Source organism: Pogona vitticeps, chromosome 5 (genome assembly GCF_051106095.1).
Source record: "Pogona vitticeps strain Pit_001003342236 chromosome 5, PviZW2.1, whole genome shotgun sequence".
Lineage (NCBI taxonomy): Eukaryota > Metazoa > Chordata > Lepidosauria > Squamata > Agamidae > Pogona > Pogona vitticeps.
Window position 1 is genome coordinate 29,629,984 of NC_135787.1, and position 283,173 is coordinate 29,913,156.

Genomic DNA, 283,173 nt, shown 5'->3' on the forward strand with positions numbered 1-283,173 from the left:
GTCTTCACACAATGCACAGATGATGGAATTTGCTGTTTAGCAGCAGTGATGACTTCCTGCTTGGATAGCTTTAAATGGACTAGGCAATTTCAAGGAGGATGGAGCTGTCAGTAACTAATTCTCATGAGAGATTGTGCTGTTGCATTTACATACTGCTTATGAATTTCCCATAAGCTATTGGTTGACCACTATATGAATGGCTTGTTGGACTAGATGGGCCTTTGGTTTGAGCAGTGTGGCTATTCCTACATTCTTGAAGTTTTATAAAATAGGGTGAGAGATTGAATTAGACTTCTAACAATGAAAAATGTCAGTTTGTTCTCAGACAAAATCCAGTGACTTAGTTCTTAATGCTTACACTTTAAAGCTAGATTAAGGGTAGGTCTTTTTGTGTGTGGAGAATTTAGTTTTGCTTATCAGGAAACTGATGCAACACTTTGTAAATATATAAATAGGTATAGTTGTCAGGTTTCATTTTAACTGTGTGTCTCTTTGACACACACTCCCTTCTGTAGGCACAGTTTTTTAACTAAAAATGGGAGTTCCTTTTGAAAATGAATGAAAAACCCCATAAAAGATAATCTTTCACATTCATAGTCTTATGTTGTTATTTTTTAAAAGAAAGACACAAAGCCAACCTCTTCAACACAAATGTTTCATTCAAGTGAAAACAAGCAAATTAAACTTTTGTTCATTTCATTTCTCTTATTTCATTTGTCCTTTCATCTGGTGTCAGTCTGTCAAATCAACTGGGAAATGTTTGATCAAATAGTGCTGGGATGGCTTCTATCAGCCTTTCTCTTGGTGTGCTGGTGTCTCAAGGAGCTGTTCCTGCTCCAGATAAGCTTGGTTGTACAACTAAACTGACAATACCAGCCAGCCGGTGAGACCTCTTGGAGAAAAAAAAATCAGCCAGCAGAATTTCCTGTGGATTGGGTCTAGGAGCTTTGCTTTGTTTTTTGTTTTTTTTCCTAGTTGCAGAATGGGAGCGATGGAGGGGGAGGAAAAGGAAAGTCTGCAAGCCTCCCTATTGCTTTCTAGCTGTGCCATGCTTTGTTTCAAACCCCATTCCTCATGTACAGGTGTGCAAAAGCATTCAATTGACAAGTCCAAGAAGCATGGCTTCCTCGCTACAAGAGAGAAGCACAGACCTACCTGCACGTTCTCACTGGATCATGCTAATTATAAACAACTAAGTTCCTGCAGAAGAATGGGAGAAACGACATGAAGGAACTAGTCCCTTGGGTGCCAAATGAAAGCTCCAGTGCACAAAATAAACAAAAATGATAGAGGAACCCAGTGAAATGAAAACAAAATGGAAGTTTTGCCATGTATATCTTTGTTGTTTGCTACTGTTTTAGGCTTCATGTGACACAGGATTCATAGCATGACTAATGTAACTGATAAGGGTGTGGTGAGTGAATTGTCATTCCCCATATATGTTCCTGCTGAACAATGTATTGATCAATACATTTATCTTCTGAGTTGGTCATTCTATGAATAAAAAAGAATCTACAAATTAAATTCACCTATTGCCAAGCTATAGCTCCCATAATCCCCATGATTACTCCAAAAGATCTAAATGGGCATTAGGCCGGGGGAGGATACTGGAGTATCTGGTGTTCTAGTTCCTATCATGGAGGTCTTGCAGAACTGAAGGAGGTTAGTCAGCAAGGTCTCCTTATCTATGGAGGTGACAAAACTCCCCCCTCCCCCATCTTGAAAACATTTTCTGATTTCCGTAGATTGAGTGGATCCAGGTGTGTGGTGACTGGAAACGACAGACACGAACACTTCATTGCTATAGGGATTGAGGGAAGTGACGTGAGGAAAGTGGGAGGAAGGACTCCAACCACCGTTTTCCATTATAGCGCAGCATGGATAGGAGTTGTTTTCCAACCTCAGAACATAAGTTTCCTCTCAAATCTCCTCCGTTGATGGATTCCAGCAGACCAATTCTTTTCCTATCCCTCCAGACAAGCCCTTCACTTCTCCTTAACACTACCGAACAAACATTATAATGGAGGTTGAATTAATTTCTACTATTCAGTCATGAACATATTAATGTATACTTAAAAGAAATTCTCCACATCTGTAGAAACCATGACTGGTTTGATAGTAGAGAGAATAACTATGTTTTCCCTCATTTCATCTGAAAACAGTTAAGGTGGTAATGTATTTTATCTACTGAACATACTTCTGGATCTATGAACAAGCATTTATAGATCAAAAGTGGCAGCCTCAAGTGCACAGGAGTCAGATGGCGTGCCAACAATGAGCACAATGGTGGAAAGATCTCTAACTGGAAACTTGTTTTTATCTGAGAAAACCACTCTTACAAAGGTGAACAGATGACAACCTGCAGTCATATGTTTTTCATAATACTGCCTCTAAAATGCTAAGACTCAAATTGTGGATGCATATAACTGGAGAGAACTATCCTTGGAAAACATGTGTTAGGATTAGGTTAATCTTTTCCATTTGATTAGTGGTCCCCCCTAGTGGAATGGAAATGAAATGTTACGAGTTCTGTATCCACTGTATATTGGATCCCCAGACCCATGACAGGAAGATGCTGAGGGAATAATTACATCCCAAATAATGGGGTTCACTGCATTAAAAGTATTAAGAAATCTAAAAGATGATTACCTGTAATTCTCCAAGAGTTAAGTTCAAGTCTCAAGTTATTTTGCCTAAATAAAGAAGCCCGTCAGAGTTATTGTGGAAATAAAGTATTGTTCGCATGTTTTTAATGGCAGAATGTTTTGACTTTTACAGGATACTATGGGATTTGATGGGTTTCTGAAAGGATTAGAGAGTTGTCAGGATTCATCTGTAGCTAAACAGAAACACTTCTGGCACAGATGTTGTAATTTCCAGTACCAGATGTCAGGGATAAAGAGAAGGGGAAAGGGGTATCTTCAGTTTCTTCCTGTGTACTTCATAGGGGCACATTGTTCATTGTTAGAAGGAGCTGATTTAGGTGTTCTTTGGATCTGTCTGGGTCCCCTATTGTAAGAATACCAGGGAGGTAACCATGGCTGCTTGTATGGTATACAATACAATTTCCATTAGTGATAGGATGTAAGCATAAAGAGATAGAAAGCATGTTTCATATGAAGCTGTTAGGAATAATGAGGAATTGAAGAGGATATGTTTCAGCAAGTAAAGAGTTACACAAGAAGAATCCCATAGATCAGACTGAAGGTCCAGTTTAATCCAGTAAACAGTTATTGTATGACTGAATTCTATTGTTGCAGAAGGATCAGCATATATTTGTATGACATGGAGGGAATGTCAGTAGCTGCTATCACATTCTCATAGATATCTTTTTCTAAATCAAAAAGGTCCAAGTGTTTTAGGTTTTTTTCAGAGGTTAAGATGCAGTTTAGGGTACCAAAATGCAGTAGAGAATCTGTGATCTCCAAGTGTTGGGAGACAAAAGGTTCCATCATCACTAGCCATGTTGGCTAGGACTGATGAAAGCTTGGAGACAAATGGCATCTGGACATGGCTTGCTCTCTCCCGACATACTGCATCACAGCATGCAAAGCAGAATGTACTGAAAATACTTAAAAGGTGATTCAGTGCAAGAAACAGTAAGTCAAAATACACAGTCACTAGAACATTAGCTGTTTATATGAGTAATAAAAATTACAGATATTAATGCTTCACAATTTATTAAAGTTTAAGAAATGAAAACGACATGCTTTCAGCTTTGAGAGATTCCAGGATTCCAAATTTTCTCATAAGAAACTATCCTTTTAAAGAACAGTAAAGGCTCTCCCATAGGAGTTATACCTGAGCGCGCAGATTTGCCTATGCTACATAAATGTAGGTGGGCTACATTATTATGGAAAAGGGCACTAGGATATGAAATTAGAAACTGTACAAAAAAAGTAAGACTAAAAAGCACCTCGTGGTGGTTGGTCACTTGAGTAAAATCTTTCCTGAATGAATATTCGTGTATTCATTAGCTGAGCAACTGACAGATCTCTTTATGAACGCAACATAAGAAATCCACGTAAGAAGCTCCTCCATAAATACTCTTATCTTCAACCAAGAATTGTTGGAAAACCATCTCTGGCTGCTCTCTTTGCTTTACAATCAAGATCTGAGAAGGAAAAGAAAAGGTGGTTCGGGTTATAAGAGAGCCTGAAAATCCTCTTTGAAGCATGTTATCACACTGACCAAAGAGCAGAAAAGTTTGAAAAAAACTGAGGTGACAGTACAAATGGTATCCATATGCCAAAGGAGTCCAATAAGCATTTCAAAACAGCATTTCAATAAAGATTCCATATTTTACCTTCATAGTATAAGGTGTCTTGCTCTGGAGATGATCTATCATTGACCTCAGCTTTGTAGAGTAGGGATTCTCCACTTCAGGAAGGAGTGTCTGCATGATAAACATAAGAAATGATACATGAAAACTGCACTTATATCAAAAGACAAGCCTATTTATTTTGAAAGAGGAGATCAAAATGGTCTCATTGGCAATTATCAAATTTCACTGGTCTTGAAAATCAGCAGCTGCTTTCATTATCCAGAATGGTAAAATCTCAAAGATTTTTCCATGTAGAAATGATTTTTCCCCTAAATTCAGTGAGAATAAAATATTTCCACTTTTCCAAGAGGAGGAATAAACACCATTAAAAAGCAGTATGTACATACTTCATATAAATGAAACATGTCCATACAGTGCCACTGCAGGCCTTTTCACTGGTCTTTGAGATTAAGAATGTTGCATTGCCTGATAAACCAGGAATGAGGAACTCAGCAATTATCACGAACAGCAGGTTGGAATAAGATTGAGGACCAGGTGTGGGATTTTCAAATTCATGGACTACAAATCTAGGAGTTCTACCCAACTCATACAAACCTTAAGACACTTGGGAGACAAGGCCTAAATTGGAAGTCTCTGAGGCTTAGCTAGGACTAGCTCCCCAGAAGCTTCCCATTTTTGTCCTAATGATAACTGGGTGCTTTATTTCTGAACAGGAAGCTGAGCCTTAAAGACTTCCAATTTAGACCTTTTCTCCCAGGTGAGACACATTTAGCTGTCCGTAAGGTGCATGTCATTTAGGCAAAATTCCCAGAATGAGGAATTTTGAGATTTATGCCTAAAAAAATAATAATCCCCAAATCCCATCCCTAGCAGGGAGATCAGCTTGCTTATCTTGGATGGAAACAGTCATAATCTAGGAACATTGGCTACTCATCATTATAGAATTGAAGGGGTTTTGGGAAGGAAATTGATGGGAGTATCTCATGAGAAATCCTCCGTGTGCCTGTTAACTCAAAGTATTTGCAATTTCAGCCTGAACTTTACTAATAAGAGGAATCTAATGATCTTAAGATTTTTTTGGTGCAGGTCTGCTTATGTACTTTGCTCATTGTCAGATTGGAAATTAAATTTCAAGGCCCTTTCCCTCCACCACCAGAGACCACAAACACCAATTACTCACAGCTTCTGTGCTGACATGTGCAAAGGATGGTACATTAAATATCCCTTGGATAAGGTCTGGCGGAGCACTGACTCCCAGCCACAAAAACATATGTACTCCATTTGCCAGTAAGAATACCCCTCCTTCAGACAGACGTTCTTCTGAGCAGCGAACAGCAGAGGGGAATGTGTCACTATTCACATCCATAGTGTGCTGCAGAAAGAAAGATTAGATTCTTACAGTCATGCTCCTTTGCATTACAGCAGAGTTCCAAAGCCTTTGCCCCATGAAACCAGAAATACCATTCTGGTCACTGGAAGTATCTTCTTTTTGAATTCTAGGGAATGGGTAGAAAATTGGAGCCGGATGCTCTGAGACTGCACATCTCTGCTTTGTGGTATTTAATGCAAGTACATAATTGGAATAGAATTTTTTTAACAAAGCAAGAGAAACAAGAAGACTTGGAATAAATAATCCAAAACAAATTCTTTCTGGTCATCACACACCTTTCCCCATTTATATTTACCCAAAATGAACAACATTATCTTTCTGACACGCTTATCTTGTTGTTGTTGTTGTTGTTGTTGTTGTTGTTGTTGTTGTTGTTGTTGTTGTTGTTGTTGTTGTTGTTGTTGTTGTTGTTGTTGTTGTTGTTGTTGTTGTTGTTGTTGTTGTTTAGTCGTGTCCGACTCTTCGTGACCCCATGGACCAGAGCACGCCAGGCCCTCCTATCTTCCACTGCCTCCCGGAGGTCTGTCAATTTCATGTTGGTTGCTTCGCAGACGCTGTCCAGCCATCTCATCCTCAGTCGTCCCCTTCTCCTCTTGCCGTCACACTTTCCTAACATCAAGGTCTTTTCCAAGGAGTCTTCTCTTCTCATCAGATGGCCAAAGTACTGGAGCCTCAGCTTCAGGATCTGTCCTTCCAGTGAGCACTCAGGGTTGATTTCCTTTAGAATTGATAGGTTTGTTCTGCTTGCAGTCCAGGGGACTCTCAAGAGCCTCCTCCAGCACCACAATTCACCCTTCATGGATTGCTGCCTTGTCGTGGTGAAGGGGCTTGAGCAACTCAGAGAAGCTATGGGCTATGCCATGCAGGGACACCCAAGACTGACAGGACATAGTGAAGAGTTCCGACTAAACGCAATCCACCTGGAGTAGGAAATGGCAATGCCACTCCAGTATCTTTGCCAAGAACGCCCCATGATCAGAAACAAAAGGCTAAAAGACACGCTTATCTACTGAACAGAAATCTCCCTCCCTGCTCCCAGAAAAAGTGGATGGAATAAACTCAATTCCTTCTTCATGTAGGTGTGCTTTTTAGTCAATGAGCTAAAATGCTGCAGCACATGTGAATTGGGGACTGACTATAAAAGAAGCAGCTGCAACATGACACAATGCTATGCCACTCAAATTCACAACTTCCCTGTGTTGATGAATGACCGATCACTAGTATAACTGGACGGTAGTATAGTGCCATTTTGGGAGTACCTGGCATCTCTAGATATCGCACTAAACAAATTTGTTGCAAAGTATAGAAACAAGCAGACAGAAAAAGTGGCTGACACAAAACAGATTCCAAAGTTAAGTTGTACAAAAATGTAAAATCATTTCCTCCTGCATGAGGATCTACCTACAAGGGTTGGTTCCAAACCCTGAGAAAGCTGCTCTCCATGCCTTCCCCCCACACCATACTGTTGCCAGGCAAGCTTCTGAAGCCACAGTGGTGGTTGGTGAGGACAGAAATAAAGTAGCTTTGCAGCAGTGCTCAGTGGAATTTCCACACCCATAATCCTGGACTCACTAGTGGGTAGGCAATGTTTTTGTATTTCAGCTCCCAGAATTCAGCAAAAATTCACCCAGCCAGGTGCTCCAGGTGATTTAGCCAAACAAAGAAAGACCTCACAAGAGTTTTCAATTACACACAAGTGGGGAATGAAGGCTCTGCTCTGTCACATATTTTGTTCCTTTAAGAAGAAATGGGTAAAAGTGGCTAAAATTCAATGGATTAGGGGACTAGTAGTCTCTCTGCCCATCAGGCACTAGGTAGAGTGCTTCTCAAAAAATCTACCAGTCCCCCAATCCCTTGCAGCTTTCATAGGCTTTAGCCACTCCCATCAATTTCCTCTGTCCTCTTAACAGGAATAAAATGGCTGACAGAGCCTTCATTTTCCATTTGTGCATAACTGAAAACTGTGAGGATTTCTTCATTAAAATCCCCAAAATTCTGGCAGTGGAATTCCAGGTGAATTTTAGAGTCCACAGCTGAAAAGATATGAAAGTCTCATGCTCCTTACCAGTGCCACCATCTTACTTAAAGCAGCCAAACCCCAAAGGCTGGTGGAAGCCAAACAGTGGCACTGGCAAACTAAGCACAACTGAAGAAGCATAGTAATCTGCTTAGTGTCACTGCTTTGGGCTAGGTCTGTGCATCTGGAGTGAGTCAGTTGTCCCATATATGATGTCACCTCAGGTATCCAGGCCTAAATTCTCCTCAGTGCTATCCCTACCACTTGGTCAGTGGCAACAATGGCTGCTGCCCAGTAGCTCCATCAACATGATTCAGTGAGAGCTAGTATGGTGCAGTGGTTAGAGTATTCAACTAGGACTTCAGAGACCTGAGTTCAAATCCCCACTGGGCTGAGAAGCATGTTGGGTGATCTTGTGCCACATTTAGCCTGCCCTATCTCACATGGTTTTTGTTAGAATAAAGTGGGAGAAGCTCATTGGAAAAAACACAGGACATAAACTGAGAACCTGTTCTCCAGGTATTGCCCAAGGATCCTACGCCTGATGCATGCTAACACTAGAGACCTACTTACAATTGGCAGAAGCTGTGGGTAGAATAAAAGCTGGGTGCCGGCAACATCCATTGACATCACCAGCTGCCTGTGGAAGGTTCTTTCATCTGTTGGAATCTCAGGCTTGCTTATAAGAACACTGCTTTTCAGAAGACAATTCATGTAGACTGGAAGCACCTTCATGGCATCAGGAAGGATTAGCTGAAAAACAAAAAAGCAGAAAACTCAAGACTGAAAAAGTTAATTTGGGACTCAAGTTCCCAGGAACCCATCACTCAGTATGGCTTAGTGACCATGCTATCAGGGCATTATGGGGGCTGTAGCCCAAAGCGCTGGTACCAATGGCACAGTGATTAAACCGCTGTACTGCAGCCAAAACTGTGCTCATGACCTGGGGTTCAATCCCAGGTAGCCGGCTCAAGGTTGACTCAGCCTTCTATCCTTACGAGGTCGGTAAAACGAGTACCCAGCTCTCTTGGGGGGGGGGGCAATGTGTAGCCTGCATAATTGACTTGTAAACCACCCAGAGAGTGCTTGAAGCAGTTTTCTCTGAAGTGTAACAAGAATGGAACTTGTAAATTTTTTAAAGGTACAGTTCACCAGCTAAATGGCAAAGGGAACAAACATTTTCAATTTTCATAGCGGAAAACTATCTTGAATTGGCCACAGTTTAAGTGCCAATACTTGTGCTGTACATATAAAGATGCCAAGTTGAAGACCAACATATTGACCAGGCAGTGCACTGTGATGCCTTGTTCTCCAAACTCTAATGCACCATGAATGCATCACAAATATATGAAAATGTCTAAGCGTGTGCTGCATCTGGGATGCCTATTTCATATACAGGTAACACAAATGGATATTTACAACACAATCGATATTTAATTAGACCAGTAGCTCCCAACCTTGGGTCCCCAGATGTTCTTGGACTGCAATTACCAGAAGCCTTCACCACTATCTGTGAGCTGAAAATATACAATACCTGGCTCACAGCCGATGGACTAGCACAATTTTTTCTGTAACACGCCAACATACGGGCTGTCTGATTCACCAAGATCTCACGGACAGTCTTCAGTGGTTGACTGAGAATGGCTTTGTATGCTAAAATGGTATAATTCAGAGATTTTAGAAGATTAAAATGTTCCTTCCTCTCCCATTCATTCTGCTTTTTTTACATGAAAGGCTCAGAAAAAATATTTTTTTTCTTTGCTATATTAAATAAGCTTTAAGCTATTAAAACCGACACAGCTTTCATTTAATTGACTCATTCTGAACTTTTTCGAAACAAGATTAAAATTGAGAAGGTTGGATCTGCTGAGAAAGCGAAAACCATAAGCTCTTGGTTTAAAAGTAAAAGTCACATGAAAAGTGAAATTGTGCCAGAATCTTATTCACAATTCATACATACTTCAATGTATTCAAGTTAAGTAACAACAGCAAAGATTTGCTGATTAACAAGATACTGGTTGTGTTCTCAGCTGCACGCACATTGTGTGAACAGTTGGAATAATACCAAGAATGCACCCACCACCAATTAGTGGCAATTTACCTTCTCAGCTTCGTACTTACACATGCATAATTTGCCATTCTGCCAAATGTGTTTTTGTGATGCATCCAAGACACAACACAGTTTACAATCCTAATCTAAATTTGATAAGAATAATAATAACTTTTGAACTGCAGAGCTGGAAGGGACCATATGGATCACTGAGTCCAGCCCCTCTCAAGGAGGGACAGTGGGGAATCAAACCTCTGGCTCTGCAGCCAGATACCTAAACCGCTGAGCTATCCAGCAGTTAATAATATTCCTGTTACTTACAGATTGCAAACTGAAACAGAGACTGTAGTTCACTCAAGAAATTAACAAATACTAGACATGTAAAAATATCAAAGGCATTGCAATTTTGTATTCATCCTCCCAACATCAAATTGCATGTCCCTTGTAAGTCACACACATATGTTGCATTACAGAAAGCATGGAACTTAGAATATACTGCACTCCAAGAAAGGTTGGGAAAGTAACTTGGACTTAAAACTCCTTGCACCTTCTGGCCTAGCACCTTGCTGGAAGGGTCGGAGTTGTAGTCACAAAAAGAAACTGTTCCATGTGCTGAAGGTATTCACCATGATCACTAAATCCCTCCCCATCCCTGAAGCTTACCTGATTTTGCAAAAAAGTTTATGAGAGCATCAGTTTCACAGCTCTTGTAGACATCCGCTAACTGGGAGCTACAATTCAGTCCAATGTTATGAATGCGTAGTCGTCTTTGACCATTCATGGAGGTGTAAAGGACTGCACACTACAAGGAGAAAGGCAAAGTCAATTTGGACAGAAAGCTGAATTTATTTCCTCCATTATTCTGCACCTACTTTCAGTTTTTGCTTTAAAAAGTTAATTCAAGGGAAAGGAAAAGAGGGTCAAAGAGAAGAAAATCTAAACAGCAAAGATCATAAATTACAATCAGGAAAGTCCAGGTGGAATCTTAAGCACTCTTTGAGAAAGACAGTTTGCATTCTGTGACTATGCAGAAGCTTAACTTAATAAGGAATGTGGTTGCATTACTGAAGGTTAGCCAAATACTACTTATTCATATTCTTAATTTGATTTATATACCACCCATTTGGCAGCCAGGGCTACTCTGGGCAGTTTGCAACAGATAAACAAACTATTCTGACTGTCAATAATCTTCAAAGATCTTGGGAAATGGTCTTTCCAAATACTGATGCTGAAAGTTGCCCAAAAAGCAACCAACCATATTATCCATGCAAACCATGAGCTCTGTCACTACGTTTGGTAGCAAGGCATGACATGGTGCCATATTCACCTTGTAGCTGCACTTAATAATAATAATAATAATAATAATAATAATAATAATAATAATAATAATAATAATAATAATAATAATAATAATAATAATAATAATAATAATAATAATAATAATTTTATTGTCATTGTAAGTATATACACAATATACCTATACAACGAACTTCTCAGTATTATCAAACTACACTATCCTTCCAAAAATCAATTTCCAGAGCTGTTGTATTTCATAGCAACCTAGACATTTTGTCATGCTGGGAACAAGAGACTTTTTGGACTACAACCCCCAGAATGCTCCAGCCAACATGGCCAGTGTAGTCCAAAAAGTGACATTTCTAAGCACTGAGGTCCTTGAAGTAAGCAGGTAGGAACTCTGAAGGTTTGACTGATTCTGGGGCTACTACCAATAAAACATGCAAGATTGTTTGTAACCTGTACCAGTCAATTTTTCTAATTGAAGCTTTAGGTTAAGAGACTCCCTGCTTTCTAGTTCTGACTGAAATGTTCTTCAAGCCCTAGCAAGAGACAGTGGCCATTTCCTTACATGCTTTGGTGTATTACAGCTTACAGCAGGAGGATATTTTCCTAAGGAATGATTTCGTTCCTTGCAAAGGCTAATTATATTTTATTGTACTGTATTTACATAAGGCTTTACGGCTGACTCATAGACTACACTTCAAGAGTGGATGACTTAAGTGTTCTAAAAGTAAAAGATTTGGGCCATTATAGAGATAGATTTATTAACTGCACCAAAAAAGGACGTGGTAATGGTGTGGTAACGACTCTAGACCTAATTATTTAGGGACAATGAATTATGAAGATGCTGAAGAAAAGAACTGTGAGTTCAGACTCTACCTTCAGTTTATTTAACTTGATGATAAGTGAAAATACCTGCAGCTCACAGGGAATGTATATGCAGAGGTGGAAAATAGAGGATCTCCCTCACTATCATTTATAGTGTCCATGGTATAACTTACAAAGAGAGACATTTTTGTCACCATACTTGTCAATGCTGAATGATAGACTAATGCAGAATATTCTTCGGTTCCTGCTGAGGGACATTGATAGTAAAGTATATTACAATGCTGTTCATTTTGCACTCTCACCAAAGAAGATTCAAGAAAGATTTGCAAAAACTAATCTGCAATCTGAACTTCAATATTGTGCCATTCTCACAAGTAAACTTAATAATTTTAAATTCATTTTTCAGATGAAAGGCAATAATTACACACAAACAGCTCATAATACTATATCTTGTAAACTAATTTCACAAAAAAAAACCAATGTCTTTTAAAGGTTTTAACTTTATATATTAAAAGGTCTTCTAGTCTTTATTTGGCTTCAGTATTAGTATATAGTATTAGTTTTTTGTGTGAGTATCCAATGAGCAGGGAGCTGGACTTGATGGCTTATAGGCCCTCTCTAACTCCATTGTTCTATCATTCTATGCTGTGTAACTAAAACTGAAATATTTTGCAAGGGCCTATGGCCACAAACAATATAATTCGTTGGTACAGTGGACCCTTGACTTATGGAATTAATCCGTATTGGAACGGTGGCTGCAGGTCAAAAAGTCTGTAGGTCAAGTCTCCATTGACCTACAGTGCATTGAAAACCGATTAATCCCGTAACAGGCCGTTTTTGTTCCATTTTGGTTTTTTTCTGGTCTGTAAGTCAATTCTCAGGCTGCAAGTCAAACCTAAATTTTGCGCCCAGAGAAGTCTGTAACTCAAAAAGTCTGTAAGTCAAGCCGTCTGTAAGTCAAGGGTCCACTGTATTTCAAATCAGAAACAGAACTGAAATCGATTGCATTTTCTCTCTCCTGAAGGGATAAAATTACACAGCATCACCTTCAAGGAAAGAATGAGAGGGCTATTTACTCCAAGACACTTTCTATCCTCCTCCAACAACAACAACAAACCCTAGTATCAGCATGAAGAAAATAGTGAGACAGGTCACTCACTCATAATGTGAAAGGCCTTTTCTATTAGGTGGCTACGACTTTTGTATTCTGCATTTGCAGTAGGCATGGGAGACTGATCACATTTTCCTCGTGACATAAATATAGTAGTGTCTGTACTAGAATGATGTAAAACCCAAGACCTACTTTGAGAAAATCTCTATGGGCATCGCAAAGCAAAAAACTGCATATTGGCTAGTCGTCTGGATGGAATCTTAAAGCTACAGCGTGGAACCCTGTTACCTGGATTAATGCTCCGCTGTCTTCATTCAATTTATCATCATGCTTGAACTCCACAGTCACAGCTTTGTCACAATCTATTCCGGCCATTTCAACATCTGTGGTGTTATTCATATAAATGGCTCCCAAAAAGTCTGTGGCTCTGAAACCTATTGCAAATTGAAAAATAGTTACTACCGGCCCTATAACAGGCAGCCTGAGAGATGGTATCCCTCTTCTTTCTACATCCCATTTCCATCCTATTTCCTCATTATTAGAATGAACTTACATTATTTGACAGGGAAAATCATCACATACTGTAATTGCTTATATCTTGTCAGTTCCATGTGACAAATATTCCCTACAAAAGCAAGTCCAAAAAGTGGCCATGTGATCCATTCATAGAAATGAAGTTCATGGTTGGGCAATACCGTAACTAGATTGCTAAAAAAGTTATGAATAAGGCAAACTTTTAAATTCCCTAAAGAACTTGTCTTTTTTGCAACTTTTTAGTGATCCAATAAAGGCACTAGCTGACCTCAGACTTGATTTCCCACAGAATTACCCTACATGTCAATAGTCATTAGAGAGTTTGATTGTAGAACTTTTGCCTTACGCTATAAGAAATATTAACATAAAATTGACAAATGTTATGATGTTATCCAATGGCATTGCCAGCTCAGGGAATAATGTGTAGCAGATCCTCAAAAAGAAATTCTCACTCCAGAAATCAGAAATGAATGTTGACAATCATATATTTTGAAATGACCCACTTCTATTAGATTTAGCCAACAGCAGTCCAGACAAAGCTTGTATCATTCAATTGTGCTGACTTATCTGAGAATTTAAAGGGTGGGATCAAACAACATCCTGTTTAACCTCTTTTCCATCTTCTTTTCACATACCCGCACAAAATCTACTATCAAAAGAAATGTTTTAGTAGCTCTACAGTATCTTCTGACTGGTGTTGCCACAAACTGCCCATCTGGTAGCACCCAATAATTAAAAAAATTTAATTAATTTTAAAAGTATTTTTTTAACAATCAGAATTTTATTTCAAAAGTATGCACAACTTTCTCACTTGACATGCTTTTACAGTAAAAAAAAAATCTTGTTGCTTTGAATCTGGTGGACCCCCAAAACATCATACACTAAGCATGGACAATTGCAACTCTACATGGAAAAGAGAAGTGCCAGAAAACAATCCTAATAGTTTTGTTACCTGTGCTAGTACGAACTCTCATTATTGCATCAAATCCCATCGTTTTTTCTATATTCTTCCTGAGGTCACTCAGAAACTGATGACCATCAGAATGGACCTAAATGGGGGGGGGGGGGGAAATAATGCAGAGAGAATTTAATTAAACTAGATATCTGCCACAGGAGGGCAGCAGCTGAATGGAATTGGTTTCACAAAGTTAATATTGTAGAAAGATTTAATTCTCCTGGTACTATTCTCCCTGTTCAAGACTACAACTAATCTCTTGCGTCCCGGGACATGATAAAATATGCCACAAAAGCTTATGTTGCAATAAATCTGGTGGTCTTTAAGATGCTACAGGACTTAGTGTAGAATTGTGGCTGTGGGAGCTGGATCAAATTTCTGGTACAGGAAGATAATAGGCATAATTATTCCCCCTTCTTTATACCTTGTAGGGGAGCAAGTAGCTCTGGCAGCAAGGTTTGAAGGAAAGATGGGAATGGGGAACACATGCTCCCCTTGTATTGTTTTGCAGATACGGAGACAACTTGGAACTTCTGCTGCTGAAATTCACCAGCCAATCAGGAAACCATTTAAAGAAAGCATTTTGCATGCTTCTAATGTGGTGTTCGGGACGTGGTGGCGCTGCAGGCTAAACCGCAGAAGCCTGTGCTGCAGGGTCAGAAGACCAGCAGTCATAAGATCGAATCCATGCGACGGAGTGAGCGCCCTCCCGTCGCTTGTCCCAGCTCCCGCCAACCTAGCTGTTCAAAAGCATGCAAATGCAAGTAGATAAATAGGGACCACCATGGTGGGAACGTAACAGCGTTCCGTGTCTAAGTCGCACTGGCCATGTGCCCACGGAAGATTGCCTTTGAACAAACGCTGGCTCTATGGCTTGGAAACGGGGATGAGCACCGCCCCCTAGAGTCGAACACGACTGGACAAAAATTGTCAAGGGGAACCTTTACCTTTACCTTAATGTGGTGTTCCCCTTGTGCCACCACAATGAGGTGATGCAATGGCTGCCAAATTTCAGTACGAGTCGGGGGAATGTTAGAGCCAATAGGGGTCTGTGGCAAAAACTGGCTCCTCAATGTGCACATATTGGCTGCTCCAGCACAGAAAAAGGGATCTTCTGTGTGCATGTGCGCACGCACATACATGCACATACAGACACAGACACAGACACAAAGACACACACACACACACACACACACTACAGTCCTGATCTAGGGTGCTTTTTAAAAATGAAATGGGTGTGACAAATCCTAACTATGTCATCGAAAAATCTGATTTAACACACTTTAGCACTTTTGCTCTTATCACATTCTTCTGCAACTAATGCTGCTTTGAATTTTGCCCTGCTCTGAAATTTTAACAGACCAAACACATCCAAAGTAAAGGTGCAAGTGAAACTGCTGATTCAATTCCAATTTTTTAAAATAACCACTATGTGGGAGGAGTTTTGAGGAAAAGATTCAGGAATTTACAAGAACTCACGTCAGCAGAAAGGTCCACCTTGCAAGAATAGCTTGGATTTTCACTTTTATTCCTCAACCCTTCTGTTTTCTGGTGTCAGATCTGTTCAGGTTCACATAAGCAATGTAACAGCAAAATTTTAACCTAGGTTTGTTGAGCATTTTCTTTAGATCTTTCTAGTTTCATTTTTATGCTTCATTTGAAGGCACGGTTGTATGTCAAGTTCCATGGAGGTAAAGGAAGAACTTTTTTAAAATTACCTGAAAATTGCTGTATTTGTACAGAGTTCCTCCAGTGAGCATAGTAACAAGACCCATGGAGGCTACATCAACATACTGGTTTGGGAAAAGGAACAGATCCACACAGCAGCCATTAGCAACACAGTCCTTGGCCAGGGTCTCATAAATATTTGTCTGCGGCTGGAAGAGTGTCTGGGGAGTTTAAAAACAAGCATTCTGAGTAATGTACACATCAAAAGGGGAGGGGGGGATTCATGAGAACAACCTGGCATGATTCCATCTGAATTAGCAGTAAAAAAAACACCTCAAAATGAAAAGGAAAAACTACTGCGATACCTTTAAGACTAACACATTTATTCCAGGTAAGTTTTCATGGATCCACTTCTTGCAGCTGTCTCTGTGGAAGTGGACTGTAATCAATGAGAACTCACAGGAGAAAAAAATGTTAGCTTTAAATACATTACAATATTTTGTTGCTATTGTTGAAACAGACTAACACAGCTACTACTTCTCAAAAAAAAAAAAAACAAACCCAGAAAAAATAATGCAATTAAAACATTTTAAATGACAAATACAACCCATGTACAGTGGTGTCTCGCTAGACGATTGCTTCGTTTAACGACGAATTCACTTTACGATGAGGTTGTTGGAGCGATCTTGCGCTCCGTTTAACGATGTTTCCTATGGGCGATTTTCACTTTACGATGTTATTTTGCATATATTTTGCAGATAAGAATAATTTCTAACTATATACATATCTACTTTGTTTACAACATGGATTAAAGCTGGGAACAATCATATACAGGTGTGACAATAAGAACAAGCTTTATTGTTTAGAACCAAAGGTCACCACTAGAGATGGGGGTATTTGTATACAAATGTGAATATCCCCGCACAGGTGGTGTTAACAAGGGTCCAGCCCCATAGGGCTGGATGATCCACTCAGCGAACCACTACGAACACGGACAGCATGATTCTACCAATGGCTCTGCAGAGCATGATCCGCTCGCCACTCCTGGCAGGAGGTGGAAGGACAAGCCTCACTGCAGGTCGAAGAGTGGCGAGCGAATTGCGCGCTGCAGAGCCATTGGTAAAATTGTGCCATCCGCATCGGATTGATGAGTGGACCGTCTGGCCCCATGGGGCTGGACCCTTGTTAATGCCACCTGTGTGGGGATATTTGTATTTGTATTCGTATACGAATACCCCCATCTCTAGTCACCACCATATTAACAGCAACACAAAACTGCACTGACCCCATCTTTCTATACATAAATTCAAGATGATATAATTTCCCTTCTTCCTTAAGACTTTGATGCTTGGCATGTATTTTCTTTGCTGCCAAAGCAAATTTTGTGACTTGATAGGTAATAGTTACATCCCTACCCACAAGAAGCATGCAAAATTGAGCCAAGGGGGGGGGGCTATCACATAGGCGTCTGAGAATGCCAGCAAGAAATTGGCTTCTGGGTTGCTCATATAAAGGGCAACTTAATAAATAATGGAGAGCATCTCCAGCCTCTCCTGATCCAAAGATACAGGGACTTTGATGATACATATATGTATGGGCAGCATAGATAAGCCACTGCAAACCAAACTACCACATGCCTCAATGACAATGGAAACTTTAGGCCTATGACTCCCTCCCTCCCTCCATAAGCAGAAGGGACTTCCGGAGTATGGGGAGTGGTCCTTTACTGATGCTTCCCCACTCACCAGCTATAGAGTGTACTGCCTTTCCTAAAATGCCTTCATAGGATCAGGAGACTCTCTGTATTGCACATGCTTTCTTCCACACCAGCTCATTCATAAAGAGGGATGTTTTAATTCAAGCCAGTGATTTTTAGTGGAGACAATTCACACACTAGACTAAATTAAGTGATGGGGGTGGGGAAAACATCCATCATCCCTTAGAGCCATCAATATCTATCACCATTTTTATAATGTTTCAGTTGACTTGAAAAACAAGACTAATTTAAGAGCATGGGAGCATGCTGTGTGTACGCATTTATTTCCACAGCCAGTAAGAGGACAAAAAAGCACTTTGGTGAGAAAATGTCAACTAATGATAGGTTCCATGATCTTTCAGTTGTGTCATGTACATAGATTGGTAGTTGGATGAACTGTAAACAGCAGGGCTTAAAAAACTGATATTCTTGGGTTACAGTTCTCAGAATCCAGCATGGCCACATGCGGGGGATTCTGGGACATGCAGTGCAATAAAGTCACTATTCCTGATTCTGGAAAGCAGCACAAGGAATGGCACAGTTCCCATGTGATTTGTGAGTGTCAGGTTTTCTAAATCAGGTTGCCTAACTTCTAAGCACGCTTTGAGAGTACAGGCCCTTTTTTTTAATATGGGCTCTGGCTAAGTGAAGCATATGCAACTGGCAGGGACAAGGACATTCCTGTGATGTCATGTAGAAAAGTAGCAAAAAATATTGAAAGAAAAATATAAATCTGTGGCAGAAATAACTGACACAGAGTTATATAGGTGCACTTGGTAGAAACGTAAGACACCAAAATCATAACAATTTTCCCCCATCCATAAGCAAGTCGCATGCTTAAATAAACAATCTAGACATACCTTTTCCTTCTCAGTATTGACCAATTTTCTATCATCCCTGCCCTTCAGCTTCCCTGGAGCTTCTGCAGTCGGCAAAGAAGCATGGAAGATAAACAGTTTTCCAGCACACTCCGCTGCCTGTTACAATGGCACACAAAAATGACCTTTATTCTGCTGTAGTTATAAACACTGGAGTTGGATCTTGATACATTGTCAGTTGAGTCTCAAAACTCCAGTGTAAACTATCCCTGAACTTCATAAATCAAAGAATCCATTTGTTTAGTCCCTGAACTTTTTTTGGCCCCCAAATTCCCAAAAGAAAATAACTCGGAAGTTGAAAACTTAATATCCACAAATAACTTAATCTAACACAGAGATTTTGAGTCATGGGTATGCTAAAACAATCTATCACTGTTTAAAAAAACTGTTTAAGAAAACTTGTACTGGGAGCAGTTTAAAAAACTGTTTGAGAAAACTTATGCTGTGAACAGTTACTGCAACAACATTCTAGCAGTTATTAATTAATATAAAGGGAATTAAAAACACTATAGCAAATTAGAAAATAAATGAATTGTCCTCTTGCAATATGTGGCCCAACTCCAGAATACATGGTTACTGGTTTGCCCCCAAGACAACCTACCTTACATATGAAAATAAGAAGAGCCCTGCTGGATCAGGCCAAGGGCCCATCTAGTCCAGCCTCCTGTATCTCACAGTAGCCCCTCCAGATGCCTCTGGGACCACATGAGACAACTATATACCTGTCTCCTGATACCCCTCCCCAGCATCTGGCATTTTGAGGTACCATCCTTTTAAGCCTGGAGATTATAGATCCTCATCATGGCTTGTAACATGTGATGGACTTCTCCAGAAATCTGTCCAATCCCCTTTTAAAGACATCTAGGCCAGATGCCGTCAGCATATCCTGTGGCAAGGAGTTCCACAAACTAAAAACACACTGGGTAAAGAAATATTTTCTTTTGTCTGTTCTCACTCTCCCAACACTCAATTGGAATGGATATCCCCTTGTTCTGGTATTGTGTGAGAGGGAAAAGAGCTTTCTTCCATCCACTTTATCCATCCCCTACATAATTTTATATGTCTCAATCATGCCCCCCCGGTGCCTTTTACCTTCAGCTCTATACAGGTGCCTCATGGGTGTCCGAAGGTCACATACATTCTAAGGATGTACATTCTAGTGTGGTGTACTGGATAGAATGATGGAGTAGGACTCTGGAGAACAGGGTTCAAATCTGTCTTTGACCATGGAAACTCACTGCCGAATTGGAACTTACCTTGAAAGCCCTATTAGGTTCTGATTTGACAGCTCAGAACATCAACAACAATATTCTAGCAGCTGTCTGGATGCTACAGAACTTGCACACGTTTTGCAACCTGTCCCTATAGTGATAAGCATTCCTATCCATCTGGAAACCACAACTAAAGGTTCAATCAGACAGCTGCAACAGCATGTGCTTGATTGCACAAGAAAGGGCTGCTTTGCAGGGAGCAATTTCCCCTAAAGTGGCCCTTTCATCTGCTAGGGAATTGCCCCCAAAAGTAGAACCCCTACAGCTGGATCAAGAAGGTCCAACTCGGGCCCAGATTGGGCCCAGGCCAGAGTGCATTTCCCCATACACTGTGTGATTCCTGGGAAATGGATTACACCAAATTGATCCACAAGCAGTCCAAATTATACACCACCTTTATGGCACATGTTTGGCTGCCATTATTTATTCTTTTGAAATTATACATGAATTGAATGAAGAAGCAAAATAAGTCTCTATCAGCATTTTTGTTTGCTTTAAAGATACTGTTTCCACTTGAAAAAATTAGGAGGAGTATCCACATCCACTGCTGGACATTAGACTTTGCTTTGCGCTCCAACTTTATCCATACACTGTTCTGAGAAGAAATGTTTGCATAGAGGAAATCCGGAGTTTAGTGTCCCATGAGAGAAGCTGACCCCTGGTTATTCTCATCCAGAATTGAGATAGTCAAACTCCTGTTGCTTAGCATAGTAAATCTCACTAGAATAGGAACATTGAATGAATGGGGATTTGGTAAGTCAACTCTTCCATAAATTCCATTTACTCAAATGGGCCTACTCTAACTCTGACATCGTTAGAGTAGGTCCATCTGAATCAATGGAACTTAAGGAGGAACTGATGAACTAAATCTCAATTGATTCAGCTGGCCTACTCTAGTGCAATTTATTATGCTAAGCAACAGGATTTGGCCAATGAATATTTATTAATAAAAAGATATAGATTCATCATTGTGGGTATCAGCAGAGTTCTACTGGTGATTTATCCCTCAGCAAGGTACTGTTAACACATTGAACAGTATGTTTATTGTGGTGCTTTACTACTGGAATTGCTACAAGTTTATTCAATAATTGCCCAAATACTCTTACCTGGTGAGCCACAAACAGGATAAGTTTGGAAGGCAAACTTCCCCAAGTTGAGAAACCACGGTGCACATTATCAGTTGCATACTAAATTGTATTACTCAGCAAGCAGCTGATAATGTCTGTGGTGATTTCTTAACCTAGGACAATTTGCTCCCCAAAATTATACTAATCGCGCAGCTATGCAAGAGCTATGACTGAAAGCATCTGGCCTAGCTGTGCAAGAGGATTTTGGCTAGTAACTCAGTTTATTGTTAAGCTACCACAAGCCTCTGGATGTTCTGCAGCACCAATGACCAAAAAAAAAAAAAAAAAAAAAAAGGATTTATGTTGCAGTATTCCTGAGACAAATGTTACAGCTGAACAGGGGTCAGAACCCGGCTTCTGTTCCTTTCCTTCCGCCACTGAGCAAGAGCTATGAAGCTTTTGAGAAGGCATGTAAGGAAAAAACTTCGCTGGCAAATTCCAGAGGCTGCTGCAACCGCTTCTCAACTATCTAAAATGAATGATTTATACGAATAACTTCTTTCAAGGAAGTGGCAGAAAAGCAAGAGTTACATGCGAGCGAAGCAAAGGGACATGAGTCTATAACTAGGGGCAACTCATGGACTGAGGGGGCTCTCACTCCTGTATTGAGCGGGTGCACCTCCTCTTGCAATCACAAGACACCTATGGAAGCAAAGGGTGGTTACAAGGGGAGAAAGAATTATGCACAGAGGGCACCTGAGCAACTAGCCACCAAATATTTGCTGGGCCATCAATTCAGCCTTATGCAAGCAGTCAAGTTAATGCATGATGCTCTCACTGCAGTTCCATCCCCAGCCATTTGCTGTACATGTAAAGAGAGACTTATCCGGGGCTTTGTGCATTTATGAGTAGTTTAAACTGTCTTTTTTCCAAACCCTCTCAAATGTATACCAAGAGTTTTGAAATAGTACCAGTTTTCACCCAAGAATCAATTTCCTCTTCCCAGGGAGGTGGTGAAATCATCATTTGATTTATGGAGCCGAACAAGTGTTACTGTATTTGCTCACAGTTGGCATTGTGAGGAAAGGAAACAAAGGAAAATAAATGCAGAGACTGGAAGTCTGCTCAGCCACTGAGATCACTTTCATGGTAAATATACACAAAAAAAGTATTCCAGATGGATCCAGATTGGCTCCTTTGAAGTTGCGATGTATTCGTTTTGGGAGGTTTGGTTTTAATTTTCTTGCGTGTGTGCTCCTAACTCGCTTGTTTATTTCTTTCATTCATGACTGAAAGCATTCAGCATTTATCAAAATTTATATAAATAAATACATTTTCCTTTAAAAATGTATTTATTTATATAAATTTTGATAAATGCCAAATTTCAAATTTCTGCTTCCTAACCCCCCCCAAAGCATGAGTATATTTAGTACAAAGGAGCTAAGACACTAATAATCATACTTCTTGGAACGAAGAACGATAGCAAATTTGTTGTTAAGACTTGGGATCAAAATCAGATTACATCATAGCAACAAACAAACCACATTCTTATTTTTACACATATAATGACAAAAAAAGAGAGGCATAAACCTATAAGCAATGCCAGGAATATGGCAAGTTGCCTTATATCAAGTCAGATCATTTATCCGTCCAACTCAGCATTGCTTACACTAAGAGTGAGTAACTTTCCAGGGAGCAGGAGGCACCGTTCCCCACCCTATCAGGGGCTCCCCACTGCTGCACCACACACACAAAAACTGAATGTTTTTTTAAAAAAAGTGCATCACATTTTAAAGCAAAAACATCATTCTGGGAATACAATTCTGCTTTACAAGACATGCATTCCTCATGCGCCTTGTGTACAAAGAAGTAGATTGGATTGTGTGTGTGTGTTTTGTTTTTTTCCAGCAGCATAACCATGATCTCAAAGGGGCAGATGTAGCTAAAGCTCACTGGCCATGTTATCTATATTTTACGTATCAGATAACATGGGTGGTTACCAAAGAGAGCTCACAATGAAATACATTTGCTAGTCTAAACGTTACATAAGAGTTTTCTTCTTGTTGTTGATGTTTGGTTTAATATTATCGTTACTGAAACAGACTAAAATGGCTACCAAGCTGAAAACTTTACATGTTTAATAAAATCAGAGATAAAAATGAAATGGCCTTTTAAAAAACTTTGTATACACGCATTATAAAGGTGGGACTGGCAATGTCTCTATGTGCATGTATGAACAGTACAAAAACAGCCAACTCTGTTTGCGCAGCTATGGCATGTACACTTACAAAGTGTAACTTATGGAACAGGATTTCAGCATTATGATTTTATATTCTGGATGATGGATCTACCAGGCCTCAGTCCAAAATTCTAACCACTAGACCACATCACTGTGGGAGATGTTAGCTATTCTCCCATAGAGGTTTTCACAGCTAATCGAGTCCATCCTCCCAAAGACCTTGTGGCACAAAGAAAGCCATTCTAACCTTTAGCGCTTCCATGCCAGCCTGGATCACTGGAGCAAAGACAGTCTCACTCTCATTCGTGTCTGTAAACATCTCTGGAATCTGGTCCAGCAAGCTATGGAATGGGAAGAAATAAGTGTTTCAATAGACTGGAATGGATAGGATAATCCTTTAGAACAAGAAAACCATAACAACACAGGCCCTTTTGCTGAAAGCTTAAAACTTTCATTAAAAAGTTAATTAGGTATCAAACTTTCCAACTTCTGCAAGCTTACTTAGGGTTCTCTGTCTTTGCTGTAAAAATTCTGCTCATTCAGGAAAAGATTTTGCATTACACCAAAGCAGACTACATTCTACATAGGGCCAAACCGCAGACTTGGCCAAACTTTGGTATACATCTCCTCTGAAAGCCTTTGAAAAGCTTACTACACATATTACTATATATTTCATAAATTTAAACAAGATACGTCCAAGATAGGATGTACATTATCAATGTATTCGAGAATACATTGATACGTCCATTATACTGATATTTTACATAGGTGTGTGAATGTTCATAACAATTAACCATGTTTTCAGTGCTGGTATGGCTGAATGGGTTGGAATACAGTGGTGCCCCGCTTGACGACGATACTGCGTTCCAAAATCGCTATACAGCAAAATCATCGTCAAGCAAAAATAAAACCTGGTTGGAATGCATCGAAAACCGGTCAATGCATTCCAATGGAGGAAATACCCGCTCATCCAGCTAAGATCCTCCATAGGGTGGCCATTTTGCGATGCCTGTGTAGCAAAAATAGGTTCAGAAAACAGAGGGGAGCCATTTTGCGAACTGCCGATCAGCTGTTTTTAATCGTCGTCTAGTGAACAATCGGTTCGCGAAGCAGGGTCCAAATCATCGTGAAGCAAAAACAAACCCACTGAAACCATCATTTTGCAATCGCTATAGCGATCGCTAAAAACTTATCGTTAAGCAATTTTGTCGTCAAGTGGGGTCATTGTCAAGCAGTGGGGCACCACTGTATGTAGCTGTTAAGCCAGGAGTCAGAAATAGAAATCACCCTGTGCCTCTCAGGCCAGTTGGGATCACCCAGAGCATATGTAGCAAGGGGATTATGGGGCCTTGGGCTAGCCACAGGGTCCCAGAATGCTATCAGAAGGAGGGATCAGTAAATCCCTTCTGAGCCTTTATGCCTATAATAAATATCCTTGAGGGAAAAAAAGGGAAATTGTTTGCTTACTTATTTATAACAGATCGTGACTCCTGAAAGTTGACAAGGAAACCATCAAGCAAAGGCACAAACACTTCCCCAACATCAGTGACTACCATCATCTGAGGTTGTGCAAGGTTGCTCTTTACATTGAAGAAATGGAGAACTTTGTTGTAGGTGACAAATCCAACACGGATACTTGAAGACTCCTCTTGTTCTTCCCTTGAAGAGAAAGCACAGTTGCATATAATTTCAAAGACATTATTTCAGATGAAGAAAACAAAATATAACTACCTCTAATGATTGGTCATATCAATTAATAGCACCACTCAGTAACAAAACACATCTGACAGAAACATCCTGATTACAGTCACAGAAATGGATAAAATGCTATAGGAGAGAGATCCTACTAGGCAATCTGCAGCTACTGTATTCCCTTTTTGGCCAGATTATCAAACAAAGCTCGGGTGCAACTCTTGCTTTCTGTCTGAAGCAAAAGCAAGGTATGTAGCATAAATTGGCTGGTCTTCTCCATTACCACCCATTTCCAAATAGCATTCTTTCATGGGGAAAATGCAAGGGGAGTGGGTAAAATCCACATTAAATGAACCTGCTATGATCTTGAATTTTGAGATTTTATTTCATCACATTTAAAACAGTCGCCCAGCCCAGAGTGCTCCAAATGAACTGGACTACAACTGTGCATTGTAATAAAAAAATATTTGGAGGGCTCCTGGTTGGGACAGTTTGCTCTAAGCCTGATGCCTGCTCAAACACAAGATGAGATGGTGAACAGACAGAGGAAATGCACCCCAAGATCATGCATGACTAGTGGAGTGCAGAGCATGACAGTATACAGAAAATTCTAATTTTTCATCTTATTTGCAGTTAATGTCATCTTCATCAAACTGGAGGTGCAGAGTTTACTCAGAGTTTATTGTCCCTACCTTGGAAGTCTATCCAGTACAGTTTTCAGTTCATCGCAAATGAGTTTCACAAGGCCACTCTTTATGTTATTGTATGACACATCAATCATGAATATGTAGGCTGGCAGCTGTGGAGGCTTCTTATTCTACAAAAAAAACCCAACAAGCGCGCACACACACACACACAAAGGCATGAAATGTAAGATCTTTCCCATTATTTCCCAAATTTTAAGAATTTCTTAAAAGAAATAGCACCTTGGGGAGAAGATTTTCACTGGGAAGACAAAGAAGGGATAAGGGTCACTTTTCCCAAACACATAATATGTTCCCAACTGTGATCTGAACCCACAATATTTTCAGGATAAAACAGATCCACACATATATTGTACATCTTGACCCTCAACAGGAAGGGGTTTTTGCTAACAAATATGTTGCATATGTAATCAACAGGCACACAGAAAGTTCTGCTTTTCTATGGGCATATGCTGTCTCCAGTCGTTTTTTTTGTCTTGGCTTGTGAAGTGTAATACAACTGTACACATAGTGGGGCAAACCCAGATGTGCCCTTTTTTGAATAAAAGGACTACTTTCTCAGAAAGGACTCAACAGAGTTCCTGCCAGATCAAAGAGATTTCTATGGCGTACAGCAGCACACCTTACCCTATTTTTTTAAGAACACCCTTCAGACCAGTTTTTCAGGGGGTACTGTGAGGCCACAGGGCAATGGACAGATGGCAAAAACTGCCCCTCCCAAGTCTTTCTTAAGAGGATACTCCTGTGCATTTAATTCCACACACAGAAGTCTGGATCCAACACAAATATATGGGCTGCCTTCTCGAGGGGCATATTAAAAATTCAGTCAAAAGCACTCTGACACCTCCTGTGTTTCTGCTCAGTTCTTAGCAATGCTTGCACGATGAATTAAATACATTAGAGAATTAAGCCACCAACAGTATAATCCAAGTGTCTCTCTCTCTCAGAGCTCTTCTAAGAGGACACTGGCAGGAAGACAATTTATGAGAAGGCAATCAAGGTATCAGATATCCACTGCAATCACTTGCAGAATAATTTTTGTTCCAAATACATAAAGATGATACTATTCATCACAATCTGGAGTCTAAATATTCCTTGAATTAAAATATATGCTCAGCAGAGGCTCCCAAGATATTTTCCCTATCAAGCAATCAGTTTGAGTTGTAGCACCTGCCAAGTATTATGAAAAAGGCACTTCCTATCTCATGATTAACTCATTAAAGTTCACCTAAACAGGCCCAGGTCAATTGTGGATATGGTTTAAAAAAATACAATTTTCTATTTCACTTAGCACAGAGCTTCAGCTACAAGGTGATAATGAGTGCAGGTTTTGTGTTTAGTGCACTTTAAGCCATAAATTCACATAAAGCTCTATTCTCCCCTCACCTTTTTTCCGTGGATTCCAAAAGCAATGCTACTCTGTAAAATGAGAGCCCTCACTCACCTAAATGGAGATCTGAGCTCTTAGAAGCTATTCCAATTTCAGCATTAGCAGCTAACTAGCAAAAATTTTCTTATTTTATGTAAATTCTATAGCAGTTTATTAAAAGCATTTGGCTAAAACTTTCTGGCACATTTATTGAAAAATCTAAATGCTTTGTATTTGCTAAATCCATTACAAACTATCAGAGCACCATTCAACAGCTGTTATTTGTTAATATTTTCCCTAGCTGTTCACTCCTATTGTTATGCAATAAGCACAAAGGAAAGTTGTGGTTTCCCTTAGATGGGGGTGGGTGGGATGCATTATCCCAATTTTGTTATATTGAGCATTCCCTGAATCATGACTGTGCCATACTATTGAGAGACTTAACAATGTGGGCTGTCAGCAGTAAAAGGGATATAGACAAATCAGCCCATAATTCAAACCAAGAACATCTTGTAGAGTGGAAAATAATATAATCTCATCAACCCTGATCCAAAGGTATATGCAAGCTCAAGTATAAGCACAGAACTCTTGAAACATACAAGTGATATTGCTCATTCAATCCCGCTCGCATGTGTAACTGCAAAAGCAAATGATACAATGTGCATCTCCATTGAAACGAATGACGCTCTTGCAGAAGAACAATATAGTCAGAGGGCTAAATCCCATTGCTTTTCTCAACTAAAGCAGACCTTAAAAAAAAACAGTTGCTGAATTGCCACCTGAATTCAATGAATTAATTTCTGAATTACCAAAATCAGCATTTTACATAAATACTATTGATGCTATAAGTCTACTTAGTTGGGACTAGCAATTTGATTGAGGATGGAAGTTTATTCACTCATACATTTCTTGACAGGACAATGACTTCTACTGCAATCCACAGTAAGACCGGCTAAAACTGCTTTACAGTCTAAGTGAGATGAAAGATAAGTTGGTACCCCTAAACCTATTTGGTGTACATTAGAATTATTTCAATTTTAGTTCAAAATTGTTGATGGCAATTGGTTTCATTCCCCTGCCACCTATCAATTTTATAGTCCAGTGCCAGACATTTTTGCTGGAATTTTGGATTTCCTTGATTTGGCACCTTGAGTGAAAAACCTGTTTCCATGCTAAGCAGACTTACCTTGCAATAATCTAAAGTAGCAACATATTCATATGATCCTAGAGATAACTCTGGCCTTTCGTAGTGGTCTATTCTTCTGCCAACATGGTCCAGATGTTGAAAATAGAATGGAGGGACTAAAGAAACAAGAACAGGAAAGGCAATTTCTCCTGTTTCTTTGAACACAATTGGACAAAAAGAAACTTGTGCTTTACTGCTTTTAGTGTGCTAATATTTAGTAGCTCAATACATTTTACATGAAAAGAACAGCATCAGAAGATTTTTTTAAAAGGAAAAAAAGTTCTACATCTCAAGATACTTCATTTTACCATTTTTGCATAGCCAAGGAATAGACTTAATCTCCTGTCTCTTTACAATGATTTCCCTTCACATTTGTAGGCAATGAGACTGAAAGCACTTGTAATACACATTTCCCCCTAATAATAAAGATCTTGCAGTCCTTTCCATGTAACTCTAGATTCCCCTAACTTGTCCCATCCATACTGTACTACTGAATTAGAGATTGCCATGTCAGGTAAGATGTCATCTGCATCAATCTGAATGGAACTATGCACAAGTCCCTACCCACTGGTGTATGCATTATTTATTTTGAACATGTTTAAGTAGTGACTTTCCATCAAATGAACCCCAAGGCAACTTAATAGCTACTTCTGTGCCATCAACTCAGTTCATGCTTATGGCAATCCTTTCCGGAGTTTTTGAGGTATAGAATGCTCAGAAGTGATTTGGCATTCCCTTTTTTTTGGGGGGGGGGGGATGCTCTAATGTGCACTTGGCTCAAGATCACATGGACTGGCTCTTCTCCCAGGAAGCACAGTGGGAAATTGAACACCCAACCTCTGGCTGTGGAGTCAGATTCCCAATTCACAGATCCAGCCAGGCCCAAGGCAACTTGCAAGACATCAAAAACAACAACAATAAAAAAAAAAAACACCCTACTTAGTGGAATAGTGTTTTTCTGTTCACCCACACATTCACAAGGGAATTACATGAGGACTGAACGGGGCTCTTATACTTGTCAGGCCCCTTATGTTCTTTTATCTTCATCTAGAAAAACAACCATATTACAATTGTCATATAAAGTCCTAGGTGCAAAACCACGATATTTGTTGAACTAGACATTGACCAGTAACCAATGGCCAATTCATATAGAAGTGAAAAGGTACAAGTTGGAATAGCCAGATTTTTGCTAATTAATGAGGTGCCAGTTGCAGGCCCAGGAACACAACCAGGACCTCATGAATTAGCAGCAAATTACCACTGCATCTTGCACCGTTTCACTTATGCAAGCATAAATCAGCAGTTGAATTATGACCTTGAAGTGAAATGCACATTCCCTCATTTTCTGTCAACAGAATTTCTCCAGAGATGCACATTTCAGCAATCGGACTTGCAAATTAAGCTGCGTTTACCTTCCATCAGCCAATTGCAAAACAAAACACAATGAACACAACATACACAGCTGAGGAAAAATCACATGCTACAATCAAGAAATACCTGCCACCACTTCAGGGACCACCTGTTCTAAAAAAGTATTAAGCCCATCATGTACTTTTACCCTTGGTTTATCTTTGTCCTTCATTGTTGCCCGCTACCTGTTCGACAAGTGTACAAAATGTTCTCTGCTCAAGATGGTTTCCTGAAGTTTTAATCAAAGTGCATGAAAGCATACAGACAAAACTGCAGACTATTCTATTTAATATGTAGTATTCATTAAATAGTAGCTCAGTAACACATAGCTAAGCGAATAGTAAGTATTTGTGAGTTCATACGGAGTGAACGCCCCTGCAGTGGACTGCTCCTTACATTTCGTTCCACAGATTAGGTTTTGAAGCAGACAAGAGTTGGCATAAGTCTTTTGAGGTTCATGTTTCAAAGTTGAAAAGATTACTGTATTAGGCAAAGCTCTATGCCACTTTGATCCGGCTGAGGAAATCCATCTAGATACAAATGTCTCAAAAGACTCATTCTGGCAAAGTCTTGGGACCCAGCCAGAAGCTCAGGAGCTCATACTTATGAGTCACATGCAACTGTGCTTGGACAAATATGGCATGGCATCTCCTTTTCAAAGCAGCTCCTGTCACAGTAAAGTTAATGGATGATTTAACCATTAAAATCCTCTGTCATAAAAAAAGAGGAGGTGATGCCTGAAATAGTTGTTCTTTTCCAGGTGGCTGGAAAAAAAATGAATTTTCAGCCTCTTCAGAAATAATCTCAAACAATTATACAACCTTGTTTAAGTACCTTTCTGCTTGAATGAAATCGCAGATAAAGTGTAAATCTTTAGAACAGCCCATAAGGGCAAATGGAGCACTGCCCAGCTTCAGACTCAGCGTACCTTCTCCATTATCCCACTCCCGCCTGCCTCCTTACCAGAGGCAGGCAGCTTCTCTGTGTATGTGTAAATACTTGCCTGCCAGTGTGTGTGTAACAGAAAACATCAACGGGTGGGTGTGTATGTGAATATACAGCCATGTTAGCCTCTGGAACTGCTCAGCATCACTCATTCTGTCTTCAGCCCCACCAACCACAATGGGCACTGTCCTTTTATGCAAAGTGTACTGCTTTTATGCTACCCATAATGCTTAAAGCACTCAATGGGAGGTTTACAATTTAATTATGCAGGCTACACATTGCCCTCCTCCCAGTGAGCTGGGTACTCAACATACCAACTTCAGAAGGATGGAAGGCTTAGTCAACCTCAAACTGGCTACCTGAGCCCATTAGGATCGAACTCATGTCATAAGCAGAAACTTTACTGCAGTACTGCAGTTTAACCACTACACCATGAGGCTCATTTATAGAATTGCTCGTACCAGGAATAAGGAACTATCATCATCAGTGGTGGTGGTGGTGGTTGTCATCGTTAAAAAACTCCAGGCACCATCAACATTATGAAAACATTGACTGGTATTATATAACAGAAACAAGTTTTAACAAAACTCTAAGTACAGTATATGTTAAATATTGGCACAGTATGTATGCTGTTCCTAATACTGCTGTTCTTTTTAGCTCTGGTGGTGTGATTTCTGAGATCTGCAACTGCTTGTAGTACTGTGTGAAATTGTGCCCAAAGCCCCAATGACTACATGGACCACTGAAGAGTGTTTCTTCCAGATTTGAGATGTTTCAATTGCCAGGTCTCTGTACTTTGTTAGTTTTTCCAATACTTTATTTTCAACTCTGGCATCCTCTGGAATTGCAATGTCAATGATCCGGACATTTCTTCATTCAATTACTACTATGTCTGGTGTGTTATGTTCAAGGTGTCTGTCCGTTTGGATCCGGAAATCCCACAAATCTTGACTTCCTCATTTTCTGACACCTTCTCTACCTGATGTTCCCATGGGTTTTTGGAGGCCGGCAAGTTATATTTTTTGCATAATGACCAGTGCACTAACTTTGCCACTCTATCATGTCTAACTTTGTAATCTGTTTGTGCAGTCTTTGGACATTCACAGATCAGTTGTGACACAGTTTCATCTTTTTCTTGGCAGAGTCAACATTTGCTCTTAGCACTAACTTCTTGGATTATGATGATTATTATGATTATTATGATGATTATGATTATTATTGGTCATCCTTGCAGGATATACTTATATAAATTTCTTAGGAAATGGCTAGTAAGTGCCCACTGCAATTTATTTTAATTTTACTTTGTTGTTGTTGTTGTTGTTGTTGTTGTTGTTGTTGTTGTTGTTGTTGTTGTTGTTGTTGTTGTTCCGCATGCCAAAAAGGCAGTTCATTTAACATTCTAAATTACTGGCATTTGGAAAGGACATTTTGTTGCCACTTTAAGCCCACAGAAAACTTTTGCTGTGCTGTTTTGTGCCCTTGGCAGCTATGTTGTTGCAGAACACATTCCTCAGGCGCTGTGACCAAATGGCTGATTGAATTTCACCCATACCCTTTATTCCAAGATGACACAGAGAAGATTAGCAGCCCATAACAAAACCAGTTGTCTCCATAAAACAACATCAAGACAACAAGAAAACATTCTCAATGCACAAGTCAACTATTTAATGAAAAACTTAATTCATATAGGTCTGGCAAGATGCAGATGAAGATGTACTCCTGTGCCTACTTATCAGAAAATTATGAGTAATATCTGAAAATTAATTATACGGGCAGACTGAAAACATATCAATGTACAATATATGCAAAGAAAAATCTACATATGCTGAAAAAAGAGAGTGCAATTGTCAGTAGTAGCAGGACAGCAAGATGTCTTAGAGCAACTGAAATGTTTAATCTCATGTGGAATTCATTTTGGAGGACACAAAGAATCAGTGTATGCAATAAGTGATGTGAACCAGTGAAAGAGCAGTAGACTGGTAGATGCCCTGGATGCTGTCTTCATCTTGCATTTTCTAGGTCTACATGCTAAATGGGATCCTTAAGCCCTAATCAGTAACCACCTTTCCTGGAGACATCAATAAGGATCTGGAAAATCTGGGTTCTTGCTCATGTGTAGAGGTTACACACATGCAGAACCCATCTTCAAATTCACAATTGTGTGCATCCTCAAAGCAATGAGGGCAGGGCAGGGCTAGCCACCTCTCTCTAATTGTCTTTTTACAAGCAGATCATCAAGTTGGAATTCCATCTTCAGGGATTTTTGTAAGTAAGTAAGAAAACTCTCCCCCCCCACACACACACTATCTTTAAAAGAATATCCTACATTTTAAAAATGGCAAGTTTCTCTCTCTCTCTCTCTTTTCTTCTCTTTTTCTTTCTTTTTATTACTAGTCCTCAGTCACATCATTTCCCTTCAAGAATCACAGCTTCAGCTGCATTCTCCAAGCATAAATGCCAAACAGTCCCAACAACTGTGTGGAGGACTAGAATGGCTCCTGAGCATCTGCCATTCAGCTGAAATGATCCTTCCAATCATTGAAACATAACAGGATAACATTTACCATTAATTTCTTTCAAGGCTCCCTGGTGATTTGTTTTCAACTATCATTGCAAAATACATAATACTGTATATACCATTCGTAATTAGAGAGTGATAATTTTACTTTAAAAAGAAAGAAAGATTAAAACTCTCTTTCACTTTCTCAAGATCATGTCTCAGATTTATAGGTTGGCAGTGGTGACTTTTCATACACAATTCCTTATTTTGAACTATTCATGTGCTACTCCTCACACTCTGTTTTAATGGAATGAAAGAAAACATTCAACACAATTTGATGGTACTGTGTCATTTCTACCTGAGTGTTCTTCCAGATCCATAAATAACTGTGACAGAAACATTAAAGTAAATAAGTTTAGAACTGGAATGAATATAAAATAGAGTTTTGAAAAACTTTCTTTTTTATGAAAGCATTTATTCAGAAAGTGATTTCTCTTTAATTTTAAAATAAAAAAAATAAGCACACAAAAACATCACTCTGATATTACTTACCATCATTCACACAGTTACAAAATCCGCACTGATATTTTCTTCCACCCTCAATGAACTGCATGAAGGGACACATATAAGCTTTGCACCTGTTGCATCGAATGGGTCCAGTTTCACCATGGTTGACCACATAAAGGGGTGTCTGAAGAGAATTTTTAGAAAATAGTCACAGAGATTAACACCATTCATCCAAAATCAAATCACCTTAAAAATGTAGAAGTGTTTGCTTCATCTCCAGGTTTTATGTTGCTGGTTTCATACCCATATAAAATAATAAACATATGCCACATCAAGTCAATTCTGATTACCCTTTTCAGAGTTTTCAAGGTAGAGAATACTCAGAAGTAGTTTACCATACCCTTCTTCTGGGGGTGCTCTGGGACTGCATAGCTTGTCCAAGGCTGCACAGGAGGAACATTGAGGAACTAAACCCCCAACCTCTGGCTTCACAGTCAGATACCTAAATCACTGAGCTATCCAGCCAGCCCTATATACACATATACTGTAGAAGGAAATCTCAAATCCAAATGACCTCAGTGACTCCTAACTTTCATCCAAAGTATTTTATTGCATTCTTTTTCTTACTGTACTCTCTCATCTGAGTTAAGAGAACAAAAGCGCAAAAAACTGTATAGAGTTTTGTGTATTTCTGGTTGACCTATATATTTCCCAAGGCTTAGATCCTATTGCCAGTCCCAACTTGCGTAGATGTACTGAATCAACTGTTGTAACTTAGAACCAACTGACGTAAAGGCCTCCCATTCTTCAGCACTGGAAGCCACAAACATTATTTGTTTGAAACACTGTCAGGAGAACTGAGTATTAGTGATAGTCTATCTCTGTGTTTCAGAGGTAGAATTGATACCTTATCGGAAATGAAGAGGTGTACAGTAGCAGCCTTTGGTATGTGCGTGCCTGATAATCATTCCAAGGTACAGTTGTTTACCTGAATCAGACTACACAGTTCCATCTAGGTTCCAGTGAGCATGCACATGTTGACATTTCTAGGCATTGCTCTATAGCACTACTACAACACAGAACAGCATGATGCATGTTTCAGTTTGAACAGGCCATATTTTCAAACTTTGGCCCACGATTCCATGCAAAATTTCCATTTTACAAATGGCCAAATGGAGTAGCTAAAATGTTTCAACTGAAGAGTTAAACATGTGCATGACGTCCTCAATCAAACAAACACAAATTTAAGACTACAATAGTAGGTACACCTTAGTGAAGAGCAAGTGGTACTAAACTCAAGGGGGATTGCCCCCAATTAAAATCATAGGCCTGTATCAATGGGTAATCCCAGTTAGATCAGACCCAGTGAACTGACAAAATGTATGTGCTGGATCACTATTCGGCAACTGATTCAATAGGTCTAATCTATCTGGCACTAGCAATTGTATTTAGACTATAGGTAAAAAGTAAAGGTAAAGGTTCCCCTTGACAATTTTTGTCCAGTCGTGTTCGACTTTAGGGGGCGGCGCTCATCCCGCTCTTCAAGCCATAGAGCCAGCGTTTGTCCGAAGACAATCTTTCCGTGGTCACATGGCCAGTGTGATTTAGACACGGAACGCCGTTTACCTTCCCACCAAAGTGGTCCCTATTTATCTACTCGCATTTGCATGCTTTCGAACCGCTAGGTTGGCAGGAGCTGGGACAGGCGACGGGCGCTCACTCCGTTGCGTGGATTCGATCTTACGACTGCTTGGTCTTCTGACCCAGCAGCACACAAAGGCTTCTGCGGTTTAGCCCACAGCGCCACCACGTGCCTATAGGACTGGACTATATTAATCCTGTCCTTTTGGCTGGATTATGCCCAACATGACCAGGTCTCTGCCACATTCCTCAAAGTAATGGAATTGCAAGCTATACTGTATATCTTAGAATTCTCTTCAGAAACCATTATTCTTCTTGTTGTGTGCTGTTGAGTTGCTTCCAACTTAAAGCAACCCTATGAATGAGTGACGTCCAAAACGTCCTGTCCTCAGCAGCTCTGCTCAGCTCGTGCAGACTCAGAAACCATTAAACTCCTACCTCAAAAAAAAAATGCCCATAAAAGTCCTTTTTTAAAAAATTAGGAAGCTCAATATATTTATTTTTTGTGTATAACCAACATGTTACTAGACAGACAGATTTAGTAAAAACAAAACTGAAGAGCTAGGGCTTGTGTTGTCATATTAGGAGTGGAAATTTTCTCTCCCCTAGTATTGGCACACCCATTAAAAAGGGCAAGTTCACAAAAGTTACACCATCTGGTTTAAAATAGTTTTACATTTAGAGTTTTATAAGGATCCTTCTTGCTTTTTTTAGGCATGAGCAACACTGAATTAGAACACAGACGTTCAAAGGAAAGGCCCTCTTGTACTTTAGAAAAGGTGTATAATTAGAAGCAATATTTTGAAAAAAAAATTGCAAAGCAAATCTTAGACTTGCCACAGCATCACCTATTCAAAGTGAGGTAAATATGTAGATAAATGCACATTATTCTGCAATAAAATGAAAGGAACAGTAATTATGTGAATATTGCAGGATTCCATATTTCTAGAAGAAGGCTCTTCATTATGTCAAATCTATATTTTTCACAATGATGAATTATTAACAGCAATGAGTACCTTAAAGTCATAAGGACAATTACAATTTTTTTTTTTGTAGGTTTTATACTCGTAGTAATATCCTTCCAGATTTTAAGCTAAACCTTTTTATTTCAGGGTTCCCCAGAGTTTGGAAAAGTTTCTGGAAACTGTAATTCAAAAGCAGTAATCTTCCAAGTTTAGATCTTCTAGAGACATTATTAAGCAAAAGAGAAGCAACAACCTGTACAAAAATTTTTCTACTCATTTAAAACCTGTGGCTAGTTGATTGCTCTTAATGACTAAATATGAATTTTGTAATTCATTTCAAACCCACATTAACACCATAATTATTTTGTGTGCCTGATACAACATTAGATTTATACTCACTCATCTTACTAAATTTAGCAAGAATGCAATGGACATACTATCTTCATCCAGTATCAGAATAATGAATTAATTCTCCTAGGATTAATTGCAACTACAAGCAGCCAAAGGGTTGGTATGTAAATGTTAGAAAGCACCATTTTATGCATCATACTCTCTGTAGGTGTCACTGTGTACTAATGATTATTGAGGTATTGTGGCTTACTGTGTTTATTGTACTGTTTAAACAAACAGGGTGGTACCCTATGTATCTGACATTTTCCAGTTTGATTAAATGATCATTTATCTGATCAATTTGAAAAATGTCAAATATATATTGGTGATAATGAAAATGAAAATGAAAACTGTTTTAGGAAATGTGACCTGCAACTGTGGCTGTTGATCTAGATTTCAGATTATTCGGCTCTATCCTCTTTCTATGGTCTATGTCACAAATTCTGGGCCTACAGAGCATGCTTAGTCCTCAACCAGCCAGTTAAGCATAACAGACACCTTCAAACTTCAGGTTCCTCAAACCTATGGATACCTCCCCTCTTGTGGTACCATTCTGATTTCAAAAGAAAAAACATTCATAGCCTCAACATCAGAGTGAGTGATGGCTGATACATAGTAGATCCCATAAGTCACTTTTAAATGACAGGCTCCTAGATATACAACTATTTATAGTGATGCCTTGGGAGCATATCTGCAGTTGTCTGTGGAGCACACACACACCATTTGTACCCTTGTTATTATGTGCTGTCAAATCACATCTGATTTAAAGTGACCCTAGTAGGGCTTCCAAAGTATGAGAGATAATTAAACAATTGGTTTACCAGTGCTGCCATCACTACCACCCCCACCCTCAGTGAATTTCCATAGCCAGGTATGTTTTCATATGTCCAGAACAGTTATGGGAAAACCCCACGGTCCATTTTTTCAACTATAGGATTCTCTGGGGTGGCACCAGCCCCTTCCAATGAAACTAGAAGTGGCTGCATAAACAAATATTTATGTTTTTCCTTCAAAAATAGATATTTTAAAAATAAGCATAGATTACATACTCTGCACCACTTAGAACAGGGGTAGGACAACTTTGGTGGTTGTGGGGGCCACTTTTCTGTCTCCTAGAGTACCGAAGGGTATGCAAACATCAAAAAATATATATTTGTGTGTGCACAAAAGTACAAAAAATGAAACTCGAAATGACAAGATAGTATATATATAAATATTATACATTGTGGTTATACATTTTGTTGTTCAGTTGTTAAGTTGTGTCTGACTCTTTGTGACCCCATGGACCAGAGCACACCAGGCCCTCCTGTCTTCCACTGCGTCCCAGAGTTTGGTCAAGTTCATGTTGGTAGCTTCGATGATACTGTCCAACCATCTTGTCTCTGTCGTCCCCTTCTTCTCTTGCCTTCACACTTTCCCAACTTCAAAGTCTTTTCCAGGGAGTCTTCTCTTCCCATGAGATGGCCAAAGTATTGGAGCCTCAGCTTCAGGATCTGTCCTTCCAGTAAGCACTCAGGGTTGATTTCCTTTAGAATGGATAGGTTTGTTCTCCTTGCAGTCCAGGGGACTCTCAAGAGTCTCCTCTAGCACCACAATTCAAAAGCATCAATTATATGCATATACCATTTAAAAATTTCTTCATTCTGTGAGTTCTGAGGGCCACCAAAATGGCCTTGGCAGATCACATGATTATCATGAGTTAAATGCCTCCTACCAGGATCTGAAGTTTTTTAACAGAAAGAAAATAGCCATCATGGCATTTCAACATATGAAGATGCACAATATGGGGCAGATTGTACATGTGAAATCAGATTGCCTTAGAAGTTAAACATTCACTTAGGAGACGTAGCACAAGCCTATCCTATCTGTAGGCAGCATGAGGCATCTAATCTAGGTAAAGGTAGCTGATTGTTCAATATTTCTGTGTTTTTACAACCAGGAGGGGAAGATATGTCTGTAGGTTTTTCACGTATTGAGCTAAAATACCTTGACTATGGGGGTGGGTGCCATTTGCTGCTGGTCTTTCTGACAGCAAAATGTCTTCTACCAGCCTTGATACCAGAATTTGTATATCATTAAGACAAAGTTGACAACCAACTCCAAGAATGGACAATACTTATTTTCCTCTCATCATCCTGCTCGAGATAAAAGATTCATGCCTGAGTGGTCAACACATTTACAGATGTCAAAAGGTACAATACTTACTGCCATATTATTAAATCAGAAGGTCAAATAAAACCAATTTATTTTAAAGCCACAGCACAAAGCCAAGGAAACCAAGACAACATTGGCAAATCAATGAAGCTAAAGGTTTATAATTACATTCCATTCTCAGCCTCACCATTTTAAATGTTATTAAAGTATCTGTAAAATGATGTTACAGCAGATCTCAGAAAGTTACACTTAAGAAGTACTTAATGTACTCATGATAGCTTTTGCCAATTGTAATTATTGCTCATTGTTTTGTTGCATTGTTTTGTTATGCAGCTCCTTACATTTTTGGTATTCTACTATTATGATATAAATCTTAAAAAATCCATATTAAAATGCTTGAAATACTTGTACAAGTTTGAAAGTAAACAGAGAGCATTATTTATTACACATTGATATGTTTCAGTATTTTTGAAATGAAGCTTCAAAAATAAAATTATTCTATTAGCTATAAATGTAATTAGCTACAACTACCTAATTTGAAATGCTTAATTTGAAATGTGTGCACTAGATCCATGAAAACAGAATCTGCGCCACAGCTGTTGCATATGACCTACCTTTCAGTTCTCTTCAGAAGATACGTAGCTATATTAGTTCTACATAAGTACTGCTCATTTTTTGAAAATCTGTGCAGTTAAATCCTCCAAAAACATACAAATCTGGAAGCTATTACATGATCGGATAGGATAACAGGCTGAACCATTGCTATATTATCTCCTTATGTCAAAACAGTGATCTGTAATGCAGTTATTTCCAACATTCTAGTGTTACAGAAAGACTGGACTTTATTAGACATCACATGACTAAGTAGTACACAAAATGTTTTGCTGATTTTGAATTCCTTACACCTCACAGTAATACCCAGTGTGGTGTAGTGGAGAGAGCGACAGACTAGGACTCAGGAGGCCTGGGTTCAAATCCCTGCTCAGTCATGGAAACTCATTGGGGGTTTGGGGACAGTTAAAATCATTTATCTTGAAAGCCCTATTAGGATTGCTATAAGTTGGTTCTGACTTAATGGCACATAACAACAATACCCCCCTCTACCTTATACCTGTGGATTAAATTCAAATATACTACTATATTTATATCTAACTCAGATTGCCCATACTATTCTTTCTAAAACATGGCTTCTTTTGTATTGACAGCCAAGTAGAAAAATGCACATTCCAATTATTATGGAGACCAAGCTGGGAGTGCATGAATTAACCGCATAAAGTCAATGCAGCTACTACTCAGCTTTGAAGTGCTGCTTGTTATTTGGATGCTGGTCTGTGTTGGTTCCCTAGGGAAGGTCAGCAGTTGGGATTAGCTAATGGCAGAAGCAGGAACGAGAGACTGGAATGCAAGATGATAATCAAGAAACTGTACTAGACAACAGGTCTTCGAAATGTCAGTAAGCAGGAGCAACCAGAGGGTAGGAATAGAAAGGAAAGAGATTTAACAAGCTTGTGTGCAGAGCTGATGGGTAAATTGCTGCTGTAATGAGAGCTGTGGTTTTAACTCTGTTACCAGAAGGTCATGAAAATAATTTATGACAAAGCTTCTCCTTCTTTTAAACTGGGCCTCTGCTTTCACACAGTACTGAACTGACATCTGAATTACTGACATTTAGACGAGGACATATCCAATCTGTCTGTGATTTTTAACAAACCGTCTAGCCCGGGAGCATTAGCATAGGAACTTTCCATCTGTGTTGCAGGTATTATATCAGTGCTTAATTCCCACCGGCAAAAGGCTGAAGGGGCAGGCTTTCTTTACAAAAAACCTTATGCTTGCCATTAAGCAAAACTTAAAATTCACTCTGAGTTGGATTTCTCGGTTCTGTCGAGCTGCTTCAAAAATAATCCTTCTGTATGCTTTTGGCAGCATAAAGGACCCAGTCAATATCTTCAAAAGGCAAGTGGGATTTGTAATTTCAAAACTATGGCCAGTCATGGTTGTTCTGGGTTTTTCGGGCTCTTTGGCCGTGTTCTGAAGGTTGTTCTTCCTAACGTTTCGCCAGTCTCTGTGGCCGGCATCTTCAGAGGCCAGTCACTTTCTGCCGTTTTCCCCATTACTGAAAGAGGGACAGTGACTACATTTACAGGAGATTATTAAGGACTACTGCCGTCTGTAGCGGCAATGACAAGACAAAATCAATAACCTATAAATCTCCACTCACAGCCATGGAAACTACAGGTAGAGAATACTCAGAAGTAGTTTACCATTATCTTCTTCAGGAGGCATCTTGGGACTGTGCAGCTTGCCCATGATTACATAGACTAACTCTATTTGCAGGAGGCACAGTGGGGAATCAAAATTCCAACTATATCTAAACCACTGAGCTATCCAGCCAGTATATAAGTTGGTTCTGACTACACAGCACACAACAACAGAATAGCCACTGATAGACTCAGTTTTGAAAGAGACACATAAACCATCTCTAAACTATACAACCTCCTTCATTAGCTTTTGCCATTCCATTCCTTATTTCTAAAATATCAATTTACTAAAAAATTTTACATAATGAAATCTAATCTATAAGATTGGCTAATTTTATAACGTATTCTGGGTAGAGAAAATGCACATAATTATATTATGATTATCTTATTAAAACACCATTCTTGTTAAAGCATCTGAAAAATAAAATAATTACCTAACTTTCCAGCAATTATCTCAACTACACTTTAGCAACTGTAATAACTTTGCAATACACAGTAACTTGTTAGGGAACATTTCTAAGCATGGCAAATACAGAGATGTTCTCTGGCATTAAGCTTGCTTTGTAAATTGTAAAACATTATCTCTGGCCAAGATACTGCTAGTAGCAAGCAGTATTAAATGTTAAGCAAAGATCATCTGGTTTATCCAAGCTTGGCAAATATTCATCTATCTCCAAAACCAACTTGCAGAGTGCCTGGCCTAGGATGATAGCTGCTAGCTTTTGTTTTTATAGCCCGTTGCTAAAACACTGGACTGCTAAAAATAAATTCTGTCAAACAAAGATCTTGTATTCTCCAAAAAGAGAGAGAGAAGAAGAAGAAGAAAAAGAAGAAAAGAAAGGAGGGAGGGAGGGAGTAGGAAAAATGAAAAGGTATTATCTTGAGTGCATAAAGACGTTATCAATGCAGAAAAAGATAAAATATAAAATTACAATGTCTCCATGAACTTCAAAACAAGCATTCGTTCTATCTAGTTCAAAAAGTTATTCAAATCGTACATATAAATACATGTTGAATACTCGATTCACAAGATGCTTGCCATGATTTGATGTGGCAGAATTCACTGCAATATTCAAAACTTGGAAATAACCTCCTAAGTGACAATACCATGTAAAGGGAGTGTAATATAAATAAATCTATTTTGTGCATTTTTATTATTGATCTAGCACTAATTCAAATACTTGGATTTCTCCTGTGTTTTAAGGTCCAAATCTAAACTACGACATTGTCCTGGAAATCACAAAATTCTGCTCACCCCTGAAAAGAGTGAGACAGCAAGTCTTCCCTGCCCACATTGCAGAATGCAACTGATGTAGAAGCGATCCCCACAAGGACGTGTTGTGTAGTGATGAGCCAGTCGCACCAGCCCCAAACAGAGGGAGTATGTCAAAGACAACTAACACACCCTCTCAGAAGGCTATTTTTGGGAAGTGGCAGTTATCACAAATATCGGGAGATGATCTGTTACAAGGATACGCCTTTTCAAAACTTGGAAATAACAGTACAGTTAAACATATTTATTTCCAATGAAACCAAATAAAGGACAAACTTGTATATCTGATTGTATTGTTGAAATTTTTAGAGTAAAAAACAAATCAATCTGCATTGTTTTAAGAAGTCTAAACCATCTGGGAGTGAAGTGGAATCTAAAATAGATCAAGCAAGCAAGTCATAAAACAGTGAAATCCAAGCAGGCGTACCATCTTCAAAAAGTTTATATAGCAATCTTGCAATGAAGCTACCTAAAAGTTGCTTTGACTGTATTGCCCTTCCATAGAAATGCTCCAGATTCACAAAAAGGTCTGAGAATAACAATGAGGGTGGGTTTTTTTCCCCACTGCAATTCCAATTACTTATTGTTAGCTGAAACCAGCATGTCAAAGTCAACACTGAGTTCACTGATAAATAGAAGGATGGCAGCAAATCACATTAAACTAGTTCATAGAATGCACCCCAAACTTTCCAAGTTAGCATTATTTGCCCATACAACTGTACAAGTCAAATCAGTTCAGATTTTGTAGCTAAAATAGTATTCCCACCAGAATTTCTAGCAATACAAAGAAACAAGAAAGCCATTAACCTAGTGGGACAAGGTGTTCTAGATATACATATAAATTTCTATGAATTTTTGGCAAAGGTTTACATACAAAAATGTCCCCCTTTTATCCAAGACTGAATATTAGGAGTTCTCTCCTATCCTACATACAAACCATACATATCCAAAATGTTAAGAGGGCAAATACTCTGGCAGAAATGAATCATTTTCTCTCTGCAGGAACACAAGGTTGGTTCAGGTGGATTCCTCTGGAGGAATGCTAATGCCAGTGTGGACAGCCAGCAGTGGAAACTCTGGACTGTACAGGGTTGTAGTGCAATCTGCACGACAGTCCAAGATTAGAACCCAGTGACTAGTGGGTAAAAGTGATTGGAGGAATTAGAATATATTGGGAGTTTTTGCTGACAGGTCAGACTCTAAGACTTATATTTGATCCATGTGGAATTTTATTGGCAGCCCATTCTTTTAAGAAGAAATGATTTAAAGTTCATGTGATAAATTGCTAGCAGAACTCGGTACAATAAAACTGATGAGGAAGAGGAGGGAATGTTAAGGCACCAGTTAATTGCTCTTCCGCCTTGTAAGTAAAAAAAATTGCTTGTCATATATTTACTTTCTCTTACCTATTTTTTTTAGCTCAATGATTTAGGTATCTGGCTGCAGAGCCAGAGGTAGGGAGTTTGATTTCCCATTGCGCCTCCTCCCAATACAGCCAGCCTATGTGACCTTGGGCAAATTGTACAGTCCCAGGTGATTTCTGCCCATCAGTAATGTTAACAACTTTCATTCAAAAGCTTAACTTGCAAACAAGAATATTTCCATTCTGATTTTTAGCCTCTCATTCTTACCTCATTTGGCAGCACATTGGCAAAAGGCTTGATGATAGCAGCTAATGGAATTTGAGCCTGCTTTGCCAGGTCTGAAGACGACGGAAAACAATAGGTGGTACATCGAAGGTAACGAGGGCTAGAATTACCTAGAATGTTCAAAATAAGGGCAAGATCAGATAAAGATGAAAAGAAGAGATGAAAACTAGAATCTTTATTTGATAATAAAATCAGAACTAAAAGAAAAGTCCATTTTCCTCTCACAGCGGGGGGGGGGGCTACCCACTTTTTTGACTGCCAATAACTGAGACCTTTGGACTAATCTGGCTGTTGGCAGGACACCTATTCCTTTAAACACACACACTTCCATAATAAGACCAGCAGATAATATCCTCACTCCGATTTGACTTCATGCCAAAGCCAAGCCAACACTTGGCATCATCATAAACCCAAATCAGAACAGCATACTTCCTATGCTCATTCTAGAAATGTGCGGATTTTTAAAAATAAAATAAATGCCTACAAGCCCTTTGGCCGCTTGTACATTTTCTCAACACTTTGCCTCTGCTTGTGTTCCTGCTATCAGAATAACTGGAGTACCATTATAAATATTTAACTTTGCCTGCACAATATTAAGTTGGGGGGTGGGGGGTGCATTTCAGCTTAGGCCACATGAAATTTAAGCTCATCCTTTACAAGGCCTTCAAGGTGATAGAATTAACCAAGTACACCAAGAAAATATTTCTATGTGATTTTCGTCCTGCCAGTTTGACAAACAAAGGCTAGGATCCAATCAGAGTGCTTATACTTGTGCAACCCTCAGTTGTGCAAGTGATTCTATTTTTAACCCAGACTTCTGAAAGGAGGCATCAACACCACCTTATGCAAATAGTTACAGTGGTGCCTCACTTAACGACGATAATCCATTCCAGGAAAATCGCCATTGAGCGAAAACATCGTAAAACGAAATAAAAAATCCCATTGAAACACATTGAAACCCATTCAATGCATTCCAATGGGGTAAAAACTCACAGTCCAGCGAAGATCCTCCATACGGCAGCCATTTTCGCTGCCTGTATAATGAGGAATCCGTCCCTAAACACAGCGGGGAGCCATTTTAAGCACCCGCTGGCCATTTTGAAAACCCGACGATCAGCTGTTTTGATCATCGTAATGCAAAGAAATCGGTTCCCAAAGCAGGGAACCAATCTTCGCAAAGTGAAAAAAACACCATTTAGATCATCGTTTTGCGGTCGCAATTGCGATCGCAAAAAGATCGTCATACAGCGATTTCGTCATAATGCGGGGCAATCGTTAAGTGAGGCACCACTGTACGTGCATTTCCTGGTTCAGGGGAGTGATATCAAGCTTACAGTTGGATATAGGAACAGCCTATCCTGTCCCTAGGTTGGCCGCCTCACAGCAACTACGCAAAACAAAGAGAAGACAAACCTACTGCAGCTGGCACCACTGTACCGCTTGTGTCATATGAAAAAGAAGGAAAGGAGGAACAGAAGGCTGCAGTGATAAATGGCATGGTGGTGGCAGGTGGGCAGACACATGGCTGCTGGGCACCAAGATCAGAATGGCAGTGGACTGATAAAAGACATAAAGACAGAGACTATATACTGCAGCCGCCTTCAAAACAGTCATTTCACTAATCTACTCTTTGGAGATAGGCACTGAAAAAAGAGCAGCATCTCTCCAGAGTCCAAGGAAATCTGGCCACCACCCTCACTCTCCAATGGCCTTTCAGACCTTGATTCCATGTGAGTATGTCCGTTACTACTCTATCAAGATTCAACATGGCCATAGGAATCTGATGAAAAGATATTCTAAACTGACTTTTAAAATATAGAAATTATATGTGTACATTTCAACAACAAAAAATTCTTAGCATTCAACTCTGAATAGGAAAAGAAGAAAGTTCTATATTACCTTGATCTTGGATCACACAATCTGTAGTAACCAAAGGAGGAACTTGGCCTCTGATGTTGGTAGCATAGACTTGACCTCCTCTGGAAACTCTGTCACTTTCAATTACTTGAATCTAATGAATTAAAAAATAATTTCATGAGAAACCAGACTAGACATTTCTTATTTTCATTAAACTTACTATATTTCTCCTTGGCTCAGGCTAGGAGTGTCTTCTTCTTCTAAGAGATAGGAAACATAGAACACAGAAGTTCCTCTCTGTGGTTGAAAACTGCTGAGTATAATCCACTCAAGAGGATAAAGAGATGAAAGAGGACAATATGGTGAAAAATCATACAGGGAAACATATTGTGGACAGAGACCAAATCCATCTCTATTAGATTCTATGCAGAACCTCTTTTGAAGTTCTGTCCTTCCAGAAGAATTTTTCAACTAGAACTTCAAGGAGTGGAATCTCCTTAGATTTTGAAGAGCGTGGGGGACCTTTTTCCGTGGAAAAATTAAAAGCTAACATTCTGGGGGGAAAATTAGCTAACACCATCACCTAAGTATTTTTTATTTATTTGTATTAGACATTGCACGGCTGTGCAGTGGTGAAAAACCTGAACTTATTTATTATTTATTTATTTATTGGACTTATATACCGCCCCATAGCACTACAAGCACTCTCCGGGTGGTTTACAATTTAATTATACAGGCTACACATTGCCCCCCCAGCAAGCTGGGTACTCATTTTACCGACCTCGGAAGGATGGAAGGCTGAGTCAACCTTGAGCCGGCTACCTGGGATTTGAACCCCAGGTCGTGAGCACAGTTTTAGCTGCAGTACAGCATTTTAACCACTGCGCCATGAGGCTTCCACTACTACATTATTTTGCCATAGACTCTTTTGCAATTTTGAAAACTAATGGAGAAAAAGAAATCAAACGCATCAGTCAGGTTTAGCTTATAAGTGTAAAATTGGCAATAAACCCATCAATGCTTTGTTATTAATATGGTTGATTAGCATTCAACCTAACAAACAGAGTAACATTTTAAATTTAATTTAGTTTTGGAACAAGAAATGACACAGCAAATGTCAGAATGGCATGTCACATAATAAATATACAGATAAATCTAAATCCAGTTTAAAACCATTGGCTCAATAGAGTCTATGTAAATCATGATTTACTTTTTCAGCAACAGATTCAGTGAAACTACACTCTCTGGAATTTGCAATTGGATTTAGGCCATCTTCTCTAAAATGTCATGTGTAACTTTTTGAAGAGCTGTCATTTATAATGGCCTATTGAAATATGCAGCTACAACACCTGAATGCTATGTACGTATATCAAAAGCAATATGTCTCAAAACAGGACATTTCTCTATCCCCTTTCCTCCTTCAGTACTATTGCAAGGAGGCTGGAAGCTTTTGCTTCCTGTTTTAAACTAACTTATTTCATCCAATGGGAGGAAAATATCAGTTTAAACCAGTGGTTCTTAACCTTTGTTACTCAGATGCTTTTGAACTGCAACTCCCAGAAACCCCAGTCAGCACAGATGGTAGTGAAGGCTTCTGGGAGTTGCAGTCCAAAACTCCTGAGTAACCCAAGGTTAAGAACCAGTGATTTAAACTATGACATATTCAACTCTATTAAGATCAAACTGTGCTTTATAATTCTGACTAATTTGGACAAAGCATGGTTTAAACTAGGATAACAAGAAATTGGTGAGTTTAAAAGTAGGAATAGATACCTTGGATCTACTCCTTATACCAGGCAGAGGCAGACCTGCACCGCCAGAAGAGACATTGCCACTCATGCACACTGCTAGGTAGACCATATCTGAGCTGGCTCAAAAGCCCATGTTCAACTGCCATGACAAGCTATGGATTATATGAGAAAGTAATAGGCAATGGAAAGTATTAGGCTTGTACACTCCCTTCTTGTCTCTAGTAGGGGAGCAAAGATATTGAAAGTTTTCCCAACTGCTCTTGATTAATTCCAGCTTGCCATGTCATAATGGATCTGGAAGTGTGCTTAATCATAGTTACAATTAATGACATAATTTTCTGGGTTTGCCTAATAAGGAAAGCTGCAGTTAATCCAAAATGGAGATAAATACGTCTAAACTCCTTCACATGGCCATGATGGAAAAGGAAGGGGAATGTTCATATGCTGAATACATGGTATGACTCATGTCAATCTCAACATTAACAGTTAGTCAATGTGGAGTTGGACAACTGTATTCAGATTATTTTGTTTTACCAAAAAACAAAAGCAAACTCTGTACAACTGTAATCACAACTTCAATTCAATATATCTATATATCAGTGAGGAATTAGCAGAATAAAAGGATTCACTGTCTACTTAGAGTTTTTAATGAAGTAGACTTTTCTATACAAAAGTTTTCTTATTATTGCTTCTGGGATAACATGCTAATTTGTCTTTTTCCTGGAAGTTTCTACAGGACCCCTTCCATTCATTCAGATAAGATATAAATGCATTTATTTAAGCAATGTAGATTTTTAACTGCTCAAGCTCCTTTTAAGATATAAAATGTACTATAAATGTAAATGCAAATATAATGAAAACCCATATAGTATTTCTTTTGATTTTAAAGAACTGAAGAGGAACCTACAGACCTGTGTAGTACCTTGCATTTCAGAATTATACATTTAAACATTAAATTAATCAGGACATCCTGTTATGCCTCATTATAATGGGGAACCACTTCAAAAATTTATGACAATAAATTAAATTATAAATCCCACATTCACCTTCATGTTACTTTGGTATTACCCATATATTCCAAAGCATCCTAATCCTTCCACAGGTTTCACACAACAAAGCTCTAATCACAACCAGCCAAGTTGTTCAAAGTTTAGGAATTATGGCTGCTGTAGTCCAAAAGATTTGCAGCATCCATCTATAGGAAAGCTGTTGGAAAGAAAATTCATACTTACTGGGCTTGGAATGGAATCAGGATCCAATTTCCTCTGCTGTGGTCCAGACAGTTGTGCAGGACCTGAAGGAAGGCCACTTGGATAGGACAGCTGTGCACCTGCCATTGGAGGGCCATAGTTCCCTGCAAAAATTTAACAAATATATGGAAAAAGTGCCTCTTTAAAAAAAAAAAAAAAAAAAAAAAAGTCAAAAACTTCCAAATTAAATTTTGATTTGTGGTCTGTTTTTCCTGTCTCCAAACCACCTGATCCTTGCGTGTGGAGGCAAGGATCGTTCTAAAGGCCAGATTGCACTTTCCAGTGACCCTGTTTAGCCCAATCCAGCCCAAGATAATTTACTGTCTATTCATACCCTAAATCTCCCTGGTCCTGGCCTGACTTTCTAACCACTCCAGGTAACTGCACTGCCTCCTCCGCCTCGTCCTCCTTTTCTTCCTCCTCTTCTTCCTCATCCTCTTGTGCTGTGATTTCCATTTTGTCATGTCACTATTTAGCATAAAAATCAGGACATAAATCTGCCAATCAGAAACTTACTGGTCCAATCCAGAACCAGTGTGGTCTAATAGGGAAGTGCAGCATATTTACCAAATTATTTCCCGTGCTATATGACATTATATTTTTAAAAAGAAGAAAGTTCTTATTTTGGCACTGATCTCATTTGCTATTTTCACCCCAGGCATTTGAGTGTCTTCACTTTTTTACTTCCACAAGCCACTTTAGTTACTATCAGCAAAAGCAGCATAAAATCCATTGAGAAAAGAAACATGTGTTTATTATTAATGAGAGGATGTTTATACGGGAGATATAAATCTAATTCACACAGAAGCAGAGGGAGAGGTTACACATTCAAGCACTCTGAAAACCTGGCAAGTGATTTCAGTCCAGCAATATTCAAATTGTTTTCCAGATAGATCCACTAGCAATCTCACAAGTCTCAAGCCAAAATATAATTTACAAAAATTTCCTCCCAACTTTCTCTTACTGCCTTTAAAAAAAATTCCTTCATTGAGGGCTGTAATCACAAATGGAGAAAGGATAATGCTTAATGATATTTCCTTTCAAAACTGTCCGTCACCAAGTGGCTTCCTGTCCTCATGAACTCTGTCTCTCTCTCTCTCCCTCTCTCTCTCTCTCTGTCTCTGTCTCTGTGTGGGGGGGTGTGTACACACATGTGTTGTTGTTTAGTCATTAAGTCATGTCCAACTCTTCGTGACCCCATGGACCAGAGCACGCCAGGCCCTCCTGTCTTCCACTGCCTCCTGGAGTTGGGTCAAATTCATGTTGGTAGCTTCGGTGACACTGTCCAACCATCTCGTCCTCTGTCATCCCCTTCTCCTCTTGCCTTCACACATGTGAGTGCACCACAATAACCCAACCAGCATGGCTAGTGGCTATGCTGGTTAAAGGATTCTGGGAGTTGTCCAATCTTTTCCAAGCCCAAAGGTATTTATATACAGAAAAGGATCAGGAGGAAGCTAGGAAAAAAACAACATTTACACTTTACTATAATTCACAGTTGGATAGATAGTTCAGTGGTTTGGGTCTCTGGCTGCAGAGCCAGAGGTTGGGAGTTTGACTCCCCATTGTGCCTCTTAGGGGAACAGCCAGCCTGTGTGGCCTTAAGCAAGCTGCACAGTCCCATAGAACCCCCAGAAGATGGGAATAGTATATTACTTTTGAGTATTCTCTCTTTGGAAAACCCTGAAAAAAGTTGCAATAAGTCAGAACTCATGATGATAATTGACAGCACCAATTGCCTGCTACACCCACATTCTGATGGATTCAAAACATGAGTCACAACTTGTCACCGATCCTATTTAAATTACACTTACCATACTGGGGAGGAAAACCAGGACCCGGGGCTTCGCCTGAAAATTGTGGTGGCAAGTTGGTGTTCAATGGGCTTGAGCCAGGGATCCCCTCTTGCCTGGCCATTGGAGGGAGTGAAGGTGGAGAGCAGTGACTGTTTAGGTTATTTGCTGGTGGAGGAGAAATCTGAGGGCCAGATGACAAGGCTACTTGATGTGGTTGAGGTGGTGGACCTTGAAAGGACCGTGACTGTCCAGAAGGCACACCAGGAGGTGAATTTGGGACAGGACTGGGACCTGCACAAAAGCATTACTGTTAGACAACACATCAAACTAAAAATCAGAAAAGAATAAACTGATCATTAAAGAAATGTATTTATTCCATAAGACATATTCACAGGGATCCAGCAGTGACGAAACGAGTGAGACGGAGACTAGAGCAAGGATGGAGGAAAACTGAAGAGTGAATCCGACCGAACACAGGCTAGAGCCCATTTGAAAGCCTGTTCTTTGCTGCTGCCATTGCATCTGCACAAAGTTGTCCAGCAAAGTTGTTTCAAGTGGTCAGGGGCTTATACACGCCCCAACAAAAGAACAAAATATTGACCACTCCACAACCTGCTGAGGAATTTGCACGACACTTTGCAGATAAAGTCGCTTGGATCCACTGTGACTTGGACGCTATAATTGATACAGACCCTGTGGATGTAACTTTGCCCCCTGCTGGTTGTGTTTTAATGAATACTTTCCAGTTGGTGCAGTCTGATGATGTGGACAGGATTCTTGGAGAGGTGAATGCCACCACATGTTTGCTGGACACTTGCCCTTCCTGGCTCATAAAAGCTGCCAGAGGAGGAATGGCCGATTGGGACACTCCCCGGTTGGGGAATGGTAAATGCCTCCTTGCAGCAGGTTAGGATCCCTGCTTGCTTAAACGAGGCAGTAATAAGACCGCTACTGAAGAAGCCCTCCCTGGATCCCAGTGTACTGGATAACTACCGGCGAGTCTCAAACATCCCATTCCTAGGCAAGGTACTGGAGCATGTGGTGGTTTTTCAGCTCCAGGGATTCCTGGAGGAAGCAGATTATCTAGACCACTGGTTCTTAACCTTGGGTTACTCAGGAGTTTTGGACTGCAACTCCCAGAAGCCTTCACCACCAGCTGTGCTGGCTGCGGTTTCTGGGAGTTGCAGTTCAAAAGCATCTGAGTAACAAAGGTTAAGAACCACTGATCTAGACCCATTTCAATCTGGTTTCAGGCCTCGCTAAGGGACAGAAACAGCTTTAGTCACCTTGTTGGATGACCTATGCTGGGCATTGGACAGGGGGAGTGTGTTCTGCTGGACCACTCAGCAGTTTTCGATACCATCAACTATGGTATCCTTCTGGCCTTTGTTTTGCAGTGGCTCCTGTCCTTCCTGGAGGGGAGAACTCAGAAGGTGGCACTGGGTGATTCCTGCTCAACGCCCTGGCCACTAGCCTGTGGCATTCCTCAGGGCTCTCCTTTGTCACCCATGCTTTTTAACATCTACATGAAACCACTGGGAGAGGTTGTCCAGAGTTTTGGGGTTCGGTGTCACCAGTATGCAGATGACACCCAACTCTATGTCTCCTTTCCACCTAATTCCAGGGAAGGTGTCTTGACTCTAAACCAGTGCTTGACATCAGTAATGGGCTGGATGAGGACAAACAAACTGAAACTTAATCTGGACAAGACAGAAGTGTTCCTGGTTAGTTGGAAGGCAGATGAGGGAATAGAGATACTACCTGTGCTGGATGGGGTTACACTCCCCCTGAAAATTCAGGTCCACAGCTTGGGTGTAGTCCTGGATTCATCCCTAAGCTTGGATGCCCAGGTCTCGGCGGTGGCCAGGAGAGCATTTGCAGAGCTAAAGCTGATGCGCCAGCTGTGCCCATTCTTTAAGCTGTCGGATTTGGCTACAGTGACACATTCCTTAGTTACATCCCGTTCAGATTACTGTAACACACTCTGTGTGGGGATGCCTTTGAAAACGGTTCAGAAGCTTCAGCTGGTGCAAAATGCTGGAGCCAGACTATGGATTGGGGCCAGCTACAGGGAGCATATAACGCATCTGTTACAAGAACTGTCATGGCTACCAGTCCATTTCCGGGTCCAATTCAAAATGGTGGTCATTATCTATAAAGCCCTATACAGCTTGGGTCCAGGCTACCTGAAAGACCGTATCTCCCTATATGTGCCTTCTAGGCTATTAAGATCAGCAGAGGAGGCCTCCCTCTCAGTCTCATTGCCAGCACAAACACAGCTGATGGGGACATGGGAAAAGGCCTTCTCTGTGGCAGCTCCCAGGCTATGGAATGCTCTCCCTCCGGAGCTCAAGATGGCCCTTTCCCTTTCATCCTTCCGAAAAAAAGCTAAAGACTCATCTCTTCAGGCAGGCTTTTAACAATTACAACTGAATCCCTGAACCCTGAACTGCTATTTTAGCAGATAATTGTAATCTTTTCCATGTTTCTATGTTTTAATTTTTTAATTTTTATTTTAAATCATATATTGTTTTACTTATTGTGATTTAATTGTGTGAATTTTAATGCTGTGAGCTACCTTGGGTCCGTTTGTTGGAAGAAATGTGGCTTACAAATAAAACTAATAATAAAACTACTACTACTACTAACAACAACAACAATGTATTTACACCTATTTTAGCAGACCCACTTAAATCAGTCACTTATGTTAATAATGCTTAACTTGTTCTATCCATTTCAATTGGTTTACTGTAAACAGAACTAAATCTGGAGTTAGCCCATTAATTACTAAATAACTTCAGTTAGATATATTATACTAACACAACTCTTAAGATTAGCCTCAAGAATCTTTGCTTAAATTACAAAATACTACTATAAGTTCCCAGTTTCTTAGAAATAACTCTGGTGACTCACCCTAATACCTTCAAACTTGAACATGCTTTATATTCAAGTGAAGTCTACATCTCAGTTTTAAACATTACAACCATGAGGGATTATCCAGGATACAAATATTTAAATCATTATTACTGTTAACACTAAGTAACCTTTTGACATTTCATTAAAATAAATAAAGCAAAAAATAAAATAAAAGATTCTTGTGGCCACTTAGACAGCTATTCCAAATGGAAAGCTGGAGTCAACTCTGGAAGTTCTTTTGTTCCAAGACGGTCACACTGAGGTCAGAGAAGTGTGCTGTGATTTTGAAAGGTTCTCCCACAAGTTCTTGAATACTGTCCAGATTCGTGTCAATTTATTCTTTTGTGCAGAAACTGGCCCACTTGTCAGTAAAATGCAGTAGGACATTAATGACGGCATATATAACATTAAACTGGATATGTGTCCAGCAGGAAATAGCTGAACAACAATTCATCGAGAGGGCTGAATGTGTGCTGTGGCCTGAATTGAAACAAAGGGTACTTATCTCACCACATGAGTTAATTAGGTCATCATAGAGACAACCATCGTTTCTTTACATATCACTTTTTAGGCAATTGTCATTGTTTGTAATATCTGCCTTTCTAGCTCTTCTCCCTTTTTCATTACAATCACCCCTCCACAGATTTCATCTAGATGTTAATCTTTTCCAATCTCTTTCTCTTCAGCATTAGACATGCATGAATCTATTTATCTATGCCAGGGTGTGACTGTTGTCTTCCAAAGACTGCTTGTTAAACTACTGTTGAAAAACTCATCACTGCTTTTACCTTGTTCATGTATTCATTGCCTCCCATTTCCACCTAATCATGTCTATAAGTGCTTCTCTACTTGGGTAACATCCCATCCATCAGATGACATGGGCTACAGTCTATGAATGCTTAGACCAAACAAAATGTGCTTGTTTTTAATGATGCCACAATATTCTTTGTTGTTTTTTGCTAGAGTAGATTAACACAACAGCTCTCCTGAAAATTTAAAATGAGAGGGGTTCTCTCCTTCTAAATAGTAATTTAACTTGAGTGATCTGACACACAGTGAACTACAGCCATGCTCATAATGAAGTTAATGAGCCATTAAATATTAATGGCGGAGGGCAAATCTGGTTTAGCAAAACATGAAACTTTCGTATTAGAATCGAAAATATCCTACCAGAATCTTTTGGTGGATTTGAGCAGGTCCTGTTTGCCTTCTGAATACTCAAAAACACGTTCAAAAGTCGCTATGTGCTGTTGCAACCTACTTTGAAGGCACATGACATGCCCATGAGAAAACAATTCACATCATGTTGACTTGATTATGACAAATAGCACTGCCAGCTACGCGTTTTGTGCTTGTTCATTTCTTTTTGGTATTTTATATTGCTCTTCAATCACAAGTATCAAGTTCTAATCAAGGAAAACAGGGACCCATAACAAACCACTCATAACTAATAAATCAGATCCCAAGACACAGTCCTCACTTTTTGCCACTTACCCGTATTTTTTGCACCATAAGACACACTTTTCCCCCACAAAACAGGGGGGTGGAAAGTCTGTGCGTCTTATGGAGCGAAGAAAACAGATTATATTTTCCTGTTTTCTTCTCCTAAAAAATGGGTGCGTCTTATGGAAAGGTGCGTCTTATGGAGCGAAAAATACAGTATTTATTTCTAGTATAGTCCTGACTCGGATCTCATACCATTATGTAGGAGCCCTCAAAAAGAATAGGTTTTGGCCAGTGTGCAAGAGGCTATTTTGTGACAGCAGGCATCTACCTGTAATATTCACATCCGAGAGGTGGGATTCCACCCTGTTTCTTTGTTGTTTATGATTTATTTATTTATTTTATTTATTTAAAATATTTTCACCCTGCCTTTCTCCTTAATAGGACTCAAGGCAGCTCTTATCCTTTATTCTCTATACCTTTCCTGGAGAACTACACAAATCCTTACCATAATTATTTATCTGCATATTGCCAAGCTGACCCGCCAGCTGTACTGTAGATGAAGAGGGTGGGCTGTTTGGATAGGAAGACTGAGATGGGTGGCAATATGGGGGATAAGAAGTCAAAGGAGCCGGAAACCTGTTGAGACAAAAGAACATTAAACAATACCAAGAAATCACAAAACAAATGTTTTCTTGTTTAAGTAACATGTAAAAAACAAGCTACAAAGCTTAAAATTGCAGGCTCTGTTCATATAACCAGTCAAAATTGTGTACATAAACAGCAAGCTTTACTTACACAGAGACAGTGTTCAGAAGGAGAATTTAATGAAAATAACATCCAGATAAATGGACTACAACTCAACTTTTTTTCTTAAGCACTATTGAATCAATCTTCAATTAACCTAACAGTGAATCAGTTGGGATTTTTTAATGCTTTAATAATATTACAAAGCTTTAATAAATATTTAAAATTCTCCTTAATAAAACACTTAAATAGAAATTGGGAATCATTATTATTATTATTAACTACAACAGTATAAGTCAGGGGTCCCCAAACCCTGGTCCGCGACCCAGCAGCGGTCCGTGGCCTATGCAGGACTGGGCCGCAGACAGATATCTCCATTCCCCGAAAAGCGCTCCCCTCTCAAGTGTGCCCACGCATGTGTACGAGCATTCCCTGCTCGCTGCAAGCGGCCACACCCCTGTGAGTGTGACATGCCCCCGCGCACATATGCGCAAGCGCAACATGCCCCACAAGCAAAACACACCACTGCGAGTGCGACCAGTCCACGGTTGGAAAAATGTTGGGGACCACTGCTGTAAGTCACACCTTTCTGAACAATATTGAATGAATATTCTCTTATTCTATTCTTCATTTGTTATTTATTGTGATCTGGAAACCATCGTATATACAGAAACAGAAAGTAAGAACTGTGTCAGACAATGAAATCTCTGAATAAACATACATAGGACTGTGCAAAAGACAGGAGCCAATTATAGGTACTGTAAGTATAGGACTGCAGCTTAAAACACATTTTCTTCCTGTCTGTTTTGTCAAATTTTGTTTCTTGTTTAGTCGTTAAGTCATGTCTGACTCTTCGTGACCCCATGGACCAGAGCACACCAGGTCCTTCTATCTTCCACTGCCTCTCGGACTTGGGTCAAATTCATGTTGGTAGCTTCGATGACACTGTCCAACCATCTCATCCTCTGGCATCCCCTTCTCCTCTTGCCTTCACACTTTCCCAACATCAGGGTCTTTTCCAGGGAGTCTTCTCTTCCCATGAGATGGCCAAAGTATTGGAACCTCAGCTTCAGGATCTGTCCTTCCAGTGAGTACTCAGAGTTGATTTCCTTCAAAACGGATAGGTTAGTTCTCCTTGCAGTCCAGGGGACTCTCAAGAGTCTCATCCAGCACTACAATTCAAAAGCATCAATTCTTTGGCAGTCAGCCTTCTTTATGGTCCAGTTCTCAGTACCATACGTTGCTACTGGAAAAACCATAGCTTTGACTATGCGGACCTTTGTTGGCAAGGTGATATCTCTGCTTTTTAAGATGTTGTGTAGGTTTGTCATTGCTTTCATCCCAAGAAGCAGAGTCTTTTAATTTTGTGTCTGCTGTCGCCATCTGCAGTGATCATGGAGCTCAGGAAAGTAAAATCTGTCACTACCTTCATATCTTCCCCTTCTATTTGCCAGGAGGTGATGGGACCAGTGGCCATGATCTTAGTTTTTTTTAATGTTGAGCTTCAGACCATTTTTTGCAGTCTCCTCTTTCACCCTCATTAAGAGGTTCTTTAATTCCTCCTCACTTTCTGCCATCAGAGTGGTATTGTCTGCATATCTGAGGTTACTGATATTTCTTCCAGCAACCTTAATTCCGGCTTGGTATTCATCCAGTCCTGCATTTTGCATGATGTATTCTGCATAAAAATTAAATAAGCAGGGAGACAATATATAGCCTTGTCATGCTCCTTTCCCAATTTTGAACCAATCAGTTGTTCCATATCCAGTTCTGACTGTTGCTTCCTGTCCCACATAAAGATTTCTCAGGGGATAGATAAGGTGATCAGGCACTCCCATTTCTTTAAGAACTTGCCACAGTTTGCTGTGGTCCACACAGTCAAAGACTTTTGCGTAGTCAATGAAGCAGAAGTAGATGTTTTTCTGGAACTCTCTGGCTTTCTCTATAATCCAGCGCATGTTAGCAATTTGGTCTCTAGTTCCTCTGCCCCTTCGGAATCCAGCTTGTACTTCGGGGAGTTCTCGGTCCACATACTGCTGAAGCCTGCCTTGGAGGATTTTGAGCATAACATCACTAGCATGTGAAATGAGTGCAACTGTATTGTAGTTGGAGCATTCTTTGGTCTTATGGTGCCACAATGTCATTTTTGCTACAACAGACTAACACAGATTTCCTTCTGAATATTCTTTATTAGTTGTTTTTTAAATGTTAACATTAATTCAAAATTAAAAACAAAGCATGTTTTTCTCTCTTTCTCTCTCTCACTCTCACACACAACTCTTATTTAAGCACAGCCACACTCAGTTTGTCCTTATTCAACAATAATTTCTCAACACAGAGAAACTAAGATATACATAATTACATTATACATACATTGAGAGACAAACTTGGACATTAATAAGCTGCAATTTGTATAAAACACAGCATTACTAATTCCAGCCTGTCACATTGAGATGCTGGAACCGAAAAACAAAAACTGAAACAGGATTAATCTCTTGGGCTCATGCATCTTCTAGTTTCATCTTTTAGACTAGGCATGGAGGTCAAAGGTTATGGATCTCTGAGCATGGAATATGCTCCACATTATGGCTGCATAAAGCATATGGATCAAATTATGTCTTGATTTCTAATTTAAATAATTGCTTGATCCAGGAATGAAAGAATCAAGCATTTCCCTTTGATTAATCTGATTTATGCAGGCATTTCTTAATAGATATTCCATAATGTAGCACTAAGAAAAATACTTCTCTTTTCTGAAAGGAAATGTTGCGTTCTATCCAAATAAAAACTTGGCTCTTTAGGCAGGCCTTCCCTCCTGTCAATACGTACTTGACTTTATTTTTATTATAATTTTCTATTTTCCCATCTTGAGCATTACTAAGCATTACTAATCACTATTGTTTTGAATTGTTTTTAACTGTTTTAGTTTACAATGTTTAATGCAACCCGCCCGGAGTAGACTTTTTCTAAAAGGGCCGGATAGAAATCAAATAAATAAATAAACAAACAAACAAACAAATAAATAAATAAAACGGCTGCACAAATATTATAGACTTAGAGGACTTTCAGCCAAGTGAAGCTAGGATTTTCTATGTGAAGCCATAATCCAAGTACTGGTAACTGCAGCCACATCAACAGCCAATGCTCAACCTTGTAGGACAGTGGTCTCCAACCTTGGGCCTCCAGATGTTCTTGGACTTCAACTCCCAGAAATCCTGGCCAGCAGAGGTGGTGGTGAAGGCTTCTGGGAGTTGAAGTCCAAGAACATCTGGAGGCCCAAGGTTGGGGACCACTGTTGTAGGAGACCATATTGTTAAAGAAACTTGATTCCTTTTTTGATGTCCCCAAATGAATAATTGGTGATGAGCACTATAAGCTAGATTTGGGTGGTAAACCACATCTATTGGAAATCTAGTGTGGGTAATCATCCATTTTTAGGACAGAAACAAACAAATGCTCACGATCAAGCCCAGGTTCATGCATTCTGATTTGCTCACTGTAGCCCGTGTAGCGTTCACCCTGCTTATGAATATTTATGTTTAAATCTGCATGCACCAATAGGAGTTGGTGGGGCAGGGTTAAGTGGGGGTGAAGAATAGAGGGTAGTGAGAAAGGGGAATAGGCGGTTGAGAGTGGAGAAAGAATGTTGTTTAGTTGAGAGTTAATGATATTAACTGGACTTTTAACACCTGTAACAATAAACAATTTCTACTTGGTTATTAAATGATACGTTGTCTGGACCTCTGTCATTAATAGTGAACTGGTGGCAGCTGAACGACACGTAGCTTGTGCCTTTACTCTGTCATTAATAGTGAACTGGTGGCAGCTGAACGACACGTAGCTTGTGCCTTTGCTCTGTCATTAATAGTGAACTGGTGGCAGCTGAATGACACGTAGCTTGTGCCTCTGCTTGGTGAAACAGCAGTAGTCCCCAACCTTGGGCCTCCAGATGTTCTTGGACTTCAGCTCCCAGAAATCCTGGCCAGCACAGTTGGTGGCGAAGGCTTCTGGGAGTTGTAGTTCAATAACATCTGGAGGCCCAACGCTGAGGACCATTGAACCAAGGGACAGGCAGGAATGTGACAGCCTCCTCCTGATTGATGCCTAACCATATATTTTTATGAACCTCGTCAGGGGCTATTGGTTTTTTTTTGTTTTAGATTTTGTTTTCTAGAAATAACTGGGAACAGTCATTTTGTTTAGAAAGAAATCAAATGAGAAGAAGGTGAGCACTTCTAGGTTGGGAGGGGATTTAACATGTTCGGGTAGGGATGGATAACCTTGGCATACCACTCAAGTTCTAGGAGCAGAAACCTGCTCTCTCTTGCTCTCTTGCTCTCTCTCTCTCTCTCTCTCTCTCTGTCTCTGTGTGTGTGTGTGTGTGTGTGTGTGTGTGTGTGTGTGCGCGCGCGTAATCAAACTAAGCAGATCAAACCAAGGCCTGTTCCAAGTTATGGGAAGTGGAATGCATTTGCTAGTACTTGACAAGAAGGTACACAGCTGAATTCAAGACATAATTTATAAAAAGTCCTCTGAGAACTCACATGTGTTAAGAACAAGACCCATTTGTATATAAAATAGTTAACATTTGAGATCTGTTAGTCAATCAACTCTGATAGCCATTTGGTTTCACCAGGGAGGGAAAGGCTTATGTGGAATATTTAGCATATATTGGATTTTATGGAGAAATAAGGGAGAAAAAGTTCACTCCAGGATTGAACTGGATAGGATAAGATAAGATAGGAAAACTTTTTATAATGCATTAAAAAAATTTTCCTGTGATGTATGCAGATTACATTTCCATTCTAAAAGTGATTAGTATAAAATGTATGTAATTTCTCCTTTAAAAAATCACCTGTGAGACTGTTGTGTTGCAGTGCTGGGCCCATTCTGGAGATTCATCTGGTTAAACTGGTGAGTGTTATGAGGTGGAGGTCCAATGGGAGCAGCAGACCCAAAAGGCACATTTGTTTTCAACACTGCTAAAAGTAAAAAAAAAAACAAAAGGTAACAGAGAATTGTTACATTAAATTATTACATACAACCAATGCTGAAAGCAAAGAAAAAATAGATTTTAAAAATCTAATTCTCCTCCAGCCATGACATAAGAACAAAAACAACAAGAATCATATTACTATCCTGTACATACCATTCTCATCATATTTCAGAAGCTAAGCAGATATAGGCCTGGTTAGCATTTGGATGGGAAACAAATCATCAATGAATTTAGAGTGTTGTATTGGGGAGGGGTGAGAGCTCAGTGGCCCACCACAGTCCCCAAGTTCAAGCCCCAGCATCTCCACATAGAACTAAAAAAAAGTTCTGCTTGAATCGCCGAAAATTTGTTTGACTCAGAATTGACAAGACTAGGTTAAACAAATCAATGATCTGTGGTACTGTATAGGTATCAGGCTGCTTCCTGGATTGTATGAAAAATTCTATAAGGAGCATTTCCATCCAAACCAGGACCTCCTCCCCTTCTCCTCCCTGATTTGCTCTTTTTCCCAAATCTGCTTTAGAAGGCACTCATTCTGAACCTTCCAAAGAATATTTGGGGGCATGTGGGAGGTACAGAGATGAGGGAAAATCATTGATCCTCTTCAGTGTCTGTTGTAGTGACAGACTATATACAGTATATACATGTACAGCCTTTGCCCCAATGCTATTGTACCTGAGGGAGGTGCAGAGGATGATGGGCTTGATTCTCCATAATGTCCATACAAAGGTGAAGAAGCAGGCTGTCCAAAACCAGAAGAAAACCCTCCTATTCCTGGCTGGGACTGAGAATACGGAGGTGTTGCAACATATCCTTGCTGATTCATTTTAGCAATTTTTAAAAAGAAATGCCTATAGCAAAAGAAACAACAATAAATATCATTAGATTGCCATTATTCAAATGATGCTAAGTACAGGTGAGAAACAAAATGTGTTTCTTGACATACATCATGACTAGAAGCCTTATGGCCAATGTTCTCTTAATTAGCTCTATCATGAACCAGAACCACCCTATTTCTTTGGTCTGGATAAAGCTCACAGAAATTTTCAAACTTACAGTGCTGCCCCACTTGACGATTACCTCGTTAGACGAGGAAATCGCTTTACAATGAAGTTTTTGCAATCGCTTTTGTGATCGCAAAACAATGTTTTAATAGGGAAAAACTACTTTACAAGGATCGGTTCCCTGCTTCAGGAACCGATTTTTCACTTAACAATGATCTTTACAGCTGATCGTCCGGTCTTCAAAATGGCCGCCCGCTGTGCAAAATGGCTCCCCGCTGTGTTTTAGGATGGATTCCTCGCATTACAGGCACCAGGAAAATGGCTACCCTATGGAGGATCTTCACTGGACGCTGAGGTATTTCGCCCATTGGAACACATTGAACCTGTTTTCAATGCATTTCAATGGGATTTTTACTTTCGCTTGACGACAATTTCGTTCTACAGCGATTTTGCTGGAATGGATTATCCTTGTCAAGCGAGGCACCACTTGTATTTTTAATTCAGTTAAGATAAGTGGATAATATTAATTGTGTTCACTATTATGTCTTGTCAGGACAACCCTAAAAAGCCTTCAAGTGTTTTGTTTGGTAGGATGTCCACATTTCTTGACCCAGAACATCACACAGGAAAAATACAGGCATTCCTATGACTGTGGACAATCATTTTACCACATTTGTGCTCCTGCAATGTAATTCTCCCTGTCATCCTGCAGATGAAACAGATGACTTTCCAGTTTGATAATAACTGGGCGAGAGGACCCACATAATTAAATCTAACCTTCCAGCTTTCCAGACAATAAGATGCACTTTCCATTAGGCATATCTGACTTGCCCTGAACTGCAATTTTCCTGTCAGAACAGCCCAGAAAAGTAAGTCAGCCTTATGTTCTTAATCAAAAGCTATCCCTTTCCTTTAACAATATACAAGTACTATAAAGGCATACACACACAAAAAACAATCCTGCAATTAAGGTTTGTTAAGCGAACACTTCAAAAATGAGATAATTCTTGCTTGCGTTCTTCTAGAATTTGCTAGAATTCACACACAATTCTCACATTGAAGGATCCAAAAGCATGTATCCCTCCCCACACATACTTTCCATTCTTCAAAAAAAACAGTTCACATAAGCCACTGTGAACACAATAGCTTCCTAAAATTCATTAGAAAGACAGCCCTAGTCTCTTGCTCATCATCACATGGAGCCACACTGTATGTAGGATTACATTTTCCCAAACTACTACAAAATTCATCTATTCAAAAGTTCATCTATTTACAAAAAAAAAAATCATTGAAGTCTATGTTAGAAAGGTACCAAAACTTAGTACTCTCTTATGGGTTTCTATTATCTCACTTCTGCCCTTCAGCTCCATTCAGTGCTCAGCTGTGAAAATTATTTACCTCTCATCACTCTGATCATGGGAGTCTCCTCCTTAAAAACTTTTGCCTGCTTCCTGTGCATCTCCAACTCCTGCACAAGCTTCAGTTCACAGTTTTGCTCCTCTTTATTCCTCTGTGATTATATCAAACACTTCCAATCCATTGACGCTAACTCATTCTGTTCCAACATCCACAGTTTTCCAAAGGTCTTTGCTCCCCACAAAGACTCTACCCAGTTTCTCTTGCTACCCCTAAGCCTAGAACTACCTCCCACGATCTCTGTATGATGACCTTTATTTCTTTAAATTCACCCCCAAAGTCCTATCTTTTCTGAAAAATACAGCCAAAGTACATGTAACTGAAATAACCACACATACTTCCTATACTTATCCATCTGTTTCAATTCCCACCCTTCTTCTGCTATTTGTTAATTTCGGACTTTAAGCTCCTCAGAACACGAGCCCATCATAACTATCTTTTGTAAAGCACTATGAATACATAATGCTATCTAAGCATCTAGACTCCTAGCCTTCAGGGATTTCATAAAGTTACCACAAGGGGAATAGACATGAAGATTAAACCCCAAATACACTAAGCATTCTGTTTCAGCCAATAGATATTTAGTTGTATCACTTATGGACTTATTTATGTACCATCCTTCTCCCAGTATAGAGTTCAAGAGGAGTCACTCTTAAAGAGTTCTACTTGCATAGGGAAAGTATGCAAGTCACAGTCATAAATTACTGCATATTAAGAAGATGTTGGATACTGTATACTCCTGAATGAGCACCTGATTCTGCAACCAGGCATGATTCCAGAAAGACAAAAGGCACCTCATTAATTAGTAGCTATTTTATGCCACAACGTGACACAATCCATCACATTATTTTTGTCACACAAGTCTACATCACCAATAGGATTCTTCCCACTATGACTTAAAACAGATTCAGTTTAAAAGACAGTGGATGAAATCCTGCCACACAGTTTTGCAACTGGTGTTAACTTTTAGAAGTTAGCTGCTATAAATTAAGAAATCTCTGTAGGTTTTACCTATTGCACACTGAATCACATGACTCTGCATACAACAGATAATGTCTACAGAGATGTCTTAATTTATAGCAATTTGCTTCCAGAAGCTAAGTTCTTTGACAACTGCACAAAAGGATTCCAGCCAATACGTTATAATAGTAAAAATGCCATTAAATATGGTACCTATTAAAAACAAGCACTTAAAACTATTTAAAAGCTAAACAAGAAGAACAAAACACAAGAAAAATATAGAGCCTTTAAAGACTCCTCAATAGCTAGTGACAACCAAAATATTGTATACATATAAAAATATTTGCCTACTAGTGGAAAAAGAGCTCCCTTGATAGGGAGTACCACAACATTACAGAAGCCAACAAGAGGCCCCTCTCTTGTATCTTCACCAAATGTTCCTGTGACCTTGCCAAGACCAAAAGAAAGGCTTCCCCTAAAGATCTCATGAAGAAGGGAAGCATGCGCTCCTTCTGCAAATGGATTAACATTGGTTAGTGAGTAGGGAAGTTGGCTAGGGTGGGTGGGGGAAGGGAATGTGCAGCCAATGAACCAGCACAAACCTCCAAACCAAGGTTTGTGCCCATCTCTAACTCTACGATGATGATGATGGTGGTGGTCTACAATCATAACCTTGCAAAGTGTAATCCAGCTCCATTTTCCTCCTTTTTGTGGAACAAAATAAAGCCTTCTGCAAACCCACTTACAAGAACTCATTAGTTAGTCCCACTTACATGAAGAGAATTATTTCCTCTGACATTAGACACAACAACGGCCAAGAGTTTTATCCTATGCATTGTATTCTCAGAAGCACGGTAAAGGTAAAGGTTCCCCTTCACAATTTTTGTCCAGTCGTGTTCGACTCTAGGGGGTGGTGCTCATCCCCGTTTCCAAGCCACAGAGCCAGCGGTTGTCCAAAGACAATCTTCCGTGGTCACATGGCCAGTGCGACTTAGACACAGAACGCTGTTACCTTCCCACCGAGGTGGTCCCTATTAATCTACTTGCATTTGCATGCTTTTGAACCGCTAGGTTGGCGGGAGCTGGGACAAGCGATGGGTGCTCACTCCGTCGCGTGGATTCGATCTTACGACTGCTTGGTCTTCTGATCTTGCAGCACAGGCTTCTGCGGTTTAACCCGCAGCGCCACCACGTCCCTTCAATCAGAAGCACATGCCATAGATTTTAGCAAGGCTAACTCCCAGGTCATCAGATAAGTCAAGAGATGTGCATACCCCCCTGTTACATAACAGCACTGATGTTACCTGTCTGTCATGGGTTTGGAGGGAAAGTTCCATCCTATGGGGAGTGGAAGGCGGGACATCAGGAGGAGGGGCTGTACTGTATAAATATGTGATGCCTGTGTGGTGAAGGGAGATGCTGAGACAGACTGTGAGACACTGGGTTGGGACGAAGCAGCAGCTGGGGAAGAAGAAGCTGTTGTGGGAGTCTGGGTGTCTGACAGGGTACTACTGTGTGTCAGAGTACCAACCTGATAAGTTCAGGTGTCTGTGGGTTAGCCAGAACTGATGGGTTCAGGGTCTGTGCTTTAAGTTAAAGGTTCTAGGTGAACCAAACTGTATGCTTGTGTGTGTGAGAATAAGCCACGTTACTTTATTTTATTCACCTGATTGTTTTATTTACCCTGTTTGTATTTAAAATAAACCTTATTCTTTTGTTGTTTAAAAATCCATCCCTGGTCTGTGTGACTTATTATAGGGAATGGTTGGTGGCAGCTTAGTAACTGTGTGATAGATCCCAGTAGGTCTGGGTTTGTCACATTGATTGGTGTCCAGCGTGTGGGATACGACTGGTCCAGTTGTCCAGTGGTCCAGCAAGGCCTTGGCAAGTGTGCCCAGAGCAAGGGGGGTCTAGTCAGGGACAGTCTGAGGCGCGTAGGTAATCTTCTAGGTGTACCTCACGGGGAGGTGCGCTAGTAGAAGAACGTGCCAACTGGGGAGACTTAGATTAAGGTGCTCTGAGGCAGCCTAGTTTTGGCGGGAAAAAGCTGAGGAAAAACTGCGTAGCAACAGCGAGCTAGCTTGCCAGCTGAGAGGCCCAGCAGAGGGGGGTAGGCTCTGACTTGATACTGTTACAAGTTTAGTGCTGAAGAACAGCAGCAATCTCTAGGGAGAGCTGGTTCTGAGGCAAAAAGGAAAAAAAGTGGTCGTTTTATTTTGAGGCTTGACTTTTTAAAGCAGCCTGTTCTGAGGGGGGGGTTATGCCCTTGACTCGAAGCCAAGTAGCAGACATGAGTGAAGTGAAAGACCCCCAGATTGACCAAGGTTCTGAGGATGAATTTGGCTCAGTGCAAGGTGACAGCACAGGAGAGCAGAACCCAGAACTTAGAAAATTGATCCTAGCCCAACAGCATGAACTGAGGGTGAGGGAAATGGAGGAAAGATTAGAGAGAGAGAAAATGGCATTTGAATTAGAGCGAGAGAGAGAGAGAATGGAGAGAGAAGAAAGAATGGAGAGAGAGAAGATGGCGTTTGAATTAAGAAAACTGGAACTGATGAACCAGAACAATAATAACAATAGGGATTCTGAGGGAGGCCAACTGTCTAAGGCTGACCTGAAGAAATTCCCTGTGTACCACAAGGGAGATTGTCCTGAGGTGTTCTTTTCCTTAGTGGAAAGAGCGTTTGTGGACTTCTCAGTGAGGGAAACTGAGAAGATGACCATCATGCGATCTTTAATCAGTGGTAGCCTGGCTGAGGTTTATGCCGAGATGCCTGAGGAACTAATGAAAGATTTTGCAGAGTTCAAAAAACTGGTGTTTGCAAGACATGGGATAAATGCAGAGCAGCTGAGACAAAGATTCAGGTCCCTTACCAAAAAACCAGAACAGACTTTTACCCAAGTGGGGGCCCAATTGGTGAGGCTGCTTGAGAAATGGCTATCGCAGGAGGGAATAGAGACCTATGAGCAGCTTAAAGACTTGATAGCCCTGGAACAGTTCTATTCAGTCCTGCAGGGGGAATTGAAATTCCAGGTGAGGGAAAGGAAACCGAAATCTGTGGCAGCAGCCGCAGAGATCGCAGATTTTATCTCCCAAATAAGAAAGCCCTTGGGTGAGGGGAAATCTGTAGGTAAACCCAAAGAAACCTACAGCAAGTACTCTCAGGGACCAGGGAAAAGCCAGCAAGGGGGAGGGGCCCATGGTGAAGGGAAGCCCTCAGACATGAAACCAAGACCTCAGATTTTGGAGGGAAAACCAAAACAAGAGGAGAGAGAATCCAAATACACTAGAAAATGCTATTTCTGTCAGGGAAAGGGTCATCTGATCTCAGAGTGTGAGAAATTGAAGCAGCTAAAAGGAATGGTGCCTCAGAATTCTAGTGGGACCAAGCCAAAAGCTGTGTTCTGTGTCCAGAAAGAGCAAAGCTCATTGTCACAGAGGGAGCCTGTTGCCATGACTACTCAGTCTGGAACAGCTACCTATGCTGATCAGGCTGAGGAAAATGGTCCTCTTGTGGAGGTAAAGCGCTGCTTGCTGATAAAAACAGATTCTCAGTTGTTTGAGACAGCAGGGGTGGACGTAGGAATACTTGACCGGCAGTATAGGGGGCTGCGGGACACTTGTTCCCAGGTAACCCTGTGCCATCCAGATATTATTCCTAGGGAGTTTATAATCCCAAATGAGAGCATGAAGGTGGCAGGGATTGAGGGGCAGATAATCTCTCTGCCAGTAGCAGAGGTACCTGTCAACTTTCAAGGCTGGAGGGGAGATTGGCGGATAGCGATTTCATCGACTCTGCCAGCAGCCGTGCTCGTGGGAAATGACCTGGCTGAACATGTGAAACGGGTGCTAGTGATTACACGCTCACAAGCCACCACAGGGACAGTTCAGGGGGGTAATGATGAGCCAGAGACGGAAGCAGGTGGGGGAAGTTCAGAAGCTGTGGTGGAAACCTTAACCACAGACAGCAGATTTGGACAGGAGCAGAAGGCAGACGCCACTCTCCAAAAGTGTTTTGAACAGGTGACTGACGCCCAGCTAACACCTGAAACCCCAGTGAGATTTCTGGAGAAAAAGGGGATTTTATATAGAGAGACCCTGAGGAATGTCTCAAAAGGGGGAGATGGGATCAGAAGTCAGTTGGTGGTACCTGAAAAGTATCGCCCCATGATTTTAAAAAGAGGTCACTCTGACATGTTTGCCGCACACTTAGGGGTGAAAGGGCCCCTTGATTTGATCAAACAAATTTGGGAGCAGGTCACCCAGGATGACCCACAAGACGTTGTGACTTACATAGACACCTTGATGAATGACCTAAGGAGAAATCTAGAGCTGGCAGCAGAAAACCTGCAAGCTCAGAAGGTCAGACAGAAAACATGGTATGACCACAAAGCTAGAGAGAGGCACTTTGACCCAGGGGAGGAAGTGCTTTGGCTTAGGCCCTGCAGAGAGAATAAACTGCAGCTCAAATGGGCAGGACCATATAGGGTCATTTCCAAGATGTCAGACCTGAACTACCTAATAGAGCAGGAGGAGAACCAAGCAAGGAGGGTGGTTCATGTGAATGCCCTAAAACCCTACTACAGAGAGGAACAGAGGGTTTTATTCGCGATAAAAGCAGCTGAGAGTGAGGAAGCTGAATTACCCTTCTGGGAGGGTAGAGGGGAAGTAAAATACAACCCAGAGGAGGTAAAGATCAGTCCTGCACTCACCCAAGACCAGCAGCAAGAACTGAAAATGCTGCTTAGTAAATATCAACAGGTGTTTTCCAACAAGCCGGGGATAGTGAAGGGAGTGATGCATCGGATCCACACAGGGGATGCACCCCCGCAGGCAGTATCCCCATACCGAGTAACGGGACCCTATAGGGACAAGGTGCGGAAGGAGCTGGACGAGATGCTGAGGGAGAACATAATCGTCCCCTCTTCTAGTCCTTGGTCCTCTCCAATAGTCCTTGTGGACAAGCCTGATGGGAGCATTAGGTTTTGTGTTGATTACAGGAAATTAAACCGTGTAACCACTCCTGATGCCTACCCAATGCCCAGGCTAGACAACCTGATTGAAACCATAGGGGGTTGTCGGTTCATCTCATCATTGGACCTGGTAAAGGGATATTGGCAATTAAGAATTGATCCCAGGGATCAAGAAAAGACTGCCTTTTGCAGCCCTTTTGGTCTCTATGAGTTTCGAGTCCTGAGCTTTGGTCTCAGAAATGCACCAGCCACATTCCAAAGGCTGATGGACCAGACCTTGGCAGGGCTCAGTGACTTTACAGTGGCCTACATTGACGACATAGGGATCTTCAGTAATACCTGGGAAGATCACCTGATACACCTGGAGTTAGTGCTGCAGAGGTTAAGTGCAGCAGGGCTAACAGTAAAGGCCAGCAAGTGTCAGCTGGGTAGCCCAGAAATAAAATACTTGGGTCACATGGTAGGGGGAGGAGTGATAAAACCCCTGGAGGCCAAAATAGAAGCTGTTCGTGATTGGCCTAGACCCAACACCAAGAAAAAAGTCAAATCATTTCTTGGGTTGGTGGGCTACTACAGAAAGTTCATCCCGAGGTTTAGCGAGATTGCGGCTCCGCTGACCGATCTGACGAGGAAGAAGGCTGATGACCGCATCCCTTGGACCAGCGACTGTGAGGCGGCGTTCCAGAGGTTGAAGGAGGCGTTAATCAACTATCCTGTCCTGCGTGCTCCAGACTTCGACCGGGAGTTTATCATCTACACCGACGCGTCTAACAGCGGGGTAGGAGCAGTTCTGTGCCAGGAGGATGAGAATGGTGACCAACATCCGGTGTCCTACCTGAGTAGGAAACTTCAAAAAGGTGAGAGACATTTAGCAACCGTGGAGAAGGAGTGTTTGGCCATAGTCTACGCGATCCAGAAGGCCAAGCCTTACATCTGGGGAAGACATTTTGTTCTGTGTACTGACCATTCACCATTGCAATGGTTAAAGACAATGAAAACCCACAATAGCAAACTTATGAGGTGGGCTTTGAACTTACAGGACTATGACTTTGAAGTGAAGGTGGTCAGAGGGTCAGTGAACTGTGTTGCTGACGCCTTATCAAGAAGACCTGAAGACTGAAGACGGCGAAAGAACATGGACTATATGTATATAATGAAAACAAAAAGTTAAAATGTACCTGGTTTTAAATTGGTTTGTATTAATAAAGGTAAATTGATGTAATGTATATGGTAAATGTTTAAATGCCTATTTGAAATGTTTAACTTAGAATGTAAGTAAGTATAATATGGTAGGTATAATGGGTGTTGTGTGTTTTATACAGGTTGTTTTTTGGGAAAAAGCACCTTAGCTTTCCCCCTACAAAACAACTTATAAAGAGGGGAGGTGTTACATAACAGCACTGATGTTACCTGTCTGTCATGGGTTTGGAGGGAAAGTTCCATCCTATGGGGAGTGGAAGGCGGGACATCAGGAGGAGGGGCTGTACTGTATAAATATGTGATGCCTGTGTGGTGAAGGGAGATGCTGAGACAGACTGTGAGACACTGGGTTGGGACGAAGCAGCAGCTGGGGAAGAAGAAGCTGTTGTGGGAGTCTGGGTGTCTGACAGGGTACTACTGTGTGTCAGAGTACCAACCTGATAAGTTCAGGTGTCTGTGGGTTAGCCAGAACTGATGGGTTCAGGGTCTGTGCTTTAAGTTAAAGGTTCTAGGTGAACCAAACTGTATGCTTGTGTGTGTGAGAATAAGCCACGTTACTTTATTTTATTCACCTGATTGTTTTATTTACCCTGTTTGTATTTAAAATAAACCTTATTCTTTTGTTGTTTAAAAATCCATCCCTGGTCTGTGTGACTTATTATAGGGAATGGTTGGTGGCAGCTTAGTAACTGTGTGATAGATCCCAGTAGGTCTGGGTTTGTCACACCCCCAACCTACCTCTACTCATGTTTCAGCTATGCAGTGCCAAACTACAAGTCCAGAGTGGAAATTTCCCTAAAACAGTATAGTACAGCACAGGAATGAATTACAGCAAAGTTATAGGTATAACTTTCAGTGCTTAAATAGTCTTCATTTATTTGCCCACCAATTCGTATATTAATTTAGAGTAATATAACTGTAGCAAAGCTCATACAGGCCTTGCTATTATCTCCCACAGGCTAGGAAGGAATCCACACTGACAGTTTGGGGTCCATATAATTTGCAAGAAATGAATGATGAATCCAATTTCTTGTGGGGAAAAAATCACACTGAAACACCATGATTACCAAATGTAATAACAATCGTAAAATAAGCGAATGTGCCACCACACCTTCATTCTGCTGTGTTTTTATACATGTAAGTAGCTTTTATACATGTTTGTGCTGACACAAAAGGACAAATGGGGGGAGGGAATATCTACAGTCTTGGCCAGATTCACAGCAACATTAAAACTGTAAACAAAAACACTGTGTAATCAGTGCTATTCTCAATTAGGAAAGTGCAAATTTGGTCTGCATTGAAAATAGCTTTTTCATATCGCTGAAATGTTTGTTTAATCTTTCTTTTTGTACTGAATAAACAGAACAAAAGTTTTGTACGTTGAACTAATTTGTTGCTATTTTCCAGACTTGTAATTCAAGTTTCAGGCACAAAACATTAGCAATCCCCTATTCTATAATGCGATCACCATCTCTTGCAAACATCAGGTAGCTCCCACCCAGAATGTATGAGCGTTCCCTTCATCCCACCATGGAAAGAACAAAACACAACAGTTTGCGCTTGGTGATTTCAGAAGGCTTACTTAATAACAGTAAAACTCCTGCAAGTTTTGTTGGTTGTATAAAGCATGATGCTCAAAGACATTGCAGGAGTTAATATCTTAGCTGTAAGAGTTAATAACCTAGCTGTGTTCTCAGCAAAGAAAACAAGTTCCTGCACAGCTCAGTGGAAGGAACGAAAGTGTGCCACGTCAGACTTCCTAGTGAAAGCTGTGTGAATAAAATTCTCACTGAAACAGAAACAAAACAATGCTAGCTCAATGACCCAGCTACGTTTATCAGGTACAGTAATTTGATAAACCCCAAGGTCTCTTTTCTAACCAATACTGTATATAAGAAATGCAGGTTAAAGCTCATTTTACAAAGCATACCACAAAGCAGTACAACAATACACCAACCATAATCAGACCAGATCTTGGAAAAGTTACCCTTTTACACTCCAGCTCCCAGAATCCCCCCAATCAGCACAGTCACTGCCAATGCTGGCAGTGAAATTCAGAGAGCTAGAGTCCCCCCCCCAAAAAAGTAAGTCTGACAAGCTCTGATTTAGACAAAATATGAAAAAAGTACTAGAACCTTGGGAAGCTGACTTATTTCAAATTAGAGGTATGCTAATATGAGGTACCCATAACAGAAGTCTCATAACATGCAACACACCTTTGCAATAATTTGCTTTTACTGTGCCCGTGTAATTTCTTTCTTGGCCCAAGAAAGAAAAAATGCCATTCCATCTATATTCAGACTACAGTGGTGCCTCGCTTAACGAGCACACCGTTTAACGACGAATCCGCATAGCAACACAGTTTTTTGCGATCGCTAATGTGATCGCATTGCGATGTTTTTAATAGCTAAATATCGCATTGCGATGATCAGTAAGCGTTTCGCTTACCGATCTTCGCATTGCGATGTTTTCAGAACAGCTGATCAATGATTCAAAAATGGCCACCGGGTGCAGAAAATGGCCACCCGCAGCGTTTTTGCGCCCTGCCCTCGCTTACCAGGCGGCGAAAATGGCGGCCAGATGGAGGATTCCTCGCATAGTGGTGAGTTTTTCCCCAATAGGAATGCATTAAACAGAGTTTAAAGCATTCCTATGGGTTCCCCCTGCATAGCGATGAATCCGGATAGCGACGTTAATCCTGGAATGGATTAACGTCGCTATGCGGGGCACCACTGTACTTCTAAAGCTAGCAGGATTGTGATTCTGCCAATGTGACGATATCAGTGGCTCCCAATCTTGGGTCCCCAGATGTTCTTGGAATGCAACTCCCAGAAGCCCTTTCCAACACTAATGGTCTACAGTGGCATACATGACTGGACGCAACCGATGTACAGTACTTTAATTCCAAATGAAAGGCATGAAGGATTGCAATCCACACATAGACCTATTCACACTTAAATTCTGACATCAAGGTGAAATTGAATGACCATGAGGTTCTAGAAGAACTTGGAAAAAAAATACTTTTTTTGAATTGCAACTTCCTGAATGACCAAGTAATTTTGGAAGTTGCTGTCCAGAAGGGTGACTTTTCTAACCCTTGGGCTAATCAATCTCTTGCTTCCTTCTCTTTATTTATTTAAAGAACTCTTTATCTATTTCTCTCTACCCCCAGAGGCTCCCAAAACAATTTATACATCAATAAACACAGTCCCTCCTTGTCATCAGGCTTACACTCTAGAAAGATACTGCAGACACGAAACAAAATAGGGAGCGGAGGAAGCAAACTATGACACAAAGTTACACAGAGCTTGGAGTACTGGGGAGACGGAAACACTAAGTTCTTAACAACCAACTGGAATGGGAAACAATTCAAGGAGAACAATGGCCAAAAGGTGTTGGCATCCCAGCGAAGCTGGTGGACTAGCCCTGCTTCCCTTTCCTTTCTTGCCCACCACCCCATGTAATGGAACACTTGCTACCAGGCAACAGGTGATGGAGAGAGAATCCCAGCAAAGCGAATAACAGCCATATCTCCTTCTCTTCTTTCTCTGCTTTCTTTCCTTCACTTCTCCTTCACTTTGTATATTCTCACTTCCTTTTCCTTTTCCTTGTTTGCTGCCATGTTCAAGTTGAGATAATTATGGGTACTGCTAAACAAAAGCCTCACTGAGGTGTTCAATAAAAGGGCTGAAGTAAACCTACGAGGAAGGGAATGAGCTCCTTAACTGTTATGCGGACAGCGATTGCCAGAGGAGACAGCCTCCTCTATGTGTGGGGATTTCTATGAGCGGAAGCACTGAAAAATCTGGATTCACAACTGCACAGACAATTGCATACAGACTAAAGCTGAGCTAGAACAGGGGGGGATGTAACCAGTAGCACCCTCACACGTTTACTTTAAACTTTTGATTGAATGCTTCAACAGGGCTACAGGCCACAAAACCAGTTCGGAAACTCAGTTCAATCTATGCTTTACCATTCTAATTTCATGCTCAATTATGGCTTCTGATACCCAGTTTGCCCAATTTGGACATCAGAACAACTCTTTCAAATAATCTGGCCAGACTGGGAAGTAAGGCATGGAATTGGAGCCTATGAGGGAAGAGACTCCAACAGCACCAAACCTTAAATATAAAAAGGCCGACTGAACAATATTGTCTTCACTGCCCTCCTAAAGCCAAACATGGAAGGAACCTATCTCATGCCTCTCCAAAGGGAATTTCTGAATCAAGCTGATGCTACAAGAAAGGTCCTGTCTTAAGAATCTACCAAACAAGCTGCTTTAGAAGGCAGGATGCATAATAGGGCTTTCAATAATACAATCAGGTTTCTATGGAAGAAGGCAGTCTTTCAGACATCTTAACTTCAAACAGTCTAGGCAGGAGCGAGGCTCCTCAAGTGTGTGAAGTCTCAATCCAGTTCGCTAGGATCACCCAGAAGGCCGAAATTCCTTCCTCTTGATTCGAATCCTTTTGCAGTGACCCATGATTTCCATACACCTTTCTATTTCATACTGTGTCTCAACAGTCAAATCTGCAAGAATTGCTGAGGGTTTAAGAATGGATGAATTTGCTTCTTCTTTTTTATTGATCACACAACAAAAAGTTCAATTCAAATCAATCTAGCCCTTTTCGCTCCTAATGTGGAATATTTTTCCCCTTTGCCACTGGGGCCTTCTACTTTTTTAAAAAACTGGAACAATTCGAATGGACTTTTTCTTGTGTGATCAGTTGTTTTGTTCTTCCAACAGGCCACAGGACATAACTATGGGTGGTTTTCTGATTATGTACTTACTAAGCCAGGTGTGATGTTTTGAATGGCGGGAACACTCACAACGTACTCTTTCCCTGATTACCTTAAAGTATTTAACACTAGATCACCTCTGTACAGATGGGGGAAAATGATAAAAATTGAGATGAAATAGAACCCACTCCAACAAAAGACAACAAACTAACATGTTTCTGCAATATGTGCGTATAAGTTTGTACATTATGGAGATTTGGAAAACTTTCCCTTTTCCCTAGCATTATGCAACACTTCAAACATCAGATTGAGTCGTCAGTGTGGACCAAAACAATCTGCTATCTTTGTGTCATCACTTAATCCAAACAGAAGCATAAAATAGGCTGAAGATTAAGACACAACAAAGCCAAATCAGAGCGTAGCCTCAGAAAGTTTGAAATACCTCTCCTCAAGCTTGCCTGCACAGAGAGACTTGAGCCAAAAGCTATCACTAGAATGAGACCCCTAAGAATTTCTCTGAAATTAATTTTAGCCTTTGAGTTAAAAGTGGTTCCTAAACCTTGGTTTGGGCATTTTGGGTCACTTTGAATGGTGCTGAGAAACAAACTGGAAGATGTAGCAAGATAATTTTAGCAAGTAAGGCAGATTACAAACTATCTTGACCAAAGCCCAGCCACCATACTTCATATAGCAAAGGAATCCTACCTCCAAAATGCAGTACAGTAGTCTAAAAGAGAGGTTAGTAAAGGATGAATCCCAGAGAATCCCATGAATCCATTCCCAAGACAGACTGCAAGTGAGCCACCAAATGAAGTTGAATGAATTGTTCCTAGCCACCATCACTACCTGACCTTCCAGGAATGTCATAAAATCCAAGAGTACCCCTATGCAGTCTTGTCTGATCTTCAATTAATACACCTAGAACAGGCTACACCTCCTCCCCAATCCTAGTTTATGTCGAATTACAAGTGTTCGACAGGCCAAAATGCCAAGCAACAAGAAAGGAAGATCAACAAATCAGATTAAATCAACAGGAAGTATAAATGTTGAAGTGATGTCAGATGAAACTTTAAATATAAGCAATAAATCAGGTGAGTGACAGCAATTTAAAACATATTTTAGTTTCCAAAGATCAATCAGGTGAGACCTGTGCAAACAGTTAATCAGGTGTGTGATCATTTTTACATATTGCAGTGCCCTGATTCTTCAGCATGTACCCCCAAAATCGATTCAAATCATTACAAATAAAATGGCAATTACCTATCTAAGATTCAAAAATATCCAGGCAAGATGCATACAACTGTTGTGGCATATCGATTTTTTAAAAAGAGATTATTAATTCAATCTTAATGTACTAACAAACTTGATTTAAGTGTGTAGAGATGTCCAAATTCATCACAATTGCCCTTAGGCTTTCTTTGCAATGACAGTAACCTGTGATGTATGCTTCCCGTGAGGGAACTACTTTGCCAACATCACACTTGAGACCCACATGGGGGAGGGGAGAACGAAATCCTGCAGGCACCTCAGTGGCATATGAACTGTTCCATCTTTGTTCTAATCAGCTGTCATGATTTTTAAAGGCTTTCTAAATCCTAAATCTTTGCAACCTAGTTAGGAGTTAGGTACACTTTGCTTTCTTTTTTCCCAAACACAAGTTGAAACCGTAGTAACCAAACTTTTTAAAACAGGTGGCACACATGTAAACCACAGTAGAATCGTGATTTTTGTGTCTCCTAATCTTACCAGGAAACCTGAATACTCCTTGCCATTAGAGCACATTTTGTCAGTCACCAGACTACACAAGAGTCCTATTGCATATGGTTGTTGGGGCGCTCTGTTCAATCGTGATCAGAGAAGGATCAACGGTCTATAGTAACCATCAGGGGCTGGATAGACCTACGACTCCTTCCTTGGCTCATTCATAAATGCTTCCAGCTCCTTAATACCCCTTTATATAGGATGCTCCCCGCAACTTGATCGTAGCTGCTAGTCGCTCCGATCACGCACCCCAACCAGAGCTGGTGGTTCCCAGGCGGTCATAACTAATAGGATGCTGATCTCTCGGTCTCTCTCAATGCGCTCCGCACACCTGTCAAAGGTCTTCACTCTGCATTCCCCTTACCTGGCCGGTCCCCCGTGGTCCCCTCTGCGCTCTCGTCCTGGGGTGCTTTTATTGGAGTCCCACCGGGCGCTTGTCCCCGAGGAGCGAGGAAAAGCCGGCTTCCAGCCGCAAGCGCTTTCTCTCTCTCCCCGCCCAGGAGGGGCTCTTGTGAACTGCCACGTCTAACAGTGCTCGCGGGAGCGCGCGCCGAGGCCCCGGCAAGCCTGGCCCCGGAAGCGCGCGCCGCCGCCGCCGCCGCCACGCTTCAGAGTTCGCGTCAGAGAAGCCGCCAGTTCGTTCCGCGAGCGCGTCCGGAGGTGGGGCGGGCGGTGGGGGGGGGGAGAGAGAAGAGATATAAGAGAAAAGAGCATGCGCATTGCCGTTGGTGAAGCCTTTCCGCCTTAACTCTCATGCTAGTCGTTTAGTGAAAGAAAGAGAAAAGCTCAATTGGCCAGCCAGAAATTAACGCGGCGGGAGCTAAAAAAAATCGCCGGAGGAATATGGGCAGGGCAAAGGGAAAATATTGGTCTCCTCGAGGAAGCAAGAACCCAGGCATTTCTGCGCTTCAAAAACATTCCTTTAGGGTCAATTGCACATTCTCCATGTTAAGCAGGAAAAACAAGAGTTCTGTGTCAGCTTATGAATTCAATCACCAGTTGCCTGCTGCTCTGGAAGGGTCCCATGCTTATTTTGCAAATATTTGGTTTTGTAATTCATTTGTCACTAACTTTTATTTGGAGGGGAGGCTCTTCATACATAAAGTTTTCAATGTGCTATCAAGTTCCTTCTGACTGTTAAGAGAGTTTTCAAGGTATGTGAGATGTTCAAAGAGTGGGTTAGCAAGCAACTCTGAGTTTCTATGGCTGAGCATGGATTTAGACCCAGGTTTCCTGAGACCTACATATTTTGGCGTCTATCCTTTACACTGTTTTTGTTTTTGGTCCATAAAATAGTATGCAATAAGAAATGTGTTGACCTTTAGGCTTTCCACAAGATTAGTTGTTGTTTTGGAGGATGGAGGTGGGGTTTACTAGTAAGGTTAGTTTCAGGTTATGTTGGATCCTATATGGAGTGAAGGGAATGACTCTGGTAAGCAATGACAAACTGGGATAGGAGCCAGGAGCACAAAGCAAGAATTACATGGAATAGGGAAATTTATCTCAGGGCAACTGAGTGGATTGGGCAGAACTTTCTGGCCTAGTCTTTCCAGAAGCAATGACCACTGAACAAAAAATTATGAGAACTTTTATTTTAATACAAAGCTGACAAGACAGTTCATCTGAATCCAGATGATGTTAGACTATAGTGCACATCAGGTCTAGTTAGTGTAGCAGTGGCTGAAGGGATAGTGGGAGCTGAAGGTCAATGGCATCTGGAGAGTCATACCTTCCCTGGCCTTGGACAACAGTAAGACAAAAAGCATCCTGTACTATTTTCTGGTGAATCATGACTCAGAGAAGCAGATACGGTATGCGCTGTTTGTCCGTATGTTATCCCCATTTGGAAAGGTCCAGTCTGGATTCAATTAATATTGAATTTAGCCTAGTGATATAATGAGCTCTGTGCAAAAGATTCATAAATTGGTTTTCAAAGGAAATGTGCATATATACATTTATTTTTAAATTATCTCTTGAACATAACATTTTTAAAAAGTCTAATATGAAATCCGTTACATGCAAGCAAATCTCTATATACACATGCCCTTTGTAAACCAATAGTGAACCTTTTGGACAGAGCTCATTATATCTCTAGATTAAGGAACATTTAAGGAAAACTGTCAAAGCAAAATATTAGTTCATTAAATACATCATTTTAAAAAACTTACACGGTCTTTTGCTCCATCTGGCAATATTTTATCCCCTGGTTACTTCCCAGTGGCAACAGAAAACAGGAATGCAAACTATTCAAGCTCATGCTGCAAGGATTAAAGGTGTGTGGTACAGGTGTTCAGCATGTGGAGCTGAACTCAATAAATAATTCCAAGTTTGGGAGGACAGATTTCCAAGAGGAAAGAATGTATGTTCATGTGCATACCATACTTTGAAAGCCTTTGATTTGATATAAGCAGTTGATTTTAAGAGTATCTTTGTAGTTAATTTTTATACCCTGTAATATAGAGAGGTGTAGTTGTTTCCTGGAAACAGTCGTTATGTGGTCTTAAATACAGGGGTCTATGTGATTGTGTTTCAATCATGCATATTGTACGAGTTGAATTCAGAGCTGAATTTCAGAATGCCAGCCATGTAAAATGTTCCCTCTTACAAATCTGAATAGAAGTCTGTTCTGCAAACTAAGTACTGTATATGAATAATACACATAACACAATATTTATTTATTTATTTATTTATTTATTTATTTATTTTCCGCACCATCTAGCAACAAGGCCACTCTGGGCAGCTAGCAACAATATTAAAACACGATAAAAATAAATCAATACCTAACCAAATAGGGTAAATTAAAACAGATGGCAATGAAGGTGGTAAAAAGGGGTGATGGAGAGGATGGCAAAAAGGATGGTAAAAGGGAGGCTGAGATCTTAATGCTCCAGGAAAGCCTGGTGGAATAGGTCTTCAATGTTCTTTTGAACCCATCCAGCAAGGGTGCCAGTCGGATTTCAATAGGCAGGTTGTTCCATAGGCGAGGGACAACTGCTGAGAAGGCCCGGTTTCTTGTTCTTTCCCTCTGTACCTCCTTCGGAGTCAAGACCCTCAACCACCCTGCCTGTGAAGAATTGGTATTTTGGACAGATGCGGCTGGGATCGATATCAAATGATACCATGTTATTTATTGCATTTTGGTTATTAGATTTATATCCACCTCCCTTCCAAAAATAGGACACCATCTTGCGCTGCCATATATGACATTCTCATTGTCTCCTACATTTTCTAAGGTCAGATTACATGTAACATTGACAGAACTATGTATTTAAAGAGAAGATGCCATCAAACACCCATAATGTGAGAGAGAAATGACGTGGAACGAAACACACATTTGGTATGTGACTTCTGCCTATTTTTTACCTGTAGCGTCCTCACTTATTTTATTCTTTATGTTTATTTACAAAACAATGGCTGAAATCCTATTACTTTCAGTAGTGAGTTGCAATAGGGTAGGGTCATTAAATCAGCAGGGATTTGGTGAGTGTACTACAGTTATAATTGCTATTCAAAGGGGACTACTCTAATTGCAACTTAGTAGTGTATACTAACAATTATAACTGTAGTACAAATACATGCAGAGTTTTGCTACTAATAAGTATAGCCCCATTCTCAGATTTAATTCTGATTATTTTCATAATTTGCAGAAAGTCTCCTAGTTTTTTTCCTCTGGGTGCAGTTTATTTCTAAAGATGTGTGAACACAGAAAATAAGAAAAGAATATTTTCTGTAACTGTTCAGGAGGAGTATGAAAGAAATGAACAGAATATACTGACATGAACATGGGGCCTATAAAGCTGTTTTATTCAGAGTCAGAACCTTAGTCCTAGTATTATCAACACTGGCTAGCAGCAGCTATCTAGGATTTCAGCAGGATTCTTTCTAGCCTTACGTGCAGATGCCAGAGATTGAACCTCCAGCCTGTAGTTTGGATTTGTTTTCTTTGAGTGGAGTAGAACAGAGAAAGCAGTGCTTGAAAATCGTGAAATTGACTCAGTAATTCTAAGATTTAAAAAAATCTTGTGAAATTGTCCCCACCAACTTTGTTCCTCAGAATCATTCCACTGATCTGTCAACATGCTTAGTTTGCTGTACTTCTTACTGAATTCAGTGGGAGTCATTACTGTTTAGACATGGAAGCAGGTACATTAGCCATTTACCCTGCAGTATGTATCAGATTTGGTGCAGATGAAATCGAATTAAAAACTGTCAGCGACATAATGGAGAACTCAGCAGGGGGAAGCCCAGTTGGGGGATCATCTTTGTCCAGTGGGAATTGCTTCTTTCTGTTCAGCCAACAGTTATTTTACTCTGATTTAGTTGGCATGATTTTTCTGTTTTCTGCCTTGTGTGACGACTGCCTGGTCTGATATAAAGGGGAAGGCAAGGGGGGGGCAGGTGTTTCCCCTCAACTGAGTGTCTGTTGACTCCAGACAATGTTTCCTTATTTTAAAAAAGCTTTGCAAAGTCAGCACTGATCCAGGTTAAGTGCTATGTCATGTCAGAAAAATTAAAAATTAAAAAAGAGGTGGAGTGTCTGGTCCCAGTGGAAATTGCTGATCAAGGATAGCTCTTTTTACAGCATTCTGCCCCTGCTGACTCCTGCAACAGGATGATAGTTCATATTAGTCTGGATTGGTACAATGATTCTCCCTAAGAAAACCGGCAGGGACTAGATTTGAAAAATTTCACATCAAAGCAGCTTTTTCTCATTGTTTAGTCACAACCATACATAAGAGTCTAGGGCACCATTCTGCAAAATGTGAAATGATGTAAAGAAGCAGAATATTGTTTTTTGTTTTTTGTTTTAATCTTGACCTGTTTTTCACCTTGTGACAAAGTAAGACAGCCTCTGTATCATGGCTTCAGGATGCGAAACTATTTCCATGGTCATTTGTTTCAACATGCAAATTTTTATTTTTTTTCTTAGCTTTTCCAAATAAGACAGTTGCTGACATTTTCCAGGAAGTCTTTTCTGATTTATGAGGAGTGATACAGAAATCCCAAAAGATGCAAAAAATGCAGATGGAGATAGTGGCAATGTGGGGGAAAAAACCCCAAGATACACTAGTAAATAGAAATCTAAGCAAGACATATATGGTAGTTGGAATTAGAGTTGCTCAATGAAAGGTATTTCCTAAAGATACTAGGGCTCTGAGAACTGTTTTTAAATCCCTCTCTTGTGGGAATAAATTACCCACCTTTTTGACAGGAACATTTCTTCCTCAGTTGGATTACCTGTGTGGAAAATGACCCTGTTGTTTTCTGAGGGTGCATATGTAGGCATGAACTCTCAAAATTAATCTCAAAATTAATCTCCAAAATTATTTGTTAGGTACCTAGTGATTCCCAGTACTTTTCAAAGGAAACTGGGGCACAGTCTCTTTATGCCCTGTGAAAATTCCATCTTTTTTTCCCTCTCACTTTTTACGGAGAATCCACACAATGTGTTGGATTTGGCTGCTTTCTTCCACTCATCCTGCCACTTTCCATTAGACCCCACCCTGCCCTGCCCTATTTTTTTTTTAAATTAAGTATTGGGGAATAGCACACTTATCTTTCCCCAAAAGTGTTGAACTTTTGTTTGGGTTCCCTCCCTTGCCCCTTGTATTTGTACTATGATGGTATGCCACCATGCTGATTTTCATAATTTTGTGGATCACTAATTCTTACTTTTTATGTGTTTATACCATTTCAAATTTTTCTTTTCTGCTCTGTATAGAGGGGAAACTACATTGACAGTTAATGTGAGAAATGCTCCAAGATTTGGATCGTCAGTGCAAATCCACTTGGAGTTCTTCTCCCCCCCCCATCAGTAGTTCTTTCCCCTTCACCACTGAGGTTTCTAATTTTCTTTTAATCAAATGCCTTTGCATTGGTTCAGATGATGTGATCTCTTGAGCTGATGCGGAGGGGTTTGTAGCCATTCTGTTTGAAGCCATTCCACCTGGTTATAACAGCAGTGAGAGAGTCAGAGCAGTGAAGAAACTGGTTGGCAGTCGATTCTTCTCCTCCCTAAACCTGGTGCTTGGGTTTGCTTGTTTTCCTCTTCCCTTCCCACTCTGTTCTGTTCCTGCCCTCCTCCTTTCTTTTAAAGGCTTGCTGTCTTAGTGTCAGGCAGCTAGGTGACCAAAGGGGAAGGGGAAGAATGAGAAATGGGGGTTGCACATGCACACACACACACATACACAGAGAGAGAGAGAGAGAGAGAGAGAGAGAGAGAGAGAAAGGAGAAAGTTATCAATCAGTGTTGTTTCCAGCTTTTAAGGTAACTCTGTTCTAACCATGCTTCCTGAAAATCCGAACAGCCAGAGTAGAGCTACCTTGAGTTCTCATTTCTTCCTCTCTGCCTGCTGACTTCTGTATGGTTGCTTGAAGCAAATTAACTCAGGGAACCAAACTTCTCAGGTGCAATTCTACAGTGGATTAATTTGCAATTTTTCCTGCTGTATAGCTCCACCCTGAGTTTCCACATCATTAAATACAGTAACTTGGTCTTCTCCCTATTTTAACTAGGACACCACCCTGCTGTGAAACTTGTTTCCTTTGGTAAAGGACTGCTGGGCACTTACCTTTATTCCATGTGTTGGGATGAATAGGACTGTCTTGGCCAGAAATCTGCCTATTCTTGGCCTCTCTCCTAGCGATTGATAGGATTGCTGCAGCTGTTGCACCCCAGCATCTGTCTCTGAGTGTGATGTGTATATAGCAATCCCATTCTTTTCCTACCAAGTGGATAGGCTTTCTCTTGGGATTTGCCAGGGCTGGGGAAATGTATGAGAGACAATTCAGTTGTAGTTTGCTCCTACTGAAACATATAGAATCTCAGTCATGACAAATTGTCCCATTGAGAGCAAAGGACAACTAATTTTGTGTAGACTCAATACAATATCACTGTCACTCTGTTGCATTCATTTGTGTGTGTGTGTTGTTCTTCTATCTCATTTGTGGTAAAAAAAAAAATCCAGAAATTCACAAATGTAGGCACTAGACTGTCTCATGTATACAATCCTATTGAGGATTTTGAGGATTTTTGTACCTTTAATTAGAAACTTTCTTCTGCAGAAGTTTCCTTTGCCTCTGATTATCTCTTCTTTAACATGGGCAGCATTATTAATAAATAACTGATGAACTTACGTGTCAGTTTAATCAGCTTCTCAACAGAAGCCATGTATGGTAATAATTGTCTTTACATGTATTTGTATGTAATTACCTGTGTTTTTTTCATTTTTCTTTCCTTTTTAATTTTGTTTATAATTACAGCACACTTTCTACAGTAAAATAAAACATTGAAAGAAACCAGCAATTCACATACACTTCCCTTTCTTAGTGGATTACTGGAACTGACCAGTGATATATTTCTTTTTGAGATTATAATTCATCAACTACCATAGTATTCATGGAATTCTAGGAGTTGTAACTTTTTTTAATAACTTTTTTCGTATCTGGAATGGATACAACCATGATGTGGCAATTTAAAAGTAATGTTGGCTGTGCTGAATAGGGACCATACATTGGAATGGGGAGTCTACTAATTAAAATTTCAGGGGACTCTTTCTGACATTTTGTTCTCAGTAGATAATATAAAAATAATCTTAGGCATGGGGTGAGGGTTGACATAATATAATGGCACAAAAAGTGCAGTGTGGAATTACTGTCACAATTCTGCTTCTGTCTCACAAAAAAGCCTTAGCAATGCCTCAGCAGCACTGTAGGATGCTACTGTAGAATCAGCTATGGTCTGATGTCCATCATCCTCTCCATCCATGAAAAGATTCTTCTTTAGTCAGATACACATTCATGCAAGATGTATCAGCAGTTACACCCATATCTCCTAATAGAGCATAACGAGCAATCTTTTCAGCCCCAAGGATATAGACCAAGGCAGGATAGGTACCCCCTCCTCTATATATGAGAATGGGGCAATGCTAGCCTGTCCCACAAGCAGCCTCTACCCAGGAGCTCCAGCTAACATGATAAGGCCATACATGGAGGTACACGCACACTTCCCACCTTTTCAAACTGAGAGAAGGTAGCAAGTGGGATAACAAAAGGCTCAGTCCTGGGCCTGGTACTCTTCAACATTTTTATTAATGACTTGGATGAGAGAGTGCAGGGAATAATTATCAAATGTGTGGATGACACAATATCTTGGAAGACGGGAACAAAATTTAAAAAATATATGGATAGGCTTGAGCACTGGGCTGAAAATAACAGAATGAAATTTAACAGGGATAAGTGCAAAGTTCTACACCTAGGGAAGAAAAACAAATGTACAATTACAAGATGGTGGATACGTGGCTCAGTAGTACTCAGAGTGAGAAGGATCTTGGTATAGTTGTAGATCACAAACTGAATACAGTGGACCCTTTACTTACGGAATTAATCCGTATTGGAACGGTGGCTGCAGGTCGAAAAGTCTGTAGGTCGAGTTTCCATTGACCTATAATGCATTGAAAACCGATTAATCCCGTAACCGGCTGTTTTTGTTCCATTTGTGTTCCATTTTGGTTTTTTTCTGGTCTGTAGGTCGATTCTCCAGCTGCAAGTCAAACCTAAATTTTGCGGCCAGAGAAGTCTGTAAGTCGAGCCGTCTGTAAGTCAAGGGTCCACTGTCCCAATTACTGTACAATGTTCAATATATGGATGTGAAACCAAGTAAGGAAGAAAGTGGATTGCAAAAAAATTGGTTAATTTTTAATGTGGTTGAGATACCATGGGCCTCCAGAGGACTAATAAGTGGGCCTACGTCAAATCAAGCCTAAACTCTTGCTAGAAATTAAAATGGGGCTTTGGTCACATTATCAGAAGATGGAACTTACTAGAAAAGGCAATAATACTAAGAAGCATGGAAGATAATAGGAAAAGAGGAAGACCTATTGTGCAACAGACTGACTCAATAAAGGAAGCCAAGGTCTTGAGTTTGCAACACCTTTATTAATTTATGGGCTCAGCATAACTTGGAAGAGACTTAATGGTAACAACAATACTCTGCTGCCCTATGCTGAGGACATCTGATTTGGAAGGCCTGGGAACAAAATGCACCTTCATCCCTCATGGCAGGAGAAAAGGAATGATGGCAATCCTAGGTATTTCCTAGGATAGAAAGCCTATCACGGTAGAAAGCCGAGATCATATGATGCAAAGTTTCAAAGGATAAGGCTATAGCAGTTGTGCTATGAGGACGGCTGCTAATCCCTTTTGCTGGGGGCGCCTTCGCTTATGGTCCGTTGAAAACTCCAGCATCCCTCCTCCCCCCCCCCCGGGCCGCGCTTTCTCTTGCACTCTTGTTTAACTTATGAGAAAACAAAAAAAACGCGCTGCGCTCATAGTTGGGCGAGTCTGGGACCACTTAGAAAAGTAAACGCTGCGTCTCAAATCTTCGCGGGGAGATTTACACTTCCTTTGCTGGTGATGCTGTTCCGATTGAGCGGTCCCAGGCAGCTGGCTCTTGGGTTTCACAACGCCAAGCCTTTTCTTTCCACCAGATCTTTTTTTTTTCATTTGTGCCTCCTCTCGACGTTTCTCTGCCTCTGCCGCGAAGGTGGGCCGGCTGAGAAGGAGCCCAACTTGACGAAAGAGGGGGCGGGTTCCCTTGAGCGGAGAGACCCGTCCCGCTCTCGCAGGGAATGACTGGGGTGTTTCAGGGAGAGAGCGAGAAGCGAGCGGTGCGCCGGCTGGGTCAGCCGCCCAAGTTTGCTGGGGTGCCTCTCGCTGAGCACCATCTGGAAAGAGAGCTTCAAGTTCAGCGAAGATCGCCCCTAGTCCTTTCTAGGAAACACGCGCACAGACACCACCAGGCAGATTGATTTTTTTTAAAGAAGTTTCTTCTGCAGAGGAATACGGCTTGACCTGGCCAGGAAGAAAATGGGTACCGGGGATTATATCTGCATCACCATGACTGGAGGGGCACCTTGGGGGTTTCGACTTCAAGGTGGCAAAGAGGAAAAGCAGCCTTTACAGATCGCCAAGGTAGGACAATCGGGGTGTCTTTATCCATGTTTAGAGGAAAGGATGGAAAAATTATAGGATTCCCACTGGATACGTGTGTGGGTCCATTTCCAAGGTGTAGATCTTGGTGAAAACTCTATTCTAGCTTTTTTTTGGCATTTTTATTCTCAGATTGTAGTTTTAGGAAAAGTAGACTTGGATGTCAAGAAATCTATCACCTTAAAACATTCTTACCTCCATAACTTAAAAAAAGGAAGGAAGATATATTTTCCCCCTTGTCCATAAATATGCCTGCCCTCGGAGATGCTGATTACTTTTAGCTCCTGTTGAACTTGCTCAAGGGTGTTGAAAGAACTGCGGGCAGTAAGAACCTGATCTTAAACTAGCAAATCCCCCTCCTCTTTGATGAGAGATTTGTGACACTTTTCCTCAACTCTTGGCAAAGGAGCAATTGCAGAGCTGGGAGAGAGAAAAATATGCCTCCCATTTTGAGGAATCCCAGGGAGCCTGGTCACAAAGCTCTCGCTTAATCTTCATCAAAGCCACAATCTCTAGAATTGCATTTATGAGGTGCTCCTTGTGCTCCAATATGTATTTCAAATATTACAGCTTAATAACCCCGTCATAGATCACATGAGAATTTCAATAAATTTGCCTCAGGTCTTCTAAATCTCCAGGCGATTGGTGTGAAACTTCTATATTTTATAAGATTTCATAAATAAATAAATAAATAAATAAATAAATAAATAAATAAATAAATAAATAAATAAATAAATAAATAAATAAATAAATAAATAAAGCTTCCTCTCAGCAAATATAAATGCTTACAAAAATTAATGATGGTGGCTTTGTGCTGTGCTTAGTGAACAAATTTTGCCTACCCCAATGGTTCTTAAGTCTAATGTTTAAGAAATTGATATCAGGATTAATAAATATAAACCTTAACATGTTAAATTGAAGTTATGAGGCAAGCAGCCTTAGAAGTGAAAATGCAATGGCAGCCCAATTTAGTTGGAAGTAGAAACCCCTGCAGAACTCAGCAGGATTTACTCCCAAGTAGGATTTATTTGCAAATATGCATGCATAAGATCCTACTGTATGTACTCTGGGCATTGCAAGCACGTGCCCGTGTTTGCATGCATAGAATAAGCCTTATTTATTTCACTTACATATGGATAAGATCAAGCTTGATAAGAGAGCTTGCTTCTAGTAAGAAAAGAAGAGAGCTTAGAACTTGAAGCATGGATCTTTGATTGTCAGGCTGACTAGTATATGGGAAAATGGTATGTTTTGCTAGTTGGAGGGACTCCAAGTTGGACTCCACATTTTTCTCAAAACAGCAGCAATTGGCAGTTGATAACACCAGTGTATTACCACCAAAGTTGTATTATCATTAAACATTTTTGCCATATATGAAAAGATTGCTTTCTGAAGAAAAAGAAAAAACGAAATCCACCTCTCCCTAGCTGGAATGGGACTGTTATTTTACAAGAGATAGCAGAATCCTGCCACCTAGTGAAACTTAGTCATTCCAAATGTAGAAGCTGTTTGAATAAAAGAGAATGAGGGGTGAATAATAACAACAAGAGCAACCAAAAAGCTGTGCCAGAGTTAGAAATTTAGAGAAATTTAGCTCAGTCAAAGAGCATGGAAAAGTTATAGACTAGAAATTACAGAATCCTTCAGCCAACATGCCAGTGACCATATTGGAAGATTCTGAGAGCCAAAATTCCAAAAAGTAGCTTTCCCAAGTTTTATTCAGTTACAATACATACCACGTGAAGGTGTGTGGATTGTCGACAACAGTCATTACAAGTACCCTTAAAGATCAGTCCAAGGTGGCAGACAGATACATCTCTACAATTTTGTTCAATGTAACAATTTGTGTTAATCAGTTCCTTTATTAACTACTTAAATAAGAACATGTAAGAACTGTGTTTGCTGGATGAAACAAAGGATGTATCTAGTCCAGTATTATTTTTCCAGCAGCAGCTAGTGAGATGTATGTGGAAACTTGTGAGCAAATAGCAATGTCATCCTTTTCTTTTGTCCTCAGCATCTGGTTTTCACAGGTGGTTTGATTCTCTTCATGAAGGAACCATTTTGCTATCATACCTAACAACGTGTCTACCAAGAATTAATATGAAGTTGTTGGCTTAAATCCAGCGCCTGATATAAACTACAGTAGACCCATTGAATCTGTGGGATCTGACATGTTATTCAGCAACTGATTCCATGTATCTACTGTAGTAGGTCTACTTATTGAACTTATGCCATCATCATCAGTTTATCATCACCTTCCTCAGTAGTAAAATATCTGCAGAGTAGCTGACACAACAGCATCAAAAAAGTTGTTCTAAAAGGCTACAAAAACATTGCCCAAGATGTGAGAAAGATGAACTGGTCCTCCAAGAGATGGCTTATGAATAAGCCCCTGCTATTATGGTCTGGAGTCACACTGAATGTATCTAGAAAGAGTCAAAACCCCGCCCTGTAAAATCAAGTGAAATGAAAATTTCCACTTGTAAATCTCACTCCTAATGCAGGAATGAAGTCTCACTGAGGTAGCAACTAGATGTTCTAAGCCAGTGGGTATTTCCCCAACTTGTGTAAGTTTTAAGACACCACAAGATTTTTAAAAAGTGAAAAGACCCCCAGCAAAATGACTTTGGATAGCCTTTCAAAGGAATATAAAACCAGTTTAAGTGATGTAACTTCAGTGTTTTCAATTAATAATTCTTACTATTATCTACTGATCTATACATTGTTGATCTGAGAAGATGGCCACCAAGTTAAAAGGAGTGAGCTAAAATGGCACACCGTTTTTAAAAATAGTAAACGTAGAAACGGGGCTTGGTTGAAATAACCCTTCTCTCATACATATTATACACGAATTATAGTCATGGGATTCCATCCATTTAGACTCTTTCCCAGTGTACTGTTGGTCTACAAGGGAAAGGGATGCCTGCCAAACTTTGTTCCAGTATGTTCTGTTATCCAAAGTTCCCAAGAGAACTAGTGACTCAGCAAATCTTGGGAGCATCCTGCTCTGACAGTTAAACTGGTCTAAGGAATTCTAGGATCATCCATTACAGACACTGAAAGTTTCTTGGTCTGTTTTTGTATGGGATCTTTCTCTGTTTCTCCTGGGATAAAAATCCAGTTGCTTGTTTTAGCTTTTGATTACACAAAACAGGACCTATAAGCAGAATGTGTAATAAGCACTCTTCCAAGTCCAGTGACATCCTAATCAGGGGGAATTCTAGCCCCCTTTCATATAGTATTTTAGATGTACAGAAGGCAGGAAGACTGTATATTTCCAACTGTTGACTGCCATAACCTGACAATGCTTATGAAGAGAGATGCTACACAATACAACATTTCTGTGAAACGTCTCCGTATCATGAGGAAACAATTGTTGGTGGCACCAAGCAAACTTCTTTGGAATGGGCATTCCATAGCCAGGGCATACATGCTGAAAAAAAACATGGACTTCGAAGATTTCATTTGTACCTACGTTGGAAAGGCTATATGGAAATGATCCTCTGCAAATTTGGGGTAAACACCCTAGCAAGGGCCACTTAGACTTACACTTATGCAGCTTTGCTATAGAGTAATCCTATGGTTTTAGTCAACTCTACTAGAATGTTGGTGAAGCAGGAAAGTATGCATGGTGGTAGAAGTTATTCTACTGTTAACTTTTATAACTTGCTTCGTAACAGGTTTTACATCATAGTATTCTCCAAATGCAAGCCAGTGTGAGGAAGGGATACTTATTACTTTTGGATGTAATTCTGTATATTTCTACCCCAAAATTTCACACAGTGGGACTTACATCTGAGCAGAATAGCAATGTACTGTTAATGGTTATACAAATAGGGGGCCCTGTCATATTGATTAGTTAATTGCAGATACAACTGACTTGAGCGAACATAATTATATTGCAACATGGATTCAATTTCCCATAACGTAATAAAGAGCAATTGAATGTGCTTATTTGCTTATATTTGTCAAAGTTTTGTTGGTCATCTGCAGAACAGTGTGGACAAAATCCTATTGAGGTTTTACTCCAATTTAACACAGTTGGTGTAAATCTCACTAACAAATTGTTGCAAGTTAAGAAGTTAGCATTTCCTGTTGTACAACAAGTCATTCAACTCAATGCAAAAGACCAAATGCCTACACTAGCTTCTAAATTTGCACCAATTCACAAACAAGATTTGTCTCAACTGCTTTACATCATCAGGTACAACTAGAAGGATTTTGGCTAATACTGTACTAGAAGTGATGAGGATGAAGTACCATCTTCTCCATAAACCTTTGCACAAAAATGTTGCAGTGAACTTCTGCTTTCTCCCAGTAGTCTTACCCCAAATTAAAAATATTTAAGATATCAGGGTGCTAAATGTTCTTAAGGAGTGCCATGCTTGATAGTATGGGAGAAAATATAGTTTACTTTTTAAAAATGTGTTTGTGACATATATACATCCCCAGAAGTGAGACAGACATGAAAATATTCTAGTTTAGTTTTTATCTGGTATGTCCTCATGAAGAAAATTGAGTATTTTTGTTTTTGTTTGTTTGTTTGTTTTTTTGCCATTGATTCCCAAAGCAGCATGCATCAGAAAAAAATCTTCTTTAAAAATGGTAGAAGTAGGTGGCCCCATGGTCAACGTAATCTAAGCAGGTATGCAGGTTTTAACTCTATTGCTGATATATGTCCACTGGACAGAACTGAGAGACTAAAAAGGAGCTGTAAAGAAAAAAATAATGAGTCAAAGAGCCTTATATTTTAGTTCAACATTTCCTGTGTGCTTAATTGTGCCAAGTATGTCCTCTTCATTGCAATCTTCAAGTTTGGGAAACAAAGATAATGCAATAGGAGTAAGGCAAGACAGTTCTAAAATGTATGGTGCGAACTTCTGAACCTTTTGCTTTTATAATGATATCATAACATCTATGCTAGGCCAAAAACTATCAATAACAGCTTTTTGTGAAGGCACCTCAAAGGCATGTTTCAGATGAAGAGAAAAATGGGCTGGATCCAAATGTAGACAAAGCAGACCTATTGAAATTAATGATATTTAAGTCAGTAGTAATTTAAATACTAATTGATATTAATGGGTCCACATTAAAGATGAAATCTTGACCCAACAAAGCATACCATTTACTGTATTTTGGTACAATTTTTGATATAAATTCAGTGCCTTTTTAACTGTCAGTTCTTGAAGGAAGTTTGTTTTCAATGTTTTGGATAAAACACTGAATTTTGAAACTGTTGTTAAGACAACATGAGGACATGGTAATTGTTTATACCACTTGTGTATAACCAAGCAATAAAACTCAGAACTGAGATGATCTGGAGCAGCTCTCTTAAGAGGAGGGATAATTTGCAACAAAAAGTTAAATTTGGCTTTGAGGTTGTGCATTGTACGGTGCTGTATTCTTTCATTTCTGCTGTAAGGCATGGAATTGTGGACTTCAACATAGGCAGCTATAAAAAAATATAGAAGCATTTGATGTGTGGCTTTATTGCAGGGTGCTCTGAATTTCCTGGACTGAGAGGGTAACCAGTGAAGACCTGCAAATAAAGACCAAAAAATCATAAACCACTTAGCATGTGGAAAGCTAGACTGCTTTATCATATAATGAGAAATAAAGATTACAGATTGTTACAGTTGATCATTCAAGATAAAATAAATAGGAAAGGAAGATCAGGAGGGAGAAGAAATTATTGGATGAAGAGCATGGGAGATTAGTTTGGATGGAACATGGTACCACTATTTAAACTGTTGTATCCGAAGCCAAAATAGTCATGAAATCCAGCCTCTGGTGGAAAAGAAGAGGAAGAAGAAATAATAATTCTGGCAGTCAGCATTCTTTACTATTATCATGTGTCTCTTCAGCAATGCCATTCTTTAGATCATAGTGGAGTCTGAATCTAAACAAAGCGTTATTGACATTTTCTTCAGAACCTCATCCTCTTGGACCTTCACCCTGCTGAGTTTTGAGACAAGATCTGTAGGGAAATTCTCCTGGTATTAGCTTGAATGGATCAAGGCTGGTCCTACAAGCCTCGTATTATCAGGCAGAGTGAGTTAAGCATCAAAAGCACCAAGTTGTGAATGGCACTAGGAGCAGTGAATTAGGTCCCCATGGATATCATTGTCGCTTCATACTCAAATGACACTAAGTGCAACTTCCATTGAGTCTCCAGGTAGAGAGTATTCCACAGCCCAGGTGCTACAGCTGAGAAGCCCTGTCTTACATCTCCACATAATGTACCACTCTCAGTGGTGGGACACAGAAAAGCTACCCCATCCCTAGCAGATCTTAATTGGGATGGTAAATCTGTGGAAATGAACCGCTCATGGAAGCTGATTCCATAAGTGTGGAACCACCACTGAAGATGTCCTTCTTGAAAACATCAGCTTAACTGGCCTTGGTAATTAGCAGATGCCCTTGGAGGCAAGCAGGGCTTTCCAACACAATTTCAGAGTGCCAGCAGGCTGATATGAGAGAAGACATTTCTGTCGCAATAGGAGCCTGGACAATTTGAAGGCTTTACAGGTTAAAACCAAGTCTTTAAATTGGTCTCAGAAATGCACTGGCAGCCCAGTGTGCTGGATTATAACTCTTATTAACCTCAGCTTCACACCCAAAGTATTGGTGTCGTATGATTAAATCACTTGCCTTACCCCACCCAGTATCAGGCCACCCATATTGTTTACCTGCCAAAGATTTTGAGCAGCTTCTAAAAGGAGTCCCATATGTGTTCATCACATTGCCAGTGACATATCAACAGAGTCTAAGATACCCTTTTCAGATAGAATCACAGATGATATACTGGCCTTCATTGGAAAAAAGAACTCTTGGTCTCTGCTGTCACTAGATCTTCCCTATTCATCACTCATCTTCAGTGAATTCCCAGACTGCACAGTGCTGGGGAAAGGCAGGTCTATCTATGATGAGATATCATCCTCTGTTCAGACAGGCCAGTTTCATATCCACAGTACATCCATCTCGCCCTTAGCCAACAATCCGTATTTCTTCTTCTCTGAGATTAGCTTTTCAATTGGAAGACCAGTTTTTTTTTTAAAAAAATCAATGCAGATACCACAATAATTAATGAAGACCAGCTTTGCTTCAGCTGTAGCAATATCTTAAACTTTAGCATCTGTTTTGACAGTTAATACTTAATCTTTATATCATCTGTAAAAACAAATTGTAATTCTTCCCAAGTGTTCATAGCAAATTGGCTGATTTTGTCCATATTACATATACACAGACTATTTTTCAGGCAGTATATGAAGAAAACAAGAATAATAATGCACTACCAGTGAACTGTTTGGTATTTGTTCAGTGGAAACATATTTGTATCCCAGTGGACATGTGTGAATTTGGAGAAATAAAATAAACAGCACCTAATTCTTTTTAAAGATGTACTGTAAAACCTAGTACTAACAGCTTCTAGACTTCTTAATTTGGACACAGAATAGCGCCAGAGATGGACATTTCACTGAATATGGTGTCACAATTTCAGAGCATGGAATGTTGGTTTCAAGAAGGCTGCATATATGACACATTGAAGCAAACCATAATACTGCTGTGGTAGGAGGATGTGCTAAGCAGGGCTAAACAGTATCACTCACCTATTCTTTTTTCATGTCAGGGTTACATCAGATGGATGCTGGTCACCCTTTTGGAGTGGGAAACCCAACCTGATGTTGGCTTAGCATCTTCCAAGCATATCCTTGTAGTACCCATGCACCCATATGACCACAAGGAGCATCTAGAAATAGGGAAGCCAGGGATCCTGACTTTTAGATGACTCTCTGACTTTTATTTCCTGCTGTGTTTACTATTAGCCAAATATTATCAGGGTCTGTGTGTCCATCCTACTTACCTTCTTTTTCCTAACACTCCAAAAAGCTGACATTTTACCGCTCATCTCCTATGAGCTGTCTAAGAAATGTGTCTATCTAGGTACAATTAGGACTTCGGCTTTTCTATGTTGAATGTAACTTTCTTAATAAAGATTAGGAGTTTGTTTTACCCATAATATAATGGGATTAACAGCCCACATGTCTGCAAAGCATTTACTCTGCTACTGAAAGAAATCTTAACAGTTTTCTTCCTTCTGTCTTTGTGAACTTTCAACATACTTGATGGGCATGAAGAGACGAGGGAAGTAGGCAGGACCTAAAATTGGTAGGATGGATGACAACAAGGGATGTGCATGGAGCAGTTAGGTGGCTACTCTACAGATCTGGACAACTTATTTTGCATGGCTTATCAGGAGTTATTTGAAAGATCCCTGGAAATAATATAAAACAGATGAAAACCGGATGCATAGCTGCCCTTCTCCTAGGCAGAATGACAGAAGCAGAGAAGATAGCAGCTTCACAATTTCAACTGAAGCTGTCTCAAGAAATGCAAGATGTTTAATTACCGTCCAGCAAGGTTTCCCAACAGCATGTGCTGTAAATTAATGTCCTTTTGTTTGCTTGATTGGTTATTAAAAAGTAAGCAGGTTCCCTTGCTTCCTTGTTTGATTGTGCAGATGTCACAGCTTTAAATAATGTATCTTTAGAAGGTCACATAGTACACAGTGTGGTGTAGTGGATAGAATGACGGACTAAGGGTCTGGAGATCAGAGTTCAAATCCCTTCTTGGCCACGGAAACTCACTGTGGAGTGGAACTGGTAAAACCAGCCCTTAAATATTTCACTCACCTTGAAAGCCCTATTGAACCACTGTAAGTTGGTTCAAACTTGACAACACATAACAAAATAATGGGATAAGGTTTATCATCATCTCATTGTGAAATTGCCATCTTGCCTGTTCCTGTTCACAGGCAGAGAAATACTTGAAAAAAGGAATAGCAGTGAATTATTGGACGATAGAATTTCACTCTGTTCCTAAGACAGATTTTCTCCCCTCGCATACACAATAATACGACCAGTGTTAAAAGAGGACTCTACTTCTAGTCTTTATATCTCCTCTATGTAGAACAGGGAGGAACATGGTTTTGTGCTTCCTCCAGCAAACTATCTTGTGCCTACAAGGAAGACACAATTCCTTTTCATTTTATCAAAACCAAGCTAAAGTTCCAAATTTAAAGTCCTCAAGTTATTACTCTGTAATTGTCCTAGAACAGCCTGACATTGGCCCAAGCACTGCTGAAGCACATGTGCATATGTAGTGCTTTGTGTGGGTTCTCTGTCACATCTAGATTTTTCAAGTGCCAAAAAAATATGAATGCCTGCTTTAAAAAAGAAAAAGAAAAAATCTACATTTCTCTCTTGTATTGGAATATCCAAAGAAGGTGTAGTACAGACAAAAGCAGTACATGCATGCTGTCTTTGTATCTAAGGCAATTTTGCTTGATTTTCAAAATTAAATTATATGTTCAGTTTAGAGGTATTTACACATCAGGTTTGACACATTGTTAAAGTGGGCAGTATGTAGGAAAAAGTAGCTTGCTGTTTTATAGGTACTTTCCCAGGACTTCACATTTGGGTAATTTCTTGGAAGAAATTCTTCAGCCCACTTTCATTGCCAAGTAGAATTCAGCTTCTTCAGCACAGCTTGGCAATTATAAAGCAAGCGCCTATGGACTTATTAAAGAGGGAAGATCTGTTCCTCGCTTCCCTTTGTGCCAGTTGGTACTGTTTTGTGCATGGACCTTAGTGGTTTTCTGTCCATTAAGTGGATTTATTCTTCAAACCAGTTTCCTGACCTTTAAGAAACCATAGTCTTTTACATAAAACATTTCAAAAGGTTTGAAAAAACAATTTAAAAACCGTCTTTTGTATTGGATTTTGTTAGCTATTTTAGTGGATCAGTGTTATAACTGAAAGCTTCCTATTCGAAACTTTTGCAGAAGAGTCTCACTCTACTGCTGATTCACATCATAAATCAGTCATCTTTCCAAATAATTATTTCAAAAGTATTGAGAAAACACTTTGCTGTTGAGGTGTTTGTTAATGGATTAGTGCTAACTCTGAAAGCTTCTGACACAAGGTGCTCTTGCTGCCTGAACTCCACCATGTTACAAGAAAAGAGGCCATTTTTTAAAACCTAGAAATCAAGGGTGTTTTGTAAATCTTTGTCACTTATTTGTACAAATGTTAAGTCTTGTGTTAGCTTGGCAGCATGATAAATATTTACATTAGTGCACAGTTCATAGAGGAAAAAATACCTGTCTGGATAAGCTGTGTCCTAGAAAAGTAAATTTCCCACTATTCAACAGTTAAAAATTTATTTGGTTGTTTCTTTATTTCGTAGGCATATAAGAAGCGTGAGTTCTGTGGAGCATATGATAGGCATTTAGGCTGCAGGGCTTCTCAAAGAAAAGTGTGATTTGGTGCAGATTAGAGAAGTTATCTCTCTTTTTGATTATTGCAGTTCCTACAGTCTTCAGCCATGTGATTAAAAATGGTGCCTCTTGGACAATACGGTGGTGGGTGTTTTTTGTTTTTGTTTTTGCTTGTTTGTTTTTGATCCATGGGTAAAATTTCGTTTGAGTGTCACTTCTTTCAGCGATGAGCTGCCAAATTTATTTGGCCCAGTTTTTAGAACCATATGGAAAGCATCTGAAATGCAAGAATAATGTCATGACTAATGAAAGTAGGAAGGGAGTAAAGTCCTTAGCAAGTAAGCAAAATGTCATGCAGCTGTATCCATGTTGCAAATATTTGGGAAGACTGGTAGATATTGCTGTTCATTTTAGACCAGCAATGCATACAAGTAAATGCGCTGAACATCCTGTAATAGGAAATCAGTATTACTTCCACTAAATGTAAGCAAGGCTAAAATAATTTCTAAAAACATCTGGGGCATGATTCATCCCTATGATACTTCAGCTTTGGGAGTGTCGATTTGGCACAAGGCTACATGGAGCTCTAGTCTGTGCCCCTGCAACTTACTCCCATGTCCACCTGCCCACAATACGTTGCTCCTAGTCCTTATGTACCAGCCTGGTGTATCAGCTCGACTGGCAAACAGAGCTTATTTGCACAGGAAGGAAAATGTTCTGTTAAAAGTCAAAATAGTCTATAAGATATGCTGTTTTATTCATTTGATTTTCTTATTTTTGATTATCACTTCCCTTATTGTTTAAATAATATATTTACTTTATCAATGTCAACCGCCTAGTGAAGTGCCTTGCACTAACTGGATAGTATAAACATGGAATGAATGAATGAATAATACAGGACAATTCTTTGAAACATTTTTTTCTTGTTTCCCTGCAAGCTACAGTGTAAATTCCTTCTGTAAACTGAGGTCTTACAAAATCTAACTTTTCCTAGAACAATCATCTCTGTTGCAATAACGGACATACTGTGCCACATAGGCATCCTTCAGTCTCGAGAAACCATGGTAACGTGCTCTGAATTGAGGAGTGTCCTCTCCAGAGCATGAAGCCCGGGTAAGGTAATATGGAGGATAGGCTGTTACCCAAGCAGCAGATCCCCCCTCTCCACATTGCTGAAATGGTCCAATGGAAAGGCAAGAGCCAATACAACTGGTTCCAGCAACGTCGCAGGAGTTGGCAGAACGACACAAACTCCTTTGGGACTCCAGCTCCGGATTTTGCTCTAGGTTAACTCCTGAAGCCGTTTCCACATATAGCTGTAGCATTTTAAGAAGATTGTCTACATTTATCAGTTGGAAGCTGCAAGAACATTTTCCACCATCAAGCTTGACTGATTTTGCTGTAAACTGTTATAACCATAGGAAAAGACAGTTTACAGTTCTCTTCCTATAGTTATAACAGTTTATAACCATATAACAGTTTATAACCAGCAGGACAGAGGGCTGCTGATTGGTTTCTTGAGGGTTTCAATGTCTCATAGGAACAATTTTGGCTAAAAGAGTGGTTTGAAATTCAGACCTGCTTTACTGTGTAGTGAAGAAAGCACAGCAGCCTTGTCTCTACTGTAAAGGTAAAGGTTCCCCTTGAAAATTTTTGTCCAGTCGTGTTGGACTCTAGGGGGCGGTGCTCATCCCCGTTTCCAAGCCACAGAGCCAGAGTTTTGTCTGAAGACAATCTTCCATGGTCACATGACCAGTGCGACTTAGACACGGAACACTGTTACCTTCCTACCGAGGTGGTCCCTATTTATCTACTTGCATTTGCATGCTTTTGAATTGCTAGGTTGGCGGGAGCTGGGACAAGCGACGGGTGCTCACTCCGTCACGTGGATTCGAACTTACCACTACTGGTCTTCTGACCCTGCAGCACAGGCTTCTGCGGTTTAGCCCACAGCGCCACCACGTCCCTTGTCTCTACTGTAGCTATTATTAAAACCAAATTATCTAATGTGAAGTGATGCAGTTAAATCTTTAGACTCAAGAATGGGGCACCCAGTGTGTTAATTAGTTTGAGCTTTGGGGAAGAGTATCATCTTTGTTCTTAATTTGAAAATGTTACATGAACAAACACAGCATTGAAATAGCCACCAAGAACAAAAACATACTACATGCATCTCTTCTTTGTCTCTCTCTCTTGCTGTCTTCCTCTGATGTTGATTTGCATAGCTGGCCTAGAAAAGCACCATTGATCACAATTAACAAAAAATGTTTGGGTGGTACCACTGGGTGAATGTAAAAATAAAACATCAATGAACTCTTTAAATTGGTCTCAAACACTTGGCTGGGGGATTGTTATGTGGCCAGGCTGTAGGAGAAACACAGAACTTCTCAGTACAGTGAAAGTTGTGGCAGGATTTAGCAAATTAAAATGTGGCTCTTTAGCTAAATTTTTGCTGACCTGGAAAACAATGTGAGCATGTTAGTCTTATGCTAGTACTAAGCGTATGTATCTGTAGAATTGTTGGGCATAATCTAACCTGTAAACTACCTCTCCCCAACCCTGTACTCCCCAGACATGTTAGACTACAACTTGTATCATTCTCTAGCCAGCATGATGGCTTGGGAAGTGGAGAGTCAAAATCCCTGTATTAATCTTATTTTTTGCAAATATGGACCCAAAGAGAGTATGGCTCAGTAAGAACCTGACGGCATACACCAAGATCCAGGTCTATAGAGCCTGTGTCCTGAGCACACTCCTGTACTGCAGTGAGTCATGGACCCTCCCTGCATGGCAGGAGAGAAAGCTGAACACGTTCCATATGCATTGTCTCCGATGGATTTTTGGTATCACCTGGCAGGACAAAGTCCCAAATAGAGTAGTCCAAGATCAAGCTGGAATTTTTAGCATGTATACATTACTGAAACAGCAATGTCTATGTTGGCTTGGGCATGTTGTAAGAATGGCTGATGGTCGGATTCCAAAAGATCTCCTGTATGGAGAATTAGTGCAGGGACATAGCCCCAGAGGGAGACCACAGCTGCGATACAAGGATATCTGCAAGCAGGATTTAAAGGCCTTGGAAATGGATCTCAACAGATGGGAGAACCTGACATCTGAGCGTTCAGCCTGGAGGCAGGCAGTGCATCATGGTCTCTCCCAATTTGAAGAGACCCTTGTCCAGCAGGCTGAGGCAAAGATGCAGTCACAAAAGCAGCAAAATCAGGGAGCTAGACGGGATACAGATTGTATTTGTCCTCAGTGTGGAAGGGATTGTCACTCTTGAATTGGCCTTCTCAGCCACACTAGACGCTGTTCCAAGTCCTCCATGCAGAGCACGATACCATAGTCTCTTGAGACTGAAGGATGCCTAATCAATGGACCCACGTGCTGCCTTCTGCAGCAGTTTTCTTTTATGTCACATCACCCCAAAGTTTTGCTTACTTAATGTGTTCATTTGTCTTAGTTATTTCAGAATCTCAATAAACCAAAGGCAGATGTACCTATTAGGAGGACAGTTACAGCTTCCAGAGTAGGTTCTTGTGATTCTTGGGGGGAGGGAATGCATTGGAAAGGTAGGATTTTGCACCCTCACACACCCTTATACTAAATCCCACTCTTGGTCTGGACTGCTTGGAGTAGATGTAGAGCATGTATTGAATAAACATAGTATCCCTACATTCCAGCTGTGCATTTCTATTACTTTTGGCAGTCTTGGACTTGGGAACATGGAAAGCAGGCAGGGAAGCAAGCAAGCAAGAATATATATATTGCTTGCTTGCTTGCTTTCCATTATATATATGCTTCGTGAATGGATAAACACTGAAATATGTGTTTATTTTTCTCCTTGACTCAAGGATTATTTTTTAGTTAGCATTAAATTAGTTATTCTGCTCAAAAGTGTTTGCAAAAAATCCAAGTGGGTTACTTCTTATGTAAAATCTTCCATGTTTTCCTCCATAGGAAAGAGGCCAAAAGAAGCATTACTGTGATTTGTGCTAGACAAATGTATCAAGGAAACAGAGCAGTAACAGAGGTTGCTAATTCATAGGTGCTAGCTAGATTATTCAGTGTGGTATAATGGGTGGAGTAATGGACAACAACTCAAGAAGCTTGGGTTCAAATATGTCCTTAACCATGGAAACTCACTAGGGTGTGGAAGTGGTAAAACCACTCCTTAAATATCTTACTTACCTTGAAAGCCCTATTAGGGTCACTGTAAGTCAGTTCCTACTTTACCGCACATATAGCAACCCAGAAACTATAATTTTGCTTGCAAGACAAAATCCAAGGACTAGAACAATAGATATGGTTTGGAGATAGGGTAGCATTCAAAGCCAAACTGTATGTTACCAATAACCCATTATTAGATGAAGGAATTCCTTAAAATCCAAGAATGTCAGATTGTCACAGCAGAACCTTTTTGTGTCTCTTGTAATCTGCAAGTTACCGTCCTTCCGTCCGTCCGTCCGTCTGTCCTCCCTCCCTCCCTCCCTCCCCCCTTCCTTCCTTCCTTCCTTCCTTCCTTCCTCCCTCCCTCCCTCCCTCCCTCCCTTCCTTCCAAATGTAACAGAGCATTTCTTTACAGAACTGGCTGATCAATAATAAAAATCTCCTAATGGATTTCAGCTTCTAGCAATGAGATTCCTAAAAGCAAAGCGTGCTGCTTATATACCGCCCCATAGTGCTTCAAGCACTCTCTGGGCGGTTTACAATTTAATTATGCAAGCTACACATTGCCCTCCCAGCGAGCTGGGTACTCATTTTACCAACCTCGGAAGGACAGAAGGCTGAGTCAACCTTGAGCCGGCTACCTGGGATTTGAACCCCAGGTCGTGAGCACAGTTTTAACTGCAGTACAGCGGTTTAACCACTGCGCCACGAGGCTCTTCATAATGTATAGTTCCTATAATGTATAGTTTAGCCCTGAGATCAATAGGAATTTTAATGAGAGACGGACTGCCTCATTCTGGCCATTCTTAGGCTAGAAAAAAACATGAACAGCCATTGCCTCTCAATTTCCCCATATGCAGTCAAGAAAAATATAAAATAGGATCAGCAGCCCCAAGAGAGCTACTCGTTTTAAAAGGAAGGTTTTTAAGAATGAAGTCTTAGAAGCTTGATTTTTAACTGTTGGACGCATATCAACTTTGGGGAACAACCTCCTTGTTAAACATAAATATTTTATTAATGATTTTATGCAGATCCGTAAGGGAAAGGTAAATTTCAGGTCAAAATAATAAAAGGAACAGGAAACAGCATACATCTTAACTTTATGTTCATATATAATAGTAATTACTGTGACATCTGCTTGAAGTCCATCCACTTTTAAGTCTGCGTCCTGTAGAAAGCTGTGATGTTTCCTATAGTTTTTACAGCTGAAACTGTTGGAATGGACTGTTCTGTAGAATTAAATTAATGAAGATAATGGCACAGCCATTGTGGCCATTTACAGAAAGAGACAGGACTGAGGTAAAATGAAGTAGATGCAGAGTGACACCGTAGTCTTGTTGGATTCCTATTTAGAAATTTAATGCACTGAACACCACAGCAAGATAGTAATTTTTAATTTGATAAGCAAAAACATATTATCTCTAGGGTATGAATGCTGGGTTGAAATAGAATTGTAGTTGCACATATGTGTGACATAATTCCCCAAACAGGGAGGTAGAGGGATAGTATCAATATCAAGCTTTTTTGCTTTGAGCTATTTTTTTTCATGAAGAATTTCAGAGAGAGGAGAAGAGAACTGTGTATACAACAGGGAACAGATGAAGTAAATCCCATTTCCTGTTCAATTCAATTCTAGTGTTATTTGACCTCCAGCTGGGGGTTGGCGTACCCTGTGGAGCTGACATCTGAGGGGAAATACTACACTCCCCCCACCCCGGTTACAGTTATTTCCTTAATCTCTATCGGTGAAACCTGTTCTAAGGATTCCATTTTCCTGGAGCAGAAAATGAAGCAATCTCTTTAAAGTGTTTTAAAGAAAACATTTGTTTATCCTGAATTCACATGGAATATAAAAATATGAGTGCAAACATTTGGTAAGGATGGCATGGATCTGCTTGATAACGAGAGAAATGCACTATCTGATAAGTGGTGGTACACAATAGTTCATTATAACACATTATTCGAGGATATTTACAATGTAGGACAAATCATAGACACTACAGATTCTGGAGGACCTACCTCATTGGGCACTGATCTTCTGGTTTAAATTTTGTTTTTCAGTCTCCCACTCATTTTAGGACTTAGAGAGGTATCAGGGTGAGTTGCCCTCTTTCCTTCTTTAGATTGCCTTTGTGCCCTTAATAGAAAAACTAGAGGCATTTTAGAAAATGAAAGTAGGTGTCAGATCCTTCTCTTCAGGTAAAGGTAAAGGTTCCCCTTGACAATTTTTGTCCAGTCGTGTCCGACTTTATGGGGCGGCGCTCATCCCGCTCTTCAAGCCATAGAGCCAGCGTTTGTCCGAAGACAATCTTTCCATGGTCACATGGCCAGTGTGATTTAGACACGGAACACTGTTTACCTTCCCACTGAGATGGTCCCTATTTATCTACTCGCATTTGCATGCTTTTGAACCGCTAGGTTGGCGGGAATAATTTTAGGAATACGGAGCTGGAAGGGACCCTCTGGGTGACTGAGTCCCGCCCCTCTCAAGGAGCCCCCCCCGGTGGGGGAATCGAACTCCCAACCTCAGGCTCCACAGATGGAGACCTGAACCATTGGGCTGTCCTGCCATTCTCTTCAGACCACCACCTATTCTGCTGTTGTCTGCTGTTTTGCATTGATACTAGGAAAATAAACATTTTGGGACATTAACAACCAGAACTTGGTTTTGGGAATTGTATATATAAAAAGGCAACATTTTTCATCTCTCTCTATATATATTCTTCTTCTCTTCATGAGCTCAGTTGTGGGGAAGGGCACGCCAGTGCTTACCCAGGGTGACTTAAACCTGGTGCTAGTCCTGATATTGTAGCTGCTGAGAACTTCTCAATGAACATGAAAATAAAACTTAGCATCTGGATCAATAAAGATAATATTTGTATCATATATCTCTAATTATGGAGTTTCTAAAAATAAAACCTAAGTTCATGTATGTCCAATTGTCTTAAAATAGCTAAGACCGTGTAATGTAAGCTCCTTCACAGATCCTTTCTGAGGTGCTTATAACATACAGGATTGTAAAAATGAGAGAAAAATGTGTGACCCTGATATGCCTCTAATGTTATGGTGCTCATTATATGTTTTGTAAAGCCATTGTTTAACATTGATGTAGAGTACAGCTAGTGACAGGGAGCAATCTAGTCTGGGTCACCTTCGAACAGTTTAATCAGATTGCTCCTTCTGTTCACATGGAAATTGCTTCTGCAGCTGTATTTGCGATCTAGTCAACTGCATGTTGGTGTCAGACAGCTCTGTTTTGGTCACAATGTGCCCCTCCCTTTCTTGCCCCACCTCCTGTTTTCTCTTTGGCAATAGCTGCCAACCAGTTGGGAAACAGACTGATTCCACTTGCTCCTGTGTGAGTAGAGATGGGCACTCACAGTGGCAGCACCTGGAGGAGGCAGGGCAGGAAAGCCAGGGCTCTGGGTGCCTGCTGGAGGAGGCAGGGCTCGGAACCACCAAACACCTGTTTGTCCAAAGGATGAGCTGGCATGAATCGCCGAACCAGTGGTTCATGCCCATCTCTAATGTCTAGAGCAGGGGTGTCCAACCTTTCACCTTCCCTGGGCCACATTAGAAGATGAAAATTTGGTTTGGGCTGCACATAAATTTGGTTTGGGCCACATGAGGGGGCAGCCCTAGCCATCCTCCGCAGCCCCGCTCCAAGCGCACCTATCGGCAGCTGTGATCTCAGACAGCAGAGGCTGCCAGCTTCGGTCTCCGGTGGCTTTATGGGGCTGGGAGGGGGTCCACCTATTGACGGGAATGGCACAATGCAGTCACGCAGCCCCCCTCTCCCCTCCCGCTCCTTCCTTCCCTCCCTCTCTCCCCCCTTACTGTTGTGACATGCCCCAGCCGCATTCCAGCCGCAAGCGCCGGCAGTGTAACTTGAAACTTTGGAATTTCTTTAAAAATAAAAAAATTGCACTGGGCCGCATTATGAGCCGACCTGGGCCACATGCGGCTCTCAGGCCGCAGGTTGGACAAGCCTGGTCTAGAGAAAGACATACTCTAGGAGAGATGTGGTGGAAGCTGAAAGTCTGCTTGGATCTGAACTTAGCTGGACTGTAGGCAAGAATGATTCTTCCAAAGCCTATTATCTTTCAGTTTCTTTGTGTTTATTTACTGCTAGTGTGGCAACAAATGTAGTACAGGAGAAAAGTAATGTGGGGCCAATTCTATTACCTCATAATTTTTTCCCCTTATGTTTAAGTATCTCTTTACATCAAAAGGCTTATAGAATACAAAAGGAAGAGCTGTTTGGAGTACAAATGATATCATTTTGAAGCAGAGACTAAGAGTGGAACCTGGACATTCCCTGCAGGTTCTAGCCTTTAGTCATTATTGTAATAGAAACTGATTGCCTAAATTACTGTGCTAAATTACTGAAGCACAAACTAACCTTGAAGGAAGTTATGTGATTTGTTGTTGTCTCCCTTAGTTTTCGTAGTGGAGGCAGGACAGAACATTCTCTTATCTTTGAGGCTTCATGTAGTTATTTGTCAAAGCATTCTGACAGGCAAAACCAAAAGAAGAAGCTAATTACTTTGGCCAGTTAACATATGAAATTATTTCTAACTACAGTATCAAACAACAACAAAATCAGAGTGGAGTGTTTCTTTTCCAGATGCGGAGATACTGTAATGGGATAGATCCAATTGTTAGTCCCAAGTAAATTAGCGAGATTTGCTTAAATGTTGATTTAATAGATCCCATTCATTCAAAGATCTACTGTAGTTGGTAATAACACTTGGATTTAGCCCACCCTTGGATTTAGTTATTATGGTGGACAGTATTTTTTCCCCAAGACTTAGCATCCAGATTTCCAGCGATACACTATTTTTCTTGGGTGTACCGAAGCTTCTTTCTTTTCAATGGAATGGTGCCAAAGTCAGATGGATGTTCAAGATATTCAGAATAGCCTTCCCCACCCCTTTGTCAACCAGAGCTAATGTGCATTCCCACTGTACAGAGTTTTAGCAGAGCAAGCCACAACATGCAGCTTCTGAGGAAACTAGTGGATTTAGCCATTGAGAACTCAGATGGTTAGGAGAGGATGATTTTCCTCTTTGGAAAGAAATCACATACTGTACATACTTCCTGTTCTAAGAAACTAAGAAAGCTAGTGTACATTACAGAAATACAAGGAGGTTCTGGCTAATTAAGATATGAATTAAGGGGACCTTGTCTGCTGTTTTGGTTCTTGAGATCAAAGACAAGATATCTCCCCTGTCTTTGCCCAGATATGAATAAGAAAGAAAAGTGACATCAGCAACCCTACAAATATCAGTTTATAGTGAAGGAAGGGCAGCATACGTAGGTCAGAGCAAGCAAAGGGCAGTCTAGGAAATCCAGGGAAGTCCACAACTCTTTCCTTCTTCTCCCTTTCCATGCAAAGACTTGGGTCTTTTGTCTCAATGGAGTTATACCCAGTTATCTCCAATATAGATGATTCTGTTTCACTACATGCAATGTAATTGCCGTTCCATCTCCCTCTTGATATATCCCCATTTTTATTTTATTTTTCCTCTGACTTCACTCCCTCCCCCCTTTTCTTAGTTGTTATTTCACCAGGGGCAATTCCCAAACATGTGCCAATCATGGGCATTGCTTTGTATTTTACTTCTCCTTGTTTTTTTTGCACCATTGCTCAGATCTGTATGTGACTATGCTTGGAATAATCCCTTGCAATTTGACTTTACAATCCTCAGTTTTCTCCCTTTCTCTCCCGCATTGTTAACTGTGGCCAAACTATTTTTATTTTGTTTTATTTTAGAGCTCAAGCAATTTTTTACTAGTGATGGAAGATGTAAACAGTGAGGCTATGTATTCAGATTTTAAAATGTCACTGAGAAACATCACCCTAGTGCTCAGCTTTATGAAGTTTTTCAGGTGCTTCTCTTGGACCCCCTACTCAATATGGCCATAGAAAACCTCTAGCATATAGATTACATCCCAGGTCATTCTTGGGAAATTACAATGGTGGTAGCTATGGTTGTTTTACATGTCACATTTCTTTAGAGAGTTGGGTTTTTTATTTTGAAGATTCACTTTAAATCTCTATGACAAGTGAGGATACTTTTTTTTTCTAAGCATGCCCAAGGAAATCACTGGTTTTTCTGCAGCATTTGGGAGGGACTGAAGCATTTGGAATAATATAAAATGCCATTATCTTGGTGCACGGGCTGTGTTTTAGAAATAAAAAGGGGAGCTGGATGTTAGAAATAATAGGTTGAATCCAAAAGTGCATTGCCATATACAGAAAATATCTTCTACTCACCAAGAAATGTGTCTACTTCTTGAGAGGACACTGACCAAGAAAAGTCACTTACCTGAGTGCACAGCATGGGTCAAAATCCTCTTGCATAACTTAACACCAGTGTAGGGAAAATGCCATCACCAACTATGGCAGATTGCCACTAACTAAGGAGCCCTTACTTCAATTCCTTATTACTGTACTTCAGCTTTGTCTCATTGCACTCAAATTGCATGCAATCCAGCATCAAAATCAAGGATCTTCAATTTGCAGCAATCTGCTGCTGTCAGTGACATAATTTCCTTTACATCAGCATGAGGTCATAGTGTAGAAGTAGAAGAAGGGTTATTCTAGTTGTGTGAATGCATGTAGTTTTACATAGGGAAGCTGTATGTGTGTACCAATTGCAGAACTTTTTTTGGTTATGTTTTCAAGGGGGAGTAAAATAAAATCAAATAAATGCTCATGCTATAGCCTATGCTTCTTTTCTAGAATACAAGTTACTATGTCGCCTCCCCCCTTTTTCTGGCCACTGCATGTACAGCACAGTATGTAAATTGAAAAACTCCATGTTAAACAAATATCTCTCAACTCTTAACATGCATGTATCTTGCAGATAAAAGGAGGTAAGGCTTTTACAACCATCAGTTCTTAGGCTATAGAGAATATCTTCAAATAGGACTGGAAAGTGGTTTATCTCAGCAAACAGATCTGATTCCCTTAAAAGGAAGCAGCCTAGTTTTTCTTCTGCCTCTGGAGAACTGGCTACAAACAGGGAATTGTTACTGTATGACTCATATGAGGACCATGGCTACACAGAGTTCAGATAGGATTTTAATAAAACAGACCCCAGATTACTGGAAGGCAGCCTTTTCTTTAAGGAGGAAAATATCCAACTCTTTTAAGGCAATGTGATCGTTTTAATTCTCTAAAATGGGGCAATAGCCAAGATGGAGTTAAAATCCCCACAATAGTGTTATAAACTACGCTGGGAAAAGTTCTCTTCTTGTGAAAGAAATGCTGCAGTCATGTTTTACAGCTGTACTGGTCAATGAGGTTGTGCAGGATTTTATATATACAGTTGCAAAAATCACAGAGAACTGATAAGTATACAGCATTTGCAAAGAAACATAAGTGCTAAGATATTGATGTCTATTCCCTTCCGTTGCAGCAGAGCTGGCTTCAAAACACTGTAAACATTTGTTGCTGTATTCCAGATATGATTCCCGTTTCCGTGGAATGCTCCTTTATGCACAAATACAAGAAGTATCCAGAGATAAACCCCTAGAATCTGACATATCTATCCGAGATCCAGGTCTGTTCATTCTAACTTCAGAGCTTGAATAAAGGCAGGCCATCAAAATCACAAGCAGCATGACCCTCTAAAATCTTCACGTAGTGTCACCCTGTGGTAGTGTTGCAAGAAGGAAACAAGTGGTATTTATTTCAGTACTGTCACCACCAACATTTAGACCTGTGGTTGGCTCTCTAGATAGCCTCAGATTTAGATCAAAGGATGGAATCAGTAACTCTCCTAGAAATTACAGAGAAGAACTCAAAGTTGTGCAAGTATCTTTATTAGGACTAATAAAATGCAACAAAAGTTGATTCTAATAGAACTATTTCTAACTGTTGATCTTTGACTTATGCTTCCTAGACGAATCCAGCCTCTTCCTCCTTCAGAGTGCCAGGAAAAATGTCCAATCAGAGTTAACTGAGCTAGTTTTAGAGGTCTGAATCCTAATGGTTTCTGCATAAGGTTTACGTGTTGACAAGTATATGAAGCCTCAGTAGTTAACTTTAACCAATTTGCAAGACATTTTTCTGATAAATTGTTTTTCAGTCTGTTCTGATTTGGACTCCACTTTGACTTTGAAGTCTGTGAATGTAGTTATAGCTTCTGTCAAAACTGTTGCAATGGACCCTTTACTATTGGTTATAGATTTAAGGTTATAAATGGAATTACTGGAAGCCATTCTCAAATATTATCCATTCTTGCTGTTAGTACATTTGGGTACAAGATGGATGGAGTGGATGAAGGAATGCAGGTGATGACAAATACTTACTAGAAGCTGAGCAAGATAGCACCTATTTTGAAGGAAGCTGTGAAATCCTGAATAATTACTGTGTCTTGTAGTTATATCAAAAATAACATCCCTGGGCAAAGTTGTTAAGCATGGTGATGTTTATCTTTAGATATTTTTGGACAGTAGTGTTTATCTTGATCTCTAGTAATCTGATTTCTAGCTTCTAAAACTGCTGTTGTTCTGGAGACAGATGAGAAAATAATCACAAAAGACTGAAAAAAAATCCCCTAGAATTTTAATTGTTAATATATTTGGACTAAGCAGATTCTATATCCATGCATCTAACATGTTGCTTTTCCATAAAGGATTTTATGTCTGAAATGAAGGAGAGTCACAATATTTGAAGCTTCACTGGTTAGTATGTGGTCCATTCCATCTAACTAAGGAATCAAAACTTCATCCAAGATAGTAGAATCTGTTTTTGAGCAGCCATGATGCTGTGTAAAAGTTCTTATTATTTCACCCTGCTTGCCCTGAAAGTGTGGGGACCTTTGGTGAAGTTTGGGTTTCAGACATTTAACTTACACATCAACAAAGTGGGTCCCCCCCAGGAAAGTGCCCTCCAGCAGTTGGTTTGGAGAAATCCAAACTTCACCACACTTGGGGGGGATTGTAGAGGAGAGCTTCTCTGTGATTTTGGTGTCTTTAGGTGCCAGGTGTGTGTATTAATTTATAGCCCAACAAACTGATAAATCAAAAATCACTAAAAAATTCATTGATTCATATGCATTGGGGACAACAATTCAGATAAATACGAATAGATGAATTTGTGATTTTTGATTAATTTTGCAATTCATTTTTAAATTAGTGCCCATCTCTATTTTAGACTATAACACCCACAGCCCCATATAACTGGCCATACCAAGAAGGGCTAATGGATCTTGTAGGCCAAAACATCTGGACAGACATCAGTACTCCACCCCATTCATCATATGCGAGTGAATATCTGTGTATGGGTGAGTTTGTATCTGTGTATAGAAGGTAAACAGTATGGAAGGGAAGTGGCTGCCGATAATTTCTTCTAAACACATGCAGTGTTGCCTAGCCAAGAGGTGGGATTGTTATAATCCTGATTTGAGCAAATGGTCTCATAAGAACTGTGCCAATATCATCAGTTTACTATCCAGACCAATCCATGGAGAACCTTTGCGATGTACTGGAATGCATAGGAAAAGTGCAAAGGAATGTTTACCCCACAAGCTTACACCACATTTCCATTTCAATGAGGATCACAAAGGAAGTGCCTATGGGTTGGACCTGCTATTGATTTATATGCAGATGGGTGGTATACTGTGTTTATTATGATAATAATCATCTCAGTTGAATATCTGCTAGATTTAATAATGTGCAGAAACTTAGGGTATGTTGCTCTCTTTGTTTAAACTGTGGGAGATTAGAGGGACAGCAGGCATTAGAGTGTGAAATATAACTGACCAAACCATGGGAGTAGTAATCTGGAAAGAAATATAGTACTGTATAGTGAAAGAGATTACTTTAAGTAAAGAGTTTAAAAAGCAAAATCAGAGAGAGAGAGAGAGATGGAACAAAACTGGGCATGCTTTTCCTATGCATTCCAGCATACAGTATCTCTGGTGTTTGTCCTGAGGAATGTGTTTTCAGAATCCATTTAACAGACAGAAGTTCCTAAATTTTTCTTCTGCTCCCTCCCCTGCCCTGCTTCTTTGGACTTACTCTTCTTCAATGTTTATAGATAGCAGGGGCCAAATTATAATATGCTGGTGGAGAGAGTTTCTCCACTGTTTCATTTGAACAATTCAAGTTGTCTTCTTGTCTTTTATTCAAATGCAGCTGAGGTGGGCATTGAAACCAAGGACTTGTGATTAAGTTCTCCAACGTTTGCTTTCGTCCACTTTAAAGCAGAGTTGAACACACTCGCTTTTTTCTGGCCTCATCATCTTCCGAGTGAGGCAGCAGTCTCTCCAGATGAAATCAGGGGTGGTTAGAAGTTCTTTTTAATATATATATGGTGTGGGAAGCAGCAGCATATGGAAACCAACAACCACATTCAGTGAAACATGGGGCCAAAGGGTGTTTCCAAGCATTGGTGAGAATGGCTCTCTCCTTGGCTTGGAGCGATGATGAGATGCTAGCTGTGCCAATTTGCTAGTTTACTGAAAATTCTTTTTTCAGAAAATATATTAAGTTTATATCCCTTTTCTGGAAAATGAACATGCCTTGAAGGGTAGGGAAAGGGGGCACACAGACCATTTCTTATGTATTTGATTAAAAAAAAAACAAGGGTCATGTCAGTACATATAAGGGACAAGCATTTTGACAGACATTATTTCTGTTCTGACAACTATCTTCATAGAACAAATATCAAGGAGGTAGTCTGGACTGAGAGATTGAAAGGAAACATCCAAGTAACGTAGGAATTTTAAGAAAGCAATGTTGATCATTAATGGAGTCTGAATTGCAGGTGCTCCAAATTAAATTCTCTCATCCTCCGTGATAGAGGCATATTGTTTCATCTCATTCCTGTGTGACTGAAGGTGAAACATTAGATCAAAAACTTTCACAGTATTTTTATCTTATCTTGTTAAATTGTATGTGGTGATTCAGAATTTCATGTTGCCCAGAATCCTTAATAGAACCCGTGGGAAGAAACAAAAGCTGTAAGTGCAGAAGTTCTTTTCGAGAGTCTAAACCTAACTGCAGTTTGCAGGGGTGGGGCAGGAAAGCACAATGCACTGTAAAAGCAGAATTAGTTCTTCTTTTCCCCTCCCAAAATACATATGTAGCAATTAACTACTAAAAACCCTGTGTTGACAGGAGGACAGAAAGGAGGAAGACAGAAAGGAGGCTGCATGCTGATTGTGGAGGATCTACAGTTTGCATCAAATCCATAAACCAGAACCTCTACAAACCAGTTTAACTGAAGGTCGGCACCTGAAAGCTGTACTGTACATATTCATTAGCCAAAATCCTGGGTGATTAGTGTGGTAAATCATGCTACAATCGGTCTATTAAATCAATGATGACTTCATTAATTATCTACTCCATAAGTTCCATTGATTCAAATGGACCTACAGTGGACCCTCGACTTACAGACTTTTCGAGTTACAGACTTCTCTGGCTGCAAAATTTAGGTTCGACTTGCAGCCGGAGAATCGACCTACAGACCAGAAAAAAACCAAAATGGAACAAAAATGGAACAAAAACAGCGGGTTATGGGATTAATCGGTTTTCAACGCATTGTAGGTCAATGGAAACTCGACCTACAGACTTTTCGACCTGCAGCCACTGTTCCAATACGGATTAATTCCGTAGGTAGAGGGTCCACTGTACTCTAACTGCAACTTACTTCACCATAATAAGCTCATTCGAATCAATGAAACTTATGGAGGAGTTAACTCATTAAATTCCCATTCATTCAGTGGGCCTGCTTTAGTGTGATTTAGTGCACTAAGCAACAGGATTTCTGCTATTATCTCAAAAATTAAGAGTTTTGAATATTAGTTATTAATGTCCACAAAATAATGCATAGAAAGTTTTTATTTACCCATTTATTGTCTTAAAAACTAGCAAAAACAAAGCTTTAGAAGTAATGCCCTGGTCATTATTTGTCACTTATTAGTTTTAAATATTTTGAAACACCACCACCACCACTCAGTTTAAAGTGGCCAAAAATCCCTCTAAAAATAGTTGTTTACATCAAAATAGTAATGTACCAAATATATACAGTGGTGCCTCAACTTACGAACTTAATTGGTTCTGGAACTCTAGTCATAACTCGAAATGGTCATAAGTCGAAGCACCATTCCCCATAGGAATGCATTGAAATGCAATTAATCTGTTTCGGCCGAAGAAAAAAAATCACACACAAAAAATCACTGCAAGACCCACTGGAAACGCGATTAATCCCTTCCGGATGAAGTGGGGGGGGGGAATCAAAGCAAGTGAAGCATGCAAGACCCATCAGAAATGCAAAGAAAGCAAAGCAAAGAGCAAGCAGATCATGCAAGCCCATCAGAAATGCAAAGAAAGCAAAGCAAAAAAGCAAACAGATCATGCAAGACCCATTGGAAATGGAGGGGGACCAAAAAGCAAGGAAACCCTCAAAGACCCATCGGAAATGGGGGGGAACCCAAGAAAGCAAGGAAACCCCCAAAGACCCATTGGAAATGGGGAAAAATACCAAAAAACAAGCAAACCCCCAAAGACCCATCGGAAATGGGGAAAAATACCAAAAAAAACACAAACCCCCCAAGACCCATCACAGCACAGAAACATAATCCCCCCAGCACAAAACCACACTGCAAAACCCACCGAGAACAGTTTTTAAAAAGCAGAAAGCAGTACCTTACTTTACCAGGCAGTCCGAAGCCTTCTCTGATCACACACTCTCTAACCATTGGGGCGAAAGAGCTACAAAGAAGCAGCCTCTTCCCCTACCAATGGTTAGCAATTTGAATTTCCTGCCTTTTCCCCCTGCCTTTTTCTGTTTGTAAATGGAAGCTCCGGCCGCAAGTCAAAGAAAAATTTTGCGGCTGGAGCTGATCATAACTTGAAATGGTAGTAAGTCGGGACATTCGTAAGTGAAGGCACCACTGTAAATATATTTGTGTTTTAGTTCATGTGGAGAGCCTACATGGTTAGATCATATCTCTTTTACTGCTGATGGTTGCTTTCTGTTACAAAAGTGACAACAGAGGGGGGGTGTAGCTAGTGTGTTCCCTTCTTTACATGTGCTCTCTGCACACTTTATTAAAGACTGAATAGATTTCAGGTTATCGTGTAAAAATAACATTGCTATCTCTTTGTTACACCCAAAAATAACAGGATCCAAGTAGCATTCTCAATTGTTAAACTGCAATGAACTGCTTTCCTAGTGATATCTTTCAAAACCTATCCCTTCCATCACATACGGTATCATTAGATTGTTGCTTAAATTATGAGAGTTGTATCTTGCCACCCTAGTAAAATAATAGAGATTTCCACTGACAAATGTCTGACTGTTTATAATGATTAGCAATAGAGATGAGAACAAACCTCGGTTTGGAGGTTTGTGCTGGTTCATATTTGTGGCAGCACATGTGTCGTGTGTTCCCTTCCCCCATCTCCCCAGCCAATGATCTGCTCATCAGTCAGAATGCTTAAAGGCTAAGGAATGTATTTTAGTTTATATATTCTTACTTTTAAGAACTATGATATTTTAAGAGATGGCTTCTCTGCTTTTCCATTGTGCCCTTTTTAGTCTATAAGCTCCTGCATTTTTAGAATGTAATGAAAACATTTTTTAGTATTTCAAATTTTTTGAATTGAGTTCTTATTTAAATATTTGCCTACAACTTAAGTTTAGTTTGGAAATGGTTGTCTGGTTTCATTCTGGAATTAGCCCCTTTTCAGGGATAAATGCCAGCTGTGACAATCACAGGCTTCTGATTCTTCCTAAATGTCTATAAAGGTCCATCGGGCTCTTAGGGATGTGTTCAAGCACCAGACTTTCTGACCTGACAATGATTCTAGACTTCTTTTCCTAGAGTGGTATAATATACCAGATGGGCAGGATATAAATCAAATAAATAAATAAATAAATAACATAAACTTGTCTGATAGTCTTCTGCTAGCAGGCGAAGATCTTGTTTAGGAAGCTCTGGCCTATTGAGTGGATTATTTTTGTCCTTCTGCTGATGGCTGGCTTTAGTTTAGTTGATTCCATTTTTAATATTTTATTTTTGCGTTTTTAGTGTTGGGTCATAATTTGATTCTATTATCATCTTACATTTCATTATTGTTCTCTATCTTGAGTGTGTAGTCTATAATCATGTGATAGAAGTTTAAATAAAATAAATGCCGAGGTGCCATCAGACACCGAGAACACAAAATAACATGAGACAATAGTTGCTGATGTGGGAAAAGGCCAAAGATTTGTCTTGGTAGAAGAAGAGCAACAAAGCCAAACTCTACACTTGAGCTGTCACATTATTAAAACCAACCAAAATCCCATGGAACGTGATAGAGGCCAATCTGTGGATTTTGGACTCCCCCTGCCTCATGGATCCAGTGTCTCTCTTCGCTATTTTTCTTGGAGGTTCTCAGATTTTCAATGCTTTTCTTGCTACATTTTGAAAATCTCAATTCAAATCCCTTCCAGATTTCAGTGTGTCAAATGAGAGAGGCATAAAAGCTCTCATACCTGTGCTTTGCCATACGAGAAGATGAAGGTGCCAGAGAATCTTTTAGCAAGAAATCCCAATTTTTACATAGCTGGCAATGACCCCAAGTTTGCAGGTGTTTAGTGTGTCACTGTAATCAATGGTCCTTTTGACACCCTTTCTCCAGTCTTCGTATGTTGCATTAATTTATTCCAGTTTCGGCTGATGTAAAAATGGCCTTGGAGCAGAGCTTGCAAATAACACATTCGATTTTATACATTAAAGATAAAATTGTTACTTCAGTGTTAAACATGTGGAATGCATATAAACTTTTAAAATATTTTTTAAATGTTACTATGTTTAAAACATTACTTTCAACATGTTATTCTGTAGATGAATCAGTTGGCTTGGTCTCCTGTTAATGTAAAAGTAACAAATTCAACCTGCTAGATGTAATGCATTCTTTCAAAGCTCTGTCTTGCAATACTTGATTATGTCCCCCATAAAAGTTAGTAAGTCTGGATCAGGTTAGAGCTTGGATAGGAGACTTGTTTTGGATGCTTGCAGTTGGCTAATTCGTAGTACTACCAATCAAAAGGAGCTGTTCATTTACTCTGTATTTTTCTCCCTTGTGTGTTGGGCTGATGGTGAAAATAAGATAGAAGAGACAGTTGGTGGAGCAGAAGAATTACAGGTGGAAGATGGCATCATCTGATGACATCATCTGTCTCCTTATCCATTAATAAGGCAAGGCCATTGTGCAATAAAAGCCTAATTTGGAATTATATCTTGAAGTCCCTGATGGCAAAAATGATATGTGTATATCTGTATACAAACACACACATTAGAATTATTTTTGTTAGCAGGACGAGTCATCTTCCATCATTTCAGTGTTAAATTGGAATGCAGTTGTTTCTGTTAGTCCAGTGATTGCACCACCTAAAACATCTTCTAAAATATGTTCAATATTATTTCCAAGATAGCAGCATGATTTCAGCTTTTGGAAAACATTGTCCCCTCAGGACATTCTGTTGTGCTTGTTTAAATCAATTGCAGAGTTCCTGTTGGTCAAGAGAGAGCAAACGAACTCTGCTGAGGAAGAACTGGATTGAAGAACACAGGGCTTGGCCTTATTTCTTTTGTGGCTGGTTGTTATTACTGTTCTTTATGTGGAAAGCAACCATTTCAAGATAAATCTGCTAACTCCTAGCATTAAACAACTTGGATATTGCCTTCTGGAAAGCTTCCATGCTAAAATGTGCCTATTATGATTCCTATAAAATACTATGTTCCTTGCCTTGAATCACAGTGATTTAAAACAGCCATGCAGGATATTGTCTTCAAAGGCCAAAGTATGAATTTATGAGCTACCACTTTAGGATTTAAACATTTTTAGCTGGACACCAGAAAGAAGCCACAACTGCTGTCAAGTTTTCTAATGGTACTCTTTTGAAAAGTGTGTGAGAGAGAAACAGTGAAGAACCAGTTCAGGCTGAGTACCTAAACTGCAATGCTTATTGTTAGGATTTGTACTTGTATCTGGCTTGTTTCTAATTGTAATATTTATTTATTTAAAATATTCTTGCCTTTCTCCTTGAAAAGAACCAAAGTTGGGTTATACCATGTTTATATCATAAACTGGGTCAATCCATTAAACATTGAGCAGTCTTCACTAAATTTGACAGAAAAATTAGACTGTTCCTACTGTAAATGTGTCCCTTTGAGGTCAATGGGACTTAAGTATGTTTCACTTTGGGTGATTTGTGCCCGTTGCGTTTGTATTACTTTCAGTAAACCAAGTTTCTCTAGGGGGACATGACTTACTCTAGGGGAACATGAGTTACTTTGTTTTCCATTATTATTACTTTTCCTCTCCATATATTACATTAAAGCAAAAGCAAAGCGTGCTGCTTATATACTGCCCCATAGTGCTTCAAGCACTCTCTGGGCGGTTTACAAGTTAGTTATGCAGGCTACACATTGCCCCCCCCCCCAGCGAGCTGGGTACTCATTTTACCAACTTTGGAAGGATAGAAGGCTGAGTCAACCTTGAGCCGGCTACCTGGGATTGAACCCCAGGTCGTGAGCACAGTCTTGGCTACAGTACAGCAGTTTAACCACTGCGCCACAAGGCTCTTAATCTATAGGACAGGTTATGCTGAGAACTGGCAAATTTCCCAAGGTTATCAAGTGCCAACAACATTCCCTTCTACAGAAAAATATTTTTGCACTATCATGCACAACATTTGAGTATTATACTAGTCTGAAAAATAAACATACACAAGAAGAGGTATAATTGAGCCACAGTGTTGTATCCCAGTTACATACAAAACCTGCTCATTGGGGTTTTAAAATAGACAATATCTGTATAAATTTTTCTAGAGAAGCTCTTTCAACTCATGAATGACATCTGTGTGTCACAGTAAATCATGGATTTTTTTGCCCTACTTATCTCACATATCGTTGTCGTCGTTTAATCGTGTCCGACTCTTCGTGAGCCCATGGACTAGAGCACGCCAGTCCCTCCTATCTTCCACTGCCTCCCAGAGTTGTGTCAAATTCATTCTGGTAGCTTCGATGACATTGTCCAACCATCTCATCCTCTGTCGTCCTCTTCTCCTCTTGCCTTCACACTTTCCTAACATCAAGGTCTTTTCCAAGGAGCTCTTTTCATGAGATGGCCAAAGTATTGGAGCCTCAGCTTCAGGATCTGTCCTTCCAGTGAGCACTCAGGGTTGACTTCCTTTAGAATTGATAGGTTTGTTCTCCTTGCAGTCCAGGGGACTCTCAAGAGCCTCCTCCAGCATCACAATTCAAAAGCATCAATTCTTCGGCGGTCAGCTTTCTTTATGGTTCAGCTCTCACTTCCATACATCACTACAGGAAAAACCATAGCTTTGACTATGCGGACTTTTGTCGGCAAGGTGATGTCTCTGCTTTTTAGGATGCTGTCAAAGTTTGTCATCACTTTCCTCCCAAGAAGCAAGCATCTTTTAATTTCGTGGCTGCTGTCTCCATCTGCAGTGATCATGGAGTCCAAGAAAGTAAAATCTGTCACTGCCTCCATATCTTCCCCTTCTATTTCCCAGGAGGTGATGGGACCAGTGGCTATCATCTTGTTTTTTTGATGTTGAGCTTCAGACCGTTTTTTGCACTCTCCTCTTTCACCCTCATTACAAGGTTCCTTAATTCCTCCTCACTTTCTGCCATCAGAGTGGTATCATCTGCATATCAGAGGTTGTTGATATTTCTTCCGGCAATCTTGATTCCGGCTTGGGATTCCTCCAGTCCAGCCTTTCGCATGATGTATTCTGCATATAAGTTGAATAAGCAGGGGGACAATATACAGCCTTGTCGTACTCCTTTCCCAATTTTGAACCAATCAGTTGTTCAATATCCAGTTCTAACTGTTGCTTCCTGTCCCACATAAAGATTTCTCAGGAGATAGATAAGGTGGTGAGGCACTCCCATTTCTTTAAGGACTTGCAATAGTTTGTTGTGGTCCACACAGTCAAAGACTTTTGCATAGTCAATGAAGCAGAAGTAGATATTTTTCTGGAACTCTCTGGCTTTCTCCATAATCCAGCAGATGTTAGCAATTCAGTCTCTAGTTCCTCTGCCCCTTCGAAATCCAGCTTGTTCTCAGTTCACATACTGCTGAAGCTTACCTTGGAGGATTTTGAGCACAACCTTGCTAGCATGTGAAACGAGTGCAACTGTATGGTAGTTGGAGCATTCTTTGGCACTGCCCTTCTTTGGGATTAGACTGATCTTTTCCAATCCTCTCGCCTCTGCTGAGTTTTCCAAACTTGCTGGCATATTGAGTGTAGCACCTTAACAGTGTCATCTTTTAAGATTTTAAATAGTTCAACTGGAATGCCATCGCCTCCACTGGCCTTGTTGTTAGACAAGCTTTCTAAGGCCCACTTGACTTCACTCTCCAGGATGTCTGGCTCAAGGTCTGCAACCACATTATCTGGGTTGTCTGGGATATCCAAATCTTTCTGGTATAATTCCTCAGTGTATTCTTGCCACCTCTTCTTGATGTCTTTTGCTTCTGTGAGGTCTCTCCCATTTTTGTCCTTTATCATGTTCATCTTTGCATAAAATGTTCCTCTTGTCTCTCCTTGCTATTCTTTGGTAGTCTGCATTCAATTTACTGTAACTTTTCCTATCTCCCTTGCATTTTGTTTCCCGTCTCCTCCTTGCTATTTCTAAGGCCTCGTTGATCAGCCACCTTGCTTTCTTGCATTTCCTTTTCTTTGGGATGGTTTCTGTTGCTGCCTCCTGGACAATGTTACGAGCCTCTATGCAAAGTTCTTCAGGGACTCTGTCCACCAAATCTAGTTCCTTAAATCTGTTCTTCACTTCCCACTCTGTATTCATAAGGGATGTGGTTTAGATTATACCTGAGTAGCCCAGTGGTTTTTCCTGCTCTCTTCAGTTTAAGCTTAAATTTTGCTATGAGAAGCTGATGATCAGAGCAACAATCAGCTCCAGGCCTTGTTTTTGCTGACTGTATTGAGCTGACTGTATCTCACATATAGCTTGGTTCATATCTGAGAGAGCCATCTCAATAGCTTTTCCAGGCTGTGAAATGCCACCTTGGATCCCTTTAAGGAGAAAGGTTGGGTAAAAATATCTTAAATAAATAAATAAATAAATAAATAAATAATGCATTTCCTCAGGAAGCTAAGTTAACTCCATTCTTCCTCTCTTTCAGGAGGCAGGTGAATACCTCCCTTTTCAGATAGGCTTTTAACAAATAGGGACAATAAAGAGTTCATTATTTTAAAATTCACGTTGTTGTTGCTGCTGCTGTTATGTTTTAGAGATTTTTAAAGATGTTTTCAACAGTTTTAAGCTAATTATTTTTATATTATAATGGCTGAAATCCTGTTACTGTAGCTGAAGGTTAGAACATGCTTGAAGAGCCCGTAGTGGAGATCCTTCCCATGCTAACTTCCACTATGGCCCTATGTATCAGCCAGGACATTAACAAGAGCTCATCTGTATGGAATTATGAAGTGGTCTAATCAGGAAGGAAACCCTGCATCTCTCATGCTTTGAGTCATGAGCAGCTGTGTTGGACAAGACTATGGAGCAAGACAGATTTACCTGCATGACCTATTAACTTTAATGTTTTTCAGTCAGTGAGATAACCAAGAGAGATATCAGAATTTCAAGAGAGGGTTGGAGGGGTGGAATTCAGTTCTGCAATTATTATTTTTTTAGAAAACTTGGAGCAACAATTATGTGTTCTCAAGTGTAATCTAACTCATCATGAGCCTAGTAGAGTTTTAGACATATGAGATATTTATGGAGTGACTCTACGCTTGCCACATATAGTTTCCATTGCCCAGTAAGAATCTGAACTCAGGTTTCCTGGGCCATAGTCTGTGACTCTATGCACTACACCATAATGGCTCCCAGTTGGATTGCTCCTACACCACTAGGGTAATGTCAATAATCTTGGACTAATGGTTGTTGTGGGTTCTCAACATGGCCAAAGAGCCCAAAAAAACCACAACAACCATCAGATCCCAGACGTGAAAGCCTTCGAGAATCTTGGACTACATGGGAGGATTGTAGATGTCCATCAGAAATGTACAAACTGATGATGCATTTGTCTTGTCTATGCAAATTAAGGACAGATCATTACTTCCTCCGCTCCTAGCTGGAAGAAGTCATACTTAGCAGGACAGGAAACCATACCTGGACTGCTAGCACCCAATAAAATGTAAACTTACTGCAAGAAGGCAAAAAAATGATACAGAGACGGTGGCCTGAAAAAAAAATCTGGGATATAAGGACAGAAATAACATGAGTAGAATGGGCATGTGTCATGTGCCTCACCAGTGGGATTGATATTAAAATGATTAAAAAAATCCTTCATGTGAATTGCGCCACAGTTGATAGTCAAGAGATATAGCATCTAATTACCTGGCTTTCCACCTGTAAATATGTTTATAGTAGAGAAGGAAAAATTACTTATTCTAAGTACAGCTCCCAGAAACTCCATCACAAGAGAGATGCTGGAAGTTGTAGTTTTAAAAAAAATCCCACCAGTGAGGAATATGTACTGATGTTGAGATTAGTTTCAGGCAAGCCCTGTTTTCCATGTTCAAACACATTATAAACTATGTTGCCATCCATTGTTCAGTTTAAGTCATGCCATAAAAAAAAATCAGTATGATAATCCCAAGGTGACCCCGCCCCCTTCCTTACGGATATACATGTTCCAAGTAGCCTGATATGCTATGTCTTTATATTGAAGTGGGGCTGGCAAAGTCCAAGGAAAATGCATTTCCTTCTGTACATTCACAGCGTAGCAGGAGATGGTTGGCTTGATGTTGTGGTATTTAATCACTGCAAGTCTCTTGTCCTATTTAGGAAATTATAATTTTGTTTCTCGTGCTTCATTTGGATGTGTATTCACAGTGCAGCTAGCAACAGGGTGATGAAAAACGGCAACAAGGTTTATTTATTCTAAATAGAGAAGCAAAGAGGATCCCAAGATAACCTTTTGCAGTATGTCTAAAGTCAAATTGTTTGACTTGAAGCAAAGATGGTCTAAGTATCAAAGGCTTGCCACATTGGCTATCTATTTTTGATATTTTCTTATGAAATGTACTGGTGAAAATTTTAAAAAGAAAGGCTCACATTCCTACATAATTTCTCCATTCTAGGCAAAGTTGAGGGCCAAATTGCATGCTAACTATAGATGTGTGTACAGTCTCCCAATCTCTTTTTTAAATTTTTTTTTAAAAGTAGCTATGAATGAGTAAGAAATTGGCTGGATGAATTTTCCCAGATTATCAGATTTCGGAAACATTTTGGGGGTGGAATGCAACCCGTAGAATTTCTCAAGGAGCATTGCCAAGGTCTGTCTCTAAAATTTAACAATGGAATAAGGCTCGGGATGATGGTGGTGGTAGTGATGAACCAGATGATATAGGCAGTACACTTCAAAAAATAAAGCTGTAAACCTATGTGGGGAGGGGAGCAGAAGGCATTCTTTCCCTGCTGTCTATCCTAAAACTGACCCTAGAATTGAAGGCTGAGGATCCTTCAGAAAATACATCTGAGAAGTTGCAAGTGTTTCTGTACTTGTTGAAGTGAGAGGTTCTTCCCCATGAACTCCTGTAATTTTCGAGGCCGCATTGATAAGGTCTGTCTCTTATGAGTTCTTTCTCCAAAAGTCTCCCTTTCAGATGTTTTTCTACCTACAAGCATCCATGTGTTTTCTCATGTAATTGGAAAAACAGCTAACATCAGCTGCCTCCAAAGGATGAACCGCCGATTCATGCCCATTTCTAATGTCTAGAGAAAGACTTACTTCACCATGAGTGAGACAATAGAATAACCTCACCCTCTGATGAGAGTAGAAGCTTTTAAACAACTTACACTTTTTTTCTTTTTACACATGAGCCTGAGATGTACCTTCAGAAGGTACATTTGAGGTCGGAACTGTTTCTGTAGGATTATCACAGCTATAAATACTTAACTATCCAACAAACTGTGCAACAGAGCACAGACAGAGTTCTGACTCTTGTCCTCTGAAGATGCCGACCACAGAGACTGGCAAAACGTTAGGAAGAAAAACCTTAAGAACACGGCCAAACAGTCCGGAGAACCCACAACAACCATCGGATCCCGGCTGTGAAAGCCTTGGAGAATACATTGTTTCTGTAGCTGCTGAGATGAGAAGTTTTTCCCTGTGAACTTACTTTATTATAACAGTTGATGTTTATGCTGGAAAGGGTTAGTTCCAGTATGAGATCGCATAACCTTTTCAATCCTATCATTCTGACAGTTATGATTATATAATGAAGTTTGTGCCTACTGCCAGAAGAATATACCATGAGTAGTGTCAGTTATGATTATATAATGAAGTTTGTGCCTACTGCCAGAAGAATATACCATGAGTAGTGTACAGTGATGTCCAAAAAGTTCAACCCTCTGTGTAATAGTTACACACAATCAGCTGGCCATAGAGAGGGAGACAGCATTCACAAAATGTGTAAGTTGCCACTGTATTCTTGACTAGATCAAACCTAGTCACCAATCATGTTTCACTATTGAAGCAGAATGGACATAGGTGTGAGAGGCTTCATCTGACCTCATCAGAACTGGCTACCAGAAAAAGATTTCATGCTTAGTATTTTTCATATCATGTATGTGAATGCATGGAAGGGAGGAGTGGGATTGTGTTTGCACCTTCACTGATCCTTTTGTGTTGGGTTGAAAGCCTGAACACAGCAGGAGTTGGAAGCTTTATTTTTCTGGACTAGAGCTCCTGAGTCCTACCACCAGTATGATGAGCATCCATGCTGTCTGTAGTCCTAAACAGTAACTTGTCTAAGCTCTGAAACACAGACAACATGTGTTCAACTACAAAGCAGTTCAAACAATTCGAAATGCTCCTAAGCGAGATCCAGCAACTGTTTGTGTGGCAGTGCCCTAATGGGAGAACGTCTTCTCTAGACAGATTGGCCCAATAGCAGCTTAGTATCCTTTTCATTGCCAGCCAAAGACTTCTAAACAGGAACAAAAAAAAAAAGAATCAAAGGTTTTTAGAAGTCCTTTGTGGGATTTTTAATGATTTTTTTAAAATGGGAATTTAAAATATCTGAAGATCTATCAGTGTTTAAGTTCAGTGGTTAATCTTTATTCTGTGTTGACTAAAATCCTGTTCTGTGAATTATGCCTGCATAACAGTGATGATGTCACTGACAGAAGATTTTCAGTCATTACATCCTTCCTACATTTGTCCCAAATCTTGTCTGATTCACAACTAATCAGTTTAATTGCATGCACAGAATAGGAGAAAGTCTTTACTAAAAATCTTCTGCCAGTAATTTCATGTCAGTGGGAGTGGTGGTGAGATTTTTTGAAACTGGAGACTTCCTCCTTCCTTGGGCTCCCACAGCTTATATGCAGTGTAATGAATTACATTGCATATAAGATTCCCACAGGGAAGAATGAATTCTGTAATCTTTGAAAGTCTCCCTCTGCAGATAGTGTATCATCCATATACAGGTATAATTTGGCCAAGTTCTAACTCAGTTTTATTGTTCATGTTGCATTTTAACAACTTATTTTGTATGCTACCCAGAAAATTTCAGTTACGGGGTAGCGTAAAAATGCAATCAATCAAATAAAATACATTGCTAGCTTCCGTTCACCACTTTGGCAGAATGCATGGAGGTTGAGAGTCACACCAGTGGGTACAGACATAATTCCCCTTTCTGTTCATCTACAGAACTTGTGAAAGGGGCATTTGCCCTTCCTAATCTGCCCATTAGCAAAGCAGTGAACAACATCACAAGTCCAGAGCTTGAAAAAGTTACTTTTAGGACTAGAGCTCCCAGTTGGCCACATTGGTGGTAGCCATATTGTTGTTGGGGGGGGGGGGTTCTGGGAATTGTAATCCAAACGAACTTTCCCAAGCCATGTTCAAGTCAAAACCAGGGTGTCATATCCATCTTTTCAAGAGTGGCGGATAAGAATGAGAAAGCAGAATTTTTAAAATGCTACTTATATGAAGATGGCTGTGAAAGACGAACCAATTCATGTTCTGAAGCACAGCGCGACATGCCTATTTTCTGCAAGAGAAATAGCATTAGCTTAACAACTTTGTTACAGGTGGACACTCTGGATTTTTTTTTTTACTAATTTAGGAAAAGAATGAGATACAAAGAAAATAATGTAGCTGCTTATTTAGGGGTGGGGATGCAGTTTCTGTAAGATTAATGCCAACTTTGGAAGAACTGAAGGGTTAAGTGCAGTGTTGCAACCTGTAACTTCAACTCTTTTTTGTTTCATCCAACACTTCTTGTTTTCTCCTTTGGTTTAGAGACTGGAGAGTCGATGAGTTTGCACCCCTGTTGTCTTCCCCCTCCATGGCTTCTCTTCTCCTTTTTAATTACAAAGACTTTTTATGAGCCTGTTGTATAATTTTGATAGATGCTTCTCTCTTTTTTTGTCTCTCTTTTATAAACTAGATATGTGGACAGAAGAGACACTTTGTAAAGTGCCAGGCACCCGCTGATGGGAAATTAATCACACCAAAGACAACTCAGTGACTTTAGTTTAAAGACTCATATTTCTAAGACTTCCTTTAACTTTAAGCAGACAAATAAATGAGAGTTGTTGGGAGGTGTTTTTGTAAAAGAGGTCTAAGTGCCAGAAATAAACATAGCTTTAATACAGTTTTTCCATGTAAGAACGTGCTTTTTCGACAGGGAAACAACGTAAGTGTAAAGGGCCTGAAGTTGTACATAATTAGTCCTCCAATGGGACTAGGGAAGCTAATCTATTGCAGTTGTTGTTTCTGGCATTCTCCTTCATGTGAATAATGCTGAATGCTATTTTCTTGCCTTAAATCCCCAGATAATGGCACTGAGAAATATTATGGATAAAACAAAAATAACTTTTAATGCAAGAAAGCAATCAGTGATTCCACTTGCGCAGTCACATAGCCTTTATACAGTTGTCTCTGTGTTATAAATAGGGTTGAACTGGGAGGGTAGAACCATGAGCCTACAGATGTGTTTTGGCCTGCAGCTCATATTAACTCTCACCTGCATAGCGAAGGTGGGCAAATATGGGAGTTGTAATCCAAAAACATTTAGAGGGCTATTGTTGCCCATTAAGCTAGGAGCATTATATGAAATGGTTTGGACAAATGGTGGTGAGCCTGGACCTGTGCATAACTCATGCTCTGATCTGGGACTTGTGGCATCAGTATTACCATATCAAGGGTCCTTCTGCCTTCTGTTGCTTACTTTGTTTAGGGTTTTATAGTGGAATAAATGAATTATCTACCAGAATTTTATTATTTATGCCTGCCAGTATAGGTCAAAGGGTGTAAACTTCTGTAGCAAATTCTCCTAGTTAGGTAGTTGAGGCTTGTATTTCTCATTATATGACTTGGTGTGCAATAAGAAGCCGAAGTGCTGACTTCTTCGCTAGTGGTAATTTGCGACAGTGACCGACACAATTTGACTTACAATGTGGCCGTATAAAGATTTTGGCCAATAAATGTAAAAAAGGACAAGGAGATTCTGTGTCGTTTGTGTACAGTAAGAGCACAATTCCATCTTAAAGACAAGAATTGTGTCCAGCTTTGGAAGCTAAGCAGGGTCAAAATTAAACAGGAGACCAGCAGGGAATTTTGGGTGTTATACTGGGGAGAGAAGCTAGCCCAGTGTCAAGCATAGTGCTGGTTTCAGTTTCTACCATCTCTCAGAAGGGCTAGGAAGGAATCCTGCCTGAAAGCTGCTCCCAATCAGAACTGACAGTACTAGGCTAGATGAATCACTGGCTCAGCTCACTATAAGGCAGCTTCACATGTTCCTGCATGCCAGGAGGTGCAATTCTCTCACCTTTGAATGGCCAATTGCGGCAATGCCTTCTTCTATGGATCTGTGTCACGTGTGTGAATATAGTCAGATAGTTACTCATCCAGTGATGTTTCTGGCATGGTTCTTGCTTGTGTATAAAGCGTATTCTTCAGACTTATGGCATCAACAAAGCCTAGTCTTTTTCCTCTAATTTGTGTTCATGATCTTGGACTACAGAATGACTGGATAAGGCCAGTGTGTAAAGCCACAGTTAATCAAAAACAAAATTCAAAGATTTCAAACTCTTTGCAAGTGAACAAGAGGAGGAAGGCGCACACAAGGTAAGGATCACCTTCACTTACACTATAATGCTAACCTGTGGTTTAGTAGCCGCTCAGAGTGGTATAGATTTACCAGATGAGCGGGATATAAATCAAATAAATAAATAAATAAATAAATAGTACGGCTGCAAGCAATTTATGGCATTCCAGATATTGTTGAGCTGCAACTTCCAAGATACCTCACAGTTACCTTTGCTAGTTAGGGCTGATAGGAACGTGTAGGCCAAATGTTGCCAACCCATGGTTTAGCATTAGGTCCAAGGCAGCTCATTTTTTATTACCATCTTTGTAAAAGTTCACTATTACTGTGAGTCCTGTTGAGCTGGGTATTCTATCCTTCCTCTCTTCTAGTTTACCTCAAAAATTTAGAAAGGACAGTGCAGGTAAAGCATTCTGTCAGAAGATTTCTGAAGGGAAAATTTGAATGTGCTTTATTAGGATGGTATTAATAGAAAATTAAAATAAATAAAAGATTTCACTAGAGGGGAAAAAGGAGAAATATGTAAGATAATCTGATGGAAATATGCTTTACAAGTATAGCTGTCATAATCTTTAGCTATTGGCCACACTGGCATGGGATAATGGGAGCTGTAGTTTAAACACATATAGAGCGCCATTAGCTTCACATTACTGTTTTGTGAAATAATAAATTAAACTTAAGGGGGAATGCGTGACTAGAAATGTATGCATTAGTATTCAGTAAAAACACAGCTCACAGTGATGTTTCTCCATCTGTCAGCCACTTCAAATCTATACTGCTTTTCTTCACAAGGGTGCTTAGGGTGTTTTTTTTAAATGTTTCAAAACAAGTGTAATGTTAAATAGCAGCATCTGCAACACATTAACTACTTTTACCATCTCTATTTTTGTCCAACCCCAGTTTACAGTGAATATAGTAATGATGAGTTGCAAACTTTTACATTTCTTCCCTCATTCTGCCTATAAAATTGTCAGTAATTAATTATACGGGTGTGGTTCAGGCAGGGTGAGATTGTGGTTGCCTCAGAAGCCACAGTAAGGAAATCCACATGCAGATATGGAGCAGCTTTACATAATGCAACACAAGGATGTGATTCTGGCAACACATTTAAAACCAGCCAGGATCACAAATGTTAGATCTGTGATAAGAAGATGGATGGAGGCTTTCGTTTCATAGAATAGTCACAGCTTCGTTCTTGAATGTTAGCTTCCAAACTTTGTTGTAATATGTGAGGAATTTACTAAATCATTTTCAGGTGCCTTTTAGACCTGTGTGGCCTCAGAAATGAAATTGAGCAGGAAAGAGGGATAGGGTTACTATTTTGTTTTGTCATAAAGAGCAAGTCTTTCCCGCCTCAAGGCTTCTTGCCTTAGCTGTAGGTGGCTCACCCCAGGGATCTGAACTTCAAGAATCACAGCTGCTTGTCTGCATTTACCATAGGAATTTCACTACCCACCCCCGCTCTATCTACATACCCACGATGTGTGTTCACCATGCTGGAAGGGAGGGAAGAGCTATGAAAAATTACAAAACATTTCTACTCTACACAAATATATATTTGTGAAGCACTTGGGTCAACCGCTAAGCAGCTGTGTGCCTCAGGATCTCATTGTCTCAAGGGGTATCGATCCTTGTATTTGAAACCCTGTGGAACTATAACAAAAAATGACAAAGGGTGCCACACTAGTGGACATGGTGATCATTTTTCAACCAGTAGTGATTCCAGATATATGTGGTGCAAAAAAAGAGCCAAATTTATTTATTTATTTATTTATTTATTTATTTATTTATGTATTTATTTATTTAATTTATATGCCACCCGCGCTACCCAAAGGTCTCTTTAGTGAAGTTACCAAAGGGCTTCTCTTAACTATTGTGTGGAGAATTAAAACCTAGCAAGAAGGAAGAAGGGACATGGTGGTACTGCAGGTAAACCGCAAAGCCTCTGGGCTGCAAGGTCGAAAGACCATCAGTTCAAAGCCACACAATGGCGGGAATTCCTGTCGCTTGTCCCAGCTCTTGTCAGCCTAGCAGTTTGAAAGCATATAAACGCAAGTACAGTGGGGTCTTGACTTAAGAATGGCTTGAGTTAAGAACATTTTGACTTAAGAACCGCTCTCATAGGAAAATATTGACTTGACTTAAGTACTTAGATTTGAGTTAAGAACTGAAAAAAACCCACGTGGGAGGCAGGGAAAGTGCAAAAAGTGAACTTTCAGTTAACTGTTGGCCAGTGAAAAGGGCGCCTGTCTGCTTCCTCACTCCTCCCAGCGTTTAGAGAGTGGATTGGGAGACAGTCTTCAGACTGCCTGGTACTGTACTGCCTGGACTGTATTTTCCCTGCCTTCCCTGAACCTTTCTTGACCTAAGAAAAAAAGAAACAAAATATCCCCCTCTAGTGGTCGAAGGCAGAATAGCAGCTTCCCATTAGTTTCTATGGACAGACAAGAGCAGATACGGATTAAATGGTTTCCAATGCATTCCTATGGGAAATGCAGATTTGACTTGAGAACTTTTTGACTTGAGAACCGCCTTCCAATACGGATTAAGTTCTCAAGTCAAGACCCCACTGTAGATAAATAGGAACCAGTGGGAAGGTAACGGAGTTCCGTGTCTAGTCGCACTGGCCACATGACCACGGAAACTGTCTATGGACAAATGCCGGCCCTATGGCTTGGAAACGGGGATGAGCACTGCCTCCTAGAGTCGGACACGACTAGACAATTATCAAGGAGAACCTTTACCTAAGAAGAAAGATAAACAATGGTGGGTTTCTTGCTTTTTTTGTATGAAATGACATGAGGCTAAACTACATGTGACCTCTACATGGAACAATTTAACCCTCTTTGCACTGGAAGGAATCAGTGGGGAGTTTTCAGAGTGGCAACTAAAATATAAAGAAACACCAAAAACAAAAGTTGCTTTGTGCCCCAAGCAATAAATACTTCTATAGCCTGTTGAAAGGCAGCCATGGCAATCGCTTTGTGTTTGGATGGGGTTAATCAATGCAAAAATGTGTCAAATTCTCAGATTTTCCTTTGCTTCACATTTGTTTGAGTGAATATGAGGAAAGACTTAACCATTACCTACCTGTTCATTGTTGGCCTAAATCCAGATTACATTCTGCATGATTACTTCTGTGGTTTTTTAAAAAAGTTTGTGTGTGTGTGTGTGTGTGTGTGTGTGTGTGTGTGTGTGTGTGTGTGTGTGTGTGTGAGAGAGAGAGAGAGAGAGAGAGAGAGAGAGAGAGAAATATTGACACCAAATACTTAATACATTGTCTAGTCTGATCAGTTTCTCCACACTTTGTAAACTTTGTTTAAGAACAAAACCCAATAGTACATTCACTTTTTATCAAACACATCTACAATTTCTTCACATAACTGCATAAGGGATTTTTTTCCAGGGTTGCAAAAGGGGAAGAAATAGATACATCTCTCTCCTCCGGTTATGCCTGCTGCAATTCTGTAATTTCACACCAGTCCTAACACATATATGGATACTAATGACACTTGCCTTTAAAAACTGGCCATCTAAATGCAAATATGTGTTTGCCCTCAGAATTTATGGACACTTTAAAAATGGAAACATGATCAAATCCCGTTATTCACAGCTTTTCTTGACATGACAAAAAGTATTTATAATATGACCAGTTTTATGCATATAATAGATATGCATTGGGTGGGCATGCAGGATTGTCATAGCAGACTCCTTTGCTGAACTCTATGAGCAGGTTGGCTCTTTTGCATATAAACTTATAAACATGCTGTATGTATATAGGTTTTTCTGTGCCACAGGTTCATTATAACTAGCTAATTTTGCACCCAAAGGTGAGAATATGAAATTGTGTCCTTTATGCTTTCATGGTAGTTATTTTGTATAAAGATAAATCTATAAATAACAAGAAACAAAAATAATAATAATACAATGGCTCAAATCCTGTTACATAGCATAGTAAATTGTACTAAGGTAGGCCCACAGAATCAAAAAGGATTTGGTGAGTCAACACTTCTATATGTTCCATTGATTAAACTGGGCCTACTCTCCTTATAACTTACTTTAGTGTAGTAATGTGCAACTAGATAGGCCCACTAAATCAATGGAACTGATGGAGGAGTTGACTCATCAGATCCCCACTGATTCAATGGGGACTTACTATGAGTTGACTCATCAAATCTCCACTGATTCAATGAGATTTATTATGCTAAGCAATAGAATTTCAGCCAGTGTTTATTTTAGTCCTGAGATCTGGACAAACAATTAGTTAAGGCATATGTAGGTGAGCACTTATATATATATGCATAAAATTTTACAGCTGGAATAGATCTCAAAGGTTATTACCCCGGTCACTTCTTCAAAAATCCATCTAGTTCATCTATATCTATCCTTTTTTCCATCATGTTACACACACCTATAGGCACCTAACATAAAAAGAGATAATGATATTCTAAAAAGTTTAAAATAATAAATGGTAAATATATGATATTCTTCAAATATTAAATAAATTAATCTGCTTTTGTTTTAAAAATTTACTTACTGGTGGGCAACTAGGAATGTTAACATGAGCCTCCTGTTATTGTTACTTTGAGCCATCATGTTAACTATTTCTGTTTCAAACTTCCTCTAAGTTACTTAAAGCCACTGCTCTTGAAAGGAATGGAGGGAAGGAGGAACAAATAGCATGGAACGAACATACCTGGCATAGCAGAAAGTTTGAAAAATATTGTGCTCTGTGAAGGAGGGCTGGCAAACCTGTGAAAGCTGACAAAGGGTGTTTGGCTGTGATTCTTCTCCTTGGAAATCTGCATATGGCAAGTGGTTGAATAAGCAGGGTTGTATCACATTTTTTTCCACATTTACAAGGTTTTCAAAGAATGTCCTTGTGGTGTCTACCCTCGTGCCCCTTTGCTTGACCTTCAAGCCTCAGAGCACACGAAGGCAAACACTCTCTTCTTTAACACTTGCTGCCACCAGGTGATCTCTAAATCAGCATTACTTCAGAAAGATTCAGGTCCACACTTCAATTTCTTTAAAATACAACTTTGGTTTATTGATTGCAGAGATTGATTCATAGATATCTTCAGTACCTAATCACTCCTCAGAATTTCCCAAACTACACACTCTATTACTCTCTCTCTTACTCTCTACACACTGACTCCCCTTGACTGACTCAGGCTCCGCCTCTTATAGCATCTCTCTCAGCTCCACCTCTAAGCAACATTAATATGCATGAACCATTCCATTCCATAATATACATGAACCACAGATCTAATAAATGGAGAACGCTGCAGTCCTCTATACCAGCGGTCCCCAACCTTGGGCCTCCAGATGTTCTTGGACTACAACTCCCAGAAGCCTTCACCACCACCTCTACTGGCCAGGATTTCTGGGAGCTGAAGTCCAAGAACATCTGGAGGCCCAAGGTTGGGGACCGCTGCTCTATACCAGTGGTTCCCAGCCTTGGGTTACCCTGGTGTTCTAGGACTGGCATTCCCAGAAGCCTTCACTAGCAGTTGTGATGACTGGGGTTTCTGAGAATTGCTGTCCAAGAACACCTGGGTTACCCAAGGTTGAGAACCATCGTTCTATTCAAACATCTCCCCAATGGACATAAAACAAGGGGCATTGTATGCAAATGTTATTAACAAATATATCAAATACAGTACCTTCAGGCAGGCATGTTTCTGTTTGTGTACGCCTTTTCTGACTTTTCTGCTTGTTAATGGGTCAGGGACAGACATTGGAAAAAGTACTATTTGTTGTCAAATTAGATCTTTTGGACTACAACACTCAGAATCTGCCACAATAATACCAATGAGAACTGTAATCCAAAAGTCACTTTTCCAAGCTCTGCTCAGCTGTGCCCACTACTCCCACAGACTCAAGAAAACATTAATGCTGGGGCTAAGTTTTAGTAGTATATTTCCATTTTATCATCCCACGAGGAAGCAGGCAGCTGCAGCGATATGTTGCTAAAAATAGCTGAGGTATTCCTTTTCACACATACACTTCTAGCAAGGAGCATCAAGAAGATGGCAAAAGACAGCTCCAAAATGCCTGTGAGAAGCTTTCTTTGGTTGAAGAGACATGGGTCTATTTTATGAGCAGCCTTTTATGGCAAAGTCACTGCAGTATTGGAAGCAATCAAGGCTGATTTCCCTCTGCTGATAGTTTAAAATGGAATTAGCCAGTTCCTATTAAGGTAAAGGATGGGCTTACATGCCACCCAGCAGGAAGACAATGTATCCTTTTGACTTGGCACAAATGACACACAATGGACTTTTTTTAAAAAAAAAATGCAGAGACAATATTAATCTGGAGTTTCTGTACAGATTGTGCATCAAGAGAAACAGAGAATGTGCAGGAAAGAATGGGTCATTCTGACCTAATTTTTCATCAGTTATGGTGTTCTATAGTAACTGTCTCGCAAATATGCAACCCAGTTGCTTTTTGCTCCTGTGAGAGAGTAATTTCACTTCAGATCCCCAATTTATTTTTAATATAACTTCTAAGTGGTTGGATATTATACTGGCTATTTCAAACGGGGTTGTATTGGCATGAGTGTTAAATCATACAGGAACTTTACATATTCTTTATTCAGTAGTTATGTTTATAAATGGCACCTTCTGCCTGGGGAGATATACAGTAAAACTGTTAACACTTGCTGTAAAATAAAGAGCCAACCATACCAAACAATAAAATTTGAGAGTGGCATTCATGTTAAAATTGGAGAGTAATGTAAAAACAGTACATCGCCTTCAAAGACTGATGGTACAAAGTACTGTAGTTTTTATTTGCCATCTTAAAGCAAAGCATACAAAAAGGCCACAGACTCTTTTCAGAAAGAACTTCCACAGCTGGCATGCTGCTACGGGAAAGGCTTTCAGTATATGCTGCAGTTGTATAGGTACTTCAAGTCAAAGTAGATGTTAATGAAAATGTGGCTCCTTACATTAACCCCATTTTCCATGTCACAACAGATTTCCTCAGAGATGCCTGACTAGGCAATGAGACCTAAAAATAAATCCTGAGTTTACTGTTCAATGACCAGTCAAAAAATAAAGAATACTAAAAGCAGGATACACACTGTAGATGAGGAAAACCATGTGTTATGACAATCAGTTTTAAGACAAACTTTCCTCAGACCATTTCTAGTGATTCTTCACAGGATCACACATTGCATCAGATGCTATTCTGGAGAGTATAACAGTACATATTATTTTATCAATATTTTTTGCTATTTACATTCCTGCCTCTTTCACAATACATTATCTGAAATAATTGATATCTGCATCTATGATTGTGTGCGAGTGTCATATGCCTGAAAGCCTGTGGTTTGGATGGTCCTTACTGGTGGCTGGTTGAGGGTAAAAAACAACAGAACTGATGGAGAAAAGCAAATTTGTTTGGCACTCTTCACACATAGATGGGTGGATCAGCTGACCAGGCATTGAAAAAATAATCTTTTTGACTACTGCACACAGGATCCACCAGCCAAAATTATCACTGCCCTGAATGAGTAAGGATTCTGTCAGTTGTCATTTAAAACTAAATATTTCACTCTCCGGACCTGAACTGTAACTGTTTGTTACTCACATCTCCCCATCTCCAACTTTAGGAAGACTAAATTCAGTACACACTGCCGTGTAAGCCGGTGCACCTTTTCTTTCTTCCCATTGTAACCCCTAGCCATTCACTCGCTCCTCCTTCCAGATCTAAGAAGTCAAATCACTCATAAAGAGACTGCAAGGCAAGTGGAAGATGCTGCCCAATCTCATCACTCTTGCTGCTGCTTTTACACTTGGAAAGACTGGTAACCAGTGAAACTGCTGTGGGACAAGGGTTCTGTGCTCCATATAATCTGGCTCTGGTCAGCAGCTTGGGTGCACCATTTTAGATCAGTTGAGGTTTCCAGACACTCTTCAAAGGGAATGGGGATTCAAGACAGGGCTTTCTCTGTGACTCCTCCCAGGTAGGATTGCTCTGTCCTTGCTATCCTTCCACCAGAAAACAAAAGCAAGTCTCCAACAAACAGCCACCTAACAATAGGATAAGTTGGTTTTCTATTTCTTTTTAGGTAAACTATTATTATTTTACCTATTATTATTTTAAGTATAAGCTTTGAAGTGTTCTGATTCCAAATGTATTTTAATTGCCTCCCAGAGTAGACCATTTGTCTAGATGGGTGGGATGTAAATCTAATAAAATAAATAAAAAATAAATAAAAATCTTGAGCTTAATGAGTGTACGTCTCTTTTAATATTTGTAACTTATTGTATAGTAGTGCTGTTACTGCAATTATGTTGTAAGCCACTTTGGATCCCAGTTTTGGGAGGAAATGGCATATAAATAAATGAAGTAAAGAAGTAAAACCAACATTGAAATATATTTATCAGGTTTAAAGGTACTGTGGTACTTTTGTGTTTGTTTATTCTTCAATGGCCCTTTTGAAAACGTAAAATACTGTTGGCTTTTGTGTAAGGTTTATGTAACTTGCTGGGGCTAATTGCGGCTAATTAATGAGGAGTTGGGATATATGTGGGCTGTATAGTGGGGCACATGATCAAGCACACAACTGAGATGCACTCTGGCACCTTGTCAATTAGCTGTAATTAGCCACAAGAAGTTACACAAGCATCACACGAATGTCAGCAGGATTTTGGCCAGAGATTCTCTAGTGCCATTTCTTGCAGCTTTTCTGGCAGAGGCTGAATGTTACAATGGGTACACTGACATTGGATATAGCAGCTATAAGCAGTGGTGTGCTGTATTCAAACTGGTTGGGATTAAAATTTTAATTTCATTTTCAGCTTCCCTCCATAGTGATACTGGCAATTTTGAGAGCACACATTCTGCCAAATATTCCCCTCCTCATGTTGCTATGTGGAGTATTAATATTATCCACAATACCTTGGCAAGCTTATAATTCAGGCAAGGGGAGAGTTGGGTTCTGTACTTCAAATTAAAAGGTGGAGAAATGTGGCGTTTTCTCTTGGGGAGGGCAGGACTTACGTGTGTATAATAGTGACAAAATGAGGGTAAGATATGTAACAATTGGCACGACAAGAGACCCATCATTTCTACTCTTTAGCTGTCTGCTGCTGTTAACTGTTATTATGCAAATACACAAGGGAAACAGAGAAACACATTAATTCCAAATGGAAATGTAAAACTGGTAGGGAATTTTGTATGTTGGGGCAGGATTTGATGATACTTTGGCTCAAGATACACCATGGCATTATAGCTGCTTTTACTGTGAGTGGTTTAGCTGGACTTCATTAGTCATATTGCATACCATTTGAAGTATAATCATAACCACACATTCCTGAGAGCAATTCCTGTTGGACTCAATGGATATTACTTTTGACTCGATTATCTGTCGTTGTGTATACATTCTTCGTATTCATGGTAAGAATAATATGAACTGAGCTGATAGTATGGTCTTGTCATAGAATGGAGACAGGGAAAGAAAAAATGAGAATACAGTTGCCTTTGCTTCCAGGACTTATTGGCGAGATTATAAGAATGAATGGCCTCCCTGATCCCCATTGTTTGTACAAGAAAAGCAGAGGATGAGCTAACCTGGCTCCACCGCCAAAGCATCAAATGGGGGAAAAATCCACTTGGCACTTAGGCCAAATTTCTCATGTTATCTGCCCCACAGCAGGCCTAGGATAGGAGAAGCTGGCTATCCATTTTATTTTCTGTTCCTCCCCCCACCTCCTGAGCTGCAGCATGGTCTCAGTGAGGGCTTTGAAGGAGGTTCTATGGGAGGGCAAAGAGAAATGGTCTATCTTCTTAGCCAATGATTTTCCCTTCTCCCCCTCTTCCTCAGCAAAATACCACAATACAAATACAAAGTATGTATCAGTTATACGACAACCAATGTTGCAATGGAAAAATCAGTGTTCTTCCCATGTAGTGAAGGCTCTGGAGAGAGGAGACTTTGCTCTTCAGAAAGTCATCCTGCACATCTGGAATTTGTCAGAAGTTACCTGGGAGGTAGTATAGCTAGGGAGTTCCCCATTCTCACATATTTGTAATAGTCAGATCTCTGGACCCCTAAATAGAGCTATAGATAATAGAAATGTGGCTGAAATCCTGCTGCTTAGGATAAGCCAAAGAGTAACCTTTGGTCCATTTCTCCTTGGTTAAAAAAAAAGCATCCTTGTCATGATTCCCAGGGCACATGTATACACACACCAAGCCATTGTGCCGCCCCCCCAAAAAAAACCACTAAAGAATTATGGTTTGACTTATACTAAGCAGCAGGATTTTGGCCTATGTTTTCCTTGTTTCTGTGTCTCAGAATGTTAGGTGCTATGAAAGGCAAACAACATAGAGTCTCTCTCTCTCTCTCTCTCTCTCTCTCTTTTGGTCACTCTTGTGAAGTTTTCAGAACAGGGATAAGGAACTTTAATGAGCTCCTAGGGACCCATCTTTTACACCCAGGATCTTCTGTGGGCTATATGGACCGGGGGGAAATGTTAGAACGAAACTTGAACCCTGAAACTGGAAGAGACCAGAAATTTGCTTCTGTTTTGGAAAAAGTTCTTAATTTTGATGTTAAACAGAACTATAGGAAGGAGCTGCAACCTATTTGAAAAATCAGTCCCTACTCCTGGGGGCTTTTCAGGTGTGGCAGTTCATCTCCCCCTCTCCTCCTCCTCCTCTTCTTCCTGAAGAAAACCATTTTTGAGAAGGAGGGAGTAGGAAGGTGCTAAGAGCTTCAAAATCTTCCTTGGGGGCCTTGGCCCATCTCAGGGCCATACTTTGTTAATCGTCCTAGAGAGCACTGAACAAGATGAACTTTCAAGTTTGATGCAGAACAGCTTTTCTTCTCCTCATATACGTAGAACAGTCATTTGATGGGAAACAGAAAGCAAATCTTTTCACTCTCCAAACCTGAATCAAACTGGCACCTTTCCTTCAGGAGAACAAGAATACAGATTATTCCTCCTAATCGCGGCAGCTTCCAAGCACAGAGCAGATCATCTGTTTCTTCTTCACAGTGCTGGCTTGGAAGCCAGTTGCATGATTTCATATCAAGTGTGAGAAAGAAGATAGAGGCACACAGGGAGAGTTGGCCTGCCAAAATCTTTCAACTGAATGCTGCACGGGGGTCTTGTCTGTTTATTTACTCATGCATATCTGAGGCAAGTTCATACAGCCCATCATGTGTCTAATTATTCTTTCAGGATGGAACAAAGGGTGAAGGGGCTCTATTCTTTTCTGATCTCTGCTAAAGCTCACAAAACCGGATGGCTGCTGCTTATATTCAGAAAAGTACGAATGTAAAATGTTACAGAAGAGGGAAGAGGAGCCAAGTGTTTAAACAGTATGTGAAGGTTAGCAGGCCAGGCAGTAGCATTTCTGAAAAGTCTTGCAGGGCAGTTAACACTAATGAACTGAACATGAATCAACAGTGTGTTGCTTTAGCATAAAGGGCAAACAACAAGTCAGTCTGTATTAGCATAAAGACTGCATCCAGACCCAGACAAGTTATAGTGTCATGAAGGTCAGAGACAGCAGAAATATGATTGATGGCTTCCAAATGTTTAAAAGGGTATCAGGAAAAAAATGTGCCTCACATTCACTCAAGAGTAAGCTGCAAACAATGGGTTTAAAGAGTCTCTCTAAGTGGTTTCTATGTCTAATAATGAAACTGTCCTATAAGGCTTAGGTTGTACACCCCTGCCTTACAAGGTGATCACAAGGACGGATGAACAGATGTATGTGAAGCATTTCTAACACTCCCAGCACATTACATAAATCATGAAAGCTTCGCTGTCTGCTGCACAAATTGCTTCCCAGTCTTTGTAAGAACATAAGAAGTGTCTTGTTCAATCAAACCCTGCTGTTCTGTTTTCAGTGATGGCCAGCAAGATATCTAGAAACTCAGTGCGTCACTGTCTCCTGTTGTCTGTCTCTAATCAGACATTGTATTTTCATACAAGATTTCTTGTATGAAAACCATAGATTTCTTGTAGCTGTTCTTACTAGTAGTCCCTTGATGAATCCAACTTCTATACATTTGTTTAATATTCCTTAAAGCCACTTACAGTGCAATCCTGTATTATTGGCTCAGAAGTAAATCCCAGTGTAGTGAATCTTTGTCATAAATAGGTAAGGGTGCATAGGATTATAGTGGCCATGAGAACATCTGGGGCTGTTTCCATGGGTCAATTATGTATAATCTGAAGGTGTACTTCAGTCTTTCATTCCCACAAAGTTCCATGCTACACAATGGGAACTGCACCAATATGTTCTGGTGTGTCGGTACTCCAAAATTCCAGTCACTCCCTCCCATTCAACCCTCCCCCCCTTTCTTTTTCTACCATTTTGTTGCACTCGGTCAGCATTCATGGTCACTAAAAACACATGTCGTTTTACATGGTAAGGTGAGACTGGATATCTCTTCTGACGCCAACCATATTGTAACACGGTGACAGATTACTATAAGTCCCCGAAGAATTTATGTGACCTGTGGCCCAATCTATGCCTACCTGAGCATGTCAACTGGGTGCTGTTGTTGAGCTAGGCTGTCTTAGCCCATTAAGAACTCATGCTCAGATTTTGTTGCAATCCAAAGATTGTTCATGAGGCTGGAACCTGTACCCCACCCCACCCCAACAATTACGAAACCTGCAAGGTAGTCACCCAGCAGCTTCAACAGCTCCCTTTGCTTCTATTTCCTCCCCAATTTCTGAGCTCCACCTTCTCCCCCATTAATCCCTGCCAAGTTGTGGTAAGGAATCACTGAATATTCACATAGAGATAATTCCTAATGCAACTTGCAACCTTTTAAAGCCTCATTATAAACTATAAACAAGGTGGAGAAAATATGACTCACCTGGTCTGTAGACATAAAAAGCTCCTTCCTGGCCCCCAAAGGGTGACCAGCATCTCCTTGAGGTAACAGGTATGTGAGAGGGTCACGCTGGGTACCTGGCTAAGAATGGCTGTGAGAGCAATCCTTTGTTTTTCCTCATCTCATAATGGCCAAGATTCTTGCCAATTGGAGATCTTCCTGATCATAGACAGAGGATCATCCAGACTATGATGACTGTTAGTTTATGGGAATTATGGGATAAGATTGACCTTTCTGTTTCCATACACACACACACACAAAGAACAAATGAAAATAAATGGTCATAGAACTGGCTGGGTAGCTCCATTAGGTATCTGGCTGCAGAGCCAGAGGTTGGGCATTGGATTCCACAGGATGCCTCCTGCAAATAGAACCATCCTGTGTGGCCTTGGACAAGCTATACAGTCCCAGGGCACCCCCAGAAGGAGGGAACGGGAAACCACTTCTGAGTATTTTCTACTTGGAAACCCTGAAAAAGTCAGAATTGACTTGATGACACATGCAAATTATCATCTATTTTTTAAATATTTTGATTATTTAAAATAATTTCTCCTATCCCAGGACTTAACCATTGAACTTTCAAAGTGAAATAAAGTAGACATTGAACTTGCTTGTGAAGTCCATGCAGCTTCCAGACACCATCCTTCTTCTCCTAAGATAAGATAGTTTTCTCTGGCTATGCATAATTTTCTTCTTTTCAGTAAATTCACTGCCCCCTGGTGCGTAGGAAAATGAACACGTAGACTCAGAGAAAATTATGGATAGTATGAATTGAAGAGACTTTGATATTGTTGAATTGCCAGGTGAAACCTTATCTGCCCTGGATGTACTCTGAATAACCGGTAAAAAAATCTAGCTATTCTTGTTAATAGATAAGGCCTTTGCTGCATGAAAAGATCTCTGATTTTATATATACTGTAAAATATAAATATCTCTATATTTTACAGTATAGATAGATAGATAGATAGATAGATAGATAGATAGATAGATAGATAGATAGATAGAGAGAGAGAGAGAGAGAGAGAGAGAGAGAGAGAGAGAGAGAGAGAGAGAGAGAGAGAGAGAGAGAGAGAGAGAGAGAGAGAGAGAGAGAGAGAGAGAGAGAACAATGATGTGGATTTTTCTGATAATTGTTGGTGCCAGGTAGGTGGGGCTCGTCAACCATGGAAGGCAGCCCATCTAGGAGAAGGAAAACTCCGATTTCAAACCTCCACTGCCTTGTAGCTATATCCACTTGTGGAAAAGGCTTCAGGAGTTAACCTTGAGGCAGAATCTGGAGCTGGAGTCCCGAAGGCAGTGCGTGTCGTTCTGCCAACTCCTGCGACGTTGCTGGAACCAGTTGTATTGGCTCTTGCCTTTCCATTGGACCATTTCAGCAACGTGGAGAGGGGGGACCTGCTGCTTGGGTAACAGCCTATCCTCCATATTATTTTACCCAGGCTCCATGCTCTGGAGAGGACAATCCTCAATTCAGAGCATGTTACCATAGTCTCTCGAGACTGAAGGATGCCTATGGTTGGTGCTGTTACATAAAAGCAGGTGGCTTTTCAGAAGAGTGTGAGGAGATGCAATCACCATATTATAAATAAAAAGAACTGGGCCATGTTAATGGCAGAGGTTTTGCTTGCACTCATTGTTTCCTTCAGCTACAGATGGAACCTTTGCAAGTTGACCCAGATGGAAAGTGTTTGAGAAGGCTTCTTCCAAATAAATGTTCAAGGCATGTAGTTCGAGACTTTGAACAGAAATATCCTACAGCCCTGCATTCTAACTATGCCAGGCAGGGGAGATAGGCTGTTGTGGCAGTGGCAGCACTGTTTTCAGGGCACTGGCAACTCAGGGAGTTGATAGGCTTCTCTACATCTCCAGGTGAGGAGACAAAATTCAGGGTAAGCATTCATGTAGCAGTAGTAATAGTTCCGCTCCACAAAGCTTCTTCCAACTTATGACAACCCCAGCAGGGTTTTCAAACTATGTGTGGTGTTCAAGGGTTGCATTACCATTGCCACTCCTCGTTGTGTTTCCATGGCTGACAGGGAATTTGAACCCAAGTCTGTGTCCTTGTCTGATGCTTTGTCCACTACACCACACTGGTTCTCAAGAGCTGATGGAGAAGGAGAAAGTTTGATTTGTATGGGTCATTGTAAAAGATATTTCCTGACAAGCATGAGGTTCCTCCAGTTCAGCAAGCTGCAAATAAGCTTGCTATTGTTTGGTGACTGGTCATTGGGAGGAAAATATTTGCAAGTGCAACTGCTCTGGCCCAGTAGCTTTGAAGGGATTTGTATTTGAGGGAAAACATTTTATTGGCTTCTAATTGCAAAGCTGGTATCTCACCTTGTTCTGCTTAGAGCAGGACTTGTTGGTCCTTTTTCCCCTCACCCTCTCCTCCTTCATCAACTGACTGCTTCCTACACCCTGATGGCAGCACCTGTCTTAACTGTGCCATCCAGAGAAGTTTTCCTCATCACACTTTGGTGAACCAGAGTGAGCCAGCTGGAGAATCCTGTGGCTCCAAGAAATCAAGCTTCCTGCCTGCTTTGCTTTCAGAATCCCGCTCTGAGGCCTACTGAAGCCAGGTCATACTAGGGAGGGGAAATGGGATCCTTCTCTGCCACTCCCTACCAAAAAAAAACAAACAATACCCTGCAAAGCTTCATCACACAGCATTGGGGATGGATGAGATCCTCAGAGGGAAGGCATTCTAAAGTTGCCAATCAGTCACTCATCAGTATGGTTGTGCCTTGGGTGGTGGCTGTAGCGTTCTCCATTCATTAGATCTATGGTTCTTGTTGTATTATGTAATGGTTTATGAATATTCATATTGCTGTGAGGCAGAGCCAAGAGAGATGCTATAAGAGGCGGAGTCAGAGTCAGAGAGAGATTAAGTGAGATTGAGTCAGTTAGAGCAGTGGTTCTTAACCTTTGTTACTCGGATGTTTTTGAACTGCAACTCCCAGAAAACCCAGCCGGCACAGTTGGTGGTGAAGGCTTCTGGGAGTTGCAGTCCAAAACTCCTGAGTAACCCAAGGTTAAGAACCAGTGAGTTAGAGAAATGTAAGAGTCTGGCAGGAGAGAAAAGCCAGACAGAGTAATAGAGTGTGTAGTTTGGGGAAATTCTGAGGAACGATTAACTACTGAAGATATTAATGAATCAATCTATGTAATCAACAAACCAAGGTTTTATTTAAAAGAACTTGAAGTGTGGACCTGAATCTTTCTGAAGTAAATGGTGATTTAGAGATCACCTGGTGGCAGCAAGTGTAAAAGAAGAGAGTGTTTGCCTTCGTGTGCTCTGGGGCTTGAAGGTCAAGCAAGGGGCACAAGGGTGAACGCCATAGTGGCTTTATATGATTAGTCTGTGGCATCTGTTTTCAAAGTTATTGTTCTTGCTTTTAATGTTTTTATCTTTATTTTTGTTCTCTATTATACATGTAACCACCTAGAGTAGTACCTTGGCATTAATGAGAGTGGGATACTAGAACAAACAAACAAACAAACAAACAAACAAACAAACAAATAAATAAATAAATAAATAAATAAATAAATAAATAAATAAGGACAGTGTACCTTACACTCCACCCAGTCCTATAGGTGCCCAGCTATTTACAGCTTTGCTGTATGACTATATAACAAACCTGAGTGTCAATTTGTTATGTGCATCTCGCATTTTGTTCATTTCTTTGAAATCAGTTTCCATGTGGAAGTCTTTTAAAGGAAAATGTTTTCTAATGCATTCCAGTTGAGCACATCCCCGGCACTTCTCTGGAGACAATTTGTTATGGAATATCTCTTCATTAATTGAACAACAATATAGCATTCAAATGGTGAACAATTATTCTAAATGTGATACCTAATGCTTACCCTCCTTTCTCATTCATTCACCAGGCAGAGAGACATTTGCCTTGAAGGGATTGACCATGCATTAGCTTCATTATTTAATGAGCTATTATTTAAGCACTGATGACTAAAATTGGACAATTTCTTAAAGCTTTTAACAAGCAATCAAGATGAATTGTTAGCATGCCAGGGAGGGGGGGTTAGAACTCATCATGAATTATTAATCTCCTGACAAAACTTCATATTGAGGCCTTTTTACAGATAAATTACACCTTTGCAATAGTACAGAAATGCCATATGGTGCTCATTAACATTGTTATAGTATGTAGTACTTGGCCTAAGATTCAGAATTCAGGTCTTAGACTTTAGGTTCTTGAATGGTCTCCACCATTTCAGAAACTGTATGTTGTCATCATCCTCAGGAGTAATAGCCTTTTTATCATGAATATAGCAGAACACTTTATTTGCAGCATCTCCTGGCCTCTGGCTTGCCACTGCACAAGCCAGAGATCACTTCCTTTAATTCCAGCAGGCCTTACGCTCATGGAGAAAAATACCATCACACACAAAACAGAATTGTGCAAACAGAACAGGGTAAGTGTATTCTGCTAAAAGTTACAAAATGTCTTTGTGACGTTCCACCCAGTGTTCCCTGTTTATTTTCCCCAAACCAAGGTTCACTCTGGTGACGTTTTCTCTCTCATCTGCTGCCACCAGTGGATATTCCTTATCCACACTTGCACAATACTTGAATCAGACAATTGCTGGCAACATAACTTGTTTATTTAGATTGAATTTGAATCACAGATGTTCCTTTTAATCATTGCATAGAATCACTCATTAAAACTTCTTATCTTTGGTTACACGTTCAATTCTTCATTTGTTTTATTGATTTATTCACTTTAACCAACTTATTAGTAATATCAGTTCTCTCCAGTTCTCTGTCTATCTGTCTTGATTATTCATTTTCTCTCTATCGCACTCTCATTCTCTCTCTCACCCTCTCTCCTCCTAAATCTCTCTCTAACTCCCTCTAGCTCCCTAACTGACTGACTCCGCCCCTCCTGTCCTCTCATAGGCTCCTGCACTTGAGCTTCAGCTATGAGTGACAGAAGTGACGTGGGCATTCTGTCACAATCACTAATGCTTGTGGGATCCATTTGCACTAATTTGCAATAAGAACTGGGTGAAGATTAGCCTGACTTTCTCTGTTGCCTCGCCACCCCTGTGCCCAGCTGAGGAGTGCAGATTGTTTGGTGGGCCTACATAAGGACAACAGGATACCTGCTGCAGAAGTTCGCTGTTTAATTCTCTACCATCCAGTATAAGCTCCACAGTGTGTGAATTTTATCTGAACAGGCCTTTTATAAATATGGAACTGAATTAGTGCATATGTGTAAGGCGAAATAGGCAATTACTCTGGAAGAATCACTTGCAATGCTCCTTCTGTGCCTTTGAGAAAATGGTAGAGTAGAAAGTGATACCATGGGACATTTATTGCAACCTGATATGACCTCTGTTTAAGAAGGAGGGTCCACTGTTTTCCATGACAGTCAATTCCACCGTCAAATAGCTCTTAGTGTCCAGAAGTCCTGTTTGAAATTTGAATCCATTGGTTCAGGTCCAATCCTCTGGAGCAAGAGAAAACTGCCTATTGTTTGCTGTGGAGTGTGGGGAAAAATCCCCACAGTGGAGCTATTCTTTTTACACATTCCAAAACTAATTGAGATAGTTCCTTGTGTTAAGTTGATTTGGATTGCATCTTCTGACATGTAAAGTAACATTTGTATTTCTATGAAGTGCAGAAATAGCAAGCCATGATGAATTCGCTTTCAAGAAGAGTTGATCAAACAGCTTGAAGAGTTCTGCCAGGGAACATGACTTAAAAACAAAAATCCTTGGGAACTTTCCAATGACCTGTGTCAATGGCTTCAGTCCATTTCTGAGGAAAGAGATGTTCACATCACCATGAAAATGAGAATTAATTAGAAACACTGGCAGGCAATAGGCCAAAAACTGGATGGGTATAGACAATGAACCTTCCTTAAAGATACTCCTTCCAAGCCAGGAATGGTCACGTTGACTGAAAATCTCAACATACAATTGGGCCTTACTATATTTTAACTCCAATGGAATTTATCCACAGACAAATGGAGTTGAAGTCATTCATAACATGGGGAATACTCAGACTTGTGTAATGTATTCATCTCTGTCACAAGAAGAAGCAACTGGAGCCTTCAGCCATAGTGAGAAAACAAGGTTCACATAGGGGTTCATATTTGTAATTTGAGGGTGGTACTGGTGGTAGGATAGTAAGTAGACTCATGTAATTTATTGGCTTTGTTTGTATTTGACACAGGAGAAAGCAAAAGCAGGAGCCCTTAGCCATGGTGCTGATAAGCGTCTATAATTATCTAAGAGCAAATTAGAAGGAGGGCGCTCCCACGTAACAGAGTAAAGTGCTCAGCTTTCATTGAGGGCAGATAGGTGAAAGCCAAAAGAAAAACCAAAACCCACAAAAGTTTCTGGATGGTGCAGTGACTTTTTAAAGAGTTGGCCCTAGTTAAGGCACCATTTGCACACCAATCCAGGTGGCCAAAATATCCTGGTTAAACACATTATCAAGAGCCATGAAGTATTTGTACAGTACCAGCAAAACCTATACAACATCAAGGTCAGATGCATGTTTCTGGATATGTTTCAGAGGGAAATGGAACACCACAGAGTCTCCTAGTCAATATAGGCAAAACTAGGGAAAAACTGACCATGCTGGTTCAGTGATTCTGGGAACTGTAGTCCAAAAACATAACTTCTCTGAGCTCTAAACATAGGTTGCCTTCAGAAGAAATTCCAAGAGGAACATCATGGCTCCATGCCTAGGCTGTTCAACACTGTGTGAAATGTGGATGCGGTAGAAGACACAGGCACTTGGGGAAGGCTGAAGGAATGCTATTTAACACCAACACTATGAAAGACCATGTGCTTCTGCCAAGGAGGTGGCAGAGGAGCTTCTGGTTCAAGGTGGGACAGCTGTGAGGGAACTTCAGACATATTCCAGTGACATCTTTGCATACTCTGATCAGGGCAGCCAAGGCGAGGGGCCAAAAAAAGTGACAAAGGTACTCTTTGGGAGAAAAGGATAAGGATGGCATCGGCACTCAAACTGACATTGTCAGTTTAGACAGCTGCAGTGCTGTTATTTTTGTGGTTGGGAAAGAAATTTGTGTGCCAAAAAGAGAGGAACTCCCTTTAAAGCACATGCACATCTGGTGTGAGAGAGGAGCAGACTGAGTGGACGCAGGTGGGCAATGTTCAGAAGCATGAACAGTGAAATCGTCCCTGCCCCTCCAGCTGCACTTGCTCCACCAGTTGCTGCAGGTAATAGTGATGACAAGTTACTAATCCCTGTTAAGAACATGCAGCCAAAAACTGGAGCTCCCCAGAAGTCAGTAATCTGGAAGCATTTTCAACTTTGTGCAACACATGCTTGCATGGCTGAATGCATACTCCCAAAGAAAGTGCTTAAGCATGGGCGTAACTAGGGCCCCCCCTCTAATAGTAGCATCCTAAGTCACCCGAAAACTCAGCACAGAGTGTTACTGCTGATGAATTAAGTGAGTACTGTGAGGACAAGTGGCTTACTTAGTTTGAAGGGTAAGAGTCATTGGAGGGGGTCAGGCAGCATCTCAAGAGTAAGTTTCAAGCTACCCTTGAGGAGCTCAGATGGGTGCAGGAAAAATCTTTCTGCAAACATGAAAAAACAGGACTACCCATTGCCTTAGGGGAGATGATAGCTGTGGATGACCAGCCATTCTCTTTTGTGTGTGCATGTGTCTGGTCTCTGGGTGTCTGTGAATTTTGTTGTATGTGTATATACTTACAATGACAATAAATTATTATTATTATTATTATTATTATTATTATTATTATTATTATTATTATTATTATTATTATTATTATTATTATTATTATTATTATTATTATTATTATTATTATTATTTTCTTAGTTTTGTGGCAGAACCAACAATTGCCATTCCGAACTACTTTAGCCCCAGTTTGGTGCCAGATTTACACTAGAGTGCCAGGCAACTTTTACAGAAGCAGTTGAAGAGGGCACAGCTGGTACCCTTTACAAGGGACATCTGAAGCAGGCCGGGTGCAAAACATGCCTATCTCTCCTTGACAGGACACTGTTGGGAGGTGGAGGCATCAGGCACAGGACAACACACAATGGCAGCATATAGGTGGGTCTTGTTGAATGTGGCTGGGATGGAGGGCAGCCACACAGCTCACAATATTCAAGAGGCTCTGAGGAATATGGTGCAGCAGTATTATGTCCACAGTATTGCTCTTCCAAAATTTGCCTCTACAAAATCAGATGGCCTGTAGTTAGAGGACTAGTCCGGAACAGCATGTTTCTCAGCTCAAATCCATATACTTTCTTGGATAAATATTTGCAGCTGTTTCCAATAACTTAGGATAATTTTTGTTCCGCTGGTTTAACCTCTGTCTGCTCAATCATCAGGAGCCTGGTTAAAATATTGTTAAAACCAGATGATTCCTAAAATCTGGTACTTTGTTAATGAGTCTGAATGCAGATACTGTGTTTCCTTATGGCTACCCCTGATGCTAGCTGTGTTGAGGTGAATACTGTAGGCTCATCATCATTCATAAACACTCCAAATTCAAAAGAAGAGATGCCGTTGTAGAAAGGACTGACGTTTGAGGCAAGAGGTTATGAAGAATCCCCACAATGCTGAAGGTCAGTACAGGGCTTAGAAATGTTACTTCTTTACACTAATTACCAGAATCTTCCTTGTTTTCTAAGCTCTGGATCAGGAGAGAAGATGAAGCTGTATAAGGAGACATTTAGGAAGGATGACCAACAGTCAAGATGGGAAAAGTTAATTTTCTTGGACCAATGAAAGAGCTGGCTGGATAGTTCAGTGGTTTATGTATCTGGCTGTGGAGCCAGAGGTTGGGAGTTTGATTCTCCACTGTGCCTCCTGTGGGTGTAGTCAACCTGTTTAGCCTTGGGCAAGCTGCACAGACCCAGAATGCCCCCAGAAAAAAGAAAGGGTAAATTACTTCTGTAAAATACTTTGGCCCTCTCATAAGAAGAGAAGACTCCCTGGAAAACACCCTGATGTTGGGAAAGTGTGAAGGCAGGAAGAGAAGGGGACGACAGAGGACGAGATGGTTGGTCATCAAAGCTACCAACATGAATTTGACCCAACTTCGGGAGGCAGGAGGGCCTGGTGTGCTCTGGTCCATGGGGTCACGGAGAGTCAGACAACTAAACAACAACAACAACAACAACAAATTACTTCAGTACCTGGAAAGCCCTGAAAAAAAATGCCATGAATCAGAATTGACTTAATGGGACATGATTCTTAATAAAGCTCTCAGAATGTCCTAGCCGGTGTGATCACTGGCCAGCTGACCCCCCCCCCCCCAAAAGGAAGGAAGTACACAGAGGATTTGAAAATACTCATCTCAGAAAACAGGTCAATGGTGGAATTTCATCCTCTGAATTTGAGGAACTGTGCTATTCAACTCCAAATTCTACTGGACAACTCCAGAAGAGAGCTTATTGCCTGGGTTGTTAGAAGAACCTTATGTACATTGACTAAATATTACAGAATATCAAATTCAGATCAGATCTTGACATATATTTCCTGAAACATGGCCATTTCATGGAGAGTAACTAGGTAACTCTGGTTCAGAACAATATTACTCTTTAGTGTCTCTGATTGTGGACTTTTGATGTGGCAAAGCTTAGATGCGTTAAGGATCCAGCTTCCACATTCCAGGAACTGAATCGGGATGACAGTAGGAAGATAAAATTATGCTCAAGTATCATCTTCCCCATTATAACTGCACTTCAAACAACTCATCAAACAGCTGTTTGATGGCTATACGGACTATACTATTAATGAAAGATAAAAGGGGCTATTCCGTTTCATCTCTGTTTCATCTCAAAAGTAGCTGGATTTATGTTCAGAATAAGTGAAGGCAACAATCTTAAAGACACATACCTTTCTGCTTGATAAGCAGTTTCCCTACCAAATGTTCCTACTTGTGGTATTCAGTGTCATTGATGCCCCTCTGTCTTTGTACATGACTGTGTTACATAACTGCTCTAAAATACAGATTAAGGGCACAGTGCCTTGCTCCATATACAAGTGAGTCTGACTAAGCTGAGGATGGCATCCAACTGCTTAGTCGGATAGGAGTGAAGAGACTGAGAAGCGGGCACACTAGACATTTAGAAATGTGTGCTCTTTGTGAGAGGAGAAAGAGGCATCAATGCAGGTGTATTTTTAATCCTCATCCCCCCCCCCCCAATTTAAAAAATCCTTGCACTGATTATTGAGGTGTTTTCTGACCCCACTGTTAATTCCAGTGAATTGAGCATTGGGGAGTAGGATCAAGGCTGAGGCTAGACCTTCAGATACAGCTCTTGTGTTTCCTTAATCTGCTGAGAGAAGTCCAATGCCCCCACCCCATGAGGCCAACCTACTGACCTCTGGAATATGTCACTTCTGCTTCTTAGCATGGTGGTTTGCTCAGTGGAACATTTTTGTCCCAGTACCTCACATTGATTGGAACAAAAAGGTGCTCCGGTGGGAAAATGTAACATTTGTTGAGACCCTTTTGTATCCAAGTTGTTTTTGGCTGAAATTTGGGGGAGCCATTTATAACCCTTAGGGTGCCACAGTGGTAGAATGCCTACAAGGCTGATCTAGTTTTGTGTGGATTCTCCAGCCAAACGTGACTTTGTTGCCTAAAATGTCTCATTACAGTGGATGAGGGCAAAAATAAATGGTGGCAATGAGAGAGGACACCTGGATTGAGTCTCTGGAGGAGTGTCAGGAGCCTTTAACTTACTGTAGTCACAACCCAGATCCAGAACCAGCCTCTGTTAGAGCCTGTCAACACTGGCATATAGTTATGGTATATGGTTCCCTGATAGCACAGTTGAGCATGGGGGGGGGAAGACCTTGTGTTTCTACTTAGAATGAGCCATCCTTCCCCTTTAAGAGCTGGCCCATATCTTTCTGGCACAGGGCTAGGTCATGCAGTCTTTTGGGGATGATTCAATGAGATGCAAAATAACTCTTTGTTCTGCCTTTGAGTTAATCATCTGTATAAACTAGAACCAAAGCAGCTTTGGTCTGAAGAATATTAAGGGAATAAAAACAAACTAACTTCGAATTTGACAGGTTAATTTCATGGGTATTTGAATTAAAATAGAATGCACTGAAAATAAGGACCTTTCCGAGCACTGGCTAGATGACATAACATTTTCACAATGTAGACAGGCCCTTCGTTACATTTAGAACAGAAAGCTTCAGCGGGTGTGCATGGCAGCTACTCTTCCTATTCAAAAAGCATTTGTAGGAGCCTAGATCCAGACAGACATGGGGGAGAGAAGGGTTGATGTCCTGTTATATCATCGTCGGTTCATGCCTGCTATTTCCTTTTCGTGTTTGAAGAAAACAGTCTTGCAATTGCATGAACAATGACCTCCAAAAGCCACTAGTACAATACTGTAATTAGCTTAATAGAGAAGCCTGGCAAGTTTGAATCTCCTGACCAGGCCACATGGTGGCAGCATTGACTTAATTTAAAAGGATATCCTGACTTGATCAGGGAGATTTCCACTTGCTTATCTGCTGTGTCCTCAGTTCTCAGACTACCACAGCCACGTCTTCACACATAACAAGATACTGAAAGCAGCGTTAACATATTAGAATGTGAACGATTTCAAGGACTTCAGTTCCCACGCTCCTTGCCATACAGAGAAATATAATTGTAAACTGAACTGCACTTTATAAACTAATTGTAGACATGTTGTCCACTTCCACAAAACCACTTTTTGTCGGGGTAAAATATGGGTAAAGAGGAGGTGTGCTGGTAGATGGAACTTAAACTAGTAGGCATGCTACAGAATTTGGCTTATTAACTTTTTTCTATCTCATGCAACATCTTAAACTGTCTCCAGACTTCTACGTGTGAAATCTGCCTAGTGCAGTGGTTCCCAACCTTGGGTCCCCAGATGTTCCTGGACTACAGCTGCCAGATATTGTGGCCAGCACAGCTGGTGGTGAAGGCTTCTAGGATTTCTAGTCCAAGAATATCTGGGAACCCAAGATTGGGAACCACTAGCCTAGTGGAAAGCCTTTTCCCCAGTGTCTGATCTCCACCTGACAAGGAGCTTCATACTGGCAGATATTCACAGCTGGACTTTATTTTTGGAATAATGGATCTAAATTCTCTTCACTTTTGTTCCTGTTTTCACTGGAAGATTGTCTACTTCCTGCTCCAATACAACAGCAAAATCAGCTCACCTGTAAGAGCCACATTTTAATATCTGCTCCCGCCATCAAAAAAAAAAAAAAAAAAAAAAAAAAAAACAGGGATAGGATGGGCACCTGAAAGCTTTAAGATCTAGACTGTTTTTACTTTTTTTTTTTTGCTCCCCTTCCCATATCCCCATTCCACCTTTAACACCACGCCTGCTGGAGGAGTAGTATGACACAGAAAACATGCACGCAATGTTGTGCCTTTAAAGAAAGACAGCCTAATGAAGATATCAGACTGACTTGGAATTTGGATTTACGACTTTAAATAACACGTGTAAGCTGTTCCTTTCTGTTATCTTTTCCCAGGAAAAGAAACGAGCATGACTGATAATCACAAGTCAGGCTGTGATCATCTCCCAGTAAGATAAGTGAACTTAAAATAGAACCAGCAAGAAGCTAGCTCATTTTTTTCCTTGTGAATTCGTGGCTTTTCTGCTGTAATCTCAGATCCCAAGACTGTCCTCCCATCTCTACATACCCATAAATAAGGGCAACTCAAAAATCCTTGGTGGAACCCCAGTTGGTGCAAGCAGCAGGACATTAACAGTATCTTTGCATTTCGATTAGAGATGGGGACAGAGTGCCAAACTTGACAACCCACAACCCATGAATTGCCTCCCAGTGACCCGATGAACAACTAATCAATTTGTCATTCATCATGTCATTTAATTTTTTTTAATTTTTGCTTTCCCTCCTCTTGCTTCGTGTGGGACATAGCAAGAAGAAGGAAAGCAGGGATCAAAGCAATCCAGCAGTGCTTTGATCCCCTTCCCCCTCCTCCTGCTAAGCCCCTTGGGGCAGAGCAAGAGGAAGGAAAGCAGGGATCAACACGATCCCATAGTGATCCCTCTTTGATCCCTTCCCTCCTCTTCCTATGCCACCTGGGCATAGGAAGAGGAAGAAAGGGGAACCAAGCCATCCCCCAGCCCCGGGGGTGGGATTCCCTTTGGGCAGGCTTTAGCAAGCCACCCAAAAGGAAAATGCCTCTCTGATTATGCCCCTAAGGAACAACTAATCTGCTGGAGCATAAGCAGATAGGGAACTAAGGGATGAATATAAAAGGGTTATATTTGTTGCTTGATATTCATTGGAGTCTCTGGATGTCCCAAGAATATGAAACAATGAATATCTGATGAATCGGGGATGTTTAACAAATACCCTGATTCATTTTTATATTTGTCCCCATGTCTAATTTTATGTAAAAAGCCAGAACGTAGATATAGGTGTGGTGGTAACATTTGAGACTGTGTCCAGGATGTGTCTTGATCCTTTGTGACCTGAGGTGGCTAAAGAAAGAACTGCAGATATCTAAAGACTCAGTGCAGAATAAAGATGGGCATAAACCACTGGCTAGGCAGTTCATGCCAGTTTGCTTTTTGGCTGAACAGGTGTTCAGTGCTTCAAAGCCCTCCTTCTGGCAAGCACCCACTCAGAGGCAGCACCTGTAGGAGATGGGACAGGAAAACCAGGCCACTGCCTCTGAGTGGGCACCTGCCAGGGGAGGCAGAGGTTTGAAATGCTCAACATCTGTTTGGCCAATTAATGAACTGGCATGAACTGCTAAACCAGCTGTTTGTGCCCATCTTTAATGCATGTCATAGCTGAGTTCCGGGTATGCTAGTGATGATTTCCATGAAGCTTTGACCAGTGAATGGATGGATCTTCCTCACTCATGGTTCTTATCAGAAACTGAAACAGATATGCTAAAACCTAAGATCAAGCCAACCAGTTTCTTTGTTTCAGCTTAACCTTCTGCTCAAGGTTAGTTAATTTATTGCTCCAGAGAAAAAACCAACAAGGTGAACTTAAAAGCTCACACCTTTGCTATCCACTCTGCTAAGAGATCTTCCAACAGAACTTCCCATTGACTTAATAATCTGAATCATATTTTACAACATGTCATTTTTGGGGCTACTATCAATTGCACAATAAAGATAGAGATAACTCAGTACAACAGTGTCCAGCAGAATACAACATGTGTTCAATCAATCAATCAATCAATCAATCAATCAATCAATCAATCAATCAATCAATCAATCAATCAATCAATCATGTAAACTGCGCATATATAGTTTTATTAGCATAACTACAGATAAATGTTTAGATTTGTTGCTGTATTGAAGACAACACATCTTTACTAGAAATTGCGGCTTTACTTGTGTGAGAACAGAAAACCAACACAGAGGGGATGCTTAAACTAAAACTATTTCTATTGTTATGACTGAAACCAGATCATTGTGTTTTTTTTTTTTAATTCTTGAGGCAGGACTGACACTTCTCATAGCCCCAGTATTGTTACTGGGCCTAGAATTACTCCTTTTTCAAACTCTGCAACCCTTAAGCATGATTTAACTTCTGTGGAAGGCATGGAGTTTATATACTTAATTTAGCCTTGTTATCCAACTGTTTAACCCTGATGGTTGAAGGCTATCCTGGATTTCTAAAGGAGCAAATGCATGTGCTAATCATAAATTCCAATGCAATCACAGGCCTTAAAAGACAGTAGCACAGTAAACTGATACAATAACGTAGGATGCTTCTGAATTTCTTCTTGTGACTATCAAAATTGTTTACCAGTGTTTGGCATTCTAAATGAGCTGATCTTCTGTCAGAAGCAGAAGTGATAGAGATTTTCCACTGTATGTCTCTTTCTATAGTTTTCTCAGTTAACTCTGAATTTTGTACCCAATACTGATTATCAGCACATTTGCTGCAGCATCCAATTCTTTCATCTGTTGCCTCGTTTCAAGTATGATATACTGTACCTGCAGGACTGCTATACCTGCAGGAGCAATACACATAGCTCCAATTTTCTGCTGCCTAAAAATATTCAATTACAGTAACCCCCTCCCCCAGAAATACACATTTCCAAGGTGTATTACCAGAAATGGCCACTAGAGGAAACCAGAGACTATGTAATCTATAGAGTTCACTGTTTCTGCAGTTTCTGATATCCGCAGGGGGGGCACATGGAATGGATCCCTCGCTGATACTGCAGTCCTACTGTACAGTGGTGTACATTGATATGTCAGTATGGGATAGTAGAAACGTGGGCTAGAACGCAGGAGTTCAAACCCCTGCTCAGCCATGGAAAACTCACAAGGGGGTGACACTGGTGAACTAACTCCTTAAATGTCACACATACCTTGAAAGCCCTATTAGAGATGCCATAAGTCGGATGTTATTTGATGTCACACAACAGCAACAAATGCAAAAATAATCTTGATTTCAATGTATGTATAATTGTATTAAAATCCTTTTAGTCCAGTACATTACTCCTGTGAGCATTTTCCTTGCTGCATTAATGAAACACTGCCACGGTAAAGAAGCTCAGTGTGAGGTCTGTACACTGTTGCATCTAGATTCATTTTGTTTGGTCTGTTACAAAAGTGCAAGAACACAGATATTCATTAGTAAAACATCACATATGAAGAATACATTCTGGTACTGGCTGGGTGATCCTGATGATTCAGAATGCTTCAATGGCAGTGCCTCCAGCTTATCCCAAGACTGCCAGAGTCATGCCAGTAGAGTGAAAGTGGACAATGTACAATGCTCTATTCTTTTTCTTCCTGTTTCAGGGCTGTGGTACAGACTAGCCTGTAAAAATTGTCAGGAAAGTAATTAAATTTTCTCCTGGGTTGGGATGGAGTTCAAGACTGGGTGGGGTGGAGGTTTAGACATCCTGCAGTTCCAAATCCTTCCCACACGTCTGCTCATAATGTGCTCCTTTTTACCTTTCCAGATGCTGGAATGTTGACATGGTAGGTGTGGGATGTGGGTGTTTGCAGTTCATTGGTTAAATTCGAAGTTACTGTTAACTAGAACAGGCATACTGAAATGTGTGGGACTGGTTTAGTCGCTGTGTATGTAATTCTCAAGGATCTCAATGGTTTTACACTACTCAGAATTTAATTGGATTTGATCTTATATTATCCTGTTCATAAAAATTGTTGGTAGCTGTAAGAATATGTTTATTGCAAAGAACCAGACCAAGTGAATCATCTGTTCTATTTACCCTCTTATCTTTATAGTCTACAACTGACTGGTGTGTCTCAGTCAATTCTAGTCTATAGTAGGTAGTTCAGTTCTTTACTGGTCTCTTTCACATGCTTGTTAAAATGAAATAATTGTTGTATCAGAGAAGCCATGCCCTGGCAGAGATATGTGGCATGTACATTTGAAAAACTAAAAACGCATGGCTGTATAATATTTGTTTAAAACATTGTCAGTATTAGGGTGTTATTTGTACTGATTTCATGACAATATCAGTAACATTTACTTCAATTTACATTTATGTTCCTAAAAACAAAATAACTTTTCCTTCTTAAAATAACTGCCACTTTGATGTATTATACAAAAGCAGCAATGTCTTCAGCACAGCCTTATATAGATGGTTGAATGGGTCCCTCTAAAAATAGCATTTGCTTTGACTTTGAGGTGCTGGGCAATATGGAAACTGTTATATTTCAAACAGACATTTTGGAAAATGCATCCACGATGCCTTTAATTGTCGAGCAATGATGTGGTGGATGAAGCTGTCTATTTACTGAGCCCCGTAAAAATATGCCAAGTGAAGCAGAACATTTTTGTTAAGACTTAAAAAAGCATAGAACAGCCGTGATGTACTGCTTCTTCAGTTATGCCTTTAAAGACGTTGTATTTTCATGGAGTATAGTCTCAAGACAGTGGGGAAATATCAGCTGATTTTAATAGGTTAGAGATATAACATTTCTGCCTGGAGCAAAAAAAAGTGTTGAAGATCAAGGTGCATGCTACTGATCTGCATGTGTTCATGCAGGATGCTGCCATCATCAAACTGTTCTGCTGATGTAATTCGGTGCTGACTCAGAAAAACATTGTGTAGTTTGTTAAAGTGGCTTTCACAGCTGCTGCATTTCCATTTCTGTTCTACAGAAAGGAAACAAGGGGAGCCTATGTTTATTCAACTATTAGGAATATAGTAGTTGCAAGAAACACACTTGAAAGAACTGCTGGATAGCTTGGTGTTATAGGTATCTGGATGAGGAGCCAGAGGTTGAGAGTTCAATTCCCTACTGATCCTCTTTGAGAGGGGCTGAAGATCCATAGGGTCCCTTCCAGCTCTGCAATTTGAAGATACAGTAATTATTATAATAACCACTGGGTCCCTATCTGTGAATAACCACGTATAAGTAAGAGGTGGGTGAATGTTAACAGCAAAATAGGACAAAACCAAGGAAGTAAATAATGTTTGGGGAGAAACAAGGCAGAGCAAGCAAAGAAAGCACAGGGAACTGTGAAATTCAGGCAAAGAACTCTTAAGTGAAGATACCGAGCAGTCCTTCAGCAGCTTCTCCTTGCTTCCTTTTAAGGGAGCTGGAAATGACTGGAGCGAAAGAAGGTGATGCAGTTTCAAGTGAGCTGCAGTTCTGAAGCAGAGATGGGAGAAGCTCTTGACAGTAGCCTCCCACACGACACACAAGCCTTTTTGCAAACAAGGATGTCACTTTTCCAGTGTTTTCTTTTCTTAAAAGCTGGATTCTATGTGTGGGAAATGGATGTGCATGTCAACATGTTCCTGACAGCCCCATGGCTGCAATACAACAAAATGGTTATATGTGTCAACCATGCATCTCTGTATGGAACTCTGAGGAACAGAGTGTAGCATTCTAGAAGCCTCCCTGAATTATTACTGTCCTGGGCCTACAGCCAAATTTAACCAGGTCCAGGAAAGTGGAAATTGGATCCTTAATGCATCTAACATTTGTCCGATCAAACTTCCAAAATTAAAGAACACGAACAACAATGTTGCTCTGGATAAAAGGATATTTATTTATGTTTCATGAAGACGCATTGTTTCCAGTAATAGATATATTCTGATCTGATCTGGATTTGATAACCCACAATCTTTACGGCCAATGTATTGAAGATCATTATTATAATAACCACTGGGTCCCTATCTGTGGACAACCATGTATAAGCAAGAGGTGGGTGGCAGAGCAAATCCAGGGAAGGAAGTAGATAAACCTGTCTTTTTGTCAGTGGTCAAAGACTCTCGCCTTCCAGTGTAGTCATGTGATGTTTAATGGCACAGTTTATCTTAGGGTTCAAATTCTCAGGTCATATCTAGAAGACCCTTAATGAACCCACAATCCTTATCCCTTCTCATCAGTGCTAACCAAATCATGCCCCCTTCCTGGTTGCCTAGGAAAACAACAGATAACCACACTGTCAGAAATATAGGGTTTGACAGAATCTTGTCCTCTTCCTTTTCATTTTGCCCTAGCTCACATTGAATTTTCACACTAGCTCACATTGCTGTACCTTCAAGAGCAGAGTCAAAACCAGTCTTCTGAATGCTTTATGGCTCCTGGGAGACTGTCCAAGCAATGAGACAAGTAGCAAGAAATACCATCTCGAGTGTGCATTTCAGCGTTACCCAATGACATCACTGCCAACGATAATTGCATGCTGGGTAAGAAAACTGCCTATAAAACACACATGTTTCTCTGCATGCTGTTCGCAGTATTCCTGATGGGTAAAGGCAGGCATACCTTCATGGTTTAGTTGTGTCATCAAGTACTGGAAAGCAATAAACTAGACCTATTGGTGAAACAGATACAAACAGTAAAAGCAGCAATTAATTCTAACCAATATATTAGGTTTTATTTCTGCTGAGATTATGGCTGCATGACTCAAAATAAGTGTCAACAAGATTTGAGCTGACTATTCTACAGAAAAAGGTATCATTAGTGGTATCATTTGGACTAGTTTTTCAGAGCCCTTTAAGCAAAGGATGCAGTTCTGCTCCTTTATAAAGAAGGTCATTGGAATCGATGCAGTTGAGAACTATAGGCTCTCTAAATGTTTCAACTACATTTCCCACAGTCCCTCACCACAATTCTACACTCTCCAACCTGCTGAAGAAAGCTGATGGGATTTGTTAGGTGGGACTAAAGTTGGCCACTTCTGCTGCAAAAATTCCAAGGTTCTGCCCTGTTCTAGCAGTTAATTCTAGCTGCATAGTGGGGTTATTTTCCGTGACTTTAATCATTAAAACTGGGGGAAATGACTAGAGATTGACAAATTCTGTGAACTAAAAGCAGGACTTTATGAAGAATGGAAACAAAGGATGAGACAGATATGGGACCTGATGCCAGAAAGTCTTAACTGCAAGTAAAGGAGAGTAGGTAGCATTACCATAGTGAGCTAAAGTTTGTACCTTTTCCCTGTTCTTCACCTTGTTCTACACCCCTTAAACTGTAGGAAGCATTAGCAGGAGAAGTGTAATGACTGGTTGAGTAAAACAAGAATCTTTAACAGTGGGTAAAATAAGGGCTGGAACTGTGCTAACAGATAGGGAGATTAGCACAATATCCTCTTGTAGAACATGGCGCTCTAGTGCGATGCACGAGGCTCACTGCCTGAAAATGTGCTGTGTCAGTCAGCTTGCCAGATTAACATTTTGGAGATCATTACCTCATCTCTCCTTCAGTTGCTTTCCTTGGTCTTCTGCCAGAGAAGGAGGGGGAAATTATTTGCAAAGATGATAATGATAGCCCATTTAGGTACGGCTTTTGAAACTCAAGCAAGCTTTTCTTTCCACTGAAGTCAACCAGTTATTATGCTTCAGTTATCAAAAGTGACCCTTGGAGGTACATAGTGGAAGGCCTGGTGTCTTAACAGCCTCTCCATTTTGTGTGTAACAAAACTGAGATGTGCCAGAAAAGGTAGCCTTTCTTCTGCCTTATACAGTATTTCAAATCTGTGTATCTAAAGAAGCTCCACTGATGTCATGTTTAGGACTAGGGACACTACAGAATTAGAGATAGTTCTCACATGCAATATATAGAATGAAGCGAGGCAAGTTGATTCTGCAACACAGCAGAAGTAAAGAATGGGGACAGATACAAACCCTCTGGGGCAGCCATTTTCCACATGGGCCATATTCCCCACCCCAGGGGAAGGGTCTAGCATATTTGAAGAAGACCACAGACTAGGAACAGTTTTTCACACACCATCTTATAAGGTTTGTTATGTGAGTTTATACCATCCTGATTTGGCCTATTTCTCTCAAAGTGTCTTTATGACTGTGACTAAAAAAAGGTTGAGAAGGGCTGGTAAAAAACTGGAGGACTGGGTTCTACCCGTGCATTTACTTGTCTGGACAGGTCGTATTAGATCTGTGAAGGTCTTCTGTCTGCCAACTAAGAGCAGCAGCAGAAAAGCTGTTTCCTCTAAATTTGGCTGCTGCTTAGGAAAAAAAAACCTTTAGGGAAACCAGAATTGTGTACAAAGAATGTACATGCATTTCTGGAAGTAAACAAAAGGGAAGGGTATGGGCATTCAGGTTTCTGATTCCTGCATTGGCTCCCTGAGTGCTATTTGCACATGGCTTCTACCTGTGCACCTTCAGCTTCAGGTAAAAAGAAAGCAGTTCCCACAAAGCTGCACTTTGTCTATCCCTGCTCTGGGATTTCTTCTACACTTTAATCTGGTGCATTATGGTAGCTTGCCACACCTCATGCCACTGAAAAAAAGCAGTTAATGCATCAGAGGAGGACTACAATATAATAAAATTTTACTGAGGCATTACCTTTGTCAACATCTGGTGCTCTGTGCATTATTCAGTATTGCTTTTTCCTGCATTTAATCACATCATTTTTAGGTTCCTAATTAAAAATTATTGCCAGTTAATTTGCTGACATTGTTAGGAGATTAAGCAAATCCTCTAAAGTTCTTTCTTTGTACTGAGCAGTTACTGAGATACATCAGTGATCAATGATTAGGTCATATTTAGAGATGGGCACGAAGCTCTAGTCATATATTTTTATGATTCAGATGAAATAAATGAAAATTCCATGGATGGGCGGAATAAATCCAACCCTTCAGTATAAACGCATTCTTGGCCACATGCAAGTAAATCAAGGGTGAAATGGCATTCAAAAATGAAGAATCAGCATACTGCTGCTCCAGATAGTTCTGTGTTTGAACTCAACTACAGGGATGAAGAATGGAGAATCATGTTGGCCGATAAACAAACTCCAAATTCCTTATCAAGGTAGTATCTTTATTTGGCCAACTAAAAAAAAGGGGGGGAGGTCCAAAAAGATATGCCGGCTTCATGCATGTCAGTTGAAAAATCAAACCAAGATGCAGTCCTGTACTCAAAAAACTAAAGAAGCACTAACAGAGATCCTCACTCTCAGCACCAATCAGCTGTTAGGTGCTGACAGCTTGGTAGCCTGTTGCTTATACAGTTTCTGAATTGTCAAGTGCCCATCACCATAGCCATCTAAATCCTCAATATCGTTTAGTACTTTTCCTACCTTTTGATCAAAACCTTGTAATCTCATGTGCATTTAAAATGTGACTTTTATACAGTTGGAAAAGTGCAAACCATTTATTTATTTATTTATTTATTTATTTATTTATTTATTTATTTATTTATTTATTTATTTATTTATTTATTTATTTATTTATTTATTTATTTATTTATCTTATATGCTGCCCACACTACCCAAAGGTCTCTCGGCAGCTTACTGCAATTTAACTACAGTAAAAAAAGATAGAATAATTAAACTACAATTAAAATATATACTCTAAAAGTTGCCATCAGGACCCACAGTTGACATTATTTCAATTAAAATCCTTTCTGGAACAGGAAGGTTTAGACCTGGCATCGAAATCTCATCAGCGCCAAACCAATCTCAGTTGGGATGGTGTTCCATAGTCTGGGGGCAGCTGCTGAAAAGGCCCTTCGTCTACAAGCCATCCCTCTTACCTCCTTGAGGGACAGCTCTTTCAAAAGGGCCCCCTGGCTAGATCTTAACAGCTGGGTAGGTTCATATGGAAGGAGGTGGTCCTTCAGGTATCCAGAGCCCAGGTATCCAGGGCTTTATATGTCAAAACAAGCACTTTGAATTGGGTTCGGGCAGCAACTGATAGCCAATGTAATTTAAACAGAATTGGCTTGATGTGTCCCCTAGCGGCCCCACCACTCACCAGCTACACAGTTCAATTCTGGAGGCGTTCATGGCCTCCTGGACCCAGGCGCGAACCCCCCTGGCAGATCTTTCAATTAGCCAAGATGGGCAAGGGTCAAGTGGAGTGGTGGTAGAACAGACACATCCAAGCACCCTGTCCACCTCCTTAGGTCTCAACAATTGAAGCTCATCCATTAATATATGACCTAAGCACGGCACACTGGACACATCCTCTGATTCTGCAGTAATGGTGGAGTCCAACCCACTGCAAATCTGAGCGATTTCCCCCTCAAAATGAATAGCAAACTCATCACAGCAAGCTGATGAGCAGTCCAGGACCTCCACCGGATTTCCTGGTTGAAGAAGATCCCAGACCACCTGAAATAGCTCTGCTGGATGACATTCTGAAGAAGCAATAAGGCTGGAGAAATATTGCTGTTTTGCCAACCATATTGCCACGAAATAGGCCCGATAATGGGCTCTAAGTCGTGTTCGATCAGACTCCCAGAGGGATTTCCTCCACCTGCACTCCAGGTGTCTCCCCTCTTGCTTCATCGCCCGCAGTTCAGATGTATACCAAGGAGCTGTCTGGGCTCTGTATGCAGGGAGAGGGCGCTTAGGTGCAATCGTAGCAACCACCCGGGTCATCTCCCTATTCCATAGGATAACCTGAGCTTCGACAGGAGCACTGACCAGATCAGACGGATAATCCCCCAGAGCATTCAGGAAAACATCCGGATCCATTAGTCTCCGAGGGCAGATAATCTCAATAGATCCCCCACCCTTGCAGAGGGGAGAAGAAGCTAATAGACTAAACTTGACCAGGAAGTGGTCTGACCATGACAATGGGGTCACAACCAGCCCCTCCACATCCAGACCACCATCTTCTAGTCCCCTTGAAAAAAACAGGTTCAAGGTATGGCCCTTCTCATGTGTCAAGCTGATGACACATTGTGACAGCCCCATGGTTGTCATGGCAGCCATGAAGTCCTGAGCTGCCCCAGTCAAGGCAGCCTCAGCATGGATGTTGAGATCCCCCAGCATCAACAGCCTGAGAGTCCTCAACACCAGGTCCGAGACTACCTCTGTCAGCTCAGGCAGGGTACGCAGCAGGGTGGGCGATACACCAACAGAATCCCCCATCTGTCTCGTAAGCCCAACACACAATACAGGCCCTCAAGACTTCCTCTCAAAGGGATAGAAAGCCTGGTCAAAGAGATAGAATTCCTATAGACTATAGCAATTCCCCTTCCCTGACCCTCCAACTGAGTACCTAGGCGGACACAGCTGGGAGAGGGGAACACCACCCTCCTCTTCTACCCAGGTCTCAGTAATGCATGCCATGTCAGCACCCTCATCCAAAATTATATCATGGATGAGGGCAGTCTTATTTTGTACTGACCTGGCATTCATCAGCAGCACCGTGTGGCTTGAGGGTTTGCTGATATGGTCACCTGATACTATCTGGCTGGGGGTAGGACTAGAAGAGGGGATAGATGTAAGATATCTAACCTCTCTTCTCCTACGTGGGCATGTTCTACCCCCACTGCCATTCCTTCCCCTACCCAGCACCACTTCAATGGCTGCCCCCTCCAACATCCTCCCCCACTCCCCGTTCCCTCAGATCCACTGTGGGTCTCTACGTACGTAACCTGATGGCAACCGATAATCACAATAAAAACTCCTTCTAAAGCCCCTTCTCCCCCCCCACCCCAGCCAAGTTGCTGATGTTGAGGAGGGGGTGGGGAAGCCAGAAGCAACGAGGGCCCAGTCCTGCAAGGCTGAGGGAGTCCAAGGAAGGCTGGCAACTGGCAGCAGCACAGCCACACTGTCTCTCACTCAGTGCCTGAGGGATGGCAGATGATGAAGGGCAGGAGGGCAGGAATGCTGGTCCAGCCAGCATCTGTGACACAGCATTTTGAGGTTGGCATATGACAACCCACCTGGCTGTGGAAATCAGCCAGGGAGTTCCTGCTTACAGTTCGTGTGTACAGAAGTGAAATCTGTGAAAGGGCAAAGCAAACATTTTATGATAGTTGCATTAATTGTTTGGAATTTTTTGCCACAGGAAATTCACCTGGGATTATTTATTCTTCAGAAATAATTCATTGACATTTTAGAGAAGAATTATTTATACATTCTACTTATTATTCATTTAAGAATAGCGTATATTAGATCATTTATTATTTATTTAGGTCATATGTTGTGCCGTTCGCCCCTCGTGCCCCTGCCTGACTCCCCAAACACAGAGCACACAAAGGCAAACCAATACTTGTTTTTACCCACTGCCACCAGTTGATCACTAAATCAGCATTACTTATGGAAGGATGAAGATGAAGGTCCAAACTTCACTGTCTTTTAAATAAAACTTCTTTATTGAATACAGATGTTTGATTATTACTCATAGGTAATGTCTATTATCATCAGTCTCAACCTTCTTTTTGATATAACAGTTCTTATTCATTCTTCACTCTAATCACACCTCAGATCTCCCAAATACCACCCTCTATTTCTCCACTCTGAGCTAACTTTTGACTGACTGACTGACTCACTCTCTTTTTCCTTTTAAAAAGAGACTCCACCTCTTTTTACATATCTCTTAGCTCTGCCTCTCAGCAGTGTTAACCTACAACATGAATAATGCATGACTATTTAACATAATAAGGGTGAACGCTACTTATGTTTATTTTTATTTTATTTTATTTGGTCCTTAAAGGAGCATCTAAGATGCTTTATAATTAAAATGTGACTAAAATTAACAGCAGAGTAAAACAGGCTGTGGCTTGTAGCGCTATGGGGCGGTATATAAGTCCAATAAATAAATAAATAAATAAAATAAATAAATATTTCAAACTAAAGTGAAAGCTAGTCAAAATAAAAAGCTCTTGGGTGACTAAAACTGGCCTGTAGCGTAGGACCCTTTGTTCCAAAACATAAGGTCCTGAATGTTCTCACACTTCAATTCCTGGAAGTGGTGATCAAAAACTGTGCTGGCTAGGGCTCATGGAAGTTGTAGTAGATGTTCTTGGGCTGCAATTCCCAGCAGCCCTAGACAGCATAGGCAACGACCAAGGCTTCTGAAAATTGTAATCTAGAAACATGTAGGACCTACATATGGGAACCACTGGCTTAAGAGAGAAGAAATCAGTGGAACCTTCCTAGGGATGGGATTTTCATAACCCAGAAGCTCCAGCAGAAAAGACCTCTCTTTAAAGGAGGAAGCATAGCTCAGATTCACAAGGTCCCAAGTTTAATCCCCACCATCTAACTGGGAAACAATCAAGCCTGGAGCCTTGGTGAGCAGCTGCCATTCAGTGTCAGTCAGTACTAGAGTAGCTTGACCAGTGCTCTGACTTCCCAAGCTTCCATCTGCAGCTTGTTATGTTCTTGTGCATCCCAGGTGATAGAACCTCCGCAGGAAATGCACAAGAAAATATTCTGATTTGGTGGGTATGTCTGGAATGAATGAGGCAATCTGTCCAGTACCCTGGTCTCAAACCTTATATTAGTCTAAGAGACACTTTGCTGCCTCAGATAAGGGACAAGATAGCATGTTTTCTATTCCACTGTACAAATACCTTTTTTGGTTATCAGTTGAATTCGAGGTCTGCCCACCACAGCTGAGGACAACAGGGTGGTTTTGTAGGGTAAAGGCAGGGAACAGTAGGAAAGATTGCAAGTCTGCCTACTCCTAAAGACCTTCTCACACAAAGGAGTAATGCAGTCTCAAAAAAAAAAGCCCAAACACTTGTGCACCTGACTGTTTCACTTTGAATAGTGCCCACAAATCAACTAATATCCAACACAGATGAAAGGGGGAATCAGAGTAATATACCCAAAAAGCAGGCTCAAAATGTTCCTGTGATGGCTACACTTGAGTCTTGCTCCTGTTATATTTTATGGTATGACAGCTATTTTTGGTTTGCAGTTTGTGAATTTCAGTATATACGGTGTCAAGGCCACTGGAGGCAAGCCCCTAGGTGACCACTATGGAGGGGCACTATTTCAAATCACAGAAAGATGAGGGAAATGCACCATCAAATTGACAGCATGAAGAATTTAGGCCCGTTGTGTGTTGTTCTTGTGAGCAGCATCCAACCAGCAGGTGGCACACTACCAGGTTTACCTTAAAAGGACTGCTGTATGTTGTGGAACACATCTTTCATCAGAAGTAATAATGCTCTCTGCTTCAGGGAAATTGAAAGGGAGGCTGTGAATGTTCCAGGCAGCTGTTGTCTAGACACATACAGCATGAGGCATTTCTTCACTACAGAATGGATTTCTACCACTGGAGTGCTCATTAACATCTTTAAACAAAGAGCAAACAGTTATAATCGTATGAAAACATTTTAGAATGCATGGTTGAAAACACAGCCTCCATTATCCTTCATTGTGGCTGGTATGGTGAATTCACTAACACTGATTATGTGGAGTTTTCCCCACCCCATCTTTATATTTTTAAGCACAAATTGAAAAAAAAGTGCATTTATGGCCTACAGCTCCCTGAAAGTTGCCAGCCACTCTGGAAGCTGTGGTTGTTTTCTTTTTTAAAGGACATTTTCCAACGTCAGTTTTAAACTAGTCGTTTGTGAGCAGTGAACCATGCCCTCAGCTCAAATGAATGATTGCTGTTATCTCCTCTTTATATCTCATTATTTGCATACACGGATTAGACTATTTCATTGTCATTTCTCTCCAAATGCCCATTATTCATTCTGCAGTTGCAACAGAGACTCCTGTGCACTTTGAAATTTAGCAAGAGACACATGCCGAAATCTGGGATAGAAAAGTTTTGGACATTTCAAGCCATGACAATGTAATTTAATTGCAAGTGTTAAAGGAACATCTTAGCGGCCTAAGTGATGTTCCAAAGAATGTGTGAATATTTATGTATCCCTTCAGGGAAACAATATGCACAGCATACCACTCCATATTTGTAAATGTTTATCATTTCTACAAGGACCAAAAAGGCTATGGCAGGGATGCTTTGGTATTTTCCAAATCATTGCACAGTACTTTAAACAGTGAAGATGAATGGCCCCATGGCTATGCCAAGGATGACTTGCTGATGGTTGTCTTGAAGGCAATTGTGTTGTTTACAGTCTCTTAAAATGACAGGTCCAAGTGAGAATCATTTCAGGAAAATGTGGCCCCTCCCATATGTGTATGTCTTGTTGCACAGTATTTTTTTTAAAGGGGAGTAGCCAGGAATTGTTATTTGCAACCGAAATCAAAACAATCACTAAAGAAGCCTGGGAAAGTGACATAAAGAATATTGTCTAGTCTTTGAATTGGTATATTGGCACTCTTCTGCATGCCCTGTGACACTAAAAGCACAGCTAATAACATTCTTGAAGACTACCAGATAGTACATTTTTGTTGGTATTGTGATAGTTGATCAATTTACCTAGTCTTTGTTAATAATACAAAGACTGGCTGGACAGGGTAATTTTTCATTTCTGTCTTTTCCAGACATTTTAGTTTGATTTTTCTCCTCTTGATAAATGTTCTTTTGTATTTACTCATGTGGTGCAATAGATAGAGTATCAGATTCAGGGTTCAAATCCCTGCTTGGCCATGAAAACTCATTGATGGTTACAGTGGTAAACCACTACTTGATCATCTCACATACCTCAAAAGCACTGTAAGGTTCACCATAAACTAGAAGCAACTCGACAGCTACAAAGCTTTTTGTAGCTCCACATTTACCTAAATGGACTTGACCTTACCTTGTCTGTATTGTTTTTGTGTTTATAAGCTTTATGAGAGCATTTTAACCCCTCTTTTAAAAAGCACTGTAATATTGGATATCTCTTTTTAATCTATGGATTTACACAATCCCAAGAATTCTATCCATATTTTCATTTCTGGGCACCTCTGAGCTCAATACGTATCTTTATTTGCTGGTCTATTGGCTAATATAATCTGGTTCTTTAAGATGTATTTGTTTAACACCACTGTTCATTTCAGGATAGTCTTTTATTTTATAGTCAATGTGAATTATAGAAGAATGTAGAGACTGTATGTTAGTCCTGGAACTCATAAAATATAAGCAATTCATCATCATGTTTGTACTTGCAGGGATTAGCTGCCACTTCCAACAATGTGAGTTTCTATTTATGGCCTCTAGTGACTTGAGTCATAGATATCCCAGACTTCTTTTTTCTAGCTATGCAATTTGAGATAATCCAAGGAATGCAAACTTGTTTTAATTCCTGGAACAGTTATGTTTAGACTACAAAGCATAAGGGATACAATTGACACCTGAATATAAATATGAGGACTCCCTTTTCCTGTCCTTTAAATGGATCCTTTCATATTGCTGGTTAGGCTGTTAATGAAGAAGACCTTACTGAACTAGTTCGTCATTGCAATGATGCATTGTTTCTTTCAAATATTGGCATAAATATACGTGTACAATATTGTTCAAGTAAGAGGAATCCCTCAGTTTTATAAGAGACATTATGAAGGCACTCCAGTTTCCCAACTCTTAGGGCTAAATCCAGTGTTATTGGATTGATTAATTAATTAGGACTTTTCAGTCATAATTAATGTACATCCCATTGATTTCAATGTGATTAGTTTGGGAAAAATATTGGATTTAGCCTTTGGAATCTTATCAGTCTTCATTCCTTATTCAATGTGTGGGCATCCCCAATTCCTTTTTTTAAAAACTCTCCAGTGAGACAGTTTAAACTAGCCTACTTCAGGTCTAATTTAGAAGGAGAATGATATGGGTGGCCTCCCCCTTCCTCAGCTAGACTTTGGCCTGGTGGCAGCTGGGTTTTCTATGAGTCAAGAGTTGGGGTTTTAAAGCTATTTTTAATGCAGCCAAGTATGACTCACATAGCATGTGAGGGGACAGGAGGTGTCACATTTGGAAGAAGAGGTTTCTTATCATCTCAAGACATTTCTCTGGAATTTTGCATTAACAGAATAAGTAACTAAAGTGTGCTATATACTGGCGACAAAATGATACAGCAAAATAAAAGAAAATACCTTTTCTATAGTTTTGGATTACAGGTGGGCACTACCATTTCATAATATTTTGCATTCATAAAACCCTATGTTAGTTACATAAACACACACATGAGGGACAAAGGACATACAAATGTTCTCCGTAATGTGTGGAGTTTTCTTCACTAGGCAGACCTTAAGAATGTGACCTCCCCTCTTTTAATCTGGAGTGGTTCTGCCCATGCTGGCACCACAGAAATTTGCTGGCTTCTTCTGGTGCATTGTGTTGACTAGTCCTCAGAAGAAGTTCCTTCAGACAACACCTTTATTGTGTAATTGCCTTGTCTCATTCATGGAATTTTACTTTAAAGCCCAGATGCCGCTATTTTCCATTCGTTTACTTTCCTGTTTTCCCACTACATCTTCCACCATGTTTAAAATTAATGTGATATGAGACTAATTTTACTATAGGCAGGCCATGTTCATAAACTGGACTGTTTTCCAACAGAGGAGAACATCCAGAGGTATGGAAATAACAATGGTGATGCTGCTCTCACCCATCTGCTGCCTTAGATGGTCCTCTCATTGTGCCAAATGGCAAGAACAACCCTGATAAAAATAAAAGCAAACAAGGCATTCACTTGCTTATTATGGAGAAAAACATTGGCGTGGAGATTTTAACACTTCTGTAAATACTAGCCCCAAAATGTACTTGTCTCAAAATTAGCTAAATAAGATGTTTTTTCCCCTGTTTAATTTATTTTAGATTCGGAATAAAAGCAAAGCGTCGAAAGCTGGGCTCTGTGAAGGAGATGAGGTGATATCTATCAATGGCACCCCTTGTGCAGACTTGTCCTATGCCGAAGTTATCGCCCTGATGGAAGGCCTGTCTCACACTCTCCAAATGCTTATTAAAAGGTAAATTTAGATTTATTATGTGTTCTGAGAAAATCATATAACCAGCTTCATGATTAAATCTACATTCCTGATTTTGGATGGATGTTTTGCTTTTTGATGCCATTTTGTTTGTTTGATAAATTCCATTGAAACCAATTTTTAGAATGTCATCCTTATAGAGCGGCTCCCAAAGCATGGCATTGCCTTTAGTAAAAACAAGCAGCAGTGCAAAATGGAGTTATAAAACAGGACAGTTTTTAAATAACTACTTTAAGTGGTTTATTGGTTTTTAAACTACATATGAAGGGGGGGAGGTCTTTATAAACAGGCATTTTTGAAGCAGTATATACTTCAGTGTGGTGAAGTATATACTGTATATACTACAAGTCTGTAACTTGAGGCAAAAAGGCAATGTCTCTCCTGTCCACCAGCCAAGTAGATATTATGGTTTGGGGCCAGCAAGCAGGCTGCCTGAAGTAAATTTGAATGTCTCGGTAGGTTCATTTGGGTATACTGTAGGTGGTGGTGGCGGCCCTCCAAATAAACTCACTCTAAATTGTTTAAGGTTATATTCAAACAAATACTTTGAATTAGAGAGCAGGCCGGGTAGGTGGGGCTCGTCAGCCATGGAAGGCAGCCCATCTAGGAGAAGGAAAACTCTGATTTCAAACCTCCACTGCCCTGTGGCTATATCCACTCATGGAAACGGCTCAGGAGTTAACCTTGAGGCAAAATTCGGAGCTGGAGTCCCGAAGGCAGTTCGTGTCGTTCTGCCAACTCCTGCAAATGTTGCTGGAACCAGTTGTATTGGCTCTTGCCTTTCCATTGGACCATTTCAGCAACGTGGAGAGGGGGGACCTGCTGCTTGGGTAACAGCCTATCCTCCATATTACCTTACCCAGGCTTCATGCTCTGGAGAGGACACTCCTCGATACAGAGCATGTTACCATGGTCTCTTGAGACTGAAGGATGCCTCTGCTACTTTGAATTGGAGTCAAAATGAACTGTCATCTGGTTTCTCCAGGACAGAAATATATTGTGTTAGTCTGTGGCAGCAGAACCAAGGAATCTAGATTAGAGATGAGGACTTCACCATTTTGGTGAATCATCCTGCTTCGTGAGTTGTCAAAAGTTGATGACTCACGAAGCATGAAGTAGCCCCCATGAAATGACGAATAACAAATTTATTCCTCGACTCATGAAGGTTACTTTAAAAAAAGGCCTGCTAACCCTTAAGTCAGGCTAAGGGAATCCGGGCTGCCCTTTGCAAAGATGGCAGCTGCAGCTTCCCTACCCTAAATGAACCTGCAGCCCCCATCTTTGTAAAGGGCATCCAGTTTCCCTTTCTACAGCTGCAGAGGCCTGATGGAGACCTCGGCAGTGGTGGTGACGATTACAATAAGGGGGTGTCAGTGGGGGCGGGGGCAGGGGGGCTAAGGTTGGAGAGGAAGGGGTGGGGGTAGGCTGTGGGGATGGGTGGATGCCTATCGGCCCACCAGTCAGCTGATTGGCGGGCTGGTAGGCAGAATGGAAAAGCCATAGGATGGCTTTTTTTTCTCCTTCATATGGGGATGAATAAAAATGGTGATATATTCATCAAACCATATTCGTTGGGACTTAAAATTTGATGAATATGGATCAACAAATATATGACGAATTGGCTATTTTCGTTGAAAAAAACAATCTGTTTTTATATCCGTCCCCATCTCTAGTCTAGATGGTTGCTTCCCAGTGTCCCCATGTGCTGACCTTCTGTGGCACTGGAGAGAGAAGAGGCATTGTGAGCATGATTCTGATTGGCAGGGACCATGAAACTTGCTGGAAAGATTCAGTGGCCCTTGCTAGATAATCAGAGGTTGTGTTGACTTGGAGGAGACAGGCTCAGGACACCTTCGGCTGGCTTCTAAACAGATCTTTTCCTGAATTCTCATAAGCTTTTTTTTGCCTCACCTTCCCTACTTTGCTGTAGACTCTGTTTACATATGGAGCGTTGATCTTTAGACCCCTTTAATAACTGGCAGCTGGGAAGGAATATTACTCATAGGGCATAATTGGCAGAGCTGTGGGGCTTTCACCTTCCTCACAGCATTAGTTTTTTTGGGGGGAGGACATTTAACCCAATGTTAATGTGTGTGATATGAACCTGTTACAACTTTGATGGGGACATTAGAGACATTGGGTAGGATTAATTTTATGGGGGAGCTCAGCCGGCTTGCCGGCTCCCTCATTGGGGGTTCCCATAAGGGACTTTGATGAGTCAATTATTTATTTATTTATTTATTTATTTATTTATTTATTTATTTATTTATTTATTTATTTATTTATTTATTTATTTATTTATTTATTTATTTATTTATTTATTCATTCATTCATTCATTCATTCATTCATTCATTCATTTATTTATTTATTTATTTATTTATTTATTTATTTATTTATTTATTTATTTATACCCCGCCTATCTGGCCATGTTGACCACTCTAGGCGGGGCTCAGGGTCCATGATTTTGGCCCCACCTTCAAGTGGCCAGCTTCAAGATGGACCCACACAATGACACACACCCATGTGGGCCCCATTCCATGCTACACGGGGTTGCCCTCAACAGATGGATTGGGGAGAAGTGGCATCAGTCAGCAGTTTGATCTATCAGTGGTTGGATCCTCTTTGCCTTATGTTGCACCAATTATACTTGCAGTAAAGCAGCCATAAAGTTGTATCCATTTCTATTACACCAACATGTGGGCATAATTTTGTTTCTTTTCCTTTCCTTCTCCCACTCAACCACTGCCACATGTAAGGCAAGGAGTCTTGTGGAACGTTAAAGACTAATGGATTTTATTGGGCATAAGTGTTTTGAAATTATAGCTCACTTAATCAGATGCACATGATGGTGAGCTACAGTCCACAAATGATTACAAAAAATAAGATTTGTTTATGTTTAAGGTATCACAAGATTATTTACTCTTTTTACTGTCCACCAGTGAAGCTTTCACAGAATCAGTCTTGCATTTTCCATTTGATTTGCCAGTGAGCAGTATCAACCAGGCACCGCCTCTGTATCTTTCAGTACTGAAAGAAGATTTAGGGGAGATATGGTAGCACTTTTCAAATACTTGAAAGGCTGTCATACAGAAGAGGAGCAGGTTCTGTTCTTGATCATCCCTGAGTACTGGACACGTAATAATGGGCTCAAGCTATAGGAAGCCAGATTTAGGCTCAATATCTGAAAAAACTTCTTAACTATTAGATCAGTATGACAATAGAACTTACTACCTCAGGAGGTGGTGAGCACTCCAACACTGGAGGCATTCAAGAGAAAATTGGACAACCATCTGTCAGATCTCTTTGATTTGGACTTAATAGCCTTATAGACCCCTTCCAACTCAATTATTCTGTGATTCTACAATCTTTTTTTTTCAGAAAATCTCCAGAGGTAATGCATTGCGGAACACATTACAGTAGTATGTGTACAATTTTGTTTGCTTGCTTGCTTGCTTGTACTCCTATGAATTTACTGACTGTATTGCCTATCATTTCCATAAAGGTGTTTTTGTGAGTGAAGAAAGTGCACACTAAATTACCTGAATGCTTAATTTAAAAAAATAGAAAGAGGAGGCTAGAATCCAGAACACATTAACTAGGGAGCAGTATATGAGGTTAAGCAGGAAAGGGATTAAGCTATCGGAGTGGTTATGGTGCTTTTCACTTCACTTATAAACAGCAGCACCTGAAGGCAAAGTACAGTGGTGCCTCAATTTACGACCATAATCCATTCCAGATGGTGGACATAACTCAAAATGGTTGTAAGTTGAAGGACCATTTTCCATAAGAATTGACTGAAATGCAATTAATCCGCTCCGGCCGAAGAAAAAAAAATCACAAAAAAAAAAAAATCACTGCAAGACTCACTGAAAATGCGATTAATCCCTTCTGGCTGAAGGGGGGGTGAAGTAAAGCAATCAAGCATGCAAGACCCATTGGAAATGCGCAGAAAACAAACAGAGCAGATTGGAAATGCACAGAGAACAAAGGGGGCAGGTTGGAAATGCAAAGAAAACAAAGGAAAAAGCAAGGGAAGCATGCAAACCCATCAGAAATGGGGAAAAAACCCAAAACGCAACCACCCCCCCCCAAGACCCACTGAAAATGGAGGAGAACAAAAACAACAACCAACCCCCCCAACACTCATCGGAAATGGGAAAAAACACTCAAAAAAGCAACAAAAAACCCCAAGACCCATTGGAAATTGGGGGGGGGGGGAACAACCAACCAACAAACTCCACCAAGACCCATCACAGCACAGAAACATAACCCCCCAGGGCCCAAAACCACACTGCAAAAACACCCAGAACAGTTTTTAAAAAGCAGAAAACAGCACCTTACCTTACCAGGCAACCCAAAGCCTCCCTGTAAACACACACATATGCTCACTCAGAAGCAGAAGTGAGGCAGTCCCAAGCCTCCTCCAATGCACACTCTCTAACTGCTGGGGCAAAAGAGCTACAAAGAAGGAGACTCGTCGCCACCTACAGTTAGAAATTTGAATTTCCCACCCTGTTCCCCTGCCTTTTTCTGTTTGTAAGTGGAAGCTCCGGTCGAAAGTAGAAGCAAAATTTTGCAGCCGGAGCTGGTCATAACTCAAAATGGTTGTAAGTAGGGATGTTCGTAAGTCGAGGCACCACTGTAATGGCTTTAATCAAACAGAAGGGAAATTGCTCCTCATCATCATCACTCACCTAATAGCAAACAGTGCAAATAATATTATTTCCCCCAACATAAATAATAAAGTCTAAATTCTGCAGAAGCAAAGCTCCTTGCATTGTGTGATTAATATCCCTAGAACAGTAACATTACTTTAAGATCCTTGATCTTAAATTAATGATCAAGGAATAACCAAATCCTGTATTAATTTGTTCTAGGAACACAGAGATAGACTGTATAGAAAAGTTTCAAGTATATCCCTAAGCAGAGAACCATTTAAGGGGGAATGTTTCTCTCTCTCTTTCTCTCCCGCCCTCCCTCTCCCTCTCCTTCTCTCTCCCTTTCTCTTCTCTTCCCCATCCATAAACCAGCAAACAGGCTACAATGAAGGCTAATATTTATCTGGCTTACCTCCAAACTTCCTTCCTACAAGGAAATGTTTATATATTCAAAGATCTGTGGAGCATTAGAATTGATCAGCCAAGTAATGCAACATGATAAAAGCCAGCTACACTTACAGGACCTCATAAATTAAGATGTTTACCTGTCTGGGAACTTCAATCATGTTTAATAGATATTATAGATGGTTCCTAATGCTATTTTCAGCAACTAGTACAGATATTAGTAATTGTGAACTGTCATTTTGGAGTACAGTATCTTCACACGACCCTGAATATGAATTCACCCCACCCTTGTCAACATATGGATGTCCTACTGTCTGTGTAATGTGATACAGTGGTTTCTAATTTCCAAATTTCAGCCTATTTGGAAGTTTTTAAAAAAACTAATTACATTGTTTCTAAATGGTCCAGGGCCATTGCTTTAAGCACAATGAAGTCTTGCTTCATTGCAGCCAAACAGAAAATTCATTCTGTGTCACTTGTAGGACTTTCTTTTATTTTCAGATACATTAAAGAATCCTGCCACCCTAGAATTCTTCAGCACCACAATGCTTTCTTTCTTTGTTTGTTTGCAATTGTCTGGAAGCAGCATTAAAATGGTTCCATATGCTGCACAATATTGTGCTCTTTTAACTACTTGTGACTTCTCCAAGGCCAAAATTTTGCTTCCTCAGGTCATAAGTAGGTTGCATTCAGCAAAGGTCGCAGATGACCAAATAAATATAAATGGTTCATATATAATTTAAAGAGGGGAATATGATACACAAAAACGGCCCTGAGACTGATTGATACAATTATGATACAAATGGGCAAAAGAATCAGAACAGTAATACCATTGTCTGCAGAATGCTGGACTGCAGGGAAGGAAGAAGGATTATTCACTAAGGGGGTCATATACTGTCTGTGTGATGCTCCTGCTGACAACTTGGCTGATATGTTCTGGATTCTTTCTGGGCACTGCTTTGGCCAGAGATGCAGTTCCCAAGAATGGATGTAGTTGGCAGTTCAGTAGCCTATACAGTGGACCTTGGACTTACAGACGGCTCGACTTACAGACTTTTCGAGTTACAGACTTCTCTGGGCGCAAAATTTAGGTTCAACTTGCAGCCGGAGAATCAACCTAAGGACCAGAAAAAAACCAAAATGGAACAAAAATGAAACAAAAACGGCCGGTTACGGGATTAATCGGTTTTCAATGCATTGTAGGTCAATGGAGACTCGACCTACAGACTTTTAAACCTGCAGCCACCGTTCCAATACGGATTAATTCCGTAAGTAGAGGGTCCACTGTATTATGTAAAGACTTGCCTGACTTTGGTCAACACCGGCCTGATGAGAATCCAGAGCTTAATGATTTCCCAGATAATGAACCTGCATTTTCTGATTCAATCCAAACCTCTGGTCAGATTTACTGACCAGGAGCAGCTCCATCTTACCTGATTAAATCTCAGTTTGGATGCCCACATCCATGTCTTTCTTCCTCCAGGCACCAGATGAAGAAAAGAGACACAGGACCCTCAGTGCAACGCTCTATAGTAGTTTACTGTTCAGAGCTCAAAAGGAAAGAATTTGGATGAATTTTAAAATTTTGTTTTTTGTTTTTAAAAGTACAAGTGTCTTCCAGCTAATTTTTTAGGCTTTATGCTCGAAAACACTTCTTGATTGATCTTGCCAAGTGTCCTTGTAAGTTTTTGTCACATTCCTGAAAAAAGAAAAAAAACCCTCTTCCCTGGAAAAAATGCTGTATTTCTAATTGTTGGTTTATATTTTCTCTCTTACTTTTCTTGGAGTAAACCCTGCACAATGTTGTAACGTATTTTAAATAGATAAATAGTGTCGGTTTGGTTCAGATTGGTCAGAGAGGTCAACAAATGTGACTGGCTGTTAGGAATTCTATAAACACCATTATTTTCTGGGGAAAGATTTATAAAGGTCAGTAAGGATGGGTTAGTGACAATTGGGCACAGTTTTATGAAGAGATAATAGAGTTGGGAAAGATACAGGCCAGGCCAGATTTTTGAGGTCTCTTTTCTTTCAAATGCTGAAGAATGAGAACCTCTTACCATGTTCTTTGGAACAGAACTATGAAATAGTACCGTTTGGAATAATACTTCGGTAACAGAAACCGAAATGAAAAAAAACCCCAAAAAGCCCTTTTTTCCCCCATGAGGAAAAAAAAGCTAAGTACAGTGTGTTAGTGGAAGCATTTTCAAACCCCATATAAAACCTGACTTGAGAAAATCTTGTATCAAAATTTGTGGCTTTCATGACACTAAATAAATAAACAAACAAAGAAACAAACAGTAATTTTTTAAAGAAATAACTCAGGGTGCAATCAAACAGTTGGAAAGGCTTGTGCCTGATCACCCCACAAAGGGTCACTTTGCAGGGAGTGATCTCCCTTAAAGCAACCCTTCTGTCTGTCAGGGAATTGCCCTAGGTAACCCCCCTCCCCAAAAGTAGTAATCCTACAGGTGGACTAAATAAGTCCAGGTTGGGCACGGAGTGAGATGTGGCTGGAGTGCAACTCCTTGTACGTACGTGTTCACCAGTCTAAAATGTGGTCTATTTCACCATGTGATCACACCCTCAAAGTGGCATGTAGTCTCAATATTGAACTCATATTACAAGACAGGCTGAATATCAGATATAAACTTTTGAACTGTTAGAGCAGTACAACAATGGAACCAGTTACCTCAGGAGGTAATGAGCACCCCAGCGCTGAAGGCATTCAAGAGAAAATTAGATAGCCAACTGTCAAATCCGCTTTGATTTGGATTCCTACATTGAGCAAGGGGTTGGACTCAATGGTCTTATAGGGCCATTCCAACTCAATTATTCTATGATTATATACACCAAGAGATCCCAGCTATGATGGTGATAATGTCTGGGACAATCAGGTGCTTTTATAGAATCCTAGAATATTGATGTTGGAAGGCACCTATAAGGCTATCAGGTCCAACACCCTGCTCAGTGCAGGAATCCAAATCAAAGTATATCTGACAGATGGGTGTCTAATTTTCTCTTGAATGTCTCCGGAGTTGGAGCACTCACCATCTCTCAATGTAACTGATTCAATTGCTTGGTTTGGTTTGCTTGGTTTATGAATTTTTGGTAGGAGAAAGATGTTGGCCCAGAGAATTCAAAAGAGGTTCAGATGAGTTTTTAATGGTGCTACTTAACGGAATCATAGCAAAATCTTGCATTTACTTATATAAATCTCTTATATGTATTATTAAATTATTAAATTGTTTGTTTATGGTTCTTGTTGTTTAATCCCTTCCTTCAAGCAATTTGGGGCCACATTCGTATGTATTTGCTATTTCATTTTCACTAGAACCCTGTGAGATAGGTTAGACATATAGTCAGTGAAATTTGTGGGTTAAACCTTCAGTTTTTCCAGTGTGTCCAATGCTTTATACACTGCACAGATGGTGTCCTAATTTTTAAAAAGATATATGATTATCAAATTATACTTCGAGTAATATAATTTCTAGAATTTGTGTTTTCTGTTTGTGTGTCTGCAGATCTTCCAGTGGGCCAAATGAGACCTTACACCCTGAAACAGAAAATGGAGAACGGAATGAAATTAAAAATGAGGATTATAAAGAAAGCACCACCCTGCATATCAGAACAGCAGTGCCAAGACCCCACCAGGAACTATTGATCACCACAGGGGCCATCCCAAAAGTTGTGGAGCAAAGCGACATGGATTTTTCTGGGGCAAAGCAAGAAAGAGAGCTAACGTATTGCCACAAAATTCCTCCTAAAGTGATTGAAGCCCCTCGAGCACAATTAATTGACATATCTACTTTCACTGGGGGGAGTGGAGAAAAGCCAGGCCCTACAGTTGAGCTGCAGTTGTCCTTCTCTCAGGGCAGACACCAAGGCAGCAGTGCTGCAGGACTCACTGTTCTGGAGGCTGAACAGTGCATGCCTTCAGAAACAAGACCCACTTCTCTGCAAGATGGGACGGGCTGGGTGAGTGCTACAGCTCCTGCAACCGAGAAAGACCCTGCTGCTCCCCAACAGTCAAGCCAGATTTTCCAGATTGCTAGTGGCAAGGAGGCCAAAACAATCCACAGAGATGAGACAAAGGAGCCCCCTCTCACCAGGGTGGAAGTGATCTTGGACTGTTCTGACAGGGGGGAAGAAGCATCGAGGTCTCTGGTTGAAAAGGGGTGTGTGGATTCTCAAGTGGAAGGAGGGACATCCGAGGCACCTCCTTCTGTGGTCTCCTTTGGAATCTCATCAGAAGGCACTGAGCACGGAGAAGACGGCCAGCACTCTGAAAGGGAACACAGCAGACCTCACAAACACCGGGCAAGGCACGCCAGTAAGTATGTCACAGCTAAACCGGAGGCATGGCATGAGGGCTAAATTTCGTTACATACAAAAAAATTGTACCCAGGTGCTTTTAAAGATTGCTTTCCTATCATTTCTTTTTCCTCTTTACAGCATTAAAATAATAATGCTACTCAGTTTCTATTGCTTTTATAGACTTTATACTAAAATTATTGTGGGACCTGATCTTGCTTTGTAACACTATCTAACTAGGAAGCATGCTCCGTAATGTTATTCTGACACAGTTTTTGTATAGAATTTAGACTATGAACTGCCTACCCTAACTAAAAATACTTGTTGGTACAGACAAGCTCTCCGGCTTCTTAACAGAGACTTAAAAGGCAAGTTGATAGAGATTAGAACAGAGGAGAGAAGTGCGGTCAGAAATCTTGTCATTGTCACTGCTCGCTTTAGCTTTCACCATTCACAGAGAAAAGCAGCATTTTGTCAGGAACAGGCACCACATCTTTGAAAGTACGAATGATGCTACTTCTATTAAAAGCTGGGAAGAATTTTTTAAAAAGAAAGAAAAGAGAAGTCTGATAGTGAAGCTTGATGATGCTTGCAGAAAGTGACTTTGACGGACACCAGCATGTGTATTTTTGGCTAGTTATATGATCCTTTCAGTTTGCAAGCCTTCCCTAGACTGTAAAGTGAACTTACTATTCCTTCTGCCTTCCATACCTAGAGGTCAGCGCAAAACTCTAAACAAGGTCTTAATTGGAAGTAAACTGGACGACAAAGGGAAATACAGCTAAGGCAACTCAGAAACTTCTTTTCTTGAAGTGTCTGTTTATCTGTTCAATTCTGCTGCTGATATTTAAGCAGTCATTCCTGGCTCTTTCAAGAATTCCATCAAAGGATTTCATGGCAAAATGGCCAAGGCACAATGATATACTGTCATATTGAGCTATTTTACACAGGCTGCTGGGATAAGCATGCTAACTGATCACTCATTCCTCCACAGGCATATTTTTAGAATTACAGGAATTTGTATTGGTTCATGGATTGAGACATTAAGCATGAATAAAGGGTCCATGTGTAATCCGCGTAGTTGTCACATTAAACGGAGTATAGAAGGAACAGTGTGCATTCTTTGCATTTGGCCACTGCACCCAGTAGCAGCTGTGTAGTTGTGTCTGTCAGAATATACCTCTGGTTTAATTAAGAAGGAGCAGATCTAGGAAAACATGTATTAATATTTTCTCTCTAATACTTGCATGTTTCAAATCAAGTACAATTTGAAGGTGCACAAGCCATTGTGTATTCAACATTTTAAGAAGAATTGTGTTTGTGAAGAGATAGAGATATATACACAGTTTGGCATGCAAACAGCACTTCACGTTTAGGTACACCCAACGGTTCCTACTATTCGTATCATTATTACTATTTTAACAGAACATTTCCATGCCGTATCACAGCTTCAGAAATTCTCCACAGTTGCAGTACTCTTTTGCCTCCAGTTCTGAAAGACTGCCCTTTGAAAACCACAACTGAAAGACTCCTTCGTCATGTTTAGCATGTTCAGAAGTCCTGACATTCTAAGATATAAATGCTTCAGCAGTTCTTTGACCATGGTGGGAATATTAAGATGGACAAAATAGGTGCATCAGTCAGCTGGTTTTTGATGTTAGGAAAGGATAGCTAATTTTTAGTCATTTAATATACTCTTGCTGTTGCATTTTTATTTCTCACTGTAAGGAAGAGTGGCATAATGTGGGAATGGAATCTATTTTATGGATTCTCAAGCAGCAAAATTTCTTGTTAGTGTAACCTGCACTGTAACACAAGCTAGTTGATAAAACAACAGCATTCATATGAGCTGTGTGTTATAAAATCAATGGATTCTATATGTTCAGATTAAGAGACACTTGTCATGTAAAATATGGAGTCGATATTCTCTCATGTGGAAATTGCTGCTCAATGTATTTCTTTTTCTTTTTTGCCCAGTTATTCAAGAATAGCACAAATTATTTTTACTGAGAAGTTAAGTCCAACTTACTTTCAAGTCTATGCCCAAATGCAAATATGTAATCCTTCTGCAATAGAAAATGCCTCTACCAATATCAGGAAATTGATAATTCTGTCTGCAATCCTATGCATTAAAAAATTTAAACGCCAGTAGGACAACTTCTGAATAAACATAACGTCATTCATCTTCATTGATAGTGTAAACAGACACCATGGGTCAGTATTTTAGTCTCATTCACACAGTAATCATAGAAAATTAACTAGGTCTGCAACCGAATATTCATTTACTTTTTATTAAGTCCCATTGGGCTTAATGGGCCTAGCTTCTGAGAAGACACCCAAAGAATTACAGTTTGCCAATTTGATTAAGAGACTTAACTGGTAGTCTGACTGCACTGAATTAAGGAATTTTCCCACAGTTATTAAAATCTATATAATCTGTTTATTAAATGTTATAAAGAGGTCTTATTTGTTCACATTCTTGTGATATCTCTCACCCTGTGATTCATCAGCAAACTACACTGCCTTTTGTGGAAACAGGTGTGGCATTGTTGGCCAAGATTAACAGATCTATTTTATTAACAATGAACTGGTTTATTGTAAAAAAAAAAATGGACCCCCCCATTTTTTTCTACTTTTGAACAGCAGACTAACATACTGTATAATTAACTGCTTTTAAAAGTCTATTCCCTTGCAGTTTTGTTTTACTTATACACTGGGAAGTTGAAGTCCCAGAAATGCAATCAGGGAACTTCCTTGGGTTCAAATTCATGGTACATACACCAAACTATTCACACCCACCCCAACTTGACTGAAAGTCCATGTTTTACATAATGAATTTCAGATAGGTCTATAACATACATTCATTTCCAGCAGTCTCCCCACACACACACACACACACACACAACATCAGCAATATGTTAATCTGTTTACCTGAAAATAAGACTTAACCTGAAAATAAGCCCTAGTATGATTTTTATGGATGTTCATAATATAAGCCCTACCCCCAAAAGAAGCCCTAGTTAACTGAAACCCGCCCTCCACCATTGTGCAGCATCGTGCAGCAACCAGAAGATGACGTGACTGTAAAATAAAACATCTCCTGAAAATAAGCCCTAATGCGTTTTGTGGAGCAAAAATTAATATAAGACCCTGTCTTATTTTCGGGGAAGCGTGGTAGGTAGTCCAGATCTCCTTCCTGATTTTGAATCTGACCTTTTCATCTCCGTGAGCTCAAATCACACCCCTGTTATTAAAAAGATATAAATGGGAAAGACTAGTAAAATGAGCTGCAAACCTGTATATTTGTGAGACTCATCTAGCTATTTATGTGAATGCATGACCTCTATTCTGAATGCTCAGCATGAGAGCTATATCAACTGGAATGTATCAAAGAAAGAAAGATGATAGAATAAATTGCTCATCAAGAAACATTTCCCACAATTTTATGTGTTTTAGTTTCCCAAATGCCATTCAAATGCCATTCTGTGAATCTAGAAAATGTTCTCAGCTGGAACATACTGAGAACAGCTACACCCAAAAAGCTAACTTTATATTCTCTGGAGTCCTCGGGAGGTCTTGGGGATAAGAGGCCACATGGAAGGCAGTCAAAGACTGTATGTAGGCACTCATGCTGATTTGGACTAAAAGCTAATTATGTATTTCTTATTTGCAATTTACTATACTCTCCAAAAAGTTTAGAAAAAGATATCTCGGCAAAATATAGCCAAGGAGACTATCCCTATGAATGTGCCTTCCGTTAGTGTTCCGACAAGCCGCTTCATCTTATGAATCAAGGAAATAATTTATTATATCAAGAACTGATCCTGTACACATGAACAGGTAGATTGTACTGGGATCATATGCATATAAATCAAAATCTCTTGTACATGGTCATCTGTACGACACTGCTAAATTACCTCTTCTGTTATACTCTACTGGCTTACATATATATGTACACAGAAAGAAGCAGATACAAAGCATCAAATACTCTTGTAAGTTGAGCTAGGAAATCCATGGGGGAGAGGAAATATTGTTCAAAGAATGTCAGTCAGGGAGGAATGACTGCTATGCAATTTTTATCATGGTTGTAACTGTGGGAAAAGATTAATTTTAATGCCCTGCCCATGCAACTTTGTATAAGGGAGGATTCCAGCTGTAGAGGAAGAAAGATTAATACAGTACTGTATGCATGCACCCCAAATAGCTATTGTGCAGCTTATAGTTAAAATTTCATTCATATTACGTAGGACGCTGTGCATTGAAATACACTCTTTAATCTTTTTGTCGCAGGGCTCAGACGGAGTGAGAGCCTGTCAGAGAAGCAGGTGAAAGAAGCCAAATCTAAATGTAAGAGCATTGCCCTGTTGCTGACGGCAGCTCCAAATCCCAACTCCAAAGGGGTGTTGATGTTCAAGAAGCGTCGCCAAAGGGCAAGGAAATATACTTTGGTCAGCTACGGCACTGGTGAGTTAGAGCGTTACGAGGACGAAGGAGAAGAAGACGAGGGTGACGAAGGGGAGAAGGAGAACGCTTTTGAAGTGACCTTACTAGGGACGAGTGAGTCGGAAATAGATGAAGATTTCTTCTCCGACCTTGAGAAGGAAAACCGGATTGTGACCTTTGACTGGGACACTGGGCTACTTGAGGTTGAGAAGAAACTCAAAAGTGGGGACGAGATGTCTCAGCTGCTTCCAGACAGCAAAGGAAAGGGAGCGCTCATGTTTGCCAAGAGACGGCAAAGGGTGGACCAGGTGACGGCTGAGCAAGAGGCCATGAAGGTGCAGGCTGTCCACAGCCATTCTGAGGAGCACCAAGAGGCCACCACAAGAGAGAGCACCCAGAAAATTAGTTCCTCTTTGTATCAGACAAAACAAGATGCCTCCAGAGTTCAGCAGAGCCATGTAAGCAAAAGCTACATAGAAGTGAGCCATAGTCATAACACACCAATTCAGCAAAATGGCATTGGAGTTGCCCCAGAAATGAACGCGATGTACCCATCTTCTGAAGCCTTTAAGATGGCTACTTTAAACAGAACAGCCAAGCCTTTCCCTGGTGTGCAGAACAGAGCGGCAGCTCCATTTTCACCCACACGGAGTATGACTAGTCCTCTCTCAGATCTACCTGCACCACCTCCTTATGCTTCAGTCAGCCCACCACCTGAAACCCTATACAGGACTGTTTTGACTCCAGTGGCCACCAGCACAACTCAGTCAACGCTACTGTCTCCAACAGAATCGACTGAACAGATTGCATCCAGGGATGAAAGGATTGCAGTGCCGGCCATAAGAACTGGAATATTGCAAGATGCAAAGAGGAGAAGCACTGCAAAGCCTATGTTTACTTTCAAAGAAGCCCCCAAGGTGAGCCCCAATCCTGCTCTTTTGTCACTTGTACAGAATACAGAAGGCAAAAAAGGTGCTGGCGCTGGCTTTGAATCAGGCCCCGAAGAAGATTACCTCAGCTTGGGAGCAGAGGCCTGCAATTTCATGCAAATCCAAGCAGCCAAACAAAAGGTCCCCCCTCCGGTGGCTCCAAAACCCTCACTCAAGGTCTCTCCCACTACCACAACACCAATACCACCAGTTTGGTCACCTCCAGCTGTGGCCCAGCCACCTGTCTTTCCATCTCCAAACTCACCTCAGGAGGCTGCTCCAGCACCTGTCAAAATGGCACAACCTGCTTATCCTCCTCCACAGCCACCCACTAGTCTTAACCTTGCTGGTCCCTTTAAAGGACCTCAGACAGCCTCTTTGCACCAAAATTACACACCCAAAACCACACCAGTCACACCGGTAGGTAACTCAGCACTTGCTGGAGGAATGGGGCCAGCTTTTGAGATGCCCCCGGCTTTGAGTGGGAAGGGAGCCCAGCTCTTTGCCAAAAGGCAATCGCGAATGGAAAAATATGTGGTAGATTCAGAAACTGTGCAGGCCAATATGGCACGGTCTTCATCACCAACTCCGTCTCTGCCAGCTTCTTGGAAATATTCATCAAATGTTCGGGCACCACCACCAGTGGCTTATAACCCCATTCAGTCCCCATCTTATCCTCTTGCTGCAACCAAGTCCCAGTCAAAGTCTCCTGGAGCGGCCAAAAATACCAAGAAAAAACCTAAGAAAGCACTTAGTTCTTTGGAAGTGATGAAGCATCAGCCATACCAGCTCAATGCATCCTTATTTACGTTTCAGCCTCCCTCTGAGCATAAGGAAGGCCTGCTTAAGCAACCCACCAAGTTTGACTCAGTATCTGCCTCAAAACCAGCTCTGCCATCAAGATCACTCAATGCTGATTCTCCCTCTAATGTCCGATCTTCTTCAGTATACTCTGTACCAGCCTACAGTTCGCAACCTTTCTTCCCATCAAATGCCTCTAGCCCCATAATTGAGTCTTGTGCATCAACAGGATACCCTACTTTCTCAAAGCAGGAGCCAATGGCATCCTCTACATTTTCTGCTCCCAGGCCAAAGTTCTCAGCCAAGAAAGTTGGTGTCACAGCACAGGTGTGGAAACCGTCAACCATTGAAGAGTAAAACCTAAATACCACTCAGTATCCACTTTGCTTGCAATGAGTTGTTTGCCGTGGTGATCTGGCACCCAAATTGATCCTCCGCTTACTTAATAATTTTGAATTTATTACAGAAAAATCTGGGTCCAAAAGAAGCTGAAAGATGGGGGGAGGGGAAGCCAAGTGCTGAAATCCTATGCACAGTCAAATGGAAATAAGCCCCACTGAACTTAGTGTGACTTAGTTCTTTACAAAGATGCATAGGATCACACAGTAAATATTTAAAAAAAACTAAAATGAATATTGATTTGAGATGACATATTTATGTATGCAGTCATATTTAATAAATATGCATGTACACACAATGTCCAAAAAAAACACACGCATACCACTCTTTGTTAAGTAAGCAGGATGCTAGGTGTTAGTTCTTCTGTACACACATACAAAGGAAACATTCTTCCTGTATTTCAACATTTGCAACATAGCTTTCACAGGGAATTTGTTAGCAGGGGTGAGTGAATGGGGTGACATATTGTTCACTGCTGGCCAAAGGGTTTGAGTACAACCAACAGTTAACGATATTCAATTTCTTTTTAAACAGTGCCTTCTAATTTTATGTTTCTTGTGAATGCTGTGTACAGATTTAGATACATAGAATATATGAACCAACTCTGCAGTTGAATCCTTGTAGAAAATCCAGTTAAGAGCCATCTTAATTAGATGGATGGCTGATTCTTAGTATCATTCTTCCCACTGAAACCGAGTCTGGGGAAATATATTATTTTTCATCAATATGGCCATAGTCCGAATTTGGGCATTGAAAATTGGTGAAATGATAAGCAGTTTATTTTCATTTTTCAGGTTAAAAATTAACAGAGGGACTGCCAGGTTAGAGCCATGGTAGTTCATCTTACATGAACTTTATGACAATGTGTGTGTCTTTCATGAGATCTTTCTAGACCAGTGGTTCCTAAGCTGTGCTGCAGCATCCTAGGGCACCACCAAACCCAGCCAGGGTGCTGCAGAATCTGCTCATCCTCTGTAGGCCTCCTTTGATTCCCCCTACCCTTCTCCCCCATCACCCAAAATATTGTATTGGGGAGCCGGCCAGTGGCCAGTACACCAAGGGAGCTGCAAGTCAAAAATGTTTGGGAACCACTGTACTAGACTAGTATCACAGGCAGCTGATTTAGGCATATTAGCAATGATGTTCAATCTCTCTTCAGTTCCCTTGAGATTCTGTTGCAGGACTGGGTTCTTAGAAAGTAAATTGGTGGCTTAACAGTGATTCACAATAATGAATTACCTCTTTGATTCTCCCTCTGTCCCTTCCAAGGGGCCCCTGAGGGATGAACATTGCTGTAGTTGAAAGAAGAAAAAACTTAAGAAAAGAAGCTTAGTCTGCAGATGTTCTTAGAAGTTTTTCCGATTTTAAGGAAATGTGGACCTTCTCGGTGTTAGCACACTTGGTAGAACAACAAGATAAGGTCTGAAGGCAATTAGAAACTATTGAAAAGTCAGGACGATAGGCTGTATTCTACATTTGTGGCAATTGTGCAATATGTTTTTGTGAAAACATCGTGACTAAGGTCTAAGGGACACACTGATCAATATAGGTTTTGCCTACTAGAGCAGACTGTGCTTTTCAAATTACATACTGTGATTCCTGGCCTCATCTTCTTGCTGATCACTTGGGCAGGTTCTTGTTTTCACTTTGGGCTTTCCAATCCTGCCCCTGGTATTTCTTTTTATTCTATCCTTACTCTTTTGCCTGACTTTTAATTAATACACTGTGGACCAGGAGGATCAAGACACTGTTACCATGCCATGTTTTGCTGAGTACCTGGGGCTAGTTTTAAAATTATGACTACGATAGAAAAGAACATTATTGGTCATGCCTTCTAATTCCAAACTGTCTAGATATTTGCAGAATAAGAGAACAAAGATGAGTTTAGTGTTTTTTTAAAGCCATTTTTTGTTTTCACATTGAAATGGTCTTTTAACAAAACTATTGATGACACTTTGAATACAAGATTATTCTAGCTAAACTAATATTGCAAAATAAATCATGTTAAAAATTTTGGATCAAGACAATTCTTTCATTGGACTGATATATTTAGGCAGGGTGATGAAATGACAGGGTGGTGACATTTGATGTGAATACACTGAGTAATGAGGAGGAAATCCACTGACACTTGATTTGGAAATAGCTAGACCTTATATGAATAAACATATGTAGCTGCTGGGAAATCCATCTAGCCCAAGATTGCTCTAGATGGCAGTGGATGTCTGGATTCTCGGGCAGAGAACTTTCTAATAATCTGCTGTCTGATCCTTTCAATGAAAAGTACTATCAGGACTAGGGACTGGGGCCTTCAGTGTGCAAAGCATATCTTCTACTAGGCTACAGTGCTTCCCCAAAGTTTGTACAAGCTGTTTTATTTTTATTTATTTTTATTTATTCCATTTATACCCTGCCTATCTGGTCATTGCAACCAATCTAGGCGGAGTATTTAACTGGAGATCCAAACTGAGTCAATCACTTGTGCTTTACAGATTCTGTGCTTTAGTATGGAACAACATCATCTTAGTCGCTCCTTCTCTTATGAATTACTTACCAAGGCACAAAGGAAGGCCAGGCCTGAATCACTAACATAAAGGGGGGGGGGGGCGGCGTTTGCAGTCCTCCAGCTGCTGTCGGGCTACATCTTTCAGAATTCTTAATGGCATAGCTACACTGACCAGGGCTGGTGGAAATTTTAATGTAATAACATCTGGAAGGCTACATACTCCTCACCCCTGCATAGAAAAGATGGGGGTTATGCCAAACATAACCCCACCAGCAATTTACTTCCAGCAACTGGAGTCCCTTTTGAAACAGGCATGTAAAATGCTGTAGCAATTGTTCATCTCCATGAAAAAAAAAATGAAAACAAAACCCTGTCAATTGCTTTAAGATTTTTCAATTCTTGAGTGAGAGTGAAAAGAACAGCTCTTATTTTTTTGCCAGCAGCATTAGTAAAAAGAGCATGTTTCCCAAAGAAACTTCTTGGTTCACAAGAAGCATGCACCTTATATTAAAGCCTTGTATGTGGCACAAAATGCAAATTCTAAAGTGAAAATGCACTTTTGTATTTCTGCATTCATCTCTGTGAATTTTCCACCAAAAAAATCCCAAAATGCCAAGAAAGAAAGAAAGAAAAAGAAAAAGAAAGAAAGAAAGAAAGAAAGAAAGAAAGAAAGAAAGAAAGAAAGAAAGAAAGAAAGAAAGAAAGAAAGAAAGAAAGAAAGGGTAAAACCACAATAGCTCTTACAATCTCACATAGCATGGAAAAAAACTTAAAGAAGTTTTCACTTCCAAAATAAAATACTGTATATAAATATTTTGCACCCCCTACTTTGATATATGCCCTGTCCACAATCTAGGTCACACCACTTGAATTTCCAAGGCTAGAGGAATGCATGAAAGATGCTGTGATGGTTCTCATACCATTAAGATAATGTTGGAATGGCCCCCTAAGTTGTAATGAAAACCTTTCATTCGTGCTGTTTACCCTTAACTTCACCATGTCTTGATGTAGAACATTGTTTCTATATTATGTGCCTTGAACATCTCTGGGGGGGTTTTCCATGGAGATTACTATGCAAAGGGATAAGGTGAAGTAACTTACTGACTTCAGTAGACACTGTTGTGGCATTATGCCATGAGCGCAATATTTCTTACAAGAAGCCATATCATTATGTCTGACTGGAGGTTTATTTAGGCATTATCTATTCACATATATTTCCCTAACGTTCTCCCCAGACCCAGCTTTGTCATCTGGCTACATGTGGAGGAGGATGAGCCTGAAAAGGGAGAGTTCCACTATCCATGGGGGCTTTCCACATGACTCAGGATGCTGATTTTCCAAAGTCCTGATTCACATAAAACTCCCATAGCTAGCGGAATTATTCATCTTTCAACTTACCTACATGTAGAAATGTGATCAAAAAGATTGTGGAGGAAATGGGGCCACAGTATATGCATAGTGAATACATATTCTGGAGTTATGTATTCATATATATATATATGAATACATAACTCCAGAATAGACTTCAGCTCACTTAGAGACATCATATAATTGTGAATACTCAGGCATTTTAGAGCAGCTTTTGTCTATCCCTATTGAACTCTATGGATAGTATATTTACTGAGAATGTTAATAGTATGAGAAAATTAAAATAAGTACACTCTCATGAAACATTGAAACTGAATCTTTCACTGTACTTAAGAAAATCAATGATCTTTTGATGTACAGGCTTTATCCAAAGTCCACAGAGAAAATAGAAAGATTCTTGTTAACTAGCACCCTAATATAATGCTGAAGTTGTCCTGTTGACTACAATGGGGTTTTTTGTCCAAAGTTCAGAGTGTTACTTGGTTTTGGCTAGATTCTTGTAGTTGCATTATTCTGCATTATTCTATACCAAATGGCTCTACAAATTTTAAGATACATAGCAATGAACAGGGAAGATTCTTTTGCAAAATAATTTATTTACAATTGCATGGTACCAATATTTTAATCCTCTTGAGAACCTCTTTCTCTTTGTTTTCCATTCACAACCTGCTGTATGTTTTCTCTCTGACATTAAAATTGTTCTTTTCTTCTTTACTTGTTATTTTGCTTTTCCTTTGGTTTCGTGTATGTCGTCTGCATTTAAAATATGGATACAGGTAGTTGTCTGCATTTCCTACATCTAAATTTGTTCAGATTGGCAAGCAATGCTATCAAGATTTTACTGAAATGGATTCAGCCTATTCAACAGTTCAGTTACATACTGTACATGGATATGAATAGGGTTCGCCCTTTGGCATAATAGACTAGTGAAATAAATCCAGTTTATGTGACCAGTATCCTGAGAGCAAAATATAGCATATATGTAACTTTGAGTTACTTTTATGTTGGCCTTTATTTGCTATTCTAGAGGGTGGGGGGGGAAGCACCCTAATGGTTTCTCTTGTTCTCTGCAGTCATTCACCAGATTGTCTAGTACTGCACCAGATTAATATAGATGTATTAAACTTAAAAGAAAGGGTTAAGGGAAAGTTTCTTTCACAGATGCTACACTTCTTGTTTCCTTCACTTTCTGTCTCCTTTCCCCTTATTAATCTCTTACATGCCGACAGAAGAGAATTGTTAGACTATTGTCCCTGTGTTGATGCCCCATCACTGTGAGAACATGTCAGAAATGTGTCCTCATTCTCCCCCAGTCTGGCCTCTTAGGGGTTGCTAGCAGTAGTCTCTGGCTTTCAGGATTGCTAACCTCACTTGGCTCACCTTCTCAGGATCCTTTCTTTTGGGAATCTATCTGTTGTGTATGAGGTGAGTAGAAAGCTGCAAGAGCTGAATTATGAATTGGGTTGTAAGATGGGAATTCTATGAAAACTCATCTGACAGTTTAAATAGAAATCACTCGCTCTGCCTTGCTTTACACAAGTTGATGCATGGTGTATTTTTAGGAAACTGTATATTAAACTAGACTTGTGAGTGCTTAAAAACCTCTAACTCAGTGCATTCACAGGCATTTATAAACCTGATACATCACATGGGACGCCTCAAAGTAGATACATATTGGCTTTGACTTGTTAAAAATATTTGTTTGAATGCAACAACAACAAAAAGCTTCTGTTTAAACATACCAGGTGTTAGAACCCATAAAAACACTTTGTTATTAATCAAAGTCTTTGGGCTTGGGATTACACCCTGTTGAAAGGAAATGCCTTTTTCGCAATAATTACCCAATATGGCTTTTTATAGGAGGGCCGTCAAGCAAGATACAATTTCAGTGTTTGTTTTGAAGCAACGTTTTCTGAGAAGTGTGCTGTGGCCCTCATATATATTACAATGACACAAGGAGACCCTGCACTCTTCCCGAGCTGAGGTTTAGATGCTTTTCATTTTTAACTCCACTAGGAATGGGTTGCAAAGGGGATTGGTAACAGAATCCAGTGCCTCTCACCTCTTGTTCAAATATGGCCTAGGGCAGGAATGACTGAAAGCCATGGCCAGCTGCTGAGTAGTCTGAGTGACATCAGCGGATGGTGGCTGTCAGTCCAACTTGAGCAAAGTGGTTTCCTTCGCCTACCCACCCCCAACATAATTCTAAAGCACACTGACTGGCATTTTTATTCAAAGACTCAGAAAAGCCAATAAAATGTGTGAAGATAAATGATACATGCATAGCTGTGTAGCATTTCCTCACCCCCTTTTTATTAAATGCCAAGAAAAATGCAATACTTTAAACGCACTTGTGTTTTCCAATTCTTTTGAAGCAAGGGGTTCAATGACCCAGTCGGGGCGGGGAAATGGATGGAGCTAGAAGGCCAGGAAATGAGATAGGCAGATGATGGAGGATTTTGGAGTTCTGTGAAATATTTGCACCACTGGCTGTCAATGTTTCCCATTGCTAGTCAATGCTCTAGTGCCATTGCCCCTCTGACATTTGCAAGATATCTTGCACATGGAACCCACACACATATGCACAGATTCGGGCTGTATTTCATCCACTTCTAATAAATGTTATGAGAACTTCATTACAGTATCACAACTTACCAAACTAGAGCGATGCTTTACACTGGCCAGTACAGGTTCCCAGTTCCATGTTTGTTGAGTAATGTGAATAAATACAGTGGAGGGATTTTGTAGGAAAGGAATGGGTGGGAGACTTCTCTTTCACCTCTTTTCCAGTGGAGCCCCTCTTATTCCCTAGTTTTTCTCCTCTGGATTCTCCTTATCCCACCCCACCCCCTCCCCAGCCAGGATGCAATGCCAGAAGAATACTGAATTGTGTAGAGACAAGGAAAGGTGAGGATTAGACACACAGGGGTTCATTCCCCTGTATACAAAGGATACATCTAACAAACTTGACATGGGATAGCTCATGAGGGACATCAGATGCCTCACTCCAAAATGTCTACCTTGTGCATGATCATAAGCTGCTTATGCCAGTAATTCTCCCCCTTTTGATGTTATCAGGCAAATATGAGGTTGGAAATCCATCTGTCAGTGTGAGGATCATTCATTCCTCTGTAGAACGAAGCTCTTTGGTAAGGGGGGGAAAAAAAGGAAAGCCCACATTTAAAGCAACACCTTTCCTTGACAACACAGAAAGAACAAAATGCTAATGACTTCTTAATAGCTTGTCATTTTGAGACTCTAGTATACTATAGTCAATTTATGTTTGGCAGATGAATGAGTGAAAGAATGAATGACAGGTAAGTGAAACAGAATGGTTGGTGGTGTCAGAGTGAATGACAAGTAGTTGGAACTGGCTGGTGAATTCAGAAGATGGGTTGGAGGAATGAGGAGTGAGTTGGTTCAGAGAGGAGGGTATAGGTAAAAGGCCACTGGCAAGCATAGCTGATGGAAAGGGTAGTCAGTTACAGTGGTGCCTCCACTTACAAATTTAATTGGTTCAGGAAGATGGTCGTAACTCAAAATGGTCGTAAGTCGAAGCACCATTTCCCACAGGAATGCACTGAAATGCAATTAATCCGTTCCAGCCGAAGAAAAAAAATCACACACAAAAAAATCACTGCAAGACCGGTTGGAAATGTGATTAATTCCTTCTAGCCAAAAAGGGGGGGGGGGGGGAGAAAAGCAATCAACCATGCAAGACCCATTGCAAATGCAAACAAGACAAAGCAAAAAGCAATCAAGCTGATTGTGTAAGATCGGAAATGGGGAGAAAACCCTAAAAAGCAAACAAACTCCCCAAGACCCATCAGAAATGGGGGAAAAAATCCAAAAAGCAACTAAACTCCCCAAGACCCATTGGAAATGGAGGGAATAAAAAGAAACCCGCAAACCTTTCAAGACCCATCACAGCACAGAAACATAACCCTCCCCAGCCCAAAACCACACTGCAAAAAGACCCAGAACAGTTTTTAAAAAGCAGAAAACCGCACCTTACCTTACCAGGCAAGCCTCCCTGCAAACACACACATACTCACTCAGAGGCAGCAGCCAGGCAGTCCCCAATCTCCTTTGATCACACTCACTCTAACCGTCCGGGCGAAAGAGCTACAAAGAATCAACCTCGTCGTCACCTACAGAAATTTGAATTTCCCGTGTTTTTTTCCTGCCGTTTTTCTGTTCATAAGTGGAAGCGCTGGTCGCAAGTCGAAGCAAAATTTTGCATCCGGAGCTGGCCGTAACTTGAAATGGTCATAAGTAGGGACGTTTGTAAGTCGAGGTACCACTATATATCAATATATATAAATATAACATAAGAATTTATATATATATATATATATATATATATATATATATATATATATATATATATATATATATATATATATATATATATATATATATATATATATATATATATATATAAAATTCTTTCTCAAATGACTGTATCTTCCTGATATTATGTCCCATAACAAATGAATTGCCATTGATTTATCGACAACAAAAGATTCTCATGTTGGAAGCCTCTTCCTCTATTAGGCTTGACATGTGGCCTTTTTTGTGGAGGGCAGTTTTGTATTTGAACATCTACCAGAGGACTCCCCCCCCCTTTTTTTTTTTTTTGGAAGATATCCTGTGCTTGGAGGGAAATCCAGCACAAGTTTAGACAGGGGCTCAGGAGGCCTGGGTTGGAATCTCTGCTTAGCCATGGAAACCCATCAGGGGTCTGGAACTGATAAAGCCACTCCTTAAATATATCTTACCTTGATAGCCCTGTTAAGGTTGCTATAATCCTCTTCTGACTTGACAACACATAAGAAAGAGATCCTCCAATGTGCTGGTTTGCTGCTGGATCCACAGAGAGTGATACTGAACAGCTAATTCATCATCTTCAGGTTAGCTGACTTTGATTATGCACAGTTATGCACAAACTGCCTTTTGAGATTCTGTACCCCATTTGTAGGAGGGACATGGTGGCGTAGGAGGGACGTGGTGGTGCTGCAGATTAAACCACAGAAGCCTCTGTGCTGCAAGGTCGTAAGACCAGCAGCCATAAGATCGAATCCACACGACGGAGTGAGCTCCTGTCACTTGCCCCAGTTCCTGCCAACCTAGCCATTTGAAAGCATGTAAAAATGTGAGTAGATAAATAGGTACCACCACGATGGGAAGGTAACGGCATTCCGTGTCTAATTGCACTGGCCACATGACCACAGAAACAGTCTACGGACAAACGCTGGCTCTACGGCCTGGAAATGGGGATGAGGACCTTGCCCTAGAGTCAGACATGACTGTACTAAATGTCAAGGGGAACCTTTACCTTACCCCATTTGTGGAGAGAGAGAATTGTGGAAAGGGGACAGACCATTTGCCAAATTTCTCCAAGAGGAGAAGAAATTTTCCAAAACTTTTCCATAGGTTGGGGTCACCATTTCCAGTGGTTGTTTCCACAACAACTGCTAATGGCGATCTCCCCCCATGAGAAAGTATAGGTATATACTGTACAGTGGCAGTCCACATACATTGACATTGCTTACAGCAGCAATGGCAACTGCATTGTTAGGCATTGAGTCAAAATTCCAGACACCGTTTTGCTTCCTCCATAATGAACTTTATGTAACGTCATTCTAGGCTATAGTAGTAATGATGGTGGTGATAGCAAACTGGTCTTCGTTTTCTAGGAAGTCTGGAAAAGGAAATCTCAAAATATTTCCCAGAAAAATACCTTGTGACAAATTTTAACTCAGTACCTAACATTCTTTTGGGTTCAGAACCTTCCCCAGGTCCTTTAAATGTTACAGTTTTAGGAGTGAGTGTAGATAAATCTTTTCTCTACTGCAGATCCTTATAACATAATTCCTTCCCTTTAGGTCCTGTAGTGCACTGGTTCTTAACCTTGGGTTACTCAGGAGTTTTGGACTGCAACTCCCAGAAGCCTTCACCACCAACTGTGCTGGCTGGGGTTTCTGGGAGTTGCAGTTCAAAAACATCCGAGTAACAAAGGTTAAGAACCACTGCTGTAGTGGATGCAAGGAAGGGCAGTGTTTTATGTAATTCCAGCAGAGGAATGAAACTAGTGAGCGCTGTTCTACAATATCTCTTCCTATTTCTCCCAGATGTTATTTCCCCATAAAAGAGCTTTCAATTTTTTCTGCCTCACTTTCAGTGTTCCTTAGAATTTCTTTTAGATAATTTTTTGAACTTTCCATAACATTGCAAGGTGCTACATTTGTTTTTCCTTCCTGTTATGCATCTCCTCATCACTCTGCAGTTTTCCTAACTGCCCCCACTTTCTGATCCGAAAAAGCCCTGTGGAAGGAATTACCTTATGACATCTTTCCCTGGGCTTCATCTGAAATGTGGAAAGCTACAAGAGAGGGGAATCCAGGCTGACTGCCACAGAGATGAATGCCAGAGAAAAGATAAGTCATGTATATACATCTTGTAAGTAAGGTAAGCACAAGAATTCATGAGAATTTCTATTAAATCTTTCCTTGTTTGAAATTCTGTCAAATTGATTATGGTCTAAATTATTGGAGGCAAGCATTTTAGCAAAGCACTACTCTAAACTTCTTTTCTCTGATCATCATGATCTTGTCCCCATTCTCTTTTAGAAGCCACGTTTCTGCATTGCTGGACTGTGCTTTAGGTGGAGTTGCCCCTGAGATTTGGCTGGAAGCTTCAATTGTGTAGAAAAAACAGTCCACATAATTCCCATTTTAGTTCAGTTACCAAATAATGGTATGCTTCTAGGCTCTCCTTAAAGTGCTGCTTCTTTTCTTTAAAATCAGTAATGGGCAATTGCAGCCCTCCATAAGTTGCTGGACTACAACTCCCATCAGCCCCAGTCAGCATAGTCAATAGAAATGGGGATCTGGTATTGTAGTCCTACAAAGTCTGAAGAATTTCAGTTGCCCATCTCTACTTAAAATCCGTAAGCAGCCTTGAACACACGTCCCTTGAGGAACATCTTTCACCCTTTCATGCTTTACATTTTGGCATTTCATGTATGATGTCTGTGAAAAGGTGAGCAGCAAGACCTTTTCTTTCAGTGTATACTTCGTAAAGTTCTCAGACCTCAAGCTTTAGATACAGTGGTGCTCCGCTTGACAATTACCCCACTTGACGACGAATCTGCTTTACGATGTTTTTTTTGCGATTGCTATTGCGATCACAAAACGATGATTCCTATGGGGTTTTCCGCTTTACGACAATCAGTTCCCTGCTTCAGGAACTGATTTTTCACTTAACGATAGTTTTGAAACAGCTGATCGGCAGGTCGCAAAATGGCCGCCCACTGTTCAAAATGGCTCCCCGCTGTGTTTAGGACTGATTGCTCACTTTACAGGCACTGGAAAATGGCCGCCCTATGGAGGATCTTCACTGGATGATAAGGTATTTCCCCCATTAAAATGCATTAACCAGTTTTTAATGCATTCTAATGGGTTTTTTACTTTCGCTTGACAATGATTTCGCTGTACAGCGATTTTGCTGGAATGCATTATCGTCGTCAAGTGAGGCACCACGGATTTTGATGGAGCTTGTGCTGTGTGTGTGAGAGGCCATTATTTTTTACTTTCAAGTGTTGCTTTTTAAAAATGGCATTAGAAAAATAGTCCAAATGTTTTATTAATAAATTAAATTAGGCTAAAATAGAATATTTATTATTAACCAAGAAAGAGCTTTAAAGACTAGAATATATTGTGCCATAGAATCACAGAATAATGGAGTTGGAAGGGGCCTGTAAGGCCATCAAGTCTTACCCCTGCTCAGTGCAGGAATCCAAATCAAAGTGTATCTGACAGATGGGTTTCTAAATTTTTCTTGAATGCTTCCGGTGTTGGAGCACTCATCACCTCTCAAGGATATTGGTTTCATTGTTGCACTGCTCTAACAGTTAGGAAGTTTTTCCTGATATTCAACCAAAATTTGTACATAATCTTTATTTGATTGGATTCCCTCTGATGAACTAGATGGTAGGCCATGATAGCTACAAATCTTTAAGAGGCAACATGACTTTGCAATATATCATTATTATTATTATTTATTATAAACACTTCATATGTGATAATTATTATCCAGAGTCTCATAGGATCAGAAAACTTTCATAGTACAATGTACTTCATTTTCTTTTTATTTTATCTTTCTAACTTTATTGTACTCAAAAGTGGTTTAAAATTACAAAATAACATGCAAATAAAATCACATCATATAACAGTTTACTGCAATGAAACTATCAATCATTTATGGGACAAATTCAATTAACAAAGTGTAAGCAAATAATCATTAATAATTCCCAACAATTACAATAAATCTTTAAATTTATTAATATGATAAATTACAAGAAATCATTAATTATAAAGAGCTCACTGTCACCCAATAAAAGCAAAGAGATTATATACAAAACAACACTGACCATTCAAACATGGGTTCCATATCTGACAAAACTACAAAATGCAAAAATCTAGCTGGCAAGTTGCTGATCTGAAAGAAGACAAAATAAAACCATTCATACAAATAAGCTATGGAGGCATTGAATAGAAAATAACCAGGGAATCACACTGTTTCAGCAAACATAATTAAGATACAGATAGATTCCAGCAAAAAGCTAGCTCTCTATGGCTGGAATCCTGTTGCACAACTCCATGCATGTAAAGGTTGATGACATCAGCTGCAGATTTAATAAATTATTTAAAGTGTCATATCTCCCCCCTCCAGATTCTGAGGATCCCTAGGGATCCTTTTCAACCTGAGAAAGGCTTTCAGAGCTATGAGTCTGGGAAAGAGGACTTTAATGCCCCAAATTCACCGCTGCTGCGACCAGGATTGCTGGTAGCAATTTGCAGGCACCAAAGGCTCCTCCTCCTCCATTCCAAGGCTCAGAACCCAGGAGGGAACAGGAGTTGGAAACTTTAAATTGAAATTAACAGTTCATCAGTTGTTTACGTGTGCAGATTTGTGCAATAGGATTCCTGCCCGTGTCATGTAAAAATAATATTTTTTAAATGCTGGCCAAAATCCTACTGGTATTTGGCAAAATTTTCAGGATTTCCTACAGCTAATTGTGGCTAACTAATGAGGTGCTGAGGTGCATTTCAACCCAATTGTGCACAACCAAGATCCCGTCCTTGTCACAGCAAGTTATGCAAATATCGTGCAAGCATCAATAGGATTCCAGTTACTGTTTTAGAAAGCTGTCACCAAGAAAATGGTTCTTGAAAGCATGACATTGGGGTTCTCTATGCAAGAAGACATGCAGCCAGTGTCTCTTCTTCCATACAGATGCCTCTATAGGCATGAAGAAGAAAAGCTATGTAACAAAAAGCCTGGTCATTAGTAAGAACGACAGTATGCAGTCCCTGGCCTCAATAAGCTATCTGGATTACAGAGATGCTCAGCTGCTCCAGCTTCTCAGAGTCGAATATCCCTGTATGTTCTGTAAAGGTGAGAATGCCAGGGAGTGAGACAATGGTGCTGCTTCTGGTAACAACAGCGGAAGGTGGTTTTTCTTCATGTCTTTCAATATTTCTATTGCAAATGTGTTTCAGAGGGACACGATTTTACTCTGACAGAATGTTTTCAAAGAAATACATTAAAGTTCAGTTGATTTGCATCTGCAAACGCCTCCCCTTGTGTCTGAGCATCTCAAGATTCAACCAATCTTTTTTCTTTTTAAATTCCAGAACTCTACCAATCAAATTCCTACTCCATCTGTGGAGTAGGTCACTGCCATGCAGTACAGTATTGGCATTACACGATTTATTATATAGTTTCTAATGGGGATTTTAGTATAAGGTGGCACATGACAGCAAGCTATGTGGATTTAGATGTTGACAGAAGGCACAGTGTTTCTGAGTGTGTGAGAGAGGCAGTAGTAATTCATGTAAACATCACTTATCCCAACCCTAAAGGAGGAGTTGAATCTACTGAACAGGCTAATTTGATAACATATTTCCATGAGAGAACCCAAGACAATAATTGTGTCCAGAAATAGAATTTGAAGTGCACACAGGCTTTAGAGGCAGCCAACAGCTTCAGAATGGAAGATTTTCCTATAATTGACTAGATATATTAAGACATATCCACAGGGCTTACACATACCCTTCCCTAGTAAACAGTTTAGAGGCAATGGGGAGAAATTACATGTTCTGATACCAATTTTTCTTCTGCTCTATGGCGAGAGGGTATAGGTTTATGGACCAAATCTAGCCTGTAGTTTTAGAAGAGGTAGCTGTGTTCATCTGTGCAGGCATATGTTTTAAAACTGCTTGGATTAAGCAAGGAAGTTTGGTTGTTGGAAACAAAACTGATATTTTTTTATTTATACCCATCCTTTAACGCAGACAGTCTGGCTAGTTGGCTGTTATTAACACAAAGGGGCACCACAGGTGTCCAGGTTGCCTGGTGTAATAGGCCGTTACAGTGGCCATGTATAAAAGTGGAAGCAGTTCCTGTTCTTTCAGGAGCCATGAAAAGGATATTTCAGCAGGTATCATTTGCCATGCAAGCTATATTTGCTGAAACTCTTGGAGGCCTGTCTCCCCATCCCTGATGTATTTCACTATCAGTGCTGTGTATTAAAAAGAAAAGAAAAATCTGGAAGGGGAAGTGGTCTGACATGTGAGTGTGTGTGTGTGCTGAAAGCATAGATCAGTTGCTGTAATGGAGGACACTTCATATGCATGTATTTTCCAATAATTATTCAATTGCTGTGTCCACATACAACACAAAAATATAATTAAAGATTACATTGACAAAGCTTAGCTCATTCTTTCCTCCGTTCCCTCCACCCTAGCACAGCCATAAGAAGATGATGGGTTTTTTTCCCCATTTTAAAAATTTAATTGGTTTGTTCTCCATTTTAAAAATTAAACTGGTTTGTTCTCCATTTTAAAAATTAAATTGGTTTGTTCTCCATTTTAAAAGTTAAATTGGTTTGTTCTCCATTTTAAAAATTAAATTGGTTTGTTCTCCAACAAACTACCATGTTTTCCCGAAAATAAGACAGGGTCTTATATTATTTTTTGCTCCAAAAATGGATTAGGGCTTATTTTCAGGGGATTTTTTTTAAAATGTACAACAATCTACATTTATTCAAATATAGTCATGTCATCTTCTTCTGGTTGCTGCACAATGGTAGCAGGGTTTCACTTAAATGGGGCTTATTTTTGGCATAAGGTTTATATTACAAGCATCCTGAAAAATCATACTAGGGCTTATTTTCAGGTTAGGTCTAATTTTCCGGGAAACAGGTTATGGTTGGTTGGTAACCACTAAGATTTCTTGGGAAAAAGACATCATTAACCTATTAATAATTATACTGTTTAGTTTCAACTGACTATAATAAATAATAGCCATAGATTACACTTTTGAAGAACAGGTCACAGTTGAAAATGAACATCAGTAATCACATCCTTGACACTCACAAAAAGATGCCTTGACATGCCAAGGCATGCTGTAAATGGCAGAGACACACTTTATTTTATTAAATTCCATTTTCAATAAACTAGAATTTACTTTAATATCCAAAACATTGGTAAATATGAAATATTGTGTCCTGCAGGAGTTAAGGAAGTGTAGCTCTTCAAAGACTGAATTACAGCTCTTCACCGGTGATCATGCTGGCTAGGAATAGTGGAAGTAACATACCTGGAGGGCCACACTTTGCTCAGCGTGGTGTAAGTAACCAAACCAGGATCATAAACATGGTTTGAAGGTGGTTAGCTTCTCAAAAGCATAGTTAAGGCTAGCCACAATTTATTTGGATTCGGAAAGTGATAAACCAAAATACTGATTTTACAAAAACATGGAAAGTTCCAATCTCCTTATTATTTCCATGGCGGTGGCGGGGGGGGGGGGGGAGAGAAGTAGCAAGTAGAAGACTAATTAATATAACACTGAATCGTAGCTTGGACATGTTCAGACAAAAACACTGAGATACTAAGGTTATGGCAGCAAGCTGTTTATCTGGTGGATGAACTCTGGTGTTTCACATATCTTCCAACCTGTCACAGAAAACAATAGAAAAAACTCTTGTGTACTGTCAAAGACTGGCAGTAATCTACAAAGAATCCTGTGATTATTCCCTCTTTCATGTTACTGTAGGTTGATTCTACTCTGATGTCCTATGTTGGTGGGTCTTTAAATCAAGAGTGGGCAGATTTTACCCTCCTTGGGGGCCCAGATGCAGGCCCTTCAACACTTCCACACCCCTGAAAGTATTTTTTTTCCTTAATTCCCCTTGCAATCTCTAGGGGGAATGGGCAGCAATTTTGCCATGTTTATTCTCTTCTGAGCTAGGAGCTTTATTAAAAACCAGAAGTTATTTAGAATAGCTCAGAAGCTGTTAAAAACCACAAAGTTGCTCTCTATAGCCACTAGAGGGCAGAAAGGCACCCAGTTCTGGGGGATGATGTAATTTTTGAAATGGCGTGGGATGTGGCACAAAGCACGGTTGCTGAGAAGTGTGAAACTGGCGAAAATCCTAGCTTTCCTGAGCAGGTGTGCCTTCTACTCAGAGAACCTCAAGTTTGGATCAAAGCCGTTTACTTGGAAAGAAATGCCAGTGATTGTTCTAGAATCTTCTGTCACATCTGTGTGCTTTGGGTGATGAAACTTCCACATTGTGGGGATATGTTAGTTTAGACTGTTGTCCCACACTCTCCTATGTAATAAAAACACATTTTGCTTTTGTGTGTCCCGAAGAGACATATTTGTTTAGCTATATAATATTAATTATCTGTTGTCAAGTTATTTGTGACTAATGGTGCCCTTCATGGTATGAGGTATTCAGCGGTGGGACCATGAACCTTGCCCTAGGTTGCACAGGTGACTGAGCTCATAATCCTGTCAGCCACATACACTTGGTTTCATCTCAACCAGGTTCCACAGCCAAGAGGTCCAATCTACTGCGCTTATACTCTCATGCAAACAGTCCAACTGCATTACAAATATTGTTTGTTTTAAATAAAAAAGTATAGATAGGAATAAATCAATGGACAGGGAAAGGGGTGAAGATTTTGTGGCAAAAGATTTTGTCATAAGGAAAATTCATGACTGAAAGTGTTTATTTCACCAACAAATTACAATTTATGAAATATGAATGGATTGCTCTTGTAAATGAATCAGAGCATTCTGAAATTACCAGGTATTGCTTTTTTTTTTTTTTAAGAGCAGGGCTAAGCAGAGTATTGTAATGGTGGGAAAGAAATGTTTTCCTTTTAAGACAGGTCAGTTGTTTTTAGCTTCGTTTTGGCCCTTTTCTGATCGTATCAAGTCATTTAACAAGAGAAGGGAGGCAGAAGTATTTCAGATGAGAAATAAAAGGAAGAGTTTGGTTCAGTAGTTACAGTTTGGTTAAACTAGAAGCAGAATTAGAGCTTAGAAACATGACTTTCCCTCTTCCTCCCCCAAGCAATAAGATAATGTTTCCACATTATTGTCAGGAGCATTGCCTTTCAGAGGGTATAGGTAAAACTGACACTTTTCAGAAAACAAAGTCCATAATGAGTTGCCTGCAGTACTTCGGTTGAAGCAGAGAGGGACTATAACAATTAGACTGGGGAATTTAAAAAACTGCTGTCTTTAGCAGAGTACAGTTGACATTCATGAGCTAGAAAAACAATGCACTAGACAGTGTTATAGGACAGAATATGCTAGAAGGAATGTGTTAAAAGAGTTGTAGGTTTTTTGGGCTGTTTGGCCAAGTTCTGGAGGTTTTTTTTTCCTAACAATCCCACACAATACACTAGAACACAGACAGAGTTCTAACTCCTGTCCTCTGAAGATGCTAGCCACAGACTGCCAAAACATTAGGACGAAAAACCTCCAGAACATGGCCAAACAGCCAGAAAAACCTACAACAACCATTGGATCCTGGCCATGAAAGCCTTTGAGAATACAATGTATTAATACCTTCCCAGTGATGTTGCTGATAACACCTAATGTACTCCCACATCTCTCTGGCAGAAATACCAGGCGTATAGAAATAATGCCTGGGCTCATTCCCTAGACCTGTTCACAGATTACCTAAATACTCTAATTCCATGGAACAGTAACACCTTGGCTTCCCTCAACCCACCCATCTCTTGCACTCAAATGCTAGTTACGGTAGCTAACGGTAATAAGGGGAAAAATACATTTAAACTATAACAATAGATTTAAAACAATATTAAAAAACATATCCATATGATTGTTATTGATTTAATAATGGGCCTAACTGGATTGTTCTTGGATAGCATGTTGGCAGTCAATGTTTTCCACCACCACCAAGCAATGGAACTGTTGGTTGTTGTGGGTTTTTTGGGCTCTTTGGCCATGTTCTGAAGGTTGTCCTTCCTGATGGCCGGCATATTCAGAGGACTGGAGTAGGAACTCTGTCCATGCTCTGGACATTTTTACTCCAGTCCTCTGAAGATGCTGGCCACAGAGACTGGCGAAACATCAGGAAGAACAACCTTCAGAACACGGCCAAAGAGCCCGAAAAACCCACAACAACCATCAGATCCCAGCCGTGAAAGCCTTCGAGAATACAATGGAGCTGTTCTTCACATAATATTCCACTTCCATGAATGTGCATCTCTTGCATATCTGAAAATCGTGGCTTGAGCTCATCTCTTAACCTCTCTTGATCTTTTCCTTGATTCTGTTCCCATTCCTGAATTCCATTATAGCTGTGATTTTTTTCTTCATTGTTTTCTCCTATTTGCTCTAATAGCCATGCCTGTGGTCTTAAGCAGTGCTTGTACTGAATGTGAGCTTATTTTTCCTCTTCCCCCCTGAAAACATACTTCTGCTGAGTTTTCTGCAAAAAATTCTAATCATTTCCCATAGGATTGCTCACAATTTCGTCTTCGTGTTCTGCTTGATCTTTGTATCACATTAACTTTTAAAAATAAAGGTTCCGTCAAGGTATGTTAGAAGAGCTGAAATCTCATTTGCAAATGAAAACGTAATCATTTTTACTATGGGTTTGAAGTACTGTTATTACTGTAGTTTGATCTTTTCAAGAAACCGTCACCTGGTGTTTTTAGATAACTTTTCAAAATCCCATTTGCACACACTACTTGTTTTGTAAGAAGGTAATAAAAATACAGGTTTATAGGTGTACAGTTCAATGTCTTTTGCCATTGCTATTAGCGAATGTAATCATATTTTAAGTTTTGTTATTTCTAGGAAAGAGCCAGCGAACGATCTTTCTCAGTTCCTGGATGGCATTCTTCAGCCACTTCCCGGTCCATGTCACCTGTTTCTCCTGCGATGTTCCAGCCTGCCTCTGATTCCTTCAGCAAACTGCCTACAGCTGTTCACAAGCCTGGCAAGAGGCTGACTCCATGGGAAGCCGCAGCCAAGTCTCCACTTGGACTTGTGGATGATGCCTTTGCCCCCCAAACCATTCAAGAGTCGATTGCTGCAAATGTTGTGTCAGCTGCTCGCAGGAAAACACTACCCACTCCACCAGATGACTGGAAACAAAAAGTAGCCTATGAGCATCCAGCTCCAAGTGTCCACGCTAAATTACCTTCATTTGGAAGGAGCTATTCAGCAGCCGTGTTTCCTGCCAAGAGCACAATGTCTGCTCCCAGCTCCACTGCTCACTGTGGATCTCGTCTTCAGCATGCATATTACAACCAGCGTGCCCGAACTGATCCTGACGTGATCTCCATGGATTCCAGGTCTGATTACTGCCTGTCAATTGCTGACTCCAATTATAATCCGCATCCAAAGGGATGGAGGCGCCAAACATGAGAAGCAAAATATCCCATCTTGGTTTTTTCTTCTTGAAATTCTAAAAGTCTTAAATTCCAAGGTGAATGAAGAATGGGAAGAAGTGGTCTGTGTGGATAGAGTTATCTAGGAAGTTGTCAAGAACCCATAAAAATCTGAGTCCTTAATAGCATAACAGGTTTTGCTCTAATTTTAAAGATTTTCTGTCCCTCTTTCTGTCTCTGTTTCTCTCTCTGATGAGAAGTTGAAACTGCATGGAAAAACGTAAGCTGGAAGAGTGCAACAACTGAGACATTTTTAAACTATCTGAGGAGTATCTCTCAAAAATGTAATCTTAGGACTCCCAAAAAGCTTTCTAAGTTTCCTGTTCCAAGTTGGCCTATCTCTGGAGTTACAGAAGTTTGTGCTCTCCTTCCCGTGTAAAGACAATTAATACCACCAACATTTTAGTTGTGATATTTTGATTTTTCACTGAAATGAGACTTTTCTATCTTGTAAAATAATTTGTTGCAAAGAAAGGCAGAAGTGAGCCATGTTTAATAGGTTTAAACCCTCAACCCCCTAAAATTTAGGGAGGAATCATAGGTTGATGGTACACCACATTCTTTGCATGCCCACAGTTATTCCCAGAATCACCCTTGACATCTCCAGTGAAAAGAATTTGTGAGCAAGTGAGAGGAAGCACCTCCATCTCAGACCCTGGAGAGCTGCTGCCAGTCAGAGTAGGGAATACTGGGCTAGATAAACATAGATACTAACATGGGACTAAGCACCTTTTTAATACTAAAATATCATCAAGTCAATTATGACTCAATGCAACTCTTTTCAAAGTTTTCTAGGTATAGAATACTCAGAAGCTTTTTACCAGTTACTTCTTCTGTGGGTCCTCTGAGACTATTTGGATTGCCCAGGGCCAAACAGGCTGGGCTCCTCTCCTAGCAGGTACTCTGGAGAATTGAAACTCTGGGCTTCATACCCAACACACTGAGCAACCCAGCCAGTTAAAAATGTATTAAAGCCTAAGAAATGGAAAGCCTTTCTCAGATTCATTTTCTGACATATAAGGCTAAAAAAAGAGCCTTAATGAAATGCTCTTTGATGCAGCTCTAGGATATTGGAAACCTGAAATTTACTTCTAACTACTCCATCTCCTTTACGAGCTGAGACTCTATAGTACTTATGCTGGGAATAGCCTTCTTCAGAGAGGTGAATAAGACGTCTACAAATGCGTGTGTACATTTGAAGCCTAGTAAATTGGAAGATGAGGAACAATGTTATGGCCTGAGCAGGCAACAAGTTGATTTTAATATAATTGAAACTGTATACTGTTGCATGTATAATGTGTGTTAATTTGGAAGTAGGTTTCATTAAGCTCAATTGGACATGGCAACACCAATCCAAGATATTTTGCTGCCTGGGGCTGACCATAAATGTTTTTCTATCTTCTATCCAAGGAAGGGACATAATACCCAAAGCCCAGCAAGATATGTTGACAATATCCTGTGAAGCAGGAAATTGAAGAAGAACCTCGTTCCCTACTGGCAGCAAAAATACAGTACTAGAGTTTAAAAACTCTTTGTAATCCTTTTATGATACTCAAGTATCATAAGACTAGTGCTTCATTTTCCCTAAAGATAATGCTGGCCTTGACACTTGTTACTCAGTAATTGGGATTGTACCCTTATCTTTCACCATCATCATCATAATGTGCCCTCAAGTCAATTCTGACTCATGGCAACCCTTTTCAGGGTTTTTCAGGTAGAGAATTCTCAGAAGTGGTCAACCCTTCCCTTCTTCTGGGGGGACCCAGAGACTGTGCAGCTTGCCCAGGGCCACACAGGCTGGCTCTACTCACAGGAGGCACAGTGGAGAATTGAACTCCCAACCTCTGGCTCCACATCCAGAGATCTAAACCACTGAGCTATCCAGATAGCTCTATCTTTCATAGAGACAGGTGTATAATGAGTGACAGGCACATTGTATTCACCCTTTTTTTAAAAAATGATAGTACAGTCTTCTTGGCTATCCAGTGTGCTAATTGACGACCCCTGTGGCAATAACAAGACCCACGCTTTCTTTTTTTGTCACCACACCAGTAGCAATGTTTAAAGTCAAACAAACAGGTTGGCTTTCTCCCCAAATAGGCCAGATACACCAACCAAATCTGCTGGTTACTAGAGAAAACCCTAAACCAGTAACCTGACTGAAGTACAGAGTAAGACTTAAAGGGGGTTGTGTATTCTCTTGTCAGATACATATAATAAGCTACTCTCACAACAGCACATGCTTGAAAGCTGTGTGTAAGGTCTGGTTTATGACAAAATGATGGCTATTTGTATTTAAACACAGTCCAGATGAATATGCCCTCAGCATGACATGGAACGTAACATAAGTGGGAAGCAATGGGTTAGGTTTCATTTAGAGTGAGTAAGAGACACATGTTGCCACACAGATGAAATACGCAAGTGTCTTTGGGGTATGAGAGGTTGCATTGGTTTGTGAAATATTTACCTTGGCATTTGTGCAGTAAATCACGTCGTTCTCTGTCCCTACTAATAGAGGAATAATTGCTAGGGAACTTTTGATGTAGTAAGAAGTCGAAAGAATGATTCAAATGGAGGAGGTTGTTTTTGTACAGAAGTAGGCTTATGCTAAGTTTTGAGAGGTTTGAGTAAATCATAAGACAATACAGAAATTAAAACTTCCCAATCTCAGGGTCATACTTTAAAAGCTTTTGAGGAATATGTGATAGAACTTCCAAGAATAACTTAGTAGTTTTGGTTGTGTGATGCTAAACATACTTACCTGAGGTAAAGTTTATCTTCCACAAAAGTATGTGGAAATTGCTTCCAAGTAAATGTGTCTGAGACTGGTATGTCCATGAATGTATTATAACCAGGCAGTCAGGTTGGGCTTCTGTTTTTGAAATGTTTGGCTTCACTGTTGGGACCGTGTTTAACAAACTTTCTGAAAACAAGAACAGAACTGTGAAGATACTAGGTAGATAGGTAGGTGAAATAGATTTTAAAAGATAGATTTCAGTGATGAAAAAACAAAAACAGATGTGGTTGTTTTCTTTGTAAATATTTGTGTGAAACCCAAGGCAGTATGGATAAATGCATGAAATAATATCTGATTTCAACATAGATACTGAGGGATTCTTCAAATAATACTTTGTCACAAGATGATTCTCATAAAGGAATATGTGTGTACATGTGTGTTAAGCGCACCCTCTTCTTCATGAGCATTCTGAGAATAATAATTCTAGGGATTTTCATTTATGAGTGTACCATGATACATCATTACACATCTTACAACATGATATCCAAAGGAATGTCATTGGAGAATCAGGAGGTTGTGTGTTTCTAGGGATCAAATGATAGCATGTATATGAAATGTTAGAAATACACAGGCTGGCCCAAGACATTTTGTACCCTGTGTCCACCATGATCAAAGTTCACAGTAGCTAGTTTAGACAAAGACATTTTGACACACGGGAGAGAAAATCCCATAAGCAACTCTCATGCTTGGCTGTGAAAATGTAGTCAGGATAAAAATAATACTTTGGGGTTTGTTTGTTTTTCTAATGCTGTGCTTTCACAACCTTCATTTTCCTGAGGCAGCCATTTCACTCTGCCTAATAGCAGGGCTGACTGGTAAACATTTCTCAGATTTGCCTCAGTTGAGCCACTCTGCCAACTCTGAAGTTTGAGGATACAGGCATTACCAAGTGAATTCAAGATTTCAAGATTGATCATATCTTAAGACACAGGGCAGACTGAGTTAAGAGACAAGGCCATGGCATGAAATTTTGCTGCTTCTACTTTAAGAAGTCAGCTACTTAAAAAAAAAATTAAGGATAGGATTGCCAGGTCACAGGGAGTCAGGTGAAGTCTCAGTAAATTGCTATGTTTTCCCAAACGGACAAAGGTCAAGAGTGAGTTGCATTGGAAAAGGAGAAAGTTTAATTTTTCTATGAGAAGCAGCTTTAAGCGTGGCCAGCCATCTCCACGCATATCCAGCTGGCGGTAGGGCTCACTGGTGCAGCCTAAGGTCTGAGAATGAAAATTTCAGCCTGAGACTTGCCAGTGGTCTGCCCACGCTTGCTTTGTTCGAATTGCAAATTTGGCAATCAAGAGATCTTCAACAGATCTGAGACATACTGCTGCCTGAGGCAAAGCAGCGCCCTCCCTGTCCACTCTCAGAGCACAGTACTTAACCCCATTATTTTGACCACTGAGGCATCATCAACACCATCATGATCGCCATCATCATTTCTGTTCCCTATCATTAAAAAACAGGGGGGAAAAATAAATGAAGGAAGAAATACTGTATGTTTTCCTTTCACGACATCACAAAGCAGTTGCTTGAAGAAGTCTTTGCCATTATAGCAGTGGCAGCCCTATCTTTAATAACTAAGGGGAAGGGAGAAATGCATTGTGGCTTTCTTGGCATCGAGATGCAGAAATGGAACCAACAGAACTTTTGTCTGTCTTTTGAGAATCCACACGACAATTCATCTGAGTGCTGAGGAACACAAGGAGTGAGTAGTTGTTTGCACTCACATCCTGCTTTTGTAGGCTTCCTAGATGCACTTAGTTGGCCACTATGGGAACAGAATGGTGAATTAGACTGGACTTTATTCTGATTACACACACACATATACACATCGTTCACCACCACTGCCTGTCCCCAGAACATTGCTCATGAGATACTAAAAGTAAGAAAAGAGTGCTGGGTGCATATTCAAATGTATATTGCTGTAGACCAATGGTTCTCAAACAGGGGTCCTCAGATGTTATTGGAGTGACATTCCCAAAAGCCTTCACCACTTGCTGTCCTGGCCAGGATTTCTGGGAGTTGTAGTCCAAGAACATCTGGTTTGAGAATCACTGATCTAGACTGTACTAAAATGTATGTTAAGCTACAAGCAAAACACGAAGACCATTGAAATGCTTCCTGCCACTGTTCTTCAAAGGAGGAGAGTGGATTAATTAATTGATTATTATTCTGTATTGGGAGGAAAATCTATTATATATGCTGAGGAGGAAACATACAACAATGTCTGGTTAGATGTTCTTCAGAATGTTTTATTACCAATTAGAGGGGGATTCCCTGTGATCTGAAACATCAGATTTAGCAAAGTTAATTTTAACAAATTTAGTAAAGTCTTGCAGTGTCCCTTGCTGTGTTTAAATCACCTCAGATTCTCTTAATTGTCAATGTTTAGGAAACTTCTGTGGAAAAAAAGATATAATTTGCAGTTTTCAGATTAAACTGGTGGAAGAAAGCAGAGTTGGAGAAGGTTATATTAGAGAACAGAAACTGAAAGAACAGACTCAAAATGATTCTTGCTTCCACAGGAGACAGGTATGATCTCTTCAATGCCTTTGACCTGCACTAGTGAGGCATATACTATGTAACATATAGCATGATTTATCACCTGTGTTATTCTACTGTAAGTGGCCATTAAATCACTACAGATGTCTGTTTACTTAAAGGCTGATGGTCACCTTTTTTTTTTTACTGTGACAGTAAAAGCAAATCCCAGAAGAGAAATAAAAAGATTGGTAATATAAAGCAAAATATTGACCATTGGTAGAACTATTGCTTAAGTGATACAAAATTAATGTACATTTACTGCACTTCCATATGAAGGAAAAAATAGAAACATTTTTTTTCATTATTAATCTGAGATCCCATGTCCGTTCATTTTGTCTAGGATAATTTTGGAAATTCTATTAGAAAGAATGCCAGGAAAGAAAAGGGAGCTAGCACAATCATCACTCTGATTCTTTTTATTTCACTTGCACTGTTTACATATATATATTTCCCCTTAAGTCCTGCTTTTGGAGAAAAATTGAGTTTTGGAATCGGTAAGTGGGAGCTTTGTATGAATTCTGAATATCCACCCAAGTACTTTTTGTTTTTCATGTAACTGTGTGTGTAAAGGGACACATCATATCATCTAATAAAGAAAATATTCTAGCAGTATTCAGATGGAATAGATAACAAATTCTTACTCCCTGGAGATTTCTGTATGAAGACACCAGGGATGCTGAATATTCGAGTGATACTGATGATTATGTTCCTGTATTTATAGTAGAAGGGAGATAGTTTACTTATGTGTTTATTGTCACTAGCTTCAGTGCAAATTCATATCTAATGCTGCTGCCTTTGCATAGGAGATAACATTAATAATCTAATTATGCAATTTTATTTTCACTTTCACCAGCTGTTAGGCTGACAGGGATGAGCGATTTGCTAGAACACATGATAGAGCTGTAAAACTGTATCACTGAAAAATGATTTTACCAATTTGATGGAAGACTTGCATTTACTTTTTCACCATTCATGTTTACCTGGATGTAATCTAAATCATAATAAAGCTTTTCTGACAGTCTGCACCAAGTTATAGTTATCCTTGTCTAATCGCTTGTTTCTGTTTACCTCTTAGAATTTAATAAATACTCATTTTCAAGGCAATATATCCAATGCATAATTTCACCTATACATGAGAGAAAATGCACAGTGTCATAGTTTCTGTAGTATTATGAAATAAGTATTAATCTTTATTTCTTTCCCTGGCTTCATGACAGTCACCAGCATATGGATTTTACACAATGGCTTACATATGTAGTAGTGCTGTTAGCAAACACTCAAGGTCAGTAGAAGTAGGACTGTGGAATTCTGGGAGTTGTAGTTCAAAAAAGTAATATTTCCAACTCCTCCGGGTGTTGCAGTTTTCAAAGAAATGGCCTTTTTATTCTGTAACATAATGGCTCCTCAAAGGCTGTTACATTTCAGTAGGAGCCTTTGTGATCAACGGAGTGTCAAATGATGTACACTTTGATCCACAAAAGCTCATCATGAAATACAATAGTTAGTCTTTCAGGGTTTTGTCTTGTTTTTGTCCCCCTCCCTTTGGATTTCCGAGCCTTGAGCAGAAGACACTTAAGACAGGTATGTTCATATCCCGTGGGAATTATTTGGTATTTTCAGTGGGCGTAGGGTAAGAGGGGTTATTTTTCTTGCTACTGGATGGGCAATATATAAATATAACAAACAAACAAATATCCCAGCTGATGATAAAAGTCATTTTACTATCTGACTTATAGCAGAAAGTCAAGGTACATAATATAGAAGGGTGGTCAAATTGTTTTAATACCCAAGGCAGAAAAATCCCATAATTATTCCTCTTCCTTAGTCACCAGCTCTCAGGACACCAGCTATGCTTCTGTGGATCTCCAGGTGGGGAGGCTAACCTCAGGACAAGCAGCATTGAAAAAAGATGATAGTTTTTGTGTGTCAGGTGGGTTTGAAGCCTGAGCACCTCTCTCCCTTTTTCCAGTCACCAGCAGGAACTAGCTTGTTGACTCACAGTGAACAGGCTTTGTGTGCATGTTGTTCCAAATGGCATGCTGGCTCCAAGTGCATGCACCCCTCGGCTGTGACCCTAATCCCTCATCTTGTTCCTTGGGGGTTTTTTAAGCATTCTAAGATTGGATCCATCGATCCATTTGGAACAAGGCAAGAGTGGAACATCAGCATTGGTAATTTAAGACCCATAAGTTTTCCGGTAGCCCAAGCCGCAGCAACGGTGCAAAGCCTGGGGAAAAAACTCCTGACCCTTGCCAGCACTACAGCTGTGGCATCCTAAGGGCCACCCCTTGGCCTTGGTTCTTGACCCTAAATCCCAGCACATGGGATGCTGCTGACCTAGCACATCTATTCCTGGCAGACAACATAAAGCAACAACAAATTCAGTCAACTATCAATGTCCTCCCTTTCATGGCTGCTGCTTGAAGCAAACTCATTACATGGCAGAACCAAATGGATGGGACTATTCTTTCAAACCCATATAGAGCAAAATCGTAGTGCAAAACGTCACATGGGCAAGGGCGATCTCACAGGCATTTTGCTAACCATTTATCACATGCCCAGGCATGCAACCGAGTGTGCAACCAGTATGACTCAAGTATTATCTAAGCAAAATTTAATACACAATTTTTGGTTTACATCAAGTATTCTAGCCCTGGGGTTTTAAAGGTGTCAATACTTTGATTAGTATCTTAGAACAGTGAATGTGTTTTAAAGCAGTCACTCTCAACAGGAGTCATATGGCCCCCTGTGGGGGGGGGGACCCTGGCCCATTTGAAAGGAACCACAGACTCGAAACAGTTCTTCATACACCACCTTCTAAGGTTTGTTGTGTGACTTATGCAGTCCTCATCCGGCCTATATTTCTTTCATGTGGTGTTTGTGGCTGCAGCCAAAGAAAGGTTGAGAATGGCTGTTTGAAAGCATGTGTTTCTGACTAACCTGGTATAAGTCTTTAGATTTTTGGGTGTTTTACTCTTAATCCCCTTCCTCACATGGTTTACATCATACAAGATGTAGTGAACCCAGTTTCTTTCAGACAATTTCTTTTTTTAAAATGGAATTTAAAAAGATCAGTTACTCCATTCATCATTCTGAAGGAAGTGTGCGACACATAACAGAAATGATCCTGTGAAAATATCAGAATGCTAAACAGATTACAGAAACTTGGTGACTCAGTTTACAGAAGCTAAGGTGATTTCCAGCTTGAATACTGTAGGAGTATGAACAAACAAATAAATAGTAACAGGAGTAAATATATAGTTCATAGCTTTAAAAGGGTGGACAGTAGTGCATCAGACTAAAGGCCTATCTAGTCAAGCTTTGTGTTGGTATGGTGACCAATAATATACCACTGGGAGATCCACTACACCACATGGATGTAATAGTACCTTTGAACTCATGGTCCTTAACAACTGGGATACAGTTGTTGCTTCTAATACTGTAAGTACTGGTAATGTATATCCATCATGACTGCTAATTAATGATCACCTGATCCTCTATAAATTTTTCTATTCCTGCTGTAAAGCCATCTGGAGTAGTGCCATTGCCAAGTGCGGTGGGAGAACGTTCTATAGTTTAATGGCACATGATCTGCAGTTTCTCCTCTCTCTCTTCTGGTGTCCCCTAATTCTACCACACTGTATGGGTTTGAGAAATAGTCCACATATAGTTATGGTATATAGTTCTCTGATAGCACTGTTTGGCGTGGGGAAAAATAACCTTGTCTACAGGTATTTCTACTTAAAACCATCCATCATTCTCCTTTAAGAACTGCCCCCCACAAAACTGGCACAGGGCTAGGGCATGTACAGTAATCCTTTTGGGATGATTCATTGAGATGCAAAATAGCTCTTTGTTCTGGGTACCAAGAGATAAATAAAATAGATTGCATTGAAGAAAAGGACCCTTTATGCACCAGCTGGACTGCACCAAATTTCACAGTGTGGACAAGAGTACCTCAATATAGAGTCACTTTACTGTGGGCAAATTCCCCGGAAGAAAGAAATGGTAAATCACTTTTGAGTAATTAAGTAACACAGAAAATACTAAGAAGGATCGTGGTACAGTACATTTAGAATTGACTTGAGGGTACACATTGATTATTGTTATAATTTTTCCTTAGGCAAAATGTTAGACCAAGATTTTTTCTTCCACGCAGTTTGCCAGGGTCACCACTGAGGTATCTAAAATGTTTGTCTGTTCCAAAAAGATATTTAGGAGATGAGAGGTACCTCCTGGGCAATGAGTAGAAATATGCTCTCTGCAGTATAAAATGAAGTACGGTACATATTATGGAGGCTTGTAAAATATATGTCTTTTTAAATATATTTAATTAAGACATTCTAGACAACAAGTAATATGGGCATTCTCTCAGTTTCGATTGCATAGACAGTAAATAAGTAGTTAAGTAGAAAAATAAAATTCTTGATGCCACAGAGCACAGAATATTCACAGAATCCTTGTTCATTGTATTTCCATACTGGTTTTCCTTCACCAGAGAGAGAAAAATAAAAATAGCACAGCACCTCTCAACCTTCACACATAAGGGAAAGGAAACATATAAGACTCATATATAAAAATCCTAAATTTATCGGTAACTTACTTAGTAATACATAAGATAATGTATTTTCTCTTCTTTCAGTCAATTGAGAACTATAGAAACTTTTTTAAAAGTAGTTTTTCAGTGCATTTAATAAGATATTGAGCCTTCTTATATTTAATCAGTAATTTTCCTGTTATTAATGTCCAACCTTGGATTTAATCTGGCATAATCACTCAGTAATGGCTGGAGAATATTGTATTTGAAAGAAAGCCCATGTCACTCATCCTTGTAATGTTTCTAAAATAAGTTTATAATAAAGGGCAGATAAAATGTACTAGCAATATCTGAAGGTCTTATTACCACATGAATTATGACATCCATTGCTTTTAGTATCATGGCATCTAAAGGATTTAATGCTACCTGAATCTAACAGGTCTGGGGTTCCTCCCTTTTAATTTTTTTTAAAATTTGCATTATTATGTTATTAGGATTATTTTGGTTAATTGTGCATTATTTTATTTTATATTATTAGTTTAATAAAAATAATGGGTCTGGTTTAATAGGCTTATGTAACTTGGGCTAAAACCAATTTTTAGTCTCAATTAGACTAGACCCATTGACCAAAATTATGTTGGTTTTACCTCAGGATCCCTGGTGGTCCAACCTATGGTAATCTGTTCTGACTCTGCTTAGCTCTCCGAAATCAGATACGAGCAGAACAGTATACTTAGGGGATAACTGTGATTCTAAATGGAAACCAAAGAAATGTACATTATTTGTGACTTCCTTCATTTAAATGGCTTTCCTCCTCTTGGAACTAATATTGGATTTACCCCACAAGCATGAACAGAGAAGCCTATGGAAATATGTGTTCCTCCTGGTGAGCACTGAATCAGGATGAATATATGTAACTCATTTTATAGTGTCCAACTTTAATCCCTTTTTTAATACTGAGAAATATGAAAAGGTTTGTGCATGTATATGTACTCTGTATTTATAAGTACCAAATAAATGTCAACATAGCTTCTTACAGGCATAGACTCCTACTCAAATGTGAGAATCTTACTAGTGATTTAACAAATGGGAAGCAAAACGCAAAACAGTTCAAGAACAAATAGTGATGCAACTCCATTTCTGTCCATTAGAGGGCAATGACACCCAGAAACATAGCAAAGTGTATTTATATTATTTTAAATTCACTTTTGAAAGAACAGAATGTACAGACACACGTCAAATTCAAGCAACTGTGTGCCGAAACTAATATTTTTCCATGTTGATATGGTCAATCAAGATGCATGCAATCTTTCCCAATAAGTGTGACATAATTTTCAATTACAAATGCCATCGGTTACTTCCATTGTGAGTGTGTGGGTGCTTGTGTGTCTATCTGGAGAATAAAAGGGGAAATGAGCAAACTAATGCACTGTGAGGAAACCAACCCCCCCCCCATTTTTGTAAATATAGTTGGGAAAAAAATTTAACCATGAAAAAGCAAAAGCAAAAAAAAAAGTGTGCTGCTTATATACCGCCCCATAGCACTTCAAACACTCTCTGGGCGGTTTACAAGTTAATTATGCAGGCTACACATTGCCCCCCCCCAGCAGGCTGGGTACTCATTTTACTGACCTTGGAAGGATAGAAGGCTGAGTCAACCTTGAGCTGGCTACCTGGGCTTGAACCCCAGGTCGTGAGCACAGTTTGGCTGCAGTACAGCAGTTTAACCACTGCACCACGAGGCAGTACATCCAAGGAGGTACATTTCAGGAAAAGTAAGCAAAGTGTAACCTCCAGGTGCTGTTCGACTGCAACGCCCCTCAGCTCTAATCAGCATACTCAATGCTGATGAATTCTGGGAGCTGAAGTCCAACACCACTCTCATTTTACACAACCCTTGGTTTAAGAGTTTGAGAAAAGGAAAGGAAAGTGTGCAGTTTATATACTGTCCCAATAGTGTTTAAAACACTCTCTGGCCACTTTACAATTTAATTATGCAGGCTATTAACTGAAATACCCCCAGCAAGCTGGGTACTCAGTTTGCTGACTTTGGAAGGACAGAAGGCTGAGTCAACCTCAAGCCAGCTACCTGAGCCCCTAGGGAGCAAACTCAGGTCGTGAGGAGAGCCTTGACTGCAGTACTGCAGTTTAAGCAGTGCACCATGAGGCTCCTTAAAGAAAAAGGAAAGCATCGGCCAAAGAGATCCAGTATCAATCTGCGCATGCTAGCAAAGGCATTCAGGGAGTTGTGGGCCCCCCCAAAAGTAACTTTTCCATATTCTGGATCAGTGGGCTGGCTATGGCTCTATTCAGTCATTTAAACGTGTTGGGTATAAATACACAAAGAGAAGAACACTAGGCCTCACTTTTTCCCTGTCTTCTGGTGCCCCTGAAGGCATGGAGAGCAATGTGTCTGAAGTAGAGACGGGGGTATTTGTATATGAATAAACCCCCCCCCCCAGTGGATATATCAAGGGCCAAGCCCACTGGGGCCAGACTGTCCACTCACCGTCCGCTGCTGCTTCAGGCTCTGTACTCCCTTCCTATTGCTCTGGAGCATCCGGTCAGCCAGCCACTCTTCGACCTGGCAGAGAGTCTCATCATCCCGTCTCCTGCCAGGAGTGGCTAATTGACCACGAGCTCCGGAGCGATAGGAAGGGAGTGCAGAACTGGCAGCAGTATACAAATACAGTATGAATATGTCTAGTCTGAAGAGAAGAGCCTCTGCTCTCCATGGAGGCTATCCTTATGCTTTTAAAAAACAGGATTTCAAATTGGTGGAAAGCCTCCCTAAACGGTAGATGTTTTGCCTTTCCAACTGCGTTAAGAGTCACAGAATCAGAGTAGAGTGGGTGGGCTAATGCACTTCTACTCATTGTGTGTTAATACTTTAAAACGGATTAGAATGAGTGCTGAATTTTTTATATTATTTTGGCCAGATTTTTAAATACTTAAGAGTCATATATATATGTAAGTTGCACTAGTATGCTCTGGGACAAGCATAAGATTGACTCTGTGACTCAGTTTGTGAGGCCTTCATGACATCATGTAAGCTTAGCCCATCACTTGACCTAGCCATGCCATTCCTTTCCCATTGTTTTACACTGTATTTCACAAGACTTGTGGGGAGGCTTAATGAGCTATTGGTTATGTTGTAATCACTAGTCCAGACTTGTGGAACATGACATTCCATAGAACTTTTTGGGACTATGAATCAGTATTCATATTCATAGGCTCAGGCAATAGTTGTGACCCAATCATTTTCTCTTCAGAGAAGTACTCTCAACTCTCACCAAGTTTAAAACACAAGTTCTGTTTTGATGGTATCAGTGAGGATATCTGAAGATAAAACAGATCTCCTCAGTTTCACATTGCAGATGAGAGGGGACAATATGGTGCTCAATTCCAGGGTGTAAAAAAGAGTGAAGCTAAATATGTGCCAGTTTGCTTTCCAGTTTACCCAATGTTTATTTCCAATGAGAGAGGTACCCATTTTTCTGCCTCTTTCTCAATACCTTCTTTTGGTTATATTTTGAGATTCAAGATGACTGACATTGTTGTCTTTGTTTATTCTTTGTATTTCATATCTAATCATCACTGTGCAGCTTCCTTGACTGGTCTGCAAAAGCCCTGCGGAAAGATAAATCTTATGATTTCTTCTCCTCAGCTTTAATTCAGTGTGCAAAGCTGGAGGGAAGGAAGAAAGGTAGCCAGCTGTCAAATAGATGACTATACAACTGAAAAGCCAAGACATGCATATAAACTCCTCAGCCACCTCATAAGTAAATATTCATAAGGACACTGAACTTCACCTATGAGAATTTCTCTGAGATTTATCTTTATTTAATATTATTTTCAAAGGCAATTTTTCTTTTCTCTCTAATTGGATGAGAGTGGTCATTGGAAGTTGAGTCAGGGCAACTGGACTTCTTATTATGTTGAAATGTTTTGCTACTCATCCAAGTAGCTTCTTCAGTCTGAGGAGACCCTGAATCTATCCTCCATGTTGGTTTCACTTCGCCCTGGTATGAATAGGCTTGTTAGAAGGACAAAGGACTGGGGGTGAGTGAAGATCTCACCTCTGGAGTCCTTCTCCACCCATCTCCACCCATTGTCATGTGGTCTTTCCAGTGGGTGTGGTCCTGATCTTCCTGGGGAGGCATGAAGGGCCAGCATGATAAACAGGAGACAGATTGTATCAAAGGTCTCACGGGAGCAAGTTCTGATACAAAACTAGCCTGAACATAAACCTTTAGGAAAATGGTTGCCAAATTTCTCCTTTCTTGTGAAGAAATCCACACATACATACATGCCAACTCACTACTCACAAGTAGAGTGAAGAAATGTGAGAAGTCACTTACAGCTTTAAAAACAAATCCACATCCCATAAGTGGGACTTTACAGGCATCCTACTAACTCCATTTTCCATGTGTTGTCTGTGTGATTGATTCACACTACCATCTTCTCCTGCTAGAATGTAAATGAACAGGAGTTTGACAAGTTAATTTTGGTGGATATTCTCCCAACTGAATGTGACCAGCAGCCATATTCGTTGTGGGATCAGTTGGAGTTTGGGACCTGTCAAGCAGAAATGTAACTATTCCAAGGTATGGTATGTGTCCTCCAGAGATAAAACAAGACTATTTGAAGATCAGCTATTTTTCAGAAACAGTAGAGGTGAAGGAATTAAGGAAAATTCATACCCCTTTGTGAATAAGACTTGCTATCTTTGGCAGCATAGTAAACATGGGTAAATAGATATTTTGAAAACATAGATATTATGAAAACATCCAAGAACCCAACATTTACAATGAGTATAATTTCCAACCTATGGCATTATATAATGGCTGCTTCTTATTAAAGCGAGCAGGTTTACATTGGCATGAAAAATTAGATCATTGTTATTGTTTAGAAATAAGACCATGTCCTCAGTGAATCTTCATCTTCTGTAAGGGGATAAAATTACTGAATCACTTTTGTTACCTGTGGGAATTCTGATTTAGATACCTTGGGAGTGTTGCTTTTGTGCTTTCTGATTCTGAAATGCACTGTGATCTACCCTGTAATTTCAGGAGAGAAACCTAAACAATTATGTAAGAAATAAACTAAAATAAACTAAAATAGCATGCTTTAGGCAAGGAGTGGCCTAAGAAGATGTGGGAGTGGGAAAAGTATGCAAAGCACACCCATTGATAATGAGCCTTTCTTAAAAGCAAAATAGATTAACAGCATGCCAGCAGATTGTATACCTTGGTTATGGAAACAAATTGTTCAAAGGATGTGTTCACTCAGAAGGTGGTTTCATACACTCTCTAAGCACAACAGTCTCCCAATTGCCCTGTGGATATCAGGGCAATATCTTTTCTAGGCCAGCAGAAAGGAACAAAATGTGCCAGATCTCTTCATTGGACAGCATATTACCAAAACCCAGGAGATTTCCATATTTCTTCATTAGACAAGATATTAAGAGAGAGAAGGAGAGAAACAGAGGGAGAGGGAGAGAAAGAGAGAAGCAGGAGGAGAGGACGAGAGACTTGACACTGAAGTCCTGCTATCTGAATGGGGTCCTGGGGGGAATGGAGAAAGAGGAATCTGTAGACATTTAAATTAAGCCATATTAGATTGTCTGATGGATTTGGGGTATTACCTGGAGCTATGGCAGGAGAAACAAAAAACAAACAAAAAGAACAATTTAATCCTGCATTTTCTGAAATATAAACTCCAGGTGAAAATACCATATGGTCAAAAACTGACCAGTTCACAGCATATGGATGCACACCTGCAAACACAGTTGCATAGCTACACAGCCCACACACCAACCTTTATCACCTGGGCATTGTTACAGTTGGCTGTAATCTTGGCATTCACGTTTCAGAGTTTGGCAAGTCATCTTTTAGAAGGATGCATATAATGGCAAGCTGAAGCCATCCGAAACTGATCAATGATAGGATAATCATCCATCCATCCATCCATCCATCCATCCATCCATCCATCCATCCATCCATCCATCCATCCATCCATCCATCCATCTAAGCAACAGATTCTGTATCAGGGGCATGGTTGACCCTGACCCAGAAACTGACCACACTTCTCTTAATTATGGGAAAATGAAACCTTCTCAAAATCCTTCTAAAAGGCATCGCTTAGATTGTTCCTCACACTACTCTTTACCAATGACAGGTTGAAGCCCAATAACTCATAAATTAATGCACACATATTTGGGATTTGGAATTACTGTCCACAAGTGAGTATCTGATGACTAGGTTAGCATGTGGTTAATGGGTTAATGGGTCATTTTGCATGTCTGGTTGCTGAATTCCCAAAAGGTATATGAATCCTTGAAGCCAACCTTAATCATACACAATTTGTTTTGCAACCAGTACAGGCAGTAACTTGCAGTAAATACATCTTGAACAGAGCCATAAACACATTTCCTTAACATGGAATAAAACTCTTCAGCAGACTGACTTTAAGGCAAAAAGGGAAAAGCAAGGGAAACATGCTAATGTTATGGCTAATAAAAATGAAGTTAGCATGAAGCTAATGGGAGGTAGGAATATGTTCCATTTTCCAGCCACAAATCATGTCAGCTTATTTACATTTCATTTCTAATTGCTAATACTATCGTAACTTTTGCATTTCATCTCAAATTGCAGAGCAAATCTGGCAGCAGAACTAATCTCCTAACAAGGCATGCAATAATAGAGATATTATATATATATATATATGCTTTTATCTTCTGTATGACTAGAAGGCTCTATATAATTAGACTGAATCATCATTGGAATTTTTATGTTACATATGTACAAGTAAGCTTTTGTTCAAATGTTAGTATGGTGTTTTAGATACTCTCTCTCTCTCTCTCTCTCTGTCTCTCTCTCTGTCTCTCTCACTCTGGAGTGGCTAGCTCTAGAAAACTAATATCCTGCATTTTCTCCAGTGTACCCAAAGTATCTCATAACAGCTTTCCTTACCCCTTCTTTACCCTCACAAAAATCTTATAAGATAGTTGGCTGAGGGAATGACTCAGAGAAGCTGAATCTCCCTAGCCATGATACCGCACTGCCTCTCAATTTATTGGAAAAGTGTATCTCCATCATATCATATTTCTGAACTTTCCAGATGCACTTGCCTAACTACAACAGTGGGCAAAATAATTAAAATACCTCAAAGGCTACCTTCTGATCTTATCTAGGTGTCTCCACTCTCAGAGAACAGACAAGTGGCAGTCAAAGTCTAAAACTCCTTCACAAATATTTTGAATGGTATCTTTCTTGCAGTGTTTTAGATTCCAGGCAAAGTCTGTTCCACTGTTTTGTACATTAAAATATCATTTTATTACCCATTTTATGGTCTGATTATTTTGGCTTTAGGTATTGGCTCTTTTAATTATTGGTTCATTGTTCGATTGTATTTTTGGCCACCATGAATCCAAAGATGGGAATTTCACAAAATTATAAATCAATCATTATTAATCAGAAAATACTATAAATAGACACTGATCTGGCAAACACCACCAATCCAAAGTCATACTATTCCTATAACCTTCCAGAGCTGGAGAAAGTAGTTTTTCTGTTTGCAAGGTCATGTGGAATCCCCATGATTGAGATATTTTGGGAGATGTCATTCAAAAAAGTAACTTTTCCAAACTTTGATTTTTCTCTGCCCCGTTTTGAGATGTGGACTTCAAAATTTTTTTTTCTTGGTTTATTTATTTTGCATAGTGCATTTGTACAAAGGCAGCTTTCATGTTGAAACTGCACTTCCTAAATGAATTCTACAGGGCAAAATGGATGCTGTGAACCTTCACTGGTCAAATGGATGGTGTAACAATGTGATCAGAGAATGAAATCGCTTATAAGCCATATTAGCCAGATTCTACATATTACTGACAAAAGGTTGGATCTGGCTATTCTGACATGTATTTCTGCACACACAAACCACCAGCACAAATGTCAAAGTTGTTGAGGCAGGTTTAATTCGACAACTGTAGGAAACTGCCATTTGGAATGGAAGACATTTGTGGTATGATTGGATTGTCGTAAATTGGAAATTATGTGTTAACTGGAAGGGAAATAAACTGGAAATTATGTGTTAACTGTGGCATTTCTTAAAGGAGAAGGCATTATTGTTCCCTTTTTAGATTATTCTGTTAATGATCTAAAAAGAACGTGGTTGTGGTTACTTCACTACAGTGGTGCCTCACTAGACAGTTACCCCGCATGACAGTCTTTTCGCTAGACATTAACTTTTTGCGATCGCTATAGCGATTCGAAAAACAGTGATTACTATGGGGGAATTTCACTGGACAATGTTTGGTCCCTGCTTTGCAAACCGATTTTCGCTAGACGATGATTTTGACAGCTTCCTCCACGCTTGCAAAACAGGTGTTTTCGGGACCTAAGCTTCGCAAGACAGCAATTTAAACAGCTTATCAGCAGTTCGCAAAACGGCTTTCCTATGGCTGATCTTCGCTAGACAACGACGATTCTTACCCATTGGAACGCATTAAATGAAACCTGCCCATTGGAAAGCATTAAACGAAATGCATTCCAATGGGGAAATGCTTTTCACTAGACAATGATTTCGCTAAACAGTGATTTCAGTGGAACGGATTATCATCGTCTAGCGAGGCACCACTGTATTTCTAGACTAATTCAGCCAGGTCCTTTTTTTCATGGAAGGAAAAAAGAGAACAAAAATAAGGCAGATGTCTCTTTTTAAATAAAACAAGGAGTAACATCTGTGTTCCATACTACAAATATGCAGAAAAATAGAAACCAGTTACTCAGAAGGAAATGCATAGAGCCAATTGCATTGGGGTTTGTCAAGGAGCAAGTCATTCAGGAGAAATGCACTGACTGAAGTAGCAGTCAGATGCTGTTTCAATGTATTTTTCCACTAAAAAGGAGGAGCAATGAAAGAGATGTACTGATCTTTGCCATTTTAATTTTCTGTCTTGTCACTTGCAAATTAAACACTTACCTGGGTATATTTCTCCGCCAGTTTTTTTTTACTGCAGTGAAACAGAGAAGACATAATTGTCCAAAAGAATCTGAGTATTGCTGAAATAACTTTATCAGTTTTGATCCATCTGTTTAACAGACCATTGTGAAAGGGTTTCTCATTAGGGCTATATTTTACCTTTCAGGAAAGGGATTTCTATTGTGTAAAATAGTGTTGTTTCCGTTGCTGCATGAAATGTAGCAGCTTGACATCTGCAGCTTACATCGCAAGAAACTGTACACTTAGAGGAGCAAGAAATGACTGGCTGTACAGTCAACCCATGTTAAGTCTTTGTATTGGAAAATGAATGGTGTGATTTATCATGAATGAAGGATTTCTCAAGGCCCACTGATCTCTGAGCACAAATTAATCAATGTGATTTTAAAGTCACTTACGTTTGGTTGGTTTGTGGCCAAAGTTATTGCTCTTTTCTCAGAAGAAGCAGGAAAAATTCAGGGATTTTTTCAAAGTAAAGAGAATTAGGTGCATGTTCTGCCATGCAAACTCCAATTATATTTGGCTGCAGCCCTGCTTTAGAGGTTGCTGTGGATAGCAATTAATCTATACTTGGAGTTTAGTGGAATGTAGCTCTCAATTTAATTGTATCAGTTGGCCCCTCATTTTTTCTGAATGCTTAGTTGAGAATCCTCCCCTAAATAAACAATGGACAAATTCCGGTTCATGCCAGTGTAATGTAAAATCACTGGAGTAAATTTGTCCAATGTCTGACTTTTCAAGTCAAAAATCTGTCTTAAGGCTCAGGCTAGAGCAGTGGTTCTTAACCTTTGTTAAGAAGAAGAAGAAGAAGAAGAAGAAGAAGAAGAAGAAGAAGAAGAAGAAGAAGAAGAAGAAGAAGAAGAACAACAACAACAACAACAACAACAACAACAACAACAACAACAACAACAACAACAACGAATCAGGAAGTTCGTCAAAAATTGTTGGTTTGCGTCAGTTTGGCTTCATCAAAACTGACGAACCAAGCCAACAAATTTTTTTTAGTGGCTTAATGAACTTCCTGTTTCATTTGCTTTTCCACTCCCACAGCTTGCTCCCTGCCCCCTTCTTATTGCCCGTTGCTACCCTACCATGTGCTGCCACCGCCTTCTCTTCCTCCTGCGCTTCCATCGCCATCTTCGGAGAAAGCAGCCTGGCTTCCCTTCCATGAGCTGGGCCTGCTATCTCTGTGTATGTGCCAGGGTATCAGTTGTTCAGGGAGAACAGCGGGGATCAACATTCCATGTAAGCTGCACAGCCACATGGCACTGGGTCGGGGCTTGATGGCATTGGAGCTCCCATTTGCAGCTAGAACAACAATGGCGGTGGTGGAGGTGGTGGCAGGAGGACCGGGTAGGGAGGCAATGGGACAGTGGAAAGGGGCAGGGGGTGGGCTGTGGGGTAACAAATGAGTGATTCAATGCTGTGTGGCCCTGATCCAGCACCACATGGTGCTGGGTTGCCCATTTGCAGCCAGAACGATGATGGAGTTGGAGGAGAAGGTGGCAGGACCAGGTAGGGAATCTCTGATGGCAGTGGAAAGGGGACAGGCAGGTGGCAGAGGAGGTGGGCGTTTAGTTCCCCCCCCCAAGCATGAACCTTGTTTTAAAAAATGAACTGGTTCATGGTTCTTTTTTTAAAAATTCACCATAAACCACCATTTATCTGGTTCGTTTCCATCTCAGGCGAATATGGGTTTGCTGCAAAGTAAAATGAACCCGAACAAGCTGAGGTGAGCATTTGCCTTTCCTTAACCATGCCACCATTATTTGGAACTACCGAAGAGAATCATGCTTCAACAGGAAAATAGATCTCCAAATGCATAATATTAGGTACTTTTTTGGTCATAGGACAGGAAATCAGTGTAGTTTTGTGATCCCAAATAAACTCAGCCACTCCAACCCTTTCAAAAACAACAACAACCAAACCTCCTCTATCCCTCATCTAACCATTGTGTTTGTTTTCTTTAAAATGTTTTCCCACTTGGGAAAGGTTGCACCTAGTAAATTATTCACTAGGGGAAATGGGAGACAGAGGGACCAATATGATTAATGATTGTGTCATTCTAAAAACATGTGCAACGCTTAGCTACAGCGTGGCATTTCTTAAAGGAGAAGGCATTATTGTTCCCTTCTGGCAGGAACAGAGTAGGTGCAACACACACACACACACAAACACACACACACACAGGCTGGAGGAACTGAAACATGAAACAGCACAAGTGCTTTTGTGTGGATTTAATAATAGTAGTAGTAGTAGTAATAGTAGTAGTAGTAGTTTGCCATCAAGTCAATTCTTACTTATGGTGACCCTTTTCAGAGTTTTTAAAGTAGTTCCCTTCATCTGTCGTTCCCTTCATCTGGAGGCATCTCGGGACTGTGCAGCTTGCCCAATTTCACATATGCTGGCTTTTTCCCCTGGAAACACAGTGGGGGATTGAACTCCCAACCTCTCGCTCTGCAATCAGACACCTAAATAACTGAGCTATCCAGCCAGCTAGTTCAACAATACGTATATGCTTTAACCGTAGATATGTTTCAGCTTCCAAACTATCCTTCCACTGCTATATAATCACTATCTAAAAGGGAGAGGTAGCTGGAAGACTAATATACTGCAACCAGGTTTATTTTGTTTAACCATTGCAGAAGTTATTCACTCGACTTGGCTTTGTTTCACATCTTCAGAAATTATTTTGAGAGAGCTGAGCAGAGATGCTCCTGAAGTATTGCAAATGATGCCAGACTAGGTGGGGTTGCAAATACCTTAGGAGTAAAATTCAGGAAAATAAAGGGGGGGAAAAGAACACTGAGCCAAAACTAGCAATGTCAGTTTCAACAGAGATAGATATAAAATTCTACACTGAGTTTGGAAATGCTTTGCAATTGGCCATGATGGATGGATATTCTGGAAGCTGAAACCAAAAACATCTGAAGGATTAAAGGGCATCCATACCATTATTTATACCTTACTATTATTCAGCTCTAAATAGCTGAAAGCTGCACAGCAAGACTACATGATGGAACACTGCTCAGAATAAAGAATTTTAAAATCGAACCTTTAAAGATCTATTTTATGTAAACATTCACCATAAATTGAATGGCCAAATGATGTTCCTCCATGGGCCAAGTCGCCTTGTTGTTTTTAAAACCCAAACATTTGGAGTCTTTTGGTTTCCGCGCTACATCCTAAAGCTACGGAAAGCCACACCCAAAATTTGGCAGCCTTGAAAAGTATAAAACAGAATTGCAGGCCACAGAACGAAACTGCTGGAAAAGACTCACACATCTTTCAAAAATTATCAGATGTGATTTAGGGGGGAAATTGTCACTATCCTCAAGTTCCTTAAAGCTGGATTTCCTGGGACAGATAGTGAAAACAACTGATATATTTTACCTCATCCTGCTAGTGTCCTTAACAGATTTTAGAGGAGTAATCTGGTTTATTGGCCATGCTGGCTGGGGGATTCTGGGGGTTGTAGTCTCAGAAAGCACCAACTGGGGAACACTGTGAACTATGTCTGCACTTATGGTGGTTGTGTAATGTCAATTTTCCTGCTCTTTCTCTCTTTAAGTCTTTTGTTGTTGTTACCCCCCCATCAAGTTGCCTCTGACTTATGGTGACCTATGAACAAGTGATCTCTTAGTGTCTATATTTAAAATGCCTTGGATTAGATAGGATATTATAGCCCTTCAAATGGAGGAGGCTTTCAAATAATATGAACATAAGTAATAAGAACCAAAGTATTACAGCTTACAGACCAACAGATTTATTTGCTTCAGTGTAAACTATAGTGGGCTATATAGTCCATTTCCTCAGACACAGTGCATATGAGAAAGTGGATTGTAACCCACAAAAGCTCATAATGAGATAAACGCAATTAATTTTGAAGACTAACGTGACAACTTGATCAAACACTATCTTCAATCAGCTCTTTGCACACAAAACTCTTCTCTCAAAATGCAGGACACATGGCCATTCTGCAGCTCATCCAAGACATATATTGGGTGATCCTGGAGCAGTCATTGCCACTCAGCTTCAGCTTCCTTACAGAATTTGTTTAGTTATGCTCACATCCATTCCTGCCATACATTTGGTGAACTCAAGGTGCTGTACATGGCTGTCCTCTCCCATGTTTTCTTCTTTCACTGTCAACCCTGCAAGGTAGATCATGCCGAGAGACAATGACGGACCAAGGTCATCCAATGAGCATCATGACTCAGTGGGCCTTTAAACCTGAATCTCCCAACTCCCGATTGCCGTATTTCTCCATGTGTAAGACTATACTTCTGTCTAACATTTTTAGACTAAAAATTGAGGGTCATCTTATACATGGAAGTAAGCTGAGGAGAGTACAAAAACAAGTGGAGTTGAAAACAGGGATCAAATAGTTTCTGCAGCACTTTGTTCCCTTTCCCCCTACACTTGCTAAGACCCACTTAGGTTTTCTTAATTTTGGGTGAGAAAAGTGGGGGGGCATCTTATACATGGGGGTGTCTTATACACAGAAAAATATGGTAAATATTCATGATCATGTTGTTATGTACTATCAAGTCAGAATTACATATAGCAACCCTAATAGGGTTTTCAAGGTGAGTGAGATATTTATGGAGTAGTTTTACCAGCTCAACTCCTCCAGTAAATTTTCACGGCTGAGTGGGGATTTAAACCCAAACCTCCTGAGACTTAGTCCATCACTCTTCCCAAGTTTGTGTGTGCGTCAGAGGAAATTATTTTTAATGAATTAAGGGACACCTACCTTCCCTCTGACCGCATTCTGAAATTCTAAATTGATCATGTAATATCTTTATTTATTGTATTTATTATCAAACAGCTATCAAAAGGCAAACTTTTGGGCTTTTAAGTGCTTCAGAACTCTTCCATGAGAATGGGTGCTGCAAAACATGAAGATTTGCCCACCTCCTTTCAAAAAGAAAAAAAAAGAGGGCTTGCAGATAAAACTGTCCATCGTCTTTAGCGGAAGCCCTAAAATTCTGAAAAAGTGGGCCACAGCACAAGAAAGCTCAGAATGTAATCAATGTGTAAAGACACCATGGGACTCTTAGTTGTTTTCACAGTGGGTGGCTAATATTTTTCTTTGGAAACTGGCAGCATTTTCAACAAGAACTGCAAATACATGAAAAAGAATATCTTCTGTATTTTTTATTTTCTCTTCTCATGGTTCTGGTTACTTTCCTTACATATTTGATGATCTGGTACCATTTTCTTCCAAACAATCTTGAAATCAATACCACTCTTAATTGCACTTCTCTCACACAATCTCTTCCTGTGACCTTTTACCTCCACTGCACTTTAGAACACATTTCACACACAAAAGACTTTGCCAAGCTGAGTTATTTGGCTCTTTCAACTAAGGAGAAGCACAGAGACTTGGCAGAACAGGTTGAATCTGAGAAACTTTACTTTGAACTTTTGCTTTTCTTGGAAAACAAGGAAATGGAAAAACGTACATGAAACAAAAAAAAAATTTTAAATGCCCCAAGACTGAATATCAAAAGCTGATGTATATTAAGCAGGTATTTGACGCCTTCCAACATATTCTCTTTTATTTTTATTGGAAATAGGTTAAAGAAAAGCCAAGATGAAATCCGGAATCAGAGTTGTTTCAGAAGACTGGATTGTTTCAAATAGTGGCTTCACATTACATATATATTTTTATTACCGTCCTTAGACCAATATGGCTTCACACTAGAAGAAAAATATTTTTTGCTTCCGCAAATCATGGCACCTGATTTTCAGAAGGCATGTTTCAGCAGCCTTCCATCTGCAGCCTCTAGATCTTGGAAGTAACTATTAAGAAACAATTTATTTCTTATTAATTCCTTTTCCCAATAACTAAGGTATAGCCATAAGAACATAAGAAAAGCCCTGCTGAAGCAGGCCAAGGGCCGATCTAGTCCGGCTTCCTGTATCTCACAGTGGCCCCACCAGATGCCTCTGGAAGCACACGAGCCATATTACATTAAAACTCAATGAGATACTGTATAACTTTGTGGTGTCACTGCAACCTCTACAGTTGAAAAGCTGTAGTCTCAGTAAGTAACAGAAAATAAATATCTCACACTTCAAGAGCTGACACGCTATGCTTTGTGCTGCTGTGTTGTGTTCTGTTGCAAGTACCAAGATGACAGTGAGGTAGACTGGAAGAAAAGGCACCATTCACCAGTGGCTTGCAGCTTTCAAAATTCTTTTTAAAAAAGCAGCTAAAAGTATCATTTTTTTATTATTTTTGAGAAATGTGAAGGTAAATAGTGACTTTTCAAAATTACAAACATGGTGACTACTAACTACTTATTTGGGCCCTGGAATTATAAGTCTAATTAATTACTTTGGAAATTTTCTTAAGTTCTGCTCCTGACTATATTTATACCTTCTTTCTCCAGTCCGGGACCTCTAGGTGTTCTGCCCCACAAATCTTATTCTTCCCAGTCAATGCACCATGTTGGGCAAGGATGCTGCATATATACTTAGCGTATCTGGAGTCTACCAGGTTGAGACAGGCTGTCCCATATCATTCTAGAAGTCCTTCAAGCCCTCTGAAATTGCTTTTCAGGATGTTAATGAAAAAGATGAAAATTAACTTCCCATTTGGTAGAAGTGTTTTTCTACCCGCCAAAACTACCACATGATACAGCCCAGAGTAACTAACAAACAATAGCATTCCCATACTCTCTTTCAGCTTTTTCTTTATGAATCTATGTCCCAAATGCAACAAAGACCCTGAATGTTAGATTCGAATGTTGAAACTAAGGTCCCTAGGAAAGTTAAATACATTTGTAACTATTAACGATGTGAATTACCATTATCCAGAGTGATGATGTGATATGCAACAGTAGGCTTGTCTTTAAACAGGTGTGCTTGCAAGACATTAGAAGTGTGGCAAGATCTTGCTAACTCACACATAACTCTCCTCAATCCCCCATTGACTCATTGTATATCTTTTGCTGTTGATGAACATCTTTGACCAGGATATTTGGGGGTTTATAAATCTGGAAAACCAGGAAGCTAATTCGTATATTAAAAGATGTCTCTTATTTTACTTGGTAGTCAGTCATATTGTCAGCAGGCACTATGATATTTCTGAAAATGCAAGATGCCTCCCAGTACTAGGCCACTCACACTACCAACTTTTTTGATCAATGGTTAGTGACTGATGACAAAGTTGAGTAGGGCGGTTAAGCAAAAATCTTACAGTAAAGGAACACAGAAGCCTTGTTCTGAATGTATAGAAGTTGCTCTAGAAAAAAGGGCATGATTGTTGTCAAATACCTAAACATAGGATGGGAGGAAGGAATGGAATGTAGATAGTCTTTCCACTTCATGGTACAATAGCCAAGCCTCAATAGTGCCCCATTGCAATGTTGCCAATTGAGATTTTAAAAACCATATTTAACCACAAATATGATGATAAGGAACAAGTTACAAGGGAAAGTTGTAAAACCTGTTCTCCTGGAACTTCTGTATCTGAAACTAAATAAGTCCGGGAGTTGTAGATTAGTTTGATTGCTCTTCCATGTATTATGCAATCTTGTCATATTATCAGGGTGGATTGAAAGGCTGCCACATTTATAACAACATGAGGCAAATCATTCAAATCCATATTTTACACTCAGAGAACTGAAGATAATGAGTGGGACAGAGTGCTCGTCAGCTTGCAAGAATAAAGAGGGAGTGTTTGTCAGCTAACATATTGATTTCCATAAAACAGAAAAAATGTTATTTTCAAACACTGTTTCATGAATTTTAAAAGATCCTAAAGACAATTGTAAAGTTTTGCTGAACATACCCATCGGGCTGTTTCTATGGTAATACTGAAAGTGTACCTATGACATAGCTGAAAAAGAACCAGACTATATTCTTCAGGTTTTTTCCATCTCTAAGCTTCCCCTTCCTTTCTGGCCAGAAGTACAAAACCAAAAGGAAATGGTGCAATGAGAAAGATCCCATGAGGAACAAGAATAGACATGGAAAGATTGGCTGACTGAAACCATAACTTTTAGAGGAAGAACTGAGGTCAGTATTGCCTTGGCCTTCAGATAGGCAAACATCTGCCATCCATTTAATAATATTTCCGTTCACTACAGCCCAGTTTGTTAGGGTTTCATCCTGCTGAGCCAAAGGGGTGAAGCTGCTTGGTGGCTTGTTACCCTGCAGTCAAATCCTTATGACATGGAGAAGAAACAGCAGATGAACAGATGCTTAACCCTCCTCTTGCCAATAGCTTTCCCCAAAACCCTCATCCTCTGTTGCTGTTATTCATGTGGATCTCCCTGCCTGTGGTTTGGAGGCAAACACAAGTCTGGAGAACTAAAAGGAGTAAACATAGCCAGGAAGGAAAATTCCAGGAGGAAAAGATCCTGGCAATCCTTTCTATCATTCCTTTTAGTAGTCTTCAAATGATTGGAGATCCTTTATGAAATTCACAAGTCCTCTTTCCCATAAATATCAGTCAAATCATGCTTCCTTTATAGTCTTCTCAAAAGATTAGCTAAGAGGAAGAAAGTGTTGCAAAAGGTAGAGGGGTTAAGCTCTGTCTGGGAGAGGTTTGCCACATCAGCAGCATTCCCTGAAATTTTATGACCAATGTTTGAGACCAGGGATCATGGCCTTGTGACGAAAGAGGGCTGGAAGAAGCAAGGGTTGGGTGAGGGGCCAGAACCACTTCTGGGACAGTTGTTCGTGGAGATGGGCACGCGTCACTCCTGCCTTGATCCAAATGTCACCACGCCCCCCTGCACCCACTAGTTTTTTCTCCAATCCCTTTCTTTTCTTCCTGGATTTTTTTGGTACAACAGAGTTCTGAAAATACCGTTTTATGCTGAGACAGAGTGCTGGTGCCAGCTGGTAATGGGCAGAGATAGTTGGCCAGACTTTAAACTAACCTCTCTCTCACAAAACAAACCTGTGAGTGAGATTTATGTCTGAGATTTGTTTGTCCGTCTGAGGACTTGGAGAAGCATAGTAGTTCTTCACACTTCAGCTGGCACCCTGAGACCTGGTCTTTTTAATTCCCTTAATATCATCTACACATGCAGCAGAATGAGATGTTAAAATGTGAAATATATGAGGGGGTGGAAGATCAGGATCTACCAATAGATCTCTGAGTAATCTGCAGTCCATGGATTTCTTACTCCCAGTGCTTCAATAAGAACAAGTAAAACAGCAGGAAAAAAAGATCAGGATCATGGCTGTCTGCTCCCCTGTCTTCATTGCTCTGTTCACATGAGTAGTGGAGCGTCTGAAGAGAAGAGGTTCCTGTTCACATGTAGCACCTATATGCAAGCAGAGCTTTTCTCCTCTTTAGACACATTGCTGCGCACATGGGCAAAATGACAATGAGAGGAGGGACCAGTTGCCCATCTCTACCTGATTTAATGATGCTGGATTTCAGAAGATCTGAAATAGAGCTTAATAAAACAACAACAACAACAACAACAACAACAACAACAACAACAACAACAACAACAACAACAACAACAACAACAACAACAACAACAACAACAACAAAACCCAGATCCCCATAGTCTGAATTCACCCTGTTCCTGGAATATACTTCATCAACTGACAGATACCATTTTAACAACACTTCCCTATTTTTTTTAAAAAAAATGCTGCAATTTTAAAAACAAGTATAACAGCCATCCTTATTTGTTGGAAGTTGTTTTACAACATGGTTAATTCAAAAATGAGGTCTGGCAGTTCTAAGTAGTAAGCCTGTTCTGTCACTTGATTCTGCTGCACCTGTAGACTCAATAAACAACCAGCATCTGGTCCAGCCGAGTTCTTGGTGAACAAATGTTTTGATTATTTTTCATTGGACTCATAAAAACTATGGTAGAAACTATCCCTCCCAACCCACCTTGTTTTCATTTAAGTTCACCTCTGCTTCCAAGGCAAGAAAATGAGGCCTTTCAGAGGTGGCTGAATGATCAACACTTACATTGCCAAGACTGTAGCTAAAAGTTCTCTACCACTAATGTTTTGTGTTCTTCGGGGCATTAATTTCTTTTGTGGAGTAATGCACGGGACCTTAGGAAAATAAAAAAAGAGAAGATTTTGCAAAGCAATTAGTAAATAATAATAATGTAATTTCCCCTGTTATATTAAAACTAGAAGATAAACAGATATGTGAAGCAGCTGCGTTGGCCAGACTGTTGTGCTTTAACCCTTAGAACTCTTGGAAGTGTAACCCTTGGGTTGTTTGCCAATCTAAAAAATGGCCCTTGGTTAGGGTCACAGATTATGAAATGTCTCTAAATATCAGATAAGTATTTTAGAATAATACACTTTAAACACTATTTTTGGGATGTTTCTATGGGGGCCTATGTCACATATGACAAATCTTAACTGAGTTGTGTAGTAACCCAGGCCTACGCTAGGACAACTAGTTAGGGCTAGAACTGTGTAATATCGATAACGTCCTGACAGTGACAAAATTAGAACAAGTATCTCACAGAAGCTGTTGTGTCTTTGCTTTCAAAAACAGCAGCAGCAACTAGGTTCCCCTTGACAATTTTTTGTCCAGTCGTGTTCGACTCTAGGGGTCGGTGCTCATCCCCGTTTCCAAGCCATAGAGGCAGCGTTTTTGTCCGAAGACAATCTTCCGTGGTCACATGGCCAATGCGACTTAGACACGGAACGCTGTTACCTTCCCACCGAGGTGGTACCTATTTATCTACTTGCATTTGCATGCTTTCGAACCGCTAGGCAGCAACTAGAAGAGTCACAAATTTTAAAAAATCAGGTGAAGACAGCACAAAGATGTAACTGCTTGCGGGACATTTTGTGTGTGCGCGCATTTGCTCTTTACTGAACCTTTACAATCATGTAAGTTGATGTCTATGAGTAGTCAAAGCAAAAGCCAAACTTGGTGACATAGAGGTCAGCAGATGGTTTCCACGTGTTCATGCAATCAAAGGAACAGGTAGTTTGGAAAATAAGGAAAGACATCGACTTGATCCTTACCAATAAATGCAGTTCTATACATGAATCCAGAGGAACTCGCTTCTAGGTTTATATGTACAGGATCTGCACAGTAAAGCTAGAATGAAATTTAAATGGATGAGTGAAAAATCAATTGGCCCTTGTACCATCTGAAGCCCGCTAGGCTGGCAAGTAGCATAAAATTATCTGGCTAATTGCAGCAGCAATGCCACAGTTGTAAATCTTTTAATACTGACATGTCAGTGATCAATGACTACAATATATTCAATTTTTTTAAAAAGATCCCCAGTTTATGAACGTGGGATATATTGTGCTTCTGTATCCAAAATGCCAGGAAATGGCCTGATATTGCTGCATAATACTGTGCCCATGTTGCCAGCAGGAAAAAGGATGCCAAACTTTATATAGCAAAGGGCAGCCTGAATGTTGACAACACCAACAGCAGCAGTCAAGATGGCCTCTTCTGCTCACTGCTTTTCAGAAAGTGACACCACACAAGGGAAAATCCTGTAAGCTGACTCCTTTTTTCATCAGTCAACCATGATTTTAAATCATGGATACAATTGACACAAAGGCTTAACAATACTTACTAAGATCAGCAAAATCCAGACATTAGTTGGACACATGCATTTACATTTTAAACAGTTCTATGCTCATGGATTAGGGATGGAAGTTTCAAGTTGTAACAAAACAAAAACACTTTCTTTTTTCTTTTTTGTTCTTTCACTGATTTCCGAAATATAGCATCTTAAATATGTTTTATTTTATGTTTCCTTTTTCCTTTTAATGTTTCTTTCACGCTTCATTTATCAAATCACCTAGGAAAATTCTTATTCGTTAGCATTACAAGGGCTGCTGTTAGCAGCCAACCAGAACATCTAGGATGCAGGGAATGAGGATTTTTAAATAGGACAAGGGTACTGGATTGGTTGGAAACCCCATAAGGGGAATTATTTACTCTTTCTTTGCTCCAGTCAGTCCTTGTGCGTGTGAGAGAGATCCCTGCGCAAGATAGAAAATAGAGCATTTCTGTTGGGAAGTTTGTGGCCATCCTATTAGAATGGAGAGGATTAGTGGAAATGTGGGGAGCTTAGTGGATTGCAGGGCTTCTCAAAGGTACGTGAAGTGAGAAGTCAACAACAAGTGGGTCGGGCAGTGGAATCAGGGAGATGATGAGGAGAGACATGAGCAAAGAGAAGGGAGGGAAATATGAAGGTGAATTAGAGGCAGCAGGCACAGAAATTGCTGAGGGAGATGGGAAGCAAGCAAGCACCACCAGATAAATACTTCCTCTTCTAGAAATTTCTGGATTCAGCCAATAGCAAGGGAGGAAGAAAAAGTGGTTGAGACAAAAAGTGAGATAAGACAAAAAGTGAGACAAAACATGGATTGAAATGTTACCTCTCTCTCTCTCTCTTTCATATAAGTCTGAAAAATCTTACACATGTTTTAAGTTCCATTTTTCCAGATAATTTCTCCCCAAGCCTCCCTCTTTTGCACCGTTTTACTTCTAGGCAAAACAAACAAACAAACAAACAAACAAAACCTTAGCTATATAATTTGTTTGGGGTTTTCTTTAGGGTCCCTGCTTATCTTAATTCAACAACACAGTGTCTTCCTTCTGTTAAAGGTGTTTATGTTGAGATGTGTTTCGGAATTATTTTGTTTGCTTCCTTGTTAGCATGTGATAAGTGGGGTGTGTGGGTGGCCTTTGTAACTGCAGAATAGGAAAAAAGCAAAATGAAATTACTCAAAAGAGGAGGGTGCACAAATATCACAAAAATAAAAAAGCCCTTCTGAAAGAAGCCAAAAGGAAACAAAAGGAAAAGTTGTTGTTATGCACATCCTTCTCATGATATTAATTGACTCTTAGTGATTGACACATCTCAAATTTTCTTTTGAACAGATGCGACATAATTGCATCCCAACTGAAATACACAAATAATATTTCCTTTATAAGGTGACATTGTGATGCTCTCAGTGTGTTTCACAGCTGAAGTGTCTCATTCCATAAACCTTAATTCAATGGACCATAATTGATTTGTTTTCTCAGCCTAAGGCAAGACATTCGTGATTATGTTATTTAAGGTATGTCAGGGGTAACTCATGCACTTTATGGTTGTTTAACACATGGTGATATATATATATAAATCATGGACTGAATATCAAACTATAACTTGGGTCAGTTATAACTAGCTTGCCATTTTTAATGTAGATGGTGAAACTGGTTTTTTTTTCCAGGTAGGAATAATCAGAAGGAGAGTGGACTGATCTATTTTGTTCCACATCTGCAGTGCATTAGGCATGAATGCTTTTCTGAGTGTCTTTGCTGACCAGATTCTAAACATGGATGGCATAGTTAAGGAGTGTTCTTTGTTAAGCTTAAAAGTCAGCAAGAAGTCCATGGAAAGAAGCACCCAATAAATTACATGGGTTTCAGTGCTTCATCAGTCAATGCAGCAATCTGGAGCTATAGTCAAAAAGAAAATAAAACACAAAACCAAAGTACAGTAGGCAATGGAGTGCTGGTATGGACTTTTTCCGTGACTCACATTGTAGGCAAAATACTAAATGGTGATTCAGCTAAATGGAAAGGTGTTGGGCGTAAAGCGGGTCAAGGAAAAGGGCCCAAAAGATGTCTAAAAACATGTCTTTTTTTCCCTCACGGTGAGAGTGGATGCACCTGCAGAATGGCTTGCTAACTGGACTACTTTATGGTATCCACACATGTTTTTACTTAAGTTTTTACTTAAAGTGACCTTTTTCAGAGCTGTCCCATTCCTTTTTGGCATAATAGCAGAGCTAGAGGTTTTTTGGCATGATTTTAGAGCATTCCAAATTAGTCAATTCTGTAGCATATCCAGATGGTTACTCCACGCCAAGGTAGAGCTGTGGGCAATGTTATCACAGGTGACAACCCTATGACATCTTTGGTGGATTGTGGCATTGAAAGGGACAATGAAGAACCCTCGTCCTCTATTTTCATCAACTCTATTGTTTTAAATATTTTAATATACATTTTCCTATTGATTCAGTGCTATTCGAGAGAAATAAAGTACATTGGCAGCATTATGTTTACCATGCTAGGTAAATGCATTACTGTTTCACTATGTCACTTACTTTAACAAAAAAAAAGCGGGAAAGTCACTGCAACCCTCTGAATTGATGGCTGTGGGAAAAGGCAGGCAAGGAGGCAGGAAGGGGGGGTGCCATTAATCAAACAGGCAGCAAATTGGGGTTATCCAGTTTATCTGAACACTTCCCACAGGAGAAAAAACATTGATCAATGTGAATGAAAGGATTGCTCAAGTGAGAGATAAAACAGATTGCATTAAAGATAATAACTTTTTAAGCACGATTCATACCTCTCCAACGTCCCCCTTCTGGACATGCCCTTAGTCAGCTGTTGTGTCTCAGGTGTGGGAAACCATTAGTTGCCCAGATTTTTTGGTCAACTCACAAAAGATACAGTGGGGTCTTGACTTAAGAACTTAATCCATAATGGAAGGCAGTTCTCAGGTTGAAAAGTTCTTAAGTCGAATCTGCATTTCCCATAGGAATGCATTGAAAACCATTTAATCCGTATCTGCTCTTTTCGTCCATAGAAACTAATGGGAAGCTGCTATTCCGCCTTCTGCCACTAGAGGGGGATATTTTTTCTTTTTTCCTTTTAACATAAGATGACTTAGCTTTTAAAAAAAGGGGGGGAAAAGAGTTCGTAACTCGAATCTAAGTTCGTAAGTCGAGTCCATATATTCCTATGAGAACGGTTCGTAAGTCGAAATGTTTGTATGTCGAGCCGTTCGTAAGTCGAGACCCCACTGTACAGCTAGAATGGCCAATGGTGAGAAAGCAAAGAAGTTATGGCCCTTAACATCTGGAGAACCAAATGCTCCTGGCTCCTGTTGTCATAAAAATATAGAGCAACATTGTCCAGTATTGATTAAATAACTGAAAAGTGATTATTAGGGAAGCATGGTTCCAGACATCAATATAACACAGTAGATCAGTTCAGATTATTATTTTTTTAAAAAAAAGTAATTACTTTCCTTATCTGCCAAAGCACAGCCGCATGATAACTAGATACCAGCTGTTTAGCCCCCAATACCTGTAGTCAGCTACTCAACTTTTTTCTTTTCTAAAGCAGCTCACTAAGAAACACAAAGTATGAAATACCATGGCTGAAATCCTGTTGCTTAGCATAGTTAGCCACATGTAGAGTAGGCCAATTGAATCAATTGAACTTAAGGAGGAGTGGCCTCACCAAATCCCTATGATTCAATGCATAGGCTCTAGTTGTGGCTTACTACACTAAGCAACAGGATTTCAGCCATTTTACTAAGAATGGGTACAAAAGAAAGCAGAACCTCTCAGCATGGGTAGTGATATAAAACTTAATTTAAGATCCGTTAGGTGTCCTTTTAGTCTGTGCAAAGAAAAGAGAAAGGACACAATTTTTGTGTGGAATGAAAATATAGAATGTAGACTGTATTTAAAGAACTTGCCAGGAAAAAAAGCATGAGATATGAGATTGTATTCATATCACTCTACCATAAAGACCTTTTTTTCCCCAGCCAGCACTGTAGAACATTAACTGCACTTTTGGTACAGGCACTAACTTTAGTCATTAGCCAGTTTAAAGACACAGTTTTATATTTCAGCAAAGGATTAGTTCGTTCCAGTCCCATCAAATATAGTCTTTGTCACCCTTAGATTTAATTGAACTTATTTTTAAATGGCTATCTCCTACTTATAATATGGAGATTAGCATTCTCAAAGGTGATGATGGGACAAGCTGTACAAGTATGAAGAAGCGCCCTATCAAATATTTAAATAAGCTGGGGAAGAGATAGGGAGGCTTTTGTAGTGTGTGCAGCTGAATCCTTTCTGTTCTCTTCTTTTGCCAGGAAGATATGAGTGGCTGGAGTGTTTGCTTCTATAAATAACTATTTTATGTCAGCTAGATGCCAGTCTTTTTTGAAGAGGGTCAGTCCCCAGTTTGTCTCAGTACTAGGCATCATGCAGACCCAAGATCAAGCATAGAAACCACCACCCAGGACCGGACAGGTCACCCCCATTCATAACAAACTCCATAAACTTCACCCAAAGCACCAGGATCACTATTCTCCAGAACAATAAGGTAAGTCTATTGTTTCCTGAAATAATCTGACATTAAGTGTCCTATCAGCTTGCAACTTGTAAGCCTGCAACAATAAATAAGTGATCTATGATAGCTATCCATCGCAAAAGGTTCAGATGAATTCTCCATTGGCATTGCCACCTATTTAACAGATGCTGCTTCAAAATGCGACTTGTTCCTTGAGCATTCAGCAGCTTTTTAAAAGAAATAGCAAGCATTTTTGCATTTTAAATACTGGGGATAGAAAACTAACTTCAAAGTCAATTGTGGATGGATATATGCATATATTTGCAGAATCTGATACTGCAGTGAGCCCTGCCCATACCTTAACAAAGATGTGCATGCACATTATAAAGCACAGAGGCCCGACACTCCGTATCACATAGTTTATTTAAGGTAATCCAGAAGGTCTTGCTCATTTGAGATTTCATATGCAGTGTTAATACAACATACCTCCATCACAAGAAACCATTGCCAGGATCAGAATTTAACCATTCAGTATTTGTAGATAAGAATAAAATGCAAATCCTGAACCAGTGCTTCTCTTTCGACTGCAAGCTATTGGGTGGAACTCAACAACATTAAATGTGACTTTTCCTCCATCTTTAGTACGAAAATCCCAGCAGATGACTACAATGCTGTCACATGCTGACATGGTCAAGGAGAGGAAGAAGCAAGCATCCGCCATCGTGAAGGAAATCCATAGAAATGGTATAAAGTCAAATCCTGGCTATGGCTGTATGTCTAGTGTCACTCTCTAACCTTTCTTTTTAATCTTTGAGCATTAACTCTCTTACAGCTTTGCCTCTGGGTATGCTGCCATAAATAATCTCATAGGGCTATCATGCTGCCTATGGTAACTAATCCTTTTGTAGTTGCATCTTTTCATTTGAAAGCTATTTTCAGATGAACAACTGTTGTGGAGGAATGAAGTAATCTAACAGCTGATGCACATTCTGCTTGGGATTGACTTTCGGAATATTTTTTGGGGAGGGGGCTAATATGTCTGGATGCCATATTACAGAACTATCCAGATAGAGAAGGTGTGCATCTCTTTGCTTTTAAAACTGTATTTCAGAATACAATCAATCAAGGATATTTGCAACAGACAACTGAGTTTTGGTCTCCACCTCCGCCTACTCAAAGCTGACACTGGTTTTATCCAACCATTCAAGGCATAATTCTAAACTAATCTCTCTTGAGAAACATTTTGCAACAGAGCTTCCAATGTGCTACCCTTTTGCCTCTAGTCTCCTTGCTCTTGGCTGGCTGTACCCATGTCATATCGCCATTCCCTGTTTAAGCATTTCTGAATCTGCTCCTTAGCTATGCTTCAGAGGAATGCTCTGAGATAATATTGTGCTCAGATTCAGAGCAACTTTCAGATATAGCACGGTGTCATCTTCCAATGCACTGTCACAACATTCTCATAATTACTCTGAATGAGCCATTCCAGAACCTTTTCTGTACAATGTTTTCCTTTCACTAAATTTCAGAGTCCAGAATATGTAACATGGAAGCAACTATGAGCAAGTGTGCCAAACTGCTACCTTTGCTCATCCATGCTTTACCTGTGGGAACCGACTCCTCCCATCAACCTAGCCCTCTATGAAGCAATCGTAATATGGGGCCATACATCACAACCCATTCAGATCGTAGCAAAACTACTTGGAAATCTGTGCAAAAACACACCTGCTCTTGAAAAATAAGCCATGAATTTATTCTGCAGTGCATTCTGATTCTTTGTGGGATTTCTGACTGCCTGGGTGTGAAGCAGCCAATTTCATATTTTTGTCTTCACAAACAGGACTACTTGTTTGAATCTTGGGGACATTGTTTAAAAATCTTATCGAAATATCATAAAATGCCAGCTTGGTAGGTCTAATTCTGTACATCTTCTACAAGAAAACATAATTCTTAGGGTACCAAAATGGCCCATCTGCCTGGATGTGTCTTGAGTGCCTAACTAAATGTGATGTGGCAGACCTGTGATCAGATTAGAAATGTAAAAATACCTGAGAAGGTGTGTGTGTTTCCCCAGATGCACAAGTTCATATATTATAACATTTAAATCCCATTTTTTTTCAATATGCTTGCATTACTTAAAGTAGATTGATACACATTTGATAAGATATTCCCATTGCATCATTGACAAATGTAATGCTTCTTTCATATTGGATTGCCAGTGAAAATTTTTTAATCTGGCAAATTGTGGCTGATCAATTTTGTGGCTGATCAGTGGGTCAAAGCAATTAGGGCACTGAGTGGCTTATTGTGACCTCAATATAATCATGTGCATCCAGTCATGCTAATTATTTTAATTATTAAATACTGAGTTGGAAATGGGTCACTAGTGCTGAGAGCACTAATTAAACCTTCTTATTATCCCATAATTTCAGTTTTTAGAATGGGTATAACTACAATAGAAGAATGTACCCTCATTAATCCATCCTTTTCTAAAATTACTGTTGCTCCTTGCTGCTCTCATATTTTATAAGATATATCACCCTAGATCCAAATACTTTCTTTCCCTAATGTAAGGAATATTTTCCTAATGGATTGCGTCTATCAGGAATAATGGAATATTTGCATCCAACCTATGATTTTGAAATGAAAAGCAGAACAGGTTTGTTCAAATACATAGCTCACTACACTTGTGATGGTCAGATTTAAAATGAATCATAGGGTAATCACAAATATTTGATCATATAACCATAATTTGATGATGATGGTGATGATTTTGTGCCTTCAAGTCAATTCTGACTTATGGTGACCCTTTTCAGGATCTTCTAGATAGAGAATACACAGAAGTGGTTTTCCATTCCCTTCTTCTGGGGGCCTCCTGGGACTGTGCAGCTCACCCTAGGCCACATAGGCTGACTATTTTCACTGGAGACACAGTGGGGAACCAAACTCCCTACCTACCTATGGCTCCGTAGCCAGAAATCTTACTCACTGAACTATCCAGCCAGCTATGAGCTATTTTAATTCAGTTTGATTTTTAATTCAATGTGGATTTTGAGGTGAATTCCAGTGGTTAGTCTCCTACAGTGTAGACTGACAGAATGTTGAGTCAGAACTTCTATACATCCCATGATTCAATGGCTCTACTCTTATTGGGACTAACAGTTGAGCTAAGTTCTCACTTTCAATCAAATAATTCCATGAACAAAGCCCGTCCTTTCAAAAGCATTTCACTGTCACTGTGCCTGTGTTCATGTATTTTACCAAGGAACAAGGCAGAATATAATAGCCTTTAATAGGCCTGGAAGGTTGTGCCCCAACATTACCAAGTGTCTATCGGCTGGTTTCCACATACTGCTAAGGAGCTTGTTCCCTAGCTACTTGTTCATTTTGATTCAAACAGTAACTTGTAGAGATAGCATTCAATTAGACAGGGGATGCCTTAAATGCTGAAAGATGTGTAATTGTCACAGCAAAATTGTTCATACATTCCCACACTTTGCAGATTAGCTTGCTTCATTTTGTGATTGGTCATTTAGAGGCAAACATTTCCCAGTATGTTTTCTCAAACAAAAGGATTTAAAGTCTCTGGAGCATTAATGTACTGTTTCATTAAATTAAAGTGGTGACTACATAATCTACAATGACTGCTAAATGTATACAGTTTCTATGAATAAGCACATGTACATAAGTTCTTAGCCTTCTTTATGCCCAGGTAACTCATAATTGTAAGTCTTTCCTTAAAATATGCATATAAGATTCTAATCTTAAGCACATTCTTAGAAAATGCTATTGAACTTGCCAGATTTATTTAGGATTAGGCTAGAAATTTGAGTAAAATGGCTATCTCTCTGGAAAAATTACTGATACTATAGAAAATAATATGAATATTCCAAATAGTCCTGAAATATATAGGAGTCAAGACAATGAAAAAAAAGGTGAAAATTATGTATCTTTGTTGTAAATAATTTGTATTGGTAGGATCAAATGGGCAGCTTGCATGAAGCAAACAGTGTATCTATCTAAAGAATATCTATCCAAGGAATGTATTTTATTTTTACGTTTTTATGTGGTTTTCATTTCTTTCCCCTACTTTTTGGATGGTAAAAACTAAGTTACATATATTTAAGTACCTGGCATACATAGGTGGCATATGGTGCAGCAGTTTGCAGAACTTTTAAATATAGGATGTAACTCAGACCTTAATATCTGATCGATACTGGTTCCTGCTGCATAACATCTCATGATGTTCTTAAAAGTATCGCCAGCCTTCAAGAGTGGCTTTTGGCAGACTTAAGAGGGAAAGAGTAGGAAGATCACAGTTCTAAGAGCAGGGTCATTCTGAATATAACCAACTGCTTTGTTTTCTTTATAAAAAAGTTGATTATATTTTTTAAAAAACCAGATACACATTTTTGGAAACTGAGGTCTACAAGTAACAATGGATGTGCACAGTGATAATTTTATGGGGTACCTCTTTTGTTTCTATTTTTTATATATATACAGTATACTGCTCCTTTCATTTTATGCTAAAGGGAAAACCTTTTTCTAGTTTTCATTTTGGGTTTCCTATTCATGTTTCCTGGTAGTCCAAAAGACAGACAGACAGACAGACAGACAGACAGACAGACAGACAGACAGACAGACAGACAGACAGAAAGAAAGAAAGAAAGAAAGAAAGAAAGAAAGAAAGAAAGAAAGAAAGAAAGAAAGAAAGAAAGAAAGAAAGAAAGAAAGAAAGAAAGAAAGAAAGAAAGAAAGCGATATACTGTAGGATGGAGGCACAGACAAGCAGGTAGCCAGCAAAAGCAAACCAAGAGCTCAGCACACATTCTCTGTGTGTGAATGGAATGAATGCTTCAGTCATTCCTTTTCTTCAGGACTGACTGAAGCAAAGAGTACTCCGTCCTCTCACTGGATTCCAGGACCTTCTGAAGATTCAAAATTCCCCACGCCACCAAAACATTCCGGTTGGTTGCTGACAGCCCCCATTGGTCATACCACCATGTCTTTGCAATAGACCGCACAACACTTTTGATTAAGAAATGTAAAATCCAAATTGATATCCATAGGGTGAAAGAAAGGTCTCATGAAAGAGGGAACACAAAACCCCCATGAAAGAAGGTACACAAAACTTTTGGTGTGTCCTTCTTTTGTTAATGTGAAGTATTCGTTTCTTAGATGCTCTCTCTTGGGAATCAACAAAAACAACATGGAAATGAAAAAAAGAGCCTCTTTCTTGTTTTTTGTTGTTTTTTAAATTTGTCCTTTGTAAAAAGATGACAATTTCATCACTACAAGCAACCTGCATTGAATTTCACCCTGGACTAGTTAGAAGTACAACCTGCAGCAAAACATTTTCATACAGTATAAGCTGTTTCCATTCATGATCCTGGTTCCTTTGTTCCACTCCTCTGATTTTTAATTCCATTCCCCACTTCTGAAGTCAGCCATACATAGCCATGGAAATCAAACTAGACTATACTTTTCTAACATTCTTTGCCAAAATACTTCACTGTCAGTGAAAGATGCATCTATTATAGCATATTGTTTCTTTGCCTATATGTCTTTCATTTCATGTGCCTTGTTTTGTGATTTGTCATTAAATGGAAAAGATGGGCTTAATTTGCAAGAGTATGGGAAAAACAAGGTTTGTAGAGTGGTAGAGTCTACCAGATGGGTGGGATATAAATAAATAAATAAATAAATAAATAAATAAATAAATAAATAAATAAATAAATAAATAAATAAATAAATAAATAAATATGCATTCCTCTTAATTGCCACTTTGGCCCAGAATATTAGGCTGATTTGAGGCTATCCACCTACCAAAGTGTCATGTTTCTTTTTCACTAAAGATTTTTAGTGAATCTGCAAATGTTGTGCCTCTTCCAACACTTTGATCTTGTGGGTGGATAATGTTGTTAAGTCTGAAAAAATGAGGTCCTTGAAGGAGTAACCAGAGATGATCTGAGACTATCCACAGGTGTAATTAATTGGAAGATTTATTTAAATCATAGCAGATAAACAGAGAATAAGATTCATGAAATGAAGACACAATATAAAAGAAATCAAAGGAAAATCAATGAATTGTAACATAGTACAATGCAATGATGAAATGAAAAGAGCAAAGCAGAATAACCTGTATTAAAGTATCAAATGAAATCACAGTTATGCAAAATCAGCCACAGTTAGCCATTTATAAAACACTATATTTCCACCAGTCTTCTAGCTGAAATTCACTATGTTATAGCTGTTTGGCCTAAAGACTGAGGGAGAAAGACATATGTTGGAAACAGACCAATAGTTCCAGTGCTGGAAACAATCTATGCCCTGTGAGTTTATCAGTTAGACCTTTGAGGGAAGATTGACTGAGCTATTTCCAAGTCCTCTGTGGAACTCACTACACTTTCTGCTTATACACTAGTGTGCGTAACCTAGTTTAAACAAAGTTGGAGGAATTACATAACAGGTTGCTGTGAACAAAGGTGCTAAAATCATAATTAATATCATTGTATTTGAAATAGGAAGGGGGGAGTAAAAGAAAACAACAGATAAAATCAAAGATCCCTATTAGCAAGTTATTTACGGTAACTCTTATTTTGTAGGCAAGGCTTAGTCAATTCATTTCTTTTTTTTCTTCTTAAATGAATTTATCTATGAGATCACCCTGGTTTTTTTCACCCCATTTCCCTCTCATTTCCCCTGTTCTCTTCCCCTGTTTTATTCAGGAAACATCAATGCATAAATCTATGCATAGTTTAATCCAAGCAAATAATAGAATCAGTTTTAATTGACAGAAGCCTCCAATTAATCTTACACTTAGCATTTCTGGGAAGCTGCCTAGACATACAAAGTGGTTTGGATCCTTGCTTGAAACACAAAATGGCCAATGAAAGGCAGCACTGAAGCAGAAAGGCAGTGGGTAGCATGTTTCTGAGAGATTAGTCAACTCAAATATTTAACAAACACAAGCAAGCAACTTGCATCATGAGTGGTCAGTTTGCAAAAAACAAAACAAAAACAAAAAACACTCAAATAGACCTTTTATTAAAGCAAACATTCAGTGTAATCCAATGCATGGTTACTCAGAAGTGAAACCCACTGACTTCAGTGGGACTTCCCATCTCTGTTAATTATGCTTAGGATTCAAATAAATTCAAGACTAAATCAAAGGACTTTTAAAAAATCTGAACACATTTCAGGGCTGGGCTGTTGTAAGTGGATAAACAGAAAATGGCTTCATATAGTTTATGGATCATAATTCAGAATATTTATATGAGGGTGTGAAAAGATTTTACTTGTTTCCGTTGTTTTATTTTAAAATTATGCCATTAAAAAAAAACATTAGAGGAATTATTCATCCAAAGGATTAATAATCTATAACTAATGGCCGTGTTTTGGTTGTTTCTGGAATTTTGTATGTCTTCAGATCTTGCTGGATCAAGGCTTTAGATTCAGTAACCAGAAAAGTGACCCCCTAAATGTTTCAGACCTCCACAATTTGTATTAATGCATCGATTAGTTTATCTTATTAACTTTAGTTAAAGGTAAAGGTTTCCCTTGACAAACTGTTCAGTCGTGTCCAACTCTAGGGGGCAGTGCTCACCCCCGTTTCCAGCCGTAGAGCCAGCGTTTTGTCTGTAGACAGTTTCTGTGGTCACATGGACAGTGCAACTAGACATGGAACATTGTTACCTTACCACCGTGGTGGTACCTATTTATCTACTTGCGTTTTTACATGCTTTCGAACTGCTAGGTTGGCAGGAGCTGGGACAGCGACGGGAGCTCATTCTGTCATGTGGATTCAAACTGCTAATCTTACAACCTTGCAGCCCAGGGACTTTACGGTTTAACCCGCAGCGCCACCATGTCCTTTTATTAACTTTACTGATGCAAAATAAGATATCCCATGATTTTCGCACTTTGAAAATGATTGTTTGAAAACATTTTCTGAGCTTTTGCTTGTCACCATGAACTTTCAAACAAGTGACAGGCTAAGAGCAGAAGTTACTTTTTAGAAAATTCTGTTTGAATATCCCATTGCCTGGGTGTATCTGGCCAGAGTGTTTTTTTTTAATGTTTGTTTAAAGTGTTTTACAAAGATCTTTCAGAAATATAAAATAAGAAGTATTTAACTATGGGGAAAACATCCTTTCCTTTCATAAAATGAGATGGTCCAGACTCCAGTCCAATCAGCTTATGTAACTGTGATAGCATATAAAGGATTCTTTCCTCAAGTATAGTGCAATTGCATTCTGTACTTGAGAAATGAGGGAAGTCAAATATTAGTGTGGAAAAGATGTAAGTATACGCTTGACTTTCTTACTGAAATCAGTGGGACTTAGCGTTTAATCTTGACTGGATCATGCTAATAACTTAAAAGATGTTTTAAATAAGCATCGGCTTGTGTTATTTTGCAGAATCCCCTGGTATTGACCTTGGAAAAAAGGTTAGTATCCCCAGAGATATCATGCTGGAAGAATTGTCACTTCTTAGTAACAGAGGAGCACGACTGTTCAAGATGCGCCAAAGGAGATCTGACAAGTACACATATGAAAACCTTCACTTTTTATCTAGCAAGCCAAGAAATGTGAGTATTTTTCACAATTGTTTTTTTCTGCATAATAAAATATGATTGGCTCGGGGCATTTTGTGACCAGCCAAGGCGAATAAAGCTGACCAATCATTTATAGTAAGTTGTCCAGATGATTGATGGCATTACCCCATCAATCACAGTTTCAAGGCCGGCACTAAAAAAAAAAAGAGGACTACTGGGTCACAACACATGATCATTGTTTGCTTTTAGTTTGATATAAACTAAATATTTATTTAGTTTAACCCACCCAGTTCTGCCAGAGTCACTCGTTCCAGCCAGGCTGGGCGGCTGAGGGGCCTAACACTGAGGGAGGTCCGGAAGGAAAGAACGAGGAACCAGGCCTTTTTGGCAGTGGCCCCTTGCCTCTGGAACAACCTGCCCATGGAGATCCGCCTGGCTCCCACTCTGGGTATCTTCAGAAGAAAAGTCAAGACCTGGCTATTTGGGCAGGCTTTCCCTCCTGCCGAATCTTAAATTCACATTTTGCCATCTTGGGTTTATAGTATATATTCACTGGGTTTTTTTAACTGCTTTTAAGTTTGTAATGCTGCCCAGAGTAAACCTTTGGTCTAGATGGGCGGGGTAGAAGTCCAATTAAACAAGTAGACCTTTGGTCTAGATGGGCGGGGTAGAAGTCCAATTAAACAAACAGACAAACAAATATACAGACCTGGTCTAACAACAGCACTTGCTCTGAAAAAGAACTTTGGAAGGTACGGCTTAAAGGTCAGCCTTCCCCAACCTGCTGTCCTCCATATGTGTTCGATTACAGCTTCCAGCATCTCAGGCACAATGGTGGTGGTTAAGAATGCTGTGAGTTGTCCAGCATGTCCCGAGGATATCTGGCTTGGTAGATGCTGACTTACCATTTTAGCCCATTTATTTTAAAAAGACAGGATAGAGTGGCGATAGAACTTGTATCACCATCATGAATATATATTTTGTTTTAGCTGCTGGAAAATGATCTATTTCATCGTTTGATTGTTAGCTGACTAGACAGCTGAATGAATTAAAATTCTAGCTATGGAGCCAGAGGTAGAGAGTTTGATTCCCCATTGTGCTTCCAGGTAGAAGAGCCAGCCTCTGTGGCCTTGGGTAAGTTCCAGAGTCCCAGGATGTCCCCAGAAAAAGGGAATGGGAAACCACTTCTGAGTAATCTCTAGCTGGAAAACCTTGAAAAAGGGTCACCATTAATTGGAATTGACTTGACAGCATGCAATTATTATTCATCTGATTGGTGATTTCTTTTTCATTAATGTTAAAGGATGGTCAGTGTGTTATAGTTCAACAGACTGCATTTTGTCATGTTGTTTCGTTTTAATTTTAAAATTGTCTGCCAAATGATTGCAGATGTTTTCTGAATATAATAAAGATTAGCTTCATCTCAGTAAGAAAATGGTAAATTTGGCCCCAATGGAAAGATCTTTCCTAATTGTTCTAGTTGAAGGGTGGTGGGGGGGGGGTAGGGGAAGGATTGTTGTTCTGATCCTGACTGATGAAGGGAAGAGACAAGAGACAAGTGTGCTACATTCCCAGTAAGTAAGTAACCCAACATGCCTCTGATTTATTACTTAAAAAAAAAAACAAGGAATGTAACTGAGTATTAGGCAAACATTTCCTTTCACCTTTATATCCTAACAGTGGGCCACTAGCATTTTTTTAATTAAGGTGCAAGAACGCTTCTTATACACATGTGCTTGATGTTTCCAAAGGAGTAACCATGTTACTCTGTCTCAGCATATTGGCAAAAATAAAAGGATTGTTGTGGCACTTTTGCCAATGGGTTTCCATGTGAGTTTCTGTAGATCAAAATCCATGTGTTTCCTCTGAAGAACTCATGATGTAAAATATTTGTTAGTGCCCATACCTCCCCCACTTTAATTTTACCTTTGTGTATGCATATCCGTGCCTCAATGAATATCAATACCGTGTTATGACCAGAAGCAGATGATGAACATGGCCTCACTAGGAACTATCACAAATTTCCTAGCACTCAGTGTTGCTTGGGATGATCTGAAATGCAGTACCACAAAAGCAGAAGCAAAGTTTTGAGGGGAAAATCTGAGAACTGCTTGCCACAAATGAGAAACAGATGCACATTTACAACACAATAAAACAGTTGTGCGGATACAGAAAAATCCTTAGTTGCTTCTCAGCCATGTTCAGGATTAGGGGAGGGAAACATCTGGCCTTCCAGATGTTGTTTGGACTGGCTCTCCCACCAGCCAAAGCCAGCATATCCAGTGGGGAAATGTGACAGGACTTTTTAATCAAAAAATCTCTGGAGAACCACATGCTCCCTGTTCCTGTTTTTGGTGGTTCATTTGTGCCCATTACACTGAATTCAGTTTAGTTCTGGTTAAGTTAATGACTTTGAAAAATGGGAGTTCTCCAAACTGAAAGGAAACATGTTAGAGATTTAAGACATCTGGTGTAACAGACAATACTCCAGGAACAAGAATCTCACATGGTTAAGGAGGCCTGTCTGCCATTTTAACAACTGAACCTAAATATTAGACAGAAAGCAAGATAATACTAGCAGTGCCCTTCTGGCCTTTGGAGAAAGAGGCTATAGCAGCCTGAATGGATTCTTCATGGAAGAACCTTCCAGAAAGAAGCAGCAGTAGGATTCGTGTAGGGCATAAAGTACAGTAACTGAAAATCATACCCTTCCTGTTCTTATTGATGAAAGCTTTCGATTGGTGGAAGGAAACTAGCTGGTTTCTAAACAAAGCAAGGAAAAAAATATATGTGTCAGCAAAAGGAAAGAGAAGAGATTGGAACAGGTCAGCCTGAAATGCAATACTTGCTGAGCAAAAAGAATAATGAGATGTTAGGGGGAGACCCATACTACTTTCCAGCAAAACATCATTCATATATATATGAATACAGTATATATATATATATATATATATATATATATAATATTATATACTGTATATATAACAAGAGACAGGTCTTCCCCCTTACAGTCTTTGTGCTATACAGTCAAATAGTTAGCAAAGTGTACATGAAAGGTCATATTAAGAAAAATATTGGAGAAAGAATTAACGAATGCACAGAGGTCAGAGAAAACAAGGTGTCTCCAAATATTGTTGGAGAAAAAAAACCCACAAGACAGATGTTCCGAAGAGTATTGGGTACACCTAAAAATAGGACAAATGTGCTATGAACATAATCAAGGAAAGTGGTTAAAGATGAAAACAGCCTAACTTCCTTCAGAAAGGAGTTTTACAGCCTAGTTAAGATTAACAATTGCGTGCATGCTGGAGACTCCTCCATTTATGACCATCTGAAGTAGGAAATGTCTTTCCAAGGATGAGGAAAAACGGAGACATACAAAGTTGTAGAGTGCAGAAAAAATAAAATATGCATCCAATATTCCAAGCATGCCACACCAATAAGAGAAGGGTGTGTTTTTAAAGTTCTATCTAGTCATTCCTTACTCGGACAAGCGCATCACATTTAGCCCCTCTCTTCTCCATAATGTTTGGGTAAATGTGGAAAGTGATAAGTGCACAGGTGAGATGTCTCTGATTGTTTTTCTCCAAGGTAGAGCCTATGCACAAGCAGATGTATCTTTCCTGCAGACATGCTGCTTTGTGTGGTGAACCAATCTGGGTAGGAAATGACTAAATAAGGCTTATAAATTAAAATTGAACCAAACACTGTAAATGTCATAATTCTAAATTGCCTGCTGCCCTACTTTTGCGGTAAGTTAAAAAGCAGTGGCGGCTTTGTGGCACTGGAAAAGATTTGAGGTAGAAATGGTTGTAACTGTTCAAGTCATCAGTGGCAGCTGGCTTGTATTAATGTTGTTGTGACTAAAATAAATACTGTGTTATTATCATTTGTGTTTCTTGTTATTTACCTGTATACTGTTGAATGATAAGAACTGCTACAAAAGTATAAGGGGTGCAGTTTTAAATTTCTGCCTTAGGTAAAAAAATTAGGGAGCTCTGGCTTAACATCTCTATTGCCTGTAGCAAGGAGCAATGCCCACATATTAGGGTCCCACCATCACTGCAACCTCTCCTTCAAGTGTCTGCAGAAACAGAAGCAGCAGGGACTCCCCCATGCTTGCCACCATACTGCCCCAAGATGGTCCCTAATCTTTCACTATTCTGCTTTTACAACAATGCCTAGTTGTGAATAGTCCTAGAAACAAAGATAATGATGAACTCACACATACACCAATGGCTGTGACTTTTTAGACCACTTTCTCTTCAATGCCTTGACATCAGTCAAGTATCATTGTAAAAACAGAACCGCGGAGCAGCAGGGGCTGTCTTGCATTGGGCAGCAGCCATCCCCATCACTCCAGCATCTGAGACAACTGCTTCAGCATGTCCAATGATAGGGCCGGACCTCTGGCTACACTTGAAGGGAGTTTCACTCCAATGACATTTAGAGGGTGACATGTTCCCTGTCCCTGAGCTAATGATTCCATTTCATTAAAGATCAATGTGTTTAATGAGTTGAACCTATGAAACTGGAAATAAATACTTCTAATCTCAATGGTGCTTCCTACCAAATAGGATCGTGGGCAGGCTGGCTTTAATAAACTGGATATCATGCTGTATATGGCTGCTTTTGGTCTGTGTGCATATATACAATCATACTGCCTGAGCTTCTACACTCCACAATTGATACCTATGAAGATCCTAAGATGAATCTTTCAGGGTTAGTTGAAATGGATAGATGTGGTGCCGTTTACACTGATCATCACTCACCAATGGCAAAGCACCAGGTTATTCAGATCAGTTCAAGCAAATGCCAGTAAAAACATCACTGCATTCCACAAAGACAAAGGGCTGGCTTTGTTGCCTTTTTTTTTTTAAGTGGAAGCTATTTTTAGAAAACTAGCTTAATGTTCTGTGCATAACTTCTATGTGTTTTTTTTCTCTCATTCTTCACCACTTTACTTCCAAAAACCACCTCCTAACAACCTACCCTAGACAGGATATGCTATACTTCGAATATTATGAAACTCTTATGAGTAGAAATCAGGAAAAGGTTGCATGGTTGTTGAAACAATACAAATACAAGAACAGGTGATACCTTTAATCTACCATTAAGAATGAGAGTATTGTTTGGAAAATTATGTTTTTAAAAGTAACATTAAAGAACCAAAGTTTTGGAAGTAACTACTTAATGTCACAGTTAACATTTCAGGAAAGTATCTTGTCATTTTTCCAAAAATAGTTTCCCCCCCCTTACATTTAGTTACTTGAAAAAATCTGAATGCAGCTGCATGTGGTATCTTGAAAACCAGCCCCTGAATGCTACCTTATCTATGTTACTGAGGTGGCAACCCCATAACTTTTGCAGTAACTAAAAATCAACCATTGCATGGCAACTGTAAGAGAATTGAACCATACTTTCATAACTGGGAGAAAAAAATAAATTATAAGGATCCCCATTAGTTGTAATAAATAACATCCAAACTTTGCAGTTAAGCTTTCCTATTAAGAATTGCAGTTTTATCATGATCTGGTTTCAGCTGTTCCTTATGTCCAAAGAAAACTCAAAGGCAACCTGTACTTTAAACCTATTTCATTCCAGTGTCCTGGCTAAAATAAGGTTCTGGTGTTATAGACAGCTCTAATTCTATGTTAAAGAAACAATGATTAAGGCTTAGGATGGAATCTTGGAACTAATGACCCAGTAGAAAGGGTGGATAACTCTAGCCTATTATTAGCCATCATGAAGCGGCCTGTACTGTGGTGATTGCACATCTGAGATGATATTGGGGGAGTTCTTTATGTACATTGTATAAGTATGACTCAGTAGGTGTCTAATGTATGAAAATAATTGGTAATTTATGCTAGCATAGTGCAGCAGTCTGGTGCTGAGCCTTTGGCTATTAAACAGGAGTAGCTACTCTGGAATGTCATAATTGGCTGGAAATAGCAAGCTTAAGTTCATTGGGTCAGAAAGGCCATTTAGGGATAGTGCAGGAGAAAGAGCTCTAAGCTCTTTAGGTAAAGAATCCCCAAGGCCAGCATCTGCATGCACAGGTCTGCTCAAGCATTGTAAGTGTGATAAAAGAGACATATAAATGTATCCTGCAAGGCATCTTTTTCTTCCACTGTAAGCAAGAATTGCAGCAGGGAAGGATAGGGGTCAGGTCTACAGTAATGAGGAAAGGAGGGTATTGGGAGATGTATCACTTTTCATCTAGCACAAGTGAGCTTACAATCAGGACACTTTAACTTGTCTAGAATACCAGTAAGAGCCTGGGTCTTCCACAAGTGACAAGGGGAGCTTGTGAGCCCTGCTCCTCCATCATTCATTTCTTCATGCAAAGCCAATTCTCTGAAGAGGAAGCCTAGCTACAGCTGATGGGAATTTCAGTCCAATTACATTTAGAGGGTCATGCGTTTCCTCTCCTTAAGCTAATGATTCCAATTCCAGAGACGCTATACAAGAGCCAGACCCCCAAATGGTCCTGTGTTCTGTGTTACAGACTCAGTGGTTACAGTAAAGTAGCTGATTTCTCTTGCAAAGAAGGCAAGAGAAGGAACAGCGCTAATGCACTCCCTTCATTGTTCATAGGGTATAGACAGCTTCATAATGGAGTTAAAGCTTGCAGGGACAGAACCCTGGGATTTTTTGAGCAGCAGGGACTGTGACATCATCACCAGGGGCCCTCTCCAGGCTTTTTTCTTCTTCTTACCTTGGAGCTTAGCTGGAGACCTCTCAATATAGCTAGAAGTGGATTTTCCTGGGAACATTATATCCTTGCGAAAAAATCCTATTGTAACAAAATATATTTCAGGATGGTTTGATCTTGATTGGGCAATTTAGAGCCATTACATTTTTTTAAAAACCCTGCTGCATTATTATTCCCATGCACTAATCCACTGGCCTGTATTTTGGACTCTCCCTTATGGAACAAAGTGTCTATGGGGATGGTTGCAATGAATACCTTCACTTCCAAGTTTGATACTACACCACCGAATACCCCTGCTGTTTAAACGCCTGGATTTGGCTATACTATGCTAAAATACTTGAATGCCTTCCCTTCCTACACAGATCTACAATCCTGATCTCCCACGGCCGTTACTCTGTTACACCAGTAACACTGGCTTGCATCAGCTGGGGTTTTTAAAATAGCTATAGCAGTCCAACTTCTGAGCTCTTTCACAGACAACTTCAAACTCATGGACATTGGAGTGCTCTGTGGTTCCTTTAAAGAAAAAGTTTTGAAATAATAAGTTACAAATAAAAGCAAAACAAAGCAAAGTGTGCTGCTTTTGTACCGCCCCGTAGTGCTTCAAGCACTCTCTACGTGGTTTACAAGTTAATTATGCAGGCTACACATTACCTCCCCAGTGAGCTGGGTACTTATTTTACTGACCTTGGAAGGATAGAAGGTTGAGTCAACCTTGAGCCGGCTACCTGGGATTTGAACCCTGGGCCGTGAGCACAGTTTTGGCTGCAGTAGAGCAGTTTAACCACAGCACCATGAGGCTCCTTACCTGTGAAACGTTGTGTATTTTTTTTAACAATGTGGGGTAGTGAAACATGCAAGAATTATGTTATATTGGTATGTCCATGTAAGGACTAAATTTTGTAGTTTCTTCTTTTTATTATGTGCCACAAAGTCAGAACCAACTTATAGTGACCCTAATAAGGGCTCTCGAGGTAAGTGAGATATTTCAGGAGTGGTTTTACCAGTTCCTCCTCCACCACCATCAATGAATCTCCATGGACCAGCAGATATTGGAACTCCTGAGCCTTGTCTGACACTTAATCCACTACACCACACCTCTATTTTCTTAAACCATTACATTTAAGAGTATTTTTAGAGGCCTTTCAAATATATTTTTTTCACATTTTTTGCCATTCTCTCATTAATACCAAGGTTCATTGGGGTGAAGGTAGTTTAAGAAGCAACAAGTAAATCAAAAAGCTACCTTTTATTTCTTGAAATATTAGAAGCAGTGAATTAATCCAGGTGGGGAAAACACTGAGATGGGCAGCAGAATTATTTTTTCACAAGTGCTTTTCCAATGCAGAATGGGCATCCTTTGTCTTTTTGAGGACAGTGAGTACAGTACTCTAAAATAAGGGCATCTAACAACCTTGGCCACAGGAAAAAGGATATTCTCGTTCAGATAACTCATCTGCAAAAGTACAAGAGGTCTATCATTCCTAGCTTGCCAGATATTTTCTATTCCAGCTTTAGAAAGCCGGTTAATCTCTGTGGCATCTTCGTTCCATGTTTCTAAAGCAAGAGTCATACTTCACCAACTGGCACCATCAGGGCGCTTTGGGACGTGTGAGCATGAGGTGCCAAATGGAAAAGATAAAAAGCAGAAAACAACTAAGATTTAACAGAACAGCTGTTACTTCAGCTTCCCAGTTAGGAAACCCATGCAGCTCAGAGACACTGTTCTGTTGTCTTTTGGCACTTCTTTATTGTGTACCTGATAGCTGTGCTGTTTCTTCCCATTCCAATACAGCGCAGCGAAGTCATACAGTGTGTTCCACTAGACACTGGGGGCATGGAAGCCGGCCAGCAGTATGCACCAACAACACCTCCTAATACACCCGATCCACGGAACCCACCGAACCCTGAAACCATTGCCCCAGGTAAGCCATACGCAATAGATTCTCAACCAGATCCCTTCTTGTTTTATTAAGAAGAACTGGCAAAATTATTCAAGCACCCTAAGAACCAATATTACTCATTATTTATTTCTTTATTTAAAATATTTCTATGCCGCCTTTCTCCCCAAAAAGACCCAAGGTGGTTTAGACATTTCTTCCCAGGTCTGGTCAAATTATCTACTTGGACACTAAGGTAGAAAAATAAAAAAAGAGAAGTTGCAGTACTTATTACATTTGCGATATGGCTTATGTCAAAAAAGAAAAAAAAAAGGAAAATGCAGTCCTTTTATACAATGTTTACCATAGTTACAAGAGTGATAACATTTCTAGATTTTTCCCATAATGCTGTGGTTGCTTTAACTTTGATGAAACATCAGCAATGCAATGCCCAATGTCTTCCTGCAGTAGTTGAGTATAGTGTTCTATGTGAACATCTTCCTGCCTGCCTTCCTGTAGAAAACAATACTGTACCATCATTTCAACTACCAATTGGAGAAGCATACTAACACACCACCATAGGGGGAGACTGTAGCCCAGGGTTAGAAGACATACCCTGCACACAATTCTTCTCATCTCCACTTGGGAAGATCTGATGCCAGGTGATGGGAAAGATCCTCAGAAAGTTCTTTGGCAAGAATAAGGGATAACATCATAGCTGATGTTGGTCAGAGCAAGCAGTGCAGTCGGATGGATGGATGGATGGGCTGAATAATTATAAAGCAGCTTCATAGGTTTGTTACAGGAGCATGTAAAAACAAGTAATGTCATCACAGTCAACAACCTGTGGGAACACGCAGCCAGGGCTGAATGTATATTATGATTCTTGTACGATTCTCGTACTGCACCAGAATTGTACTGGACACTTCTAGCAACCTGAAAATATGACCTTCCAATCTGTTTTTAAAATGTGTCAGGGAATTCATCTGTAAGCAACCAATGCTGAAACTGAACTTACATGGACTTGAGCTGGTTAGAAGCTTGGAAGGGAGTTCAATATGGCACAGGGTATCAGTCTAATACATACGTATCTTAAAAAGAAGACACAGAAATTTATACAGCACTTTAGACATTCAAAGTGCTTCACTTATGTTATTGAAGTAATTCATACCACAATCGTGTTCTTAGTAAAAAAAGCTGTTACTTATGTAAGCTCACCAGGTATGTAGGGTAGATCCAGTTGCTGAACCCATGATTCCATTTCCTCATTCACGGTAGAGCCTCTTAATATTACATTAGAGTAGGTCATTAGAGCTCTCAAACCTTCCAAAACAAGACATGGTTTTTGAACTTACAAATTTGCACAGGCCATTCCAGAGGTGGGATTCAGCAGGTTCGCACCTATTCTATAGAACCGATTCCTAAATGTACTATTGGTTCTTAGAACCGTTTGCTGGCCTGAGATGAATGAAGGAGGAGGGGCCAGGTGACCAGCGACGAGCGGGGGGAGGGGGTGCAATTAGCTGCCTCCCTTCCTGTGCCACACTGAGCCGTCTGAGGTGGGGTGTGGGTGAGAGAGATAAAGCCCTGGAAAGAGCAGAGGCGTCAATGGGGGAAAGGGGGGGAGGATGAGCCCTTGATGACACTGGAGGAAAGCCCATGGCCTCGAGGCAGCGAGGGGGTGATTGACAAGGCATGAATGCAGGACACAGAGGGAAAAAGTTTTGGGGTGAGACCGCTTCAGTCAAACACCCAACCGTCCTAATTTTAATATGATTTTTTTCAAGTTAAAGGTACCACATAAGACTGTTGCTTATGTGGTACCTTTTTTTAAAAAAATGTCCTGGGCATTTATTCATTTATTCATTTATTCATTTATTTATTTATTTATTCATTCATCATTAGGACACAGAACCTGTTGTTAATTTATTTGAATCCCACCACTGGGCCATTCCCCCACTCTCTTGATTCACTGTCTAAAGGAAAAGACACAAAATAAGCAAAACAGATGTTTTATTCTTAAAGAAAGAACTCAAGCATACTCACAGAATATGAGTATTTACATAATGTGTTTTAATCTCCCAGTAGTGCAAATGAGCTGCCCTTAGAAAAGCAGTGGTTGCACTGGCTGGAGACAGAGTATTACTTTTCTGAGGACAAAAGGTTGTGCATGCTGTGAAAGGAATGAGCTCTGCAAGGGATGTATGGCCTTGAGGAAGGGCTCAAAACTCTTACCATGTATTTATTATGGCAAAATAAGTTGAAGAATAACTTTGAAGACCCAGCTTGGTGTAGTGTTGGATTTGAACTTGAGAAGTTCAAATCCAAGTCCTCCCTAAACTGACAAACTCACTGGGTGACCGTGGCTAGGAATGCTCTCTGATGTGCCTCAGGACTGTGAGGAATAGAAGTTGGGGAGGGTAGAGGAAGACCATTTACAGAGCCCTGAGCTCACTGGAGGAAAGCCAGGTTGTAAATGTAACAAAAAAACAAACAGATAGAAAATATCGTTTGTCTTGAAATGCTGTCGTTCAATTAGATTTTCAAGTATATTTGACATAGCTCTTTAAGATTTAGCACTTAGGTTCCATCTTTGGATTCCCAAACAACCAGAATCTCTGAGGACTAAGTAAGCTGCTTGCTCGGGTTTCTGGAGCTTGAAAATAAAAATCTGGGGCATTCATATTTGGAAAAGATTATATGTTGACACAACTTGCTTTGACCTAGCTCTAGCAAACTTTAAATTGCTTTGTTTCATGAAACCATAACAAATGATTTTTCTAGGTCAAGGGACATTATACAGCCCAATGTCATGTGTAACAGGCTGTGCCAGTCTGTTGGACTGCTTTCAGGAGATAACAGACAGAACCATTGATACCATATTTAGCACTCATCTGCAAGTCTGAGTCAAGTAAAATAAAGTTTGAACAAAAACTTTTATACAAGGGTAACTGAGAGGACCATTTTGTTCTTTGGCACCAAAACCATCTTCTGCTGTAGTGTAAACTTCTTTGCTGCAAGGACACTTGTTTCCTTTATCCAGAGTCACTGATCTCCAAAGAACCTCCCCCCTCACCCCCATTTAAAAAACAAGAGCTGACGAATCTGTGGGAAATAATTTATACAGTGAACAAAGACTCTGTGACCACCGCATAATGGAGTCCAAACAATATTTTTGAACAGATAGAATAAAAACTGGAAGCCTCTGCATGCTTTCCTAAGAGTAAAATCCCATCCAACAGAATGGGATTTTCCTCAGAGTAAACCAACTTAGGGTTGTTCTGTAATGATGTACACATTTCATAGATCGTGGGACCAACTCCAATACAATTCTCACGTCCCTATAAGCTGAACAGTGTCCTTAAATATGTTATCTCAAAATTTCCATTAACTGCTCATCATGTGTGTAATTTAAATAGGTTGTAGCTACCTATCTGCATAAACATTTTGAAAATATGAGTGCATGTTAAAATAATGTTTTGCTCCTCTCTTAGATACATAGTCTGGATACTATATGGATTTACTCAATGCTATTTTGGAGCATAGTGATATGGTGAAATGGGAGTCTCTGCTGATGTGTTTTCGCTGATGTGTTTTCGTTGTAGTCTGATTCTGGCTCCCCAGACAAAAGTGTTTTTTTTTTTAAACCCAACTTTCCAGAATCCCTCAGTCAGTCTGGTCAGTTATAGTCCAAAAGAGCTCAAATCAAACCTCAGTCTCTGTTTTCATCTCTCCAAAGAATCCACATTTTCTTTCAAAAATCTCTTTCTCCTTGTTCCTTCCTCTTATTTCAGGCAGGCTGCTCGTTTCTTACATGTTATTTTTTCAAGTTCCTTCCAAGCTAATCTGATTCATCAATTTTTTTGCCAATTTATTATTTCTGTAAACCCCTCAAGTTTTACAATCAGTTTCTTTAAAAACAGTTCCATGAAATGTAACTTTTATTATATCACAAAAATGAACCAATCTGTTCTGTGCATGGTCACAGATTCAACAGACCAGTGTAGTTAAGGACAAGGTTAACCCACTGTCTTCACTAAGATTACCTCAAAAGCATAGCACTAGCATTTCATATTACAGAATTTTTGTGTGTTCTTACAAGCCTGGTGATTCATTCCGGGCTGGTGGCAGAAGTTAACATTTTATGTCAAAATATTTCACTTTGGTTTTGTTTGTCTTATCTGATTTTTTATGCACTTTTGCTCGTCATGGTTGTTGATCTTAATTGGCTATTTATTCATAATGCCTTAGTTGGTACAATAGCTTGGAAATTTACCCAAGCAGTAACAAAGTCACTTGTAAGTAGACATCTTGGGTAACGAGTAATGCAATGGTTAGTTACAAAGTTAGGGTAAAGTAATGTAACATACTGCTACTGTTTAAAAGTTTTGAATCAACATTTTCTAGTTACTTTCAAAAATTACATTAAAAGGGCATTTAAACTCATTTTTAGATACATTTTGACAGCAATTTTTCAGATATTATGTTATCCTTATATCAGTAAGGATATAAGATAAGTGAAGTATTTCCCCCTCTGTTTTGTCTTATGTGTTTGTTCGGTTTTTTGTACAAGGTGGAGAAATCAGAAATGGAGGGTATGTCCTAATATGTTTTCTGGCCTTATGATAAGCAAAAAAGCAAAGCGTGCTACTTATATACCGCCCCATAGCGCTTCAAGCACTCTCTGGGTGGTTTACAATTTAATTATACAGGCTACACATTGCCCCCCCAGCGAGCTGGGTACTCATTTTACCAACCTCGGAAGGATAGAAGGCTGAGTCAACCTTGAGCCGGCTACCTGGGATTTGAACCCCAGGTCGTGAGCACAGTTTTAGCTGCAGTACAGCGGTTTAACCACTGCGCCACGAGGCTCTTGGTAAGGAAAATACAACACATTCATAACGCAACAAATTACCCTCATGATCAGAATGATATTTGGCACTTAGGAGATGTTGCAAGAATGAATGCATACATTGGTTGTTGTGGGTTTTTTAGGCTCTCAGAGCACAAGAGGTCCTCTGAAGATGCCGGCCACAGAGACTGGTGAAACGTCAGGAAGAACAACCTTCAGAACACGGCCAAAGAGCCAGCAAAACCCACAACCACCATTAGATCCCGACCGTGAAAGCCTTCGCGAATACAATGTATATATTTACTGTTCTAAGAGAGCTTGGAGACCACTGCTCTAAAATACAAACATGACGTATAATTTTTGTTCCCAAAGGATATTCTGGACCACTGAAGACCATCCCTCCTGAGAAATTCAACACAACATCTGTGCCAAAGTACTATCAGTCACCTTGGATAGAAGCTATCAGCAATGACCCTGAGCTGCTGGAGGCTCTATACCCTAAACTGTTTAAGCCAGAAGCAAAGCCAGAACTGCCAGATTTTAAGAGCTTTAACAGGTATTTGTTTATTTATTTGTTTATTTGTTTTTTTGTTTGTTTACCACCCATCTGGCAGCCAAGGCCACTCTGGGTGGTTTACAACAAATAACAAAAAACAACAACAGAGTAACAAAATAGCAAATAGCGTCATTAATACATGGGGTGAAAATAAAAAAAATCATAAAGTGAGTGGGAATAAAATTATAATATAATAAAAAGAGTAGAAGAAAATAAAAAACATGGAGCATGGCAGTATGATAGAAGTAATTTTGAAAAGAATTTTGAAAACCTCTTAGGTTTTATTGGATGGGGAAGTAAAAGCACGAGAAAACCTTGGCATGGATCCCAAGATGGAAGGGTCTTTTTGCACTGAGAAATTTTCCTATCCCCTCCTACCTCCTGATGCTATCTGTGACCTCTGGACCTACCTGACAATTGTGGTACCTTCCTGAACAATCTAAGGTAAGGTGCAAGGAGATGCTGAGAGAATGGAGAATTCTGAAAAGTGATGGAGGCCCATCCTGGTTGGACTAATTTGCTCCTTCCTGCCCAGCAGCCCCTTTTGCTCCATTTCACTTTGTTCAGGACATCCCTCACAACCATTCAGAGAGTCTTCTGGGAGGGCAGAAAGCTGCAGGGAGAAGGACAGGGTGAAAGCTTTCCTCCTGTCAACTTTGCTCCATTGGCTTATATTAGAATCCAAGCCCATGTAGATGAGTAGCCATCTGCTGAATTTGTGGCAAATGAATGGATCATGTACTTGTGTCATCCATCTTAGTTATAATGGCTAGGCTAGAGCTACCATGTTCGTTTGACATAAACACAATGAATTAGACCAGGTAATATGGACTATATTTTCTTAATACCTCTATGTATAAAATACCAAGAATTTTAAACGAGTACCTGGATTCACATTCTAGATTGGCCATGGAAACACACTAGGGGTGGCAATGATTCCTTGTACACCTGTTCCTTGTACACCTCACATACCTTGTAAAACTAATTCGAGTCATTATAAGATGGAAGCAACTTAGCATAACAGAACATAAACTAGGTAACATGATTTCCCTCTATTCTACTTGGTTACTAGATGCGTACATTTCATATTTAACAGTCCTGTGGTCTGCAGATTTGGAACCCATTTCAGAAAGATCTGAGATCTGAGTAATTGCCACATGTTTTCCTTGCAACTTCCTCAATTTGGGAGCTCAGAAAATGACTCTATTACTTCTTTTCAATAGGAAGCTAAACACTGTGCACTCATTTGTAAATTTTCAAACATCTTGTTTAACTTTTTTAGACAGCAAAAAGCTGGTTAAATTCTTATCAAAAATTATCAGCAGTACTTAAAATGAACAGTGTATGTTATTAACTGTATGAAGATGAACCGAGAAAGTAATGTTTACCTCTTAAACAGTGTCCTGTGGATTTCAGCAGAAGCTTTAGATATGTTGACATTGACTGGAAGTATTTTGGGAACTTTTTTTTAAACAAAATATCCAGGCTGCGGCTCATGCTTGTTCATAATACAGTACTTTCAGTTATTGAGACTCCAAGTGTGTTTTCAATGAATTGCTTGTATTTGATTTGAAGTGACTAACAGACCACAAAAAACTCCTTTCAGCATCTCAGAAGCTAGTAGCCGATTGCTACAGAAAACAGGAAACAGAGCCTGTGTGCCTGTTAGGACCAACCTTTCCGTCCTGTAAAATAAGAGGAGGCAAAAGTCTCTATGAGTGGAAATTACACAGAGAATAGTGGCCAACAACAAGTGACTGATCATACCTTGGTTTGGTGATAATCAGTATGTGGTCCACCAGCTCTAGTGATTATTAGTAGAGTGGCTTTAATCTTTCCTCAGCTGTCATAAACTGTTCTTCCTAGATTGCCTAGACCAGTAGTTCTTGACTGTGAGTCCCCAGAGCTTCTTGGGCTACAACTCCCAGAAATCCTGGATGGCACAGTTAGTGGTGAAGGCTTCTGGGAGTTTTAGTCCATCTGGAGATCCAAGGCTGGGAACCACTGGCCTAAGCCATGACTTAGCAGACACAGTAGAGGAGGAATGGAGATAGTCCAGGGGTACCAGGGTCATGTGATACAAACAGTCCAGGGTCAAACTAGACAATCTTGTAACAATGCAACACAAGGTCATGGTTTGTTATTATGGATATATACTGTACCATGGGATGAACCTAGAGTTCATGGACTCCCCTTTTGCTTCTCCTCTCATAGGCAAAGAAAGGCAATGAGGATCATATAAGCCACGGGAATCCTATCATGCATTCTCATAGAAACAACCATATTTGTTGTCCATCAATGTGGCTAAAGACATTCCTATGGCACTATGATGTCTCAGGATGCAATCCAGATAACATTAACCAGTGATTCTAATGAAAATCACTAGGAATGAAAAATTTTAAAGTTAGCCAATCATGTCTCAAGGCTGCAATGCCACTTACAGTTTAGCTCATTTATACTGATAAATACTCATTTATGAGTAGAGTTTTAGGAATATGATTATATGTAGTGTCACACCTAAATTGTTTCTGACACCTTGAGTTTAAGAAAGTCTTCAAGTTTGGAGCAAAGACATGGAGAGTTTAGACAGCTCTGTTGCTCTTCCGGGACAATTAAAGCCATTAACTGGGTGATAGTAATTAACAAAAATTATGCATTCACATACACATATATTCCTATTTTTAGGCTTTAGACTACAATAATTTGTACTCATTATGTCTAATTATTTTGATTACTCTTTTGGGGAAAATGCAGATGATGCAATCTTTGAACAGGCCACAGTCACACAACAATGGCATCAGTTGCTGAGTCAGTCAGGCCTTTCCATTTGCACAGCTTTATTCAAGGAAGAAATAGTTCTAAGAATTCCCAGTCCAAGTATAACAGATCAGAAGCATATTCACTATTAGTCACGGGCATGTGAATGCCAACCCCCACAACACACACTCTTCTGAACTTGAATAAGCTCTATACCAACAAAGCTTTGTCTGTTCCCAATCAGTTGTTATTTGTGACTTTAATAGAATAAGCTTAGATGAAAAGAATGAATGTAGCCGCAATATCCTCTCAGTTATCAGTCTCTACCATATTGGAGTACCACACACATCCGGCAGTGACAATTCTGAACAAATTGGAATGGGTTCAGAAGCCAACTAAAAGGATTTAAGGGGCCTAAAAGGGAAATGTTATTTATTATTGTTTCATATATTTATTTTTCTAAAAGGTAGGAGTCATATTCTCTGCCACAACATGACCCACAGCAAAGCACAGCACTACTAACAATGAAATCTATAAAAGCATAATAAAATACAGTAAACATATAAAACAATCCAAACACTAAAGCAGCAGTCACCAGACCAAAGTCTACAAGGCCCATGAAACGTTTAAATCTAATGTACAAAATCAAGGTTAAGGCAAATTAAATAGCCCACAGACCTGGAGTCCCTTTATGACTGAAATCTTGTTGTGTAGTAAGTCATGTCTAAAATAGGCCCACTGAATCAGTAGGGATTCGGTGAGTAAACTCCTTTGTAGGTTCCACTGAAAGTAAGTCACAACTAGAGTAGTCTCATTTGAATCAATTGAACTAATGGAGAAGTTGACTCACCCAATTGCCACTGATTCAATGGGCCTATTTTAGACATGGGTTACTAGGTCAAGCAACAGAATTTAAGCCTCTGAATGATAATAGTAGCAGCAAATAAACTGATATGGTTATGAAGCTCTAAGGCTCCTGGATGAAATGGACCCTTGTAAGGAAGTTATCATCCACCAGGACAATCACACTGGAGCATTTTGGGGTTGAGGGTTGGAGTAGGAATTAGTTTCCTAATCCCACATCTGGGGCCAGTAGCCCAGTATGTGCACTCTGTTTCTCTGGGGACTCTAGGATCAGAACGGAGACTACTTCTATTACCTCTGGTAGGGAGATCACTGGACATCATGATAAGCCTGGTAAATTGTCCCAATCTAAGCAAGAATCCAGACTAAGAAACAAATACTCAAGTATGTATTCTCCCTCTCCATCCTCCCTAGGGCTGCCTTGAGGGGTACATGTGGCCTCAGCTTTAGGACCCGGTGGCCTACTTTGTCATGTCTTTGCTGGCACTAAACCAAAGGCTTGAGATGGCATACTTGGGTGAAACTAATCCCACATACCTCACATAGTACAGGTCTCCAAAGTACGGGCCAGACCAACTTCCTTATCCATAGTCAAATCATGGATCAATGAGATTTCATGTTGGACTAAACCCTTCAATAGCAGAACCAGCAGATCTGAGGAAGGCACACTGGAAAGGCAAAAGAGACCATCTGACTTAGGGACCAATCATAGGATGGAATGGTTTTAAGATGCCTGATCATTCTTTCCTGTGCCTTAATCCTACAATACTATATCTCCTGCTAGCTGGTCTCCCATGTTATTACCCTTAATATTTCCCAGCCACATAATTCAATACCCCAAAAGAAATAGTGAAAGATGTTTAAATCATTAACACTTCTCTCAGAATGCTACTTCCCCAGATTTGTGAGTGGCAGATTTTGGTCAAGGAAAAGAAGGTTTCCCCCCCTGCTTTATTTTAATTAGTGGTGGCTCATAATTAATCCTCCACTTTAGCTTTTCTTTCTTGGAATTAACTGATACTGAGACTCCCTGTTAGAGGTCAACAAAGCTTCTGTAGATACTACTTTGATAATGCCATTGAGAACACAAGCTAACATTGCATCTTAAAAATGGATCAAGTAGCAAAGGGTTATGAATTCTCTAATATTAATCCCTGGGCTCCTTGCATAGTACAGAACAGTCCATCTATCTTAACACTTTAATTTTTGAATTTTAGTCTTATCTTGCCTTAATTGCCTCCACAATTCTTTGTTTCAAAAGGGTGACATGTTGAGAACAGCAGTACCTGTCCCTTTAAAACAATTCAAATTAGCCATGCATCCTGGGGTTCCAATATTTGGAACAATTCCAAACTGTCAAATATATGGAAAGCAAGAAAATGTCCAGGGGTTTCATTTTCGCCATTTGTTTCCCAAGGCAATTAGCTCATCATACTAAAAAACCTGTGACCACAGAATGTTATCCCCCATAATACACAGCAAATGTTAACAGGAGCCAAACAAGGGAATGGGGCTATAAGACTTTGGTTTCTATGTCTATATAAATTATCACAAATCCAGGGGAAAGCAACTAGATGACTTAACCATGATTTTATGGAACTGGCCCCAGAACCCTTGGCAAACTGAAACAGTGGTCTCTTTCTTCCTAGAATTCTTGGACAAAAAGTCCTCTTAGCAACATCTTTATCCTTGAAAAACCCTGACTAGGAAGCACGGAATATAACACCATAAGACAGGGATGCAGAAGCTGTGGTCCTGGGACTTCTTAGTAAGATACTTACACACTTCTTGCCTGGATCCTGAGACCACTCCTTATGGAACACAAGAAGCTGCCTTACACACTGTTAAAATTGTTGCTCCACAGAACTGGACAACCCAACGCTGACTGGCGATGGCTGTCCAAGATTTCAGGCAGGATTGTTTTTTAAATTAATGTAGAGGTCCTTTGAAAGATCTGCTGGTCTCCCATCCAAACATTAATCGGGCTTGGGTCTCCTTAGCTTTGGAAACCGATAAGACTGAGGTGTATTCAGTGTTCACTGATAGTATATAATATTGCAGAAGAAACTGCAGAAGGATGGCTTTTCCTTTTTCCGTGACCAGCAATCCTCAAATCTCACTGCCTTTTACCTCCCCAACCCCCAGGGATCCTCAGATCTCAACAGGCAGGGAGCTGCACACTGAGATGTGCATGTGGAAGGCTTTCTGTGTGTCTTTGTGTGAGAGCACCTGTACACATATGAATATACATTTCCAGGACTAGAGGTGGTCCTTGGAGCTGAAAACATTGCACTCTACTGCCATGGGATATAATAATAACTGCCCATTTCTTTGTGTCACCATGGAAGAATCTTGTGGTACAGCTGTACTGTTAAGACGACTTGAAACAATGTTAACTCATTGCGTTTTTTTCTGCTAATTATGTATGTAAATGAACAAATATTTCCTCTACACATTTTCCCCCTGACACTAACCTTTTTTTATTCCTATTAGTATAAACATCCAAAACAGAAGCCTATGTATGAAGTAATGTGACACAGAGTGCCAAGGTGTAACAATAAACAGGCATGACTTGTTATGCCTCTTTGCCTTGTTAGAGAACCGAAATACCCTTCCTGAAATGGATTGTTTTCAAAGCACCAAAGGAATCCAGTCTTTCTGGATATCCCTCTGTGTTTATAATCTACATATAGCACATGTAATTCTCCAAGCTGTGAAGCATCTTCTGCAGGTTGCCATATGCTGAATCCACACTACAGCTCTTAAATCACTGACTCCACTCCTTACCTACTTATGTACAGTATTTAAAATATTTAGACCTTGCCTTTCACCTCAAGAGGACGCAAGGCAGCTTACAATGTTAAAAACTTAAACAGCAGTGGCCCGATTTTTAGGAACCTCCTCGTAGGCAGATAGTCACTGAGGGGAAAAAACTGCCTAAGGAGAAAGATCATTTGCCTTTTGGGGGACAGACAACAAAGAAGGAACCAGCTTGGCATCCTGTGGGAGGGTGTTCTACAGCTTGGAAGGAGGTACAACGAATGTTAATACCTTCAAAATTTTATGCAAACATCCAGAGGAACTGAGCATTCATTTTATAAACAGAATCTACTGTATGTTAGAAGAACTTCGGGATAGCTCAGTAGTTTAGGTATCTGGCTGTAGGACCAGAGTTTGGGATATCAGTTCCCCACCGGGCCTCCTAAAGAGGGGCTGGACTCAGTGATTCTTAGGGTCCTTTCCAACTCTCCCATTCTAAGATTATGACTGCAAATAGTTGGCCATCCAGGGACGTGGTGGCGCTGTGGTCTAAACCGCAGAAGCCTGTGCTGCAGAGTCAGAAGACCAGCAGTCGTAAGATTGAATCCATGTGGCAGAGTGAGCTCCCATCGCTTTGTCCCAGCTCCTCGTCAACCTAGCAGTTTGAAAGCATGTAAATGCGACTAGATAAATAGGTACCACCTCGGTGGGAAGGTAAAACGGCTCCCTAGTCACGCTGGCCACGTGACAACGGAAACTGCCTTTGGACAAGCGCTGGCTCTACGGCTTGAAAACGGGATGAGCACCGCCCCCTAGAGTAGGACACGACTGGACTAAAAATAACGTCAAGGGGAACCTTTTCCTTTACCTTTAGTTGGCCATCCACAAAAACTTGAGTATTGTATGATGATCTTAAAAATTATTTTTAGTGATCTATAAAGATATCACTTATTCTTACATTTTATTATATTGCTGTTGTTGCTTTTTGCATTGACCACACGGCTCCCCATTATTTCACTGTAAACAGCTGTTTGTAAGAGATAGGAAACATTGCTTTTTGGACTACAATTCCCAGAATCTCATGGTTACCTAGCGTATGATTTCTGGGAATCGTAGTCCCAAGAGCTTCATTCCCACATCATCATGACCAAAGGGTACTTTTAAAAACTCCCCAATGTAATAGCTATTCTAAAACAACCAGTCTCCAAAATGCACCATTTGGCTATATAGAAAAGCTTATGCCATTGTCTTCCTATAAATCGCTAAGGTAAAAGCTAATCTGAATTTATAAAGTGTTGAACAGGGCGAAAGTAAAAATATACTGCATTAAAAATAGTTTTGTAGAAGAGTACAGTACAGGTAGGAATTATATGATTCATAATCCAAAACATTAGGAGAGCCAAAGACTCCCCAACCCTGATTTAGTGCAACATGCAAACATAGCCAGCAACTGCTAAGCCGTCAGTGTCATGAAAGGAGCTGTTGCTGGCTATGCAAAATAGGATTGTGGGATGAGAAGGGGCAACGGGAGGCTTAGAATAGAAATGGGAAGGCAGAGAGCTGCAAAGGCAACTATTACAGAACACATGATGTTCCCTGAGTTGAATATAGCAGTGATAGGGTCCTATTTTTTAAAATAATTAATATAATTCATTATTTGTAGACAATGAAACTAAAGAGTGCCTCTTGAACATCACAGACTCTTGTGTGGAACTTCCATTTCCAGGGCTGACCAGTCTCTAGACCTTGAAATATAGAAAGATTAAAAAAAATAAATCAGGAACTGGGCTGCATTTCATGACAGACAGCACAACAGTGGTTGTGTTGTAGCCTATTATTTGTAACTACCTGTTCCTGACTGTGTTTAGAAAATGGAATCACAAAACTGGCAGAAAAAAAAAAAAAACAAAGGCCGACCTCATTTCCTGCTCTAAAAAAAATACCTGTGGTTCTCTATTATACTCAGCAAGCATTAAGGTGTGTGTGTGGGGGGGCACTCTTTTTCTTGGCACTGGGTTTTGATTGCACACAATGAGTCAGAACTCAAATTACATGTTTAGGTTTCATGGAATATAGGGCAGGACAACTGCTTGACATCATCCTAATTACTGCTTAAAAAGGATTTACTCTTGCCATATATGACGATTTACTATTGAATTATGCTTCTCATCTTTACGTTGGTACCCGTGTATACTTCTCTAGGTCCTCACAGCCTGTTTCAGACATATTTCAGACACTGAAAAGCAATGTACAGATTTTCACTAACCTGTGAACTCTGTTTGTAATGTCAGAGATGGCATCATCAATAATTATGTCAGAAGGTTACTGGGAACCAGACAGCTCAAATGTACAGTATACTGTATTCTTAATAATGTTGCTGGAAACAGTGTCATCATGTTATGAAACAGAGCTGGCATATAAAGCTGCCTTACAATGAATCAGACCATTGGTTTGTCTAGACCTCAGCTTGGAAAAGCTACCTTTTGGACGATGATGGACAGGTGATTCTGGGAGCTGGAGTCCGAAAAAATCCCTCATGATCCAACTTTGGCAAAGTCTAGTCTATACTAGGCACACCCTCTCTGACTTAATACACTAATCTATCTTTCCCAGTGCTACCAAATAGGTTTTTAACTGATGACACCAGGGACAAAACCTAGGTTCTACGGTGTGCCAAGAATGTTCTCTTTGCCATAGACATCCAAACTACATGTTACAGATGACAAGGCATTAAGAGAAGGAATCTCTTTAGCTCTGAGAAACTCTCATTGTCATAACAGGAATTTTTTTGCACCTTGACTGGTTAACTAGCTCACTTTGTTTTGTGGCTGATCATTAGGAGGTAAGCACAAGCTTCATTTGCAAATATGATTGTCAATCACGAACATCTGCCAGAATCACATTCTGGAACACTAAGATTCAGCTTCTAATGATGCACTATCTGTAACATGTAGTTTGACCCTTAGCCATGGATATCTTGTTGCATCTTCCTCCTAGATGGGTGGACATGACATGAAATATCCAGGCAGGTTCTCAAGGTTAATCCTATACCCATCCTAATTTTATGGAGTTGTTCAACAGTCAGTCCACAGAATTCAGTGACACTATAATTATTTCCAGATAAGTATGCACAGGATTGCAAATATGAATCACAATATCCATCCTGTGCATATCTGCATAAAAATAAGACCTGCCGAAGCTCTCTAACATAGCCTTCCCCAAACTGGTGCCCTCCAGATGCTGTAGACTTCCACTCCTGTCAGTTACAGCTAGCATAGCAAATGCTCAAGAATTCTAGAAGTCATTGTCTAAAACATCTGCAGGGCATGAGAGCAGAGCTACTCCCCCCGCAAGGGAGTTTAGAAATGTTGCCTAAATATAGGAAGTGACCTATCTGTGCAACATTCAAGTGGAATCTGCATATAGTTTCAGTGTTTGACTCTACAATAGTAAGGTTTAAAAATAAATCTGGAAAATGTGTTTTAGTACTGTAATTATTCCAAGACCTATTGCCTGAAGGAGCAAATAATAATTTACCTGCAAACAACATTAGCACTAATGAGACTCAAGAGATTCATGCAGCAGTTCTGGCATAACAACTTTGTGATTGGATTTTATTAAGAAACACCTCCATATTCTCTCTCTCTCTCTCTCTACACACACACACACACACACACACACACACACACACACACACACACACACACACACACACACACACACACACACACACACACACACACACACACACACACACACACACACACACACACACACACACAGAGAGAGAGAGAGAGAGAGACGTATTTGCTTGCCTTTTCTAGTAGTTTAAAGAAGTCTAATTTCAATTCATTCACCAATGTTAGTAAAGAGAATGGAATACAGTATTAACTTCAATGTTTAGTTCTTGAAACACTTCATTGTGAATTAAAACTACAGGTTGGAATCCTGTTGCAGAAATAAGAGTGTAAGAGCAATTGTGTAAATTTGGTATACAGCCCACTGGAGGGGAAAAGCTGCCAAGAAATTATTCTTGTGCTTAGAGTTGTTCTTAATTGAATTCGAGCCACAGACTTTTATTCCCATGTAACCAGTTTGATCAGCGTTCCTAACTCTAGGCAAATCACAAGCTCTTGACCACAATTCCAGCCCAGCTGTAAAATGAGAATTATACTATGCCACATCCCTTGAAAGAGTGTTACAATCACCAGACAGATAAAACTACACACTACAACTGTCAAAAGGATATTTTGAGTTACTTTTTACTGACTTTTCTCCCTACCATTTACAGAGTTGCCACACCTTTTGGTGGTTTCGAGAGAGCTTCAAAGCTGGTTAAGTTCAAGGTTCCAGACTTCAACTTTCTACTGCTAAATGATCCACGATTCATGGTCCTTGCCAATCCCCTTTCTACCAGGCGGTCCTTCAACAGGACTCCTAAAGGATGGACCTCTGAGAATATACCTATAATGATTACTATACAGCCTACAGAGGTCAATGTTGTTCCAGAAACAGAAGATCTGTGAAAATAACATGAAACAAGTATTATACATCAGAATCAGCATGGTGGTATGCTGCTAACATGTGCTACTTCTGCTCCAACATTCTCTTTCATAGAGTTGAAATCCAGTAACATCTGCGGTTGTAATTGTTCTCTGGAGTTAATGTTTTTCTGCAGATCTAACACAAATAAAATAACTTGGCCATTACTCTTGAAAAACTACTTTTGATTCTTTTGTTCCTATGTGTTCTAACTCTCCATTATTAAAGTCAAATCTGAATTGACATTACATGGCTGCATGTTCATATTAAGATAGTGACGGTAAAAGATTTATTCATATTATTAGTTTGTTTATCAGTTCTGGTTCACTTCTAGGGAAGCAAGCAGAGAGCTTATAATGCAGAAACATATAAAAAATATATAGCAAGCTGACAGCATACAAGATAAGGAAGTATTGTGAATAGACTTAAAGGCATCGAATCATACTGTAACGCAAAAGTGTATTCAGGGAGTACATCCACATTTATTACCTCCACTCTTTGCGATGGGTCTAGGCACTCCCTTCACTGATCTGGAAACAAGAATATTTCATATGTGGATCTTCTAAAATAATATCAGAAAGCTGAATTTTACTATATGTTTAACTGTATCTGGCAGGTTATGAATGTAAGCAGTTGTGGCCATTTTTTTAGCACATAATTTCAATTTTGCAAAGGAACTTTTAACACACAATGGCTGAAAGTATGTTTGCAGAAACTGCATCGTGTAAGGTTGATGTTAGCAGCTATAGTTATTTTTCTTAAAGACTTCTACCTCCCCCCACAGCATGTCCTGAGGCTTTCCTCCTGGGCACAGGATGGGGCAGAACTCTTTAATGTCAAAAACCTGCTACTGGAATAATTTTACTAGCAGACAATAAAGAATCCCTTCATGACCGTTGTCCTGCAGCCCTCAATAGCTTCCCAATGATGAAATGAATCCAAAGAGATTCTCTGGACATGGGTGGAAGAAGCTGGAAGTCCTTAATTTATATTTAAAAAATTATCATAGCTGACGACTTCACCAATCTCATACAAAGTTCCATGAACAGCCATTCAGTCTATGAATTTTCAAACCAATTTATGTACAGTATTGTATTTACAATTCCAAGTAAGCAGCACAGCATCAGATATATCTTATTTGTGAACAGATCGGTGTACAGACTTCTCCATAGTCAACCTACACAATGCTGTATAAAGGCTGTACAACCACACAAAAATGATAACTGTATATGACAAAACTGAAAATTTGTGAGTTGGATTTAGATATTTGTCATACTCAGCACAAGCCTTTAACAATCAAGCTAAGTCTGTCTCATCCCAACACAACTAATTTTGGAGCCATCCATCACAGAGTGTGAGTATATATAGACAGATGGATGGACGAACACACATGCATGCCATGTATAAAAGATTAAGCAAATAAAATGCTTCATCAACCTGCCTTTCCAAGTAGTTTTGCCATGGTGGCGATAATGTACACGGATATGTCTGTGAATCACTGAACACCAGAAGTTACGGAGATGACATAAGATAAAAAAACAAAGTTTTGCTCCACCTTACAGAGCAGCAAATGTGATAGAATTTTTTTGTGATCCTGTTCCATTAGATACATGATACACAGCTGTGTGTGTGCGAAACCTAGAACGTGATGGAAAACCTGTGGGGGAAAAGAACATAGAGAAGAAAATTTGTGAAAGAGAGATGTGAAATAGTTGGGAAACAACTGAGAACTTATCATGAGGGTAATGATGAAACAGCAGCTGACCTTCCTTCTGCTTTTGTTGATGTCACTGGCACTTCCTGTGTTTGACACTGTATTGGAAGATGTGGAATCAAAGAGCTAGTGACCCTTTAGTTAGAAGCCAACACACTGAAAGTTGTGTGCATGGAGAGGGTCACAGCACGTTCTGAGCACCCTTGAGCAACCAGTCCCTAAACATAGCGAATAAAAACATGTCCTGTGATTAGATAAGGAATTGGGAGTAGAGCATTTGACCACAGAAGATTTGCCTAAGGCCTTCGAGCCACAAAAACTGTGGGAAATTCATGTGATGCAGAGTCCAGCCATGTCAAGTTAATTGGTCTGCTTTTCCCAGGAGCTTATTACGTACTCATAACAACTCCTAATTGCTAGGAACGAGAGGAGCCACTCAGTTGGGTTCCAGTTCACTCTTTCTCTAGGCAACAAGCCTATTTCTGTTTTTCCTCTGGGCTTGATTTCTACAGTATCTTGCTGCTGCCTTCCTGCTGTGGAGTACCCAACATCTTTGTTGCTATCTTCCAAAGTAGCCTGCCTCCAGCAGCACTCCTGCTTGATGATTCCAGTTTTGTCTCCTGCTGAGCTTACATGCAAATAACCTTTTAATATGTAGCAATTCCCTTGATCCTTCAGCCTTTAAGGCAAGGGTGAGGATTCCACTGCTTTCTGCTGCAGCTCCTAACAGTTTTAGCCAACACAACCAATGATGTGGCTTTGGAGAGTTGCAGCTAAAAATCTTCTGAAGGTCTACAGGTGCCCATCCATGCTTTGGGAGTTGATTTAGATTCCCTCTCCAATCTCTGATCTAGGCTTGGAGAATTATCCTTCCCCATACCTCACTCTGAATCACACCTGATGCATCTTCCTGATTTCTTCCACTGTCAATCCTACTGTTGCATTATTCTTTTCCTGCCTGCGACACTGCAAATGCTACCTGTGTTGTTAAAATTTCGAAAAGGCTTGTCTGTTAAATATTCAAAAGCAAATTTCATTTACCTATGGAGGATGTCTGCAGTCCAATCCTATTCATATTCATTCAGAAACACACTCCTTGCAAACAGTGGGCCTAAATGCCACAAAAAATGCACCCAGTCATTTTGTGGCACTGATGCTGCAGTCCTATGCACATGTATCTGGCAGTAAGATTGACTGAACTCTGTGTGATTTGCTTCCAAATAAATGTCCCTAGGATTTGAATGTATGTTGGTCTTAGCAAAACATGGATAACAAATTGGTGCTAACATTGCAAAAGGTTGATAACGAAACATTTCAGAAGCTGAAATTCAGGCAAAGTTTAATGAAGTTGTTTTAAGAGAAAATACATTTTTTAAAAAAATATAAACCAAAATATTGAAATAGATAGAAGACCACTATATAAAGAGATTTTATATATTTACAGTATTTTTCTTGTTCTGATGTGTGAAAACTTACATAGTTCAGAGTGCACTAAATACATGCTTCCTTGGGACTGAATACAAATGAATTTATACCATGTGAGAAGATATATGTTGGGATGAACAGTAAATTTGCCTTGGCAAGGTATATATAATAAAAATGCAAGGGGATTTTAATGTAATGAGAATGGGATCCTCCTACATTTAATGCAAAAAAAATTTTTTTTTACAGATAATAGGCTCTCCTTCACCAAAAGCATATATAATCTGCATAATTGTACCAACAGCTGCCTGCTAAGTATATTCCTAAGAACACAGTAATGCAACCTCTCAACAGGTGGGTAAATCAAGATTCATACTTCAGCACACTAGTAAAATGCAGTGGTTCGATAATGCTACCTGTCATTTTCTGCAGCTAGAATCCTATTCGTTATTTATGCCTGTGCAAGGGCAAACGCATAAACTGCACGGATAAATTGCTGCTGGCTCATGAGCTAACCCCTTGTATTCTTCCTTGCATGACTGGCCTAAGCAAGGAATAAAAGTAGCAACCTACAGTAATTTGCTACTCCAATTTACACCACTGCACATATGCTGGTATAAACAACTAATGTGGTCCTGGCTACAGTAAAGTACAGTAAATCTATTTACTCTAAATGTCCCCCACCACATGTCTACTTTTTAATGTTACTTTTATTCTTATTTCTTTCTTTCCTTGAACAATCCATGATGTGTGATTATGAAAAGAAATAAAATTAGTTTTCCATATAGTGTCTACTTTATTGCATTCAAATTTGTTAAAATCAAACTCAGGTTACATTTGGACATATATTTAAGACATTCCACAACACAAATGGGAATATTACAGAATTAGGGATACTATGGCAAACTTCTCCCTCCAACTTGGATGTATATAAGGTCTGTGCACATCCTCACAATAAATAGGGAATGGATGGGAGAGGGAAAATAAGTGTTCCAAAATATCAAAGACTCTACCTGTAATCTATGGGATTACAAAGCACTATGGAACATCCAGAGAACTGATCTTCTGAGATCAATCATTCTGGATAAACAAATTATATATTATCTTAGGAACCTGCCTTTCCTTCAGTAAGTTCAATAAGGTACATGTGGCTCTCTTCCTCCACATTTCATCCTTATACAGTGGTGCCTCGCATAACGATTTTAATTGGTTCAAAAAAAAACGTTATGTGAAACATCGTTATGTGAAACACCATTTTCCATAGGAATGCATTGGAAACCGGTTAATCCGTCCCAATAGGCACGGATTGCCGTCCTTAAGCGAAAAAACCCATAGGAAACATCGTTAAATGATACAATGTTTCCTCCATTGGAATGTATTGAAGCCGACTCAATACATTTCAATGGCTTTGCGAAGTCAATTTTTGCAAATTTAAGTGTGTCATAAAAGGATCAAAAATGGTTTTAAATGCTTGGATTAGCTTCTGCACCCTCTAAAACGGATGCAAAAGTTAATTGGGCTTTGATCTGACTTTTCGTTAATTTATGGTGAATTTTTTCCCCCCAACTTTTGACAGCTGTCAAAATCTGACAGCTCCATTGTTTCCTATGGGGGAAGAAAAAATTCACAAAAAATTAACGAAGACTCAGCAACTGTTCTAAATGCTTGGGTTCGTTAGAGGACCCCCTAAGTTGTGTGCAAACCTGATTTGGCTTTGACCTGAACTTTCGTTAATTTATGGTGAATTGTTTTCTCCCCCATAGGAAAGCATGGAGCTGTCAGATTTTGACAGGTCCATTGGTTCCTATGGGCCGGAAAAAAAAATCACCATAAATTAACGAAAAGTCAGATCAAAGCCAAATCAGGTTTGCACATGACTTAGGGGGTCCTCTAACGAACCCAAGCATTTAGAACCGTTTTTGACCCTTCTAAGACACTTTTTAAGTTGAAAAAAGAAACATCGTTAAGTGAAGCAGGGGACCTAAAATTGCATTCGTTATGCGAAGCATGGTCCCAAACTTCGCTAAGCGAAAATCGCCCATAGGAAACATCGTTATACGGTGCATATTATTTTCTAAAAAACCACATCGTTATGCGAATTCATCGCTAAACGAGGCACTCGTTAAGCAAGGCACCACTGTAATACACTTGTGAGGTAAGTCAGGCCCAGAGAGAGAGAGTCAAGGTCATCCACAGAATTTCAGGGGCTTAAGAGTGGAGAGGAACCTGTATAACCCAACCAAATCCAGCACTATGACCATGATGGCAAACTGGATCAACCCTTATTAAGAAGAGGGGGAAAATGATGAAAGAGAATGTGGTACGGTCCTAAAGGATGAAACCAACATATGGATGCTACAGTTAAAAATGATAGCCAATACACAAAAGGTTCATCTGGAAGAAACCTGACCCTCTGTCATGATTAAATGAAGCAATCTGTTCTGGCCTAGGAATGAGTCATGTTTTCACACATTTCTTTCCCATGTCTCTTTTCATCTCCCAACTTCAGTACTAAGATGGTTTCTTGATTAAAGCAGTTTTGTTATACATAAACTGGGAAAATGTAGTTTAATCACTTTTTATCACAATATGAAACCTGGCTTAGACATGCTTTTTCACTTAATTTGCAGTCTTCCTTACCATTAAATATGCTCAGTTTGCTATCTATTTTTATATTCTTCTGCCTGCCTATTATTGATTTATTCTTTTCTGATACTTGCTGATTGGACACTCTCTCCCTTCTGTGTCACCTGTTATATCACAGCTCTGAATTTTAGCTTCCAGGTTATTTTGTACATTTTTTAAGGAAAAAATTCTCTGACTGTCCTCTAGGTTAGTTTAGTTGCTGCAGTTATACTTGTAAATACTTTTAAAATGTTCAATCTTCGGTCCCCCCCCCCCTTTGTGAGTGTTCCCCAGTAGCCAAAACAGCAGCACACACAATACGCCTTGTCCTCACTGTTTATTTCAATCCATGTTGACTTTACCTTCATCTTGCCTCCGGCTTGTTTTTTTAAAAATCTTTTTCTAAGTTCCTTGAAAATGTTTAGCATGTACTTACCAGAAAACTTTCCTTTCTTACATCATCTAACATTTCCAACAAGGAAAACAGATTATTTTCTTTCCTTATTCCAGGCTATTTAACAATGCACATGGAACATGCCTAAATAGAAACACACAAAAAAGGAGAGAATAAAACTGCTTATACTGCACAAGTGGATTATTTTTTAACTCTAGTGATCCAGTTTTCAGTTCTGTCATAGGGATAAGATGCTCACACAATTTTCTAAGGAAGATGCAAAGGATGAAAAGATCACTTAGTTAAGGTCTAACACTTGTTCTGTTGTGTCAGTACCACACATTTTTCCATGAGAGAACGTCCTTCTAAAGTGCCAAACTCCCACATTGTGCAAAACAACAAGAACCTTACAGCATAATGGAAGAATGCATAGTACTGTATTACAAAAGTGTTTTCCTGATAAAACATAGCAAGTGTTAGACCTGAAATAAGTGATCTTTTCATCCCTTGCATCCTCCTTACAAAATTGCTGATATGGTCCAGTTATTTCTCCTAGGATATTGGCCAGCAAGGCATAACTACTGAATAAGGGGGAAAAGAGCCAAAAGGCATTACCCCAGAGAGTTCACTTCTTGGTGCAGATGTCATACTGCTTAGGCCAGCTGAATTATAAAATGGAGCTTTGTACACTGCACAATGAATTTATTTATAAGGCTATTAACCATAATAGAGATACAGGATACAAGAATCAAACCACAAAGATAACTCAATCATCATCTTCATAATCATCTTAAAACTGCAGGGCTGGAAGGGACCCTATGGCTCATCAAGTCCTATCAAGGAGGCAGTGAGGAATTGAACCCCGAACCATACCTAAACCACTAAGCTATCCAGCAGTTCATGAATATTATCTTCAGAGCTGAAACAAATATGTATTTATAAATCACCAGAAGAAGGGACTGGCAAACCACCTTATTCTTAGGAAACCCTGGCAAAGGGTTGTCATAAGTAAGAATTGACTTGACATCAATTATTAATTATTATTATTTAAAATGACCATATATATTTGGTTGTAACAATATTCATATGTATTACTTCAGAAAGGTTTGCATTCTTCCTGAGGTATGAAATGTCCACCCACTACCACCTGAGCCAGTTGATTCCACCATCATGTTGCTCCCATTGTGAGCAATTTTTCTTGAAACTTGGAATAATTACTTCCGGTCCTAACCTTTTGAGCTGCAAAAACCAAGCTTGCTTCATCTTGCAAATACTTCAAATACAGTACTTGAACACAGCTATCATACTGTCTCTCAATCTTTCTTTCTCCAGGCCGAACTTGCCAGGTTTTCTCAACGTTTCCTCTCAGGGTTTAGGTTTTGAACCTTTTACCATTCTAGTTGCCTCCTCTAGACATGTTCCTTCTCAATATGCTTGTTAAACTGTGCTGCCCAGAACTGGCCACAATACTCCATGCCTCTCCAGGTTTTTCTCTCCTTCCTTCACATTTCAGCAATAATTTCCTCTTTCTTTAAGGCCTATGAGTGTTTCCACAGCAATCTTCCTCATTTATTTCTCCTTTTAAGATCTTGAATTCTTCGTATGCCTCACCGCAATTACTTCCTGCTGCCTCCAACTGCTCTTTTCTTTGATTTCTGATTCATAACTCCATGGCAGCATACTTTGCACTCTTCCTTGATGCACTCCACATCCAGCTTCAACTCTTTGGACACCCTGAAATTCAACATACCTTCTACAGTTCTTACTGCCCCCGGGCCTTGATTTCTCAGCCACACTAATCTTATTTCCCTCAATTTTTTTTTTGCTTGTTTTGCAACCATTCAGTAGTTCAATTGCATCATCTGTGTCACTAGAAAGCCCACAAATATTCCATGATGTCACCATTGACTATGATAAAGAAACCACATTTTATGCAGCTTAATTTGAGGCCAGGCTTTACAGGTCAGAGGGTGTGACTCCAATTGTGTTTCCTCTTCTGAGCACCAGGAGGAGAAAATTAAGGAAGGAAGGCAGATATATAGAACTCTGCATAATATCGAATCATATCTTCAGTGGGTCTACAGGGTTTCAAGTAAGTGTTCTTCCAGCCCTCTCCAGTTTAAAAAAAGAGAAAAAACAGGGGAGTTGATGACATGACATTTTGGAGATCAGTCACTGTCATGCAATAGGGAGTGTCAAATTTAATGCTACTGCCACAGGGCATAGGAGCTACACGCTTGTTGCCCTACAACTGGTGATGGCTCCTCAGTAGCAACTAGCCAAGGTGACACCACTGAGGCTTCAGCAGACAAGGTGCCCTGTGGCAACAGATTTGACTAGGGAGGATGAATAAAGTCACAAAAAGTGGATGTGTCCATGAGAGGTCACATTAAAAATAATTAAGTTACATCTTTAAGGTGCCACCACGTTTTTGTCTTTTTAAAACTTGCTCTTTTTTTAAAAAAAATGTTTTTACCTATAATACAAAAAGATAAAGCATTTTGGGTGCGAACCACTGAGGTATCAAGTGCATTCCAGGCGGTGCAAGATTTGCCCCATACATTTCTGAATACAGTAAAAAAAGTAGCATGGCGGGGTGGGGAGATTGGTTGTCTGCTGAAAAAAGAACATGCCTGACGATCGTAAAACAGGAACTC

General features: G+C 40.0%; 3 protein-coding genes and 1 long non-coding RNA gene across 6 annotated transcripts; 2 read left to right on the forward strand and 2 right to left on the reverse strand.

The window, feature by feature from the left end:
* Positions 1-3,617: 3,617 nt before the first annotated feature.
* SEC24D (SEC24 homolog D, COPII component) lies at positions 3,618-77,332 on the reverse strand. Of its 2 annotated transcripts, none has more exons than XM_020781443.3 (23): positions 77,173-77,332; positions 61,426-61,601; positions 60,610-60,736; positions 55,516-55,646; positions 50,667-50,939; positions 48,835-48,956; positions 45,894-46,005; positions 43,977-44,104; positions 33,707-33,845; positions 28,300-28,415; positions 25,733-25,857; positions 24,816-25,007; positions 23,596-23,689; positions 18,754-18,870; positions 16,188-16,358; positions 14,467-14,563; positions 13,269-13,414; positions 10,406-10,544; positions 9,227-9,345; positions 8,266-8,445; positions 5,466-5,657; positions 4,307-4,396; positions 3,618-4,114 (listed from the first exon to the last, which is right to left on the reverse strand). In XM_020781443.3, exons 2-23 carry the CDS (start codon positions 61,574-61,576, stop codon positions 3,974-3,976), a joined length of 3,102 nt encoding a protein of 1,033 aa, XP_020637102.3. In that variant the 5' UTR covers positions 61,577-61,601; positions 77,173-77,332; the 3' UTR covers positions 3,618-3,973. The 2 variants fall into 2 exon arrangements, with proteins under 2 accessions (XP_020637102.3, XP_078232758.1); XM_078376632.1 differs by having other exon boundaries at positions 60,610-60,733; positions 77,173-77,306.
* A 9,080-nt stretch (positions 77,333-86,412) lies between these two features.
* On the forward strand, positions 86,413-208,014 carry SYNPO2 (synaptopodin 2). Of its 2 annotated transcripts, none has more exons than XM_020781444.3 (5): positions 86,413-86,780; positions 170,153-170,304; positions 178,911-179,719; positions 183,991-186,200; positions 205,336-208,014. In XM_020781444.3, the coding sequence occupies exons 1-5, from the start codon at positions 86,676-86,678 to the stop codon at positions 205,906-205,908; spliced, it is 3,849 nt and encodes a 1,282-aa protein (XP_020637103.3). In that variant the 5' UTR covers positions 86,413-86,675; the 3' UTR covers positions 205,909-208,014. The 2 variants fall into 2 exon arrangements, with proteins under 2 accessions (XP_020637103.3, XP_072857814.2); XM_073001713.2 differs by lacking the exon at positions 205,336-208,014 and adding an exon at positions 191,305-192,489.
* A 27,678-nt stretch (positions 208,015-235,692) lies between these two features.
* Positions 235,693-274,539, forward strand: MYOZ2 (myozenin 2). Its single transcript, XM_020781445.3, has 6 exons — positions 235,693-240,911; positions 241,521-241,622; positions 249,299-249,468; positions 257,946-258,075; positions 263,255-263,438; positions 274,111-274,539. Exons 2-6 carry the CDS (start codon positions 241,538-241,540, stop codon positions 274,343-274,345), a joined length of 804 nt encoding a protein of 267 aa, XP_020637104.3. The 5' UTR covers positions 235,693-240,911; positions 241,521-241,537; the 3' UTR covers positions 274,346-274,539.
* Positions 258,181-259,399, reverse strand: LOC144583205 (uncharacterized). The gene is made up of 3 exons (XR_013536872.1): positions 259,249-259,399; positions 259,049-259,121; positions 258,181-258,543 (listed from the first exon to the last, which is right to left on the reverse strand). It is a non-coding gene; the product is annotated as an uncharacterized LOC144583205 (long non-coding RNA).
* Positions 274,540-283,173: the final 8,634 nt, after the last annotated feature.

Bases quoted from the DNA above. Each gene is read 5' to 3' on its own strand.
- SEC24D (XM_020781443.3), bottom strand. From the start codon at position 61,576: ATGAATCAGCAAGGATATGTTGCAACACCTCCGTATTCTCAGTCCCAG. The intron at 48,957-50,666 runs GTAAGTGTAATT...AAATTTTTGCAG, and splicing joins TGGTTTTCCTCCCCAGTATG to GGAACTATGGCCCTCCAATG. The intron at 10,545-13,268 runs GTAACAGGGTTC...TTCTCCTTGTAG, and splicing joins ACAGCGGAGCATTAATCCAG to TGTGCAGTCCTTTACACCTC.
- SYNPO2 (XM_020781444.3), top strand. From the start codon at position 86,676: ATGGGTACCGGGGATTATATCTGCATCACCATGACTGGAGGGGCACCT. The intron at 170,305-178,910 runs GTAAATTTAGAT...GTGTGTCTGCAG, and splicing joins CTCCAAATGCTTATTAAAAG to ATCTTCCAGTGGGCCAAATG. The intron at 186,201-205,335 runs GTGTGGAAACCG...TGTTATTTCTAG, and splicing joins AAGTTGGTGTCACAGCACAG to GAAAGAGCCAGCGAACGATC.
- MYOZ2 (XM_020781445.3), top strand. From the start codon at position 241,538: ATGACTACAATGCTGTCACATGCTGACATGGTCAAGGAGAGGAAGAAG. The intron at 249,469-257,945 runs GTGAGTATTTTT...ATTCCAATACAG, and splicing joins TATCTAGCAAGCCAAGAAAT to CGCAGCGAAGTCATACAGTG. The intron at 258,076-263,254 runs GTAAGCCATACG...TTGTTCCCAAAG, and splicing joins CCCTGAAACCATTGCCCCAG to GATATTCTGGACCACTGAAG.